This window comes from Notolepis coatsorum, assembly GCF_963971535.1.
Source record: "Notolepis coatsorum genome assembly, chromosome: 2".
NCBI classification, from domain to species: domain Eukaryota; kingdom Metazoa; phylum Chordata; class Actinopteri; order Aulopiformes; family Paralepididae; genus Notolepis; species Notolepis coatsorum.
This window is the reverse complement of record NC_140166.1, coordinates 185938369-186191957: the sequence shown is the minus strand read 5'-3', so window position 1 is coordinate 186191957 and position 253589 is coordinate 185938369. Positions and strand designations below refer to the sequence as shown.

Here is a 253589-nt window from a genome sequence, read left to right as displayed (position 1 = left end):
GAGTCGGAGTCCCGAAAATGGAATGTGTGTCACGCATCAACAGAACAATGTTTAGTGGATTTCGACAGCATCCTCACGCAAATGAAGGATCGATTAGATCACAAAAGACTGCTGTTTGTTGCATTGCTGGATTTGCAACTGCAGAGGAGGTCATTGAACGTTTCATCAGAAAAGAGCGAAGGGTGGATTTCATTTGCAAGGAGCGACAGGGACACTATTTCCTCCTAAGAAGTAACGTCGTCAATGGTGAGTGAAATTTTTTTTTTAATATTTAGTAGCTGTGTGGGGCGGGTCTGTGTTGATTATGATTTAATTGGCTGTATTTTATGCGTTCTGCCTTTCTGTGGGTAACAAGCGATTTCTTTTGGTCCGCCGTGGCCCCCCTCCTCCTCCTCCTCCTCCTCCTCCTCCTCCTCCTCCTCCTCCTCCTCCTCCTCCTCCTCCTCTTCCTCTCTCTCCTCCCTCTCTCTCCTCCCCTCCTCCTCCTCCTCTCCTCTCCTCTCCTCCTCTCCTCTCCTCTCCCCTCCTCCTCCTCTCCTCTCCCTCTCCTCTCCTCTCCTCTCCCTCTCCCTCTCCTCTCTTCTCCTCTCCCTCTCCTCTCCTCTCTTCTCCTTAATCAGAGTTTCCAATGCTATAGGTCTATATGACAGGCGTTGTACTCTTAAACAGTAATGTATATTTGTAGATCTGGTATGTCATAAATGTCTGGATGTAGCAGTACTGTCTATATCTCTGTATGTCATATATAGATGTAGCAGTACTGTCTATCTGTATGTCATGTTATGATGAATTGAAAATGGGGGACCCTGATGTAAACAAGACGAAAGTCCTTCTCTGGTCTGCATCCCCTTAACAATTGTGTGTATTGAGCCGTACTGTATTGTACCCATTCTGCAATCTGTTAAATAAAGTTTTCATTCATTCATTCATTCATTCATTCATTCATTCATTCATTCATTCATTCATTCATTCATTCATTCATTCATTGTCCTTGTGTTACATAAAACCCATCTGTGGCCTTGTGCAGAGGAAGCTGGTGGTAAATACATGTTAAGATATTCCAATGTACAGTTTTGCATACCATTGACTCAGAATGGTCTGTTTTATTGAAATCGTCACAGCAGTATAGTTTGTTTATACTTCAGAAGTATGATATTTAAACATGGTCCCCAAAATGAATGGAAGCGAATGAGGAGCCTGACACCTGGGAGGAATGGGGGTGTTGCAGCGTTGGGGATGTTTAAAAAATATAATTTAATATATAATATAATATAATAATTTGTGCTTCACCTAAAGATTTGGTCAGCAGCCTCCACTGGTAGGTATATATTATTTAATTTGTATACTGTTATACCCAATAAAGGTATGATTTAATTAAAATGTGTTTTATATCATATCTTTACTCGTTTCCATGGTAACTACTACAATAACCATAAACCTTGCCAATCTTTACATTTACATTTACATTTTGTCATTTAGCTGACGCTTTTATCCAAAGCGATTTACAAGTTCTGTACAACAGGTCAGCAGGAAGGGGACAACTCTTTCAGCTGAGTAACAATGTTCATCAAACACTGTTGAAAATTGGGTGCTACAGTCTTGAGTGCTAGGTGTTTAAAAACAAACAAGAATATATAATTCCAATAGTTTATTCTGTCTGTTGTTTTGACCATTTATGTTTCATAACGTTGTCCTCTCAGCTCCACAGCGTTCACTTGAGACTGGTTTTCAAATGGCGAGGCTTATGGGTACTGTAGTAGTTACCATGGAAAAGAGTAAAGATAACATTACCCCTGACTGTTTTCTGTAACGCTTGGGTTCTCTGGCCCCGCCTGAGAACCACCCACCATTCTGACACCTGTCACTCGGCTTCCCTGTCACTTGTCTCCCTGTCACTTGTCACTTATTGTTTGGGTCTCCTGATTGGTTGTCACGTTGGTGCGCTTGGTATGTCTGGGAGGTGGTCTTACTTAAACCCCTGTCTTTCTACTTCCAGTTGTCGGACCTTCTCATTCTCCTGCAGAGTACACAGCGGTACCGCAGACACTGGACGTTGCTGTCATTATTGTTATCATTATTATCTTCTCTCCTAGACGCCCTGCGTCAGTGTTACTATCTGTTGCTATTACTCTAGGTGTACCGTTCTACAAATAAAGAGAACCACCGTTAACGAGTAAACACCCTCTCTGCTTCTACTTATTACTCCACAACTGGAACCTACCTGTCTCCGTCGTAACAGTTTTCAGTTTTTTCTCAAATGTAAAGATTCAGATCTCATTGAATTATGCTCAACTCTGCTCCCATCAAATGTCAAACCAATTGAATAAGTGGAATAATATAAACTTGCTACCATGAGAAACTCCTATGCTAAAATCCATAGTAGGCAAAAATGTGCCTGGAACCAGGCAGGTCTTAAAACATGTGACTCCCCAGGTCTAGAGTGATTGACTTTCTTCCTGTACATTTTATATCACTAAGTGTAAGAATAATGAAAAGTATACCTTCATTATTCACAATGATTTTGCTGACATATAGACCACAATCTTTGCATTCTACTCCGCTCCTTCAGGACCTTCACAACAACGTATCTATTTTACACTAGTGCATTGATTGTCATGGTTGTGACATCCAGCCTGTTTCTCTGTCTGTCTGTCTGTCTGTCTGTCTGTCTCTCTCTCTCTCTCTTGTATCTCCAGCCTCTGTTTCTCTGTGTCTCTCTCTCTCTCCCCCTTGTTACTCTATCTGTCTCTCCCTCTTGATTCTCTGTCTCTCTCTCCCCCTTGTTACTCTAGCTGTCTCTCCCTCGTTTCTCTATCTGTCTCTCCCTCTTGATTATCTGTCTCTCTCTCCCCCTTGTTACTCTATCTGTCTCTCCCTCATTTCTCTATCTGTCTCTCCATATTGATTCTCTGTCTGTCTCTCCCTCTTGTTACTCTATCTGTCTCTCCCTCTTGTTTCTCTATCTGTCTCTCCCTCTTGTTTCTATGTCTGTCTCTCCCTCTTGATTCTCTGTCTGTCTCTCCCTCTTGTTTCTCTGTCTCTCCCTCTTGTGTCTCTGTCTCTCTCCCTCTTGTTTCTCTGTCTCTCTCTCTCTCTCTCTCTCTCTCTCTCTTGTTTATCTATCTGTCTCTCCCTCTTGATTCTCTGTCTGTCTCTCCCTCTTGTTTATCTATCTGTCTCTCCCTCTTGTTTATCTATCTGTCTCTCCCTCTTGTTTCTCTATCTGTCTCTCCCTCTTGATTCTCTGTCTCTCCCTCTTGTTTCTCTGTCTCTCCCTCTTGTTTCTCTGTCTGTCTCTCTCCCTCTTGTTTCTCTGTCTGTCTCTCTCCCTCTTGTTTCTCTATCTGTCTCTCCCTCTTGTTTCTCTATCTGTCTTTCCCTCTTGTTTCTCTATCTGTCTCTCCCTCTTGTTTCTCTATCTGTCTCTCCCTCTTGTTTCTCTGTCTCTCCCTCTTTTTTCTCTGTCTTTCTCCCTCTTGCTTCTATGTCTGTCTCTCCCTCTTGATGCTCTGTCTCTCTCTCCCCCTCATTTCTCTATCTGTCTCTCCATCTTGATTCTCTGTCTGTCTCTCCCTCTTGATTCTCTGTCTGTCTCTCCCTCTTGTTTCTCTGTCTCTCCCTCTTGTTTCTATGTCTCTCTCCCTCTTGTTTATCTGTCTCTCTCCCTCTTGTTTATCTATCTGTCTCTCCCTCTTGTTTATCTGTCTCTCCCTCTTGTTTCTATGTCTGTCTCTCCCTCTTGATTATCTGTCTCTCCCTATTGTGTCTCTGTCTCTCCCTCTTGTGTCTCTGTCTCTCTCCCTCTTGTTTCTCTATCTGTCTCTCCCTCTTGATTCTCTGTCTGTCTCTCCCTCTTGTTTCTCTGTCTCTCCTTCTTGTTTATCTGTCTCTCTCCCTTTTTTTTCTCTATCTGTCTATCCCTCTTGTTTCTCTATCAGTCTCTCTCTTGTTTCTCTGTCTCTCTCCCTCTTGTTTCTCTATCTGTCTCTCCCTCTTGTTTCTCTGTCTCTCCCTCTTTTTTATCTGTCTCTCCCTCTTGTTTATCTGTCTGTCTCTCTCCCTCTTGTTTCTCTGTCTGTCTCTCTCCCTCTTGTTTCTCTATCTGTCTCTCCCTCTTGTTTCTCTATCTGTCTTTCCCTCTTGTTTCTCTATCTGTCTCTCCCTCTTGTTTCTCTATCTGTCTCTCCCTCTTGTTTCTCTGTCTCTCCCTCTTTTTTCTCTGTCTTTCTCCCTCTTGCTTCTATGTCTGTCTCTCCCTCTTGATGCTCTGTCTCTCTCTCCCCCTCATTTCTCTATCTGTCTCTCCATCTTGATTCTCTGTCTGTCTCTCCCTCTTGATTCTCTGTCTGTCTCTCCCTCTTGTTTCTCTGTCTCTCCCTCTTGTTTCTATGTCTCTCTCCCTCTTGTTTATCTGTCTCTCTCCCTCTTGTTTATCTATCTGTCTCTCCCTCTTGTTTATCTGTCTCTCCCTCTTGTTTCTATGTCTGTCTCTCCCTCTTGATTATCTGTCTCTCCCTATTGTGTCTCTGTCTCTCCCTCTTGTGTCTCTGTCTCTCTCCCTCTTGTTTCTCTATCTGTCTCTCCCTCTTGATTCTCTGTCTGTCTCTCCCTCTTGTTTCTCTGTCTCTCCTTCTTGTTTATCTGTCTCTCTCCCTTTTTTTTCTCTATCTGTCTATCCCTCTTGTTTCTCTATCAGTCTCTCTCTTGTTTCTCTGTCTCTCTCCCTCTTGTTTCTCTATCTGTCTCTCCCTCTTGTTTCTCTGTCTCTCCCTCTTTTTTATCTGTCTCTCCCTCTTGTTTATCTGTCTGTCTCTCTCCCTCTTGTTTCTCTGTCTCTCCCTCTTGTTTATCTGTCTCTCCCTCTTGTTTCTCTGTCTCTCCCTCTTGTTTATCTGTCTCTCTCCCTCTTGTTTCTCTATCTGTCTCTCCCTCTTGTTTATCTGTCTCTCCCTCTTGTTTCTATGTCTGTCTCTCCCTCTTGATTATCTGTCTCTCCCTATTGTGTCTCTGTCTCTCCCTCTTGTGTCCCTGTCTCTCTCCCTCTTGTTTCTCTATCTGTCTCTCCCTCTTGATTCTCTGTCTGTCTCTCCCTCTTGTTTCTCTGTCTCTCCTTCTTGTTTATCTGTCTCTCTCCCTTTTTTTTCTCTATCTGTCTATCCCTCTTGTTTCTCTATCAGTCTCTCTCTTGTTTCTCTGTCTCTCTCCCTCTTGTTTCTCTATCTGTCTCTCCCTCTTGTTTCTCTGTCTCTCCCTCTTTTTTATCTGTCTCTCCCTCTTGTTTATCTGTCTGTCTCTCTCCCTCTTGTTTCTCTGTCTCTCTCCCTCTTGTTTCTATGTCTGTCTATCCCTCTTGTTTCTATGTCTGTCTCTCCCTCTTGTGTCTCTGTCTCTCTCACTCTTGTTTCTCTGTCTGTCTCCCTCTTGTTTCTCTATCTGTCTCTCCCTCTTGTGTCTCTATCTGTCTCTCCCTCTTGTTTCTCTATCTGTCTCCCCCTCTTGTTTCTCTATCTGTCTCTCCATCTTGTTTATCTGTCTCTCCCTCTTGTTTATCTGTCTCTCCCTCTTATTTATCTGTCTCTCCCTCTTGTTTCTCTGTCTCTCTCCCTCTTGTTTCTCTATCTGTCTCTCTCTCTCTTGTTTCTCTATCTGTCTCTCCCTCTTGTTTCTCTATCTGTCTCCCTCTTGTTTCTCTATCTGTCTCTCCCTCTTGTTTCTCTGTCTCTCTCTCTCTCTCTCTCTCTTGTTTATCTATCTGTCTCTCCCTCTTGATTCTCTGTCTGTCTCTCCCTCTTGTTTATCTATCTGTCTCTCCCTCTTGTTTATCTATCTGTTTCTCCCTCTTGTTTCTCTATCTGTCTCTCCCTCTTGTTTCTCTGTCTCTCCCTCTTGTTTCTCTGTCTGTCTCTCTCCCTCTTGTTTCTCTGTCTGTCTCTCTCCCTCTTGTTTCTCTATCTGTCTCTCCCTCTTGTTTCTCTGCCTGTCTCTCCCTCTTGTTTCTCTGTCTCTCCCTCTTTTTTCTCTGTCTTTCTCCCTCTTGCTTCTATGTCTGTCTCTCCCTCTTGATGCTCTGTCTCTCTCTCCCCCTCATTTCTCTATCTGTCTCTCCCTCATTTCTCTATCTGTCTCTCCATCTTGATTCTCTGTCTGTCTCTCCCTCTTGATTCTCTGTCTGTCTCTCCCTCTTGTTTCTCTGTCTCTCCTTCTTGTTTCTATGTCTCTCTCCCTCTTGTTTATCTGTCTCTCTCCCTCTTGTTTCTCTATCAGTCTCCCTCTTGTTTCTCTATCTGTCTTTCTCCCTCTTGTTTATCTGTCTCTCCCTCTTGTTTCTCTGTCTCTCCCTCTTGTTCATCTGTCTCTCCCTCTTGTTTATCTGTCTCTCTCCCTCTTGTTTCTCTATCTGTCTCTCCCTCTTGTTTATCTGTCTCTCCCTCTTGTTTCTATGTCTGTCTCTCCCTCTTGATTCTCTGTCTCTCCCTATTGTGTCTCTGTCTCTCCCTCTTGTGTCTCTGTCTCTCTCCCTCTTGTTTCTCTATCTGTCTCTCCCTCTTGATTCTCTGTCTGTCTCTCCCTCTTGTTTCTCTGTCTCTCCTTCTTGTTTATCTGTCTCTCTCCCTCGTTTTTCTCTATCTGTCTATCCCTCTTGTTTCTCTATCAGTCTCTCTCTTGTTTCTCTGTCTCTCTCCCTCTTGTTTCTCTATCTGTCTCTCCCTCTTGTTTCTCTGTCTCTCCCTCTTTTTTTATCTGTCTCTCCCTCTTGTTTATCTGTCTGTCTCTCTCCCTCTTGTTTCTCTGTCTCTCTCCCTCTTGTTTCTATGTCTGTCTATCCCTCTTGTTTCTATGTCTGCCTCTCCCTCTTGTGTCTCTGTCTCTCTCACTCTTGTTTCTCTGTCTGTCTCCCTCTTGTTTCTCTATCTGTCTCTCCCTCTTGTTTATCTGTCTCTCTCCCTCTTGTGTCTCTATCTGTCTCTCCCTCTTGTTTCTCTATCTGTCTCCCCCTCTTGTTTCTCTATCTGTCTCTCCCTCTTGTTTATCTGTCTCTCCCTCTTATTTATCTGTCTCTCCCTCTTGTTTCTCTGTCTCTCTCCCTCTTGTTTCTCTATCTGTCTCTCTCTCTCTTGTTTCTCTATCTGTCTCTCCCTCTTGTTTCTCTATCTGTCTCTCTCTTGTTTCTCTATCTGTCTCTCCCTCTTGTTTCTCTGTCTCTCTCCCTATTGTTTCTCTATCTGTCTCTCCCTCTTGTTTCTCTGTCTCTCTCCCTCTTGTTTCTCTGCCTCTCTCCCTCTTGTTTCTCTATCTGTCTCTCCCTCTTGTTTATCTGTCTCTCTCCCTGTTTACCTCTCCATCTTGTTTCTCTATCTGTCTATCCCTCTTGTTTCTCTGTCTCTCTCCCTGTCTGCCTCTCCCTCTTGTTTCTCTGTCTGTCTCTCTGGTTTCTCTATCTGTGTCTCCCTCTTGATGAGTAAAGTCAAGTTTGTTTTTGCACATGAAACCTGCCTATGGTTCCCTCTGCACTTGAGGTCCAAACTAGAAAACCCCATTACATTGACTCACATGACTTTTCATTACAATCTGACCTACTTTCAGTTTCTGTTGTGGAATGAAGAGACCGTTAATCATCTAGGTTGTGGTTTCAGAATATATATTATTAGCCTAACTTCTTTTTATGTACTCATAAAACATATAATGCTGTAGGTATTATTATCCTTACTCTTTCTGTAACAAAATCATCACATTTTTATATGTAAATTCCAGACCATAAAAGATGATAGTGTCAGATTGCATGAAACTAGAAAAAATTGTTGTTGTAAAATAAGATAAGACATTCCTTTGAGAAATTCAGGAAGCCTATAAGGCCTGTCGTTATTACCACACAATGTCTGTGAAAGAGCATCTTTCATGATAATACTTGCAACAATTGCTTTATTTGATCAAACAGTTCACCCATTTGCAGTTCCACTTGGAAGGGATCATCACATGGTTGGAGATCACACTCAGAATGTTCACATACTTGTCACAGGAAGCCAGACGCTGATTCTGGTAGTCGCTGAGTGCTGTGGGGGATTGTGTTGTAGTACCGTTGCACCAAAACCCACACATTCTCAGAAGCCCCTATAGTTACCTAGCCATGTAGCTGGATTCATCTGGTACATCAGGTTACCTATATTGTGCCACACATGCAAACAATATGACATCACTAAGTTTCAGTATGCTCACCAGCAGGGTTGGGAAGGTGATTTTTTAAATGTATTCCATTACAGACTACCTGCTTACAATTGTAATTAGTAACGTAATCATCTGGATTGCGCCAACACAGTAACATAATCTGATTACCTTTAATTACTTCATGATTACTTTGCCTCTTGAATATAAAGAATCAGAGGGTAAAACAGACTATTTATTCCAATTTACAGACAGTAATTTATTAGCGTAGCGTTTATTATCATCATAATCACAATTAAAAAAAATTATTAAGTAGTATATTGATGTTTGTGTCTTTAATCTAACCTTCACAATGCATTTTTCCCTTTCAAACATGCTTCTGAGTAATCAAGTAATCGCTAATCAAGTTTTTCAAAAGCATCTGTAATCTGCTTCAAGGTTCTTGACCTGGTTCTCCCTCCTACCTCCGGTGAATGGTCTCCAACTACATACCCTCAAGACCCCTATGCTCTGCATCTTCTGGCCACCTGAGACCCACTCCTATTCGGGCTCCTAGGGGTCATCAAATACTAACCTTAGTACCTTACTGTCTTTGACTATTCTGTACTTTGCTATTAAGCAATCTACTATGCCTACTGTATAGTACTACCTACTATGCTACTATGCCTATACTACTACTGTATGTATTATGCTACTATGCCTATACTACTACCTACTCTAATATGTCTATACTACTATGCACTCAAGTTGTCAAGAGTGTAGCACTCAAGTTCGACAGTTTGACAAACAATATCACTTACCCTTAGAGTTGTACCCTTCCTGCTGACTTGTTGTACATAACGTATAAGTCTGTTAGTTAAATGTAAATGTAATCTGATTGTCTGCTCGTAGGCTTCTCCATTGGTATAAATTTATTTATAAAGCACTTATTGGTCTGTTACCTTTATAACTCAGTTCATATCTCACTATCTCTGATAATTGTTATGGTTTGTAACCGACCCCAATCGCACAACACAAGACAGGTATGATGGTTTGCCAAGAAACAGATATTTATTTAGAACAGGGAAAAAGGGCACTGTCCCTTTAAGGGAGAAAACACAAAACACTGGAATAACACAAGAGGGGAAGGTAAAGTGCCTTGAAGAGGTGGGCAGGTAAGGGAACACTATGGGAAGGTAAAGGGAACGCCTAAGGGAAGGTTAAGGGAACGCCTTGGGAAGGTTAAGGGAACGCCTTGGGAAGGTTAAGGGAACGCCTTGGGACAGAGGACTAGGGACTAGGAGAACTAGGGACAGAGGGACAGGTACTGGGGAACATAGGGAACAGGTTCTGGGGAACAGAGGGCCAGGTTCTGGTGACAGAGGGAACAGAGGCCCGCGGAGGCGGGCTGGGGACAGGGAGGAACTGGGGACAGAGGACCGCGGAGGCGGGCTGGGGACAGGGAGGAACTGGGGACTGGTGGGAAAACATCTGGGCCGCTCTGCAGAACAGAGGAGAGGGTTAATATTCAAAGGGAAAAAACAGAGCAGATGCAGAACAGTCCAAAAAACAAAGTAACAAAGTAAATACTATCTTCGTGTGAACAAACACACAGTGGGAGATGGAATGTCCAAAATAATATCCAAGTGAGAACTAAAGGGGGCATTACGCTGAGTGAGTGACATCACAATCAAAACTCACCCAGGCGTATGCGTAAAGGTACAGGGACAGCAGCGGGAACGGGGGCAAGGGCACTACGCTGAGTGAGTGACATCACAATCAAAACTCACCCAGGCGTATGCGTAAAGGTACAGGGACAGCAGCGGGAACGGGGGCAAGGGCACTACGCTGAGTGAGTGACATCACAATCAAAACTCACCCAGGCGTATGCGTAAAGGTACAGGGGCAGCAGCGGGAACGGGGGCAAGGGCACTACGCTGAGTGAGTGACATCACAATCAAAACTCACCCAGGCGTATGCGTAAAGGTACAGGGGCAGCAGCGGGAACGGGGGGCAAGGGCACTACGCTGGGTGAGTGACATCACAATCAAAACTCACCCAGGCGTATGCGTAATGGTACAGGGACAGCAACGGGGCGAGGGCATCGCCACCGGGTGGCTGGCTGTCCGAGCCGAGGAACAGAGCGCTGGAACAGTGGCGGTGGCGAGGATGTCGTCCACCGGGTTGCCGCTGTCGGAGCCGAGGAACAGAGCGCTGGAACAGTGGCGGTGACGAGGGTGTCGTCCACCGGGTAGCCGCTGTCGGAGCCGAGGAACAGAGTGCGCGCCACACCTTGGTGTGCGCGTCGGAACAGTGGCGGTGGTGAGGGCGTCGTCCACCGGGTAGCCGCTGTCGGAGCCGAGGAACAGAGTGCGCGCCACACCTTGGTGTGCGCGTCGGAACAGTGGCGGTGGCGAGGGCGTCGTCCACCGGGTAGCCACTGTCGGAGCCGAGGAACAGAGTGCGCGCCACACCTTGGTGTGCGCGTCGGAACAGTGGCGGTGGCGAGGGCGTCGTCCACCGGGTAGCCGCTGTCGGAGCCGAGGAACAGAGTGCGCGCCACACCTTGGTGTGCGCGTCGGAACAGAGAGACGCCTCGGGGTGCGTCTGCGAGGAGGAGTGCGCCAAGCACGAAGGTCTGGAAGATGCGCGTCGGCGCGCTGAGGTCTGGAGAGCGTGCCAAGCTCGAAGGTCTGGAAGATGCGCGTCTGTGCGCTGGTACGGAGGAGCGTGCCAAGCTCGAAGGTCTGGAAGATGCGCGTCAGTGCGCTGGTACGGAGGAGCGTGCCAAGCTCGAAGGTCCGGAAGATGCGCGTCCGCGCGCTGGTACGGAGGAGCGTGCCAAGCTCGAAGGTCTGGAAGATGCGCGTCTGTGCGCTGGTACGGAGGAGCGTGCCAAGCTCGAAGGTCTGAAGTGGAACACTGGAATACCTCCCGTAGAGGATTAGAGAGCGCAGTACAGTGTCTCCCTCCAGGCAAACGGCGGCAGGTGGCGAAGGCTTGAGCGCATCTGGCGCGCTGGTCTGGAGTGGAACACTGGAATACCTCCCGTAGAGAATTAGAGAGCGCAGTACAATGTCTCCCTCCAGGCAAACGGCGACAGGTGGCCAAAGCCCTTGAAGATGCGCGTTGCGCGCTGGTGACTGAAGAGCGTGCCAAGCCCAAGGGTCCGGGAGATGCGCGTTGGTCTCGATGTGCGTCAGGACGAACAGCTGCGCTGGGGTCTGCAGTGGAGCACTGGGGTGCCTCCCGTGGAAGTTACAGGGAGCGCAGAACAGTCTCCTCCACAGGCTACGGCGACAGCAGACGAAGGCTGGAGCAAACATCTCAAGGCTGGAGAGATCCATCTTGCAGCATTGGTAGACCAGAGGATCTCCCGAAAAAGTCTAGATGTTAGAGAATATGACTCAGCATGAATACAACACGACCCCACGCCAAAACGAGGGGAAGCGCCCTGGTATTTAAAGCCCACAGGGGGACTAATTAGCCTGCCACCACAGGTGCGAGAGATAATAGAATATCAAACAGGTGTGGCCACTAAGGGTAAGGAACGAGAGGGTGGGGGCTAGAGAGAGTGAGTAGGGAATTCCTAACAGTAGGCTTAAAGAAGACAGAGAATAGGGAATTCCTAACAGTAGGCTTAAAGAAGACAGAGAATAGGGAATTCCTAACAGTAGGCTTAAAGAAGACAGAGAAAAGGTAGTGAGCAGCGGGCAAAACCTCACAGTATCCCCCCCTCCAACGGGAGCCACCCGGCGACCCAAAACAAATACAGACAGAGTGGCAGGGGGCAAAACAAGACAAAAACAAAGGCACTGGCCAAGCCAGTAGGGGAAGCCACCACAAGAGTGGGGCTAGCAAAAGAAACAGGGTCGCCGAGGGGTAACTAGGGTAGCAGAGGGGCAACTGGTCTAGAGGAACTGGGTCTAGAGAACTAGTCTAGCGAACTGGGCAAGAGAACTGGTCTAGAGAACTGGTTTAGAGAACTGGTCTAGAGGAACTGGTCTAGAGGAACTGGGTCTAGAGAACTGGTCTAGAGCAACTGGTCTAGAGGAACTGAGGGGCAAGCAGGGTAGCTAAGGGGTAACCATGGAAGCACCGGGAAAGGGCTAGCAGAGGGAAGGTTAGCTGCCAGGGCACTGATAGCTACAGGGCCTATGCTAGCTGTACTGCTACATCAACATAGAGGCTGCGCTAGCTGCCGGAGCTAGGCTGGCAGACAGGGCTGGACCAGCATGAGAGCACAAGCTAGCTGGAAGGACAGTCCTAGCTGTGTGAGAAAAACTGACCTTGCTAGCTGAAAGGGCAGTCCTAGCAGTGGGATAAACTACACAAAAAAGTGGAGGCCATGCAGAGGGACCGGGTTAGCTGCTTGGGCCTGGCTAGCTACAGGGCCTATGCCAGCTGCAAGGCTGCATTAACATAGGGGCTGTGCTAACAGCCGGGGCCAAGCTAGCAGACCGGGGCCATGCAGAGGGAAACTGGGTTAGCCGCCAGGGCATGGCTAGCTACAGGGCCTATGCCAGCAGAAAGGGCTGCATAAACATAGAGGCTGTGCTAGCAGCCGGGGCTAAGCTAGCAGACAGGGGCTCTGCTGAGGGACTGGGTTAGCTGCCAGGGCATGGCTAGCTACAGGGGGGTCAAACAGGGCAAAACGGGAAGCAAACAGGGGAGCTAACCGGGGAGACTAACAAGCTAAACAGGGGAGTAACAGGCTAACAAGGGAGCTAAACAGGACTAACAGGAAAGCTAACAGGGCTAACAGGGGAGCTAGAGGGGAACTAGAGGGAACAAGAAAAAAAAGGCAAACTCAACATACACCATCTGTGCTGGCTGGGGTCGTCGATTTGGTGGGGTCGTACTGTTATGGTTTGTAACCGACCCCAATCGCACAACACAAGACAGGTATGATGGTTTGCCAAGAAACAGATATTTATTTAGAACAGGGAAAAAGGGCACTGTCCCTTTAAGGGAGAAAACACAAAACACTGGAATAACACAAGAGGGGAAGGTAAAGTGCCTTGAAGAGGTGGGCAGGTAAGGGAACACTATGGGAAGGTAAAGGGAACGCCTTGGGAAGGTTAAGGGAACGCCTTGGGAAGGTTAAGGGAACGCCTTGGGACAGAGGACTAGGGACTAGGAGAACTAGGGACAGAGGGACAGGTACTGGGGAACATAGGGAACAGGTTCTGGGGAACAGAGGGCCAGGTTCTGGTGACAGAGGGAACAGAGGCCCGCGGAGGCGGGCTGGGGACAGGGAGGAACTGGGGACAGAGGACCGCGGAGGCGGGCTGGGGACAGGGAGGAACTGGGGACTGGTGGGAAAACATCTGGGCCGCTCTGCAGAACAGAGGAGAGGGTTAATATTCAAAGGGAAAAAACAGAGCAGATGCAGAACAGTCCAAAAAACAAAGTAACAAAGTAAATACTATCTTCGTGTGAACAAACACACAGTGGGAGATGGAATGTCCAAAATAATATCCAAGTGAGAACTAAAGGGGGCATTACGCTGAGTGAGTGACATCACAATCAAAACTCACCCAGGCGTATGCGTAAAGGTACAGGGACAGCAGCGGGAACGGGGGCAAGGGCACTACGCTGAGTGAGTGACATCACAATCAAAACTCACCCAGGCGTATGCGTAAAGGTACAGGGACAGCAGCGGGAACGGGGGCAAGGGCACTACGCTGAGTGAGTGACATCACAATCAAAACTCACCCAGGCGTATGCGTAAAGGTACAGGGGCAGCAGCGGGAACGGGGGCAAGGGCACTACGCTGAGTGAGTGACATCACAATCAAAACTCACCCAGGCGTATGCGTAAAGGTACAGGGGCAGCAGCGGGAACGGGGGGCAAGGGCACTACGCTGGGTGAGTGACATCACAATCAAAACTCACCCAGGCGTATGCGTAATGGTACAGGGACAGCAACGGGGCGAGGGCATCGCCACCGGGTGGCTGGCTGTCCGAGCCGAGGAACAGAGCGCTGGAACAGCGGCGGTGGCGAGGATGTCGTCCACCGGGTTGCCGCTGTCGGAGCCGAGGAACAGAGCGCTGGAACAGTGGCGGTGACGAGGGTGTCGTCCACCGGGTAGCCGCTGTCGGAGCCGAGGAACAGAGTGCGCGCCACACCTTGGTGTGCGCGTCGGAACAGTGGCGGTGGCGAGGGCGTCGTCCACCGGGTAGCCGCTGTCGGAGCCGAGGAACAGAGTGCGCGCCACACCTTGGTGTGCGCGTCGGAACAGTGGCGGTGGCGAGGGCGTCGTCCACCGGGTAGCCGCTGTCGGAGCCGAGGAACAGAGTGCGCGCCACACCTTGGTGTGCGCGTCGGAACAGTGGCGGTGGCGAGGGCGTCGTCCACCGGGTAGCCGCTGTCGGAGCCGAGGAACAGAGTGCGCGCCACACCTTGGTGTGCGCGTCGGAACAGAGAGACGCCTCGGGGTGCGTCTGCGAGGAGGAGTGCGCCAAGCACGAAGGTCTGGAAGATGCGCGTCGGCGCGCTGAGGTCTGGAGAGCGTGCCAAGCTCGAAGGTCTGGAAGATGCGCGTCTGTGCGCTGGTACGGAGGAGCGTGCCAAGCTCGAAGGTCTGGAAGATGCGCGTCAGTGCGCTGGTACGGAGGAGCGTGCCAAGCTCGAAGGTCCGGAAGATGCGCGTCCGCGCGCTGGTACGGAGGAGCGTGCCAAGCTCGAAGGTCTGGAAGATGCGCGTCTGTGCGCTGGTACGGAGGAGCGTGCCAAGCTCGAAGGTCTGAAGTGGAACACTGGAATACCTCCCGTAGAGGATTAGAGAGCGCAGTACAGTGTCTCCCTCCAGGCAAACGGCGGCAGGTGGCGAAGGCTTGAGCGCATCTGGCGCGCTGGTCTGGAGTGGAACACTGGAATACCTCCCGTAGAGAATTAGAGAGCGCAGTACAATGTCTCCCTCCAGGCAAACGGCGACAGGTGGCCAAAGCCCTTGAAGATGCGCGTTGCGCGCTGGTGACTGAAGAGCGTGCCAAGCCCAAGGGTCCGGGAGATGCGCGTTGGTCTCGATGTGCGTCAGGACGAACAGCTGCGCTGGGGTCTGCAGTGGAGCACTGGGGTGCCTCCCGTGGAAGTTACAGGGAGCGCAGAACAGTCTCCTCCACAGGCTACGGCGACAGCAGACGAAGGCTGGAGCAAACATCTCAAGGCTGGAGAGATCCATCTTGCAGCATTGGTAGACCAGAGGATCTCCCGAAAAAGTCTAGATGTTAGAGAATATGACTCAGCATGAATACAACACGACCCCACGCCAAAACGAGGGGAAGCGCCCTGGTATTTAAAGCCCACAGGGGGACTAATTAGCCTGCCACCACAGGTGCGAGAGATAATAGAATATCAAACAGGTGTGGCCACTAAGGGTAAGGAACGAGAGGGTGGGGGCTAGAGAGAGTGAGTAGGGAATTCCTAACAGTAGGCTTAAAGAAGACAGAGAATAGGGAATTCCTAACAGTAGGCTTAAAGAAGACAGAGAATAGGGAATTCCTAACAGTAGGCTTAAAGAAGACAGAGAAAAGGTAGTGAGCAGCGGGCAAAACCTCACAATAATCAATTTTACAGCTTGCGATCTCAGGACTATCTTTATGCCTCAGTCCCCAGAACTCGCACTGAGTTTGAGAAGATGGGCTTTCATGTACTCTACTTGGAATGTACTTAAAAGAAACTCTGAAGCTACAGTCACTTTGCCTGATTTTGAAGTTCATGCCACAGACCTTGCAACATCTGAATTGGGAGTTTTCAAATGCATTAATACATAATGCTGATGCTACACGTTACTAATGTTAAGGACATTCTTTTGTTCAATTTCTACATCATATATATTTCCATCTTCACCTGATTGATTGATTGAAAACTTTATTAACAGATTGCAGAATTGGTACAATATAGTACGGCTCAATACAAACAACTGCTAAGAGGATGCAGACCAGAAAAATACTTTCATCTTGTTTACATAAGGGTCCTCCATTTTCAATTCATCAAGACATTTATGACATACAAGTATACAACAAAAATAAAATAAAATAAATAAATAATAAGTTTATCTGTAGTCACTTCAGATACATAAATACAGTACTGTGTAAGAAAAAGAGATCATAAAAAAAATATACATCCGAAGGGGAAGAAACTGTACATGTGTTACCTCATCTGTGCATCCTCCACTGCAGCCTGTCTGTCTGTGTGGTAAGAGTTAAACTCCTCCTTCCACCTACACTCCTCTACAGCAGTCCTCAGACAAGAAGGCAGCAGTGGCAGGATGAGGCTGAGATGAAGAACACTTGTCACATAGAATGGACATCCGAATGAGAAGGCTGATTTTGCTGTTACTGACAGGTACTAATCTCTTACACTGGTATTATTCAGAGCAAACCTGGCCGTGTGAAGGCATTTTAGTAAGACATAATATGGATATGTTTAATAAAACAGGTGAATTAATATAGTTTGTAATTTCAAAAGTGACTCGCTCAAGCATTGTATAATGGGCAGAGACAGGCTGAAATGGTTTATTTACTGTTAAGTCATTAACGTGGACAGATAAGATTTATATGGGACTTTTGGGAAGCATAACATTAGCCTGTCTTTAGACATTGATATACATTTACATTTACATTTAGTCATTTAGCTGACGCTTTTATCCAAAGCGACTTACAAGTTCTGTACGACAAGACAGCAAGAAGGGTACAACTCTATCAGCTGAGTAACAATGTTCATCAAGTGTTGCGTGTTACAGTGTAGGTTAGTTTATTAGGACAAGTGCATGACAGTAAGGTTAGTCAGGGTTAGATTTTTATTTTTTTATCATTTCAGATAATGGTTGAAGAAGTGAGTCTTTAGTCGACGGCGAAAGATTGGACGGGATTCGGCTGTCCTAACTGGGATGGGTAGTTCATTCCACCATTGTGGGGCAAGGACTGAGAATAGGCGGCTTCTCTTTGATGACCCTCCGGGAGCTTGGATAGGAGTAGGTCTGAGGCGGCCAGAAGATGCAGAGCGTAGGGGTCTTGAGGGTGTGTAGTTAGAGACCATTGACCGGAGGTAGGCGGGAGCGGTTCCCTTTGCCGCACGGTATGCTAGGTCGAGGGCCTTGAAGCGGATACGTGCAGCAATGGGGAGCCAGTGCAGGTCCCTAAGAAGTGGGGTGACATGGGCCGACTTCGGTAGGTTTGAGATCAGGCGGGCCGCTGCGTTTTGAATGAGTTGAAGAGGCTTGGTGGCAGTGGCCGGGAGGCCAGCTAGCAGTGCGTTGCAGTAGTCGAGGCGGGAGATGACTGTTGATTGGACGAGGAGTTGGGTGGCTTCTTTTGTCAGGAAGGGGCGTATCCTTCTGACGTTGCTCAGGAGGAATCTGCAGGTTCTGGTTGTCGCTGCGATGTGAGCAGAGAAGTTCAACTGGTCGTCGAGGACAACACCAAGGTTCTTGGCGGTCGGGGACGCGGTCACAGCTGCATTCTCGACTGTGATGGAGAGGTCGGTCAGGGGGGAGGATTTGGCCGGCAGGTGGAGCAATTCTGTTTTGCTTATATAATAAATAGATCATATTTGTACATAAATGTACAATAAACAAAGTGCTGTTTTTGCTGTATTTTGTATATACTGTATTGTAAACTATACATTTTACTTATTAATAGTAATTAATGTAATTCATGTTTTATTAATATGTATATCCATATTAAGCATTTGAATTGACCTCTCTCTCACACTCTCTTTATCTCTTTCTCTCTCTAACTCTACAATGGAAGTAGCAACTTTGGTAATATCAGCTTCAAGTCGTCTGATTCTGGATCAGCCACCTGGAAGAGAGGAAGTTCCTTTGGGGTCCCCTCTATCTCTGAGCTGCAGTTTGGAGCCACATGAGAAGGTCAGGGTGGTGTGGTGCTTCAAACCCCTGTAACTGTCATAAGGAATTGAAGAGTGAAACTCTGAAGCAGGGCTCAAAAGATCAAGACCAACAAGCTGACAAGACTTGGTCCAATTTTACTCTCACAAAGGTTCTGAAGGGGTGGTACTTTTGTAAAGTCACGGTAGAAATCCCTCTGCTTTATATAGATTGCAGCAATTGAACCCAAGTAGATATCAGTAAGTATGAATTGCAGTAATGTTGAGTCGTTATTTAAATAGTGAAATTTAAATAGTTTACATTGCAATTAATGTAATTTTCTTCTAAAAGTAACATTTGTTTCTCCATAACAGTGATGGAAGTTACGACCATTACTATAGTTACATATACACCAGGTGTGTGTGTGTGTGTGTGTGTGTGTGTGTGTGTGTGTGTGTGTGTGTGTGTGTGTGTGTGTGTGTGTGTGTGTGTGTGTGTGTGTGTGTGTGTGTGTGTGTGTGTGTGTGTGTGTGTGTGTGTGTGTGTGTGTGTGTGTATAGTCTAGTGTATACACACATACTAACACAATTTTAGTACCCAGTGTATTCTGAAAGAGACTAAATCCAATCATGTCTGAAGTGACTACAGATAAACCTATCCATTGCTATACTGTAACACTTCAAAATAAAAACAAGTTATTGTCTCTTGTTGTACGCTGCTCAACACGGTGCATCTGTGTGTGGTTACTGCTTAGATACAGTATGTGCAAGTTTTCATTTCTGTAACACTTCAGGCCCACATCTAGAGATCATGCGTGTCCCTGGAATTTACTGTTTGACAGTTGTTGTTGTTGTTGTTGTTGTTCTCAATGGTCGATTGATTGATTTAATTTATCTAAATCACATACAATACTGGTACACAAAATGTACAGCCATCACTTATAATTTAAAACCGTTGAGGATTTATTTCCATTGTGGTCCTCAGAGGGGGGGGGGGAGACAAGATGATAAGTAGGCACAAATATGACATGCACAAATTCAATCAAGCACTACACTTGAATAAAGGAATAAAATGAAACAAACAAACACAAAGTCAACAGCGCACCTCCTGCATTGATCTTTCCCTATCCTGAGTGACTAAGCCATTTCTTCAGGGCCTGTTTGAAGATTATTTCTGACTCAATACTTTTTATGGACACTGGCAGTTTATTCCACTAACTAGCTGCTGAGTACTGGAAGGTATTTTCCCCCATTGAGCTCTTGAATTTGCAGTTTAATGTCAGTTAAACTACCCCTGGTCGCATATGTGTGGGTGTCCCTAAAGCACATTAAATAGTTGGACAAGTATGAGGGGACCCTATTAAAACATGATTTTATGGGTAAGGCCCAACTTAATTTGTATAACCCGCTTTTCCACTGGGAGCCAGTTAAATTGGTTAAATATAGCTACATTCAGGTGAGTGCAGGTAAGAAGCTTCATCACTACTGTAACCATTTTATTTTTGTCAGTCTGAAGTTTATTTTTTATTCCCTGGGGTGCACTACTATACCAGTAGGTCACCTGATAACATCCTTAGGGTTGAAATATCCAACATCTCGGATTTATGAGGCCAGGAATTTGGTATTATGGCTTATTTTAGTGAGGGCTTTCAAGGCCATAGCCTCCCCTGTGAGTTGTTTATCTAGAGTGCATCCTAAATAAACTACTGAATCCTTACCTGCAATGACAGACTCTCCTACTTAAAACTTCAACCCTGGGGACTTTTGCAGCTTAACTTTGGATCCAAGGTGGAGAGACAGCTCGTTACCGGCCAGCCAAGTTCCCACACTCTGAAGCTCCTTACTTAGTCTTCTCTACCTCTCCTATGTCTTTGTGAGACACAAGAATAGCAGCATCATCAGCGTAAAGAAACAGGTCAGACATACAGGCAGATTTCATGTCATTAATATATAATTTAAAAAAGAGAGGGAGAGGAAAAGGTACAATTTATATCAATAATGTGGGTCCTACCCGAAAGGTAGGAGTTTACCCAGTCAATTGCAAACCTGCTGAAGCCTATGGCCTTTAATTTCATTAGCAGGATGCCATGGTCAACCCACACAACCGTATCGAAGGCCTTTTGGAGGTCGAGCATGGCCATTCCACAAAAGTGGCCCGCGTCAACCTCTTTTCTGATGCGGTCAGTTAAATAAAGGAGGCATGTTTCAGTAGAGTGGGATTGTCTAAAACCTGACTGCAGTTTGAATAAAATGTTGTGACTCGTTATGAAGTCATTAATCTGTTGGTGAATAATCTTTTCCATGACCTTGGAGAGAACACTTAAAACTGAAATTGGTCTGTAGTTTTCCCTTTTCAGATGTTTTGCCCTTCTTATGGAGGGGGATGACTCTAGCACTTTTAAAATCTGAAGGTAGGTCTGGTAAGGGGGGGGGGGGGGAAGGGCTAGGAGGTAGAATGGGTAGAATTCCGTTTCTGGATTGCTTGGGGAAAGAAGGTTCCACCTAAGGATCTATAGTGCCTCCCAGAGGGCAGGAGCTGGAAATGGTGATGAGCTGGGTGGAGAGGGTCCTTGAATATTTTGGTTGCACGAAAACGAGCAACTCTCAAATCCAGTGCTAAAACTCAATCTTGTGATGTAGTATAAAGTCTGAAGCTGCTCCATAGACAATGAATTGGGAACACCCAGGGGAATGTTCTGAGTTCATATAGGTACATTTACTGTTTCAGAACTGAAACCACTACTATAGAATAAAGCTCATATTAATTTTTTTTAAATAAAACAAACATTCTGTGGGTCCAAATCAGCCTCCTATTCATCGTCAATGGAGCAGCTCCAGAGACTTTGTACTTGATGACTTGATTTGTGTTAGGAATCCAGGTAAGAATGTTGAGTTCAACTTGCAATGGGCCTGGTCTACAAGATACACTACACGACCAAGGTACCCATGTACATGTCAAAATACTTCCCAAAGGTCAGTGAATACCACGATCACAACACCAGAGGGAGCTCCACAAATCATGTTAAACCCAGATTCGGCTCAAACAAGGGACTAAACACGTTTCGCAATTATGCCACATCAATGTGGAACGCCCTACCCAAAGCTGTAAAGGAATGTGAATCACTACCCACTTTCAAAAACACTCTCAAAGAACACCTACGGGAGACTGCAATTCGAAACTGGCCCATGTAAATGTCCTAACCCAACCCCCTCCAATGTACAGTAAATGACCAAGTATGGTTGTCAATATGTACAGTTTTGCTTGTACAGTTGTACAGTGTTCCCCCCCCCCACCCCTCCTGTCGATGTAAAATGAATTAGGTATATTGTTAGTAAGTTAGCCATGTAATAAGCGGGATAATGTATAGCTATACTCGATCATTGTCGCAAAATAATTGACCTTCACTGACTTTTAAAACATTTTAAACTCTGTGTCGGTCAATTATTTTGCGACAATGACCTCGTAGCTATACATTATCCCTTACATTAACAATTGTATGTATTGAGCTGTATTGAGCTGTACTGTACCCATTCTGCAATCTGTTCATAAACTTTTCAATCAATCAATCAATCACATAACAGGCGAGATATCCGACTTCTGCCCACAGACGGCTGTTCCCAGTAACACTGCTGAAGAACCGACAGGGAGAGAGGGGCAAAGTATTACTATAAAGGCCTCAGTACAGCCAGCAGACCCAATCAGCACCAGTGACATAATTACAGGCAGGTGACAACAATCAGCAGAGTGAGAATTCCAAGATGGCGGCAGGGGGCTCCAATCCTGAATAGGGAGAGAAGTCCAGACGTTACAGATTTGTACTGTCTGTACTGTATGTCGACGTATGTCATATATAGCCTATGTTATGATGAATTGAAAATGGGGGACCCTGATGTAAACAAGACGAAAGTCTTTCTCTGGTCTGCATTCCCTTGTATTGAGCTGTCTGTACTGTACTGTACCCATTCTGCAATATGTTAATACAATTTTCAATCAATCAATCAATCCCCTCCTTATTTGAAGGGCACTTGCGCGCTCCTGAAACGCGCACTACAAGGGGCCGACTCAGTTTGCTACATACACCACTATACACTACTATAATACTACTACATATGCTAATATGTCGATACTACTATACTACTAGTATAGCACTCAATTTCGATTACTAAAACGACTAAATGTAAAATGTAATGTCCATGTTGCTCCAGTAGATGGCAGCCATTGTATTAGGGAGAAAACTAGCCTACTGTAAACTATGTCCACCTTTGCATGTTGTCAAGATCCGATATTTACACATGGCTTTGACTCGAGTCGTGCGTAAAGTAGAAGCATAATTAGTGTAATACCTTTATATTTAAAAAGTACACGTGCTTGCTCTGAGAATGTATATGTTACATTTCCTTCTACTCCATAGTTTATTATCATTGGTGGGTTTTTTGTTGTTGAAAACGTCTTCTACGACTAACTTACTCCTTTTGAATTCATTTTTTAAATGTAAATTTCTGTTTGGTTTGGCTACAGGCCACTGCTGCAAACCCATGTGGATATAAAAAAAATTGCAAAGTTTAAATGTATAGTCTCATTTTTGGGGCAACTTTTTGGCTAAATTGTTACACTGCCTCGCTCGCTGTGAGCGAAACAGTTTGAAATGAACAAACACATGCCACGTGACGTGATCGACTCCTCTCTCCCAGGTGCGTTATTTTTTTCCGTAGCCGCATTTCTCGGAGACGCTCTCTGATTGACCACTGACTGACGCTCTCTGATTGGCCACTGACATGTTTGCCCAATCGCGTAACGAGCTGTGTCTTTGCCCATTTCCGCGTCGAACAGCCTGCAAACTACCTGGCGTTCTATATCGCCATGCTCTAAGACAAACTCTAACCTTAACCAACTTCGAAAGAGTGCCTAAGCTTAACCGTCGAAAGAACTTGCCGTCACGCTCTAAGACAAACTCTAACCTTAACCAACTTCGAAGAGTGCCTAAGCTTAACCAGTGTAGAAACAGGCGTGGGCCAATCAGAGAGCGTCTCCGAGAAATGCGGGTCCTGAGAGCACTATTGCCAGGTACAGCCCACTATGTGAAGCCCACTGAACTGGGGTGTAGCCAAACACGCGATTATCGCTGTCAGGATAATCTGGATCTGTGGCGAACGTTACAGGTGGGGAGACACAAGCAAATACCATGCAGCCAGATACGCGCAAATCAAGGAATTAAACCAGTCGCCAATGTATACGCAAAACAAATCTAACTTTGGGTGAGTAGTGACTTGAGTCGGATCTTTACAAGTGTTTTTTTTTCTTTTTCTTTTTTTTGCATTATGGGTCTGTCCTCCTCCTGTCCACAAGTCAACGCTTCTCCGCGGAGCTCAGGCTACAGCGAATTGGATTGGCAGGCTGTGGGATGGATATAGGTGCTGCGACTTCGGTCGTGTAGAATAGATTATAGGCTGTCCCGATCTAATAATAACGTGGTTCTATCAGTTCTATGACGTCAAGACGTGTTTACTATAGACATTGTCTATAGATTATGTGTGACTGTCAATGTATTAAGTGAAGACCCCACCTGTTACAGGGGTGTGTTATGTAGCTACTCCATGGGCTTGGTTTGTAGCACGTTTGGAGAACTTGCAATAAGGTTTGCTAACTAACTAACTGATTATTAGATCAACAATATGACCAAACAAAATTTTGGCTACAAAAAAACGAAAACAAAAAGTCAGGATACAGAGTCCTAGGCTAAGAGAGATATCTCAAATGAAACAACGTTCAGGTCAAGGATTGTGCTCTAAATGTCATAAATCCTTTAACACAAAATAGCAGCAAACTAGAATGTAGAAACTAAAAGCTAGAATGTCGTCATTTTTTTTTTATTAATTATTGGACATAACAGACTTCAATAATATAATACATATTTTCACCTAATATTACAATATGGTGTACAATTGAGATATTGTCTGCACACGATTAGAATGTAGCACTATGATGGGATGGTGTATAAATTGCATGACCTGCTTAGGGGTGTGGAGGTTAAGTGGTGTCACACAGTCTGGGGACTAGCCCAGTTTTAGCTGCTCTTTCTCAGTGGGGTCACGTGTTAACTCATTGCACAGACTCAGACTGCACTGTGCTAGGGCAGACATAGTACACAGTATGCTTGGACACTGTGGTCTGAGCAAGGTTATTATAGTTGACTACAAAAGCTAGGTGTGAAAACATTTTAGTTAACTGAAAAAAATATCAAAAACTAGACGTTAGAAAAAGAAAAAAAACGAAAACCAACTGAAACTATATTATGAACAAAATTAACTAAAATAAACATGTACAGAAAATATTTTTTATCTTTGTCAATTTGGTCAAATTTGTCAAAGTGCTGTGTTTGTATTACATAATACGTATACTCTCTGAACTTCTTAAATCCTGACAAATACCACCCCATATTATAATAAACCAAAAGACGAAAATGAATGCTGAAACTAATAGATTAGAAACTATACTAAAACTAACACATTTTAAAAACTAAACTGAAACTAGCAAACCCACTCTGGAAACAAACTTAAACTAAACTGAATTGAAAACAAAACTAAATATAAACTAAAACCAAATGTCAAATACAAAACTTTAACTAGTGTTAAATGCACACGTACAGTAGCAGCATGCATACATTAATACCATTTGACAAGTGATCACTGATTTAGAATACGTTTTGTCTTGTTTTTGGGTCATGTGACTTTTTAATCACCAGAGACACTCTGAGAAGCCTGATAAACTTGACCCCGGGGAATCAGAGTAGAAGGCAAAACAGTGGCACATGGTCGGACTCAGAAAGGAAAAAGGTAAATGAGAAGGACGTTTTAACTTGTCTCATGCCTGCCTTTCTTCATGCCTCCACATGGCAAGTATTATTTTTGGCTTTTAGTAGGATACGTTAACAACAGCCAAATAATGTCATCATACCAAATAAATACCAAATAGGGATGTACGATACATCAGTGACCATATCGGTAATGGCCTATAATAGTGGTTTTTTTTCATACTGTATCAGTATCAGTCCGATGAGCAAAACTGGGCTTATGTGAACAACTGATTATCTGTGATCCGTCTAGCTGCTGTTGTGTGTGTGTGTTTTATTTTTTATTTCTTTGGCCAGTTTGTTAGGGTAACGTTACTTGCATTACTTGGATTGTGGGCTAACATTGTTTCGTATAGAAATTCGTTTAATTTATACAGATTATATCGACATTAGTAATATCGGTTATCGGCTATAACAGAAATGTTAATATCGGTTATCGGTATTTGTCAACATTTTCATATCGGTATGTCCCTACCAAAATAGTGTTCATTATTTAAGGAGACAGTAGGCAGTAGCACATAATTATTCACCAACACAGTGAATTAATTGGGCAACCCCGGGCAAAAAGTATTTTGTAACATTTAAGTCAAAATATAGAAATGACAAGCTTCTGTTTGTTGATATAATTAATTTAGAATGAATTAGCGTTATAATTAACTGTTGTAATGTGGTAGGAATCATCACATATGCATGCACTCAAGTCAAGGTATTTCTGCCACCAGATTCCAGAACAGTGATTGTGATAACAGCGCTTTGCTCTCTCCCTGTGTCCATGTTTGTTTTGCCACACCTGTGTTAATACACCTGTACAATCAGTCATTGTATCAACTTTGCAAAGTTAAAGGAATTCACCTCAATCAAAAAACGTTATCCAGTTTAATTCCACTCCAGTTTAAATGCCCATAATATTTAGTTTCCGGGCCACATCATCCCCAGTTCGCTGCCTCCATCTGTCAGAGAACTGGTCACACTACACAGGATGATTCAGGATGACAGATTTTAGGGTGTTCATATTTTCCCTTTGTGTCCCAGTTCATGCTGAGACGTGTGTGTGTGTGTATGTGTGTGTGTGTGTGTGTGTGTGTGTGTGTGTGTGTGTGTGTGTGTGTGAGTGTGATAAGTTACTACCCCCCTTGACTAAAACACGTTCCTGGCGGAAACCCTGACAAATAATGCTCAATTTGTAAGAGTCAGAGCTGTCACATTAAGAACAGGTTGCTACCCATTTGCTGTTCATCTTAAAATCTCTTTGATCATTATTAACATGCATCTTGGTAGGTAAGTAGTGTAGATTACATATAACTTTTCACCTCAGTTGGCTAGAAAATCAGAAGCACATCAGGTTTTGGGATCTCGTTTTATTATTATCACAACTAATTACATTTAGCTTAACCCTCAAAACAAAAGATGGCAAGCTATTGTTGTTATGATTAAAAAAAAATGATTTGACTTATCTCTGCAAAATATAACCTGCTGCTGAACTGGGGTGTGTTTTCCACTTCCCAGTGAACATCGTTGGCTGTGTCGTAAGGAGTGTCAGAGGTGAATACCCTCCCACAGCCAGTTTCCTGTTCAGGCGCTGGTTGATGGAACACAGTGGGACAAAGCCCATCAGCCAGACGGCTAGAGATGCGGCCTGCCAGTGAGCTGGCCAGCAATAACACAGGCAGGCAGACAGACAGACATACAGCCAGTCAGCTCGCTTTTACAGGCAGCTAACTGGTCACTCAAAGCATATCAGCCGATCAACCAGCCAAACAGCCAGTCAGCTCGCCCAGTAGTCCTCAACCTTGTTGGGTTGTGACCGCTAAAAACAGAGGGATGTCTGCCTGTTTGTGACCCCACCTCGATAGTCAAGCATAGTCAGATTGGTGAACATTCACACAATTTCTCCTAACTTAGCGATTAATGATTGGAGGAGGGCTTTATGCTTCAAATATTCATTAGTTCACACCAAAAATGCATCTATACTAGATCTAAGCTTTAAGTCCCACATTAACAAGGTTACAAAAACATAATTATTCCACCTTAGAAACATAGCTAAAGTATGACCATTTATAAATCAAAAGAACGCTGAAAAACGGATACCATGCCTTTACTTCAAGCCGACTTGACTACTGTAATGCACTCTTCACTGGCCTCCCGGAAAAGAACATGGAGAGACTTCAGCTCATTCAAAACTCTGCAGCTAGACTATTAATTAACTAGAACCAAGAGGAGAGAGCACATTAGTCCAGTTTTAGCTACTCTGTACTGGCTTCTGGTAAACAAATTGTATTGATTAAGGTCCTCCTCCTTATATACAAAGCCCTAAATGGAACAGGACCACGCTACCTTGCCAATTCTCTTGTCTGTAATCTGTCTATAATGTCTATAATCATCTACTGCTGGTTTATTGAAGGTTCCCAGCAACAGCCTAAAGAAAATCAGGGATGCAGCCTTTGCTAATTACACACCAAAGCTATGGAACACTTAACCTATGGACATTAGGGGAAGCTAAAAATGTATCTCTTCACTTTAGCCTTTTAATGCATTCTGCCACGTTACACTCACTACATCCACACTGTGATTATTGTATTGTAAATGAGAGCTATTTAGCTGTTTATGCTGCTATGCTATTCCTATGATATTTCTATTGTTTTCTTTTATTTGTTGTATTGTTATTTTCTGCATTGCTTTTATTTTCTATTTTATGCTAATTTTCTATATATTTTACTGTATTTCCTGCCGTGAAGCACCTTGGGCTGAAATTCCTGTAGGAAAGGTGCTATACAAATAAAGTTTATTATTATTATTATTATTATTATTATTATTATTATTATTATTATTATTATTATTATTATTATTATTATTATTATTATTATTATTATTATTATTATATATCTTCACAACCCCCCAAAATCATCTTGCGTCCCGCTTGGGTGCTCTGACCCCCAGGTTGAGAACCACTGAGCAGCTAGCCGACCAGGTCACCAACCGACTCCTCTGATTGTTGCCCTGTGGTTAATCAGTTACAGAACAACCCACAGACATTCATTCATTTGAGAATAGATTCAAATGTAGAAGTGACAGGAGTATTTCGGCCTGACCTATATGTACAGTACAATATGCAGCCAGGACCACAACAACAGGGCACTTCTAGTTTATATGTTCACAAGCCTTTGTATTCCGGTTGTTATGACTCATGTTCGCGGAAAAGCTGTGCGTGTCACCGCATGTTTTAAATTGCGTAGTTTGGGGATTTACTATGCAGAGAGCACCTAGTTGCTGTTGAGCCAGTATTTGTTGTTTTCTACAACAACCATATTAATAGTGTGCCTGAGATATTGCTGAGATATAGATATGTTCATGCCTGTAGAGTTCAAAGATGTTGCGACTGGGCAATATGGTCAAAATATGACAGGCCTACCATGATATTCTTCTTATTTTTGATGGTATAACAGTATTTGGTTTTTCCAAGTGCAAAGTACATGATCAAAGTGAATTCACATCTATATGATGTATTTTTTTGTAATACAGTTGTGTATATTTTAATCCAAAATCTTAATAATACTGCTCCAAGAAATTATTTTTAGAATAACACAAAAAACATGTATCATTTTGCGATTTGTACAGTAAGAATCCATATCTTTGCATGGATCCATGACGTTGTATATGCCTCCCAGCTACAGGGCATATTAAGTTTATGATACAGCTTCATGTATAGTCATTGAACCTCATGCTGTGGGCCTCAAGACTGCAATAAAGGAATCTGCTGCACTACTCCAATACATGATTGTTATTGTCTGTTAGCAGACTATCCTGGTTAGATACAAGAAGCAGATTAATTAATTAACAGTTTCACTGCTTCACAGTTAAATTAGGAACTGAAGGCTAACTAACAGGAAGTTTAATCTTGATGAAGTTCTTGTTGCTTCTATTTGTTTTGTTTCATCTTTGTTAACTCTGAAACATGTGGTATTACCATACTGTTAGGGCTGGGTTTTGTTTGAAAATGTCTTGATACCGGTGCCAATACTGACACCTGGAATTCAATATAGATAAAACAATACTTTTTTTGCGATACCTTATATTCAAGATTCAAGAGATTTATTCGTCACAAACATACACGAGACATGTAGTGAAATGAAGGTGGCCATGCCCGCCTTGATTGTGCAAAAAATACTAATAATAATAGAATGAAATAGAATAGATAATAAAATAGACACGATAAAAAGTAGTAAGATACAATACAATGCTAAGCTTACAAATTAAAAGGTAATGAGTCCTATATACACTACTATACAATATACTATACAATATACAGGTATACTATATATAACTATACTATACTACTAACTATACTATACAAAAACATACAGTTATGTTTTTTTTAAAGTGACCCTTTCTTTTATGTTTATGTGTGGTGTGTGTGTGTGTGTGTTCGTTCATGTGTGCTTGTGTGTGGAGAGATCAGTGTTCAGTGTTCTGATGGCCTGGGGAAGAAGTTGAGTCTGAGTATCTCTGTTCTTGCTGCATGTATGCAGAGGCGCTTGCCTGACCGCAGCAGCTTGAACAGGCTATTGTTGGGGTGGTGAGGGTCCTTCATTATTCTGCAGGCTCTGGATTTGCACCTCCTATTGTATAAGTCCTGCAGGGATGGTAGTGCAATACCCGTAGTACGTTCTGCTGAGCACACCACTCTCTGTAGAGCCTTCCTGTCCTGGGCGCGTGTACCACTTCCGCAACGGATTTGATTTCCGGGGGTTGGCCTGATTGGCCACTAAGCCCACGTGACCCTACGCTAGCACGCCCCCCTTACCCCGCTTACGCCTGAGAGTCACACACCAGCTAGTGGCAGCCAGCGAGCCTTGCTACTACTAGCCGAGTGATGAATGAAGCTCTATCTGTTTCACCTAACAGCACTATTGCTCCGTGATCATAGCCATCCATCTCAATAGACGCAGGTCGCTTGTTGGCCGGCATGAGTGCCCGATTTGGGGTGGTTCTCTCCTCTTTGTGTGCCTTTGTCCTTGCGGGTGTTTTGCCGGGGGAGCTTGTGGACGCGACAATAGTGGTGGTTGTAGGGTGTTTGAGCTTGTAGCGCTAGTTAGCTCATAGCTACCCAGCTTGTTAGCCAGCATGAATACCCGATTTAAAATGGTTCTCTCCTCCTTGTATACCCTTGTCCTCACAAGTATTCTGCCAGGGAACTTATGGACATGACAATAGTATTTATAAGGTGTTTGATCATTGTGTCGTTGTACATATTGTGTATACACCGTTGCGTTAGAAGCTAACGATAGCTGCGAGCTAACTAGGCTACAAGCTCAAACACCCTACAACCACCACTATTGTCGCGTCCACAAGCTCCCCCGGCAGAACACCCGCAAGGACAAAGGCACACAAAGAGGAGAGAACCACCCCAAATCGGGCACTCATGCCGGCCAACAAGCGACCTGCGTCTATGCCTTCTACATCGGGCATTCATGCTGGCTAACAAGCTGGCACAAGTTAGCACAACAATAGCTACCAGGCTAAGCTGCGTTAGCTTCTAACGGTGTACACATTATGTACAACGACACAATGATTTACATTATTACATATGGTAACGTGGTTGTGGCTTTTACAAATAGTGGTTAGCTTTAGAGATGGATGGCTATGATCACGGAGCAATAGTGCTGTTAGGTGAAACAGATAAAGCTTCATTCATCACTCGGCTAGTAGTAGCAAGGCTCGCTGGCTGCCGCTAGCTGGTGTGTGACTCTCAGGCGTAAGCGGGGCAAGGGGGGCGTGCCAGTGTAGGGTCACGTGGGCTTGGTGGCCAATCAGGCCAACCCCGGAAATCAAATCCGTTGCGGAAGTGGTACACGCGTCCTGGGCAGTGCAGTTGCCAAACCAGGCAGTGATATTCCCAGTCAGGATGCTCTCCACAGCCCCGGAATAGAAGGACTGGAGTATCTTCCCCGATACTCTGTACTTCCTTAATTGTCTCAGGTGATAGAGGCGCTGCCTTGCCTTTTTTTACCACAGTGTCTGTGTGTGTTGTCCATGTCAGGTCCTCTGTGATGCGGACTCCCAGGTACTTAAAACTGCTCACCCTGTCCACGATAGCCCCATTAACTCATTCAGCGCCTAGAGGTCGCTGTTTACCGTGTGGTAAGAAGGCCAGCACTCTGTTCAATGGGGATAATGCCGGTGTTTGCGAGTGCTAAAACTATATTAAATATTATAGCTATGGATCTAATAAACACGTTGATTGTCAGTGAGTTTCTTCCAGTCAACATGAAAAATTCTTTCATACATACATTTCCGTTTTATACCGTGGTGATTCGTGAATATGAGTATAGTTTTAGAGTGATCCTGTCGAATCCCAATAAACTCCAACAAACGGCACTTCAATGCATTTCCTTCGAAATCGTGCCATTTGTCGCTTGATTTATGAATCATTCTGAAATAAACGCTAGATTATCGGTATTATGTTTCATCATGCACGCACGAAAGCGGGGGAGGAAAAGTCGCCCCTCCGTGCTTTGGTCGGTGCCAACGGCACGCACACACACACACAGACACGTTGTGATCGTTACGAAAAAACATCGGATTAACCCAAGATTGGTAACATAGAGTCCTTACCTCACATCTGATGTACTGCAAAAAGAATAATCCAATTCCTGATCGCCATTCCAAATATTGATCGCGGTCGTCTGTCCAACGTTTATCAACCAAAACACATGAATCCATGGTGCTCCCAGTGTCCCCAATCCGTGTGTTATAACGTTAGTCATGCCCGAGAAGGAAAACCCGGACCGGACTTCTTAAATCGATGCACAGCCCCAGCCAGAGGGATTCCAATGATGTGCAATACCGGCCGCAAGGCGTTAGGCGGCGGTATTGGCCTTTTGCAAGCTCAGACCCATTCCCAATGATAACATCAGGCTGGATGGATGAAAAATGAATGGATATAGCGAATAAAAGAAATAACGATTAAAACCCGACTTTTTGTCATTGGCGCAGAATGAGTTAATCCACAGTGGCGTGTGTGTTCCCCCACCCTGACTGCCTGGGGCCTGTCGGTCAGAAAGTCCAGGATCCAGGCGCTCAGGGTGGAGTTCAGACCCAGATCAGATCAATCAACTTGTCAGCCAGTCTGGTGCGGACTATGGTATTGAAAGCTGAACTATAGTCAATGAACAGCAATCTCACATAGCCCCCCTTCTGACTGTCAATGTGAGAAAGGGTGTTGTGCAGTACCTGGGAGACCACGTCGTCAGTGGACCTGTTTGTCCTATATGCAAACTGCAATGGGTCCATGTTACTAGGCCCTAGTAACTAGGGAGGTAGGCACAGATGTAATCCTTGACCAGCCTCTCAAAGCATTTCATGACCACAGAGGTGAGTGCCACCGGTCTGTAGTCATTTAGGCCTGCTGGGGACGAGTTCTTTGGTACAGGGAGGGAGTATAGTGGACACCTTGAAGCAGGCAGGGACCACGGACTTGGCCAGGGATAGGTTGAATATAGTGGTGAACACTGGGACTAGCTGGTTACCTGGCTACCTTACTTTGCTGAGTTGTGTGCTGTGAGAGCCAATCGGAGGCTTTGTTACATTTTGGATGATTTTGGATTGTGGTTAAACAGAAGAAATGTTATATCTTGGAAAAAACGGTTCACTGACACTGGTGAGATTAACTTCTTCATTACTGAAATTTAGTGTTGAATCAGGGTCATTCGATATCAAATACAATTTGATTTGAGCATTTTTCAATATATTTATTTGATAGTATTGAAGCAATTCGATCAATACCATAAGATGATTGAATTTCCATACCCAGCCCTACATATTATTGTAGATATTTACACACAGCTGGTACTTCAAACATTAAGATAACTTAAAGAGAAACATGTGCAGGCTATAAACAAGATCATTATGCATGTTCTACATGAATGTGTTTTTATTACATAGCACAACATACAATAATTTATAGATAAATGTTTAGGCTACAAAAGTGTAGTGACTGAACTACAAATGATAGAACTTGAACCTAAGGCTGCCCGATTATGGCAAAAATCTGAATTTGTTTTACCTTTCTTCTTTCAAAATAACCCTCCTCCCTCTCAACACAAGCTGAAACTACTGTTTGGGTTTTGGGGGAGGGGTGGTGCGCACTGCTGTGAGCGAAGGGTGCGTTGCATTTCTCACACCAGACCAAATTAAAGTAACACTGCATGCAGCACAATAATCATCTTATCTCAATTATCTTATTTTCATGATCGTAGGAAGCCAAAATCATAATTGAAGTTGAAACTCGATAAATCACCCAGCCCTACTTGAACATGGCATAGAATCAAATTCATTTGTGTGATTTAATGACTTTAATTAAAAAAGTTTAAAGGAAAACGCCAACTTTTTGGGAAAGCGGATACATACCATTTTATTCTCTGTGCATGCATTTTAGGCTTAGGGAACAGTTAGCCTAGCTTAGCGGCATTCACTGGAAGTAGGTGTGCCATTGTAGCCTAGTTCCCAACAGTCACGAAATACACTCCAAATACAACTCCAAAACTTTCCTGTAAACATGTTGTGACCTGTGTATTTACCACGTGGAGTTTTTTTTTTTGTTTTTGTATTTTATTATTTTTTAAACAAACATATAAACAAACATGACAACACACGATAAGATATACAAGCATTAATTGTCAGGGCACATCCAATGAGATCACATTTTAGTTAGTTGTCTTATATAAGATATACCCCTAATACCTGTTATCTAAAAAACCTACACACATATGCTCCAGCTCGAACCCCCCCCTCCCGGACCCCACCTTGAGAAGTACCTCCACTATCCCTCGCACCTAACCAGACACTACCATTATAAGCTAGCTTTTATTCTCTCCACCACTTCTAACCACATTGACATTTTGGATTCATTGAGACCCAGAATTCTTGCTGTAGATATTTCATGGTAAATTACATCGAGATATGTAAGAAACCAAACTTTACGGCAAATTTTTTCCGGTTGAAACCAGCGTGATGCGATCAGCTTTTTGGCTACTGTGATACCCGATAAAACCAATCTCTTTAGCTGTGGATTCACTGCAAACTCAAAAACATCATTCAATAGTAATACCGAGGGGTGTACAGGTATATTCCAAGATACGAGTTTTGATATTTGTTGGGTCACATCTTTCCAGAATGCCTTAACTGGTGAGCAGTCCCAATACATGTGCATAAATGTCCCTTCGTCCCCATGTGTACATTGGGTGCATTTGGAATCTTGTTTAAGCCCCATTCGGCACAGTCTTATAGGAGTCAAGTATGTCCTGTGAATATAGTTAAGATTGATTTGTTGATGATCCGGGTTCCTTGATGTAAGTCGGACATTTGCCCAGGCTCCTTGCCAATCAAAGTCATTTTCCAGGTCTGGTATATCCCTCCTCCAGACAGAGTCTAGTTGGAGGGTTTCATACGAGGACGTTAGTAATTGATGATAAAATTCTGAAACAAAACCTCTCGATGTCTCTCTTGCGTAGAAGAATTTGTGGTATCTGTGGTGTTCAATTGGTCTGTCTAATGGAACACCGTGAGACTTCAAACATAGCTCTAACTGTTTGTGAAAAAGCCATGTGGACTTGGTGAGATTAAATTTTTTGCGTATTTCTTTATCACTACAAAAACCCTGTTTGTTAAAAACATCCCCTAATGAGTGTATGCCTTGCTCTTCCCATATAGGGAATCTTATAGGTCGTTTTCCAATTAAGAGTGCATTGTTATTGAATAAGGGAGTATAATTGTGCCATTTTTGTGGGTTATGATTTTTTTTTGTGATTCACGCCATATCCGGATCGCATGAGTAATTAATTATGGGGCCAAATTTTCGTTCACAGTGCTTGATTGGTAGTTTAGTGTATGCTATGTCCTTCAGTCTATGTGGGGCTACTATGTTTTCTTCTAATTTTCTCCAGGATGCTAATGCTTGGGAGTCAAACCATGTTGTCAATGGACTTAATGTGTACGCCTTAAAATATAGGAAAAAATCTGGAAATGCCATGCCACCATCTGCTTTATTTCTCTGTGCGGTGGATCTTTTTATACGTGGTGGTTTGTTATTCCAAATAAATTTGTATGTGGAGGAGTGTAATCTTTTCCAGTAACCCTCTGGAGGGGGTAACGGTAGCATTGAACTGAAGAAGTTGATTTTAGGTAGTACATCCATCTTAACTATTGATATCCGTGCTTGTACTGTGTTTTTAAGTTTTGCCCATCTATCAAGGTCGTCTTTGATTTTGTTTTGGATTTTTGTGTAGTTGTGCTTCACCGTTTGTCTTATGGTGGGGAATATTTCCACTCCCAAGCATCTGAAATGTTTAACCATCGGTATCTCTCCTGGGAGGGTTGTATCTTTTTTTGCAGGGGTGTTAAGTGGAAGGAAAGCCGACTTCGGCCAATTTATCTTAAATCCCGATAAATCACCAAAGTCCTCAATCAACTTGAGCAGATGAGGCAATGTGGTGTTGGGGTTTTGCATGAACAATATTACATCGTCCGCATATAAACAAATTTTTTGTTGTGTGCCCTTGATTACGATTGGTTCTATGGATTGGGATTGTCTTATATATTGTGCTAAAGGCTCTAATGATAGATTGAACAGTCCGGGACTAAGAGGACAACCCTGTCTGGCAGAGCGTGATACCGGAACGATTTTGGAGATGATTGTGCCTGTTGTAATCATGGCCGATGGGTCTTTGTATAATACTTTAATCATATCGATGAATCCTTTTCCTAACCCCATCCTTTCTAGCACTGCCCATAGATACGACCATTCCAGCCTGTCAAAGGCTTTCATAGCATCCAGGGACAGCATCGCCTTAGGTGTGGTGTCCTCTTTGTCTGCATCTAGTACGTGCAGTATTCGTCTTATGTTTTCAGTGATCAGGCGGCCTCCTATGAAGCCAGTTTGGTTCGGGTGAACTAAAGACGTCATATGCTTTTGTAATCTGATGGCTAATACCTTGGAGTACAGTTTGATATCTGTTCCGAGGAGGCTTAAAGGTCTATAACTACTGCACTCGTTGGGGTCTTTGTCTTTTTTTTTGTTTTGACATTTTTGTTTTCTAAGCAGATATATACTTTTTTTGCCGGACCACTGCTGCCTGGGCGCAATGATTTCATGACCTCAAAAGCCCGGTTGTTTTTTGAAAAACTGTGCCCAGGCAGCAGTGGTTCGGCATAAAATAGTTCAGAGTACCGTAATTCCTCTAATAGTATCCCCGGCTTGTATTTGTTTCAACTGTGGCGGATACCAGGCTTGTATTAGGAGGAGGCATGTATAAGAGAGAGGCCTATATTTCTAATTTTCAAACGGATCATAATGAATAAATCAACATTTTGTGTCAGTTTGAACCCAGTAAAATGTACTGGGTTCATTTATTGAAACCAAGTACTGTATGAAATACGGTAGTAAACAGTGCAATTACAGGTGGTCAAAAAAAGTTTAATAAAGTAAAATAGTGCAATCACAATACTGGTATAATAATAATAACTTCGTTTTATACAATTCTGAGGTAGGCTTACTCTCTTGGTAAACATTAACACCATACCATTATATGGTATTTACTGCACAGCCAGGCCAGCATATAACAACAATAACTAAATATATTGCCTATGGTAAATCCGTTGAGGGAAATACCGTAATTCCTCTAATATACATGAAACCCGGCTTGTATTAGGAGGCCGGCTTATAATTGCTTAGCTCAACAGCACACCCGGTCATTAATAGAGACCCAGTTTTTAATTGAATACCGGTTACTATTCGAGGAATTACGGTATATATCTGCTTAGAAAACAAAAATTATAAATTTTTTCCACATGGTAAATACACAGGTCACAACATGTTTACAGGAAAGTTTTGGAGTCTAATGCATGCACAGAGAAGAAAAGGGTATTGTTGTGAAGGGCCAGATTAAACCGAATATATATATTTATTTATATATATATATTTAATTGTATTTGTATATTCTCTAATATTCCCTGATATCCCTTGTATATTCCTTGTACAATATGCATTGAATATCCATTCTAGCCTACTGAACATCCCATAATAGTCTCCATTCTACTATTGGTCGAGACCTTGGTGCCAGGCTGCCATACCCCCCAGACCCAGTTCAAACGTACCGCTCAACATGTACGAACAAGTCCTAGTTCCGCGTAGGAATCTGGCTACCGCACCACTAATGGGACTATTTGTTCATAGTGCGTATATATACTGCGCTACTAAAGTAGGACTTCCTTTTCAGTCCAGTTTCTTACCCTCCAATAGAGTGACAGACGTAAAGCCTCCCCGCGACGCCACGTGTGGGAGTAAGGCCAAGTTCGGCCTACCATCGGTATTGAGACATCGTGTATATTAATATTTGAATAGTCATATTTGGCACTATATCGTCGAGTTGGACGTAGTCTATTAAGCTAATAATAGTCTGTTAATATATAGTGCTTCGTGCGGTGAGAATACTACCGTCAGCACCCCATAGTTTCGGGCAGAAAACTGGCTGCTTATCCAGGATGATTGACCCCATGTGAGATTGCACCCGAGGAGCCCCAGAGCCGACGAGCGAGTGGACCTGTATACCGGATTATTCTACCGACGACAGCCCGCCTTCCCAGGCACGGATTATGCTTTGTATACGTTGATTATTCCATGGATAAAGACCCCCGACACTGCCGTGTGTTGGAACCCCCCCCCCCTGGAGAGGACGCAAGGTGAGGAGACGCTCTGCAAGACGAGGTCGCTTCACGTCTCTCCCCCGTGGACCGGAGAGAGCCGGCTCACAGAGAGTCCACCTGCTTTCATCTGTGGTCCAAGGATCGCCGGCGCATTGAACGGCACTACAGTGGGTTCACCTGGGATACCCTTGGCCGGATGAGGCAGCCGGACTCTACCCCCCCCCCCCTTCCTACTCCTGTCGGCTTACAAGCGACCGGAGTAACCCCCCCTAGTGTATCCAGTCTATAATCATTAAAGTAACATTGCTGTTATTCCTTAACTATTCCAGGTCGTATATGTACCACCTGCGCCTTCAGAGATTGGACATTCTCTATTGATATACCGACGAATACTCTTGCCATAAAAGTGCATACTAATTCCCATTCATAAATGTGATTGATTTGATTAAGTGCTTGCTCTACACACCATCGCTGTGTAGAAATAAAGACCTATTTCTAATTCGTACATTTGTGTTGGATCCGTTTCATCTACGTGACAGTGTTCATCATAATATATTTATGCCGAGTACTGGGTGGCCGAATATTAAGTACAAAGGTAGTGGTAGTAAGTATCATATCTAGTAATACAGTCAGGGAATTGTACCCCTCAGTTACAATTGGTCCTTCGAGCCGGAGGGTAATTAGTGTAATATTAATATAGTGTTATTAATATTGAAATGGCCTATGATGAACACTCCACGAAACGATCCTCCTAACCAACGCCCGCAGCGCGAACGACGGCTCCCTCAGTACTTAGAGGCTTACGCTGTCAGTCAACAACCTAGTCTTCTACTAACAGTAAACGCGGTAAAACTAGAAAGTAAAAGTATGTCTAACCCCAACGCCCAGACTACCCCGACCATAGAGGCCCCTACGGGTTCTAATGTAACTGACCAAGTTCACGGTGGGGACCAGTGGGAACCAGACATGACTTCACACCCCGCCAGTACTGAAGAAGTAGTCCCCGATGAGTCCCGGGAGGAATACAACGCTACCGAGAGAGAACTCGGCACGGAAGAAGACGGGGAGAGCACCGTGGAGATAGAGCTCCAAGGCTCCGCAAGGAGTACCCCGAGGGAAGGCTCCCCTATACAACCGCCTTCTCCCAGCGAGGCAGAGAGGACCCTACAGCAGGCCTTCCTCATCAGCCTGAACGCCGCTGCTGAACGCGACCGACTGCAGATCCAGCAGCGGAGCGAAGAAGAGCATATACGTCTAGAAATAAGACGCATTCAGAGGGAAGAGAATGTGGCCCGAGACCGAGCAGACAGCCAGCGAGCAGCTGCTGGTGCTCTACGGGACGCAGAGCGCGACAGACAGCAAGCGCAACTAATAGAACAGCTGATCAGACGGACAACACCCTCTCCCTCCGCCAGAGGCTCCAGGAACTCGTCTAGACACACCTCCAGGGCGGCATCCCCTAGCCGAGTAAACAACCCTGAACTTGACCAACAGACGAGGTCTATACCCCCCACAGACCACCTCCCCCCACCGGTCCAAGCGAGACCTAGCAACCGGGAAGGAGCAGCATATCCTGTGGAGAGGCTAAACCAGAGACTACAAGCACTGGATGACCTAACTGAAGACGAAGAGGAAGAGGAGGAGAACCACGCCCGACGACAGCACAGTACTCTACCGGACCAGGAGGTCCGGTACAGCCCAGGCTATACTCCCGCGGAGCTGCGCTACAGACCCCCGACTCTATACACGGGTGAGCACGACGCACGACCCGCACCGAGGAACAGCACCTGGACAAGCGGGCCATGGTACACTGCCGGTACCAGCCCATACCAAGGAGCGGGAGGAGACTCACCTAGGAGGCCTCTCCCCCAACGCTCGCCGATGTATCCACAGTCAGCGTCATACATTGGCACGCCTATGGTACCCGACTTCACCCAAGAGAACCGGGCCCAGTATACAGAACTCCGCATGTGTCTGGAGACCATGTTGGTGGATGTATTGGATGAACGCCATAAATACGCCATCCTACTGAAGCACTTAAAGGTACCCTGCGCACATAATATAGCGCTCGCCTACGCGACTTCCACCACCCCATACACAGCAGCGCTGGTAGCATTGGACCAGAGGTATGGGCGCATATGGGATTACGTGATCCAGGAGATCCGACACATCGACCGCTTACCCCCAGCAATAGACAATCGAGCACTGGACGACCTGTCCATCAGAGTGCAGTCCCTGGTAGGGATGTTGGGAGCGCAGAGAGAGAAGGGGAGGCATGAACTTTACGCCAACTCAAATGTGGAAAGGATCTTGGAGAAGCTGCCGCCCGCTCGACAGGAGCGTTTTAGGCGGCAGAGAGACCACCGAGACCCGAATGGCCCCGAACCGAACCTCCTCGATCTAGCAGACTTCCTGGCGAGAGAAGTCAGCAGCCTACGGCTAGATACATTCGGACGGAGCACCCCTGGCTCCAGAGAAGGAACCAGACGACTAAATGATGGAAGAAGATCGGTGACTGTGATGCACCAATCGGAGTCAGTACCGAGCAGCAGGAGCCACAGTACCCCCTCCAGAACGGAGAAGTGGAAGATAGTGTGCCCCTACTGTGAGAAAGAACACTGGCTAGGGCAATGTGACTCCTTCCCCAAGCTGAACGCGGAGGAAGCAAGTCAATGGATAAAGTCCAACAAGCGCTGTTTTCGCTGTGCGCGCTCACACATGGCAGCCGAATGCCGCTTAAAGAAAAGGTGCACCAAGTGCGATGGAGCCCATCTGGACATACTTCACGACAGTAACAGACGGCGCCCTTCACCCGCACCATCCAGCAGCAAAGCGAGCGTCATGTACATCGATCCCGCCAGCAGCAGTGGAGCCCGAGTACTCCTAAAAGTAGTGCGTGTGACACTAAGCTACCAGAATAAAGTCCTGGACACTTACGCCGTCCTCGATGACGGGTCAGAGAAGACCCTTCTGCTCGCCTCCGCTGCGGCCCAGCTAGGGCTGCGGGGAAGCGAAACCCAAATGACAATTCGGACAATAAGACGAGATTTGAAGACGATAAAGGGCGAGAATGTCTCATTCTCTATCGCAGCAAGCGGCCAGCCTGAGCGACGGTACCAGATTACAGACGCTTTCACCAGCCAAGAAATAGGACTGTCGCGGTACACATACCCCGTCGCCAAGCTGATGGAGAAATATGTACATCTGCGCAAGTTACCGATCCCGCTCATAGACAATGCTATGCCGACCCTGTTGATAGGCTCCGACCATGCAGACCTCATTGTCCCGATAGACCGGGTTCATACCGGACCCCGAGGCTGTCCTGCAGCAGTCGAGACCCGTTTGGGATGGACTCTCCAAGGCCCGCTCACCAAATCTCTCAACCGAAGTACAGCCACTAGATGTCTCCACTCCCGAGTCACAGAGGGAGAAACCGCACTCCTGCAACACGTAGAGCGGCTATGGACCTTGGAACAAATGCCCTTTAAGAACGGAAAGAAAGACATTCGCTCTAAAGATGACATTTACGCCATTCACCTCCTCGAGACAGGGACCAAGAGAGTCCCGGTCAACGGCGTGTTGAGATACGCCACGCCACTCCTGCGGCGAGAAGGAATGCCTACTTTCCACGCCAAGACAGACGCCACAGAACGGTACCTGCTGAACACGGAGCGGCGCTTAGCCAAGAACCCCGCCCAAGAGAGTGTATACCGCGCTGAGATTGAGAAGCTCATCACAGCGGGACACGTCACAAAGATGGACATTAAAGAGGCTGACCAGACCACTGAATCGTGGTACGTGCCTCACCACAAGGTCCATCACAACGGTAAAGACCGCATAGTATTTAACTGCAGCTACCAGATCGGATCCCAAAATCTGAATAAAGAGTTACTGCCCGGTCCCACACTCGGCCCCTCCCTACTCGGCGTTCTACTCCGCTTCCGCCAGGAAAAGGTGGCCATCAGCGGGGACATTAAAGGAATGTTCCTGCAGGTGAGATTAGTAGAGGAGGACAAGCCCCTGTTACGGTTCCTATGGAGAGAGAAGCCAGGAGATGAGCACCCAGCCATCTACCAATGGGAAGTCCTCCCCTTCGGAACGACGTGCAGCCCCTGCTGTGCTACATTTGCACTACAGAAACATGTAGCAGAGGACCCAGCAGCGGACGAAGAGGTCCGACACAGCGTAAAGAACAGCTTCTACGTAGACAACTGTCTACAAAGCCTTTCAACCCAGGAAGAAGCCGAGGCTCTCCTGATTAAACTCCGCGCCTCATTGATCAAAGGCGGCTTTGATCTCAGGCAGTGGGCCAGCAGCGATCCGCAAGTACTGCGCAGCCTCTCCTCCGAGGACAAGGCAGCCAGCAGCGAGACCTGGATGGCTACAATCCCGGGAGAAGCCCAGGAGATGACCCTGGGATTGGTGTGGCGATTCAAAACAGATTCGCTTCACTACAGACACAAGCCCCTGACTACGGAGCAGGGAAGGTCGGCGGCGGCGCCGACCACCAGACGGAGTGTGTACACAACACTCGCCCGACAATATGACCCGCTAGGATGTATTCTACCGTACACCACCAGGGCAAAAATGATTGTACGAGCATTGTGGGACAAGGACCAGGGCTGGGACGACCCCATTCCCGCACACCTTGCATCCACCTGGAGAGAGTGGGAGATGGAGCTCCACTCACTCCCAGGCGTTAATATGCGCCGAAGCTACTTCCCACCCACGGTGAGGCCAGAGACATGTAAAATGGACTTACACGTCTTCAGTGACGCCTCAGAGGTCGCATACGGATCAGTAGCCTACTTGCGGGCCCAAGAAAGGGGGGGAGAGATCTACACAGCATTTGTCCTCGCCCGCTCGAGAATAGCCCCACGCAAGCAACAATCTATCCCACGTCTAGAGCTCTGCGCAGCCCTAGCCGGAGCGCACCTAGCCACGCTCATCCAACGTGAGCTCACCATACCGGTGTCTAGAACAATCCTGTGGTCAGATTCCACGACAGTACTCGCCTGGATCAAATCGGACTCATGCAAGTACAAAGTCTTCGTGGGAGTCAGAGTCACCGAGATTCAAGACTTAACCGAAGAGTTAACCGGAGAAACAGAGTGGCGCTACGTTGATACAAAACAGAACCCAGCTGACGTCATCACCCGGGGGATGCCCCTGGATGACCTCACCCATCGCAATGTCTACAGTGACGGCCCAGCATTCCTAAAGCTCCCGGAAGGAGAGTGGCCCACGCCTATCCCGAGGGAAGCCAGTCAGGAGGAGGCTGAGAATAAGAAGCCTGTGTTCTGTGGATTGAGCACTGTTATCTCCGCAGACCCCAACACACTCCTGATGGGGCGGCTAGATCCCGCGTTACCCCAGACAATGTACCGGCCTGAAGAAGCGAACGGCCGACGAATGTGGAGGTACAGCCAAGTATTAGCCGACAAGTTTTGGAGCAGTTTCCTACTGCACTACCTACCGTCTCTACAGACCCGCCAGAAGTGGGTAAAGGAGAGAGACAATTTGACAGAAGGAACAGTCGTCATGATTATTGATCAATCACTGCCCAGAGCTATGTGGCCGGCCGGCCGCGTAAGCAAAGTGATCACCGGTGCCGACGGCAAGGTCCGAGCAGCTGAAGTGCTTGTCCAGGGTCGCACTTACACCCGTCCCGTGGCGAGGCTCATAGAACTGCCCCGACTCCCAGACACAATCGATGATGACCATGACCCTATAACCCTATGACTTTGTGAAGTTGACTGACCCCTACAGCAAACCCTTATGTGTAAATAGACAACGCGATTAATCTGTCTCTGCTTAACTGATTAGGTCTGGGACCAATCAAGGGGTGGCTGTTGTGAAGGGCCAGATTAAACCGAATATATATATTTATTTATATATATATATTTAATTGTATTTGTATATTCTCTAATATTCCCTGATATCCCTTGTATATTCCTTGTACAATATGCATTGAATATCCATTCTAGCCTACTGAACATCCCATAATAGTCTCCATTCTACTATTGGTCGAGACCTTGGTGCCAGGCTGCCATACCCCCCAGACCCAGTTCAAACGTACCGCTCAACATGTACGAACAAGTCCTAGTTCCGCGTAGGAATCTGGCTACCGCACCACTAATGGGACTATTTGTTCATAGTGCGTATATATACTGCGCTACTAAAGTAGGACTTCCTTTTCAGTCCAGTTTCTTACCCTCCAATAGAGTGACAGACGTAAAGCCTCCCCGCGACGCCACGTGTGGGAGTAAGGCCAAGTTTGGCCTACCATCGGTATTGAGACATCGTGTATATTAATATTTGAATAGTCATATTTGGCACTATATCGTCGAGTTGGACGTAGTCTATTAAGCTAATAATAGTCTGTTAATATATAGTGCTTCGTGCGGTGAGAATACTACCGTAGTCAGCACCCCATCGTTTCGGGCAGAAAACTGGCTGCTTATCCAGGATGATTGACCCCATGTGAGATTGCACCCGAGGAGCCCCAGAGCCGACGAGCGAGTGGACCTGTATACCGGATTATTCTACCGACGACAGCCCGCCTTCCCAGGCACGGATTATGCTTTGTATACGTTGATTATTCCATGGATAAAGACCCCCGACACTGCCGTGTGTTGGAACCCCCCCCCCTGGAGAGGACGCAAGGTGAGGAGACGCTCTGCAAGACGAGGTCGCTTCACGTCTCTCCCCCGTGGACCGGAGAGAGCCGGCTCACAGAGAGTCCACCTGCTTTCATCTGTGGTCCAAGGATCGCCGGCGCATTGAACGGCACTACAGTGGGTTCACCTGGGATACCCTTGGCCGGATGAGGCAACCGGACTCTACCCCCCCCCCTTCCTACTCCTGTCGGCTTACAAGCGACCGGAGTAACCCCCCCTAGTGTATCCAGTCTATAATCATTAAAGTAACATTGCTGTTATTCCTTAACTATTCCAGGTCGTATATGTACCACCTGCGCCTTCAGAGATTGGACATTCTCTATTGATATACCGACGAATACTCTTGCCATAAAAGTGCATACTAATTCCCATTCATAAATGTGATTGATTTGATTAAGTGCTTGCTCTACACACCATCGCTGTGTAGAAATAAAGACCTATTTCTAATTCGTACATTTGTGTTGGATCCGTTTCATCTACGTGACAGTGTTCATCATAATATATTTATGCCGAGTACTGGGTGGCCGAATATTAAGTACAAAGGTAGTGGTAGTAAGTATCATATCTAGTAATACAGTCAGGGAATTGTACCCCTCAGTTACAGGTATGTATCTGCTTGTCTCAAACTCCAGGGTAGATGACAAATAAGCTAATTTCCCCAAAAGTTGGCGTGTTCCTTTAAGCAGGTTTTGCTGGCTGTACTGAGAAAAAGCATTTGTCCCCTTTAAAAGAAGCACACCATTGGATTTCACACCAGTGTGTTTCTGCCTCAATGGAAAGCTGATGGTGGTTTAGTAGTAGTACTAATGCTAATGTGTCAGAATGTGGTCAAAAGATAAACCTGTGTCAGGGAAAGCAATTAACTTGTGCTGGAAGGCTGATGATATAATTTTGAATATGTGTGTTGCAGGGGGAAGATGTTATTTCAAAGTAAACACAAAGCAAAGATATAGTCCAGAGGGCTGAGAAGAAACAGGGATTGATCCTTGAAGTGCCTTTATTTGAATGTAGTATGCACCCAGCAGAGAGTGGGTTGTAGAAATAAAAGTAAAAATAAGTAAAATAATAGCAAGGGTAAAATTTGCACATAAAGTGCAGACATATAAAATCACAGTTTTTCACATTAGGATCTAACATCCCAACAGGCCACTTTGTTTATGGTTTGATTCAGTTTTAGTAGAATAGAATAGACATGAAATGAGCACATAAAGTGCAGACATATAAAATCACAGTTTTTTACAGTGCAATAAAATTGTTCTGGATTACTGTTTTAACAGTTCAAAGTCGTCTTTACCTTCTGTTTGGTATCCACAGTTTAAAACCTTAGTCTTACCTCTTGTTTGAAACCCAGTTTGACCCTTCGAACCTCCCACTCAGGGCAAACCTCCCTCTCAGGGTGCAGTTCCCTCTCTCAGGGCACAGTTCTAGGCCTGGGTCCTACACAGTTTTAAAGCCTGACAGTCTTTATAGCTTGATACCCACACACAGTTTAATACCTGATTGTTTCGAACCTGTAATCGAACCTGTAATTGTGTGAATTTCTGCCAAATTCACAATGAAGTCAGTACAACGGCTAATCTAATATAAGTGATTTACAGGAGCCCATTGGTTTAAAAACATGCCTCACAGGACCATGGTTAACAGCGAAAGACCAAAATGTAAGCATTCCGCGGCGCCACAAGTAACACTAACTCATTGAGTGCATACAACACTCCAAGTCACTCCAGAGTCCACACTTTATATGTATTGTAGTAGAATCCCTCAGCTATGTGTCTCTGTCTCGCGCCCCAGACCACATGTGTCTGTGTGTGTGTGTGAGAGAGAGAGAGAGAGAGACCCCCAAGAAAAACATGGGAAGAGAAAAGAGCGACAACTGCAGTGTTCCGTTCTATTATTGTACACATACCTGCCTGTCCACACTGTTTGGAAATGTCTGTGAAAAACAACCTGCAGTCCTTCCAACCAGCTGTAGTGCTCTGCTCTACCCCCCCCCCCCCCTCCCTCAGAGCCTCAGGGGTAAAGTATGCAAGGTATCCCTGCTCTGCCAACAGAGGAGCTCCATGCATGCACCAGCTTGTCCCACGGCTCCGTCAAGTAACAACAAGGAACCAGCACGCCGGTTTGTTTCAGAAGGCGCTTTTCCCAACTGAGGTTGTTGGGAGGTAGTTGGTGGAAGAAGGAGTACACAGTTACTTTTACTTAAAGTGAAAGTAGAACTACCCAGATAAAACTGCACTCTGGTCAAAGTAAATGTCCTCCGTTCAAAATTCGACTTGCGTAAAAGTAGAGAAGTAGTCGCTCTAGAGTAAAAGTATGCACTCTCTACATGATGTTTTTGTATTCCAGTGCTTGGGAGAGTTCAACCCTCGAACCGTTGACCTCTAAAGGTTATGTTACAGTGGCATGTGGTCCAGTTATGCTGCTCTGATTACGTCCTCTTGAAGTTGGTAGGCTTCAAATTTGAAAAGTACATAATGGTATACATTTTTGCCATGTTTCTTTTATGCAAAATAATTTTCTTCAAATTAACTAGACAAATTAACGTCTGATGGGTTCAGATTAATGCAGTGGAGTAAAATAATATAATATTTACTTAGGAATGTAGTGGAGTAAAAGTACAAAGTTCCCAAAAAATTACAATACTCAAATACTAAAGCACAAGTACCTCGAAATCGTGCTTAGATACAGTACTTGAGTGCAAATATGTTGTTACCTTCCACCACTAAGTGTAGGTGAGTATCTCTCTCTCTCTCTCAAGCTATTTACTGTAGATGTTACCTTCATGTGAGAACTCTGAAAGACTTGTCAGGTTATCATTTCTTTCAAAATGCTAAATCCAAATAGTATATCATTTGCATACAGCTCTGAATATATGAGAGACAAAGTCGCTGTCTGTATTCTGTATGCATTCTGCAGCAGCTGCTTCATGCCTAGGTGTGAGAACAGAATGAGAGCTGCTAACTGAGTGCTGCTAACTGCCAGGTCTCAACCGGGATGAATCACAACAGAGGAGAGGGGCTCTGTGTTGAGCAAGTAGGGCATAAAAAAAAATATTGTTTGGTTCCTGTTGGTTGTCAGTTAAGGCCATGAGTAGGTAGGGAATTTATTTTATTTAATTTTTTTATTTTATCTCTTCCCACGGCGACTATGGATAGGGAATTTCTTTATTTAATTAAAATGTTCACGACAACATGGATGCATGTACTCTGCCAGCATGTTTAATATCCATAATACTAAAGGTTTGACTAAGATTTTTATGAAACTTTATTGTAAATTATTATTATTTTTCTTTTACTTTTTACTTTTTTTTTTAAACTCATAAAATAAATTGGGTTGCACCTAAATCGGCAGGGTCGGTCGGCAACCGGAACCAAACCATTATTTTTGTTAGGCCTAGCGCTACATTATCACCGTCATCTGCCTGCATGTCCAAACCTGAGCAGATCCCACACTACTTAGTACTTACTGCATGCAGGATCCACCTGAGCAGATCCCACACTACTTACTGCATGCAGGATCCAGCTGAGCAGATCCCACACTACTTACTGCATGCAGGATCCAGCTGAGCAGATCCCACACTACTTACTGCATGCAGGATCCAGCTGAGCAGATCCCACACTACTTACTGCATGCAGGATCCACCTGAGCAGATCCCACACTACTTACTGCATGCAGGATCCAGCTGAGCAGATACCACACTACTTACTGCATGCAGGACCCACCTGAGCAGATCCCACACTAGTACTTACTGCATGCAGGATCCAGCTGAGCAGATCCCACACTACTTACTGCATGCAGGATCCACCTGAGCAGATCCCACACTACTTACTGCATGCAGGATCCAGCTGAGCAGATCCCACACTACTTACCGCATGCAGGATCCAGCTGAGCAGATCCCACACTACTTACCGCATGCAGGATCCAGCTGAGCAGATCCCATACTACTTACTGCATGCAGGATCCAGCTGAGCAGATCCCACACTACTTACCGCATGCAGGATCCAGCTGAGCAGATCCCACACTACTTACCGCATGCAGGATCCAGCTGAGCAGATCCCATACTACTTACTGCATGCAGGATCCAGCTGAGCAGATCCCACACTACTTACTGCATGCAGGATCCAGCTGAGCCTGAGGAAGCAGAGCCTGTGTCTGGGAGGAGGACAGGAAGAGAGAGTGGAAGAGAGAGAGAGAGAGAGAGAGTGGAAGAGAGTGGAAGAGAGAGAGAGAGAGAGAGAGTGTCTTCTTCGCTGCATTTCACGTTGGTTTCCTCTGCTGTGCACGGTCAGATAAGTTCACAGCATATGTTATTATGTTCGTACCCGAGTGTGATACTTGTTGCTGTGGGTTACCCTTGTTGATATGAGGCTAAGGCTGGCCCATATTTAACATTATGGCTTTGACAAGCATGCACCAGAAATCAGTGAGCAATCTGATGTGTGAACTGCAGTCACTGTTGTTGTTGTTGTTGTTGTTGTTGTTGTTGTTGTTGTTGTTGTTGTTGTTGTTGTTGTTGTTGTTGTTATTCTCCTCTCTCTCATTATGCCTGCCCCCATATGTCTTTGTATAGAATAACATACACAAGAAAAACTTGGTGTCTGTCTGTCTGTCTGTCCGTCCGTCCGTCCGCCCTGTTTTTTTGTTCGTTGATTATTCATCTATCCCTCTCCCTCTCTCTCTCTCTCTGACCATCTCTTTGACTCTCTCTCACTCTCCCTTGTAGGCTATTTCTCACACTACTCCCTCCTACTCTTTCTAGGAAGTCTGTGGATCAGCATGAAGAAGCTCTCCTCCAACATCCCTCACCAGTAGCCGTGGCAGCATGGCTTCTCTCTCACCTTCCAGAGAAGACATTGGCGTCTCACCGGCGCTGTGTTGGAGGCTAACGCCAACATAGCCATCCAGCCACCCCGGAAACATCACACTTTGGGAACCAAACTGAACTGAACTGAACCAAGAAGTTCTGTGTTGGCCAGTGGCCACATGTTGCGTCCTGCGTGACCTGTGTGAACTTCTGAACTGTTTATAGAGGGAGTGTAAACGGGACTGACCTGGAGCAGTGTGGTACACGCCCAGGGCAGCACCATTACCACCATTTGAAGAAAAGAAAAAGGCAGCAGCCAAATCAGCCACAGGACCTATAGACTCAATCATGACCGGACTCTAATTGTCTGCACTGTGGTTTGGTGGCAGAGCAGGACTGTACCTGGACTCTAAGCCATGTCTCCTCTCTCTGCCCTGAGCATTCTCTGTGGATTGTTCCTCCCCCTGTCCTACAGTGCATACGACACTCATTACTGTGTTCCACGGAAGACTGTCCCCTACCAGAGTAAGTCCCCCAACTCTCATGGTTTCCTCATACAGGCCCTTTAGGGGGCACAATGATAACTAGAATGACACTTTCAGAGATGCCCACTCCCACGTGGGAGCAGGCAAAGCCTTCAGGTCTCCCCCATCTGAGTAACATCAGCTATGTCAGTAGCCCACCAACCAGCTGCAGTACAGCTAACCACACCCAGTGATGTGTTTGTCCTGGTGGAAAATGTGTCGTCGCTTTTCACTTCAACAGCACAGTCTATAATGGATTGCAATGCATTCAATGATGTTTTATGTGAGTCAGTACACGAGAAAACAACCAACATCAAAGTGTTGTCTAACTTGTCTCTCTGCCACTGCACAGAACGAGGAACAACTTGTTCGCTTGCCATAGAGAACTTAACCTAGCTGTGATTCCGATTCTTGAGGAAAATTTGCCTTTACATCTTTCTTTCTACCTCTGAAGACACAACACAGACCTGAGGCAGGTGCCCCATTTATAGGCAGTAAACTGATTACAGGTGGTCAAGCTCTGCACTGAATTATATCGACTCCAGCTCCATGGTTTACCAAATTCAAAACCAAGGGGTTACATATACACATATAAATTATATAATATAATTTATATTTATTTATAATTTAATATATTTTCTTTTATAATATTATGTTGCCATAATAAAGAGTAATAATGTTCGGAGTAACCTAGCACGCCTGGGTGCACAAGACTCGATCTCTCTCTCCCCCCTCTCTACATACAAACACGTCTGAGTGTACCTGATCATTTGCCACATCCAATTCTACTTCTACAGCTGTGACTGGTCTCTCTGAAATTGTCACAAATATTTGAATTTAACTTTTTTTCCTACACTGTAGACTAGTGTAGTGAGAAAGTGATGTGCTTTCTGGCCAGATCAGCCGTGTCTTATTTGGCCAAATAGCAAACATTGTAAATACGTCACCTATAAACACACACATGCTTAGCTAACACAATCTTGTTGTAACTAAGAGATTAGCTGAAAAACAGGTCACTAGATTCATCAACTTCTAATGTGGGTTTCACTTGGGAATTTCCTGGTTGTTAACATGATAACTGGCCAAATGGCAATAGCGAACATTGAATACCTAACCTATAAACACAAAGGTATTTTTGTAACCGGAGTCTCCTGCTCAACCCCGATGGAATGGCAACCCTGGTGAGGCAGAGCAGTGAACTTGTGTATGTGTAGTATTGCACGTTCAAAAGGTGTAACAATATTAATTGCAATGGACAATGGTGGAAATACATTATTATTTATAAGAAAATAAAAAAAAAACAATTCTTAGGGTTCAATGTGCGAAGTTTCATCCAAATTGGAAACGTCCTCCCCCCGAGAAAGTGCGTCCTCTCTCTGCCATTGCACAGAACGAGGAACAACTTGTTCGCTTGCCATAGAAAATGTAACCTCTGCGATTCTTATGGATGGGAATTGATGAGATTTTATCTATACGATTCCATTATCGATTCTGCTTATCAATCCGATTCTTTATCGATTCCTGATACATTTATAATTTAAATAAATAAATTGGAAATGCAACAGAACTAAGCTGGTTAGAATAACAACATGCAACTTACATTTCTGATTGTCATTTATTGTTGAGCCCCCACCAAAATGGTCGCAAGGAAGCGGAATCCCACCGCTGCCACCAATGTAACCGAGAGATTTGAACTTGTGATCTTGTGCTCCGCAACAGCCGCGTCAACCAGTTGAGCTAAAGGGTCCGACCCGTTAGCAGGTACTGGTTGACTGTGACTGATGATTCTATAGTTTACAGAACTATCCATCTGACTCGCAAATCCCTATTTTCTACCTGCTTACCTCTAACTCTAAAAGTGAACTATCCGTTAAATTATATTTGTTCCTACACTTTAACAATGATTCCACACTAGTTCCAAGGTACTTAATCATTATTTGTGCCCCCTAAAGTAAAGTAAAAATTTAACAATCCATCATAATGTATCATTATGAATCTGCAAATCCAATTGTTTCTGTGCAGTTGGTGAGAGATGTTATCTATTTAAAAAGTTGTACATTTGATCTGAATTTGGATTAGGAAGTTACTTCTATGTTGCACATTTAAATGTGTTTGGGGGGAAAGTAAGGGATGGAATCACTTCTTTCATAGTAATTTTCATTTATACTTTTTTGCCAGTATGGCCGTAAAATGGGTAATACATTCTATTCAAATTGGTCTTAAATTGAACTTGGTGAAACCTGCAGGAACCCTGCTATTTACTGTATGCCCTGGACATCAGTGACATCTCTGCTGAACTAACACAGATCTGATCCATCTCCTGTTTAGATGAGTCAAAGTCGTTCAGAGAGGAAGGGATTTGGAACTACTCCACAATGCTGATGAGGGAGGACCTGGGGCTGCTGCTGCTCGGAGCCAGAGAGGCCATCTATGCTCTGGACATCAATGACATCTCTGCTGAAAAGGCTGTGGTAAGAAGGTCCAGGACAGGAGGTGGAACAGATCCAGTCTCACACACATGGATTAAGCCTAGTTCAGGACTATGGATTTTTCCTCAATAGAGATCTCAATTGAAAGCAAATTCTTAGTCTAGGACTAGGCTTAATCCATATATTCGAAACTGATGTATAGAGACAAGATTCTCTTCTATCACATTGAGCGTTTTACAGCACTTCTTTATGAAGTGTACAGTATAGTGATATAATACATTGTATAATATGCAACGGCTATTACAATTCGACAGATAATAATATATATTATTATTATTATTATTATTATTATTATTATTATTCATAATAATAATAATAATAATAATAATTTTAATAAAACGTATGCCATGAAACAAATTAAAAATTATTGTTTGTAAGACATATTGTCATCAAATATTCAAGTTTAGTTTTACAGATTCAAAACCATAACATCAAGATATAGCTAAATATTTTTCACAGTTATCTGGCCACCTGTCTATAATCCTGCTTCCTGGAGTTCTCCTGTTGTGTACCTGGTTAGTATGTACTCCATTATACAGTATACTGCGGCACACCACCTTTTTGATATCCAGACAAACATGTTGGGAGGAGCATGAACAAGTCACAGTTAGATTATCCTCTAGCGAGGACTAATGCTGTGTGAAACCTCTGCCCTGTTGCTTCAGGTCTACTGGCGGGTAACCGAGGAGAAACAGAGAGAGTGCACATACAAGGGGAAACATGCTGAGGTTTGTGAAATAAGTCATTAAAAAAAACAATGTTAACACACTCCACCATGCATTAAAGCAACATGCCGATATTATGGAAAATGCGCTTACCGCCTCCTCCAGAGTCAGACAAGAAGATGGATACCAATTTCCTCTCTGCACGTTCAGTAGAAAGGGGAGCATGTCTATGTTCCCCGGGTCCTATGTTCCCCGGGTCCTATGTTCCCCGGGTCCTATGTTCCCCGGTAGCGATAGATAGTCAGACCACCAGCCCTGATTCCAAACTCTAACCTTAACCAACTTCGAAAGAGGGCCTAAGCATAACCAGTTCGAAATAAGGCGGACATTAATAATGAATAAAATAATACAAATTAATAAAATGTTCAATCAATCAATCAATCAATCGGGGAACATAGGACCCGGGGAACATAGGACCCGGGGAACATGGGGATGACCCCGTAGAAAGCTATCCGGCTGCAAGCTAGCCTAGCTTAGCACAAATGAATGGAATTGGATACGGACCAGCTAGCCTAGCGTTTGGCCAAAAACACCTCTCCTGGAGTTGAGCTAAGCGTAGTGGTCGGATAGCTTTTTACTGAACTCACAGAGAGGAAATCAGTATCTATCTTCTTGTCTGACTCTGGAGAAGATGGTAAAGCGCATTTCCCATAATGTTGGCGTGTTCCTTTAACCCGTACATAGAGGACAGCTGTGGATGAAGGGAGTACACTTCTCCTCACAGTTTATCTCTGTACGTTTGTAAATCATTTATGTGGGAGTTTATTTTTATTTTTTTTGTGCCTGGCTCAAAGCTTTTCGCTGAATGCCCAAATAAAGGCTTGGATACACACAGCCTTGACCTGGTGGTCTCCAACTACTACCCTGTTTATCTTTCTCTGCATGTTTGTGTTTTTGTGGCTGCCCAGAACTTAACACATCTCTGGCCTTGGCATTCTGCCCTGCCGTATCCCATTGCAGGTGGAATGCCGGAACTACATTCGGACCCTACACACGGTGAACGACACCAGAATGTATGTGTGTGGGACGAATGCGTTCAGCCCCACCTGTGATTACTTGGTAAGTAGTAGTAGCATCTTTGAGGCCAGATAGGATGACTTTGAATAGCTATTTCTCTTGGCAGGACCTCTGCCTGTAAGAATAGCTGAGTTAGTGTTGTTTGACACTTGACTTGCCGTGTCACTGACCGAATGTTTAGAGTGAAATAGTCTACCCTGCTGACATACTGTACCTCTTTAGCACCTGCCCGCAGACGCTTTACTAGTAGTAGCCTGTCTTGACACATTTTATTTGAATACAGTAGACATATTTGTAGACATATGCCTTGAACAGTCTACGCTGTACTCTATGTTTATTTGGCTTGTTACATCCCTGTCTTAAATCCCAAGGCATTCGTGTTCTTTTGTTTCTCTCTCTCTCTCTCTGTCATTGTCACTCTTTTACCCCCTGAGGGTGCATGCATCATATCAACGTGCAATGTTTTGTGCCCCGACAGACATATTCTGATGGACGACTGAGTCTGGAGGGAAGGCAGGAGGAGGGAAAGGGGAAGTGTCCCTTTGATCCTTCGCAGAGATACACCTCCCTCATGGTTGGTGAGTCTCTGGAAACGACACACACTGTACTGTTCAGTGTGTTCAAAGTGCATCAACCCAACATATACAACGACTTGAGTGTCTACAGAGTTTGGAAGTTTGCAACCATGATTGCTACTTCCTTATTTGTTCAATAATCGGAAGTAAATGTATGGAATCTGCTATTGCCACTACGACGACTATTGTCTACGACTTCAGAAGTTGACCAAAGATACTGTATTTGCTTCACTCCATATGTAGACAGACTAATGGACTATTCCTCCAACTAAATCCTGAGTAATGGGTTTCTACTAGTTCTGACTTTTGTTCCGTTATCCTGGCCAACAGGAAATGACCTGTATTCTGCTACTTCCCTCAACTTCCTGGGTTCTGAGCCTGTGGTTCTCCGTAGCTCAGACGCAGCTCTCCGCACCGAGTTTAAGAGCTCCTGGCTCAATGGTGAGCCAATCCCCTCACACATACACACACAAGCAGTGTTGCATACCATGCCTATATAATGCATACCATGCCTATATATATAATACATCAATATATTATGAAGCAGAGGCTCGACATGCAACAGTGTTGGACTTAACATACAGGTCTAATTTTGCATTCCATGGTGTCTGCACATTTCAGAGCCCAACTTTGTCTACATGGACTTTGTGCGTGAGAGTGTAGGCAACCTTGATGGTGACGATGACAAGATCTACTTATTCTTCAGTGAGACCGCCATGGAATATGACTTCTACAACAAACTGGTGGTGTCACGAGTAGCCCGCATCTGCAAGGTATTCGTGATACAAGGATTTATTATTATTTTTTTTATCCACTTTTTCTCCTTCTTTTTCTGTTTTTCTCCCATCCCAATTTTAGTCGTGCCAATTCCCCCCTCCCCTGTCTTGATCGTTGCTCGCATGTGCCCCCCACTGGTCGGTCATAGGGAGGGTTGAAGAATCTATCGCATGTCCCCTCCGATACATGCAGAGTCAGCCAGCCACTTCTTTTCACCTGCCAGCGCGGACTCTCATTGGCGAGGTGTAACATGTGGGAGGCTCACACTACCCTCGACATCTCCTGTCCTTGCTGTGCAGGCGCCCTGACCGACCTGTAGGAGTCGCTGTTTACAACGACCAGATTACCACCCATCGACTCCCCTCCCGCTGACTCTGCCAATTCAGTCAGTATGACGGCCGGCCCAAGCCGGAGGCAACGCTGACAGCCGGATTCGATACCGGTGTCTCACGCGTTGGTGACGAGCGCTTAGACCGCTGCGCCACCTGGCCGCCTAAGGATTTATTATTATTATAATTTTTTACTTTTTGTGTTTATAGGTTTTTATTTTTGAAAGTACAGAACACAGGATAATCTCTAATCCTTGTACAGCCCCACAGTCTATACAACGTTTTATCTTTGATATCCACACTATGTTACATTATTATTATTATTATTATTATTATTATTATTATTATTATTATTATTATTATTATTATTATTATTATTATTATTATTATTATTATTATTATTATTATTATTATATATATTTATTTTAAAGGTTCAATATCTCTGCCAGACCAAGTCTGTCCCCTTGACACCATCATTGTTATGGGTGAGGATGATATGGGCGAGCAGCAGGATAACACATAACTCGAGTTGTCTCGTGTCTCCGACCCTGGACTGTGTTTAGGGGGATATGGGCGGGCAGCGCACCCTGCAGAGGAAATGGACGTCGTTCCTGAAGGCTCGTCTGGACTGTTCCCTCCCGGAGCCCAACTTGCCTTCCATTGTCCAGGATGTGTTTCTGCTGAAGCACCGGGACTGGAGGAAGAGTGTGTTCTATGCTGTCTTCACTCCTCAGTCGTGAGTAGAGTTACAGTAAAGTTACAGTAGAGTTACAGTATTGATTGATTGATTGATTGATTGATTGATTGATTGATTGATTGATTGATTGATTGATTGATTGAAAATGTTATTACCAGATTGCAGAATGGGTACAATACAGTACAGCTCAATACACACAATTGTTAAGGGGATGCAGACCAGAGAAAGACTTTTGTCTTGTTTACATCAGGGTCCCCCATTTTCAATTCATCTTAAATTAACATATATGACATACAGATAGACAGTACTGCTACATCTAGACATTTATGACATACCAGATTTACAAATACAGTACTGTTTGTGATACAAAAAAAGTCTAAAAAAGAGAGTATATACATTTGATTAATAAACTGTACATTGGAGGAGGTTGAGTAGGGGGGGGTAGGTTGGGTAGGTGGGGTGGGGGAAACTGTACATTGGAGGTGGTTGGGGGGGGGGGGGGGGGGTGCTGTGGTTTTACAGGTCAGGGTGACCAGAGTGTTGAAGTCGAGCTGAAATGAAAAATGTAAGGCTGTCAATCGATTAAAATATTTAATCTGATTAATCGCATGATTGTCCATAGTTAACTCGCGATTAATAGCTAATTAATCACATATTTTCTATCTGTTCTAAATCTACCTTAAACTGATATTTTTCTGAAGTTTTAATACTCTTATCAACATGAGAGTCAACAAATGCTTGCTTTATGCAGCCATTTAACACAAAAGGATGACCCTCATGCATTGCAAATTTGCATCAAATTAAAAACAGAGTGATGCACAAAATAACTTAAAAGAAAATAATAATTTAAAACAGTGAATAAAGTGTCCATGAAATAATAGGCAAAAGAAAACGTTAGGAACTTGTTACATTCACCCACACAAGTGCTAAGGACCCCCCCTCTCTCTCGCTCTCTCTCTCTCTCTCTCTCTCTCTCTCTCTTTCACACACACACACACACTCTCCCAGCTCAATTTCTCTCTTGCCCCTTTCTCTCTCTCTCTCTCTCTCTCTCTCTCTCTCTCTCTCTCTCTCTCTCTCTCTCTCTCTCTCTCTCTCTCTCTCTCTCTCTCTCTCTCTCTCTCTCTCTCTCTCACACACACACACTTTGAGTCAGAAACAAACATAGTATCAATAATACACCTGAGTGAAGTCTAGTAAAAAAAATTAAGTAAAAAAATAAAATATATATGTATATATATTTTGTAAACGTTAATCTTGCGTTAAAAAAATAGTGGCGTTAAAAGAATTGTGCGTTAATAATGCCTCCTTTTTTTTTACCATTTTTTATCACTCCCGGGTTATATTATGCACCTATTTAACAATATATGCCAAAAGAATACATATATATTCTTTCTTTGTATTCTTATATCAAAATCCAATCATGTCTTCTTCCTGTAAAACAAAATATGATGTGTGCTTACGTAGGCTTGCACAAACCAATTTCAACCAATAATATCACAACTTTTTTGCTCTGGAGACAAAGTGTTGACCCCGATGTTTTCAATGATCAAATCAAATTCCTCTCAAGGTTATGTCCTGCCTGTATCACAATACAGTGATACAGAAGCTAGATACTCTCAAAAAGCCGTTTCAGCTGGGCTTTAATGTAGGAGGCATGCTATGGTGAATTATACAAGGTGACAAATGTATCTTTACTTCAATGTAGGTTTCTAGGCTATTAAATGTTTTACAGATATTTGATATGAAGTTGAAAAAGATAAGAAAATTTGTATATAAATAGTCTAATGCACAATTTTTTATTATTATTATTATTTGTTTTAATTATTATTTGTTTTAATTTCATTTGGATGTAAGTAAACTACATTATCAGCATTTTACATTAGATATTTTAAATACAGATTGATTGATTGATTGATTGATTGATTGATTGATCTGGTGTTACCAGGAGGTCGTCAGACATGTCTGCAGTGTGTGCGTACAGGGTGTCAGACATCGGAAATGTGTTCGATGAGGGGAAGTTTAAGACGCCTGTTACTGTGGAGACCTCTCATGTCAAGTGGGTGATGTACAGCGGAGAACTGCCCAACCCCCGACCTGGAGCTGTGAGTCAAGTAGAAACACTTTGATAGGAATTTACCTATCTCTAGCCCCACCCTCTTTTCTTGATCCTCTTATCACAACTGTTGCTTCCCTCAGACAAACAAACTTTTTGTCCAAGGGAAGCAACAGTTGTGATTGGAGGATCAAGAAAAACGGGTGGGGTTTGAGATAGGTAAATTTTAATGCACAAAAACAGCCAGAACTGATATAACCATATTCATACCTTGACCCCCCCCCCAACACACACACACACACACACACACACACACACACACACACACACACACACACACACACACACACACACACACACACACACACACACACACACACACACGACAAGGCAAGCAGACTCACACTACCTTACAGAAGCTTCAGCAACCCCCCCAACTAATGTCATGTTCTTGTATTTCAGTGTATCAATGATGCAGCTAGGAGGATGGGGATGAAGCGCTCTCTGGATCTCCCTGACAAGACCCTTCAGTTCATAAGAGACCGGCCCCTCATGGATGAGGCTGTGCGCCCGATAAGGGAGGGTCCACTGCTGGTCAAGAAGGGAGCTATGTTCACTCGTATTGTAGTGGACAGTGTGTTGGCACTGGATGGAGAGAGATACCCCGTCATGTTTATCGGCACAGGTAATTATTGTAACATGTGTGACGAGCCTGGTGGTGTTCAGACTCGTCACGGTTAAAAAACAAACTAATTCAACTGTCCACACAAGCGCAATTTCAATCAATAAAAGATATTTATTGAATAAGGCAGAATATAGTCCGATGGGCAATTAGAGTAGTCGTAATACAGTCCAAGGTCAAAAACACAAAACAGGCTCTCATACAAAAAAGTTGTTTTGTCTTCCGGTCCAGGGTCAGTACACAAGGGGGTTTATCAGCCAGTCTAGGGTCCAGTACACAATGAACACCTTCTCGCCTTTACGTCTCCTCTCAACAACCTCTCGCCTCGCAAAACTCCATATCTCAATCTCTCTCTCTCTCTGTACTCCGCTCCTACCTCACCTCCACTCAACAATACTCTGTCTGTCCTAGTGTTTTATGTTATGTGTGTCTGGTGTGTGTGTGTGTGTGGGGTGTGGGTGATCTCGTGGTGCACAGGTGTGTTCTATCAGTCCTAATCAGCTGCCTAATTGATTCTCCTCCTCCCGTGGCAGTAGTATCTCCCATCCTTCACGTAGCCATGGGACGGGGGATGATAGCCTCATCAATCAGAGTCCCTCCCAACCTCTGATGGGCTTTCCCCCCGACTTTGAATCCAGCCATACGCTATGCTGCCTTGAAAAACGTCTCACTTAGTGCCCTCTCTAAACTGGTTGGCGCGGCGAAACCCTCAACCTGTCTGTTTGGTCCTGGGCGTTGTGGACAGCGACCCCTACAGTTCGGTCGGGGCGCCTGCTCAGCAAGGGTTGGAACTAAGGAGAGATAGTGTGGCCTCCCACACGCTACACTCTCCCCGGTGAGAACCTGTGCGGCCAGGTTGGCCTGCCTCAGGCTGCACATGCGTCGGAGGAAAGCATGTGACAGTCTCCGGTCTCCCGGACCAACAGTAGGGTAAAGTACGCAACAACCAGGAAGGGTGGGATGGGAGAAAAATCGGGAAAAGGGAGGGGAAGAAAGATAAAAAAAAAAAAAAGCTCTTCCCAACTCTAGGCCCTGCCCTACTCAATATCTTCAACACCTCCTTGTCTACTGGCGTGGTGCCCCTGGCTTTTAAATCAGCCGTCATTAAACCACTACTTAAAAAACCGAACCTCGACCCTCTAATCTTAAAAAATGACAGACCCATCTCCAATCTTCCGTTCCTATCCAAAATATTAGAACGAATTGTCGCAACGCAATTTACTGACCATCTATCAAACAATAATCTTAATGAATCTTTTCAATCTGGCTTTAGAGCCTTACACTCCACCGAAACGGCGGTTACCAAAGTCACAAATGACTTGCTGCTCTCTCTTGACTCAAACCTAACTTCTGTGCTCTTATTGCTTGATCTCAGTGCAGCCTTTGATACTATTGATCATTCGATTCTTCTAGGTCGGCTTGAGAATCATGTTGGCATTCGGGGTCACGCACTTGCTTGGTTTAAATCTTATTTAACTGATAGAACACACTGCATGGTCTATAATGATTTAACATCTGAGACCCTCCCAGTGCAATGTGGGGTCCCACAAGGCTCTGTCCTGGGCCCTATTTTCGATTTACATGCTACCCCTCGGCAATATCATACGCAAATTTGGCATAAACTTTCATTTTTACGCTGACGACACCCAATTATATATGCCTATTAAGCCAAATGATTCCTCCCAATTACAAAATCTTGAGGCTTGCCTGCTTGCCGTCAAAAAGTGGATGTCGCAAAACGTTCTACTCCTTAATGCAGATAAAACTGAGATGTTAATTGTTGGCCCCCCAAACCACAGAGGCTTGTCTCAGGACATCTCCCTCAACTTTGATACTTGTCATGTATCCCAGAGGCGTGAATACTTTTGGCATCCAACATGCCCTTCCGCGTTGCTCTGATTGGCCGAGCGTGCGCATGCGCATGAGCCGCGACAAGCTCCTCCTCAGCCGCTTAAAGCAATTTATACAAATGGAAGTATTGATTACGCCGTAACGAATCATTAAAAAATATATACCGTTAACTGGAATATGTTGTTTCTTTACACATGTTGGATTATGTAATTGGTTTGTCATGAACAATGATGCATGTAGTTATTGTGTGTTGTTGTAGCCACCGGTTAATTCGTGATTTTTTTATTGGTTGAGGAGCTTGTCGCGGCTCATGCGCACGCTCGGCCAATCAGAGCAACGCGGAAGGGCATGTTGGCTGCACAGATCTTCAACTCGTGCAAAATGCGGCTGCACGGATACTAACTAAGGCTACGTTTAGACGAGCGTTTTGGGATGGAAGTCTGAACAGAAACCGCAAAAGTCGTCTTGCGGTTTCACTTTTAATTTTGCGTTTAGACGAGCGTTTTGGGGTGGAATTCTCCGTCTAGACGAGGCTGTAACAACTCGAGACAACGGAGCCCCGCTGTCACACGATTGGCGCATATGTCACATGACGTGCTGTGAAGACCCGCCCTACTCTGCCTCTGATTCGCAGAGTGTGGGTGGGGAATGTGATTGGACCAAAGCAGAGTCACTCACAGACAGTGGGTCCAGTCATAATAGTTGTGATAGCCGCGGGACAGATTCTTGTGTATTTAAAAGTACTGCCAATGTAGCCTTCAAGTGATCTCCGTTGATATAGTCAGACATTTGCTTTGTTTACGTCTCGGCTACTGGCGCATACCTGCTACCTGTGACATAAGCAGTACGCGCGACCAGAGCCGTGACAACCCTTTCGTCATCGTTTTAACAGATTTATACGGTTTGACAGTTTAGACGAGAGCGCAAAGGTTTTGCGTTTCTAGGAATTCCACCCTGGAAGGTAGTCTCACTTTTTTGCGGTTTCACCCCGTAAAAACGCTGTTTCCGTATAAACGAAAGGCACATCCGAAAAAATATTTTTGCGGATTCACCTGCTAGCGTTTCCGTCTAAACGGGGCCTAAAACTAGAAAATTGTATCACATCACACCAGTTTTGTCCGCCCTACAAAATTTTAAATGGGCTTGCACCGCTCTATCTATCCGATCTCATCTCTCGATACTCGCCCGCTCTTGCTCTGCGCTGACAAAATGCGGGGCTTCTATCGATTCCTAGGGTTAAAAAGAAATCCGCCGGGGAGCTCCAGTAGCTCACCGCGTACCTCGGACGCTATTTCGGCGTCGGGGACAACCGTGCGCGTCACGGATCTGGGGTACACGAGTTCGACTCCCGGACTCGCCGTATTTTCTCAGAGTGTCTTTCCCCCGATCTATACCCCATTCAACCTGTTTCTGTCGGTCATACTTGACCAGAAAAAGCGATAAACGCTAAAAGAACCAGCTGACTGGTCAAAGTTAAAAAACAAAAAAAAAAAGAATCCGCCGGCCACAGAGCCTTTGGCTACCGCGTTCCCTACCTGTGGAACAAATTACCTGCCATTGTCAGGGGCGCCTGCTCTGTCGAAGCTTTTAAATCCCTGCTTAAGACCCATCTTTTCTCTCTCTCCTTCAACCTACCCTGATCGGGGTCTGACCCTTAGATTAATCTGTCTAGGTTAGTTAGGATGTCTATTTGCTCCCATGTCTGGTACCCCCCCCCTATTGCTAGGTTTTAGTGAGTTTTTCCTTTTCCTTACCTTCGCGTGGGGTATGTCTGGGAGTGTTGCTTTAATTAATTTAGCATTTATTTTAATTAACTTTTAATTTGTAATTTGTAATTTATAATTTGTAATTTTTTTTTTTTTTTTTTTTTGACCTTGTGGTGTTCTTGTTTTGTTCTTGATTTGATGTGATGTTTCTTCTTGACTTGTTTGGGGAGGACGTGTACGGCCCATGGGGACATTGACGTGTGTTGTCGGGCCTTATAAATACATTTGATTTGATTTGATATCTGCCACACATGGTAAAAAATAGGTGCAGTGCAGCACAATATGTTTATAATGTAGTGAGCCCCTGTGGACTGGAAATACTGAAGGAGCTTCCTTTATAGTAAAACACTATAAAGATACTTGTGCCCTAATGATAAGGATAAGGGCTCAATGGAGAGACCCAATCCCAATGCCAAAAGAAAGTCTAACATGCCTATAAATACTTACACTATGGAACTACACACTATGAATGTATTATGTGGCCCATAACGGTCCCCAAACAGCATTGCCAACTTCAACAGACCTGTGCCTCATTGTGCGAGCTCCAGGTATTGACAATGCTACATACCCTACCACATGGCCCGCAATGACCACCACAACCCAACGTGTAGATATATGCGAGAGCCAGCATTTTACCAGGGTTATCAAGTGGGTAACTCCCTTCACTGGTGTTTTATTAAGTTAGGCCCACGACACCTCGGGAAGGCTCAACAGTTTGTTCCAACATCCCAGAACCACCATGATAGCTGTCATTGTCCATGATACCCACATGCAGAACTTCCTTGCGTTATCCTATCCTTATGTCGACAACAGAACTATTCCTGATAACAATATCACACACACACACACACAAAACAGAAAACAACCCTTTGGACCCCAGCTGACATTATTTCTCCTCAACCAAATCCACTGACTTCCTTTCAATGCTTCTTCAAACATCTCCTTTACTGCCTTTCGGAAACTCTGCCTACAAATCCCCAACTCTCCCAATAATAATATAGTCGATCGTATTACAAACCCTCTGCATTCCACTTCTACTGGACAAATCCTAGCTTTCCATCCTCGCTGTTGAGTTTCTGCTGCCAAATCTGCATATCTAAGCTTTTTCCTTTCATAAGCTTCCACCACTGAATCCTACCAGGGCACTGTCAATTCTATAAAATAAACTATCCGCTGACTCGCAGACCATAACACTAGGTCAGACCTGAAGTTAGTGCTAACTATCTCTCATGGAACAACAAGTTTTCCTTCCAAATCGACCTTCATCTCCCAATAATTAGCTCCCCTTAGATGGCCTGACTCATGCCTGCCTAAAAACCTACCTCCTCTACATTGCTCTCCCTCGCGGACAAATTGAATGGCTGCACTCTACCCGATTACATCCTGATTTCACCTGTACTATTCTGCTTTCAATTCCTGTCACTAAGCTTTTCAAACCCTGATTATGTCACCATGTATACCGACCTTGAACACAGTGGACACGACGGGGTCCCCACCTACCCACTGTTTTAGGTTCTGTGGTGATGGCAGCACATCATAAGTAGCCCCCATACTCAACAGGTCCCTTCAGCTAAGCTTCCTCTTCCTTCTATACTTTCCCATCTACTCTCCCTGCTTAGCCTGGGCCACAGCCTTTGTACATCTCACAACTTCCTCTTGTCGATGTACATGCCATCCTACCAGCTTCCTCCTTTCCGCGGGACCTGGTTTGCTCCATACTGGTTTTTATGAGCTGAGCCATAAGCCTCCTTGTTGCACTTTACCTACATGTCTGTATGCCTAAGAGCTGCCTCCTTCCTGTCTTTGGTTCCATTTCCTCCCTCTAGTTGGATTTGGGACTAATCCTCCATACAATGCCACACAACTAAGACACAGGAACTCCTAATATACGTTCTGCACACCATTTCCTAATATACAAATTAACCAACCGCTCAAGCCTTTCCACTTTTAATATTGGCACTTCATATACTGACTATGGCCACATCAACTTAGGGAATGAACCAAACTGCAAACCTGACTTCTATATCCTTCCTATCCCCTCTACAACAGCTTTCCTAAGTTGCTCTATCTGTTCACTATCATTCAACTCCCCACCATGCCACCTAACCCAAAGTTTCACTGGTTGTGCCTTATAGATGGAATAGATGGATGGAATGAAAAGCTTCTCAACTTACTAGACTTAATCTTCACCCTTGAGATTCTCATTTAACTTTTTGAACAAGGCACTGTCCTGGTCAACAGTGTCATATCATCCATGTAAGTCCTAATTAGTGGGAAGCGCAGCCCGCCTTGTTGTCTCTCCCCACCTACCACCCACCTTGATGATCTAATAATTACTTGCATCTCCATTGTGAATGCTAGTGGGGAAATAATACACCCTGCCATAATGCCTATTTTTAGTCGCTGCCATACTGTTGTAAAATATATAGTACTAAATCACATTCTAATAAAGCTGATTCTGATTCTAAACATGGTGAAAGCATATTTCCAAGATATTAGAATGTGCTTTAGTGCTTTTGTAAACTGGCTGTTTACAATCACCCCTGGCACTCGGAAAGCACTCTAAATAAGGCTATGCAGTACTGAACCAAACGCATTTGCCAGGTCTTGCTATTTTCTCTATCTTGGCTGTCTGAATCTGGCGGTACAGTATACAGTATCACTTCTTGCTTTGAGTTGCCCTCCCTTTCTCTGGCTGAACATTCAAACATAAATGGATCTCTACATGGGTTCCTTTAAGCCCATCTCATCAAATCTCTGTCCCCCATTCCTTCCTTTCATTTGCCCTATAGGCCATTTAACTCTAGCTTATCCCCCACATCTCCGAGCAGCAGCCTGGCCCCAGTACCATCTACATCCCCTCCTCCTCAGGGTTACTGATATCCTGCCAACTGTGCTTTTCTACCTTTCGCTGGACTCCAACCGACTGATCATCGCAGCCACCCTGCATTCCCTTTTACCAAACACTTCTTCCTTCCCTGGTGTATTCCAAGGCCTTTTACTTTGTGCCACAAGGACAGATCTGGGGCTTCTTTCCCTTTACCGCTACACCCCTGCCCTCCATTGATGCATTCATCCTACTCGTACTGCTGTTCTCTATAGTTCTAGTTCTGGAGGACAGGTCTGAGACTCTTATGCTTCATATACTCTATATGACATGTGATGTAGTTGAACTTGCCCCAGAATTTAAAACCCACTACTTGGTTTAACAAATAGGTTTTTCATCATCTGAGGTTTCTCCCCACCACGGCGCCTGTGGTGTCCGCCCCCCCCCCCCCCCTATTGCTAGGTTTTAGTGAGCCGTTCCTCATCTTCATGGGGGAAAGTCTGGGGGTGTTGCATATGTGGATTTCATGGTGTTTTTTGTTTTGGATCTATTGTGATGTTTCTTCTTGACCTGTAAAGCCCATGGGGGCAATTCCATGTGATTTCGGGCTATACAAATACATTTGATTTGATTTAAGAGAACACATTTAACTGGCCACACGGTACCAGTTAATCAGAGGGTAATTAATGATAAATTGTTGTTATACCATACATAGCTGTCTGTAAGTGTATGTACTGTATAGCTTATAGCTTATAGCTCACTTGGGTCTTTATCACCTTTTAACAGAGAATGGTTATGTCCAGAAGGCTGTCAACTATGCAGGAGAGATGTTCATTATTGAAGAGATCCAGTTGTATGAGAACTTGGATGCTGTTCAGACCCTACGCCTCTCCTCCAGCAAGGTGACTGCTAATCAATTTATGTTTATCTGTCTAATTGTACTTATTGGGAATGAAGGGCAAAACACTTTATTTCCAGATCAATGTGCAGTAGTTGAGGGGAATGGCGCTCATATGTGTTTCAGTCAGATAGTGGTCTGGTGCTGGGTGCCTAGTAGAAACACTTGAAGGAATAAAGAATGTAGACTCACAATGCACACAGATTATGTAGTCTTTCATCATTTAAATGAGATCATGAAGTGATTGAGGAAGTAGTGCCTAAAAGACAGTTGGATTGGTGTGATATTGCCTTTTATGATTTACCTAGATCATAAATAATGCACTGGCACCTACTTCATAATACATAAACATTTATGTTCTCAGCCATTACAATAGGGTACATGTATGTTGTATGTATGTATCAGTTTGAATATGTTGTCATTCTATTTTCACTCACTCAACTAATGCTCATTTAATGTGTGTGTGTGTGTGTGTGTGTGTGTGTGTGTGTGTGTGTGTGTGTGTGTGTGTGTGTGTGTGTGTGTGTGTGTGTGTGTGTGTGTGTGTGTGTGTGTGTGTGTGTGTGTGTGTGTGTGTGTGTGTGTGTGTGTGTGTGTGTGTGTGTGTGTGTGTGTGTGTGTGTGTGTGTGTGTGTGTGTGTGTGTGTGTGTGTGTGTGTGTGTGTGTGTGTGTGTGTGTGTGCGCGCGCCTATGCACACAGGGCCAGCTGTATGCAGGTTCAGAATTCGGTGCTGTCCAGATGCCAGTCAGTAACTGTAGTCGCCATGAGTCGTGTGTGGACTGTGTCTTGGCCAGGGACCCCTACTGTGCGTGGGACCTCTCCACTGGCCAATGCTCTCCAGTCCTCAGCTTGACGTCCTCCTCAGTCACTGCCGTTCAGAGTCTAAAGAAGAGGGACTTCTCACGATGTCCGCCGCCAGGTAAATTTATTATAATATGATAGGTAAACGTAGCACTCGATCAGTTGCTGGATAGATTTTATTAAAGGGGAACTATTTTACCATTTCTTTCACTATTTGGGCACTTTTACACAATTCCTGTGAGTTTATGGAACACCTCTGTAATTATATATTTTTTTAATTCATTGTTTTGTATTTCTAATCAAGTCCTCAAAAACAGCATTTTTCTACCTGAAGATCTTAAGCTGTTTTGAGGCTGAGCTCCTAAACCACTGTGTGTGGCCGTTGCGCGTCGCGGCATCTGGGACATTAACATGCAGCGGTGTCTTTCTGACATCACAAATCATCACATTTTCAGATGACTCAGTTCAGTGAGGGTGAATATTGTGAGAGGAGAATTGGAAGAATGCGCCAATATGAGAATTAGAGACATAGATCATATTAATATAAGTCCACATAGCTAGGAAACAATGCTAAACACTGAAAAAGGCCATTTATAAGATAGTTCCCCTTTAAACAATTCGCATTTATTAAAATATGTTACTTCCTTGCCAATATTCTCAACTAACTATTCCAGCTGAGACCAAGTTAATGTGTGTGTGTGTGTGTGTGTGTGTGTGTGTGTGTGTGTGTGTGTGTGTGTGTGTGTGTGTGTGTGTGTGTGTGTGTGTGTGTGTGTGTGTGTGTGTGTGTGTGTGTGTGTGTGTGTGTGTGTGTGTGTGTGTGTGTGTGTGTGTGTGTGTGTGTGTGTGTGTGTGTGTGTGTGTGTGTGTGTGTGTGTGTGTGTGTGTGTGTGTGTGTGTGTGTGTGTGTGTGTGTGTGTGTGTGTGTGTGTGTGTGTGTGTTTCTCTTTTTTTTTCTCCAGAGCCAGTTGCAGCTGAAGACTTCACCCTAGTTCCCGGCAACAACATTCAGTTGCCTTGCCGTCCGGACTCCAACTTGGCGCAGATCCTTTGGCGTTTCTCGGACCGAATACTTCGCTCCGGCGACAAATACTACATCTACGACGGAGGCCTCCTCATTCTAAGTGCCTCAGAGTCGGACGCCGGCCTGTACGCCTGCGACTCAGTAGAGCAGATCCACGGCGGGACATATAACAGGACCATGGCGGTTTACCTATTACAGCCAGGGGAGGGGGACAGCGGTGCCGGAGGGGAGGGGGTGACGAACCCCCCCAACAACACTGAACCCACTCAGAGTACAACCATGCTGCTAGGGCGGCTCCCGGACCCGGGGACCGAGAGCCCTCTCCCCCCCGAGGCTCAGAGCGAGGCCGGGGAGATAGTGGGCCTGAAGGTGGCCGTAGCTCTGCTGTCGCTGACTCTGCTTGGCCTTGTGGCTTGGAACCTGTGTAAAGGACGTCTTGGATTTTCACAGAACTCCGTCCGAACTCAGGCGAAAATGCCTTCGGCTGAATACATGCACATTCAGAACCGGACTTCAGAGATGAACGGACCTGTGTCGGGGAGCGCGCGCACCGCAAACAACAACCACACCGCGGTGGACTTCAAAGGGAACGGGGAGCAGCGCCACTTCACACCCATGGCCAACATTTCAAGTCTGGATGGTCTGGGGTACATCAACGACGAGTCTGAGATCTGACCCCCGCTAAAGACCGAAGGGCTCCCTCAGACAGTTTAAAGGGGAACACCTCTCGAATGACAAGTGAACATGAGTTACTCTCCCAAAGCCAGAAACCAGAGGAGTGAGAATCAAAGTCTGGAGCGGATCCGTTGCCAATTAATGGGATCCAATGTGGATCCAAATTAGCTTTATTCTATAGTAGTGATCTAAGTTGTGAAAATGTACCGATGAACTCGGAACATTCCCCTGGGTGTTCTCAAGTGTCATCTATAAAATCTTTCCTAATGGATTGTGTATGGAGCAGCTTTCAACTTTATACTTGATGGCATCACAAGTTTGGGTTTTACCACTCTAGTTTTTCGATTTGGGAGAGTCATTTTCATTAATATATTGTACTGCCTTATACCAGAGGAATAACACAACTGAAATTGCGTGTAGTTCCTCTTATAAGTCAGACTAAAGATTTACTCAAATTACTGTTCAATGGGGATTCTCAGGGCCAGTCTCTAGAACACAGATTGGTTTACAGCTAAGAACTCCTTTGGATGTAGATCTCTATAGTCCAAGATTATAACTGATCTCCATTTTGGAAACTAGCCGCTGCAGGCTGATCAAATATAAAATCGTATTTGCCCTAATGGGAGTTCATCTGATTGTAATCTAATCTATGACTATTTACCAATCCAGGGATGTCCCTCAGGGTGTTTTGTAGCAGCCAGGCTGCCTGAATACTTTGGGCAGCCGAAGAGTGTTTCCGCGTCTCTGATTGGCCAGGTCATTTCTGGTCATGTGACATGTACGCCCAATCGTGGGACCACAAGTTTCTACACTGGTTAAGCTTAGGCGCTCGTTCGAAGTTGGTTAAGGTTAGAGTTTGTCTTAGAGCATGGCGATAGAACGCCAGGTAGTTTGCAGGCTGTTAGACCCGGAAATAGGCGCAGAACTTGCTGTCCCACGATTGGCGCACATGTCACATGACCTGGCCAATCAGAGCGCAAAACTCGAACGCGGAAGCTGCCCAAAGTATTCACGCAGTCAGGCTACCTGTCCCAGGTCCATTTCCAGAGCAAACTGCAGTTCCAAAGAGGCTCTCTTTTCACCAGGACCAATTGTAAACACTGGCCCTAGGGTGAATAAGTCTGGCGGTTGAGTTTGTATTATTGACATTTCTCTGTAGGAGGAGCAGAGGGAAATGTTCAGCAGCGGGGGATTGCTGATTGAATGTAGGCTAAACACCAGCTCTATCGGAGTTAGACTAGGCTCCAGAAACCTCCATTTTCAGTGTTCACTCTCCTCTTATTTCCAGCCAGGCAGCTGATGTACTGCTGTGCTTGGTCATGTGCTGTAGATTCATCATCACGTCAAAAGGCATATTTTGTATAGTGACATATTGTGAATAATACATTTTTTGTAATATATGCTGTACAGTTGTGGCATTTTGCCAAGTACTATTTATTTGACTTAATGTTGAGATTTTTATTTCAATATTCCAACGTTTTGTGATTTGAGGTCCACGATGAACAAGTAATATTTTTGACCAGTGGTTTCCATAGACATTTCATCTTTCTCTGTCTGTCTATTTTGTGAAATGTGCTTTTAATTTGAATTCATGCGTTACACATTGTATGTGATGGTATGGACTATGGTATTGGGTCTAACACATGTCGTGTCTCCTGGGGCCAGTTCATGGAAAACAGGATTACTGAGTTAGCCAGAGTGCTTTTGAAGAACAAACACACCACAATTTAAAAAAAGGTTGTGTCAACATTCACTTGTCTCCCATAGCCTGATACAATAGAAACAACAAAGGGGTCGCTCTAATCTTTAATCTGTAATGTTATACTCGTGTATAGCTCCATGAAGAATGGACAAGGTGTAACCCTGTAACCCAGAATTATTTTCTGTATAAACGTGCATTTACTAACTCCAAAATGCATCTCATTTGGATGTAAGACGGAAAGAAAGTGTCCACAGTACACGCAAGTGAGGCAGCTTCAGGCCGTACATCAGACATCAGAAGTTAGTTTTGGTTCCTTGGTTTCTAGCTTTGGGTTATACCTGCTCACTCTAAAATGCTAATTGGACTGCCCTCGGCCAAAAGAACAATGTGAACTCTTAAGAATTATCATTTTTGGGAGCCTGAGAAGGGTCTGGTTGTCGGTAGTGATTATCTACCCTTGAAAAGATCAACGGCAACAACATATTATCACGTTCATTATCCTGCTTTTCGGAACAGGTACTCCTGGGTGACGTGACTACAAAAACACCCAGACTGTGTGTTTTCGATGAAAAGGTCTGAATGTCTGACACCAAACTAAATTATAGGAACACGGCCGGAGTCTCCTGTTTTTCCACCAACTCTGTCATTACCGACAGCCCTCAGTGCTGCTTCATATTTGAAGTAAAATTTATTATTTACGTTTGAATGCGGGGCTTCTCTCATCTTCTCTATAGTGCCTGCAGTATTACGTTATAAGTTGGGGAGAATTGTCAGGAACGAATGCGTAGACTGTTTGTCTCGTGAGCTAATAACTTAATAAATCGCCCACAACTGCAGATTTATTTTGTAATTGGGACATTCATGTAAAAGTGCTAATTATCTATAAACTCTGCAAAAATCTTATAGGATACTATGGAATTCAGTGCAAACACAACCCTGAATTGAAGGGTTAACTTAAGACCAGTCATATTTTTCTTGGATAGATGACTCACCAGTCACATCGCTCATCATGTAGCAATATTTAGCCACTTTGACCTTATATAAAGCTTACTTGGTTTTATCACTGTAAAAGCCTCACTGGAAATTAATATTGACTGTGTGAAAACTCTGCCTCGTGAATTTAGTCAAATACAAAACTTTTTTACTGAATGTTTGAGTCTTTTATTTGTAATTATCATTCCGGACTCGTATGATACGAGTCGCATCATACAATACCAACATTCATTCCAGGTGATTGACTTTGGCCACATCATCAAAATGTGAATAAGAACGTTTACTGAAATGTACTGAAAGGTTAGTTTGGCATTCCATCAATACATCCATGGATATGTTGTCACTTATTAAATATTAACCAAATAAAACAAATGTTAAAAAAGAAAACACTTTCTAATGGCAGTCAACCCTGGGAAGGACACTTTCATCAGCAAGAAAGAAGAATCATTCAGATGTTTACATGCAACCTTCAAATTGCATTGCCGAAACAACCTGATTAAAACATAGTTAGAACTGTTGCATCATCTGCAGGTGTTTAGTTTATTTGAACTGCACCTAAACAGTCCTCTAAATGGCTCATGTGCTGATCCATGACTAAAGTTACATGCAAGTGGATTTACTATCAAAAGATCCAAATGTCAGAAGCCGCGTAACTGTCGGCAGCTAATCTTGCAAACGTACAGGGCCGATTTGGACAAAACATCACACCTGAATTCTCAAATATATTTTAATTGATCAACGACAAGTATTTTATTTAAATTAATTTCCATCATTGTCGATTGAAATAGATATTCAGTATCAAGCATTTGAATGGAAGAGGGCGATACAGCTCTCTGGCCCATTTACAACATAGAAATGCCATAGTTGATATACCTATGCATTTAAAACATGAAATTATTTCCAATATTGTTAATTGAAATAAGGGTTTAATGGGCTGCTAACATTAAGTCGTCAGTCACACTGTAGAGCCCCGAGAGTGATGGCCCCTCTGGCCAGAGCAGCCATCTTGTTCCACCAAACAGTGAACAGTGGAAATACTTCACCTATAAATCACAACCCTGCTTAACTTATACAATGTTTTAACTACGATTATTTTTTTTCATTCCATAGATCACCATTATCAACTTCTAATACACGTTTCGGGCATAGAACTCGGTTTCACGTGAGCATTTCCTGGTTAATAAGATGACTGTGGCTTGAATAGGCAATAGCAAACATTAAATACTGAACCTGCAAACATAAGACTGTTCTGACAGCACAATATTGATGTAACCAAGATATTCACTGGGGAAATAGTTTCAATGCATATGTATATCAACGACAATTGGTTCACCATGGCATGTTGTAAACAGGTGCCAGGGAGGTGTGTAGTATCGCCCTCTGGTGTTCATAAGGTGTAACATCATACTGATGAATATGTATGTCAATGGACAATGATTCAAATAAAATACTTGTTGACCGATTGAGAAATATTCGCAAATTCAGGTCCTTGGCCTGCTGTCAGCCCATGTGCAACGTTGCATCCAAACTGGCCCTGTAGTTTTGAGAGATTATCTGCGGACACACAGATACCCGTGACCAAACACACAATCTCCACAAGTTACCACCTGGCGGAGGTAATGAATGGCACACTGACGATGTGAGAGAAGGTTTCACTGAAGGTGCTTCCACAGCAGGGCACAGAGTAGTATGTGTAGCTTCAAAGCAAGAGAGGAATTGTCAGTGCACAGCATGATAAATACACAAAGGCTGATTACTACATAGTATTTGCTTTTGGTGTTATTTGTGCACTGAAGGGATGAAAACAGACAAGTGTTAGCAAGTCGGTGCACACATGCAAAATCTGCTTTCAAGATTAAGGCATGTTAAACTAAAAAAAAAAACAGACAAGCATTAAGCACAGGTATCAAAACAAACTGAAGTGCAGCAATAGGCTACATTGAAAAACATTGTCACCAGATTAAAATCGTGCAGTTTTAGAAACTTCCTTCGCTCTGGTCTTCAGCCTCTCAGTCCGCTAGAACGTCTGTCATGCAAGTTAGCCAAGGCACAGGACAAAGCTACTCTGTAAAAAGGTCCATAAGACACACACCTTTGAAATACTTATGTCCTGAAACAGTCTGATCACGATGCTACCCTTTGAAATAATGTTTTCAATTAAGGAGGTATTTACAAAATAGAACACCTACCTGGACAAATTCAGTCTTTGCATACAAATGCATTTCCTTCTATGTCTCCTCTAAAAATGAAATTAATCAGACTTGATGAATTTAAAAGTAACCACGGGTGAAATGGAATGGATCCTATTTTAATTTAAAGAGATCCTTCTTTCCCCAAACAATAAGGCTTAAATTAGCTCCAGTGATGAAGCCCTTTGGTTCAATCTCCTTTTTCAATCTCATAACAGAGCGGCATAATGTTCATCTGATGATCCCGTTACAAACGTTGTCGCTAAAAAAATACAGCTATCTGTCTCCATCTAGTGGCCGTTCCGGGCATCACCAGTGACTGTTGTCGGGGTAGCTCGGCACGGCTGCGGGGTACTCTGGCAGGCTTGGGCCTTGGGCCGTCTGGGCGACTGCATTGAACCCTGCTTCCCTCACGGGGGCACTTTTCCACAGTCCAGTGCTCCACTCATCCTGGGCGCGCTGCATGCTCCCCCCACCGCCACGGTACATTGAGTGGACCTAGCAGGTACAGAGATAGCAACAGGAGTTCAGGATATGTGGATGAATGTATGTGGGTTTGTGGTCTATTATTACACCCAGAAATGTATTCTCAAATACCCTTTCCAGTTTAATACTATCAATGATTAGTTCAACCGGTGTGTTTTCTTGTATATCACGTTTACCAAATATCATGCATTTTTATTTTTTATTTTATATTTAATGATCATTTATTTGCATCAAACCACACTTTCAGCTTGGATAGCTCAGCTGCGACATTCTTTAACAGCATTTGGAGGTTCTCTCCCTCACAGAAGACATTTGTATCATCAGCAAAAATTAAAATGTTCAAAAGAAATTACGCATTACCTATATCATTTATATACAGTATGAATAGTTTCGGGCCCAGAATGTGACAAAATGGCATCCAATGTAATAAAAAAAGTCAACCAACGAACTCGATTCTTGTACCGGATCTCCTCTCTGGTAAACAAGAATACCCTGAAGACTCTGGCAGGAGCACTCATTCAGGGGTACTACGACTATGCTTGCACCTCATGGTACCAAAGCACCTCAAAGGCGCTAAAAACAAAATTACAAACATCTCAAAACAAACTGGTCAGACTACTGCTTGACCTTACTCCTAGAACCCACCTCACCCCTGCCCACTTTGACAACCTAGGATGGCTTAGAGTAGACGACAGAGTACAGCAACTTGCAATGGGCCTGGTCTACAAGATACACTACACGACCAAGGTACCCATGTACATGTCAAAATACTTCCCAAAGGTCAGTGAATACCACGATCACAACACCAGAGGGAGCTCCACAAATCATGTTAAACCCAGATTCGGCTCAAATAAGGGACTAAACACGTTTCGCAATTATGCCACATCAATGTGGAACGCCCTACCCAAAGCTGTAAAGGAATGTGGATCACTACCCACTTTCAAAACCTCTCTCAAGGGACACCTACGGGAGACTGCAATTCAACACTGGCCCCTGTAAATATCCTAACCTAACCCCCTCCAATGTACAGTCATTTACCTAGTATGGTTTTGTCAATAGTCCAATGTACAATTTTGTTTGTTTGTACAGTGTCTCCTCCCCCCCCCCCCTCAATGTACAGTTTTACTTGTTTATACAGTGTGCCCCCCCCCCCCCCCCAACAACCTCCAATGTAAATTACCCAGTATGGTTGTCAATATCCCAATGTACCCAACCCCCCCCACCTAACCTCCTCCAATGTACAGTTTCGACGTCAAATGTATATACTCCCTTTTCTTGACTCCTTCTGTATCACAAACAGTACTGTATTTGCAAATCTGGTATGTCATAAATGTATAGATGTAGCAGTACTGACTATCTGTATGTCATGTATGTCATATATGTCCTGATGAATTGAAAATGGGGGACCCTGATGTAAACAAGACGAAAGTCTTTCTCTGGTCTGCATCCCCTTAACAATTGTGTGTATTGAGCTGTACTGTATTGTACCCATTCTGCAATCTGTTAATAAAGTTTTCAATCAATCAATCAAAAACCCTTGCGGCATACCACAGATTATGTTTGACTGAGTGGACCTGTACTCCCCCAACTGCACAAACTGTTGTCTTTGTTCTATTAAGTAACTTTTTAACCATTTGAGCCCTACTCCTCTGATCCCATACCTTTCCAATTTTAGTAGCAGAATATCATGATTTATAGTGTCAAAAGCCTTCTTCAGATCTATGAAGACCCCTATTGCAAACTTCTTATCATCAATTATGCTTGTCAGTTCTTCTACTAGGTCCATTAGTGCCACTGACGTTGAATGATTCGATCTAAATCCATATTGACTGTTATAAGTAATGCGTGTTATCAATGAAACTGTCCAATCGTGCAGCAAATAATTTTTCCATTATATTTGAGAACTAGGAAAGGAGAGAAACCGGCCTGTAATTGGTGAATAGATTTTTGTCACCTGCTTTGAAGATCGGTATCACTTTTGCAGTTTCATTTTGGTGGGAAAGGCACCCAGTTTGAATGAGAGGTTACATATATGCACTAAAGGGTCTGCTATGGCTATGATTACTTGTTTAATTAAGGTCATGTCAATGCCGTTCCAATCTGTTGATGTTTTATTCTTAAAATTGTTCACAGTATCAATAATCCGTATTTCTCAAGAAGATAGTACATGGGATTCGTTCAAAATAATTAGAAACACCTCCCCCTTGTGGCAGGGTTATCTCCTCTGCCAGTTTGGGCCCCACATTAACAAATAATCTGTTGAACCCTTCTGCCACCTCATTTCTTACTTACTGACTTTCCCTCATCTATAAATTCATCTGGAAAGCCAGAACTAGTTGATTTATTTCTTATAATTGAGTTTAATATATTCCATGTTCCCTTTATGTTATTTCTATTTTTTTTCTAATACATTATTATAGTACTCTTACATTTTCTAACAATATCAGTTAGTTTATTTTTGAATAGTTTATTTTTGAATAGTTTATAATTTTCTTTCTTTATTTCTATGTTTTATAAATTCTCTATGGTGTCCTCCGTTCTTAATCTCCTTTGCATAATTACTTTACTATCAACCACTTTAACATCACAATGATAGACTACAAACACCGGTAAATGGTCACTAATGTCGTTTATTAATAGTCCACTCTCTATATTATCTATTAAAAGTATATTATCTATTAATGTTGCTGAGTGACATGTGATTCTACTTGGTTTTGTAATAATAGGATATAGACTCCTACATTGCATCCTTAAATTCTTCTATCAATGATAGTTTGTTAGGATTTTAAAAATCTATATTATAATCACCACAAATAAAAGTAACCTTCTGGTCGGTGTTTGTAATCAGATCTTCCATCGTTTCTCTGAATCTTTCTATGCTAGAGCTGGGAGCTCTGTAAATGCAACTGACAATGATATTCTTCCTTTTTCCCATGTCAATTTCAATAGCAATACATTCACATAAAGTCGTCAATTACCATCATCATACAAGTTTCAACTATCTTGAACTTGCCAAACACCTGTATACCCGTATTGTGCAGGGCTGGGGGGAAACAGGATCTCGGGTTCCACAGCAAATGTTCAATTGCGGCTATTGACCAAGTCCAAGTTTCCCAATTTTCATATTCCCAGTGGCTGCTCGTAAATACGGTAAGCCTAGTTCGTTATTCTCCCCTGTCAAAGACAGACATAATTGGCAACTCAATTCCATGGACAACCAGTCCAGAATGTTCTTCATAGTCCCGCATAAAATAATGTTAGCAAGGATGATGGAAATTGGTAAGATCATATGTATATTTTGCAGTTGGATGTCCATGTTGAGTCGATCTTCTTCTCGTATCCGAGTTTTCTGGCTTTGCGGGCGATATCTGCATTCCTCTTTGTCAGGTGTTCGTTCAAGTACACATTTGTTCCTTGTAGCTGTAGCTTGTTTCAGTAGTGCAGTTTTGAATTTTCTGTTCGTGAACCTTAAGATCACAGCTGGTTTGTCAGTTTTAACTCGGAAGAAGATGGCATGCCTCCAGGTTGTTGATGTCCAGATTGATCCCACGAGTCTGGAAAAAATCAGCCACCTGTCGCTCCACTGAATTAGAGTCCTGGTCGGTAGTCTCCTCCTCACCTCCATTTCCTCGTAGTGCGCGGGAGTAAGACCTCGGTTTAACATCCAAACCTGATATAATAATGTCATTTATCCTCGAGTATTGTTCAAGGTCACAAACCCGGTTTTCCAGCACCTCAATTTTCTTGTCCTTCTCTATATTCTGGGCCTTGAGGGCTCTCACCTCCTCCATTAATCCCATGATATGTGTGTGTGCAGTGGTGGAAAGACTTATTTTTTGTGTACTTAAGTATAATTTCCAGCTACTTTACTTCATAGTTTTACTCCACCACATTTAAAAAAACATGGCAAGAATGTATGAAGATTATATACTTTGACATTTGTAGCCTGTCAACTTCAAGAGGATGTAATCAGAGCAGCATAACTGGACCACATACCACTTTAACCTGTTAACGTGCACCGGGACGTATACGCCGAACATATAAATTACTGTTCGAAAGATCTTATTTGTTGCTGTTCGAACGCCACCTCACTCAACCAAATCCGTGCCTCGGTTCTCGAGTTACATGACGATATGTCAGGCGAGCGTCTTTTTACGCGTGTGTGTCAGATGACCACCCCAGACTCCCGATGCTCCAGAACTGCCAATCATCCACTGATGGTGAAAATGATTGGTCAGCAATGGGTGTAGCTTTCCAATGATACCCCACGTGGGGCGTGTGAATAAGGGATCTAGGTGAAAGTTGACGAGCGAAAACCAGAAGTGAATCACATTTCGAATGAACGGCCGTGGATGAGGAAATGGATTTGAGAGTTTTTTTTTTCTTTTTTTGAAGTTCAACTCAAGTTCAGACCTCTGTTACTCTATTTCATTAGCACTAAAAGTGATTTTCCTTTTTTTGCATTAGTAACAGTAAGAGAATGTTAATCTTTGAAAAGAGACCAGGCTCATGCATGTGCTATAAGTATAAAGCTATGCTTTGCACTTTTCTGGGTGCCTGTTAAGAGGTTAACATCACCATTAGAGGCCAATGGATCGAGTATTGAATGCTCCCAAGCACTGGAATACACAAACACCATGTAGAATGCATACTTTTACTTTAGATACATTCAATATCAAATACTTCTCTACAGTTACTTAAGTAGAATTTGAATGGAGGACTTTTACCAGAGTGCTCATTTATCTGTGTGTGTGTGTGTGTGTGTGTGTGTGTGTGTGTGTGTGTGTGTGTGTGTGTGTGTGTGTGTGTGTGTACACATGAGTGTCTGTAAGTGTAGGTGCACGTGTCTGCAGCACAAGACAACAAGATAATTAAACCGTGTGTGTGTGTGTGTGGCTGTGCGCGCTGGACTCACCCTGAGGAGAACTAATCCCATTAGTATAGTCACCATAGTGAAGAGCAGAGTAGTGATAAGCATCACGATGGCAGAGCCCACGTTCTGGCTGAAGAACATCACTGTGGCGATCCAGCCGCTTTTGGTGGGTTGGTGAGAGGTGAGGTGGGGTTAAGTGTGGGTTAGTACACTATCCGGCATTAGCTAATTGGATTAAATATCAACATCCAGTTATTTATGAAGGCATGAAGCAGTGCCGTGATTGAACAGACGTGGTGTAAAAAAATAAATAATACAATAAATAAGCCATGATTCAGCATCTGATGAAGCGGCATGACGCAACATGTCGCTGAACTGTGATGATGAAGACATGTACTAGCAGCGAATAAATCGTTGTGGTAGAAAAAGTTGCACAAATAATTCACTGGTCAAAACAGAAAACTGCTGCACACGCACACACACAAATGAGCTTTATATACCATGCATACACAAATGTAAACAAGTTGATATGCATTTATATCCAAATTAATGTAAGGTTATTTGCGTGGGGGGGTGGGGGGAGGGTTGTTTACCTTGTGATTTACTTTTATGAAAAGGGCTGCATTCCCAGCATCACTAACATGACAGAGGAGGAGAGGTCTACTCACCAGGTTCCCCAGCCTGATATGCCTATAGCCTGGATGAGGGTGAGGACACACTGGAGGAAGAAGACGAAGAAGAAGGCCATGAAGTTGAAGGAACTGTCTGCCCTAAAAATCAAACAGAAAAGATAATAGACATTAAAAATACAAGCAGCCAGATGTAATGTTCCTTTGCAGCTGATGGACACCGGAGGGCTGAACAGAGCTGAAGAACTGGTCACTGGCTGATGCATGCACCATGCTCCCATTATGTAGCCTACGTTTCCCCTCATTATTTAGAGCAGCTATTACTGATGACGGGTTGATAGGCAACACTACCTGACAATACCAAGTGTTGAGGCCATGTGAAAATGTTTAATTATTTTCCAGGTCTCTGCTCTTGAAGAAATATGAACAGATATCCAACATTGCATTAGCAAACTCACAGTGAACATTTAGGATAGAATAGAAGTACTTTATTAATCCCGAGGGAAGTTCAGCACCACAGATCGCTCACAATAAACATTTAGGTAGTCAAATCTAAAATAAGAATGTACAAGGATTTATACTGTTACTCTGTGCTCAGTGAGGCGTTAACACTCTGATGGCTGTTGGTATGAAGGACTTCCTGTGTCGTTCACATGTGCCAGTGTCTATGTGTGACATACAGCACATTTAATTAGCCTTCTGCAAAAGCGCCATTGTCTCACCTTCCGGCATCTTTCAGCAACACGGGATAGTGAAAACCTATAGGCTAGGGCCATTATTAGCTTCAGGAAATAATGTAGACATTGAAATACATGCCAATTATTAGAAATCGTGGGCTACCTGAAAACAAATCCAGTTATCACAGCAAGACAATATGGCAAATGGTGCAAGAAATACAGGTTAATTTATTGTTAACAAGTAAACCTAGATGCAGGCTGATTTAACAACAGGCCAAAGTTCAGTTAATTTGTTCTTGGACAATGACTCAGTCCAATGGTGAAAGTGTCAAATCTGTACTGTATATAATAGACCAAGGTTGCCTATGGCAGTGGTCATATCTTACTAGAAATGATTCTGCAGCATGGGCCTGTTTGGTCGCATAGCCAACTGCCAGCAGCGGTAGAGCTGAAGTTAAAGCTGCATACGTTTTGATGTCCTTTTGCAAAGCTTTTCATTTAGAAGCAAATTCAGTAGTAACCTATAAGAACAACCTACCAACACGGTTCATGCACAGACGTCAGTACCTATAAGAGGGAGGGGGGCCAGATGACCCGTTTATTGAACGTACATCTGAATTCATATAATAGAATTTGATGAAAATGTGTGCATTGATTGTTACACCCCTAGTTAACAAACATAAAAAAAAACAAGACTGGAGGAGAAACAATTACAATGATGGAAAAGGGTTATGATATTGGTGGTCAGAAGACCAACAATAATAATAACAATAAACTTTCAGATCTATCTTCAAAGGTTGACAGCCTCCAGTGCTGCGGACCTGCCCGGTAAGACTGCTAGATAATATGTCACTGGACAGGTGCCGTTTGATCAGACGACATCAACACTACTACAGTCAAGAAATGAAGTGTACTGAAATACACGATTGTGAGATTTGCTGGAGGTGAGCCCACCTGAAAGCCTTGTAGAGTGGTCTGAACCAGCAGGCGAAGCTACAGGGGCTGAAGAGGAGGAGCCAGAGCAGGGAGTAAGCAAAGTTGATAGCAGATCCTCCACCTGCCCACCAGGCGATGCACGAGATCACGTTGGCACACAGTGTGCCTGAATACACTGCAGAGGAATACAGACAGTGAGACGGCGATGGACAGTTTTGTTTTTAAATGTAACTTGACAAACGACTGAATCCTTGAGACGATAAACGGAGAGATGACTCTGTTCTAAAATGTTATGGACAGCCCGTGTATTTGCACTTGTAAAGTCAATTTGGTGTGAATGTGCTATATCACCAGAAAGTACTCCGTCTTTAACTATGAATTAACTAAATACTCCAACTAACCATCTTTAGATAAAGTTTGAAAACATTATTCCACTGATAACTTGAAATGGAGAGAGGGAGAGAGAGGGAGAGAGAGAGAGGAAATAGAGAGAGGAGAGAGAGAGACAGACAGACATACAGACATACTCATCCAAAGGACGTAGACTTTGCGCACCAGTGCCTGGTGTGGTGCTGGAATTTCCTCTTCAATGTTCTGATAAAAGCAGGGCTTAATTCTTATGAACTTAGGCAGGGGAGGGAAGTTATTCACCCGTGGCTCTAAAAAAAAAAAAAAAATAATATGAGTGAAGGAGTTTTATTATGATATACTAAGACCTAAACTTGGGCCTTGCTGCGGCATTTTGCATAAGCTAGAGATGCTAGAGGACCTTTGACTGAAGCCGATGAAGAGTTAAACATACTGTATGGGTGACTTTCTCCATATCAATAGAGAGGATACAAAATACAACATACACAAAACATGCACATTTTTATGGGCATTATTTTTTATTTTTTTAACATACAGAAGATGATGTAGCTACCTCATTAAAAAGTACTACTGAATCACTACACAAAACATATTTGTGTGGCAGTAACTATGTAGTGACATGTAGGAATTGTGCAGTGAACCTGTAGTTTATGTACTACTCATGATACACCAGTAGAGTTCTGTAGTGAAAGCAGAGTTTTTAGAGTGTTCTACTTGGTGTTAGTAGTGAATAAGTTGTCAAAACACTACTACTTTACTACAAAGGCTTTTAAATAGTAACCATGTAGAGGTTCTACTACTTGCTTGTATCGTGAATATGTAGTGAATACATTGTCAAAACACTACTACTTTACTACACAGGCTTTTAAATAGTAACCATGTAGAGGTTCATAAAACAGATACAAAGCAGGCTCTTTACATCAGGAAATGGGAGGAAGTTGTTGGTAAGACCTCATGAGGATAACGAAAGGTTATGTAGATAACCTAGTTATATTAGTATTGGCTGAGCGTCCCGCTCTGAGCCTTACGAGATACTCTGTGATACATATTGTATCTCCCACGAATAAAAAAACACATGCACCCCACCTGTATGGGGCCCCGCCCCTAATGGTGGCCACCACCCATATAACCATGACTCTGGTCATGAAACACCCTTCCTCGCCAAAAACCCGTCCCAGGAAAAGATCCCTCAAGAGGGAACTCAGGGCGCGCAGAGCGGGACGCTCAGCCAATACTAATATAACTAGGTTATCTACATAACCTTTCGTTATATTTCGTATTTGCATCGCGTCCCGCTCTGAGCCTTACGAGATAATGGGGAAGAGCGGGCGCGAGACCCGACAGATGTACCCCCTGAGGACCTGTAAGCCCACATCAAGGGGTGCGGGGAGCCCTGTCACCCCATCCTTCCTAATGAAGGGGGGGCGCAGTCAACTCCACCTGAATGCGAACAAGAGAGAGCTAGAACCCCTTGAACACACCGTACAGGCGGAACCACGTGTGACCCAACACACTGTGGCCCATACCCACACACTCCTGCTACCCGACCAAAGGACGGGAAGCAGGAAAGGCCACAGACCCCAGAACCGCCTGGGAGACAGAACCCCCGGTCATGTCCATGAGGTAAAACCTTACAAAGGAGCCCGGGGAGGACCATGAAGCTGCAGCACAGATGGCCTCCACCGAGGCCCCACCCAGGAGAGCGGCAGAGGCAGCCACCCCACGAGTGGAGTGCGCCCTGACGCCCCCAGGGGGATCCTGCCCAGCCAGCGTGTAGCAGAGGGCAACACCCTCGCACAACCAATGGGACAGACGCTGCTCCGACAGTGCCTTACCAGCACGAGCCCCACCGTAACAGACAAAAAGCTGGTCGGTAACCCTGAAATCCTGAGTACGGCTGAGGTAAATCCCCAAGCACGGACTGGACATGACAGGTGAAGGCCCGCATCTAACTCACTAGTGTGAGGAGGAGGACGAAACGCCTGAACCACAATATCCCGGGAGCGGAAGGAACTCCGGATATTCTCAGGCACGAAAGCAGGATCAGGTCGCAGAGTGACACCGCAATCGGTCCGAAAAGACAGGCACTCTGGACGTACCGAGAGAGCACAGAGCTCACCTACGCGTTTAGCGGAAGTGACAGCCAGAAGGAACGCGGTCCTGAAGGACAGCTGTCCCAACGGCGCCCGCTCGAGCGGCTCAAACGGGGCCAAGGACAACCGACCGAGGACCAATTGAAGATCCCAAGTCGGAGCCAAGGAGCGTTGCACCGGCTTAACGCGTCGAGCGCCAAGCAGGAAACGCTTCACAAGAGGGTGGCTGAACAAGACATCCCCTCAAACCCCTCATGATAGGAGGATATAGCTGCTGCATATACCCTCACCGTCGAAGCCGACAGTCTATCAAGGAGAGACTGGAGGTAACTAAGGACAGCATCCAGGGGGCAGGAGACTGAGTCCCGGCCCCCCACCTTACACCACACTTGGAACATACGTCATCTGCCCGCGTAAGCGCGACAGTGGAGGGAGCATGCGCATTCCAGATGGTAACACCATCAGGATCAAGAACCTGCGCCCCTCAACGTACCCGTCCCAACAACTGACCTAACAGATGTATGGGGAAGAATCCCTGGCGGCACGGCATCGGTCCCAGACCCGCCTGGCCATGTCCAGACGCAATCCTCACCCGTCAGGATGAGGGCCGCCCCGCGACAGTACACCTGCACCCACATTCTCCCTGCCGGGGATGTGGGGAGCCCTCAGGCCGCGCAGATGGAGGACGCCCATAGCCAGCCGCCCGCCGCCTGGTGCAGACAGGGGGAGCGTACTCCTCCCTGTCTGTCGATACACGACACTGACGTCGTAACGTCCGTCCTGATCAACACCATTTGTGGACCAGAAGGACCGCTTTCAACACCAACACATTGAACGTAGCGCAGACCGGGCAGCATGGTTTGCCAGCTGCCCCCTACTGCGTTGGCCCGACGCATCACCAGCGAGGGAGGCGTCGGTGAAAACGCGACGTGAGACAGCGCCGTAACCGTCCTAGGACGGAACCTCCCGAGCGTGTTGACAACACGCTCTGAAATGGATGCCCATAGCCCTCCAACCGTTGACTGGGAAGAGGAATACTCTACATCCAGTCTACAGCAACCCCAGGCTGGTAGAGACCTGCCTGGTATGAGACCTGACGATCCACCTTGACCGCGAAGGACCAGAACGTCATCAGGGCAGAACACTCCGTAACCCCGGACGACGCAAAGGCCCCAGTGCGGCCTCCACGCACTTGGTGAAGATGCGGGGAGCCAGAGAAAACCGAACGGCAGCCTCTGGTACTCATACGCTAACCCTGCAAAGGAAGCGTAGGTAAGCCCTAGGATGGAAGATCGGGGATGCGCATACGCATCCTACAGGTCTATGGAGGAGAACCAGACCCCCACCTGACAGTGTTCAACAGGTAGGAGACGATCCAAAAAATGCTGAACCTTCCCATGGGACAGGTCCAGCCTGGGTCTTACACCCCTCCCTCCCGACTTCTCGGGCTGAGAACACCGGGAGGAGAACGCCACGACGATGGCTTGCTTCGTCCAGAGATTGGATCTCGTCGACCAGAGCTGTCCCTGCTGGAGACCCCGACAACAGGGTCTGTACCAAACCTGAAAACGGGTGGGGTTGTGTAAACACAAGTCCCCGCCTCACCGTTCTCTCCATCTACCTCGACATATGGTACTGCCGTAGTCATATGTGACGACACTCCCAACGCACCTGCCGTCACATGGCGCAGGTCCGCCAGGAACTGTAGATAGTTGGCCCGGTCCCCCCGCTGTGCGTAGACAACCCCGGAACCGTGCGAGGAGCGCGTTCCGTGTCGGAACACCTGACCCTGACACACCCACGAGGCAATCGCACCCAAGGGGGAACCCCGACAGAAAGGGCCGATCTGATACGGGGGGCTTCCGATGAAAAAAGCCCCCCCACTGAACACCCCTCCAGAACATGCTGAAGGAGTTGTTCTGCAGCCGGACATGCAAGGTGTAAGGCCCCCATGGGTTCCTACACACCGTAGCCCTGCAGTGATATTACTACCACCCCAAACCATGTGAGCTGCGACCACTTGCCAATATTTCAGGAGTGGGAGGCACCAACATGATACCTGGCCTGGCGAAGGCGAGGCCGGGGAAGCCCGCACTGTGTGCCTCAAAAGGTTTCGAGCCCCCCTGCTGACAACACTTAAGTTGACAGACGTAACACCAGGCTCAACCAACACAGTTCAAGGTGTGGGAGCCGCTTGACAGCACAACATTCTCACGGACAGACCCAGGCTCAGCCATCAACTGGGTGTCAGCCCCTGTCCCCATGAGAAGCGAAAAGTGGGGCCGCCCGCGCATCAACGAAGGCACGCGGCCCGCAGCCAAAGGAAACAATCAGAGCCCACTTCTCCCGCTGGTGTTGGGGAAGGGAGTGATCCAGGGTTAGAAATTAACATTTTTTTTCAAGGGCTTTTTTTGCCCCCCTTAATTGCTTTTCGGGGGCTTTTTTTTGTATTTCGGGGGCACAATATTTTTATAATGAAAATTAACATAAAGATTATAAAACATTGTTGACACTTTTTTTTACAGTCTTCATCCCTATGTTTGATAACGTAATGTTAATGTCTCCATATATAGGGCTCTACGCTAACCTTTTCCCCAAGGAGCACATGTGCTCCTAAATAAAATGTTAATAAATAAAATCTAAATACAAATTTAGGAGCACACAGAAATTTAGGAGCACAGTGACAATTGTTCAAGTAACACACACACACACGATGTGTGACATCATGGCTTGGTTTCATGTTTTGAGGTACGTACCTTCAATTATCTGTAAATAATACATACATACTCTATCTAAATAGATTAAATATTATTGTCCCTGAGGGCAAGTTGTGTTGTTTTCTTGATACATCTACAAATAGCAGACGAATAACCGGTTGCCTCTGGATCAATGAATGTCTAATATTGAATAATATTATTAGATATTTTATTTTTAACATCCCTAATTCCAACAGTCAAGAGGCTTGTTTCAAATTGATGAAAAACCCCACACACGCAACGTTTCTGAGTATAGGCTCTGGCCAGATCGATCAATGAAATACGTTGCGCGCTCAGCGCTGTGGAATGAAGGAAATGCGCATCGGGATCGGATTTGGATGTTATTCTTTGTAGTTGTGTTACAAATGGAACGGTCTTTCCCCGCCGAACACAAGTTACTTAACGTTACACGGGTCGCGCTATGCAGATGCTTAGCTTGCTAACGTTAAGATAGCAGTGTAATGCTTGATGAGAGCAGAGCGCTCTCTCTGTGTTCGCACCTCTCAAGTGCCTGGAAGCATCTCCCTGTAACACGCAGCGGGCCCCGCCTCCCTCCTCCTTGGAACAAACATTCCACCCAAAAACTGAATTTCAGTCCAGTTTCAATCTGAACTATTAACAGCGGAGCTGTTTTGTAATCTTCACAATCACTCGTCTGTCTCGCACTGCAAGTAAATGATTTTTCCGGTGTGCACACACACATATTATTAGGGGCAAATACGCACTGTAGAGCATATATATAATTATATATATAATTAGTAAACTGTCGGGGGCTTTTTTTGCCCCGCTTAACTGATTATCAAGGGCATTTGGTCAATTTTCGAGGGCATTTTGCCCCAAGCCCCCGTTAATTTCGAACCCTGGAGTGATCGGAGAGCGGGCTGCTCGCGGCAGGACGGTGACGGCTTGTTTGTTCAAGCCGAACCCATCCTACATGGCCGATCCCTCGGCCGCCAAGGCTGTCGGCCTTGTGGACACCTGTCGAATCAACGCCCAGGATACCTCTGGCGGGGGAAAAACATGGCCGCCTGTCGAGGGCCCCGTCATCGCCGCTGACGAGGCCGTGCTCTCTCTTCTTCTGGCTGCGCGGTGTGAGGCGGTGTAGGGCCTAGGACAATACCGCCCGCGCTCCAGCAGAAGACCAAAATCCCCTGCGGAGAGGGGAACCCTGAGCGGTTATAGCTTGCGGCTGGGTCAAAGCTAATAACGTCAACAACCTCGCGCGATGTGTCGACGTCGGCTGGCCCTCAAGGCCCCTCCACCAGACACCATTTCTTTAATAGAAAAAACACCAATTCGAACACAGTTCTAATCGTTGCCAATTCCATACCGTGGCGGTACAAGCCTTAACAGCCCACCAGCCACTCGCCAGGCCGACCCACCCATGGTGTCGGCCGGGCGGGGCATTGTTTCAATATATCAAAAACAAAGGACTGACGTTAACATGGAGCACCAGTGGTGATTGCAAACAGCACCCTCCACTGTGGTGTGCACCATGAAAGGGTTAAATGAATAAAAGAGCTAAACCACAAAAACTGTAGAATGAGCAAACCCATACACACAAAGTTTAAGGGGAGACGGACCAGACCCGTCTTCATTCAAAATATTCACAACAGAACACCAGCCCTAGTTTAGCCCATTTACCAAAAAAAGTAAACAAAGCCCCCCCCCCGCACTACTCCCCCAGTATACCGATTGACCGTCAGTATGAATGGTTTGAGAGGAGAGAAAGCTGTAGCAAGACAGACCTTCTCATAGCAGAGTGACAAAACGAAACAATAGCCCCCTACACAGGGCCGCCCCAGGAGATGGGGGGCCTTGCGTCTAAAAACGCACAGGGCCTCACATTTCTCCCAGGCGGCCCTGCCCTTATACTACTGCAGCCTAACGCCAGGCAATGTGGGACCCAAGACAACAATTGCCTGTGCACAGACACGCAACATGTTTATCATGTCGGCTGGACCCATAGCCCCACTACCCGACGCCAACCCAGATGGGAACACCGTTCAACAAACCCCGCCGGAACACAAGGTGAAATACCTGGCTAGGAACCTAGCCACGACCTACCCCGTTGTCAACCCATTTACCCGAAAAAGGTAAATAGAACTCAAAAACCCCACAACAGCTACCGACTGACCTTCATTGATGAACCGGGCAAGAGGCGGGAGAGTGACAACAACTCACGGCGGAGACATTAAAACAGCATAGCAATTAGCAGTAGTAATAGCATGCGGCAGTAGCGATAGCATGTAGCATAGCTTCAGATGTTTTAGCAGCACGCCCAAGACAGCTTGGAAACCGTTCCCTGCAGAGAACGTTCACCAAACCATCCTGCCCCCGGCGCCAACACACAACATGGTTGTGTTAACAAAACAAACCAGCATTACTAACACTAATACCCATGCCTGAAGACACAGGGCCTACCTGAGTACAAGCTGGCCCGACAGCCAGCCTTGTACAGCTAAACCTCGATGTGCAGTCATCAAACGAGGAACATCAACACAGGCCCGTCGTGTCGCCGAAAACATGCATCGAAGATGCCAGGGGCCAGCAACCTCCGGTAAGCTTCCAACATTATTAATCTTCCTTAATCTTTTCATTCCGCTAGACTCGTATGGTGCACGCATCCAATACGCTGGGACGAAAACAGAGGAAGGGTGTTTCATGACCAGAGTCATGGTTATATGGGTGGTGGCCACCATTAGGGGCGGGGCCCCATACAGGTGGGGTGCATGTGTTTTTTATTCGTGGGAGATACAATATGTATCACAGAGTATCTCGTAAGGCTCAGAGCGGGACGCGATGCAAATACGAAATATAACCTCTGTTTGCAAATCCCCATGTAACAGGTGGCTGTGCATGTATTTTTTGTCATACAGATTATATTACATGATGGAGAAGTGTGGCTGCAGCAAAGAAAAGTTAAAGTTAAATGAGGACAACAACCCAGAAGGTCCAAAACAAAAAAAACATGTAAATGTGTAGAAATGCTATATGAAGTGTAACTTATTGGACAATATCTCATCAATTGAATAAGAATTATTGAAATAAAACTTGTGTAAATAGTAAATGTGTCCTTTTTCAATAGTAATTCAAACGGGTTTGTGTAGAAACAAAAAGCAATTAAATAGTAATCAGTAGTGAAACAACGTAGGGATTGTGAAGGCATAGTCCATACAATAATAAATGTGAAGGAATGAGTAGTTTTATATAGTAATTTCCCAAAAGCTAAACAATGAGACGGAAATAATTAAGTGATAATCATGCAGTGATGTAAATAGTCATTATGTAGTAATCATCAGTAGGCATATGTTCCAAAACTCTACTCATTACTACATAATTCACTACTAGTTTGCTACACATCTCAATAGCAATCAAGTAGTGGAATTGATTGATTGATTGATTGAAAACTTTATTAACAGATTGCAGAATGGGTACAATACAGTACAGCTCAATACACACAATTGTTAAGGGGATGCAGACCAGAGAAAGACTTTCGTCTTGTTTACATCAGGGTCCCCCATTTTCAATTCATCAGGACATATATGACATACATGACATACAGATAGTCAGTACTGCTACATCTATACATTTATGACATACCAGATTTTCAAATACAGTACTGTTTGTGATACAGAAGGAGTCAAGAAAAGGGAGTATATACATTTGACGTAGAAACTGTACATTGGAGGAGGTTGGGTGGGGGGGGTTGGGTACATTGGGATATTGACAACCATACTGGGTAATTTACATTGGAGGTGGTTGGGGGGGGGGCACACTGTATAAACAAGTAAAACTGTACATTGAGGGGGGGGGGGGGGAGACACTGTACAAACAAACAAAATTGTACATTGGACTATTGACAACCATACTAGGTAAATGACTGTACATTGGAGGGGGTTGGGTTAGGATATTTACAGGGGCCAGTGTTGAATTGCAGTCTCCCGTAGGTGTCCCTTGAGAGAGGTTTTGAAAGTGGGTAGTGATCCACATTCCTTTACAGCTTTGGGTAGGGCGTTCCACATTGATGTGGCATAATTGCGAAACGTGTTTAGTCCCTTATTTGAGCCGAATCTGGGTTTAACATGATTTGTGGAGCTCCCTCTGGTGTTGTGATCGTGGTATTCACTGACCTTTGGGAAGTATTTTGACATGTACATGGGTACCTTGGTCGTGTAGTGTATCTTGTAGACCAGGCCCATTGCAAGTTGCTGTACTCTGTCGTCTACTCTAAGCCATCCTAGGTTGTCAAAGTGGGCAGGGGTGAGGTGGGTTCTAGGAGTAAGGTCAAGCAGTAGTCTGACCAGTTTGTTTTGAGATGTTTGTAATTTTGTTTTTAGCGCCTTTGAGGTGCTTTGGTACCATGAGGTGCAAGCATAGTCGTAGTACCCCTGAATGAGTGCTCCTGCCAGAGTCTTCAGGGTATTCTTGTTTACCAGAGAGGATATCCGGTACAAGAATCGAGTTCGTTGGAACCAGTAGGGCGTAGGCTTTGTGTAGATATTGCATAGTAGTGAGTGATGAGTAGAGATAAAATAGCTTCCCTTCTTACTACTCCGGAAATAGATGCATAATTCCACCACCATTATTATTTTAATTTTTTACAAACCTGTCATTTTGAAATCCTAAATGCTGCTTCCTGAAAATAAAATAAAAATGCATTTAGACATCAATGTTCAAACCTGATTGATTGATTGATTGATTGATTGAAAACTTTATTAACAGATTGCAGAATGGGTACAATACAGTACAGCTCAATACACACAATTGTTAAGGGGATGCAGACCAGAGAAAGACTTTCGTCTTGTTTACATCAGGGTCCCCCATTTTCAATTCATCAGGTAACCTTTTAGCAACCATTAAAACACAACACAGCTAACACCATACCAAAGTCTCTTTCCTATGACATTCTAATCCAGCCAGCCTGGTATCAAGGTTTATACATTATTCTTGATACTCATCGCCTCTCATGCCTGGACAGACTTCACACATTCACCATTGCGGTCTAGCCTCAACAGTGCCTTCGGAGATTGTGTTTTGCCACAAATGTGTCCGTCCAAATATCAAAACACAATCGCCAAAGCCACTTTTGGGGCTAACGTTTATGCTTTGAGGACATTGTGATTGAAATAACATTCAAATAATGATTGCCATTATATATTGATTGTTGGCGTGGCTAGCCAATTCATTTAATATCTTAATTACTATAATTTTCTGCAGTTAGCCTAAACAGTTAAAACTGTTTTGATTTTATTTTATTATGGATCCCGGCGACCTGCCATAGCTACATCGTCAAATGTATATACGCTCTTCTTTTTTACTCTTTTGGGATCACAAACAGTAGGCTACTGTGTTTGTAAATCTAGTATGTCATAAATGTATAGATGTAGCAGTACTGTCTATCTGTATGTCATGTATGTTAATGAATTGAAAATGGTGGACACTGATGTAAACAAGACAAGTCTTTCTCTGGTCTGCAATCCCTTACAATTAAGTGTGTGTATTGAGCTGTACTGTATTGTACCCATTCTGCAATCTGTTAATACAATTTTCAATCAATCAATCAATAGCAACCAGCTAGTCTTCATGGGGTCCACACAACAACAAAACATACAAAAACAATTATTATTGCAAAACTAAATTATTAAAAGTCAGTACTCACAATGCATAATGAAACTAACAATTAAGATGGCTACAATTACATGCAAACAAATAAACAGGAAACAAAAAAAACAAAACAAAATAAAGTTAAAACTGTTGAATGTACGTTGGCCATTTGTCTTTAGTGAGATGAGGTGACTCTCTGGACCTGGTCAACGAGAGCACACAGACTCACACAGACACCGCGTTATTAACTTTCTAACGTTCACTTCTGCAGCGAGAAGTGATCCGGTAAACGCTGCTTTAGGCTGAGCATGCTAACGTTAGACGTGCATGTGGATAGCTAGCCTTACCAACGTCGGAAGATGAGCAGCCGACCAGCGCCTCTTTATCCACTTCAGTGACTAACTAGCTAGCTAACTAGCTGTCAGTGATCAATGGAAAGAATTAAAACTCGCTTCGAGACAAAAAACAAAGCATCCAACTCCGTAATAATTAACACCGCTCAATATTCTGTGTTACCTTCTTGGCACCAATCGGGGTTTCTGTCGTGGATCACTCAGGATGCGCTGTCGAGTGTCCAAGTCCCGTGGAAGATAACTGCACTGCATAGTAGTACATGTAGTTCAAAATCTGTTTCCAGTCTTGTCATTTCAACGCGCCGGTACTTACTAGGAAACTACAGATCCCAGGATTCATATGTGGCGTAAAAACGGCAAACCCGTGACAACGAAAGATCAATTCGAACTTTTCTAGGGTAGAGACTAGAGGAAGAACGTGCTTTAGTTTAATTATCATACAATTATCAACTTTGTTCATTCATTCTTTTTGTATTGCTCTCTGGTACAAAAGAAAGTCTACAATAGAGTGTATGGCAGACACATTTAAAACTAAATGAATAAGAATGAACAAAATAACTGAACCAAAGTTGCAGTGTTTGAAACCAATGATGGAGGGGGAAATATATTCTTGGGTGACTTGGCTATCTATTTTTGTTAGCGAGTTTTGCTGTACTGTACCCATTCTGCAATCTGTTAATAAAGTTTTCAATCAATGCTACTTCCCGTTTTAGTCCTTCTTCTTCTGTTTGGTTTAACGGCAGCTTGCATCCTTAACGTTACATTACCGCCATCTTCTGGAATCGTTTACCTCCTACAATGTCCTTTTATCATAATATTGTCCCATGAATGAATGAATGGGTCCAATACAGTACGGCTCAATACACACAGTTGTTAAGGGGATGCAGACCAGAGAACGACGTTTGTCTTGTTTACATCAGGGTCCCCCATTTTCAATTCATAGTGACATTTATGCAGGGGTGTAATAAAGTACTTGATTAATTGTACTTCACTACAATACTTAAGTACTGTTTTGGGGGATTTGTACTTTACTCAAGTATTATTAGGTTTGTATACTTTGTACTTTTACTCCATTACATTTCAGAGAAAAAAAACATACTTTTTACTCCTTACATTTAAAATGCAGACCTACAAAGTACAAAGTACAAATCTCGCAGGTCCAACCATTTTAATTAGTATATTTGAATTGTTTATCTGGCCAAACTAACGTTAACGTTATTAATCCTGCGACCGCAGGTAAACAGCCAATCAAATCCCCATCAATGGAAAATGAACCCGCCCATACCCATGCTGATTGGTCCTTGTGCAAGACTAGAAAGCGGGGATCTTTGATTAAACACCTGCTATCAGAAGAATAGACAGTCAGAGTGACAAGACATAGAAGATGGCCACAATGAGTGATGAAGAGGACGAAACGGTCGGCGACGGCGTGGATGGACAAGACGAGCATCCATGGCCCTATCTACATAAAAAATACATAGTTCAAGGACTCCAACCTTATAGTGTTATTGAGTTGCCATCATTCAAAAACCTGATAAATGTGTGTGATACTGATAAAATACTCCAGTATTCTGCCTTTAATATTGTGATATTATTCAGGGTACTCCATTATTCCGTCTTTAATATTGTGATATTATTCAGGGTACTCCAGTATTCTGTCTTTAATATTGTGATATTATTCAGGGTACTCCAGTATTCTGCCTTTAATATTGTGATATTATTCAGAATAATCCAGTATGCTGTGGTTAATATTGCGATATTATTCAGGGTACTCCAGTATTCTGCCTTTAATATTGTGATATTATTCAGGGTACTCCATTATTCCGTCTTTAATATTGTGATATTATTCAGGGTACTCCAGTATTCTGCCTTTAATATTGTGATATTATTCAGGATACTCCAGTATTCTGCCTTTAATATTGTGATATTATTCATGCTGTGATGTGAACATTAGTTTACCTTCAATGGAGAAGTGCATTAAATAATTTTAATGCAAAAAAAGTGTCCTCTGTTCTTTCATTTCAGCATGGTCTATCACAGAACACGTTCCATTGTGGGCAGAGTGTATGCTTGGTTTCATTCCAGCCTTGCCTAAACACCAGCTGATGATTTCACTAATTGGCTCACCTCTTCAACTAACTCACCTGGCAATGTATAGTTAAAATGAAAACTTGGCCGATGATGGAATGAGTTTGAGACCACTGGTCTATCCCTTTCCAAATTTTTTTTTTTTTTTTACTTTTTAGTACTTAAGTACATTTAAAAGTAGGACTTTTTTACTTTTACTCAAGTGTGTTTTTAGCCAGATACTTTGACTTTTACTTGAGTCAGACTTTGAGACAGTACCCATACTTTCACTTAAGTATAATTTCTGGGTACTTTTTACACCCCTGCATTTATGACATACACAACATAATATGACAACATGACATTTATGGCATAGGGACATACATGACATACAGGTATATAGTACTGTTACATCTGGGTTTAACATGATTTGTTGAGCTTCCTCTGGTGTTGTGGTCGTGGTATTCACTGACCTTTGGGAAGTATTTTGACATGTTTGATTGATTGATTGATTGATTGATTGATTGATTGATTGATTGATTGATTGATTGATTGAACACTTTATGAACAGATTGCAGAATGGGTACAGTACAGTACAGGTGGGTGGGGGACACTGTACAACTATACAAGCAAAACTGTACATTGGAATATTGACAAAACCATACTTGGTTGGGTTGGGTTAGGACATTTACAGGGGCCAGTTTCGAATTGCAGTCTCCCGTAGGTGTTCTTTGAGAGTGGTTTTGAAAGTGGGTAGTGATTCACATTCCTTTACAGCTTTGGGTAGGGCGTTCCACATTGATGTGGCATAATTGTGAAACTTGTTTAGTCCCTTGTTTGAGCCGAATCTGGGTTTAACATGATTTGTGGAGCTCCCTCTGGTGTTGTGATCGTGGTATTCACTGACCTTTGGGAAGTATTTAGACATGTACATGGGTACCTTGGTCGTGTAGTGTATCTTGTAGACCAGGCCCATTGCAAGTTGCTGTACTCTGTCGTCTACTCTAAGCCATCCTAGGTAGTCAAAGTGGGCAGGGGTGAGGTCGGTTCTAGGAGTAAGGTCAAGTAGTAGTCTGACCAGTTTGTTTTGTGATGTTTGTAATCTTGTTTTTAGCGCCTTTGAGGTGCTTTGGTACCATGAGGTGCAAGCATAGGCGTAGTACCCTTGAATGAGTGCTCCTGCCAGAGTCTTCAGGGTATTCTTGTTTACCAGAGAGGAGATCCGGTACAAGAATCTAGTTCGTTGGTTGACTTTTTTTTATTACCTTGGATGCCATTTTGTCACAGGAAAGATTTGCCTCTAAGATGGAACCTAGGTATGTAATTTCATCTTTCCTTGTGCTGTGAGAAATTCAGATGTCAAGTCGTCGGTAGCTCGACATTTCTCTAAGTGTAAACATACCGTCAACGATCTCAAATATATGGGACTAGAGTTAGTACTCAGGCCAGCGAGAGGTGGAGACAGACGTTTTAACCTGTTTCCTCTAACCTCATTACTCCTACAGTGTTATTTCTGGTTTTATTAAAGTTGTTGTTTGTTGCTAAACTAGAGGCATGCTTCACAAAGATGCCCAATGTATAATTTGAAACTAATTAATTAAATACGTAAAGTGGCTCAATTAGCCCTATAAATTAATGGGCATGTTATATGTTATCAAGTTTCTGGTAATTTTGTTTTGTTTTGTATTGTATTGTTTATAATATAGATTGGTGTTAGATATAGATATATCTATATATATGTATAATTTATGATTGGACTCTATTCAGATAGGTCATTCATTTGGTCATATTGCACAGGCACACCTGCGTTGTGATGTAATTTCCTGCCGTGTCATGTCATGTAATTACCTGCCAGGTGTATTTAACGATCACCTTGAATGTATTTCCAGTGCTAGCCATATCACTGAAGAAGGACATTGTCCGAAACATGTCTGCTTTTTATTCAGACTGCCATTAAAAAACATTGAACCTGTGAGTGCTGGTCCGGCTACCCTGCTTTTTGATATACTGATCTTTCTTTGTGACAATATTGTCACCCACTGTAACTGAGAAGCCGTCGGTCTTGTTGAGTTTGTTATTTGATCCGAAGAGAATGGACTCTGTTTTACCCAGGTGTAATGATAGTTTGTTATCAGCGAGCCAGGTGCAGATTCTGCCGAGTTCCGAGCTGAGGGTTTTTTCAACCTGTAACTTGTTCTTGTCAGAGACCAGCAGGGCTGAGTCGTCCGCGAACAGGAACAAGTTGCAGTCACAAGCTGACGACATGTCATTTGCATAAATTAGGAACAGTAGCAGTCCTAGTATGCTTCCTTGTGGAACACCACAGCTCACTGTGAGGGGGGGGGGGGTAGAGTACAGTTTACCTCCACCATCTGTTCTCTCCCCTCCAGGTAGGATTCGTTTCCATCAGGGGAGTCGATGTGGACATGGTTGAGGAGTACAAATACCTCGGTGTGCACATCGACAACAAACTGAACGGGTCAAAACACGCAGAGGCACAGTACAAGAAAGGCCAGAGCCGACTCTACTTCCTCAGAAGGCTGAGATCCTTCAATGTCTGTACAAGGATGTTGAGGATGTTCTATGAGTCGGTGGTGGCGGGCGCCTTCTTGTATGCTGTGACCTGCTGGGGCAGCGGACTGAGAGCAGGGGACACAAACAGGCTGGACAAGATGGTCAGGAAGGCCAGTAGCCTGGTTGGGGTGGAGGCGGAGCTGGACTCTCTAGCGAGGGTGGTGGAGCTGAGGAGCCTTGCTAAGCTCCAGGCCATCAGGGAAAACCCCTCCCACCCACTATACACAGACATGAGGAGCATGTTCAGTGCTAGACTCACACTACCTACTGTAAATGCAGCACTGAACGGCACAGGAAGTCCTTCATTCCAACAGCCATCAGACTATACAATGCATCACTGTACCTCACTGCATCACTGAGCACAGAGTGACAGTTAAAATCTTCCTGGACTCTTACTTTTGAAACAGCACTGTGCAATATTACATCTACTGTAGACTTCAGTATATTTTTACTGTATTTATTTACTGTATATTTTATTCTATTCTTACTCTATTTTTATTCTATTTTATTCTATTCTTATTCTTAGGCAATTTGATTTGTTTTTTTTATCCACTTTTTCTCCAATTTTTCTATATTTTTCTCCCATCCCAATTTCGTATCATCCAATTCAACCCTCCCCTGTCACGAACGCTGTTTCTTGCCTCCCACAAGCCGGCTGCAATGTGGACTAAGTCATACATAGCACAAGTCCCCTCCGGTACTTGAGGTAACAGCAGTCGCATCTTTTCACCTGCGCAGCTCGATCTCTCAGTGGCGAGGAGTAACGTGTGGGAGGCTCACGCTGCCCTCGACACTTCCTGATTCTACTGCGTAGGCGCACCTACCGACCTGTAGGAGTCGCTGTCCACAACGCCCGATCCCCACCCATCAGTTTCCCACCCCCTAATACGGCCAATGTGTATTAGTATGAACGACCAGCTAAACTGAAAGCAATGTGGAGCGCTTTCGCATTCGTGGCGAGCGCCTTGCCCACTACGCCACGTAGCCGCCTTGGCAATTTGATTTGTTTTGTTATTCTTATTCGTGACCTGTCTAAATGTTTAATGTTGAGCGATTTGCAGTGTCAAATTTCCCTCGGGATAATTAAAGTATTTCTATTCTATTCTATTCTATTCTATTCTATTGCATCCAGCTCGCTGATAGACTATCAAATCCAATTGCTTTTAGCTTGTCAATCAGAATGGAGTGATTGTGTCGAAGGCCTTTTGTAGGTCCAGCATGACCATGCCGCAGTATTTGCCTGTGTCCACCTCTTGTTTGATGTGGTCGTTCAAATAGAGAAGGCATGTGTCAGTGGAGTGGGATGTTCTGAAGCCAGATTGGAATTCGTAGATTAGATTTCTTTCCGCGAGGTACTTTTCGACCTGTTCGTATACTATTTTTCCATGACTTTCGAGATGGAGGTAAGAATAGAAACAGGGCGGTAGTTGCCTGGGTCCAATTTGCTGCCCTTTTTGTGCAGGGGGGTTACTCTGGCAATATTGAAGTCTTTGGGTATGTGTCCCTGTTTTATGGAGAGGTTTATTATGTGTGTGATGACTGGGGTGATGACGGCTGCTGAGTCTCTGAGGAATCTTTGAGGGGATATTGTCATATTGGGATATTTCTAGTTTGAAATCGTCTTTGCGGACCCCTAGGTTATTGTAGTAGGCTAGGATGTGTTCTACCCCAAAAAGCCCTGAGTGGGAGGGTAGTTTATACCAGTGTTGTGGCTATGTTTGTGAAGAAAATGTTTAAGTAATTGGCCACATCCAGCTTGTCTGTGATGAGCGTGTTATCTGTCTTTATGTTTATATTTGAAAATCTGGTTTTAAGTTTTTTACTGCAGCTTAGTTGATTGAGTAAAATAATTACTGATGTTTGCCCTTTATTAACCCCCTGTTCCTTATCCTGCTTTTCCTGTCCTGTCATCTTGGCTGCCTCTGCATAGGATATTTTGCCTTTCACTCTCATCTGCTGAACCGCCACCTCTCTTTTCATCACTTCACATTCAATATGCAACACTATGCTCCTTACCACAGCCACAGCCCACAGCACTTTGCTTCCACTCCCTCTCCACACTTTCCATACTCATGCTCCCCACTACATCTAGCACATTGCTTGTTCTTCTTACACATCTTGGCTATATGCCCAAATTCTTGGCAATTGAAGCATCTTAGTCACCCAGGCAACTACCGCCCTGTTTCTATTCTTACCTCCATCTCGAAAGTCATGGAAAAAATAGTCTACGAACAGGTCGAAAAGTACCTCGCAGGAAAAAATCTAATCTACGAATTGAATTCCAATCTGGCTTCAGAACATAATTTAGCTACTAACGTTATATACACAATATGTACAACGACACAATGATTTACATTATTACAAATATGGTAACGTGGTTGTGGCTTTTACAAATAGTGGTTAGCTTTAGAGATGAATGGTTATGACAAATAGTGGTTAGCTTTAGAGATGAATGGCTATGATCACGGAGCAATAGTGTTAGGTGAAACAGAGACTAGCTCTGCGGCGTAGATAAGGGGGGCGTAATAGCGTAGGTCAGTGGCCAATCAGAGCGCAAAACTCGAACGCGGAAGTACGAGTTGTTTGGGCTTCGAATAGACGGCCTCCGGACTTCTGACAGACAAGCTCTGTGACCTATCACAAAGCCCGAAAGTTTCATTCAGAAGGTGTGACCGGTTTGACAAAACTCGACCTGTACGATTTAAAGTGTAGATCTGCCTGGTGGGACAGAAAGAATAGTGTTATTTGGACCACAGATTAACTAAAGTACAGAAACCCTATTCTTGCCGAGTTTATTTATAATTAGTTTAACGCATACAATGCAACATGTTTAATAACATGCACTTATTACTTATTACATAGCCTACTTAAACATCTTCTTCACAAACATAGCCACAAATAGTCTACGAACAGGTCGAAAAGTACCTCGCAGGAAAAAATCTAATCTGCGAATTGAATTCCAATCTGGCTTCAGAACATAATTTAGCTACTAACGTTATATACACAATATGTACAACGACACAATGATTTACATTATTACAAATATGGTAACGTGGTTGTGGCTTTTACAAATAGTGGTTAGCTTTAGAGATGAATGGCTATGACAAATAGTGGTTAGCTTTAGAGATGAATGGCTATGATCACGGAGCAATAGTGTTAGGTGAAACAGAGACTAGCTCTGCGGCGTAGATAAGGGGGGCGTAATAGCGTAGGTCAGTGGCCAATCAGAGCGCAAAACTCGAACGCGGAAGTACGAGTTGTTTGGGCTTCGAATAGACGCCCTCCGGACTTCTGACAGACAAGCTCTGTGACCTATCACAAAGCCCGAAAGTTTCATTCAGAAGGCGTGACCGGTTTGACAAAACTCGACCTGCACGATTTAAAGTGTAGATCTGCCTGGTGGGGCAGAAAGAATATTGTTATTTGGACCACAGATTAACTAAAGTACAGAAACCCTATTCTTGCCGAGTTTATTTATAATTAGTTTAACGCATACAATGCAACATGTTTAATAACATGCACTTATTACATAGCCTACTTAAACATCTTCTTCACAAACATTGGTAAACAAACTACCCTCCCACTCAGGGCATTATGGGGTAGAACACATAGTAGCATACTACAAAAACCTAGGGGTCCACAAAGACGACTTCAAACTTGAAATGGTAACAACCGATGAGGTACTCAAAAAATGTAGCGCCCTCCAACCTAACAAGGCCACTGGCCATGACAACATCCCCTCCAAATTCCTCAGAGACTCAGCAGCCGCCATCACCCCAGTCATCACACACATAATAAACCTCTCTATAAAACAGGGACACGTCCCCAAGGACTTCAAAATTGCGAGAGTGACCTCTCTGCACAAAAAGGGCAGCAAATTAGACCCAGGCAACTACCGCCCTGTTTCTATTCTTACCTCCATCTCGAAAGTCATGGAGAAAATAGTCTACGAACAGGTCGAAAAAAAATCTAATCTACGAATTCCAATCTGGCTTCAGAACGTCCCACTCCACTGACACATGCCTCCTCTATTTGAACGACCACATCAAACAAGAGGTGGACGTGGGCAAATACTGCGGCATGGTCATGCTGGACCTACAAAAGGCCTTCGACACTGTCAATCACTCCATCCTGATTGACAAGCTAAAAGCAATTGGTTTTGATAGTTTATCAGTGAGCTGGATGCAATCCTACCTGGAGGGGAGAGAACAGATGGTAGAGGTAAACGGTACTCTATCCCCCCCCTCACAGTGAGCTGTGGTGTTCCACAAGGAAGCATACTAGGACCGCTACTGTTCCTAATTTATGCAAATGACATGTCGTCAGCCTGTGACTGCAACTTGTTCCTGTTTGCGGACGACTCAGCCCTGCTGGTCTCTGACAAGAACAAGTTGCAGGTTGAAAAAACCCTCAGCTCGGAACTAGGCAAAATCTGCATATGGCTCGCTGATAACAAACTATCATTACACATGGGCAAAACAGAGTCCATTCTCTTCGGTTCAAATAACAAACTCAGCAAGACCGACGGCTTCTCAGTTACAGTGGGTGACAATATTGTCACAAGGAAAGACGAAATTACCTACCTGGGTTCCAACCTAGAGGCAAATCTTTCCTGTGACAAAATGGCATCCAATGTAATAAAAAAAGTCAACCAACGAACTAGATTCTTGTACCGGATCTCCTCTCTGGTAAACAAGAATACCCTGAAGACTCTGGCAGGAGCACTCATTCAAGGGTACTACGACTATGCTTGCACCTCATGGTACCAAAGCACCTCAAAGGCGCTAAAAACAAGATTACAAACATCACAAAACAAACTGGTCAGACTACTACTTGACCTTACCCCCAGAACCCACCTCACCCCTGCCCACTTTGACAACCTAGGATGGCTTAGAGTAGACGACAGAGTACAGCAACTTGCAATGGGCCTGGTCTACAAGATACACTATACGACTAAGGTACCCATGTACATGTCAAAATACTTCCCAAAGGTCAGTGAATACCACAACCACTACACCAGAGGAAGCTCAACAAATCATGTTAAACCCAGATTCGGCTCAAACAAGGGACTAAACACGTTTCGCAATTATGCCACATCAATGTGGAACGCCCTACCCAAAGCTGTAAAGGAATGTGAATCCCTACCCACATTCAAAACCACTCTTAAAGAGCACCTACGGGAGGCTGCAATTCGAAACTGGCCACCGTAAATGCCCAAACCCCCCACCACCTCCTAATAGACAGTCTCCTCCCCACCGCATGTATATATTCTCTCCCCGCCGTATGTATATTTCTCTCAGACTCTCCCACCCACCCACCCCCTCCAAATGTACAGTCTCCACCCCACTGTATGTATATTTCTCTCCCACCCTCCCACCCCCTCCTAATGTACAGTCCCCTCCCCATCATATGTATATAGCGAACACTGGCAAAGCGCTAGTGGAGCTACACGACCACCTCAATAAACATCAAATCAAACATCCAGACGCTGCGACGATCGTAGCTGGTGATTTCAACCAGGCGAATTTGAAAAAAGTGATGCCGTCCTTTTTTCAACACATCGCCTGCTCCACAAGAGGAGGAAACACGCTCGACCACTGTTACACCCCGTTCAGAGCCGGCTACAAGGCTGTAGCGGCTCCACCATTGACGGGTGCTACAAGCTCGTCTGATCACGACTCCATCTTGTTATTTCCTGCTTGTGCTTACAAACAAAGATCACGTGACGCCGTCGTGTCACGTGAGACAAAAAAATGGACCGACCAATCAGAGGCCACGCTTCAGGACGCGCTCGCAGACACGGATTGGAATATGTTTTAAGGAAGCGCCAGTGACGTCAGCGAGTTCGCGGACACCGTTGTGAGCTTCATAACAACAATCGCTAACAGTATTGTCCCCATGAAAAAGGTGCGGGTTTTCCCAAACCAGAAACCGTGGGTGGACAGTACTATCAGAACAGCTCTGAACTCTCGCACCACTGCTTACAACCTGGGCAGAGAGTCAGGAAACATGGAGGAGTACAAGGCTTCAGTCTATACTCTGCGCAAGGCTGTAAAACTTGCAATACGGACATATGCTGATAAACTGGAGACACAAATGGCACAAAACGACACAAGAGGCTTATGGCGGGGACTGAGGACAATAACTGACTACAAAGTCAGCGCCCCCTCAATGGGGAGCGACGACGCCTCTCTCGCGGATAAACTCAACTCTTTCTACGCTCGGTTTGGTGTAGACGGTGGCGCTGCTGGCTCAACGGCCAGTGACGTCACTGGCGCGCCGGCTGTTGTGGAGGGGGCAACCGCGGGGGGCGGGGACGCTCTCTCGTTGTCGGAACACAGTGTGAGAAGAGCATTTATGCAGGTGAACACCAGGAAAGCGGCTGGCCCAGATGGTATAACAGGACGCATACTTAAGTCCTGTGCCAACCAGCTAGCCCCTGTGTTCACCACCATATTTAATCAATCCCTGGCGGAGTCAGTGGTCCCTGCCTGCTTCAAGATGTCTACCATCATCCCTGTACCGAAAAAACCCTCCCCAACATGTCTCAATGACTACAGACCGGTGGCACTCACCTCTGTGGTCATGAAATGTTTCGAGAGGCTGGTCAAGGATCACATTTGTGCCTCCCTCCCCAGTGATATGGACCCTATGCAATTTGCATACAGGACAAACAGGTCCACTGATGACGCGGTCTCCCAGGTACTGCACAGCACCCTCTCTCACCTTGACCGCCAGAAGGGGGGCTATGTGAGACTGTTGTTCATTGACTACAGCTCAGCGTTCAACACCATAGTCCCCACCAGACTGGTGGACAAGCTGATCGAGCTGGGTCTGAGCTCCGCTCTGAGCGCCTGGGTACTGGACTTTCTGAGTGAAAGACCCCAGGCGGTCAGGGTGGGGGGTCAGACCTCCAACACCATCACCCTGAGCATCGGGTCCCCCCAAGGCTGTGTTCTGAGCCCCCTGCTGTACTCACTCTACACACACGATTGTGTGGCCAAGTTCAGCTCCAACTCCATAGTGAAGTTTGCAGACGACACGGTGGTGGTGGGGCTGATCTCGGACAACGACGAGAAGGCCTACCGGGAGGAGGTTGAGGTACTGGAACGCTGGTGCCAGGACAACAGCCTGCTCCTGAACATTGGTAAAACCAAGGAGCTGATCGTGGATTATAGGAGAGGACAGCAGGAGACACACACACCACTGAGGATAAACGTGGCTACCGTGGACAGGGTGAGCAGCTTTAAGTACCTGGGGGTCCACAATCTCAGAGGATCTAAGATGGTCAACACACATAGACACAGTCGTAAAAAAGGCGAAGCAGCGCCTCTACCACCTGAGACAGTTAAGGAAGTTCAGAGTATCTGGGAAGATACTCCAGTCCTTCTACTCTGGAGCTGTAGAGAGCATCTTGACTGGAAACATCACTGCCTGGTATGTATGTATTGTATGTATGTATTGAGCCGTACTGTATTGTACCCATTCTGCAATCTGTTAAATAAAGTTTTCATTCATTCATTCATTCATGGAAACAGCACGGCACAGGACAAGAAGGCCCTACAGAGAGTGGTGCGCTCAGCCGAGCATACCACGGGTATTGCACTACCTCCCCTGCAGGTTCTATACAACAAGAGGTGCAAATCCAGAGCCTGCAGAATAATGAAAGACCCTCATCACCCCAATAACAGCCTGTTCCAGCTGCTGAGGTCAGGCAGACGCCTGCGAACCCCAGCTACTAGGACAGAGAGGCTTCGGCTCAGCTTCTTCCCCCAGGCCATCAGAGCCTTGAACACTGAACACTGAGTGCCACAGAACACTGAACTCTTCACACACAAGCACACATGAGCACACACATGACACGCACGCTGTACACGCTCGCACACTAGCAGCCACTTTAACATGAGCAAGCACACACTCATGCGGCACACGCCCACACTTATGGCCACAAAGGAAAGGTCACTTTAAAAATAGTATAGCAACAGTAACAGTGTATTGCACTACCAAAGGACCTAGCATGTCCTTCATGCCCTGTAAATAACTATGTACAAATACCGAGATGCCCCACTATGTTACCTGTTTATTGCACAATGTTGTTTTATTGGATTCTATTATATGTTGCACTACTGTATTGCACATCGTTGCGCGCAAGACCACCCGCATTTCATTGTATACTTGTATGCCGTGACAAATAATCATTGTATACTTGTATGCCGTGACAAATAAAACTCTTGACTTGACTCTTGACTTGATATACTCTGTCAGGATCTATGGGTAACAGTACTGTATATTTGAATACCGTTTATGTCACAAATGTATCAGTACTAAATACCTGTATGTCCCTATGCCATAAATGTCATGTATGTTGTGTATGTCATAAATGTCGATTGATTGATTGATTGATTGAAAACTTTATTAACAGATTGCAGAATGGGTACAATACAGTACAGCTCAATACACACAATTGTTAAGGGGATGCAGACCAGAGAAAGACTTTCGTCTTGTTTACATCAGGGTCCCCCATTTTCAATTCATCAGGACATATATGACATACATGACATACAGATAGTCAGTACTGCTACATCTATACATTTATGACATACCAGATTTGCAAATACAGTACTGTTTGTGATACAGAAGGAGTCAGGAAAAGGGAGTATATACATTTGACGTAGAAACTGTACATTGGAGGAGGTTGGGTGGGGGGGGTTGGGTACACTGGGATATTGACAACCATACTGGGTAATCTACATTGGAGGTGGTTGGGGGGGGGGGGGGGGGGCACACTGTATATACAAGCAAAACTACATTGAGGGGGGGGGGGGAGACACTGTACAAACAAACAAAATTGTACATTGGACTATTGACAAAACCATACTAGGTAAATGACTGTAAATTGGAGGGGGTTGGGTTAGGATATTTACAGGGGCCAGTGTTGAATTGCAGTCTCCCGTAGGTGTCCCTTGAGAGAGGTTTTGAAAGTGGGTAGTGATCCACATTCCTTTACAGCTTTGGGTAGGGCGTTCCACATTGATGTGGCATAATTGCGAAACGTGTTTAGTCCCTTATTTGAGCCGAATCTGGGTTTAACATGATTTGTGGAGCTCCCTCTGGTGTTGTGATCGTGGTATTCACTGACCTTTGGGAAGTATTTTGACATGTACATGGGTACCTTGGTCGTGTAGTGTATCTTGTAGACCAGGCCCATTGCAAGTTGCTGTACTCTGTCGTCTACTCTAAGCCATCCTAGGTTGTCAAAGTGGGCAGGGGTGAGGTGGGTTCTAGGAGTAAGGTCAAGCAGTAGTCTGACCAGTTTGTTTTGAGATGTTTGTAATTTTGTTTTTAGCGCCTTTGAGGTGCTTTGGTACCATGAGGTGCAAGCATAGTCGTAGTACCCCTGAATGAGTGCTCCTGCCAGAGTCTTCAGGGTATTCTTGTTTACCAGAGAGGAGATCCGGTACAAGAATCGAGTTCGTTGGTTGACTTTTTTTTATTACATTGGATGCCATTTTGTCACAGGAGAGATTAGCCTCTAGGATGGAACCCAGGTAGGTAATTTCATCTTTCCTTGTGACAATATTGTCACCCACTGTAACTGAGAAGCCGTCGGTCTTGCTGAGTTTGTTATTTGAACCGAAGAGAATGGACTCTGTTTTGCCCATGTGTAATGATAGTTTGTTATCAGCGAGCCATATGCAGATTCTGCCTAGTTCCGAGCTGAGGGTTTTTTCAGCCTGTAACTTGTTCTTGTCAGAGACCAGCAGGGCTGAGTCGTCCGCAAACAGGAACAAATTGCAGTCACAAGCTGACGACATGTCATTTGCATAAATTAGGAACAGTAGCGGTCCTAGTATGCTTCCTTGTGGAACACCACAGCTCTGAATGATATGAATTGAAAATGGAGGACCCTGATGTAAACAAGACAAACGTCTTTCTCTGGTCTGCATCCCCTTAACAATTGTGTGTATTGAGCCGTACTGTATTGTACCCATTCTGCAATCTGTTAAATAAAGTTTTCATTCATTCATTCATTCATTCATTCATAAGTGATTCAAATCACATTACAAAACGAACAGTTGTGTAAACGAGCTACGCCCCCACTATAAACAAACGCTCCCCATTGCCCATTGCTATACCTCGTCGTTGGCGCTGACCAATCAGCGATGGTTATTGCGGCAACAGACACACTCCCGCCAATTCTGAGTGCGGAGCGCGAGGCGGCGCGGCGCGTGCGCAAAGAGAGGGAGCTGCTCAGCGACGGTGTGGGAGATGCGGGAAGAATACACTTTTTGGAGGGGCTAATAAAAGTATTAGAATAGATACATTATCTTGTTAAAAACAGTGACCTAATATTCGGATACTCGCCGGAGACACCTGTCAGTATTTTGTACACCAGAAGAACTCTTCCGTTGTTTTGATTTAGTTCCACTGAAGACGAAGTGAGGGAAGCCTCGGGTCGCGGTGGTGATGTTGGCGGCGGAGAAGAGCCCACCAGCGGACGGGCGCGCAGCGGCGACCCCGCGCAGAGGAGGTAGCTATTATCACCAGCTGCATGGCTAGCGAGCTTTCAGCCAACTAGTTGTTAGTCTGCTGTTTTAGTTGAACAGGTCGCACAATAGAGATGCTGTTTTCTAGCGAGCAGCATATGAAGACAAACCAAACAACCTGTTGCACATTATTAACTCGCACTGGATGCTAACATAACGTGCAGGTTTAGCACCAACAGCCTGCTTCACTGGCTCAGGTTAATGGTCAGAGCTCAACTTTGTTCTTCGGTGAATTCACTATTTGGTGTATTGTAATGGAGTTGTCGTTTTGTCACGGTGATCTAACGCTAGCTGCCAAATGGGATTTAACATGGGCTAGCTAGCAACAGTTGCTGGTGTGTGTGTGTCCAGGTAGCTCTCAGTAGTGTCGGCAGGCTATGCTAACAGACGGGCTATATCGTTAGCTAAGAAGTTTGTTAAAACAACACTTCGACACAACATCCCCGTTTAGTTAAGCTAACGTCGACCCGGTTGACTATTTATTGACGTTTAGCAGTACGTTTATGATAAGTTTAGCAGCTTGCTATGATATACATTTGCAAGTTGGCAACGTTGCGACTCGACCAGCTGCAGTCCCCCGGGTGTCTGCTCGCTCCCCGCCGGGCCTCCTTCACTGCAGCCCGGGTCAGGCACCGAATGGCGGGAGAGCGATCCAAACACAAGCCTGTGCCTTTTTAGAATAGCAAGCTATTCAAAACAAGTTTGACATTCTGATGAAACGACATTACCAAAATCGTAATTTGTTTGTTCTTGGATCGACACTACAAGTTTATGTCAAAGTCAAGGTGATTGGCATTATAGAGATAATTTTGTAAGGATTACAGCTGACCTAGCACCAGTTTACTGCCCATTCTAAACACAATTATTCTCGTTGTCATGTTCCATAGTAGCCATTGTTCCTAATGGTTGGTGCTATTATTGACAGTTTCACTGGAATTATGTTGCTAGGGAACAGTTTGGACCCAAATGTAATGTCAGATATTGCTTTAGCAAACATTTCAACAGGAAATAAACTAGGGGCTTTTTCAGAATGTTATTGTTGCTACTTTGAAACCGTCTATATAGATGCTACGCAATCATTTAGTGGATTAAGCAGTGTCTCCTCATTCCCTACACATTTAAAGTGGTTTAGTATCAACAATTCAATGATTATTTTTACTCAAAACATTACCATTTTTAGTTGTTGTGTTTAGTTAACCCATTCTCTGCCGGAGCTTATATCCATCGCTGTTTGATCTCTGCCAGCACTGTAAGTTTATGGAGATGTTCACCTTCCTTGCAGGGCTATAACTTTTTAAATTGTATTGCTAAATTGACATTACTATGGCCCATTCAACATCAATTATCTATTGTTCAGGATGTAGGAACGTTTTACTTTTTCATTCACACATTCATACAAAAATACCGTCTAGAGTATAAATATGTTTTTATCGTTTTCTGCAGTATTTCCTAGAACGTGAGATATAGACATAAATGCATATATTAGATTATCAAATGCCGTTTGACACCGATGAACGTTATATTAAAAATGTCAACTGTACATGGTCCTAGACGTTATGACTTATCATCTTATCATGAACGGAGGGGGGGGGTCGTTTATAATTCCGTGGCCGACATTAAATCATTTATGTAGTATGGGTGATATATTGATCAGAGCAGTTTGTATGGATAATAATAAACAAACAGGCTGAAAGTAACGTCAGCCTCCTCTTACCGTTGTGCGATCACACTGGTGCAAACAGATCCCAGTTATGTGATGTTGATCGAGGTGATCCAGTTCCGGTTTGTATAATACTAATATACGTCCAAATCATGTTGTTTATTGAGTTATGGCATTGGCAACGGATCGTTATCCACGGTGTCTGGATTGAGTCCCGGGAGCGATAACGAGTGGCCGGACGGAATAGGGGACGGACCAAGCCCTTCCGGCCACTTCCGGTTTGGCAACTCGTCGATATTGAAGCGTTGCAGAGTTGAGCGGAGTCCTACAGCACCAGCCAAGACTCCGTGGGTGAAATGTGAATACCATGACGAAAATATGAAATATTGATCCCAAAGACGCCTTACGGCGTCATTGGCAGATTACGCATGGCGGAGAATGATGTGTTAACACGTCATCGGCGGAGAATGGATTAAATAACTTTTTCTAATGATTTACCATTGTTTACTTTTTTTCTTTGCAGGCATGGACTGTAAAACCAGTAAAAGTGCCAAGAAGAAGCTTGTTCAAGGTATTCTGTATGGTTTCTCTGTTCAGTACAGGTTGTATCAGTGGCCAATATAAACTATTGGTGGAATCTAAAGTCTTGCAATGATAATGCCTGCAAAAATTGTGATTAGATTTCTTTCAAAATGCTGTATGTCAACTTGGAGAGAAAAGGTGATTTTTTTTGCTTATTAAAAAAAAGTTCTTTTTCCCCAATGACTCGCAACATGTCATAATCAAATTGTTTACTCGAACATAGCCATGTCTATTTCTGGAATGCCCAATGCAGCTAGTAAAGGACATGCAGATGTCAACGACGGTTCATAAACAATAATAGGCTGGGGCCTTTATACTTACCATAAGCAGTAATTTCCTTGATGACATTTTATTATTTAATATATTAGAAATAAAATCAAATCCACTTTTATATTATTTTATTGAAATATGAGGTCAGCGAGGTGCACAGAGGATGGGTGACAGGAGTTCAGTAAGAGCATCTTCCCAGAAAGAAGCTCTTACTGTGGTGCTGACCGCAAAACATATACTTATGTATGGTAGCACTCACCAACTTAAAGAGACAAGGACAGTGCCTCAGTTTCACCAATTTATTTTGGCCATCAAACAAAACATGCTAACGTTTTGGTAGTAGTACTTATCAAAGTAGGTGAGTTGCACGATTCTTGCTAAAATGTGAATCACAATTTTTCTCCGTAAGAATTGAGATCACGATTCTCACACGATTATTATTTCTTCAATAAAAAAACATTTATTGCACTCTTTCTTAAACAGACAACATAACATACCGGTATATCAAAGTGCTTGACTTAAACATAAGCATAACATATATGAAAGTGCTTGACTTAAACTTAAAAGTCTCTTGTAACATACAAAATAACTCTAGTCTCTTTTCCTCTCTTATGCCTGTCAGTCAGCTCAGGGCGTCATTTCATTTGCCAAGCGTTCCGTCAAATGACCACTTTCGGTTCTGACCTTTGACTCTAGCGACAGAATGTTATGAAGTGGACGGCCATTTTGGATAATCACGCTGTTTTTACCGGTACAGTACACTAGAGGATGACATCTTTTCGGGATTCCCACGGGATGGGAGTCAATTTCACTTTGAATCACGTGATTGGGCAGGACCGGGAGTAAAAGTCAACAGGAGCAGAAGGGAGTGGGAACTATGACAACAAAATCAACAGGATTTTGACGGGAGTGATATGTGAACATTTCTCACCCTCGTAGTTTTCATTCAGTCACAAAACACTGCAGCACAAGAGAAACGAACTACACCGGAAGTCTAGTACTGCATCCGGCATGCAACCTCAATCCTGTTAGGTTGAGCAGCACGAGAGTAATGGAGGCGCATAATATTGCAATTTAAAAAAAATGGGAGTGATTCTATAAAAGTTTGGCACGGGATTGGGAGCAGTCCTCTGTGCGAGTGGGATTTTTTTTAAACTCTCACTTGGGATGGGATGGGATTATTTCTGTGGGAGTGGGAAGGAGCAGGAGTCAAAATCCACTTGCATGTCAGCCTCTACGGTACACACACCGCTACACATTTCTACAAAACTCATTTTCCGTGGGATTTTTATAAACTTTGGACTGTATGACTAAGACTTCAGGCTATGGAACTGTTGTGTTGTCCAGCTCCTACCTCTCATCTCAGTATCGTCATTTAGAAATGAGATCGCATACTTTCTGAATCGAGATCGCAATTTCTTTTTACGATTAATTGTGCAGCCCTACTACTACCATACATCTTTGGATCTTTTTTTTTACGAGTACCAGGCTAAAATTCTTGTATCTATTAATGTCACAAATACCAATAACTGAGTACTAGCACAATGCTATCTAATGCTATGAAAATATTATCGATCAGTCAAGTTAGAAAATAAAATCGGAAGATTGTATTTGGGTAGAATAAAACGTAAACATGTTACTGTCTATACTAATATCACTAAAGTAATCTGAAGTTTCTGGTAGGTTGGACGCCTCTCTTGGTTTATTGCTGCCTTTTGTATTTTGCTTTGGGTATTACAACACCAGATTTTCTCCTCTGATACGCCAATTTAAAGGCCAAGACTAATTTAGAATATATGTCTGATTTTTACCAGGGGCACATTGATTGGAGCATCCCTAATGGTTAACATTCTTTTTGTCTTCCGTCCTCAGCTCGTCTCCCATTCAAGCGTCTGAACCCTGAACCTAAGCAGTGCCCTGAGCCTAAGCGGCCCTGCGCTGAACCAGGAGCCTCTGACGGGGAGAATGAGACGGAGCCCTCCCCGCACCCTGCGCGTCACGGGCCGGCCTTGGTCAATGGACGCGGGCCTCTTGATGGCTTCATGAGTCGTGGTCGTCCTGCTCCCTCAGAGGACATGGTCATAGATCTCACAGACTCGTCTCCCACAAAGCTCCCTGCAAAACCTGCTTCCGTCTCCCCCCGCCTCCCGACAAAAGACAAGCGTCAGAGTAAAGACAAAGAGCCCTCTTTTGGGAAATCCACCAACGGTGATCACAGGCCCAAGACTGGTGCTTTGGGCAAAGGAGTCAAAGAAGCGGAGACGGACGAAGATGTAACTGAGACAGAGGAGAAAGATGAGCAGGAGACTACATCTGTCTCACTGCACGACACAACGCAGGAGTCTGAAAGTGAGGAGGAGGAGGAGGAAGAAGAGGAGGAGGAGGAGGAGGAGTCTGCGAAGGCAGACGTGTCCAGTCTAGGGAACGAGTCCATGTTGTCTCCCTCATCAGTCACCTCCTCGTCCGCAACGGAGAGCTCACCAGAACAGGCCAAATCTGAGAGCACTACCACCACACCTAGAGTGAGTGCAGACGAGATGTTAGGTTTAGCTGTTAATGTCTTGTTGTCGTGTCCATTTTCAAGGACGGGTTGGGACAGAGACTTCTAAGGAGTTAGTCATCTAGAACTGAAATGCATTATTTAAATTTACGGGTAACAGAATCTGAAGTGAGTCTGGACAAATCTACATCTGCAGCAACCCTTATACAGACCAAATAGATAGTTCTGTTACAGTATATAGCCTATGAAGCATAGTCACAGTATTTAGGTAGGTTCTCAATATTTTTCTTTCTTCATAGGAGCCAAAGACCACTCCCAAGATACCAGCAGATCAGAAAAGACGCTCATCGAAGGTAAGACTGCACGTTTTCCTTTGTGGCACAGATTTGACTTTTATTTCATTATCAACACTAAAGGCTCCCACAGAGTCGGCCGTACTGTGAGCGGACCGTACTCTGCACGGCATGTCCGCAGTCGCGTGAGGTTTAATAGTTGAGCGTACCACCACGTACCAATTTCCTACATTTCTCGTGCCAGTTTACTACATTTCCCACAATCCTATTTACACTTTATGTCGCAGCGTCGTCCACCAATGACAAAATAAAGAGTCTAGGTTATCTCCTTTTCCAAGATTTCGAAATAAATCTGGCAGTTTTACACACTTCATTTAGAAAAGCCATTCAAACTTCTCAAGTTTCTTCAGATGATGAAAAAAAGACATGGTCCAAATGTATATGAATTTGAATGGATAACGATTAGCGATAGTAAAACTAAATTTAATGTCGTCTACCTGTCGAAGTTTTACCGGACCAATCCTACCCATAGAACCATGATCCTGCCCTACTCTCTCTTGGCACGGAGTGAGTGTTCAGAGTAAAATGCAGATCAGTGTCGCATTTAATGCATGTCGATGTCAACCAACACGACGAGCAGCCTTTTGTGTGACACCAAGTGAGCGACACGGACGTCTGCACGGTTAGAACATTTGAGCTTTGTGTTTTGAGTCCATGCTGCCCTCTGCGGAGTCCCTTCCGCCCGACTATGTGGGAGCCTTTTTTTTATCCACCTTTTCTCCCATTTTCTATATTTTCTCCCATCCCAATTTCGTATCATCCAATTCAACCCTCCCCTGTCACGAACGCTGTTTCTTGCCTCCCACAAGCCGGCTGCAATGTGGACTAAGTCATACATAGCACAAGTCCCCTCCGGTACTTGAGGTAACAGCAGTCGCATCTTTTCACCTGCGCAGCTCGATCTCTCAGTGGCGAGGAGTAACGCGTGGGAGGCTCACGCTGCCCCCGACACTTCCTGATTCTACTGCGCAGGCGCACCAACCGACCTGTAGGAGTCGCTGTCCACAACGCCCGATCCCCACCCATCAGTTTCCCACCCCCTAATACGGCCAATGTGTATTAGTACGGACGACCAGCTAAACTGAAAGCAAATGTGGAGCGCTGGGCTCGAACAGGCAAGCCCAGCGTCTCCAGATTTCGTGGCGAGCGCCTTGCCCACTACGCCACGTAGCCGCCTCCGACTATGTGGGAGCCTTTAGTGGTGTTATTATACCAGACAATGCATGGGTTTGAATGAAGGCCCGAACTGCGCTGTAGTTCTTCTGTCCAATTTCTCACAGCACCCAATGCCACCCATCCATCTTGTACTTTATTGTGGTCTCACCTCTGCCCCTGTTGTCCTGAATTGCACTGTTTCTTATCCCACTTACCAATATTATTTGTCCAATAGAATATAATTTGTCCAGTAGAAATCTCGAGTGAATATCATTTGTCCAGTAGAAATCTCTAGTTGAATTCTGAGAAAACACTAGACATTTCATTTGTGTGACCGTAGGGTTTGCAGGAGGAGCGACTCCGCCTGCGAGAGGAGAAGGAGCGACAGAAGGAGGAAGCTAAAGCTGAAAAGGAGAAGAAGAGGGAAGAGGCTCGCAAACAAAAGGAGGAGCGAGAGAGGGAGAGAAGGGAGAAAAGGGAAAAAGAGGAGAAAGACAAACGTGAGAAAAAGGAGAAGGAGGAGAAGGAGAAGGCAGAGAGGATAAAAGCGAAAGAGGAACAACGTAGATCCAAACAAGAGTACGTCAGATCTATAATATCCTTTCATTCTTGTGTGTGTGGGATCTTTTCTATCTAGTGTTTGCACAGTATTATTTTTAACATACTTTCAGTGTTTATGCTTGCAAATATGATTATACTGCAGAAATGTATTTTTGTGATAAATATGTTTTCTTGCAAACCTTGCTTAAGGGCAAAACTTGAAGAGAAACGGAAAAAAGACGAGGACAAACGATTGAAGGAGGAGAAAGATGTGAGTTGATCCAGAGAGCTCTGTCACCGCTGGCTTCCATGTTTCAGTCACTACGTCTTCCTCCATGTTTCAGTCACCACTGTCTTCCTCCATGTTTCAGTCACTACGTCTTCCTCCATGTTTCAGTCACCACTGTCTTCCTCCATGTTTCAGTCACCACTGTCTTCCTCCATGTTTCAGTCACTACGTCTTCCTCCATGTTTCAGTCACCACTGTCTTCCTCCATGTTTCAGTCACTACGTCTTCCTCCATGTTTCAGTCACCACTGTCTTCCTCCATGTTTCAGTCACTACGTCTTCCTCCATGTTTCAGTCACCACTGTCTTCCTCCATGTTTCAGTCACCACCGTCTTCCTCCATGTTTCAGTCACTACGTCTTCCTCCATGTTTCAGTCACCACTGTCTTCCTCCATGTTTCAGTCACCACCGTCTTCCTCCATGTTTCAGTCACCACCGTCTTCCTCCATGTTTCAGTCACCACTGTCTTCCTCCATGTTTCAGTCACTACGTCTTCCTCCATGTTTCAGTCACCACTGTCTTCCTCCATGTTTCAGTCACCACGTCTTCCTCCATGTTTCAGTCACTACGTCTTCCTCCATGTTTCAGTCACCACTGTCTTCCTCCATGTTTCAGTCACCACTGTCTTCCTCCATGTTTCAGTCACCACTGTCTTCCTCCATGTTTCAGTCACCACTGTCTTCCTCCATGTTTCAGTCACCACGTCTTCCTCCATGTTTCAGTCACCACTGTCTTCCTCCATGTTTCAGTCACCACTGTCTTCCTCCATGTTTCAGTCACCACTGTCTTCCTCCATGTTTCAGTCACCACTGTCTTCCTCCATGTTTCAGTCACCACCGTCTTCCTCCATGTTTCAGTCACCACTGTCTTCCTCCATGTTTCAGTCACTACGTCTTCCTCCATGTTTCAGTCACCACTGTCTTCCTCCATGTTTCAGTCACTACGTCTTCCTCCATGTTTCAGTCACCACTGTCTTCCTCCATGTTTCAGTCACCACGTCTTCCTCCATGTTTCAGTCACCACTGTCTTCCTCCATGTTTCAGTCACCACTGTCTTCCTCCATGTTTCAGTCACCACCGTCTTCCTCCATGTTTCAGTCACCACTGTCTTCCTCCATGTTTCAGTCACCACTGTCTTCCTCCATGTTTCAGTCACCACTGTCTTCCTCCATGTTTCAGTCACCACTGTCTTCCTCCATGTTTCAGTCACTACGTCTTCCTCCATGTTTCAGTCACCACTGTCTTCCTCCATGTTTCAGTCACCACTGTCTTCCTCCATGTTTCAGTCACCACTGTCTTCCTCCATGTTTCAGTCACCACTGTCTTCCTCCATGTTTCAGTCACTACGTCTTCCTCCATGTTTCAGTCACTACGTCTTCCTCCATGTTTCAGTCACTACGTCTTCCTCCATGTTTCAGTCACTACGTCTTCCTCCATGTTTCAGTCACCACTGTCTTCCTCCATGTTTCAGTCACTACGTCTTCCTCCATGTTTCAGTCACCACTGTCTTCCTCCATGTTTCAGTCACTACGTCTTCCTCCATGTTTCAGTCACTACGTCTTCCTCCATGTTTCAGTCACCACTGTCTTCCTCCATGTTTCAGTCACTACGTCTTCCTCCATGTTTCAGTCACCACTGTCTTCCTCCATGTTTCAGTCACTACGTCTTCCTCCATGTTTCAGTCACTACGTCTTCCTCCATGTTTCAGTCACCACTGTCTTCCTCCATGTTTCAGTCACTACGTCTTCCTCCATGTTTCAGTCACTACGTCTTCCTCCATGTTTCAGTCACCACTGTCTTCCTCCATGTTTCAGTCACTACGTCTTCCTCCATGTTTCAGTCACCACTGTCTTCCTCCATGTTTCAGTCACCACTGTCTTCCTCCATGTTTCAGTCACCACTGTCTTCCTCCATGTTTCAGTCACTACGTCTTCCTCCATGTTTCAGTCACCACTGTCTTCCTCCATGTTTCAGTCACTACGTCTTCCTCCATGTTTCAGTCACCACTGTCTTCCTTCATGTTTCAGTCACCACTGTCTTCCTCCATGTTTCAGTCACCTCCGTCTTCCTCCATGTTTCAGTCACTACGTCTTCCTCCATGTTTCAGTCACCACGTCTTCCTCCATGTTTCAGTCACCACGTCTTCCTCCATGTTTCAGTCACTACGTCTTCCTCCATGTTTCAGTCACCACTGTCTTCCTCCATGTTTCAGTCACTACGTCTTCCTCCATGTTTCAGTCACTACGTCTTCCTCCATGTTTCAGTCACCACTGTCTTCCTCCATGTTTCAGTCATCCTCCATGTTTCAGTCACCACTGTCTTCCTCCATGTTTCAGTCACCACTGTCTTCCTCCATGTTTCAGTCACCACTGTCTTCCTCCATGTTTCAGTCACCACCGTCTTCCTCCATGTTTCCAATGGTCAAGTAGACTGGCTAATGCATCTCTCTTCACACGTGTCTCTTGTCTACAGAGACTCAAAGCTGAGAAAGCGGAAATCACACGGTTTCTACAGAAACCCAAGACTCAGCAGGCTCCGAAGGTACTATTTCTCACATGAAATGACTGAAAGATGTGACATTAATATGTCACTTAGTTATTCCATCTGGCAAGCTCTGCATAGGTAGTTCTTTCCCCCAAAGGGTTAAAGTGCTCAAATATATGATCATAAATATTGCCTACAAAATGTGTCTTCTTGGTGTTATAAGTTGGAACAGATGACTGAACCAAAAGTAGAACAAACTATATATCCGTCCTGTTCACCCACTCCCCAGATCCTTGCGGCCGTCTGTGGGAAGTTTGCTCCCTTTGAGATCAAGGAAAATATGGGTCTGGCACCGCTGACCCGGGTACAGTGTGAGGACTCTCTTCTGGAGGAGTTGGACCGGTACCTGTTAGAACCCAACAGTGATCTGGATGGACTCAATGACTGGACCAGGAACAAGCCCCGCAGATCAGGCCCCACAAAACCCAGGCGGACAGATCTTCATGGGTGAGACTACTGGATTCTAAATAGGAAGGAAGAAAGAAAAGAGACAGGCAATATAGAGTTCACAAAAAGGAGTGAAATCCATATAATCATTTAGCCCAGGGTACTTGGTTGTCTTCATTTAGCCCAGGGTACTTAGTTGTCTTCATTTAGCCCAGGGTACTTTGCTGCCTTTGAAGATCCAATGGCTTTCCCTCTCTTCACGGTCACCCCTCCTGACTGAGAAAGGGACGTGATCAATGCCCATGGTTTGGTGAGTGGATGGGTCACTATGGTGTTGTAGGGACTTATAATGTCAGGCGATTGGATAGTCTTCATTACCAACACAAATGGCATTCTGAGTCTGACAGCTGGGACAGACTGGAAGCGGAATGGCTGCTGAACGGCACCCATGTTAATAGGCGATGTTGTCCACACCGGACACGGCAGGTACAGCTGGCGGAGGGCTAGGGATAAAATTCGGCATCAAAGCTATTTTCTGAGCACGTCAGACACTGACTCCATAGAAATATACTGGGAGATTCACTTGCAGCGACTCCAGAATGCATTCAGAAACCCTGTGCTTGTTGTGTTTGCGCTAGTGCAAACATATACCTCTAGCATCCGGTCGTCGTTCTGCTCCCACTTGCTGTCTTTTTCAGGGGTTATGTTCTGATGCCCAAGCCATGGCCAGATGAACTTTCTGGGATGATTAGTTCCCACATGTGCACTCATTCCCACACATTTATCAATCAGGTTGAACCAGATGGTATTTCTCTCAATGAAAACCAGCTTATACAAAAGGTAACTCAAAGGAAGGAAACTAGAGAAGGAGAAATGGAGAAGCTTATCCTATTTCTCTCAACCCTAACAACTGGCCACATTTAAAATAGCAGTTGGACTCGTTCAACCAGGTTCAATTTCATTCTAAACCATCTGTTCTGTTTGCCTCCTGTGTTTTCCCCCCAGAGAGTGTGAGTTGGTGGGACCTAAACCCGACGGGGTGCCGGACCGAAAACGTTATGGACCTATGAAGCTGCTGCAGTTCCGGGAGAACCACCGCCCAGCCTACTGGGGCACCTGGAGCAAGACGAGCTCCAACGTCTCCGCCCGCTGCCCCCTCCGACAGGACAAGGTGAGGCTGACCCGCCACGTAGAGACATGGAATGCATGTTCGTAGATCACAGACACACTTCAATATGGAAGCCAGGGTTTGCACAAGGTCCTTGAAGTGCTTAAAAGTCCTTGAATACAATTTTGCAATGTCTGTGGGAACCCTGGGAAGCACAGTTGTGAAGCACAGAATGGGTGTTACACTATTTTGATTGCTGTAATCTTATTTTATGTAATCCTATATTTTGTACTATATTCAGAGCTACTGCAACGTTGTCTCCTGCTGCTACTTTACACTACTGTTATTGTGTTCATGTCTTTTTTTCTTTTTTTTTATCCTATTGTATTTTATTGATGTTACTGCTGCAAAGAACATGCTGTAAAAAGTATTGACGTTGCATTACAGATCGGAAATCTGTTTAAACATCGTCACAAATATTCACGTGTGTGCAAGTAATATTCTCGTCATTTCACTCATTGAAAATGTATCAAAGTTATGAATATATTCATATTATAGTTGTAACACTAAATGCGTTGTCCTGTCAATACCCCATTTTACACATTTCAGCCTTTCCGTAAACGTTAAGCTGGCATATCAGTGAATGACATAATCCCTATGAATTCCACCATAGACTCATTTGGACTATGAGGTGGACAGTGATGACGAGTGGGAAGAAGAGGAACCTGGAGAGTCGCTGTCACACAGTGAGGGGGTAAGTCTGTTCCTGGGGTAGGGGGTGCACCCAGATCACTTTGTCACTGCCAATACCCATTTAGGTATTTACAAGTACAGGTGACGACCACAGTGACATATTGCAAATAAATGTTAATTTGTAGTGCCTGTACATTAAGTGCCCTTCAGGGGCACTTCAGCAGTATTGGTACTGTCAGTAGTGGGGATCAAACCACCAGACATCTAGTAGAGTAAAACAGTGACATCTAGTCTAGTAGTGACGTCTAACAGTGATGTCTAACAGTAAAACACAGTGATGTCTAACAGTGACATCTAGTAGAGTAAAACACAGTGACATCTAGATTAGACATCACTGTTTTACTCTACTAGATCTAGTAGAGTAAACACAATGACATCAATGGGTGGGACGATACATCGATCCAGATCGATACATCGATCTAATTATCAATGATCCAATAGGATCGATGCAACGTAAAAAGATCGGTTCATATCATACTCTTATTTAGAAAATCCCGCTGCAAGTCTCATCTCCCCCCACACTCCCTTATCAACTGCCTGCACGAAATAAAAACCTGGATGTCATCTAATTTCCTCAAGCTCAACAACAATAAAACCGAGCTCATGGTTGTGGCACCCAAGGCCCTGCTCCGGAAGGTTGGGGATCTCACCCTCAACATTGACGGCTGCTCCATCTCCCCATCCCCTAAGGTCCGCAACCTGGGCGTTATCCTGGACTCCACCCTTTCCTATCAATCCCATGTAAATTCCCTCACCAAATCCGCCTTCTTTCACCTCCGAAACATTTCCAGACTCCGACCATCACTTTCCGACACCACAGCTGAGACCCTCATCCACGTCTTCGTCACCTCCCGCCTGGACTACTGCAACGGGGTCCTGTCCGGGGTCCCAAGCAAAACCCTGGACAGGCTCCAGTATGTTCAAAATTCAGCTGCCAGGGTTCTAACCCGCACCAAACCCTGGCAGCACATCACCCCCATCCTCATCCAGCTCCACTGGCTCCCCATCAAATCCCGCATCACCTACAAAACCCTCCTGCTCGCCTACAAATCCCTTCACGCCCTGGCACCTCAGTACCTCACTGACCTCCTCCACCCCTACACTCAGTCACGGTCCCTGCGATCCACGGACACTGGTCAGCTCTCCATCCCCCGAACCAGACTACGGACGTTCGGGGACAGAGCTTTCAGTGTGGCAGCTCCCACCCTCTGGAACTCCCTCCCCGCAGAACTCCGCACCACCCCAACTCTGGACTCATTTAAAAAACTGCTCAAAACCCACCTCTTCAACCTGGCCTTCAACCCCTAACTTTCTCACTTTATATGTATATGTTGTGTCTGTCCACTATGTTTGTTAATTTGTTATCTCCCCCCCCCCCCCCCCCCTTATGTAAAGCGACCTTGGGTCCTCTGAAAGGCGCTATATAAAACGAAGTATTATTATTATTATTATTATTATTATTATTATTATTATTATTATTATTATTATTATTATTATTATTATTATTTATTATTATTATTATTATTATTATCTCATAATTTAGGCTGCGCCTCAGGCAACTCACAAACCTCAGAGGTAATTGAAACTGCACAATGCCCGGCTTGTCATTCATTATCCCTTACGTATTTTATCGGATGCAACGGTATTTTGTAATGTTCTTCATTATATCGGCCATCAGCCCTCTCTAATTATCTTTATTGGCATCAATGCCATCAGTCGACCGCCAATGATTATTATTCAGAACCTGACATTTTCATCTTGCTGTCACTTTCAGGAGGATGAAGAGGAGGGAGGCGAGGGAGTCAAGGCAGGCGACAACGACGATGACGACGATGATGGTTTCTTTGTGCCACATGGTTACCTGTCGGACGGGGAGGGGGCTCTGGAGGAGGAGGGGGAGGTATAAAGACGGCTCATCTCTCACCTTGTCACCTTGTTACATGTTGTCCTCTCCTCTCTTCTCACCACCCAGAGTAGTGGAACACAGTTGTTGTTTGTTATATAAAAGTTAACCTGTGTTCTTCTTTCTCGTCTGTGTGACCTCCCAGGGGGGCGGTGACCCGGAGAAGCAGAAAGTACGTCAGAAGCTGAAGGCGAGAGAGTGGGATGAGCTCATGTCCTCCAAGAAGAGGGTGAAGGTGCTGGTGGCGGTGGTGAGGGGCTGTGTCTGGGAAGGAGAGGGCCCTCCTCTGGAGCTTTTCCAGCCCTTTTCCCTGTGTCTGCTGGAGCCTTTAGCCAAGCCGGACACCACTCCAAGCCCGGAGCAGTCGGCACAGAAACGCAGGGACAACGAGCAATGTGAGTGCATCGTATTAATTTGATCTTACCTGCATCTAGGGACAGAAGTTGGCACCGACCGACCTGGTGGGTGTGGTTTGCCCCTTCAACCATGTAGCATAGATGTTTTTAGGAGAATATGGAACATCTTTGGATCAGAAAAATAAAATGCAAGCCAATTATGGCATTGACCCGAATATGAGACCCCCTTTTTCAAGACTTGTTTCTGGAAAAAGATAAAATCTTGTTTTATAAAGAAACCTATCTGACCAGAATGTAGACTACCAGTAATACTAACACCTAATATAAAACATGGTAGTTATATATTATTTACATATTTTTGAATTAAATTGTCTTGTTTACATATTTTTATTTTAGTTATTTAAATAAAATAAATCTTTTATTAAACTAGCCTACTGGTAGACATATTTCTAGCATCATTTATATCTCAAAGTGAAGAATAGGCTGTGTGTTGGCAAGCATCTAATGATACAATACGTATCATGATACAGGGGTTATGATATACTGTGATATTGTAGGCAAGGTGTTATATTACATTTTGACAGGAAAAAAATTTAATATGGCATGAAGTGGTGCCATGATGGACAGAGTGGGCATGCTCTCCTCTGACATTACCAAGGTGCCATCCCTATAGCTTGAGTCAGCCTGGCACAGTGTGAAGACATCCTATCCACTGTTGAAAGCAGCGCTGCACAGATGGCTGGTTGTTCTAAAAATCATTCCATCTTGTTTATAAGAGCTCAAAGCGACTCTTTGCAAGAGAGATTGGATCTACTCGTTTAACGTTAGCCGTTTGCTCTTCTGTTAGTTGAGATGAGATATTTCTTTATTGATCCTCTTGGGGAAATATGGGGAAAATAAGTTGTACAAGAATGGTGTCTTGCTAATAGTCCATGGGCCAGACCATATATTGGTGCCTCTCAGGGCGACTAAACATACATATAATTTTTTCAAAGATCTATGTCTGTAGATGATATTTTGGTATGATAGCCGTTCCAAAGTGGTAGCTTTATCATAATTATCAAGTCATGAAGTATACCCACCCGCTCAGGAAATTTCATTTCAGATGCTGGCGCATATCCTGTTTAGACTCACGTAGAGGACATCTGTCAATGTTCCACAATATTGTGTTTGGTATCATTTTAAAGGGGACTATGTCATCTTTCATTCAAGCTAAGATGTGAATCTTTCTGACCAATATAGAGGTCACTGGAGCTCTTTGAACAGTCAACAACACACATTTTACACGATTTTCGCCTAAATGATATACCGGTACTATCTTTTAGCCTTGTGTCATCTAGGAGCAACAGGGAGACAAAATACAAAATCTACAACACTTTCGGGACCATAAGGATTCAGGAAATGTATAATATGCCTACTATTTCATTGTTAACTTACAGGTCATTGTGAGCCTTAAATTAGAAGAGCAGTATTAGGCTCCTATTAAACTATACAGAACAGCCACTATAGTAGATGGAAACATAGGTCCACCTGTATAGGATGGATTTCTTTTCACCACCTGTTTTTTTTTTTTTTTTTTTTTAATAATCCTTGAAGTGTCTATTTTAAGATTCTGACATGTAACAGATTGGAATAATGTCCCATGGGGTTTATTTTTAAGCCTTTATTACACCGATCCTGAACCAAAACCTGAAAAAGAAAACAGCATAACTTTTGAAGTTAACAACAAATTAAAACATTTTCCCAAACAAGTTTGACCCAAGGAATTCAGTACAATTGTTATTTTTAAGATTCAAACGCATCTTGATTAAATTTCAGGACAGAAAAGCAAAAAAACGCTGAAAATACGTATATCACGTCTCTATTTTACCTTTTTACTAAAATGTAGTGCATTGGACGAGATCGATTTTAGGTTACCGTAATTCCTCTAATAGTAACCGGTATTCAAATACAAGCCGGGTCTCTATTAATGGCCGGGTGCGCTCTTGAGCTAAGCAATTATAAGCCGACCTCCTAATACAAGCCGGGTTACTAATATACTGAGCTGCATACTGAGCTAGTTACTTGATTTCACTTTGAAAATGTTGAAATGACCAGTGACCACCTGTAATTGCACTGTTTACTATTTCATACAGTACTTGGTTTCAATAAATGAACCCAGTACATTTTACTGGGTTCAAACTGACACAAAATGTTGATTTATTCATTATGATCTGTTTGAAAATTAGAAATATAGGCCTCTCTCTTATACATGCCTCCTCCTAATACAAGCCTGGTACCCGCTACAGTTGAAACAAATACAAGCAGGGGTTACTATTAGAGGAATTACGGTAATATTGTTTTTTGTGATTTATTTATTGTTAAAGGATAACTCCACTATTTTGGGAAATTAGCTTATTTAACATCTTCCCTGGAGTTAGACAAGAAGATGCATACCTTTTTTGTCTCTGTGCGTGCATTTTAGCTTTGGGAATAGATGCTCCGTTAGCATAGCTTAGCTTCATCACTGGAAGTGAGGCAGGACAGTAGCCTTACAGTGCCTTACAGTGTATTGCAAGGTCTGACATTGACCAAACTTGATATGCATGACCTTGGTGGGCTCTAGGTCAACTCCTGAAAAGGGGGTCAATGTCAGACTTTGCAATCAAAAGTTAGGGGGCTAATAACCCTTGCCATAATTTCAGTGCGCCCCTAACTTTTGATTGCAAGGTCTGACATTGACCCCCTTTTCAGGAGTTGACCTAGAGCCCACCAAGGTCATGCATATCAAGTTTGGTCAATGTCAGACCTTGCAATACGCTGTAAGGCACTGTAAGGCTACTGTCCTGCCTCACTTCCAGTGATGAAGCTAAGCTATGCTAACGGAGCATCTATTCCCAAAGCTAAAATGCACGCACAGAGACAAAAAAGGTATGCATCTTCTTGTCTAACTCCAGGGAAGATGTTAAATAAGCTAATTTCCCAAAATAGTGGAGTTATCCTTTAAGGTTCAAACTATATGTTTTTTTTTCTGGTCAAGCATGACCGACAGAAACAGGTTGAATGGGATATAGAGTAGGGGAAGACACTCTGAGAAAATACGGCGGGTCCGGGAATCGAACTAGTGTACCCCAGATCCGTGACGAGCACGGTTGTCCCCGACGCAGAAATAGCGCCGAGGTATGCGGTGAGCTACTGGAGCTCCCCAAACTATATGTTTTCATATGCACTGGATATCATGGACTGGATATCTTCTTTGTTGACACAACATTCGTCTTTTTCTATTTGTATTTTGTACCCTAAACTACTAATCATCATCATCACTAAAACAATTGTCAAAGTCTATCTCTTCGATCTCCATCTTTTCCTCCGCCTCATCACACTCGTACTGTCCATCCTCCTCATCCATGTTATTTTTTGTGTAATCTGCCTCCTTATCAAGAGCTTCTTGCTCTTCTGACTCCACTTTCTGGGCCAGTACCTTAACAAGAGAAGGACGGAGGATGGGTCCAACCGTCCAAACAGGTTCTAACACCTCCTCATCCATTGTTTTTCCCAGTCCATACTTTGATCATAGGCTTTGGGCCTCTTGAATATTGGCTGTTCTGCTCTTTTGTAGCAGGCAACTATGAAGTTGGCTGGCTGTACATGTGGGATGAGACAGACCTTGGGGGGAGGCAGGCGTTCAATGTCTACTTTGGAGTTTGCATCCAGGACTTTATCAGCACCCATTTTCTGCAGCATCTTGGCTCACACAGCATCAACTGACTTCATCCAACCATGGCCATCCATAATGCATGTGAAGGACTCCATCTCCTGTTGGAGCTCATCTGTTACCAGCAACAATGCGCCAAGCTGACTAAAAGCCGTCTGGAATCTAGGGTTCTTCTGCAGATTATTCAACGGATTCACCTGTCTCTTTCCTTTGAAAGAGCTGGCACAGTCATCCTCAGAAAAGTCATAGTATCCCAGCAGAGTGCTGCAGTCAGCCGCGCCGCCGTTGTTGTTGTTGTAGAAAAGCTCTCGTCAAAATCAATGGCGGACAAAAGCCGAAGTAAAAAATGTATACGCGCTTGCCGATTGGTGGTAACAGCAGAGGCGGGTGCAAGCGGTGTGTGACGTAATTGGAAGAATTGACTGTCAATCAAAATTTCATTGGTTGAGACAATAGTATCTAGCTGCAGCCCAGCAGGTAGACCATGCTGGGAGAACTAGTATCTAGCTGCAGCCCTGCAGAACATACTGGGAGAGAGAGAGTGCTATTTCTTGATGTTTCCTTTTTTTAAGTAAGTAAAGAGGCCTATGTTCATATCGGTGAGCACAATTTGTAACACAAATATACAGTAGTTTCATAAAAGAAAAAAAAATACTACAAAAAAAAAATATTTAAAAAATATTTAAAAATAATTTGTTGCCACAAATATCGGTATCGGCCGATTGTGTTAGTTGAACAATCGGTATCGGTGGCAAATTTTCATATCGGTGCATCCCTACAAAATATCATCTACAGACATAGATCTTTGAAAAAATGATATCTAAGTTTAGTCACCCTGAGTGACACCGACAAGTGAAATGTTGGCCTCTGGACCATGGACTATAAGTATGCTCTCAGATTCGTTGTGTTTCCAGAATATTTGATTTTGGCATGGCACATTTTCCAAACGACATGGCTCTTGTCGAACTCCGTGCGTTCTTTATTATGGAACAAATATCGTGGTTCGGTTCATATAACTGTTAGCGTTGTGGTTTTCGGTTTGGTACCGTTCAGCAGAAAAAGAAAAATACCATTTGACAAGTCTAATAGTATTTGGTAAAAGTAATTTTTTTTAAAGAATCAATATGTTAGGTGAGGGCATACAATAAATAACATACACATGTCAATGATATATTATTTGTTGATTCTAGGCAGCAGGTGACTGGTGTAGTAGGCTCAGTCCCTTTCCTCTGGAGGTCCATCCTTCTGTAGGTATAGTGAGTGTATTAGTTGCCATGTTGGATAATTATTTGACAATTACCCCATGTCTGTTCAAGATTAGGAAGCAGCCTGGTTTGCTTATTGATTGTGTTTGATGTCTTAGTTCATGCTCGGCATCCCTCCCCCATTGAAGGTCTCCCTCAATTGATTGTCTTAGTCTTAGATAAAGTGAATTAGTTAGTTGGGTCAAGAACCAAAATTCCGTGACCCTTCTCTGGCTAAGATGTTTTGATGATTGATTTGACTTCTATGGACCTTTTTATAAAATATTTAGCCCTCTGAAAAATCCCGGCATTTGTCAGATGGCCAAATGGAAAATACCTGCTGACGCCATCTTGAAAAATTTACTTTTGATCCAGAGCACCTAGAATCATGTATGAATACACTTTTTTGTGTAAGTCAACCATGACTATTCCAATTCTGACATCAGTTTGACTCTGACATAAATTTAACCCAGAAATCCAAGATGGCCACTAGGGATGCCCCGATCACGTTTTTTGCCACCGATACCGATCACCGATCGTCGTGAGCCATATCGGCCGATACCGATCCGATACCGATCGTTTAAAAAATTATTTTATATATTTTTTTATAAAATATATATATTATATAATTAGACTTGTACTTGTATTATCTGCGAGACATCGCCACCACGCAACAAGCTCCACTGTCTGTGTGTACTCTAGTAGCCTCCAGCTACGGCCAGGATTCTCCGGAGCTGCAGCTGGACCTTATACTCAAGTAGCCTGCAGCTACGGCCAGGATTCTCCGGAGCTGCAGCTAGACCCTATTGATCATATTCAACAACATGCCCTCAGCTCGAATACGCATCGAATTAGTGTTATAAAACATTGATATCAGGAGCTATCTGTGGCTACTGCTGGCCGGCTATATAACGTTGATACAACGCCTCGGTGAACTATTTAGTTCAGTGGGACATTTCGTTTTGAACAGTGAACTAACTTGCGCTAACGTGAGTACAGCTGAGGTATCATACACATCTCTACTAGACTTGCTGGAACGTTTGTTGATGTCAGGAGCTATCGGTAGCTGGCCGGCTAGATACCGTTCGGTTAGACAATGCCTCATGTATTGGACTGGAAGTGAATGGTTGACTGGGTCATTTTGTAATGGTAGTTAACGTTAACTCGGGGAGACGCCGTCCTCCCGTCCCACTAGACTAGAGTCACTAGACCCGTGTTTACATGCGCGCGGGAGGGGCTGGAGGGAGCAGACGAGGGAGCAGACACTGCACCACTGTGTGGGAGTGAGTGCAGCTCCCGGTGTCTGAGACAGAACTCAGCGAATGAGAGCGGTTTTGACGATCGGCGAAAATAAAGCATTATCACCGATCACCGATCGCATATTTATACTGATTATCGGCCGATAACGATCGGTGGCCGATCGATCGGGGCATCCCTAATGGCCACCATCCAGTAGAGCAAAAATGTAGATGGAGACAGTAGAGCGAAAATGTAACTTTTGAATGGGAAGGTAAGATTTGGTGTTTGGGCAGGGCTTCAGACTAACAACTTTCCCAATAGCTAGCTAGCTAGCTAGCAACAACAACTAGTTAGCTAATATAGTCATTGTAGCCCTGTGTTTGGGGTTTGTTAACCCTTGTGTTGTGTTTGAAAGCTGTTTCTTTCAGGAGTTATTTTGATGATGTTCTGAGCTTGTGCTCAGCCTTCTGTTTCAAAAGGTATCTTGGACCACGCCATCTCGCCATTCCTTGACATGAAGAACTCCCGTTGACCTTGCTCATCCAGGCCTTCTTCAACAGACTGCGAGAGTGTGGTGCGTGTGTGCGTACGTGCGTGCGTGCATGTGTGTGTGTGTGCGTGCATGTGCGTGTTTACGTTCAAGAATAATATGAGTGTCCATATTCTGTGAGAGAGGTTGAGTTCTTGTGGGGGAGGGGTGCCAGAGGGATTGGGAGAACAGGTGTATGTTGCAAAAAGTTAAGTGTTCCCGTGGAGGAAAGAGGTGGGGGTAGGGTGTCTAAAGATCAAAGATGAATCTTGACTGACCCAAATTTGACCCAGAGTTACCCACAACATTTAAATGCATGCTGGGTATTTCCAGGGTTCTATGTCGGAGTAAGGTTAGAGTTTGAAAGGAAGAGTAGTTGCATAGATGCACAGTGTAGATGCATAACAGCTTGAAAATGGAAGAAATCACTCTACTCACAGGGACAAATAGACAGTGCATAACCCATCAGACTACATGTATCCTTCAGTGTGGCAGGCTTTGTGATGAAGCCACCGATTCCATTACTTCAATTGAGAGGTGGGAAAATATAAAGAATAAGGCACTGTTATGGAGCGGTCTTGACACGTTCGGAAAAACGTCCATGCAACTGTGGCTTGGGATAAAGGTCCCGTCGGACAATGTATCCATAATACATGTAGGTTGACCTTATGGAATGCCAAGAAACTGGAACAGGCCAAGAAAAGACAGAAAAGACGAGAGGTTGATGAAAGCCAATGTGAGTCTTCGTCTATGTCTGATGTTTGTTCCCCAGCTGCCAAGCGGCTGAGATCGAGTCTTGGGCTGATGCATGATAAAACCAAATGTGTCTGGTGCTGTAAGACAGAGTCGTCCAAGCACCCAGAATCAAAGCTAGTACTGATTTCGTACGATCACGCATGGGCAGCTTTCAAGAGCCACACGGTGGCCCTGGAAGACCAGAGAATGCGAGATAGAATCAACTGTCTGATTGATTATACAGCTGATCAGCCCTATGCACTTGAAATCAGATACTGTATCACCTCAAATGCTGGTTGAAATATGTGCGTAATTACCAGAAAATAAGATGACAAACTCCCACACATGCACAATGTCACTCTCCGTGAGGCTCAGACTATCTTCTTTGACCACATCAGAACAGTTATCTTTGAGGAACATGAGCTGAGATCACTGCAGAGTCTCCTCCGAGACTACAGCTCTATAATTTCTCTATATGGATTCCCAACATCCAGGGGTCAAGTCATCTTACATCAAAGACCTCCTGACCCGGGAGTTTGAGAGCAAGATTGGCTTCCACTCCCTCCCTCAGAGGAGCCATAGCGATCTAGTCTATGACACGTCTGGGGGTGGTTCATATGTCGAAGCAGCACTCTCCTCCATCTGTGTCAGCAGTGAGCAACTGGTACGTAATGTGACTGACCGTCTCAGGGATGACATGAAGTCAGTCAAACTTGTCCCTTGGCCACCGAGGGTCGAGGAGCTAGAAGAGGAGGAAGAGCTTTCGCCTCTCATGGTGCAGCTGCTATCTGCTTTGCGGGGGAAGAAGGGGGTAGATCTGACTCCAAGCACACACTCTCTCACCTCTCTCATAACACAGTACGTCATAAAGCGACTCACCACTACCGCCATCAATGCCACTGTCACCCTTCATGGGATGACTCGAAACAAGGAGCTTGTTGACTCTTACTACAAGCTGGGCATGGGGATAAGCTACCAGAATGTGCTGGACCATGCATGACCGTGAGCGGTGTTCGGTGTGTCCTGGCGGGATCGCTGAGGGAGAACCAAGCATCAGTATCATTGACAATGACGACTTTCTCAATGACACCTTGACAGGAGGGGGTACTGCACACCGCTGTAACTGGATGTTTCTGCAACGTCTAGAATGTCATGTACAGGACTATGAGGCAAACATCCAGGTTGAGCATGCGTGCATAAAAGATGCCAAGATTGTGTCGCAGGCACTGACTGAGATGCAGGCAGTTATGCCGTATAGGACCATCAAGCGTGGTGAGCATCCCATCCGTCCTAAGCCCACTATGTTCTCATTAAGTACAGAGCCTCAGCGCAAGCGGAGTATTATTCATGCCCTTGCTCGTGCAGATACAAATGGTGATCATCTTGCTGCAGTTGAGCAGACTATCCCTTCATACAATGGGTTTCACGCTGGCTTGAATATGGAGCAGAGGAAGAGCAAGGCTTATTTTCATACATCTTACAATAAACCGCCCAACAAGTCAGTTGTGAATGACATCATGGAGAAGCTGTCTACCATCATCGCCACTAAGCACATGCCCTTCGCCTTCTTAGTGGGAGATCATCCTGTGTACGTCCTCATCACTCTGCTCAAGGCCGAGAACCCAAACAAGTACCATGACATTGTACCCTTTCTTGGTCCCTTCCATACACAGTGTGTGATGATGAGCGCTATCTACAAGCGCTACAAGGGGAGTGAGCTAGGAAATGTACTTGTGGCAGGAGGAGTTATTGCAGAGGGCTCCGTCGACCGTGCATTGAAAGGCAAGCATTACAAGAGGCGGCTGCGTTGCTTGAGGCTCATCTATGAGGCACTCATGAGTCAGCTGGTAAAGGGGAGGCTCATGCCCAACCTGGCTGATGAGACAAGGGAGAACCTTGAGATTCTGAGAGATACGAGTCTCTCCCAAGAACCCTGTGCAGCTGCACATGCGGCACTGGAGGATGATACTGATCTCGAGAGCCTCATCACCAATTTATTCACCCAGGTGGAGGCCAGTGACATGGCGGACTACTGGAGGGACTTCCTGTCTATGACAGATGCACTCATGCAGAATGTGCATGCAGTACATATCTGCAACTGGGATGAGTATGTCAGCTCTCTGCGTGCCATTCTGCCATGGATGGTAGTGTACGACAACAATAGGTATGGAAGGTGGCTGCCTGACTTCTGGGCAATGCTGACGGCTCTCCCTGCTGATCAGGTCACCTTCCTTCATACTGACTTCACTCAGTCCATCACAGGCAACCCCTACTCCAACATGGCCTGGGACATGTGGATCGAGTGTACAATGAACAAGGGCAGCAAAATGAAGTCTGGCTGGCTCTCCATCCTCCAGAATGAGAAGCAGCTGCTGGTGCACTCCAGAAATGTGAACAATTTGGCCAAGATCCGGGTGGCTCACAATGCCCTGGCCACACAAAAAGCCAAGAGGAAGCACATAAAATGTGGTCCGAAAAGGATGAGAGAAGATGAGCAGCGCGTGCAGGACCTGGTCGCATGCATGCATGAGTTTGATTCCTTCCCATTTGATCCAGCCTCACCCACCCTCCGCACCCTACAGTCAGCCATGCCTGCCTCTGATGAACTCATCGCGGACTTCAACTCAGCTTATGCTGTGGGAGAGGAGAAGTTGACCAGCTTCTTGCGAGACCGAGTGTTCAGTAAGAACCTCCCTCCATGCACCTGTCCCTCTGAGCAAACGCTTGACATTTGCCAAGCAGCCCTGCATGGAGAAGCCCGGGGAGGAACTCAAAGCAAGAGCTGCTGAGATGGAGCGGAGTGCTCTCAAGGCAGTGATCGACCTGGTTGAGGTCAGTCAACTTGTGAATTTCTCAGAGTTGCTGGAACATCGTGTTGTCGAGGAATGTGTGGCCTTATTCAACTCCAATGGCACATATAGGAGGACACAGAAGAGCAAGCTCATTCAGAAGCTCTCTCCAATCTGTAGATCTGCAAGAACCCTACACCGCGCTTGTCGACATGGGCATGATCTGGAGGATGGCAACCCCATCAGCAGAAGATCGGCAGACACAAGATGGCACCCCATACAAGTGGTTGGACTATGTCCACAAGGTATCATCCATCATCCTTGCCCGCCATGGTGATGCTGACCGTATTTTCTGTGTAAATGACCCGTATGACGCAGCATACTCGACTAAAGATGATGAGCGAGATCTGCGGGTACAAGGTAAGGTACATGTCCCCAACACCTACATGAAGCTGGGCGACCCCTTCCCCTCTGCCAGATAGTTCAAAACACTGCTGTGTAGCGTCAGCAACAAGGAGCGGCTACAAAAAGTAATATGCAGCTATCTGACTGACCTTGTTGCACAGGGTGTAGATACAGAGATCGTCTACTCTGTTGGCTCCCACTGCACCAACTTGTCAACCCAGCAACCAATGCAGAACTACAGCTTTGACCAGTCTGAGGCTGACACCATCCTCTTCTCTGCTTACACAGTTCTACGTGAGTCAGGCTACAGTGGCCCTGTGGTCATTGATGCAGCCGACACCGATGCCTATGTCACGGCAGCGGTCATCTCTCAACAGCTGCCCGGTATGCTCTCTATCAAGAGAAAGCAGGACACGGTCTTCTGCCGTGGCCTGGTTACTGAGGAGATGTCAGATTGTATTGTGCAGCTACACTGTATTACAGGCTGTGATGCCAATTCAGGCTTCTATGGCAAGGGTAAGTCGTCTGTGTATGACGGGTGGCAAAGAGGCCTATGGCACGACGGCTGCTCTCGCGGTGTGGAGATAGCCTTGAGGAGGAGGTGCTAGAGGAGCTGTTCGAGTTCACACGACATGTTATTTATGGCGACAAGAGGAGTAGCACCATGGCTGAGGCCTGTGCCACAAAGTGGAAGAGAATGAAGAACAAATCATTCATCCATCTCCCTCCAGATGCAGATAGCCTACGCCAACACTGCCTCCGTGCCAACTACTTGGCATATCTAGTGCGCCACCCCTCCCTGAAGCGACACCCTTCTCCACTCGGACATGGCTGGGAGCTGGTGGGTGGTCGCTGTCGCCCTGTCCGCCACACACGACCTGCTCTCCCAACACATCTACCTGCACCAGGGCCAGCTGAAGAAAGTGAGGAAGAGGAGAGTGAGGAGGTTGATGATGAGAAGGGAGATGATGTATGGGGGAGGAGGGGTGGTGATTCATTGGAATCTGATGATTCAGAATCTAGTGAGGCAGAATGCTCTGATTCGGACTGATCATGACATGTTTAAAGTGGTTTCATTGTTGGGACGCTCCAGTAGGACACCACATAGCGTGCTGAGTCGCGAAACGGTCATCCCGGGTTCCTTTCCCAGTCCCGGCGACCATTTGCTGCATGTCTTCCCTACCTCTCCTCCCGTTCTCCCTCTCTCCCTCTATCGGTCCTGCATGGCCAGAAAAAGCTGAAAATGCTATAAAGTAAAAAAAAATAAATAAAAAAAAATCCAAAAAGATAAGTGGTTTCATTGTTAATCTGTTCAAGTTACAGCTATTTAAGAGAGCGTATTTTGAAGTATAATTAGTTATCTTATCATACTGTACATTCATCAATTATTTTGCTGAGATCCTTATGAAGGTAGTTTGTTTAAAGTACAGCAGTACCATGGTAAAATTGGTTTTGACATTAAAAGTTACATTTTCGCTCTACTAGATGGTGGCCATCTTGGATTTCTGGGTCAAATTGATGTCATAGAGTCAAACTGATGTCAGAATTGGAATCGTCATGGTTGACTTACACAAAAAAGTGTATTCATACATGATTCTAGGTGCTCTGGATCAAAAGTTAATTTTTCAAGATGGCATCAGCAGGTATTTTGGATTTGGCCATCTGACAAAAAATGTCGGGATTTTTGGGAGGGACACGGGGGCTAAATATTTTATAAAAGGTCCATAGAAGTCAAATCAATCATCAAAACATCTTAGCCAGAGAATGGTCACAGAATTTTGATTCTTGACCCAACTAAATGAATGATGGGGTTGCCATCTACAGCTCTGCTGTAAACACTGGAAATAACCTTGGTTTCTATGCCCACACGCAACCACTGCAACCGGGATGCACGCAAAACTTCACCCTGGACTCCGGTTTTCAAAGACCACGGTTGCAGTGTTCCAAAACCCCGGTTGTGTGTGGGCCAACAGTGCAACCGTGCACATTAAGGCTCGGTTACATAACACCCCGCGTGTGGACAGGGCCTGAGCTGCCAGGGATGGTCAACCAACCTGAATACTGTGTTCACATGGTGTTTGTCTTTACTGTGCTAACAGGATTAGGATGTCTGCAGGTTTCAGTGTCAACAACCTAAACCAGCCCTGAGTTTTTACTATCACTGTTTAGGTGAAAAATGTCTTACCGTGAGCCCGTAAGATACCCCCCAGAATTTCCCCGTTATCGATCGGCATCTGGTAGATCGATATGTCCATTGGCTGATGATAAATCCCATTATTCCATGGTGAAATCTGCGATTCGAAACGTAATCCACAGTACATTGTGTTGGTTCAGGATCCGGCTACAATGAAACTGAAACTGAAAAAAAATGAAAAAGTTTTCCATTCGCCCACAGGGCATACTGCAGTGGAGCGATGGCGCATGTTCTCGATTTCACAGACGAGGGTAGATCTGCAGAGCCGGTCGGCGACCTTGAGCCGGTTATTAAAATGGAATAACAGCAATAACAAATGCCACGGCACGTCCGCAGTAGTACACATTGGCCGTATTACGGGGAGGGAAAACTGAAGGGTGGGGATCGAACGTTGTGAACAAGCGACTCCTACAAGTCGGTTGGTGCGCCTGCGCAGTAGAATCAGGAAGTGTCGGGGGCAGCGTGAGCCTCCCACGCGTTACTCCTCGACACTGAGAGATCGAGCTGCGCAGGTGAAAAGATGCGACTGCTGTTACCTCAAGTACCGGAGGGGACTTGTGCTATGTATGACTTAGTCCACATTGCAGCCGGCTTGTGGGAGGCAAGAAACAGCGTTCGTGACAGGGGAGGGTTGAATTGGATGATACGAAATTGGGATGGGAGAAAATATAGAAAAATTGGAGAAAAAGTGGATAAAAAATAAAAAAATGCCACGGCTATATACGTGCCTCTGGTCCACAGCGCATGGATTCGAAACCCGTATAAACTCGTGGCTGGTCCCCATTGTGTTAAGGGGATGCAGACCAGAGAAAGACTTTCGTCTTATTTACATCAGGATCCCCCATTTTCAATTCATAATGACATTTATGACATACACAACATACAGGTATACAGATATAAAAATCTAATCTAATCATCTAATCTAATCATGACATTTATGACATACATAACATACAGAATACAGTACTGTTACATTTGTGACATACGAGATATGCAAATATACAGTACTGTTAAACAGTAAATATATACATACAAGTGGGAGGGAAATGTACATTAGGAGGGGGTGGGTGGGAGGGAGGATGTTCGGACATTTACGGGGGCCAGTTTCGAATTGCAGCCTCCCTTTTAGAGCGGTTTTGAAGGTGGGTAGGGATAGTTTAATTTTACTATTTAATTCACAAGAGGTTAGAAATTCTACACAAGTGACTATTCTGATCATAGGTTTCACTTTAGGGCTGCAACTAACGATTATTTTGGTCAACTAATCTGTCGATTTATTTTTTCGATTAGTCGACTAATCTAACGATCATTTTTGTCACACCCTCCATCTCTGTTTCCTGTGGGTGCGGCTCCTTTTCCGGGCTCCAGTGCATGTTTTACCTCTCATGCTCAAGTCTGCACACCTGTGAATGTCACCCTGTTGTCCAGTCCCTCTGCCTTAACACATTCCCTGCCACTGGTTATATCCATCAATATAGCCAGTCTGCCACCACTCTAAGCCTATGGAGATGTTCACCTTCTTTGCAGGGCTATAACTTTTTAAATTGTATTGCTAAATTGACATTACTATGGCCCATTCAACATCGATTATCTATCGTTCAGGATGTAGGAACGTTATACTTTTTCATTCATAGCTTCCTACAAAAATACCTTCTAGAATATAAGTGTTTTTATTGTTTTCTGCAGTAATTCATAGAACGTGAGTTATAGGCATAAACGCATATATAGATGATCAATTGCCGTTTATTCCCGATACACGCTATATTAAAAAATTCAACTCTATATGATCCTATACGTTATGCGTCATCATGCGCGGATGAAAGGGGGGGGGGGGGTCGTTTATAATTCCGTGATCGTCAGTAAATGCTTTATGTAGTATGGGTGACATATTGATCGGATCGGTTTGCAGTGAAATGAATAAACAATTGGGGTGAAAATGGCGTCAGCGTCCTCTTACCGTGCGTTAATGAGACTGGCGGTGAAAGATCCCAGGTATAGGACATCGATCGCCTAGGTCCATTTCCGGTTTGTATGTCGCAATAAACGCCGAAATCATATAGATTATTACGTTTATAAAGCGATCCATTATGTACATAGTGTCTGTCGGGAGCCTTGCGACAATATCTGACGGCCGGATGAATTTAATCGACGCACAGCAGCCATATCCTGTTTACCAGTGTAACTAGCCCGACCATCCACCAGGCGGCGGTATTGAGCCATCGTTGTATTGAGCCGTAGGGTCCAGCTGCAGCGCCGGAGGTGTATATATGAATTATGAATGCCATGGTGAAAAATTTAATATTGATATCAATAACGCTGTACAGCGTGGTCTGGCAGACAACGCATGGCCGGCAATAACGTTGTACAGCGTGATTGGCGGGGAATGTGTTAACATAACATGATCCCATAGCAAATTAAAATAATTACTCATGAAACATTTGAATTTGGATCTTAAGCAACTTGCTTAAATCAAAATGTATTTGAATAACATAAATATAATACAACAATCAATCATAACAAAATTAATTAATTAAATAATGCAAATTAACGTGTTTAAATGTAAACAAAGAAAGAAAATAAGTAGCAGCATCTGCCCCCAGCACCGCGGCTGATGGGGATGTAACTTGGTCCAGGAGGGTGACTTGGAACAGCTGTAGGGGGAGAGGAGAGGAGGTTGACAGATCAGACAGACTTCTAGGTCTTTTGTTTGCTGTGTGTGAGAGGAGCGTGTGTATGTGTGAAACTTTATTTTAGATGATGTACTGCATAATGCCATTAATGTGAAAGCTAGTTGGAACTTGGCTGGCTAGGCTACAGACGGCTCATGTTAGCACAGAGTGTCGTGTTTTTGCAGACTGACTAGCTAAGTAAGATTGTGACACACACTGCCACATTGAGTATATGTCTATATAAAAGCTGTAAGCTTGGCGCTGTTGTTTAGCTAACGTTACGTTACATATAGGTTTCAAGTTTCAAGTTTCTTTAATAGTTGTCATACAGAAGTACAGAATACTTTCATACAAAATGCTTCTTACTGTTACGCTCCAGAGACTGTGCTAGACAAGATAGTATCAAATAACATAGTATAGCATGTAATTTAGAAGAAGAAAATGAGGTCACAGTGTTCGGTATAGACATATGTACAATGTTCTGAGTTACCATATAATATACAATACTATGCAGTGTACTAATGTACAGTACTATATAGTGCAAAGCAGAAATGGGATGAGGTACAATTTAGGTACAATTTACAGTAAGGTGTACGAGTTGTAGTGCAATCCTTCATCAATAAATATAAAGTGTGGGGAGTGGGTGCTACAGTGTGTTTGTTTAAAGTGGGTGTGTGCTATAAGGTGTGTGGAGTGGGTGCTACAGTGTGTCTGTTTAAAGTGAGTGTGTGCGTGTGGATGTGTGTGCTATGTGCGTTTGGTGGTTGTTGTTGTGTAGTGTTCATTCATTGTTCGTTTAGCAGCCTGATGGCCTGGGGATAGAAGCTTCTTCTGAGTCTTTCTGTGCTCGCCTTGAGACTCCGGTATCGCTTGCCTGACCGCAGCAGTTCAAAGAGGCAGTTGTTCGGGTGACTGGAGTCTTTAATGATTCTCTTAGCCTTGCCCTTGCAACGCTTGTTGTAAATGTTCTGGAGGGTGGGGAGCCCCCCTCCAATTGTGCGTTCGGCTGAACGTGTCACTCTTTGTAGTCTGCTTCGGTCTTGTGCAGTGCTATTCCCAAACCAGGAGGTGATGTTGCCAGTCAAGATGCTCTCTATTGTACATGAGTAGAAGTTCTTAAGGATCTTCTGACTGACTTGGAACTTCCTTAGGCGCCTGAGGAAGTAGAGGCGTTGTCGTGCCTTCTTCACAACACTGTCAATGTGTGTGGTCCATGTCAAGTCCTCGGATATGTAGGCTCCGAGGTACTTGAAGCTGTTGACTCTCTCAACCGGTGCCCCGTCGATGCTGAGGGGGCTGTAGTCCTTGACCCCCGACCTCCTGAAGTCCACAATCATCTCCTTTGTTTTGCTGACGTTCAGGGAGAGGCTGTTTTCCTGGCACCATCCCGCCAGGACCTTGACCTCTTCCAGGTAGGCCCTCTCGTCGTTGGCAGAGATCAGGCCCACCACCACTGTGTCGTCAGCAAATTTGATGATTGTATTGCTACTCCGCTGAGCCACACAGTCGTGTGTGTACAGGGAGTAGAGGAGGGGACTCAGAACACAGCCCTGGGGGGCCCCTATGTTGAGGGTGATGGATGAGGAGGTGCAGTTGCCTGCTCTCACCACCTGGGGTCTGCCAGTCAGGAAGTCCAAGACCCACTGGCAGAGGTCATAGTTCAAGCCCAGGTCCCTGAGCTTGGCTATGAGTATGGAGGGGACTATGGTATTGAATGCCGAGCTGTAGTCGATGAATAGCATTCTCACATAGTTCCCCTGCCTCTTGTCCAGGTGTGATGCTGCTGTGTGCAGCACATGGGCTATGGCGTCCTCCGTGGACCTGTTGGGGCGGTATGCAAATTGCAGGGGGTCCATGTTGATGGGGAGGGAGGAGCAGATGTAGCCCTTTACTAGCTTCTCAAAGCACTTCATGGCTATGGAGGTGAGAGCTACAGGGCGGTAGTCGTTGAGGCAAGCAGGCCTCGGGGCCTAGGGGTCCACGATATTGATTTTTTGACCCAGATATCGATACCAATAACTTTCTGCTCCTCAAGGTCGATACCGATACCGATAATATATATATATTTATTGTATTTTTTTTTTTTATTTATGTATATTCCTTTAGTTTTGACCTAACCAGATTTATCATGACATGAGCGTTACTACTATGAACAAAACAAAGCCAAGAGAACAGTTTTGAGTTTTGACTCTTCAAATAAAGAGACTACCGGTATATTTATTTTTCCAAATAAATATAATTTCAGTCAATCACAATTCACAATCCGTCAATGTCATTAACACATTCCCTGCCACCACTTTGATCATCTTATACCATTCTCTGCCAGTACTGTAAGTCTATGGAGATGTTCACCTTCTTTGCAGGGCTATAACTTTTTTAATTGTATTGCTAAATTGCTAAATTAACATTACTATGGCCCATTCAACATCGATTATCTATCGTTCAGGATGTAGGAACGTTTTACTTTTTCATTCACACATTCATACGAAAATACCGTCTAGAGCAGGGGTGGGCAATTATTTTTCCCGCGGGGCCGAATGAGCAACTGAAAATATTTAGGATGGCCGGGCCAAAATTCCAAACTCAATTATGCATAATATACATTTTATTTCTATATAAAAAGCAGTAAATGGCATTGTTTTGACCCCTGGTAAGAGTGTATGTTATTATTTGGCAATTAAAAGGTGAGGTTAGCTTTCAAAAATATCATTTATTCAAATAGAATTTATTTCCAAAATGATAAACAAAATGTGAAACATTAATATCAAAGGACATGTATGAAAAAGTGCTATACAAATAAAGTTATTATTTTGAGTTTCATATACTATTGAAACAAGGATTTTCTTAGCTTTCTAAAGACATCACATCATCTTATAGCCAAAATAAACAAGACATGTCACTAGGGATGGGTACCGAATTCGGTACTTTTGAGGTACCGAACCGAAACACGTCGGTACTACCGAGTATCGAATCAAGTGAGAAACCGAAAAAAAAATAAAAAAAAAATAAAAAAAAATATTTTTTATTAATTTTTTTTTTTTTTTTTTTACTTTTTTCTTTTCATGTCAACGTTCACACGCACAATATATGCTTACCTAGGATTTGACTTGATTCAACAACAAAGCAGTCGGAGCAATGACAAGCCGAAAACTGTCGAAATTGTAGTTATTTGAAGTTTGGATTTTTTTTTTACGACTGAGGTAGGTAAATTAAATGTCGACAGTTTTCGGCTTGTCATTGCTCCGACTGCTTTGTTGTTGAATCAAGTCAAATCCTAGGTAAGCATATATTGTGCGTGTGAACGTTGACATGAAAGAAAAAAAAGTAAAAAAAAAAAAAAAAGGAGAAAAAAAAATTAATAAAAAATATTTTTTTTTATTTTTTTTTAAAGTACCGAAAAAAGGTACCGTTGGGTACCGGTATCGATTCACAGGTACCGGTACCGGTATCGGTTCAAATGTGAAAGGTACCCATCCCTACATGTCACTGAACTGTGTAAAGAAAAGTGTCCCAGTAGCCTTTTTTTTTTTTTTTTTTATACTTTACATGCCTATATTAAACATTTAATGTTTTCAGAACTGTGCAAAAAAAAGAAAAAAAAGATCAAGTGTCCCATTTCACTTGTTATATTTCCACATTTTAGTGTTCTTCAGCTCTTTTTTTTTTCATTCAGTGTGATAAATCCAGTCTCTGTTGAGCTTTAACAAGTCCATCAAAGTCAGGTTGCATGTCTGAGGTGGAGATGCGAAGCACAGCTGCCAGATGTTCATCAGTGAGAGAGGATCTGTACCTGGACTTGGTAAACGTCATGACTGAGTGTCTGTTCACATATAGGTGGAGCCAAAGAGAACCAACATCTTCTGAGCATGTCTTCTCATGTTTGGAAAGTTCTCCTCCTTGAGAGCAGAGTAGAACTCTAGCAGTGATGCTGACTTAAAGTGCTCTTTCAGTAGTGAATCAGACTGCAGGTCAATGAGTTCAAGCTGAACATCAGTGGGTGAACTATCAACACTGCAGGTAAAGGGAGAGGAAACCAGCTGCATTTCATCCTCAACCTTTTTGAAATCTTGAAAACGTCTTGAAAATTCATCATGCAGTGCTCCCAACATGGATGAGTACCTGTGCCGGTGATCAGCTGATGGTTTGACTTCTTTCAGGGTTTTCATGTGTTTGAGATTGTTGCTGCCTAGTTGCCTTGAAATTTATTGCAACTTTGTCATGAAGGCTTTCACATGGCTATGCATTTCATGAGCAAAAATGCCCTTGCCCTGCAGTTGTGTGTTCAGTAGGGATGGGTACCGTTCACATTTGAACCGATACGGTACCGGTACCTGTGAATCGATACCGGTACCCAACGGTACCCTTTTTCTGTACTTTAGTCTCCAAAAATGTAATCTACCTACCTCGGTTGTGAAAAAAGAAATCCAAACTTCAAATAACCACACTTTCGACCGTTTTCGGCTTGCCCCGACTGCTTTGTTGTTGAATCAAGTCAAATCCTAGGTAAGCGTATATTGTGCGTGTGAACATTGATATGAAAAAAATAAAAAATAAAAATTTATTTAAAATCTTTTTATCATGTAATCTTTATCCGGCCCGCGGGCCGTACAATGCCCAGGTCTGGTCTAGAGTATAAATATGTTATCGTTTTCTGCAGTATTTCCTAGAACGTGAGATATAGACATAAATGCATATATTAGATTATCAAATGCCGTTTGATACCGATCAACAATATATAAAAAAATTCAACTGTACATGGTCCTAAACGTTATCACTGACCATGCGCGGGTGAACGGAGGAGGGGGGGGGGGGGTCGTTTATAATTCCGTGACCGACGTTAAATGATTTATGTAGTATGGGTGATATATTGATCAGAGCAGTTTGTATCGAAAATGATAAACAAAAACGCTGAAACTCACGTCAGTCTCCTCTTACCGTTGGGCGATGAGAGTGGAGCAAACAGATCCCAGTTATGTCATGTGGATCGAGACGATCCATTTCCGGTTTGTATATTACTAATACACGCCCAAATCATGTAGATTATTGAGTTATGGCAACGATTCATATCCACAGGGTGTGTATTGAGTCCTGCGACGATAAACGAGTGGCCGGACGGAATAGGGAGACTCACCGGGATCACAAGAGATCGACTTCCGGTTGCAACTTGCCGATCAGCCACCAGGTGGCAGTATTGAAGCGTTGCAGAGTTGTGCTGGCTCACACAGCATCAGACAAGTCTCCGTGAGTGAAATATGAATACCATGGGGAAAATATGAAATATGATCAGAAACACGCCATACGCCGTTATTGGCAGAATTCGCATGACCTTGAAACACGTCGTATGCCGTTATTGGCGGGGAATGGGTTAACAATGTGTTTCCCTGAACAATGAGTGAACTAAAAACATGTCATACCGCAGCCTCGGTATAACTGAAATAGCGTGCAGCAACGCTGTAGCTTGGCGCTGTTTAATGTTACATACAACAACAACATACCGCAGCCTCTATAAGCCCCAGCAATAGTTTGCTTAGCAAGCATTATCCATATCCATGAGACGTTCTGTTTTCCAACATGTAAGCTAACGTAAAAAATACAATACTATGGCTAACTATCTAAAACGTACCCATGTTCCGAAGCTCCGGGGTGCATTCTTTCTTCTTCTTACCCGGGCCGTTACTACAGAATGCAATCAGACAATGGAAACGATACTGCCCCCAGCACTTCCTGTAGTGCATTGCAGTTACAAATGAACATTTGCGTCTCTGATTTTTTTATACGACGCATCGACGCAAAAATTCCCCGTCAACGATTCTTTATGATTGACGTCGTCGATTATGTTGACTAATCGTTGCAGCCCTATTTCACTTTATCGACTGGTGTCTTGGCTATAGAATTCAGGACAGCCATACCTAACGACAAAAGTCTCTTCAGATGGTGGTCTCTGAGACAAAATATTATCAAATGGGTGTCCGCAGCCTAATATGTAACAATTCAGGGGTCCTTGACATGTAAAAGGCTGAGAACCACTGCTCCAGATTGTTTACATGTAGTTATTTGATCATTACATTCTCTTGTCTCTTAGTGCTGTCTCAGATGCTCCCTCTGCTGCATGGCAATGCGAACAGCAATAAGGTGATCATCACTGAGTTCCAGGAATACTGTCGCCAGAACAACACCACCTCCTCCTCCTCCTCCTCCTCACCCAGCCTTTCCAGCCCCCTCAGTTCAACAGACAACATTCCTACCAGGTGAAACAGCAGTGTATTATCATAGTGTTTGTGTGTATATGTTGTTGTGTTTTTAGTGTGTGTGGTGTATAGTGGTGTAACGGTACATGTATTCGTCCCGCGAATTAACGGTACGGACGTCACGGTTCGGTACGTGCAGCCATACGAAGAATACGTCTGAATCAGTCCGTTCTGATCCACACTCTCAAATCAGAAGGTGGCGATAAAGCACCTAAACGCTATTTGCCAACCGTCAACAAGAACAGCAGAAGAAGACCACACACCAAAACAAGATGACGCAGACGCCTTCACGTTATAGTAGAGGAACCCGGCTTCAAACATTTATTAAAAGTGCTCGAGCCTCGTTACACTGTCGCATCCCGTGCGCACCAGGGCTCTACGCTAACCTTTTTCCCAAGGAGCACATGTGCTCCTAAATGAAAAAATTTAGGAGCACACAAAGAAATTTAGGAGCACACAAAAATATTTAGGAGCACAGTGAAAATATTTAAAGTAACAGAGTTTTTTTTTTTTTTCTTTTTTTTAATAATTGTATATTTATACTGTGCGTGCATGTGCAAACGGGAACGGGACACACATCTGTGCAATAGCACATACCACCAAAGTCACTGGCCCACTGTGTGCGTGTGTGTGTATCTGCGTGTGCAAACGGGAATGGGACACAGACATTTGAACTATTAACTTAAGTGATTAATGCCTACTGTGGCAAAGTTGTAGCCAACAACTAAATCAAATCAAATACAATTTATTTGTAAGGCCCGACAACACACGTTAATGTCCCCAGGGGCCGGACACATCTTCTTTAAACAAGTCAAGAAGAAACATCACAATAAGTCAAGAAACAAAACAAGAACACCATAAGGTCCAACAAATTAAAAATAAATGCAAAATAAATTAATGCAATGCAAACACTCTCAGACAAAAAAATGTAAGATGGAGCTGCGATAGCAACTGAACATTTTGAAAGATTAAAGATAGAGCTGATAGCGGATCAATTTGAGGCACAACTAGGCCTAATAAAAAAGGCATTGACATTGAACTACTGCTACAAAAGTAACAGTCACTTAACTTTAGCTTTTGCCCCTTTTATGCATACAATGCCTATGTTTTGGCTAGTGTTCCTCTTCTAGAAAAATTTTCCTTTCAGGGTTGCCTATTGAAATACTGTACACCTCCAGTAGGGGTGGACGGTATAAACGGTATACGGTATAAACGGTATTAATTTGCTCTACGGTATGGATTTTGACTATACCGTGTAACCGGTAGAGCAGCTCTAAAATAGCAATGACGTCATGTAACCACAGCGCTACTATTTCAATCGCATTTGCCCCTAAAAATAGATAGAATTAGTCATAGATAATAGATATGTGCAAACTGGAAAAAGTTATTTAGGAGGCTTCGCGCAGTGGGCGTGTCAACACGCAATTGTCATTTCATAATAAACACATATCACCGCGGCGCACAGCAAGTTTCAATTTCAGTTCCTGGCATTTTTAACCAGTGGAGAAAGGTAAGAGATGTCCCTATCGTTTTTCTTATATGAATTATTCTACGTTAATAAAACATACCTGGTGATCAACTACAGTTTGCTGTAAACATTATGATATGCGTGTAGTGTTATGATAACGACGGCTGCAGCGGGAGCCGGGAGGAGGGCTGCAGGCAGCAGTGGATTTGCGATTAGCATGCAGCCGCAGAGCCAGCGGCGGTTTCAGGTCAGGTCCGCTCAACAGCGCCCCCCCACCCAACGGCTGAAAGCTGTGACCAGACCTGAAAGCGCCGCTGGCTCTGCGGCTCTGCAGCTACATATGCTTCTAGCAAAATCCAGCATCCAGCCCGGCTGTTTGCAATGGGAGCAGCACGGACTCTGGACTTATTTTTTTTGGAATATAATGACTTTATACGCAAAAGTAGCCTAGTTTTAAGTTAAAATATTATAAATCTACATGCCTTGAGGATGTCATTCTTTATATAGCCTGCCTATCAGGCAAAAAAATTATTCTAACGGAAACACTGATACCGTGATATATACCGTTACCGTCTATGCTTCAAATTATACCGTGATATACATTTTTAGACCATACCGTCCACCCCTAACCTCCAGTACAGAAGCATTGTTTGAGTTTGCGTGTCAGGTAGACAATTGAGTGACAGTCGATTCCGCCAATTACGTCACACCGCTTGCACCCACCTCTGCTGTTGATAATGCTAGCCAAGTTGGCACACAAGTGGGCCAGTGACTTTGGTGTAGGGGTGTAACAATACATCGCAATGCATCGATCCTAAGGGGAAAATTCAACTGCATCGATTTGAAAATGTTAGAATCTATTATCGCAATTCTAATGTGTACACAGTGTTATGTTATTCTCATGTCCGTTACAGCCAACACAACGACATACGCTACTGCATCAACGTTATGATTAACAAAGCAAGGCATTCGTTTTGTTGCATTAACTAGGGCTGGGCGATATGGAAAAAAATCATATCGCGATAACGATATGATAATGTTATCATATTTCTCGATATCGATAATTATCTAATTGTTATAAGTATATAAAACATTTTTTTTCTTTTTTTTTTATACAACAGATGTATGTTTATTTTGCAGCAATTCTTTGTCATTGCCGCCATCTTTAGTGTTACATCCCCTCACACTCCAGTTATCAGGCTGCAGCTGGTTTAAAAGCTAAAGTAAACCGGCTTCTCTGCTGGCTGTGGCTCCAGGGGAGTTGAACAGTTCTGGCTCTGCTAGTTTATTTTCGTGACTGGAGTCTAGTTCTGCTAGCACACATAGCCTACTGTGTACAGATGGTTTCAAACTGTATTTTAAATTAGAAAGCAAACAAAATAAATGGACAAGAGAAAAATAAATCTCAATTTGGTCAGTATTGTCATTTGGACAAGCAAAGCCATTACTTTCAGTTCCAGGCAAGAAAGACAAGTCTGTCCACTGTCTCTGGTTTTAAAACTGCCCTGTTGCAGGTCACAAAAAAAAAAAAAAAAAAAACGATTTTTAGATTTTTTTTTATTTCAATATTCTATATCGATTATTAAAATATATCGTGTTATTTATCGTTATATCGCCCAGCCCTAGCATTAACGTTATATTACTATTGCTATCGATAAATCTAGGTGTTCTAAAAATCTATTGCTATTGGTAAGACTAGAATAAGTTACATTAACTTAATGTTACTGTCTCGGAAAAATCTCGCATAGCGCAGTGACGGACTTTCCGGAAGTAAAAAAGCAAATAAGAGCTTCCGATTGGTCATTTCTTTTCTTTCCCTTGAAACCAGTCACGTCACTCTACTGTGATTGGACCGTTGGCTTGAGTGCAATGTGGGACTTGTAGTTTTTGAACGATTAGCAGCGGAGAGAAAAAAGCACGAATGAGGTTGTAATCTTCACTCGCACACTGTGCGAGTAATTGATTTTTCCGGTTCGCACACACATATTCTTAGGGGCAAATGCGAGTAAACTGGTCGCACTGTAGAGCCCTGCGCACATAAGCCGGTCCGTGGTCCCAGCCGTTTACAGGCAGTGATTGAGCACAAGCTTACCACTGCACCTAGAGCTGCCGCGATTACCGCATTACCGCGGTATCGCTGTTACATCACGGCCACCGCAGAGTAGGCTGAATACCGCGTCACCGCTGTTTTTTATAATAATAATAATAAATTACCCTCCTCTCGTTGGGCTTGCGGCTCTGCAGATATACCCTACTCATCTATCGAGGTTCCAAGCGACCCTATTGGGTACCAGAAAAGTCACGTGAAACATTGCAGACCACTGATTGGTCAGAAGAGAGACGCGTCACACGTTGTAGCGTCATGCAGTGTGTTACCACCAATCGGCAAGCGCGTATTAGGTTTTTACTTCCTGAATGTCAGATCATCACAACACGGCTAATAACGTTAGCTTTAACTCTCCGCCGGAGTGGACTACATCGCTCCTAAGGAGTACTAAACGAGACATAATGATTTTACTGTCTGCAACGAATGTTATAATAAAAGCCCTTCGTTCTATACACTTGTCTGATTGAAAACTTTATTAACAGACCGCAGAATGGGACAACTCAGCACGCTCTGAGCAAAGAAAGGAACTGAGATATGAATAGAGTATTGCTTGCCTTGCTATTGTCCGGTAAATACGCTGATGTTATTGAACGTATAACTATATAATGTTAATGCCACAAAACGAATGCCTTTATTATAAAGTAGTAACTTTATAGTAATAATAATAAGAAAGGGTCGGGGGGGTTAGGGGTAACCACCCCTGCCCGCGACACCGAGTGAACGGCGCACGGCCAGAGTGGAAACTTCTAATCCGTGTTTCACTTTCAATAACTAATGCGTGCTTGCCGAATCCCAAACAATATTCATGCTGCAAAGTCATCCTCTAAAAATAGACATTTAGACTAGAGGCAGGCTATATGCTATAAAGAGTAGACTACTACTAAAAAAAAAATGCATTCAAACTTTATTTTTTTATTTTTTGTTGCATGCGGTAATAACCGCGGCGGTAGGAAATATTTTGCAAATTTGTGCGGTAAGGAAATAATCAATACCGCGGCAGCTCTAACTGCACCCGCCGTTCAACTAACCTCCCGTGCTACTGAAAGCTATCTCGCAGTGACCGCCCACTTCATTAACTGAGTGGGAAATAAAAAACCCAGGCTATATGATAATAAGTGAGGCTAGAGGATATGGAAAGAGATGATAATAAGTGAAGTTAGATGATAATAAGTGAGGCTACTGTAGATTATATGGAAATAGATGATAAGTGAAGCTAGATGATAATAAGTGAGGCTAGATGATATGGAAAGAGATGATAATAAGTGAAGTTAGATGATAATAAGTGAGGCTACTGTAGATTATATGGAAATAGATGATTATTGAAGCTAGATGATAATAAGTGAGGCTAGATGATATGGAAATAGTTGATAATAAGTTAGGCTAGATGATGATAAGTGAGGTGAGGCTTGATGATATGGAATTAATTTTGTATTCTATTTATTTTGTACTTTTATAACTTAAGATATGCTTTTCAGTTCTGTAGCTGATTGTGACCAATTGCTTTTTTTTTTTTTATCCGCCCTGCATAGAAATAGGACCTATGCAAGAATGTTCACTGTTGTGTTTACTGCTTGATGCACTACAGGGCCAGGCTGTACAAGCAATCTCAGGGGGGACTAATATGACACTAGGTAGAGCTAAGCACTACTGTCTGTTCAAAAATAAAATAAACCTAGCATAATGCGTTTGGGACTTTTGTTGCTTTTTTCCCTGTTGTACCGAACTCGTATTGAACCATGACCCCAAAACCGAGGTATGTACCGAACCGTGGCTTCTGTGTACTGTTACACCCCTAGTGGTGTAGGGATGTGCTTAACGGTTAGTGAGCAGCTGACCGCCGTCATTAACCAGTTTGAATACCGGTTAGCTGTTTATACATTATTTAAAACATTTCTAAAGTATTGTAATGCACACAATCTGCCCATTTCACTTTCTAATTCTCTAATAAAAAAATAAAGCGAATGAACCATTTAACCACATAACCCACAAAAGTCACGGCACTTTGTGAGCGTCTAGAGTTTCGGTGCTGCATTTTTCGCCAAACATATAAATGCGAGGGTGCGAATAAGGGATCTAGGTTCAAGTTGATGAGCGAAAACCAGAAGTGAATCACACTTCAGAATGAACGACCGTGGATGAGGAAATGGATTTTGGAGAGCTTTTTTTTTTTTTTCGCACGGTTTACCCGGAGCTCTCTCAGACTCATTTCTGAATGGATTTTTATAAAGTTTGGACCTCTACTACATAAGACTTCAGGCTATGGATCTGCGCTGTTTTCCAGCTTATACCTTTTTTTATACTGAATATTCAGCCAACCGAAATATTGACCGAAAATGGTTAAAAAAAGGTCCTTTAGGTTTTAGCACAGAAAAAATATCACCGAATGTCAAAGAACAGGGTTACGTTCGTAACCTAACATGATGTTGTGATGATGTAATCAAAACGCATTTCATTAGACACAGATCAGCTCGGACCTTCAATTTAATTGAATTGACGCGAGCCGCCAAGCTAACTAACGTTAGCCACCACTAAGCTAACTAATGTTAGCCATACCCTAGACAGCGCAGTGACTCCACAACACCAGTTCCATTAGTGAGGAAAGGGGGGGTGGGGTATATTGACATGGCTTGACAACAGAGGTTCAAAGATAACTTCACATTTATTGGCTATTCGTTTCTTTATATTGCTTCATGCATCGAGCTCCTCCAGCTTCCAAACCTGTGTTGATATCCTAGTGTGACATCATCATTTCTATTATCTACTGGCCTAGATCTTTATGCAAAAGCACCTTGGCTTTGTTCTGAATGCACTTTGTTCTGAATGCACTTTGTTCTGAATGCACTTTGTTGTAGTTATCCTACAGAGAAAAGAAAATGCACTTGACATTAATTTAGGGATGCCCCGATTGATCGGCCAGCGATCGGTATTGGCCGATAATCGGTATATATATATGAGATTGGGGAATTCCGATAATGCGTCCTACTCGCTGATCGCAGAAACCGATCGATGACGCGTGCGAAAAACATAACAGAAACACAACTCTCAGCGGAGTTGGAATGAGAGCGGAGAGCGAGTGTGTGTGTGAGAGAGAGAGAGTGTGTGTACGACTCAAGCGTGAGAGAGCTTGCGTGTGTGTGCGAGTCTAGTGTCCCTAGAGTCTAGTGTGGTGATTTACTGTTTTAAAAGACCAGTGCGGCTACAGCAGTTGCTGGTATGTAGAAACCGCAAGGTGTTAAAGTGGTGTTTCCTCAGTTCTGTATTGTGGCCTCAACTAAGATGTACCATTTTCTCCATCAGGATCGGTCTGAAACGTCTCATCAAGAGCAACGCCGTGTACGAGAAGCGCTCGACCCATAGACGTTGCTGGTATGTGCACGCGGAGGTCCTGTCTCGCTTCAATCAGGAGGCCCTTCCGGTGCCCTGCCAATGGACCTACCTCACGTCGGGCGCCCGCGAAGACGATCCCCAGGCGGCCACGGGTTCCCACGGAAACTCTCCCAACACGCCCCAGTCTTCCTCCACGTCCAACAAGAGGAAGAGCACAGGCAGCATGTCAATCACCAAGTTCATGAAGAGATGTGCTGACCCCGGGCAGGTAGGAGAAAGCCCTCCACCACTTTGGCCTAGGGATGCACGATAATTATCGGGCCGATATCAGCAATGATGACGTCATCCCGATAAACGTATTGATAGCTCCGATAAATTTTTTTACTTTTATTTTTTTATGTCAACGTTCACACGCACAATATATGCTTACTTAGGATTTGACTTGATTCAACAACAAAGCAGTCGGGGCAATGGCAAGCCGAAAACGGTCGAAAATGTGGTTATTTGAAGTTTGGATTTTTTTTAACAACTGAGGTAGGTAGATTACATTTTTAGAGACTAAAGTACCAAAAAAAATTACCGTTGGGTACCGGTATCGATTCACAGGTACCAAATGTGAACGGTACCCATCCCTACTGACAAAGCACAATACCTGTTGGTTTTTAGTTCACTCATTGTTCAGGGAAACGCATTGTTAACCCTTTTTTCGCCAATAACTGCGTACGATGTGTTTCAAGGTCATGCGAATTCTGCCAATAACGGCGTATGGCGTTATTCTGATCATATTTCATATTTTTCGCCATGGTATTCATATTTCATTCACGGAGCCTTGTCAGATGCTGCGGGACTCAGCACAACTCTGCACCGCTTCAATACTGCCACCTGGTGGCTGATCGGCGAGTTGCCAAACCGGAAATGCCCGTTGCAGCTCGGTCCGTCCCCTAATTCCGTCCGGCCACTCGTTTATCGCCGCTGGACTCAATACACACACCGTGGATATAGATCGTTGCCATAACTCAATAATCTACATGATTTGGGCGTGTATTAGTAATATACAAACTGGAAATGGATCGCCTCGATCCACATCACATAACTGGGATCTGTTTGCTCCACTCATCACCCAACGGTAAGAGGAGACTGACGTGAGTTTCAGCGTTTTTGTTTATCATTTTCGATACAAACTGCTCTGATCAATATCACCCATACTACATAAATCATTTAATGTCGGTCACAGAATTATAAACGATCCCCCCCCCCCCCCCCCCCCCTCCGTTCACCCGTGCATGGTCAGTCATAACGTTTAGGATCATGTACATTTGAAATGTTTAATATATTGTTGATCGGCATCAAGCGGCATTTGATAATCTAATATATGCATTTATGTCTATATCTCACGTTCTAGGAAATACTGCAGAAAACGATAAAAACATATTTATACTCTTGGTATTTTCGTAGGAATGTGTGAATGAAAAAGTAAAACGTTCCTACATCCTTAACGATAGATACTTTATTTGAAGAGTCAAAACTGTTCTCTTGGCTTTGTTTTGTTCATAGTAGTTAACGCTCATGTCATGATAAATCTGGTTAGGTCAAAACTACAGGAATATACATAAAAAAAAAAAAATTATAATACAATAAATATATACCGGTATATATATCTGGTATCGGTATCGACCTTGAGGAGCAGAAAGTTATCGATATCGGGTCAAAAAAATCTATATCGTGCACCCTAGGGCTGCAACTAACGATTATTTTGGTAGTCGACTAATCTGTCTATTTATTTTTTTCGATTAGTCGACTAATCTAACGATTATTTCTGTCACACCCTCCATCTCTGCTTCCTGTGGGCGCGCCTCCTTTTCCGGGCTCTTAGCAGACTTCTTAGCTTAACATAACAGACGACAGTAAGTTTAGGGGAACTAATGGGATAACTGGGGTTGCAACAAAAGTGCAACTAGGGCTAAAAACACAATGAAATAAAATAATAATAAATAATATATCCTTCTTAGCAGACTTCTTAGCTTAACATCCCAGGGAACTAATGGTATAACTGGGGATGTTGTTTGCTCCTGACAAGAGTCTCAAAGTCTGGGGTGATGGTAGACAAAGCAACTCTGAGGTCATGCTCAATGTCCAATCTGTTCCTCTGCTTTGTCTTCAGCTAGATCAGAGCTGAGAAGCCACTTTCACAAAGATAGGTAGTGCAAAAAAAAAAAAAAGTATATAAAAAAAGATATATATATATATATTTTTTTAATACGACGCATCGACACAAAAATTCGGGCGTCGACAAGTTTTTATAATCGACGTTGTTGATTATGTCGACTAATCGTTGCAGCCCTAGTGCACCCCTACTTTGGCCCCATTCAGACCTGTGTCTAGATCCACTCTGGCCCCATTCAGATTTCAGACCTGTGTCTAGATCAGGGGTTCTCAAAATTTTTTATCCCACGACCCCATTTTATTTAGAAATTTTTTTGGTGACACCACAGATTGTCAAACACTGGTTACATCAACATGAAACAGACATCAAACATCAAAAACGCCCCCCTCCCACCTCCCAATCCCACAACAAATACATATAGGACAGTCACGGTAACAGTGTCAGTCAGTGACCGATGCTTGCCCGTCTGTGCAAAGGGGGGCGGACCAGGGTGTTCAGTGTTCTGACTGCTGTGGGGAAAAAACTGTTTGTGAAGCGTGTGTGTCTGGTTAGAATGGACCTGTAGCGACCTGAGGGCATGTGCTGGAATAAGTGGTGTGCTGGGTGAGAGGGGTCGTTGACTATTTTACCAGAGCGGGTGACTGTGTGTGAGGTGTAGATGGGAGTCCAGAGAGGGGAGGGGGCAGCCAATTATTTTGGAGGCTGTCTTGATGATGCGTTGGAGTTTGTGTTTGGTGTGTTTATCAGTGGAACCGTACCAGACTGTGATGGATGAGGTGAAAATCAGACCTGTTTTCACAGAGATATAAGCTTTTCCCCTGTGTGGCTGTGCGAGCGATCAGGAAATAAGAGAATAGATTTTTCAGATCGCCTATATAGCGTGCATACGTACACATATACTATCGATAATCTAGCGTTCATTTGAAAACAATTCATAAATAGGCTGAAAAATTACAACGTTTTTGTGTATTCTAGAATATTCCAGTAAAGGGCGATTATCACGGAATATTTATATTTTCCTTAAACGAGGGTTTTTCAAAATGCTATAAAACGAAAATGAACCGATTATTATAAAAAAAAAAAAAAAAATCCGTTTCAACAATGTTGACTGCAAACAAGTCATTGATAAGCGACGGGCAGATTAGACACATAGCCATAATTTAAAACATAGATTAGGCGTTTTAACGCTATCATTGAAGTGGGTGGTGGCACTCGAGCACTAAATCGTGCGCCCCCTGCTGGCACTGAAAGTGTTAATGGGAGAAATCTTTTTTTTAAAGTAACTAAATAGTTACTTTTCACAGTAACTCATTACTTTTGGTGTAAGTAACTAGTAAAGTAACTGAGTTACTTTTGAAATGAAGTAACTAGTAAAGTAACTGAGTTACTATTTTTCAGTAACTAGCACAACACTGCTCATCACACGAAAGATCAATGCGCGCCTTCTGCTCATACAGTGTCTGTGTTGAAGCCTGTTGCGTCATGCATAATGAATGGATCTTGGATCCAGTAAAATAGTAACATTAAACTCATCGACTGCCACGCTGTTTTCCCATCTTTACTCCCTGGCGCCAACGTTATTGACTATTTTCACGATGTTTGCGGACCATCGTATATTCTATAATATAGCTATGGAGACAATAGTTGACAGGCACTATTTATAGTTCAACTCCAACATGTAAAAAAGTGTGCATTCATCACTTCACGCCTTGACTACTGCAATGCCCTCTACACCGGCATCAGTCAGGCAGCCATGTCCCGCCTTAAAATGGTACAACACTCTGCAGCTAGGTTCCTTATCGGCACCAGAAAGAGAGCACATCACACCAGTCCTAGCCTCTCTACACTGGCTCCCAGTACCATATAGAATAGACTTCAAAATCCTCCTCCTCACCTTTTAAGGCACTATCGGGTGCAGCACCCCTATACATCACCGAGCTCATCACCCCCTACGCAGCACCCAGGTCACTAAGGTCCTCCAACCAGGCCCGGCTAGTTCCCCCCGCACCAGACTCAAAAGGAGAGGCGATCGCTCCTTCAAGGCTGTGGCCCCCAAGCTGTGGAACCAGCTTCCCCTGGAGATCCGATCTGCCCCCTCGCTGGAGACATTTAAGGCCCGTCTAAAAACCCACTTTTATTCTCTAGCCTTCAATTAACCCTGATTCTCCCACACCCTAACTCACACACTCGCATGCAATTTTATCCTGCCCCCTCCCTCTTGTGCTCCTCTGTCCCCTGTGTGCTATACTGTACTTTGTGCTCCCCTATCCGCTTGTTGGCCTACTGTTGTCCTATTTTCTGAATGTACGGTCTTGTCCTGTTGTGCCTTTTTGTATTTTTGTATTTGTGTATTTGTGTATTTTTATTTTTTTTTTATTATCTTTCTTCCCCTCTTTTTCCCGATTTTTCTCCCATCCCACCCTTCCTGGTTGTTGCGTACTTTCCCCTACTGTTGGTCCGAGAGACCGGAGACTGTCGCATGCTTTCCTCTGACGCATGTGCAGCCTGCCGGCTGGCCAGCCTGGCCGCACAGATTCTCACCGGGGAGAGTGTAGCGTGTGGGAGGCCGCACTATCTCTCCCTAGATCCTACCCTTGCTGAGCAGGCGCCCCGACCGGACTGTAGGGGTCGCTGTCCACAACGCCCAGGACCCACCCTTCAGCTTTCCCACCCTCTAATACTGCCAATTGTATTAGTGTGAGCGGCCAGCCAAGCTGATAGCAACGCCGGGAGGCCTATTCTTTAATCCCAGCCGAAGACTGCTGCCGAGTGCTTCCGCGTTTTCCCTGATTGGCCGCGACACGCCCCGCGGAGCTCTGTCGCGGAGCGGAGCGGCAGAGCTTGCGGCATTATGTAGCCGTAATCCCCGCTGTTTTTCCATCGACGCTTAGCTCAACTGGTATGCCGCCGTGCTGTGGAGCCTGCGGTGCGGTTGGTCACAATCACTTCATTTTTTATTTTTTTTATTTTTATGTTTATCATCTCTCTTTATAAACGTGCATTCTTTCGCTGGTTAAGGTTAGGCATTATTTCGGAGTTGGTTAAGGTTAGGGTTTGTCGCAGAGAATGCCTGTCTGTCTTTCTTGACGTGGAGGATGCAGCCTATTTCCGCGCTGCCGCGGTCACATGGGCGTCATGGCCAATCAGAGAAACGCGACGCACTCTTCGGCTGGGATTAATATAGACGCCGCCGGGAGCTGGATTCGAACAGGCGAATCCAGCGTCTCCGGCGTTGGTGACGAACGCAATCTATTTGTGTATTTTATATTAGGACATTGATTTTAGGCTTTGATTGTACAGCACTTTGGTTGGCTCTTGAGCTTTTAAACATGCTTTATAAATAAATTACTTGACTTGACTTGACTATATGCAAATACAGCGTTTCCATTACAATTTATTTATGTTACTGTCAAATCCCTTTAAGAGACAACAAAATCTTTCAAATGCTTCCCCCAAATGGAGGGGCATCACACTAAATCACCTGCTGGCCAGTTATGATTTTCATTATATGCACTGCTCATCTCCAGCGACGACAGCTGTCTACAAAAGCTGATTAGGCCTTTCTCATGAAATCACATGGCACATTCCTTGCATATTCATTACATACTCCCAATTTGCCTCTAAATTGCCACTCGATGCAACTCAACCACTTTTTACGATATGGTCGGTTGGTCTTCACTTAACTGACAGACGTGATAATCATTGGTATCTGAACTTTTCTAAAGCGCTGCTCTGTAAACTACCATCCTATACAGGGCTGTACGCTAAGCTTTTTCACTAGGGGCACAGTTTTTTTAGGGGCACATTTTTAAATAACAATTTTACCATTATAGTGCAACAAAATATGTTTCTCCTGCCTCATTACTGTCTGTGGTCCTTTTATTTAACATTTAAGAGCTTTTGTTTTCAGGTTTGTATCTTTTATAATGAACCAACTGAGAAAGTGTGTAAATCACTAATAGAACAAAAACAACAAACTGTGTGTGTGCGCGTTTGTAGTGCTCCTTGAATGAGATCATCACAACACACACACCATTGCATTAATCAGGAGGACAAGAAACCATACCTTTGTTTCACAATGAAAAGTGCTTTATAAATAAAATGAATTATTATTATTGTAAATAACCCCATGAAAGGTTTATTATTTTTATGGGTAATTACCCGCTTCATATTTGTGATGTTACTGGTTTCAGTGTGTGCCTAAAGTGATCAATGTGTTGGGCCGTTTATAGAGATCTATGCCAATTAATGTTTATGTATATCCGGGACTTTTCTTATAAGAATTGAGAGGCCTACTACGGTATTTGTATATTTGACCTTTATTTTGAAAACCGTGTTGCGACGCAACCTTGTTTAAGTTTGCGCTTTTGACAGTGAAATGTTCAGTTCAACTTAGCTCGAAGGAAAGACTAATCAAAAAGGTTTAATTGACCCGTATGTGGCCATCACTCTTACTTCTTCTTCTTCTTCTTATTGGTGTTTTACGGCGGACGGCCACCATGATTGGGGCATTTACCGCCACCTACCGACCCGGGGATCGGGCCAGTCACCAGTCTCCCCTCCCTAACCCCGACTCTAGCATTACCGCCATCTCCTGGTATCCCTAATCCCCTACAGTATCCATTTTCCCTCCCCCATCATGAAGTGCAACTAATGCTGCTCCTCCCTGACTAAGCCCCCCTCTGTGACACACTCCTTGCCTCCTGGACTTCCTGAATATTCACAACCCCCTTCTCCAATTCCTTAACCACCTCCTCCCATTTCAGACCTTCCATGCCCAAATGTTGAACCGCTACCCTAACAATCATCTTTATCCTCTCTGTCCTGCCCTTAACCATTGCCGTAGCATTAACTACCCCTGCCACAAAGGCCACAATACTACATTTCTCCTCCCACACCCTCTCTCTATCCTCCTGCCCTACCCTTTCTGCCAAATACCCTTCTCTAAACCCCTGCACCTTATCTTGACTCCCCCGTCCTACCCTCCTAGCCGCCTCTGCATACGATAACTTACCCTCCCTTCTCACTCTCTGAACCACAACCTCCCTCTTCATCACCTCACAACCCCTAAACGCTACACTATGCTCCCCACCATCACTACAACACTTCAGTTTCACTCCCTCTCCACACTCATATCTGTCAACATTGGCAGGAGAAAAAACTTGCACATTTTAGCCCCGCCCCCTCCCACCCGGCCCGCCCCCTCCCAATGGAGCTGCCTCATCGCTGCCATCTGCTGGTCTAAACCTGTATTAAGGAAATTCACTATTTTACAGATTACTTTTGTTTTCCTACTTTAAGTGTAAATGCTATAAAAATACAGTAAATGACCTTTTATCAAAATATTAACCATTAAATAAAGGTTGTAATCTGTAAATGTATTTGATGCCAGAAATTTAGTTTTCTTGCAGCTTTTTTTCTTACAGTGTACAGTCAGTGAATCCTAAATCTCCACTAGGCAACCACTTAGGCCTAAAAAAAAATTATGGTTTGTTTCCGGTTGCCGACCGACCCTGCCGATTTAGGTGCGACCCAATATATTTTATGAGTTTACATTTTTTTATTTATTTTTTTATTTAATTTTTTTAAACGTGCCAATTCCGTGAACCGTGAACAGGGCGTGAAGAAGGTTGAAATACAGTACAATCCCGGGAAAAACGGGACTGTTGACTGGTATGTCCACACTTCCCATAGTCATGTTCCCCGCCACACCTAGCACACCTCTGTTTCTTCCTACATGCAAAGGCTATATGCCCAAACTCCTGACACCTATAACACCTCATTGGACTCTGAACAAACTCCCTAACCCTAAACACCATAAACCCTATAAACACCTCACTAGGAACAACCTCACCCTCAAACTGAGGCCATGGTTACACAGACTGTTTTCGTTTTGAATACGTTTTGAATACGTTTGCTGTCCCTGTTGGATAGAAATGCCGTTTTGGCAGGAAACGTTTTGGCCCTACTGAAAACACTGAAATTGTGTTTCCGTTTTGGATACTCGCCAAAACTCGCCGACAACGTGTCGTGTAATCTGCGCGGAGCCGTTGTTGCTCAACGCCCATGCGCAGTAGATGCCCACATCTGCGTGCCCTCACCAACGTCCGGTGACAACAGAGCTATAGCTGCAGCTACCATGTGTTGTCAAGTTATTGTTATAAGGACCCCAGTCCAAGCTACAACAGTCTGCATTCCCTTAACAATTGTTTGTATTGAGCCGTATTGTATTGTACCCATTCTGCAATCTGTTTAAATAAAGTTTACATCTATTCATTCTGCTAGCATTAACGATTGCATGAGCAGCTGGCTAACGTGAGCTAACGTTAGCTACCTACCTAGCTACCAGACCCTGTTAGCTCAGAGCCCCTCTTTCAACATAACAAGCATTAAACAAAATGGCCCAGTCATCTATTCACTTTTGTTTAATACATGAGGCGTTGTCTCTAATGTTATCTAGCTACTGATAGCTCCTGATATCATCAGTTTGGTGCTGGCTGACTAACTGACGTGAGCTAACGTTAGCTGCTAGCCACAATGCTATACTGTTATAATGGCATATTCCATTCACGTTAGCATGTAGCTAACAACATCGGCGAACTTTTTTGAGACTAAACTATCCGCTCTTGGTGGTCACTTGTGTTGATGTTAGTTTTGTATCAACAAATGAGGCAGAACACACAGTGAATGTATCCGTTTTTGTTTATTGCACTTTATTTCTTGCTGAAAAATAATGCTTCATTGGCTAAAATGGCTCGCGGAGGCATTTAAAGCTGGTGGCTTTTGAGATTTTGAACAGGATGTGGAGTGTCCTCATTCAAGTTCTGATTGGTTGAAAATTGCCTTCATGTTCGCCACCTACTGCCACCTACTGCTTTGGCATTGTACTACATCACTGTGCTCGGGTTGCAAAACGAATGTCTAACTCGGCTGCCACTACGTTGCGACCTGGAAAAGCGAAACTCATCTTCAAAACGAAACGAAAACATCAGTCAGTCTAACCGCAGCCTGAATCACCACTGTCTCCGTCTCTATCTTATCAGCTCCTCTTTTCATCCTTTCTGCACTCTTAACTTTCCTATTACGCACGTTTCTCCTTAAATCTCCCACCAGCTGCTCTACGCTAACCTCGGCCGGTATCCCAACTATCACCCCCTTACACCCCCCCTCCCTCCCCTCCCCTACTCTTACTACCTTACTTATACTAACTCCACCAATCCTCATTTTCCTAGCCTTCTCCACCTGCTCTACACCTACACACCCTATAATCAGATTCCCATCTCCCAACACTTTCGCAAACTTTACCTCACCTAACTGCTCTGCTATGAGTTTGGGCAACTCAAACTCCCTTTTCCTCACTCCCCCCTCCCCCTCAAACCTAACCACTATATGAATCACTTCTGCAATAACATTCTCTCTACCCTCACCATCTGACCCACTTGAGCTATCACCCCTACCCTTCTTCCTCTTAAGCCCCTTCCCCCCACTCTCCCTGCTCCTCTTCTCCACCTTACTCCACCCTTCTCCCCCACTCTCACCCCCCCGCACCACACTCCATACTGTCATCATCTGACCCCTTTCCCCTGCCATGGCCATTCCCTACCCCGGCGTCACCTCCTCCGCTCCCACTACCCGCCTCATCTCCCAACGCCAAGCTCACTCCATCAGGGAGCTGCAAGGCGGACATACCCATCACCTCGTTTCCTTCATAGCCGTCAAACGTGACCCTGCATTCTTCACCCTCGATCCAGGAAACAAACCCCAGATACACCTTGCCATCCCCGGGGAACACAGCACGACAGGGGGAGCCCACCCTCCACGCTAGTGCCGCCTCCATGTCTCCGTATCCCAGTAAACAGTTCTCTCGACTGGTCAATTTACGTCTCTCTCACTTTTGAAAACGCCGCTCCGGCACACCAGGACCAGACTCCCCCCAAAAGCCACAAGGCAACATGACACCCAACCAGCAACATCCACTCTCCAAAAAACGACTCGCCATCGCTCTTACGGTAGGACTTTGATTGTTTATAGAAGAGGAATGTAATACTATGCAAAACGAGAAATAAACAGTGATTTTACCAGCAGTAAGTTGCAAGCCACTTTCATATACGGGGAACCGTGACAATTATTAGTATTATCTTATTTGCATATTGTCTCGTTATTAGATAGATAGATAGATAGATAGATAGGTTGATACTTTATTGTCCCCGGAGGGAAATTTAAGTGGACAGTATTTAAGTATTGAAAAACGTCCTAATAGTGGGCTACTCACCTAATGCATGGCTGAACGTTAGAAGTGTCCGTGTCAATCATCACTGCCAGATCCGACTTAATTTAATCGGCTATGGTCTCTTATCATCTCTCCACATCGGACGTGGTTTTCATACGATGGACCCGCTCCGTTCTTCTTGCAGAGCAAAATTAGCGGCTTAAACTTATTGAAAGGAAGTTCTTCTTTGGCGATGCCACATTCAGTTTCGATTAGATTGTTCGCTAGGAATTATGGGATTTGGTGTTGGATGTATGGACTCTACGCAGATGGGGACATGGTATTTAATCGCACGATAGACTACAACTACCAAGTAGAATAGCGGGGCCCAGATTCACTTCACAGTACACGCAAAAATTATCGCACGGGGGGCTATGCAGTAAATTCATTCATCGCCGACAGATTTTTCTTCATAGCACCGCGACATTATGTCGCACTGTACAGCCCTGGTTGTAGGCTAATGTTTTAAAAAAAATGTATCCAATTTGTATGGTTTAATTTAGGAGTGAAACGCGAATGAAGGGTTGAAATCACTACTCGCAAGGTTGCCCCAAATATTATTTACCACTCGCACGGGCCGCAGTGTACAGCCCTGCTATATGTCAATCCATGTTGCCCTGGAATACTGCTCCACACATAACCTGCCAGTGGCTGTCTTGATGTGCTGAGTGTTGATGCAGCGGCTGGGCTGCACAATTAATCGAAAGAAAATCACGATCTCTATTCATAAACCTATGCAATCTCATTTCTAAATTATGACTATTTTTTAAATAATTGTTTTACTTAAAAAAATGTTAAGATAAAAAAAAATTATACTTTTTACTTAACTTTTTTGAATGATGACAAAATAAGAATCGTGTGAGAGAATCGTGATCCCAATTCTTAGAGAGAAAAATCGTGATTCACATTTTAGCAAGAATCGTGCAGCCCTAAGCGGCATCATGGAATCACTTGCAACTTGCAACTTGACCTAAAGTGTAGTTCCCTTGTCTCTCTTGGAAGTCTTAGACTTTTTGATCAATGGCCGTCCTGTAGTTGTTTTCCTTGATTCTGTTCTATTGCACCATGCTGCTGCTACTACTACTGTATTTAACAATTTTGTCTTAACAACTTTTCCTTTGGCTGCATAACTTAATTTTTTAACTTTTATTAGTAGATATATTTTTATTTACATTTGTGTTTGGATTTGTTGATGCCATCATGTGAACTCTGCGTCCCCCTCAATTGATTCCCAAGTGTAAATAAAATGCAGCGTCTCAACACCCTGTATCCTATTGAGGCCTATTGCTTTTAATAATCTTTTTTATCATGGCCAGTACAGAGAGACTCAGAAGGAGCTTCTATCCCCAGGCCATCAGGATGCTCAATGACTGACACTATGTAACAACCCATCATCTACACACACTGCACACACATCCACACTCACTTTAAACAAACACTCACCTTACCACTCACTTTACCCCTCGTGGCACACCTATGCGGCTGTCCCGGGTTCGCCTCCCGTTCCCGACGATATTTGTCATGTCTTCCCCACATCTCCTCCCGTTCGCCCTCTCCTCTGTCGGCCCTGCGTGACCAGTAAAGCTGTAAAAATGCTAAAAAATAATAATAACAAAAAATAAAAGTATTCTGTATTTTGTTGTGACAAATAATCAACAAACTTGAACTTGAAACAAATGGTTGTACTTTCCTGTCCCAGGCGGAGGTCATGGAGACTGATGGTTTCCAAGCAGACACTGAGGACGACGATGAAGATGCAGACTGTGTCATCGTCTCCACAGAAAGCGGTGAGTTGGGCTCTATAACCGGACTGGATGGAAGACGGCTTACTGTCAATTCTTCCTTTTGACTGTATAATAGATTCAGGCCCTCTTCACACTTTGCACAATGTGCATTTTAAAGGGTCATTCCAGTTATTTTCAACCTATACCCTATCTTTCAATCATCTTGAATCAAATCAATTGAATGCAGACAGAAATCTAAATCAATTAGGCTGCGTACGAGTGAGTGTATATTTTATTTATAATTTTTTTTTATAGGCACATTGAAAAAGAAGACCCCAGACAACCATACCACCACAGAGGGAGCAGGCTCAGACCAGATGGAAGTCACCCCCTCAGACACAGCTGCTCCCCCCACACCCTCCCCTGCTCCGACACCCGTCACTGCCTAGGGATCCTTCCTTCCTCCCTCCCTTGCCTTCTCCTCCCCTGGGACCCTGCGTCTTGGGCTCCTCCCTCTCCTGGTAGGAGTCCCATTGAAGACAGGACCAGGTCCTCCATCAGGATGAAGCAACACTCTGGCAGAGGTGCTCAGTGGCAGGCCCAACATGGCATTTACTTTCCCCTCCCAGCTCCCTTTAACGTATCAGGAGACACTTTGCCTGCTAAATGTACCATAAGTAAATGAGAAGTGTCTTGATTATGTGAAACCCTCAAGGGTCAGGCTTTGTTCAAATGGTCACTGTTTGGTTGGTTGTGTTGGGAGTTTCAGTCGGGCACGGTTATGGATGTCTTGGAACTGGTTAAGAGTACAAGGCGACTGTCTATGGCACTGCCTCTAGCTACAGCAAGTTGGGCCAAATAGACAGCATATATTAACGGACAGGTGTAATGAACGCCTTGCATCTATTTTTACAGTTTTGGAAGTTTGGGATTCTTAATGGCCAAAATAGATGGTTCTTTAAAAGTGTTAATAATCCATGACAACATTTTGTGAATAAAATTTCAAAACAAGTCATGGTCTTAACATAATTGACCTATTTCAAACCTGCCCTCTTTTCTTGATCCGCCAATCACAACTGTCTCTTCCGGATCAAGAAACGAGGGTGGGTTAGAGATGGGTCAATTAGCCCACCAGCATTACTACAAGCTGCCAGTCCATCCTCTGAGTTCCCATTGATTTCAGAGCCCGCTGGAGTAGTTGCTGTCTCTGCTTGATCTCTAATCTGTACAGTTGGGCCCGGTGTCATACGTTTTTTTCCTTTTATATAAATATGTATTTTCTTCCCACTTTTATTTTTCAAGAATACTTGAACAGTTTGAATTCATTAAAAATATTAATGATGTGATTAAATGTATTGCACTTTTATATGCCTTTTCTTATCTTCCCCATCTGTGGCGATGCCTTTGTCAACAGAACACCACTGATCAGTCGCTATTGATCACAATCCTGTTTTGTAAAATGTCTGAGAAGACTGCAAGTGCTGTTGTGCCACTTTCAGACTGCGAACAGCTTCTACTGCTCTAGATCTCCACGTTGATGTTGTTTTGGTAATGGTTCAGATGTGGAGTAGTAAAGTAGCCGTCCATTATATGGAAGAAAAGAAAAAACGTATTCACCTTTCAGTCTGTGGCAGAGATGTTCTCAATACCTTGTCAACCTTAACTGTTATGATTTGCAGGTGTTCATTTGTCTTTGAATAAAGCATTATTTAAAACCATCCTAATCTTCAACACTAGAATAAAAAACGCTGATTACTGCTACACCATACTCCGTTGGAGCAATTACAGTACATGGGCTTGTGTGTGAACATGGTGTCCAGGTTCAGAAGGGTCTAGGACCTACATGTTCAGTAAAACAAACAGTTGGATGCATTCTTTATTACAGGCATGTTCAAATGGAACTAAACACAATTTATGATGTCAATATCTGGACAGACCACAACTGTTTGAAAATGAATGAATGGAAACTTTAACCGATTGCAGAATGGGTACAATACAGTACGGCTCAATACACACAGCAAGATTTCAATACTGTCTTATCGGCCAATGGGTTATAGGTTGATAGCTAGATGAAAGTGTAAAGTTGGTACATGTTTTAACTTCACCAAGATCAAGTGCAAGGCCAGTGTGCTGTGTGTAACACCCTTGCTGTTGGGCAGATGAGTAATGAGAGGTAGGTTGTTGTCACCCCAGCCACCCACAAATAACCACAAACACCAATTCAGTTGCACGTATGGAAGAATTTATTACCATGCCATGAATCACTATTCTCCACTCTTGTCACAGAAAAATGCACTTACATCTGACTTGGATTTGTCCTCTTATGCTTTTAAAATAAATACAGGGTTATTATGATTGAATCAAAACACACTTAAAAGAGAGGGTGGAGATGGGAACATGCCCTAGAAAACACTGCCCACCAGAAAAACAAATATAGACAACTGAATATCAAAACGACTTCTCCATGCTGCCACCTAAAAGGAAGACGACTGCTAGTGCTTAGGGTAAAGTGGTTACATTAAGCTCTTGCAACGAGCATCCATAAAACATTATTTGGACAAACCGGGGTTTCCACTTTACCATCCAGGGTGTTCAGTCAGTTTGTTAACAATAATATATAATTAATATATTCTCTCAAATGCTTGCTGCTGAAAAGTGCTTAAAGGTGTTGTAAGTGGTATTTTTTGTTAAAATACATGTTACAATAATAGCTCTACACTCAAGACAGTCATTGATATAGATGGTCTGATCAGTAACATGGGTCTCCCAGTCCCTCTGCTCTTATATAATCAGAAGAGAGAACTCCACACTGTACAAATGGTCTAACAAAAATAAGAAATAAAAACTAGTTTTAAGCAAATGTGTAAAAATAATTACCAGTGCAGTAAGCAAATTTGGCTTGGTAAGATTTCTTGAAATAAGTACAAATATCTAGGGTTCTCTCTCCTGATTGGATAAAGTGGGAAGGGATACCAGAAAATGTATTTTCTGTTTACTGCAGAGCGGAGGGACTTTGAGACCCATGTTACTGATCAGACCATCTATATCAGTGATGGCTGTTGGAATGTAAAGCTATTTAACACAAAAATACCACTTACAGCTCCTTTGAAAATTCATTTTTAGTTGAATGACTTCACCATTTCCTTGTCTGCATGTGTCGACACACACAGAAAACGAGAAACCTTTAACTCATTCACGGTCAACCATGACTATAGTCGGGTTATCTCGCCATGCGTTGAGCACCAAAACCCGAGTATAGTGGGGTTTTCGATAGTTTTCATTGTATTTATGGTGGTGAATGGAATCTGCAGTTACTGAAGGACAATGTTAAGACTAGACAAATCTGTTGTACGTCTCCAACAAGCACATGGCCGTCACAGAACAGTGTACAACTTGACGCCAACTTATGTTTACATTAGCAGTTTTATCACACCATTCAGACTAGTCCAACATCAGTAACGTGACTCGATCTGTAATAAAGCCCAGTTAGCCCGGTCAGCCCCCAGCTGCTGTCACCATTCAGTCTCATTCAGAGCACTCGTGACAAGCCAACCGATATGACAGAGAGCCACGGGTGTTTTGATGATAAATCACCTGCTAATTAGAATACAATCCCCTGTTTTCTGACCAAGATGCCTGTGACTGTAAAGTTAGCAGTGTACATCGCTCAATCCATCTGTTGGGTAAGCAAGACGCATCATTTGGCAGGAAGAGAGAAACTGTTTTGACTGGTGAGCGACAGTGGAAAAACAAGGTCCCTCCGTCCATACACCACACTTAGCTTGACTGACTGTTGGCTATAGCTTTAGAGTGCAGGGGGAGTGCTTCCATAGACTTAATCTACTATACTATACAGTATGTACATTCAGAATGCAACAATAAAAACACTGCATGGCGTTATCTGCCCCTCGTTCTCCTTCAATAGATTAGTGTGTTGTAGCACAGTTTGCTGAGATGGGGATGGCGCCACCTCCACAGTGGCAGGGAGAGAGAATGAGGAGCAGTCTCTGTACTGAACTGGGCCTGAAATATATCACCACTAATGACTTAGGACATCATTTGGGGGTTTGAAGCTGATCACCCCCTCTCCCCGAGGTGCCAGGGAGGGAGGTAGCAGGGAGAGTTCAGGGAAAGATTTCACTCAGCTAAAGGTCTGTATGTTCTCCAGCAGTTCCGCTTTGAGAAGGGCGGGACCCTTTCCGCCGGCTGCTGCGATGTCCGCCTGCACGGCCGCGTCCCAGCTGAACGTCAGCAGAGCTGCAGGGACCTGAAGGAGGAGCGCTTAAGATTTTAGGATTCAGTGTTGATTTAAAGATGTCTGTCCTTTGCCACAGTTCTATTACCTATAAATACATGGTCGGCTCACTACAAGCTGTTCGAATGGTAATGAACACATTTATGCACAAACACGTGTATATTATATCATGTATCACATAGGGGGGGAAAAAGACAGGAGGACTCTACAAACATGCAATTATTACAGTTTATTTCCTCCACCCTGTGTTAGCTGGTCTCCTTGGTGGACTCTGGTTTCTACTCACCAGGTTACATTCTGCCAGGGCGACCTCTTCCTCCTCTTGTAGCTTCTGTCCTCCAGGAGCTATGAGTTCAAAGGGCTGCCAGCCATCCACCAGGGACTCCCGTACGAACCGGAACAGCACGGGCATGCGGTCCCACGCGTAGAAGGTCCCTGGGAACGCAGATGGTGGGAATTAATGGGTCAATTCCATTTCTGCTCTGAATGTTTCTAAACACTCAAGATTCCATGCTTTTGACAAAATAAACAATGACAAAAAATATGTATTGTGTTCAACGTATAGAAAAAATAAAAAATAAAAAATTTGTATTTCATTTACATGGGGAACACCAGGGAGCAGTGTTGGCCTAGAGGTTAGAGAAGCAGACTTGTGACCAGAAGGTCGCTGGTTCAACCCTCAAGACTAGCAGGAAGATCCGAGTGTGGGAAGCGAATGAATAACATTCGCCTCTCAGCACCTATCGTCAAAGAGCCCTTGAGCAAGGCCCATCTGCTCCAGAGGAGCACAGTAGAAGGATGTGGTTGTACCGAGTTTGGTACCCAACCCTAGTGAATGTGTATAGATGTGAGTGTGAAGAAGCAGGGTTTAAAGGGGAACTATTTTACTATTTCTTTCACTATTTGGGCACTTTTACACAATTCCTGTGAGTCTATGGAACACCTCTGTAATATATATATTTTTTTTATTCATTGTTTTCTATTTCTAATCAAGTCCTCAAAAACAGCATTTTTCTACCTCAAGATCTTGAGCTGTTTTGAGCCTGGGCTCCTAAACCACTGCGGAGCGTCGTCTTCGCCTGAACATTAACATGCAGCAGTGACTATATGACATCACATATAGGCACATTTTCAAACGACTCAGTTCAGTGAGGGTGAATATTGTGAGAGGAGAATTGGAAGAATGCGCCAATATGAGAATTTTGAGACATAGATCATATTAATATAAGTTCACATAGCTAGGAAACAATGCTAAACACTCAAAGGCCATTTATAAGATAGTTCCCCTTTAATGAAAAAGAGCATACGGTATGTGCCTTTTCCTCCACCGTGGTTAAATAAATATTTAAAAAAACAAGGACACAAAGTGTCATAGATGTGAGCCACCACTAGGGACAGAGTGACTAACCATGAGTGAATCAATTATTGGTAAATGGACTGCATTTATATAGCGATTCTATCCAGAACACTTCACAACCAACCTATGCCTCACATTCACCCATTCACTCACACACCGATGGTGGAGGCAACCATGCAAGATGCCAAGCCCATCGGGAGCAGTTAGAGGTTAATTGTGTTACTCAAGGAAGACCACTCTAACTGTACCTCCTGAGCCACCCATCAGGCAGTCTGAGGGGTTGTCTACACGAGCGCTGGGTTTAATGTAACCGTGAGTGTATGTGCGGATTGTGCGCAGTTGCACTGTTCGCCCACACACAACCAGGGTTTTGCTACACTGCAACCGCGGTCTTTGAAAACCAGAGTCCAGGGTGAAGTTTTGCGCACATCCCGGTTGCAGTGGTTGTGTGTGGGCATAGAAACCGAGGTTATTTCCAGTGTTTACAGCAGAGCTGTCCCAAGTAGCGTTATATGAAAATGATTGTAACAAACTTTTGTTCGAAACGTATCGTCTGTGTTGAAGAGTGTTGTGATCGACTGATGATGTCTGTTGTCGCATTCCTGACCTGACGCTCAGAGTAAACCTGTAGCTGCGGCTAAACTAAACTCATGTGTTGTCAAGTTATTGTTATAAGGAACCCAGTCCAGACTGCATCCCCTTAACAATTGTTTGTATTGAGCCGTATTGTATTGTACCCATTCTGCAATGTGTTAAATAACGTTTGCATCTATTCATTCTACTAGCGTTAACGTTACCACATTATTACGTTAGCATGTAAGTTAACAAAATCGCCGATGCTAGCCTCAGCTAGCCTCGATGCTAACTATACATGGAGAATGCGATTCACATTAGCATGTAGCTAACAACACCGGAGATCTTTTTGTGAGACTAAACTGTCCGCTCTTGGTGGTAAATTGTGTTGATGTTGGTTGTTTCATCAACAAATGAGAGGCAGAACACACAGTGAATGTATCCGTTTTTGTTTATTGCACTTCGTTTTCTTGCTGAAAAATAAATGCTACGTTGGCTAAATGGCTGTGAGCAAGGAGGGATGTTTGTGTCAGGTCAGTTTCCGGTATTAACCCTAAACCCCTCTGGTTGGTTGAAATGGCCTTCATGTCTGAACAACATCGCCACCTACTGCTTTGGCATTGTACTACATGTATATGACGTCACTCTGTGCAGAGTTTAAACCAGTCGTGTGGACAGTTTAATTTTTTTGAATAATTTAAAAAAACCCGGTGTCATTAATACCCGTGATCGTGTGGACTGGGCCTGACTCTCAGCAGAGTGTAGTTATATTTACCTTGCAGCAGGTTCCCATCAGGCAGTCTGACTCTCAGCAGAGTGTAGTTATATTTCCTCCTCTCTCTCTGCTCCTCCTTCTCCCTCATGACCTTTGTGCGCAGCATGGCGCCTTTCTCCACCAATTCACTCCTAAAAGAATATAGAGAAACACAGAACATGTACCGGTCACTCACTGCTGTTCTGGCTTTGCCCAAAATCATTTAAAGCCAAGGCGTTTTGTATCTCCCTATAACGATGGGAAATCAAGATCTAGAAGATTTAGAAGTTATTGATTCTACACGTTTGATTAATTGATGTGAAGAAAAACAGTAACATAACATGTTCCTGTTGATTAACGTAGACTAACCATGTTCCTGTTGATTAACATAGACTAACCATGTTCCTGTTGATTAACAGACTAACCATGTTCCTGTTGATTAACGTCGTAGACTAACCATGTTCCTGTTGATTAACATAGACCAGGGGTGGCCAACCAGTCAGAGACTAAGAGCCACAAAAATTACTGTGGTACCACACCATATACCAGCGTTTCTCAACCTTTTTTATCAGTCACGGCACCCTTCATGTGTTTATAGGTCTCACCCTCTGGCCTCTGAAGTTGCTAATGTCTTTTTTATTTGGGCCTTACAGGGTTAAAAGTACCCTGTGAGACCCACGGTTGCAAAATTACAAAATCACTTTTAGCCATTTAAAAAAAGAATGTTTATTTAAAAAATGTTAAGCACATGTATAGTCAATTGGTCCTGTTGTTCAGCCTCACAATACTATTTGATAGTAAATGTGTTTATATGTCCCACCCTCTGGCCTCTGAAGTTGCTAATGTCTTTTTAATTTGGGCCTCACAGGGTTAACCTCTTAAGCCAGAGATATACAGTAAAAGTGTATATTTTCAGCATTACGTTTGTTTACAAATTATTTTAACTGTCATTAGTGAAATATAAGATTATAGAAATCTCAGGGCATTGAGTCGGAAACCGGTGCATATTGACAGGAGGAAGTGGCACAGCCAAAAGTGAGTGTAGTCTTTTGAAGGAAGAGACTCAGGGCTTTCGAATTTCGAAAAACTACCCTACCCAGCTCACACCAGCCCCCGTCAATCATCTGACTTCTGGACTTTACTTTTTTATTTCTTATTTTTTGGGATGATCTTCCACACATGAACGTTATTGCCATAAAACAGAACGCAGTTAGTTTCTCTACCTTTCTGTGAACGTCTTGCAAAAAACGGTGTTGCAATTAGTGCACTGCAACCTTGCCCAAGCCCGATGGGGCCCTACCCGACCCGACGGGTTCGGGCTGGGTAGGGCTTTGTTTTTAAATAAATAATTCGGGCTCGGCCGGGCCGGGCAGTGCCCTCTTTAAAAAAATGTTTTTTATTGCGTCTTTTTTCTTTTGTTTTTGCGCGCTCGCTATACTCATATAACTAGGGTTATAGGATAACCTTACGTTTCTGTTTCATTTTCGCGTAACGTAGAGCTGTCATCAGAGTGAAAGCCTCGTGTCTGAGGAGTCAAGATGTATTAGTTAACAGATAAAATTGGATGTAATTACCGCAGCCTGGAGGGAGAACTCGAGTGGAGCGCTGCAGGTGGACGATGAACAAATGAACCAGACCGAAGTGGCATAGGTTGAAGTTGGAATATAGCCAGTTGGCGAACGTTTTAATTTGTTCTTGGATGTATGTAGCCGGTTGGCGAAGTTTTGTTAACGTTGTTCAACGCGTTGCTGACATCAACACAGCGAAGTGGTGAGTGACGAGTCTGATTATTATTATTTGCTGGTGTGTGGGGTCGCTCTGCTGCCCTGTTCTGTTGCGCTTTCATTATATAATAAATGTTGCTGTGCTCGAAATCTGATTTCTGTTTTCTGTTTGTTTGTATAGTGACTGAGTAGGCTATTGTGTCGTGTGTGTGTGTGTGTCAAAGAAGATTCAAAATACGTTTTACGAGTCTGTGTGAGACGAGTCAACGCGAGCGCTGGGAAATAGAATTTGCGAAAAAGGCTATAAAATGGTTGTTAGTTTTCAGCATGATATGTGTTATTTAGTTAGACCTATTGGACATTTTCGTTTTTGTTTAATATTAAACAGTATTAATAAACTAAAATAAAAAATGTAGTTAATATATAAACAGTGTTTAGAATATTTAAAACAAAAAAGAATTAAGTTTTTGGCTATATAATTAATGTTTCTTTAGTTTTCACTATCTGTTATTTAGGTAGACCTATTGAACATTTTCGTTTTTGTTTATTTATTAAGTTCATATAAAACCGTGTTTCGAATATTTAAAACAAATACAAAAAAATAAAAAATGTAATAATTAGTAGTTGTCATGTTTGTTTATATGTTTGTTAAAAAAAAAAAAAAAAAAAAAATGTAATAATAATAATACAACAAAATTCGGGTTTTCACGCGGGCTAGGGCTTAAAATATTATTTACAGTTGGGCTTATTTTCGGGCAGGGCCTGAAGTTCATGGGCTCGGGCTGGGCACGGGCTTCATTTCAAGGCCCTTGCATACCACTAGTTGCAATACGATGAAAAATGGTGGAGAAATTTACATTATAAAAAAGATGGCAGAATTCAGTACTGTATCTACAAAACCTTCTGTTCAATCATCTTCCCTTTATTCATTTGCTTAGATTTTTCAGGTCTGGTCAATTTTAGCATGGTGTTATTCACAGTCAAAGCCTAGTAACAGACACACTATTTCTGACACTGATCCCTAGATTCAGATACCAAGAACATGCAAATGGCCATTAAAAAAAAGAAATTTTATTCTACGTCCCTATGGAATGAGTGACAAAAGAAATATACAGAAAAATAAAAAAAAAATAAGAATAATTAAAAAAAAAAAATTATGGATGGAAGAGCCGCATATTGATGGGCAACGAGCCCCTGACATAGACTAACCATATTCCATACAAAATGGTGTTAAAACAGTAACGTAGACTAACCATGTTCCTGTTGATTTACGTAGACTAACCATGTTGTGTACAATTTATATCCGCGCACGCCTGGGGTGGGGAGGACGAGACTGCAGCAAAGTCATACATTTATATTAAACGTGTGCTTCTCACAGTGTTTTAGCCTGTATGAAACGATTATTAACACTTTCAGTACCAAAAATGAGATATTACGTTTTTGGATCGTTTGATCTTTTTACTTTGATCCCCGCTCTACAGACTTGCCTGGAGCGATCTGCATCATTTTGGCACATCCCCACACACTAGAACTGGCAATGCCGATCGACTATCACCAGGGCCCAGGAGTTCAAAACTTGTAATCCCTATCTGATTGGATCAGATTTGTATTCATTCATTTAAACTCATTATGAATCGAAAATGGGGGACCCTGATGTAAACAAGACGAAAGTCTTTCTCTGGTCTGCATCCCCTTAACAATTGTGTCTATTGAGCTGTACTGTACCCATTCTGCAATCTGTTAATAAAAATTTTCAATCAATCAATCAATAGGGATTCAATGTTTTGAACTCCTGGGCCCAGGTGGCAGTATCGTCCGTGTCTGAACTGCGATGGCTTGGGGTTGATACTCAGCCTCACTTTAATTTCTCCTTGGTAGTTGCCCCTCCTCCTGCTGGAACAGAAATTCACATTGATCGCCACGAAATTCCGTTACCTAAGTGTATTTGACCATCGAAACGTGTATAGACATATACACTGGTATCACTTGGAATTCTTCTTCTTCTTAGAATACCTTCTGGCTAAGGTAAGGTACATTCTATGTCTATTTTACCAAATCTGAAACGTGTTTTTCTAATGATCACAGTTCTGTGTTTCACCGGACGAAAAACATGCTCGGCAAACATGATCACAGTTTTGAGTTAAAACGCCCCCCCCCCTTGATGATTTTGTGAAGGTACATATATGTCATATACCTTTGATTTGGGAGTATTTGGGGTTTCAGGGGATCAGCCAGAACGGTTTGGGCTTATTGCACATCTATGAAAAAAGACTGGATTCTCTTGGAAATGCGCAATGTTTAGCGTGTAATAAACTACATCGTGTGGAAACAAACTATTATTCCCATGTTGGACTACAAGTAATGTTTGTCAAAATGAGCCACACCATGTCTCCAAAGCTATAATACAGAACACACACACAGCTTCACAAACATAATGGAACGACCACGGAAACTACTATAAAGCTGGCATTCTAGGGGTAAAGAATAAGATAAGCGATACGCGTGGCAGTAAAAATGTTACGTGGTCATAATTTGTTTAATAGGTAAATCTTTTTTATTTTTTTTTAATATTTTTGTAGATTTTTATTCGTTTGTACTACCGGGCAGTCCGGTAGAGAAGGAAATGGGATACAGAGCAGGGGAAGACATTCGGCAAAGGACGCCGGGTCCGGGAGTCGAACGAGGGTCGGCCGTTTCGCGACGCAGCGCGTTACATGGTGTGCTACTAGAGCGCCCCTAATCTAATAGGTAAACTTTTGCTGAATAATGCTTTGGGAAAAACAATTATATACAGTTTCACGGCATGAACTCCTGTTTTTTTGCACCATATGTAACACCATTGGTCACTTCTTTCACTCTGTACGAAACATTGTTGGTCCTTACAATCTACCGTACACAGGAAGCAGTGGAGGTTTCTCTATGACAACACGTGAAACACAAATTCACTTATAATTCATAATTATTATTAATTTACATATATATATACATTTATATATATATAAAAATTTTATTTTTTTAATTATTATTATTTTATATTTTTTTATTAGAAACGTTTTCCTCTGTAAAAAAAATGCCAGTGAATTTTTTCTTTTTAAAAAATGGCCAAAATTTACAGCTCTGAGCAGGCCTGCACTGCAGTAATGACTGCAGTAATTATTCGCGAAGAAAACTTCACAGGTGTGACCCAATGTTATATAAATAATAAATAACAGCCAATCGAAATAGGCTATTAACTTCGTCTAAGCACGGTCTGTGCAGTTAAACTCTTGCCATTGAATGGAGGATTGAATGATTGACAGCCCTTGCCATCCAATACATGGAGGTTGAATATGATTGGCAGCCTTGCAAATCCAATCAGAGATTGCTGCATTGCAAAGTCAAAACGGGTCCATCTGCAGGTTAGGTTTAGCTCTGGCCAATCTCAAGTTTCTCAAGTTTCTTTATTAGTTGTCATACAGAAGTACAGAATACTTTTATACAAAATGTAACAGAAATAAGCATTTTGTATAAAAGTATTCTGTACTTCTGTATGACAACTAATAAAGAAACTTGAGAAACTTGAGATTGGCCAGAGCTAAACCTAACCTCCGACCCTGCAGATGGACCCATTTTGACTGTTTGAAAGAGCAAGGAAGTAGTTTAGTTGTTGTTTAGTAGAAGTAAGCTGTACAGCTATAACAAGTAAAGTCAGGCTAAATTAAACTTTGCGCCAACATTAGGACCGAAGTATAAACCAGCAACTGAGCAACATGAAGAAGTGGACTTATGCATCTGGATCAGAAAAAACGTTGTGGATGAAAAAGTAAGTAGGCTAGTGTTTGTAAAAGCTTGTATGCTAACAGTAGCTAGCCAGCTTAGCCTACATCACAATGATAATCACCAAGCTAACTTACTGTACACACTGTAGGGCTGGGCAATTAATCAAAACAGAATCGCGATATCGATTCATAGACCTATGCAATCTCATTTCTAAGTTATGACTATATTTTTTTATTAAATTTTTTTTTTTTTTTTTTTTACTTTTTAAATTATTTTATCTGGGTTGAACATGATTTGTGGAACTCCCTCTGGTGTTGTGGTCGTGGTATTCACTGACCTTTGGGAAGTATTCCGACATGCACATGGGTATCTTAGGCTGCGGTTACACCTTTCGTATCATTTCGTATTGTTTTCTTATACGTATCGCCGCGTATCACACTTTCGTTTTTTTTTTCGTTTTTGTCAGCCGAGCACACTGATGTAGTACACTGCCAAAGCAGTAGGTGGCAGTAGGTGGCAAACATGAAGGCAATTTCAACCAATCAGAACGAATGTGCCAATACACTTCCTGGTGGAAGCTCCAGCAAAGAAAATGTCAATAAGGCAGGCGCCTATGCCGCGCCACCATCTTGCCACTCAATGCAGCAATAATTTTTCAGCAAAGCCTAATAAAAGTGCAATAAACAAAACGGATACATTCACTGTGTGTTCTGCCTGTCATTTGTTGATGAAAACAAAACTAACATCAACACAAGTGACCACCAAGAGCGGATAGTTTAGTCTAAAAAACGATCGGTAGCATTGTTAGCTGCATGCTAACGTCAATGGAGTATGCCATTATAACAATATAGCATTGTGGCTAGAAGCTAACGTTAGCTCACGCTACTTAGCCAGCACCTAAACTGATGATATCGCGAGCTATCAGTAGTTAGATAACATTAGAGACAACGCTGTGTGTATTAAACAAAGGTGAATAGATGACTGGGCCATTTTGTTTAATGCTTGTTAAGTTGAAAGAGGAACTCTGAGCTAACAGGGTCTGAATCCTGATGGCTCACGTTAGCCAGCTGCTCATGCAATCGGTAATGCTAGCAGAATGAATGGATGTAAACTTTATTTAACATATTGCATATGGGTACAATACAATACGGCTCAATACAAACAATTGTTAAGGGAATGCAGACTGTTGTAGCTTGGACTGGGGTCCTTATAACAATAACTTGACAACACATGGTAGCTGAAGCTATTTGGGACACGGAGCTCTGTCCCAAACACACACACTGTTGTCACCGGAAGGGCACGCAGATGGTATCTACTGCGCATGGGCGTTTTCGCAACAACTGCTGCGTGCTGACTACACGCTGTTGTCGAAGCGTTTTTTTTGCGTATCTCCAAACGCAAACACAATTTTGCGTTTCAGCCGTATCCACAAAAAAACGCCAAAAAACGCATTTCTGTGTAGATAGGACATCAAACGTCGTCAAAAACGTATAAAAAACGCCAGGAATACACTAGTCTAACCATAGCCTTAGTGGTGTAGTGTATCTTGTAGACCAGGCCCATTGCAAGTTGCTGTACTCTGTCGTCTACTCTAAGCCATCCTAGGTTGTCAAAGTGGGCAGGGGTGAGGTGGGTTTTAGGAGTAAGGTCAAGCAGTAGTCTGACCAGTTTGTTTTGTGATGTTTGTAATCTTGTTTTTAGTGCCTTTGAGGTGCTTTGGTACCATGAGGTGCAAGCATAGTCGTAGTACCCTTGAATGAGTGCTCCTGTTAGAGTCTTCAAGGTATTCTTGTTTACCAGAGAGGAGATCCGGTACAGGAATCTAGTTCGTTGGTTGACTTAGTTTTATTACATTGGATCCCATTTTGTCACAGGAATGATTTGCCTCTATAGGATGGAACCCAGGTAGGGAATTTCATCTTTCCTTTTAAGATAAGATAAGATATTCCTTTATTGATCCCCTTGGGGAAATTCAGGCATCATAGCAGCATGGGGGAAGGGGGGGGGGTACAGGTAGTGAAAACAACACAAGCAGTGTAAACAAATAGGTCAATATAATTTACTATCTAACTAGCTGAAATATATTTTCACAGTGTCACATAAGGTGCAGTATGCATAAGGTAGTGTTATAATTTACTATCTAACTAACTGAAATATACATTATTCACAGTATCACAGTATCCACATAAGGTGCAGTATGCCTAAGGTAGTGTAAGTTGTCCTCCTTGGGTTCCTATAAGTCCCAGGTCGATGTCTGGCAGCAGTTGCTGCCCACTGTTGTGGAGCCTGATGGCCACTGGTATGAAGGACTGTCCGAGGCGGTTAGTTGAGTGTCGGGGGGGTATGAGTCTGTGGCTTCCTTGTCACCTTCACCTAATATGATTTCATCTGGTCAGGTGCGCTGTCGCCTAATATGATTTCATCTGGTCAGGTGCGCTGTCACCTAATGTTAATATGTTTTCATCTGTGTCCACTGACCACTGACACGCAGTGGGGGATGTTTTAAAAATATAATTTAATATATAATATAATATAATAATTTGTGCTTCACCTAAAAATTTGGTCAGCAGCCTCCACTGACAGGAAGACACCGATATGAGGAGGTACTTTCCCCCACTTTTCTCAGATACTATTGGTCCAAAAGACATCAATCAAAGTGTATATTGTAGAATGAAGGATTAGTGCAGTGCCGCTCCACCCACGGGGCTCCAGTGAACCTGTACCTTTGCTGCTGCTCCTTCTTCAGCTCCTCGGCAGACAGGTTGTAGAACTCGGACGGCAGCTCGAAGCGCGTGCCGTTGGCAGAGGGCGCGTAGGCCTGAGGCTGCCGGTCCAGCTGAGCTCTGACAGGCTCTCCTCTCTGAAGACGATCCCTCCTCTCCATCATCAGGTCAAGCGCGTCTGCGTTCAGCTCAGGCAACACCAGGAACTCCTCTTCCTCCTCTGAACTCCCGGGGGAAAAGATGTACATGAGTGAGCGATGGATTCTACTAGTATTTTGTTTACACCGTTGTGGGGAAATTGTTACAGAAAATGTGGTTTTGACCTGTGGTCTCGAGCCCCGTCTGTCCAAAGAAAGAAACACTTGTGAGGACCAAGAAAAGAACCGTTGTGATTGGAGGATCAAGATACGAGATTTCTTAGGCTTTTAAGGCAACTCCATTTAAGGCAATAATTTAAAAGGAACGCGCCAACATTATGGGAAGCTAGCTGGTCCGTATCAGCTTCCATTAATTTGTGCTAAGCATAGGCTAGTAGTTTGGTATCTACTGTATCTTCTTGTCTGACTCGGGAGAAGATAGTAAGCACATTTCCATAATGTTGGCATGTTCCTTTAAAAGTTCCTTCCAGGGGAGCTCCAGTAGCTCACCGCGTACCTCGGACGCTATTTCGGCGTCGGGGACAACCGTGCGCGTCACGGATCTGGGGTACACGAGTTCGACTCCCGGACTCGCCGTATTTTCTCAGAGTGTCTTTCCCCCGATCTATACCCCATTCAACCCGTTTCTGTCGGTCATACTTGACCAGAAAAAGCGATAAACCCCAGCTGACTGGTCAAAGTTTAAAAAAAAAAAAAAAAAAAAAAAAGTTCCTTCCAAGTTGACTGGTAATGAACACATCCAAAGCAGGAGGTAGGAGAAATAATAACATGTGCTTATTGAACCCTGATTAGTTTATCTCACAATTCCTTTGACAACGTTTGTATTTGTATACACTCTTTTAAATGATCCAAACAAGTTCAACAGTGGTTGAATGAAGACACGTGTATCAGATGCAACAGGGTTTACCTTGTCCCTCTACGGGAAACATGGTGCTCTCAAAGCCCAGGGCCTGCAGGAACTCTCTGTTTCCCTCCACACATCCAACCTTCTCCTGGTGACAAAACAGCCGTGTTAAAGCCAAATAAATTCCATATCTGAGGACATTATAGAAATCGGAGTGTGAGGCTGGTGTTTAAGGAACATCCATAAATGTTTTCATGTGAAGTTTAGATCGTTCTTGGATGATTTGAAAAGCTTCTAACCTGTAGGCAGGTATATCTTACATTTCTGAGTTTGTTTGTTTTCCAGTGTCCATTGATTTAGTGAGTTTACCACCAAAGGGAAGTCAGGACATCAGTGCAGCAGGTCTCAGCTTGATACGTGTTGCAGTTACTCTCCTGTGCATTTCCTGTCTCAAAATGACTAAATATTGTTGTGACCAATATCACCTTTGCTACTCTCACTCAACATGACTTCTGAATCGGACTTGTAAACAAAAAAGCTAATCGGCCAAATTTGACGAGAGCACCGCTCTACTCCAGCCACATAGCCCTGTGTCTGCACTGTTACACTTTCCAGAGAGTAAGCTCACAAAATCAATGGCTACAGGAAAACAACCAAACTCAGAAATGTAAGTTATACCTGTCCTAGCATACAAATGTTTCCTCTTCCAGAAAATGGAAGCACAGGCCTTAATACGGTGCAGGCTTTTTTCTAACATGTTGTAGTACCTACTAAATAATGTTTTATTTTTTTTAATAGCCGTTGTTTTCCTTTCATTTAGCATTAGCTATGACTAAGCTTTGCTGACGTTTGAGTCAATGAGCCAGAGAAATCTAAAGTGTTATCCGTTTAGCAAAATACATAGTAATAGTGTCTCACAAAGATCGGTGTAATGTTATATTTTCTTTGTCTTTGCCGTTATTACACTGCACTTTAGATTTCTGTGGAACACTCAGTGGGAACACTAAGCCATGTTTGTCTTCAAATTGCATAGTTCGTTTCTTGGATTTTAACCTCCATTGATTTACATTACACTCAAGAGGGTGGCGCGTCAAATTAGCATCCGAGGTGCATCACCTGACCTGATCCTATCTCTGGAACCCATCCAAACGTTCTGCTTAGAACAACAGTACTTCCCGAAGGTAAGAGGAAAGCATTCCTCTTTAATGATTCAAGGTTCATACCTGGAACACCTTGTTGCCGACTTTAATCTTCCTGTATTTCTCCTCTGTGGGATTCTTGCATATATTGTCAACGTACCTGGAGGATGAAGAAAACATTTCATAATTATTCATATTTCTTAATTAATAAACCCCATTGGGATCATATAAACCCCAATAAACAATCATTTTTAATGATCCGCCCGTCATCATCTCCCTCCTAGAACACCTTTCGTGCTTCATGCGTCTGCGCTGTGTGGGCAGTGCTTGCGGCTACCAGCTGCCCAATATGAGTGGGGTCCTTTGGGTCGCTCAGGCTGTGCATCATCACACTGTGTGTTGGAGAGCTGCCGTCTATGGTGCTGATCATTGTATATAAGACTTGGGCTGTCACGAGATATTTTATTTTATTCTGGAGCTGAAAATGTAAATAGCAGTGTTTCCCATTAATTACCTAGACTGTGGCGGCCCTAATTGGTCCCGCCACCGTTTTATAATGAACCAATTTTTTTTTAATTTTATAAAAATTAAAAAATATATATTATTTTTTTTTATATATAAAGTTTGCCAATAGGGATGTATCAGTAGTATTGGCAGTGGTAGTAGTCGTAATAGTAATCCAGTATATATTTTAATTTTCTAAAAAATTAACCAGTTCAACACAGGTAACCACTTTTGCTTCATTTCTTTGATGGCTCAAATGCATGCTCTAGTCCAGTGGTTCCCAAACCTCTCCTCGAGGCACCCCAGCCGTTCCATGTATTTGTTAAATTCCACCACCAGCACACCTGATTCAACTAATAAAGGGCTAGTTAAGTTGAATCAGGTGTGCTGGTGGTGGAATTTAACAAATACATTGAACGGCTGGGATGCTTCGAGGAGAGGATTGGGAAGCACTGCTCTAGTAGATTTTGTGTTTTGAGCACAAAGTTCATCATACATCTAGCCTCTTTATTTTGCTCTCAAAGTGCACCAGATTGATGCATTATTTAACCTTAGTAAAATGGGGGGGGGGGGGGTTCGATTAGTATTTGAATAGTTCCCAGTGACCCAGTGAATCAAATTGTACGTTTTGCTCATCCCTACACCATAGCGAGGCGATCATTACAACACAGTCTGAGTCTGTGTCGTTTCCAAATCTTGAGGTGGTTTTGGCGAATGTTAGGGCTGTACCGAATAGTTCCAAGCTTAACACTTTGATTACCGGCGATGTGGTGCGCCTTACCGCCGTTGAATGCCAGCACCCACTTGAATGATAGCGTTGTGAACGCATAATCTCTGTCTTAAATTATGGCTATGTGTCTAATCTGCCCGTTGTTTATCAATGACTTGTTTGCAGTCAACATTGTCGAAACGGATTTATTTATTTAATTTAAAAAAAATTTATCGGTTCATTTCCGTTTTATAGCATTTTGAAAAGCCCTCGTTTTTCAGGAAAATATAAAGATTCCGTGATAAACGGCATTTACTGGAATATTCTGGCATACACAAAAAACGTTGTAATTTTTCGGCCTATTTATGAATAGTTTTCAAATAAACGCTAGATTATCAATAGTATATGTGTACTTATGCGCGGTAGAGAAGCGATCTGAAAAATCGATTATCTTATTTCCTGATCAGCGAGCACACACACACACGGGACACGTTGATATATAGGTGAAAACAGCTCTGATTATCCCAAGACTGGTAAAATAAATTGCTTACCTCATATCAGATGTTCTCCAAAAAGATTATTCCAATTCCTGATCGCCATTCCAAATATCGATCGCGTTTATTGATTCAGCGTTGGGTACTGTAAATATATATTCCACACGTTTTCCGGGCCAGCGATCAACTTGGATCCTTCAGTTGGCTTGACGGAAAAGTAAAATGAGGAGACGATAGGGGGCGGTATTTTCCCAATTGAGCTCAGAGAGAGTCTGCAACACTAGCGTGAGGCTCGATTGATGAAATTCCAATCTCTAATAAAAAAAAATACGACAAACAAACGCTATATAGCGTTGCCGGCACTCAACTGGCGGCATGAACTAACGACAAAACGCGTCCCTGGCACTCAAAGTGTTAACACATTTGTGGCCAACCACGTGTATATATACACGTGTTTGGGAGCCGACGCTTGACGGCCAACCACGTATATATACGTGTTAAGCTTGTTTTTGTTTTTATTCCATTCTAATATCCCGGATGTTGTCACAGAGCTGTATGTTGGCTGGAAAAGGCATATCGGGACTCCGAAAGTGCAGTACCGGCCAGATCCTGGTATTGGCGCTGTCTTGAGAATGCAGTTTCCCCTGTTACAGACCGGGTGTCACTTCTTTTCGCTCCGGGTTAGCATTTCTGTTAGCCTAAAGCTATGGGTTCACCAGATCGCCTGGAATACTTTTTGTGACGCCGAATTCAGTATGCAGTAAAGGAATATAGCATCAGCCAATGGACATATCGATCTACCAGATGGCGATCAAATAACTGGACAATTATTTTTGGAATCCAACCGGCCACAGGTAAGAGCGATTTGACGTCAATTTCAGTCTGATCGGGCCTTGTTCTCATAGCCATCCACCCGGTCAGCATATGATGTTGCAATAATGAATGCAGTTATTGGTAATCAATAATCACTCAGAAACGACTTCCCCCGCCCCCCCCTTTCATGCATTCATGGTGGAACATGATACCAATCATATGCATTTTGATTTTTAACTCTAGCTTGTGTAGGGCCGAAACGCCAATCGATTTAGCTTAGCGCCCTATAACTAGCTTTGCAGGAATTACACCAGACCATTGCGGTATATAGTTCATATTCACGACGCTATAAAACGGGAACGTATTGATGAAAAAATTATTTCTTTATGGCATATTGAAGGGAAGGTTTATACTGTCAATTGACAATGGACACATAGCAATAATATAAAATATAGATTTAGCTCTACAAACAACCTCACGCACAGTGAAAACTTGTAATGAAAAGCTGGCCTCAGAGTGGGATTAGACGGGCCCCAATGGCCCAGAATGTGTTAATTCATAACGTTGACATTCGAATTCTAAATCAACATTAAAAAAAAATTATGCGTCTATTCATTCTGTTTAAACCAATGAGGATTTTCTCCACAGTTGCAGATAAAGATTAGGCTACACTAATATTATAGTATTATACTATTATAGTATATGACTCGTCATAGAAATTTAAATAAAACATTTATCATAAATGATGTAGCCTATCTGCATCCGCTTGGCACAAGGCCATCAAGACGCCACCATCACTTTCGTACCGTGCCCTTATTGGATTATTTATGTTGACGAAACTGACAAGTTATATTCATTAAAAAAAGTTGGATTTAAATTTTTTTTAAATACTAATTTAATCAGATTACTCACTTTATTCAAATTGAGAATTTAGTTTGAGGATATATATTTATTTTATTTATCATTTGTTTATGATTATGTCAAAATATAACAACAGACATTCAAAGCTACATTTGAATACTTATAATAGAAGCTTCGAATGTAAAAAGAATTACATTCGGTACAGCCCTAGCGATTGTGCAATATCGCTGTGATGCCACGTAGACCGCACAGACCACAGGAGGCAAGAAACACGTTTTAACCCGGTGTCTCACTTGCTTATGATGTCCACGGCAACCTTCACTTTATCTCTGTCCTTGTTGAAGGTGTGAACCATCATGACAGAGGCCTCCACCGCATCCTCTTCAAACCGCTGACGGGAACAAACAAGACAGAGGCAGCGGTTCTTACTCCCAGAAGAACCACATTCAGCAGCTATTCAGATCACCTCAGCAAGGCGCGCTTGTAATACAGCACCAAACTGTTAGAATTTACAACACACATGGGTCATTTCACTCTAGGTTGGAGCATGTAACCATTACATTTTCTCATGTGACCTACCATGAAGATGGCCTCTTTGATGTGCACCTCTCTCTCACTCCTGGTTAAAATTGCTCCGGTCAGTGGGCAGATGAAATAAACACCTGACACTGAGAGACAGGCAAGGTCCTTCACTGGCACTCTGGATCCCTGGAGAGAATGAGCATTTACAAATATTAATAATAGCCTACATGCACTCGTTTCTCAATCAATTAGTTTAAGTAGCGATAGCATAAATCAATGGGATCCTTCAAGTTATTCCCAATTCCCAATTAAAACCACGGTTTTAAATGTCACTATTACTTCATTGGCTTGTTAACACAATATAACATTGAAATAACAGTATGTAAATATGCTCCTGTGATCCCCGGGAGCTCAGAGGTTCAGTGAATCTTGTGACTTTAACCCGACCCACTAACATTCCCATCACATGTCAGTGTCTACATCACACTGAGCCACCAGGCCGCGTCCATGCTTTCTACAACGGCGTTCGGCGATTTGCGAATCTGATTGGCCACTTGCCCATTTCCGCGTCGAACAGCCTGCAAAGCACCTGGCGTTCTATCGCCATGCTCTAAGACAAACTCTAACCTTAACCAACTTCGAAAGAGTGCCTAAGCTTAACCGTCGAAAGAATCTATCGCCATGCTCTAAGACAAACTCTAACCTTAACCAACTTCGAAAGAGCGCCTAAGCTTAACCAGTGGACACTTGCGGTCCCACGATTGGGCGTACATGTCACATGACCAGAAATTAATCGCCGAACTCCGTTGTAGAAAGCATACAAGCCACCAGCCCATCTGGCTTCTCAACTCACCAACCTAGACATTCCATATCTGTTTACCTGCCGTCTGCACGGTTCACATAAAAATGCACAATCAACCATGACTGTTGCTATTGAACCTGGACTGCTACATACCAAATGTGCAATACTGTCAGTGTTGTATAGACCTTTACTTTTACACACAAATCATCATCGTCATATATGTGTTATGTTGTATTTTATTTCTCTCATTCCATTTGTGCAATACTGTTAAAAAAAAGTTTAATGTTACTTTATCTACCTTTATATCTCCATTGACCTTGTGTTAACCTACATATGACTAATACAGAAACTTTAGATCACACAAACACACTTTATATTTATATTTATTGATAAAGGATTTGCACTACAACTCGTACACCTACTGTAAATTGTACCTAAATTGCACCTCATCCCATTTCTGCCTTGCACTATATAGTATTGTATATTAGTACACTGCATAGTATATTGTATATTATATGGTAACTCAGTTACATTTATTCTGCATCGAACATTGTACATTATGTCTATACTGAACACTGTGACCTCATTTTTTTACTTCTAATTTACATGCTATACTATGTTATTTTATCTCATACTTATCTTGTCTTGCACAGTCTCTGGAGCGTAACAGTAAGAAGCATTTTGTATAAAAGTATTCTGTACTTCTGTATGACAACTATTAAAGAAACTTGAAACTTGAACTTGAACCTTGAGTCATAGTACAGTATAGGGCTAATCCTCCTCCTCCTTTACCTCCGCTCCTGCTGGGTTCTCCTTCTCAGCCACTGCAGCAGCTTCTGCCTCCAACTCTCTTTTCACTACAGAGGAATGAATGCAGAACATCAACACACCAATAAAAAAAAATTACTGCATTTTATATAGAGCTTTTATCCAAAACGCTTTACAACTTTGGGTGACCCATTCATTCACAAACCAACGGTCATTCCTGCTCATTGCGGAATCGAACCGGGAACCTTCAGATTACCAGACGACCGCTCTACCTCTTGAACCACTGTTGCCCCAACATAAACTCTCTTTTCACTACAGAGCAATGAATGCAGAACATCAGACAAACAGTGAGCGACAAGGTTTTTAAACACACCAACATAGTCTTAAAAGTCATATATTGTTATTATGGGAATATGAGGCAGCATAAAACAACAACAACAACAACAGTATATGCCTTTTACCAAGCCTCATGGCAGTTACTTACACGTTATCAATGGGCAAATGGAATTAAATTATACCAATAGGCTATTTATTACACGAGACCCTCCTCTTGGAACCAAGTATGGTTTCGTCGATATTCCAATGTACAGTTTTGCTTGTACAGTTGTACAGTTTCCCCCACCCCGCCTACCCAATCGTGTGTATCCTTTCCGCAACGGACTTCGGTTTCCGGGTTCCTTTGATTGGCCACGACCCCCACGTGACCCACGCCCTTATCCACGGTCCCTACCTTCCTCAATTTATACGCATGGAAGTATTGACTACGCCGTAACGAATAATTAAAAAAAGATACAGAAAAAAGATACCGTTAACTGGAATATGTTGTGCCTTTACACATATGTTGGATTATGTAATTGGTTTGTCATGACAAACAAATAAAAAAATCGCGATTTACCCGCTGGCTTGATGTTGTAGCCACCTCCTCAGAGGCAGGAATACTAAGCTCCCCCTTAAGCTCCGCGAGAGAGGAGAGAGGCTGAAAACCCGCAGTTCTTGCCCGACTGATGGGAGCCGAATCCCCGGATCCGATTTGTCTGATGAATACCCCCAAAACATGGAGGTCCCGAATGCATGGAAGTATTGATTGCGCCGTAACGAATAATTAATTAATGCGGAGCATTTAGCCTGCTGGCTACCTAGCTCCACTCGGGAGCTCCAGCAGCTTGTCGATGTGCTAATAGCCTCAGCAACCTAACGTTAGCTGGCTCCAGCAGATCGACAAGCTGCTGGAGCCAGCTACCGTTAGCTGCTGGCTACCTAGCTCCACTTCAACCAGCATCGGGAGCTCCAGCAGCTTGTCGATGTGCTAATAGCCTCAGCAAGCTAACGTTAGCTGGCTCCAGCAGCTTGTCGATCTGCTGGAGCCAGCTAACGTTAGGTTGGCTCCAGCAGCTTGTCGATCTGCTGGAGCCAGCTAACGTTAGGTTGCTGAGGCTATTAGCACATCGACAAGCTGCTGGAGCTCCCGAGTGGAGCTAGGTAGCCAGCAGGCTAAATGCTCCGCGACGCTGAACTGCCTGGGCCGGTCTGTCTGTCGAATGCATCACAGTTAGACAGTAGCTACTGTTAGCTGCCCTTCCGGATTAGCTTTGAGCTAACTATCTTTCCCGACCCAAAGTATTGTTTATAGTGCATTTCTTGCCACCTTATAGCATTTGTACATTTGTATGACAGTCTATAATGCTCCTGTGAGGTTTTTCCGGACGTTTTGGTAATGATTTTCACTATAAAATCATATTTCTAAATGACAGGAAGTTGATAAACTGGCCGGAATAGCTTTGAGCTAACGATCTTTGCCGATGCATTCCATTCTAAACGTAACGTTAGTTGTTCAAAACATTACCCGTCTATATAATTTGTTCCTCAACGTTATATAGACGGGTCATGTTTTGTAAACTAACGTTATGTTTAGAATGGAATGAATACATGGGTCGGGAAAGATAGTTAGCTCAAAGCTAATCAGGAAGGGCAGCTAACAGTAGCTACTGTCTAACTGTGATGCATTTTCTGTTTGCAGTCCAATGTTCACCAAAACACACACCCACACACTTATAATTTGTTCCTCAACGTTATATAGACAGGTCATGTTTTGTAAACTAACGTTATGTTTAGAATGGAATGAATACATGGGTCGGGAAAGATAGTTAGCTCAAAGCTAATCCGGCCTGTTTAACCACTAGCTTCTGTTAGCTAATGCTGGCTGAGCAAGGAAACTAACAGTAAACGTTTTTACATGAAATACAGCCCAAAAACCCTGCTGACAAACGTTTGCTTATTAAATACATTCTATACTATAATAATACAAACGTTTAATTGCCTCTCTGTGACGACAAAGTTGTTTAAATAAGGGGAGAAAAGTAGCTAAAACCAATGTATTTGGATGGGACAGGAAGTACCATTGGCAACCGGAAGTCAGCCGGAAGTGCCTACTTTCAGATTGTGCAAGTGGAAATAAAGTTTTCATTCATTCATTCAGTCAATACTTCCATGCGTATAAATTGAGGAAGGCAGACGCGGGATGGACCTCTGCCGCTACACACAGGCGAGCGGCAGCGCTAGCGCGGGTCACATGGGGGTCGCGGCCAATCAGAGGAACCCGGAAACCGAAGTCCGTTGCGGAAAGGATACACGCTACCCAATCGCCCCCCCCCAACCCACCCAACCGCCTCCAATGTACGGCCCCCCCACCCACCCCACCTACCCAACGTCCTTCAATGTACAGTTTCTACGTCAAATGTATATATTCTCTTTTTAGACTCTTTTTGTATCACAAACAGTACTGTATTTGCAAATCTGGTATGTCATAAATGTATAGATGTTATGAGGGCCGACATTCCACTCTACTGGTTAAAGTTGCTTACTCGTCGTGAGTAGTACGTTCGTTGATAAAGAAAAATAAGGTCCACAGCCGCTCCGGTGTAAAACAAAGATATCAAAATGGTTTATTTCTCTTCCACAGCGAAGTCTTTTACAGAAGTGATCCTAAAGCCATTTTCCTAAATATTCACGTCACTACTACAAGGTAAGAAAACTGTATTTTTCCAGTCTCCAAAATCACTGCTGACTCGACACATGAAAATTCCTCCACACTGGAAAGCCGTAAATCAACTTGCCGGCTCTTTCCACAGCAACACGGTAGGCAAGGCACCCTGGTCTAGAAATGCAGGCTTCAATCTATGTTGTTTAGTCTATCTGTTCAGTACTGCTCAGCACTGTTTCAAGATGCACACTGACTCTTCTTCTTCCTTCTTCTTTTGAATTTCCGGCAGTGTAGACGCATCGTGGCGTATTACTGCCCTTCGCAGTTCTTTTGATGAGCTCTTCTTCTTCTTTTCCCGCAGTCTACTGGAATCCGTCATCCCCTACATTGTCCATTGGAGTGCAGCTAATGCTGCTACTTCCTGTCTGAGCCCCCCTCTGTGAGACACTCCTTGCCCCCTGCGATCTTATTCTGGACTGCTTTGTCCCTCACAACCCCCTCATCCAATTCCCTGACCACCTCCTCCCATTTCAGACCTTCCATTCCCAAATGTTGAACCGCTATCCTAACAATCATCTTTACCCTATCTGTTCTACCCTTAGTCTCTGCCATACCATTAACTACCCCTGCCACAAAGGCCACAATACCAAATTTCTCCTCCCTTACCCTCTCTCTATCCTCCTGCTCTACCCTCTCTGCCAAGTGCCCTTCTCCAACCCCCTGCACGGCTGCACCCTATCTTGACTTCCCTGTCCTACCCTGCTAGCCGCCTCAGCATACGATAACTTACCCTCCCTTCTCACTCTCTGAACCGCGACCTCCCTCTTCATCACCTCACACCCCCTAAATGCTACACTATGCTCCCCACCACAACTACAACACTTCAGCTGCACTCCCTCTCCACACTTCCCATAGTCATGTTCCCCGCCACACCTAGCACACCTCTGCCCCTTCCTACACGTAATAGCTATATGGCCAAACTCCTGGCACCTATAACACCTAAGAGGACAAATTCCCTAACCCTAAACATCCTACGCCCTACAAACACCTCTTCTTCTTCTTATTTGAATTTCCGGCAGTGTAGACGCATCGTGGCGTATTACTGCCCTCCGCAATTCTTTTTATGGGCTCTTCTTCTTCTTCTTCTTCTTCTTCTTCTTCTTCTACTGGACCCCGTCATCAACTACATTGTCCATTGGAGTGCAGCTAATGCTGCTACTTCCTGTCTGAGCCCCCCTCCGCGGGACCCTCCTTGCCCCCTGCAATCTTATTCTGGGCTGCTTTGTCCCTCTCAGCCCCCTCAGCCAATTCTTTACACACCTCCTTCCAGTCCAGACCTTCCAATCCCAGATGTTGAACCGCTATCCTAACAATCATCTTCACCATCTCTGTTCTACCCGTAACCTCTGCCATACCAGTAACTACCCCTGCCACGAAGGCCACAATACCTAATTTCTCCTCCCTTCCCCTCTCTCTTTCCACCTGCTCTACCCTCACTGCCAAATTCCCTCCTTCAACCCCCTGCACCCTTTCTTGGCTACCCTGTCCTGCCCTGCTAACCGCCCCAGCATACGTCAACTTACCCTCCCTTCTCTCTCTCTGATCCGCGACCTCCTTCATCATCACCTCGCACCCCCGAAACGCTACACTATGCTCCCCACCACAACTACAGCACTTCGGCTTCACTCCCTCTCCACATTTCCCATATTCATGTTCCCCGCCACACCTAGCGCACCTCATCCCCTTCATACACGTGGTAGCTATATGGCCAAACCCCTGGCACCTATAGCACCTAAGAGGATTGTGAACAAATTCCCTAACCCTATACATCAGGCCTGTACATTGCGACATATATGTCGCACGTGCGACACTGACGTCAGTCTGTGCGATGAATGAATTGACTTCAGTAGCACTGGTGCGATGGCCCGTGGAGCAAGCAAAAAAAATAAAGTGTGACGGTAAATTGAATGGACCACAGCGCCACGCTATCCACTTGGTACTTGTAGTCTCGTGCGATTAAAAACAATGTCCCGTCTCGCGTAGAGTCCATAATCAAACACCAAATCCCATAATCCCTAGCGAACAATATCCCCGCGACTAAGTTGCGAGCTCAATGTACACTGACTGGGTGACTTCGACAAGATGAAGCGCTTTTTTAAGGTATTAAATCAAACAAAAGAAGTACAAGATCAAAACCCCAAACGAGCCCGAGAGGGACCACCGTTAATAGAAACGAGACAAAAGGAGAAGATTAACAAGATGTACAGATATAACGCAGAGTGGGAAAATGATTTTCCGTGGATATTTTTTAATGAGGAAGCACAGCTATTATTATTCTGTCACTGGTGCCGGGAGACTCCGGAAAAGATCCGATCAGAGAATCCCTTGACTCGCGGGTAACAATATCCTAAAAAGGGATAACATTAATAAACACAATACGTCCCATCGACACATTCTTGCCCGGGATGCCTTCAACGCTAAACAAACTCCTGAGCGCGGGCCGGCACCCTCTTGCACTCGCTGAGTAAACAGACGACCAGAGCGGATGATGCTGATCTCCGTGAGGTAAAGTTTAAGATGAATGTGGCATATTGCATCGCCAAGGAAGAAATGCTGTTCACTAAATTTAAGCCGCTAATTTTACTCTGTAAAAAGAACTCCATCGTATGGCTACTTAAATTCCCCTCCGGGATCAATAAAGTATTAATTATCTATCAATCAATCTATCTATCTATCTAATAATGAGACAATATGCAAATAAGGTAATAATAATAATAATTCATTTTATTTATAAAGCCCTTTTCATTCATGCAGAGTTCCTTGTACTTAGTTCTGATTAATGCAATAGTGTGTGTGTGTGTGTGTGTGTGTGTGTGTGTGTGTGTGTGGATCTGAAAAAGTGGCCAGCAGACATGATGCTGGAACTGTGACACGTGTGCAGTGCACACACACACACGAATAATTATAATAATAATAATAATAATAATAATAATAATAATAATAATAATAATAATAATAATAATAATAATACATTTATTTATTTGGTTCCACAAATATGTACAGGTGTTTGTATGCATTATATCTATTTGTTATGTTGGTTCTAGGTGTTTCTAGGTTGGTTTCTAGCTTTCCCTGTAATCTGAGTCCACACCAGCGCTGCCTGGTCTCGGACTGCTTCATATCGGTTATATGGTTATGTCCTTGTTCTTTTTGTTTTACATTATGGGCAAATAAAGAAAGAATTTGTCTAAAAGCATTTCTTGTTAAAGTTTGGATTTTGTGTGCCCTGTATGCAAGATTCATGTCCCTTGCCAGTCACATACCTATTTAAGTAATGAGCTGCACTACTTGTGGTTGTTTTTAGAGATTTTAGAGACGTTTTATACTCGTGCTACAAGATTTTGGCCTGTGCTACAAAACTATCAACCTCTGTAGCACCAGTGCTATGTGCAAAAAAAGTTAACGTACAGCCCTGCTATACATCCTACTAACACCTCCCTAGGAACAACCCCACCCTCAAACGTAATCACTACCGTCCCCGTCACTGCCCTCTCCGCTCCCCTCTTCATCCTTGCTGCACTCTTAACTATGCCATTACGCCCGTCCTCCTTTAGCTCTTCCACCAGCTGCTCTACTGTAACCTCGACCGGTACCCCAACTATCACCCCCTTACATCCCCCCCCCCTCTTCTCCCCTACTCTCGCCACCTTACTTATACCCACCCCCCCAATGCTCTGCATCTTCCTAGCCACCTCCACCTGCCCCTCACTACCACACCCTACGGCCAGATTCCCATCCCACAAAACGTTCACGTACTTTACCCCTCCTAATCGCTCTGCAATGAGTTTGGGCCACTCGAGCCTACCTACTTTCCTCTCATCCCTCTCCCCCTCAAGCCTGACCACTATATGGATCACTTCCGCTTTTGCCACATCTTTTCCTGCACCCTCGTCTCCCGGCCCACTTGAGCTATCGTCCCCCCCTTTCTTCCTCTTCCCCCCTTCTCCCCCCCTACTCTCACTATCCCCATCGCTGTCGTTCCTCTCCGTCCGCTTCTTCCTCTTCTTCCTCACCGTTTCCCACCCCTCCTCCTCCCTCTCTTCTTTCTCCCTCTCCTCCCCACTGTACTCCGACTGATCGCGAATATCGGTCGTTAGCTCCATTTGCCGTTCTTCCTCTTCCTTCTTCTTCTTCTTTACACCATCCGACTCCTTCCCTTTGTCTTCCACCATCTCCGAGACCTCCTTCTCACTTCCCTCTCCGTAGTCTTCCACCATCTCCGAGACCTCCTTCTCACTTCCCTCTCCACACGTCACACCTCGAGGGGACACTGGGCTCGCACCCGGTGACTCGCGTCCCTCCTGACGGAAGCCCTCATTCCACTCGCTCCCATCTCGATTCACCCAAAACCCTGGACTGTCTTGCTCCGGCCGGGGCCATTCACGAGGAATCCACTCTCCCCGCTCTCCATAAGCTGCAGCGCTCGCCTTCCACCACCGCTCACTCCCCCTCATGTTAGTATTCCATCTTTCCATAGCTAGACCTTCACCATCTTTTCTCCTCCACCATCCTCAAATGTAATTCTTCTTCTTCTTTTGAATTTCCGGCAGATTAGACGCATCGTGGCGTATTACTGCCCTCCGCACTTCTTTTGATGATCTCTTCTTCTTCTTCTTCTTCTTCTTCTTCTTTCTTGGCGTATTTCTTCCCTCCTCATTTCTTATACTACACTAGTGGTGTTCCATCTTTAGGCCTCTTCAACTCACACTTTCTCCTTCTTCTCTGCTCCTCTTGCCTGTCCAATACTAATACATACACTAACGCTATATCCTCTGGTACAACTCTGAAGCATGCAGAAATGTCAGCACTGCCTCTGTGATCAACTGGTGGTTCTCATTATCCATGCCAAAGAATGATTTAAGAGAGAAGGAAGATACTCCCAGCTCTACCAGACTTTTATAAAAGATTTCCCTCTCTTTCCTATACCTTTCACATTTTAGGAAGACATGCCCGACAGTTTCAGTCTCTCCACATTCACACACCCCATCTGGATGTTTGCCCACAATGAACAAGCTACTGTTCAACCCACAGTGCCCCAGCCTCAGTCTACACATCTTCACCCTATCACTCCTTGACCCATATCCCTCCACCTTGATCTTGACCCGAGGCTGCAGAGAGAAATAGTGCCTTCCCTTGGTCCCCCTTTCCCACTCATCCTGCCACTCAGCCTCAACTCCTTTCTTTATCTTATCTCTGAGTTCTACTCTTCCCATTGAAATACCTATCTCTTCCTCCCTTCCCAGGCTCTGTTTGGCAAGGGAGTCAGCCATCTCATTCCCCGCAATCCCAGCGTGTCCCGGGACCCAACAAAAGAGAATTGCTGAATATATATAGATACACAAATGTTCTAGAATGTTCGGTGACATCACAAATGTTCTAGAATGCTCGGCTATGACATCATCACAAATGTTCTAGAATGTTCGACCATGACATCATACTGTGACATCACAAATGTTCTAGAATGTTCCATTATGACAAATAAGACAGTTCAATGACTTTATCTAAATCCAATCAATATTCCTAATGCCGTTTCAATGTAAGGTTATAAAAAGAAACATATAAACATTCATATAATACAATAACCTAAATATATAGCTTTGGCTCCTCTACAGATGTAGCAGTACTGTATATCTGTATGTTGTGTATGTCATAATTATGTTATGATGAATTGAAAATGGGGGACCCTGGTGTAAACAAGACGAAAGTCTTTCTCTGGTCTGCATCCCCTTAACACTTTGGCTGCCATGGGTTAAATTCATTATCAACCGTAGGTTGCCGGCTCTATTTGTCTATAGAGAAAGTCCCCTTCTTTGCAGGGCTATAACTTTTTAAATTCTATTGCTACATTGCCATTATTAGGGCCCATTCAAAGTCCTATATGTATTGTTCATTGTGTAGCAACGTTAAACTTTTTCATTCACATATTCATAGTAAAGTATGGTCTAATGTATAAGTATGTTTTCATCTCTTTCTGCAGCTTTCTCCAGAACGTGATCTATAGCCCCAAATACATTATATTGATGATGCAATACAGTTTTATGGCAATCAGCGCGATATAAAAAATTCCAACTAGACGTACTTCTAGAAGTTACTACACGTCATCTGATGTTGACCGGATGGGCTAGGGGGCGTTTATAATTCCGTGGGCAGCGTTATACCAATCATCTAATATGGGTCAAATGTTGATAATAGCAGTTAGTATCGAAGACGGTAACTTTACACGCTAAAACTCACCCCAGTCTCCGCGCGCCGTTGGGCGATCATCGTAGAGTAGAAATTTTATCATTATGGGATGTAGATTTACCCGGTCCATCTCCAGCTTGTATAATGGTATATACGTCCAAATCATGTTGTTTATCGAGTTATTGGCAATCGATCGCTATGTAGTGTGACAAGCCAGAGTCCCGGGACATGCACCGAGTGCCCGGAAGTAATACGGCCGTCCAGCACAACCTCTAGGGCACTTCCTGTTAAGCGATTGCGCCGATCGGCCACCAGATGGCGCTCCTGAACCGCCAGAGAGCTCAGTGGGTCCTCCTGGTGGATCTCAGGCCAGCGGAGGGGACATATGAATCCGATCCCAGATTTTTGAAATATTGATATTAAAGACGCTGTAAAGCGTCTTCGGCAACTTGAGCATGGCCGGGAATGACGTGTTTAAGCGTTTCCCGGCACCCAAAGTGTTAACAATTGTGTGTATTGAGCTGTACTGTACTGTACCCATTCTGCAATCTGTTAATAAAGTTTTCAATCAATCATAATAATAATAAATTGGATTTGTAATGCACTTTTTGTTCGCTGGGATCCCAAAGTGCTACACTACAGGGTTAAAACATAAGTTAAAAAAATAGAAATAAAAGTTATTAGTAAAACAAATAAAATAAAATACAGAATAAAAGTAAGATAAAAATAGAACATAGTTAATTAAAAACATAGTATAAACAGACAATGTAATAACAACAGCTCAATAAAATTAAAATAAAAAGCTAACAGTCAAAGGCCTTTTTGAATAGGTAGGTTTTCAGGCCTGTTTTAAAAAAGAGTCCAGGCTCTGTGGTGCCCTCAGCTGGATGGGGAGGCTGTTCCACAGGCAGCCGTGCAGAAGGCTCGGTCACCCATGGTGCAGAGCCGGGTATTGGGGACCTGAAGGAGCAGGCTACCTGCGGATCTGAGGGTGCGGGTGAAGGATTGTGGAGTGATGAGTTCCTGAAGGTAGAGGGGTGCGTGTCCGTTTATGCAGTTATGGGTGATCGTCAGGATTTTGTAGTTGATCCGGGATGAGACGGGGAGCCAGTGTAGTGAGTGGAGGATGGGGGTTATGTGATCGTGTTTACGGACTCTCATCAGGATCCTGGCAGCGCTGTTCTGGATGTATTGCAGCTTTTGGATGCTCTTGCCAGGAATCCCAATGAAGAGTCCGTTACAGTAGTCCAGTCTTGAGGAGATAAAGGCATGGACAAGCTTCTCTGCATCTGACAGGGTTAGAATGGGACGGAGTTTTGATATGTTTTTTAGGTGATAGAATGAGGTCTTGCAGAGGTGTTTTATGTGGGTGTTGAAGGTCAGGTGGGGGTCAAATCGAACCCCCAGATTTGTGACTGAGGGGGAGAGGGGGATTACCATGAAGACTGAACCTGGTGAGGGGTGCCAATTAGGAGTGCCTCAGTTTTTTTGCTGTTTAGTTGAAGGAAGTTGCTGTTCATCCATGCCTTTATCTCCCCAAGACAGGTGGTGAGGCATGACAGAGCTGCAGAGGGGTTTGGGGCCGTTTTTATGTAGAGTTGTGTGTCATCGGCATAACAGTGGAAGGACATTCCATGTCTGCCGATGACACGACCGAGGGGGAGCATGTAGGTGATGAATAGAATGGGACCAAGAACCGACCCCTGCGGAACACCACAGGTGACCTCGAGCAGCCTGGACTTGTGTCCTCCCAGTGAGACATATTCAGTCCTGCCTAAGAGGTAGGACTGGAACCACTGTAGTGCATGGTCCGACAGTCCAACAGTGTTGTGGAGGCGCTCCAGGAGGATGGTGTGGTCCACAGTGTCAAACGCCGCTGTCAGATCGAGGAGGATGAGTGATGGTGATCCTGCGTCAGCGGTCATTAGGAGGTAATTCGTCACCCTGAGCAGAGCTGTTTCCGTGCTGTGGGATGAGCGAAAGCCTGACTGGAACTTCTCGAACAGGGTGTTATTTTTAAGGTGGTCCTGGAGCTGGGAGGCAACTACCTTTTCCAAATCATACAAAGGGGAGCTGATAAGAGATAGGCTCATAGGGGGACAGGGGCAGTATAACGTGTGTTATACTGCCTAGCTATTGAGAGCTACTACTCACCCTCTGATCATCACTGTTCTGAACCTAGCCCTAGAATGGCTGATATTCCATACAAGTCTAATCAAGTGTTCCTTTATTAATCCCTTTGGGGATATATTCAGGTGTCATAGCAGCATGGATGAGGGGAGGTACCGTACAGGCAGAAGAGGTAATAATAGCAATAGTAATAGTAATGAACATAGTAATAATAGTAGTGGAATAGCAGGATTCAATCAGTCACAAATGATGATGATGATGATAGCATACACGGTCCATAACGTAGTTGTCTGTGCAGTCAGTGTTTAGTATTAAGAGTCAGACAGTCCCAACAGTTCTTTCTTTCTTTCCTCAAGTTCTCCAGCCATTATCTCTCCAGCTATTGGCAGTAGTCCGTGCCCACAGGTGTGAAACCTGATAGTTACTGGCACAAAGGAGTGACAGAGGCGGTTTGTGGTATGTCGGGGTGGGGGGTGGATAAGCCTATGGCTGAACATCTTGGCTAGGTGTGGGATGGGTTGTCCAGTATAGCGTCCAGCATTTCCCTCCTCCTCCTCCTCTCTGCCACCAACTCTAGTTTGACCAATTCGACTCCCACTATGGAGCTAGCCTTCCTCACCAGCTTGTTATTGTCTCTTGAGTTGATGTTACATGTATGTTACATGTATTCCATATACATTACATGTATTCCATATACAGCCATAGAATACTCAGCACTGAAAACTTCTGTTGATGAGCCAGGTGCGTTTACAATTGCCCCCTCACCATAGTTGTGAGTTTTCATGCGATTGGTGTTTGCCACCCTGTCGCATACTCAAAATCTGTGTGAATCTCATGGAAAAGTGGAGATATTTGACTAAATATCTATAATTATTGGGTGAGTAAACACAGAGCGCGACACATTAGATTGCCACAGGGGTAAATATCCTCCCAAGAAATTGCATTGAGTGTTCTATGGCTGTATACGGAATGCATGCAGTGTATGGAATATCAGCCATTCAAGGGCTGCACCTGAACCATCCATGTCCAGTAACAACAGCATGGAACTGATTTGGAAAGCCAAGCAGGTGCCATTCCACTAACTACTACAGTACCCTAGCCTCGCGCAAGGCAAACCAATGTTATGATTTCACAAGATTTAGACTAAACCCCAATGGTACCGCTGGAGTTACAGGGCACATCTTACCCTGGTTCCTGATGGCATCCTGTGACGTGTGGACCTTTGGCCGATACTGCTGATCAACTCTAGCCAGGGCTGCAGCTCCTGCCCTCTGGGCTCCCTCCGTCGGTGCATGGCGAGCTTTGGCACAACCACCGCTCTGCACCGCTTGGGACTTGGAGCTATAGCATGCAGAACAAGGCCAGAGACAGGGGGTTGAAGTTAGTCATGTAGGCGGCAACTAACGTCAGCCACTAGCCACTGCCAACAAGTCACAGGGCTATTTTCTGATGGGTGGGCGATTAACATTATACTATTTACTTCTTTAGAGATTAACGTTAACGTTAGACGCTGTAAAGAGGTGATCCTCTCGCTTCTCCAAGGTACGTATTAGCGTTAGCGAACCAGCACAACAGACTTAATGGACTGGCGTTAGAGCTACATTATCGTTAGCTGTTGTGCTAACAGCTGACCAACGTTAGATTGATTAGAAAGAGTTTGTCTGTTTTACCCTGCCTCCTGTGTGAGTTTCTTCCCAGGTCCTGCGGATTTGAATTTCATGTCTTTCTTAATGTCATCAAAAAACTTCTTCATTTCTTTTTAATTGTTACAGAAAATAGCCTGCAAAATCACAAATGGGTAGACCGTTCATAGATATCTATGAGACCGTTAGCTAACGTTAGTCCTCTTCTTCTCTCGATTTACTGGCGGGTCGCCAAAGGTGCATAGACTGCATACCGCCACCTACTGTTCAGCTGGAGGCGGTCCGCGTTCACGTTCTGCACCAGGGCATACAGTGAAATGCGGGTGGTCATGCAATAATTTGCAATAATACAATAATAAAATAGACAGAAAAAAAACAGGTGTAAGATGTGCATAAGATGTGCATGATAAAAATAGACATGCTAAATTCCTGAGAAGGCACTGGTTCCTATGTACACTACTATACAATATACAATTTTAACTCCGTCATTATGTTTTACTTACTATATCTAAACTATACTATACAAGAACCACATCTGAACCGAATAGTTCCAAGCTTAATTCATAACGTTGACATTCTAATTCTAAATCAACATTCAATTTATTTTATGTGTCTATTCATTGTTTAAACAAATGGGGATTTTCTCCACAGTTACAGATAAAGATTAGGCTACACTAATATTATAGTATTATACTATTATAGTATATGACTCGTCATAGTTGAAATTTAAATAAAACATTTATCATAAATGATGTAGCCTATCTGCATCCGCTTGGCGCTAGGAGCTCCATCAAGACGTCACCATCACTTTCGTACAAACCGTGCCCTTATTGGATTATTTATGTTGATGAAACTGACGAGTTATATTCATTAACTCATTGGCTGCCAGCTATTAGCCATATCCTGTGGTAGCTACTGCCACACTGTAAACGATGGGAGTTAGTCACCTTGTTTGTAGAGCTAAATCTATATTCTATATTATAGCCATGGATACAATACTATAGTCATTTGACATTGAGTTTCTTCCGGTCAAGATGCAAAAAAGAGATATATTTTCCATCCATACGTTCCCGTGTTATACCATGGTGAATATAAGTATGGTTTTAGAGCGGTCTAGGGTAATTCATGAAATGCTTAGTTATGGCAGTATATGTCGATTCCATTGTACACGTTGTCATGTCTTGCTTGCCTGTATACGCTATTAGGGTAGAAAGGGTGCTCGATACCGCCGTCTAGCGTGATGTGGCCGGTATTGAGCCTAGGCATTCTCAATGCGCTTCCCAATGTTAACCCAGAGTCAGATTAATCACTTTATTCAAATTGAGAATTTAGTTTGAGGATATATATTTATTTTATTGATCATTTTTTTATGATTATGCATAAAATATGACGACACACATTCAAAGCTTTATTTGAATACTTCAATAGAAGCTTCGAATGTAAAAAGATTGAATTATATTCGGTACAGCCCTAGCGATTGTGCAATATCGCTGTCGATGCCACGTAGACCGCACAGACCACAGGAGGCAAGAAAAACGTTTTAACCCGGTGTCTCACTTGCTTATGATGTCCATGGCAACCTTCACTTTATCTCTGTCCTTGATGACAGAGGCCTCCACCGCATCCTCTTCAAACCGCTGACGGGAACAAACAAGACAGAGGCAGCGGTTCTTACTCCCAGCAGAACCACATTCAGCAGCTATTCAGATCACCTCAGCAAGGCGCGCTTGTAATACAGCACCAAACTGTTAGAATTTACAACACACATGGGTCATTTCACTCTAGGTTGGAGCATGTAACCATTACATTTTCTCATGTGACCTACCATGAAGATGGCCTCTTTGATGTGCACCTCTCTCTCACTCCTGGTTAAAATTGCTCCGGTCAGTGGGCAGATGAAATAAACACCTGACACTGAGAGACAGGCAAGGTCCTTCACTGGCACTCTGGATCCCTGGAGAGAATGAGCATTTACAAATATTAATAATAGCCTACATGCACTCGTTTCTCAATCAATTAGTTTAAGTAGCGATAGCATAAATCAATGGGATCCTTCAAGTTATTCCCAATTCCCAATTAAAACCACGGTTTTAAATGTCACTATTACTTCATTGGCTTGTTAACACAATATAACATTGAAATAACAGTATGTAAATATGCTCCTGTGATCCCCGGGAGCTCAGAGGTTCAGTGAATCTTTTTTTTATCCACTTTTTCTCCTTATTTTCTATTTTTTTCTCCTATCCCAATTTCGTATTTCCAATTCTTCCCTCCCCTGTCTTGAACGTTGCTAGACTATGCCTCCCACTGGTCGGCTGTAGTGAGGATAGATGCCTTGCATCACGTGTCCCCTCCGGTACACGAGGAGGCAGCCTGTCGCATCTTTTCACCGCAACAGCCCGAACTCTCAGTGGCAAGGAGTAACGTGTGGGAGGCTCACGCTGCCCCAGATACTTCCTGTTTCCGCTGTACCGGCGTCACCCAACCGACCTGTAGGAGTCGCTGTCCACAACGTCCAATCCCCACCCACCGGCTTTCCCACCCTCTAACACTGCCAATTGTGTTAGTATGACGACCGGCCAAGCCGGTAGCTACGCCGAGAGCTGGGCTCGATACCAGCATCTCCTGCGTTAGTGGCGAGCGCCTTGCCCACTGCGCCACTCAGCTGCCGAGGTTCAGTGAATCTTGTGACTTTAACCCGACCCACTAACATTCCCATCACATGTCAAAGTGTCTACAGCACACTGAGTCACCAGCCCATCTGGCTTCTCAACTCACCAACCTAGACATTCCATATCTGTTTACCTGCCGTCTGCACGGTTCACATAAAAATGCACAATCAACCATGACTGTTGCTATTGAACCTGGACTGCTACATACCAAATGTGCAATACTGTTGTATAGACCTTTACTTTTACACACAAATCATCATCGTCATATGTGTTATGTTGTATTTTATTTCTCTCATTCCATTTGTGCAATACTGTTAAAAAAAAGTTTAATGTTACTTTATCTACCTTTATATCTCCATTGACCTTGTGTTAACCTACATAATTATGACTAATAAAGAAACTTGAACCTTGAGTCATAGTACAGTATAGGGCTAATCCTCCTCCTTTACCTCTGCTCCCGCTGGGTTCTCCTTCTCAGCCACTGCAGCAGCTTCTGCCTCCAACTCTCTTTTCACTACAGAGGAATGAATGCAGAACATCAACACACCAATACAAAAAATTTACTGCATTTTATATAGAGCTTTTATCCAAAACGCTTTACAACTTATGCCTCACATTCACCCATTCATTCACAAACCATTCACACACCAACTCTGCTCATCGCGGAATCGAACCGGGAACCTTCAGATTACCAGACGACCGCTCTACCTCTTGAACCAACAGAAATTAATCAGACAAACAGTGAGCGACAAGGTTTTTAAACACACCAACAGTCTTAAAAGTCATATATTGTTATTATGGGAATATGAGGCAGCATAAAACAACAACAGTATATGCCTTTTACCAAGCCTCATGGCAATTACTTACACGTTATCAATGGGCAAATGGAATTCAATTATACCATGCAAACAATAGGCTATTTATTACACGAGACCCTCCTCTTGGAACCAAGTATGGTTTCGTCGATATTCCAATGTACAGTTTTGCTTGTACAGTTGTACAGTTTCCCCCACCCCACCTACCCAACCTCCTCCAATGTACAGTTCAAGTTTCAAGTTTCTTTATTAGTTGTCACAGAAGTACAGAATACTTTTATACAAAATGCTTCTTTTTGTTTCGCTCCAGAGACTGTTATCGTTCCCAGTGGGAGCGGGACCGGTCGTATAGTGGATGGTTCTTGGCTACTCTGCTTGTGATGAGTCTAGGCCTCTGGTCTCCTGATGCAGGTGTGGTGCGCGTGTAGCAGGTATATATAAAATATACTGTTATGTATTCCACGAAGAATCCCTCCCTCATGTTTTATTTTAATTTGTTTTATTATCTTTTATTCTCAAAGTCTTTTATTTTGAAATCGTCACTTCCTGCCGAAGTGACGTATTTCCCCTTGCACTTCCCCCTTCACGCCAGATTGTCTGGGTGCTGGAAGCATAGATATCTATGGCTGGAAGGGCATATGTGAGCTGCTGGCCAATGTTAATATGTGCCTGTTTGGATCTCCCAACAGGAGAAATAAATACTGAATGGACCACGGCCTGTCTTCACTTCACATCAGGGGTGCAGTGCTGGGCAAACGCGGTCAAACGGCGTTTGGCCTTCGTGACTGAGGCCGAAGTGCGCGCATCATATTATTATGCAAAGTCTAGGTGATAAAATGACTCGTCGCGCCACTTATCACCTAGACTTTGCATAATAATAGGATACCGACAACCAAATACAAGCCCTGTAGCCAGGTGTGGTGGGGGGTTGCTTGATCTCCCGACTTCACTGGAAGGATGAGACAAGGTGTATCATCTGTTTTGTGCGCAACAGAGGGAACATGTATGCGCGTGCGCGGGAGCGCGCGTGCGCGGGAGCGTGCTTGCGCGGGCGTTTGGCCTTCGCCCATATTACGACTGCACCCCTGCTTCACATACACTACCGACATTAAAGAGAGTGGCCTTAAACCAGCTACATTGGTGCCGTTGACCAGGACGATGCAAGTGCCAACACCAGCTTGGTCGCCGGGAAGAGTTGTCGAAGTGAATTTTTTTTTCTTCTCTCTTTAATTTCTAATATCTGGTTTTTCTCTTTCCTGGTATAGGAATAGCCAATAGAAAAATATTGTAATCAGTATATATATGTTTTCTTCTCCTCTTTTGGTATAGGAATAACCAATAGAAAAATATTGTGACCAACTTATACATTTTTCTTCTCCTCTTTTGGTATAGGAATAACCAATAGAAAAATATTGTGACCAACTTATATATTTTTCTTCTCCTCTTTTGGTATAGGAATAACCAATAGAAAAATATTGTGACCAACTTATATATTTTTCTTCTCCTCTTTTGGTATAGGAATAACCAATAGAAAAATATTGTGACCAACTTATATATTTTTCTTCTCCTCTTTTGGCATAGGGATAGCCAAGAGAAATATTGTGACCAACTTATGGATATTTCTTTCCCTCTTTTGTGGTAGGAATAGCCAAGAAAAATATTGTAATCAAATATTTTTCTCCTCTTTTGGCGTAGCATTGGTAATAGCCAAGGTAGAAAATATTGTGATCCGTAGAATATATATTTTTTTCTTTCTTTGCTGATAGCTCATTTTATAAAAAAAAAAAAATAATTGATCCCAATATTGTAGAGGGGGCCGTCGCAGAGAGCGGGTCTGTTGTAGAGGGGGGAGCCATTGGGGAGAGGGTGGTTCATGGCCCTAGTGATTTTGCCTCCGGGAGGGGGGCACAGCTGTTGGCTCGATTTAACTCGCCGGGTGTTGGTTTGGGGAGGGGTTTATCGCTGCTTAATTCTTAAGGGAGAGGGTTACAGCTATTTAATTCCCCAGGGCCGAGCCCAGGTGAGGGGAGGTCACGAGCGCCCAGTCAGACCCAGCAGGTTAGTGTCCCGGGCAATGAAGGTTCCCCAGTCTTCACCTCAACCCATCTACCGAGCCACACACCCTTTGCCCACAGACCTACCTTTTCACCTGCGGCCATCCCCGACAGGAACGACCCAGCATTGAGTGATCTGATATCACACATCGCCCAGCAGGTGGGACAGTCAATATCGGCTCAGATGAGAGGAGAGAGCCGGGCGAATGAAGGCAGTCAAGAGCGGGTTCAATACCCGGGTGGGAGCCAACCACGCGTCGACTCCACACTCAATCTGACTGGTGTAAAGCTGGTCATGCAGTCGGATGTGAGGGAGCCTCCAGTGTACAGAGGAGATGGGTCTGACAATTGTGGTATCCTTGACTGAGATTTCATAATCAAAATGTTAGATTAACCCTGAAAACTGAAAATATCTATGGTAAATAGTTCATCACATGGACTCTCAGAGTGATGGAACAAGCAGTAGCAGGCAGCAGGGTTGTGTGACATTCTGGGGAGCCTTCAGGCCAACCCCCCATGTTAAAACGACTAACTCAATGGCAATTAGAAGAAAACAGTTGGAGACACCGGGGGCAGGTCATAAAAGCCCCCTCATGCTAAAACTGTTTGTGACACATACAAGGAGTCTTGAAGACAGTTGGGGAACGGTGAAACAAAAAGGAGGGGGCCACAACCCACGAGGAAGGACATGTTGGGACCAATAAGCCCCAGAAATAAGCCCCAGAAAGGAATGTTAAAAGGTCTGAGGTTGTCGGACCTCCTCGCTGCTGGGAACTGGAAGAAGACACCAGCGGGGAGGTCAGGGGGGGCTGACCAGCCTCCCCCGGAGGGTCATCTGGGGAGGGGTGCCATGTGTGGAGGCAAGGAGACTATGGGGAAGTCAGGGTATAAAACAGTGGGTTTTGGTGAGGAGAGGCAGGCCAGCTCATGACCCACCACGACCGTTCCCCAGGGGGTCTGAGTCTGCGCCTCCATCACCGACCATGGTTTCTACTTTGTCCCTATGTGAGTAAAACTGTATATGGAATAATCACTGTTTGTGATAACTAGAGTAAGATGCCTATCTTAGACCCAGGTTTAATCATGTGGTGACAAGGAGTACTATGGTCTTATTTCATAAATATAACATGACTAATATGTATGTGCAATACTGTCTTTGATGTAGAGAGCCAACGTGTGAGGGCTATTGTGATTTACCTCATCAATCCTTTTGTACAAACTCATGTGTCATTTGAATGAAATACAATTCCTGTATGTAACTAATGCATTGTCCACTCTCGGCCTCTCTGCAAAATTAAATAAGTATTGGACCATAGCTTCTGGTTGTCTGGCTGTACAAACTTATTCTCTACTGGCTATTTTTGGGAGTCCAGATGAGGACCATGTTGCTATCACACTGTGATCTTTCCCTTCCTCCAGTTAGCAACCTCATTGTGCTGTAATTAATAGTATTCATTTAGGAATATACGACACAAGCTCTCAGTGCGTGAGTGGGAGGAGCTCATGGACACCTACCTGAGGAAGAGAGGTATAGGAGTGGACGAGCAGCATCAAGAGATGTTGTCCAGACTGATGGGCAGAGCCAGAGACGTTGTGAAAGTAACGCTCCGTAGCAACCCATTACTAAATCCTCAAGAGAACCCGAGGGTTGTAACTGACATACTGAAACAACATTTCGGTGGCGTGTCATGCTCAAGTATGCCTCTTGCGGATTTCTACAACACTGTGCCTGTGACAGGGGAGGACCCTGTCGAGTATTGGATCCGACTTAACAAGGCTGTTGATGCAGCAGAAGAGGGCCTGAGCAGGCATGGGCGACATATTGATGACCCCCGTCGAGAGGTGACCATGATGTTCGTAAAGTATTGCCCTGATCCTTCCCTTGCTGCAATCTTGCGGTTCAAAGCGCCAGAGAAGTGGACAGCTGGTGAAATACAGGAGCATGTTGACCGTCATCAGATCAGCATGAGAGGACAGCTGGACGCCAGAACAAACCGTGCGGGTCTGGGGAGACCTTTAACAGTTCATGTCCAGACACCTGTGTTTGAGGAGGTGTCTACGCCTAGCCTTCCAGAGTCGCCCCCTGTCCAGGTCGGAGCGAGTGTCACGTCTGCTCCTCAGATAGATGGTAACTGTCTGATGACTTTGATTGGCCTGCTTGACCGGACACTCTCTCAGAACAGTCAAGCGATGGCTCAGAACAGCCAAGTAATGGCTCAGAACAACCGACCGATGGCTCAGAACAATCAGCCGATCTCTCAGGACAATCAACCGATGGCTCAGAGCTACCAGCCGATGGCTCAGAACAACCAGCCGATGATCCAGAACTACCGGCCGATGGCTCAGAACAACCAGCCAATGTATGGACGACAACAGTTTAACTGCAAGATATGCAGATCGGCGGAGCACTCCACTGTGGCACACTGCATGCGGGAGCACCTATGTTTGGGTTGCTTTAAACCTGGCCATATTCGCAGAGACTGTCGCAGTTCCCCTCCCAGACAGAGAGACCAGGTCGCGCACTCACCCAGAGAGCAGCAGTCTTTAAACTGACTAACCCGCATTGGAGGAGGGAACGTGTGGGTGAGGACAGTCAAACCCTCAGTGCTGAAAGTGAACATGAACAGTGTTATGTGAAAGAGTGCAGTGCAGCACCGGCTGGTGTGAAGATCATAGCACAGAACACGCAAAGAGTTGAGTCGTATGATGAGCTGTTCTATGCTCCAGTCAATGTAAATAATATGTTTCAGATGCAAGGGATGCTCGACTCAGGCTCCATGGCCTGTACTTTCAGTGAAGATGCAGAGGAAAGGATGTTGAAGGGAAAAGTATTGCAAGAACCAAGACCGATGACTGAGGACGTGGTTTTAGTGGGGTGTGGAGGAAAACTCACTAAACCGAAGTGTGTGTACGAAGTTGAACTGAAAGTATATGGGGTGAGCTGCATCGTACCAGTTCTTGTGGTGCCGGGCCAGCGGGATGATCTCATCATCGGCACGAATGTGATCAAGTTACTCATGCACAAGTTGAAGGACAGTGACGATTACTGGCGGCTCATCTCCGTCTGCAGTCCATCCTCATCCCCAGGGTGTGAACAGTTCTTGGACCTCATGGCGAATACATCCCGTTGGAGGGGTGAAGAGCTACCGGATAAGATCGGCACGGTCAAGCTCAAGCAGTCGATCACTCTTCTGGCGATGCAAGAACACCTCGTCTGGGGTAAACTACCCAAAAATACTATCATGTCGCCGGGAAGCACCGTGATAGTGGAGCCGACTTCATCAAGGTCCATGCCACGTAATATCATGGTTGGTCGGGTCGTGACACCTCTGTGGGGTGATGGGTGGGTCCCCATGAAGGTCACCAACCTGTCTGATAGACCTGTTACGCTGAAGAGGAACTGTAAGCTGGCAGATGTGTCTCCCTGCTTAGCTGTGGAGGATTTGGAGCTACTCCAAGGCTGTAGTCGGATCGACAGGGCTCCTCCGACTGAGCACCATACGGCAACCAGTCCTTCTGACTTCAAGCAGAGGCTACGTGATGTTGGTCTTGACAAACTCGATATCCAACCCTGTCATACCAGCAACGCAAGAAAGGAGAAGTTGGTCCAGCTGCTCGAGTCTTACACCGACATCTTCTCCAAGCATGAGATGGACTGTGGTGAGGCAAAGGGCTTCGTCCACCGCATTCGACTGACCGATGATCCTCCATTCCGCCTTCCTTACCAGAGAGTCCCCCCTGCTCACTACCAGAAACTACGACAGGTCTTGACAGACATGGAGCAGCAAGGGATAATCCAAAAATCAGTGAGTGATTATGCTTCACCGCTGGTGATGGTATGGAAAAAGGACGGTAATCTGAAGATCTGCACCGATTTCCGATGGTTGAATGCGAGAACACTCAAGGACGCCCATCCTCTTCCACATCAGTCGGACTCTCTGGCCGCCTTGGGAGGGAACACCTTCTTCAGCACGATGGACTTGACGTCCGGCTTCTACAACGTTCCCATGGCTGAAGAGGATAAGAGATATACAGCGTTCACTACACCGATAGGCCTGCATGAGTATAATAGAATGCCGCAGGGACTGTGCAATAGTCCTGCCTCATTTATGCGCATGATGCTGAGTATATTCGGGGACATGAACTTCAGCAGCCTGTTATGCTATCTGGACGACCTACTGGTCTTCGGATCAACAGAAGAGGAGGCGTTACAAAGACTGGAGGTCGTCTTCCAGCGGCTGCCAGACCACAATCTCAAGTTGAGTCCGAAAAAGTGTCATCTGATGAGGTCGTCTGTCAAGTTTCTGGGCCATATCATAGATGGTAGCGGAGTGGCTGTGGATCCTGCGAAGGTGGAAGTCATATCCAGCATGTCTAGGACGGATCTGATGGAAGAAGACGGGTGCACACCCTCAGTACGGAGGATCAAATCCTACCTGGGAATGGTCTTCTTCTATCAGCACTTCATCCCTAATTGCTCTTCCATCGCCAAGCCGCTATTCGCTCTGACTGGGGGACAGAAGAGGAAAGGAAGGATGAAGGTGAAGGTGAAGGCGGGAACATTCAGGAGACTGGGACCCGATGACTGGACTTCAGAGTGTGACGTCGCCTTCGTCAGTCTAAGAGAGAGTCTGCTGGACTGTGTGGTTCTGGCGCATCCTGATTTCTCACGTCCCTTGATTCTGTCAACCGATGCTTCATTGGACGGGCTCGGAGCGGTGTTGTCACAAGTACCAGCTGGTGAAAGTAAAGCGCGCCCCATAGCTTTCACAAGCAAGACCCTGAGCAGTTCTCAGAAGAATTACCCAGCCCATCGGCTCGAGTTTTTGGCACTGAAGTGGAGTGTGTGCGACAAGTTCAGCCATTGGCTGAAGGGCAACTCCTTCACTGTATGGACGGACAACAATCCACTCACTTATATAATGACCAAGCCTAAACTCGACGCTTGCGAACAACGGTGGGTCGCGAAGCTCGCTCCTTATACGTTCAGCCTGAAGCACATCGCAGGAATCAAGAACGTGGTGGCTGATGCTCTCAGTCGGGATCCGTTTGCCAAGACGGTTGGGCGCCGGCTGGTCACTGAGTCCTACGGCAATCTGCTCGCCGAAGCAGGTGAGGTTGGAGTGAACGGAGTTCAAGATGCTTTCCGTTTAAGGGTCCAGTGTCAACGGGCGGAGAGGTCAGAGCGCGTCGCTGTGATGCAGTCCCAGTGTTCGCCACCTTTGTGTAACAACGCTGTGAAGGCGGTCCTTGATTCTCATGACCATTGGGATGCAGCTGCAGAGTCCAGGGCAACAGAGTTGGTCCAAACCGTTCAACATCTTGCTCCACCGGGACAGGATTCGCTGCCTGCCTTTTCTCTGGCAGAGAAGTAGTGCTACAAGTAGTGCCCAGTCCTCCAGACCAGTGTCTACAGTTGACACATCAGACACAGTGCCAAGGGTCCCGACCGTTGTTCCTGTAGTCATTCCGGCTATTATAGAACGGGGCCGAGACTACCGAACACCCACACTAGGGGGCACAGAGGGTGTAGTCAGGACACGGGTTGGCAGGGTGGTTAAGAGAGTTGACCGTTTGATAGAGACAATGGTTTAGGGGCCGTTCAGTTGGTAGGAGGTCCCAGTCTCTTCTCGCTCTGTTCTAGGCGTTCTGTGCTATCTCTTTCAGTTTTTTTTTATTATTTAAATATTTTATCTTGCACTGTGACACTGTAAGTGGCGTACTTACCACATGTGCTCACAGATGAGATATGGGACTCGAGTAAGCCGGGTAGTTTGGTGTACAAGGCACCGAGTGATTCTAGGAGGAACATAGGACTGTACACCCTTTTGTTTTCTCTGAACCTGTGTGACAGGTAACTTCTAGTTGATTTTGGAGATGTGTATCTTCAGGTAAACCCGTGCCGGTTCTAACGTAGTGTTGGAGGTCCCTGTTAGTGTGTCCTGTCGGTTCGGGATTTTAGTGTAATTCAGGGGGGGAGTATGTAGCAGGTATATATAAAATATACTGTTATGTATTCCACGAAGAATCCCTCCCTCACGTTTTATTTTAATTTGTTTTATTATCTTTTATTCTCAAAGTCTTTTATTTTGAAATCGTCACTTCCTGCTGAAGTGACGTATTTCCCCTTGCACTTCCCCCTTCACGCCAGATTGTCTGGGTGCTGGAAGGGCATATGTGAGCTCCCAACAGGAGAAATAAATACTGAATGGACCACGGCCTGTCTTCACTTCACATACACGACCGACATTAAAGAGAGTGGCCTTAAACCAGCTACCAGACCACCGTCCCGCGAGCCCCAGACCACCGTCCCGTCTGGGGCTCGCGGGACGGTGGTCTGGGCCTCGCAGGACGGTCCACACACCGCTATCAGTGTTCTTCTTCCCCGCCAATGAAGTATTCACCCCGCAGGGCCGTGGTCTGGGGCTCGCGGGACGGTGGTCTGGGGCTCACAGGACGGTCCACACACCGCTATCAGTGTTCTTCTTCCCCGCCAATGAAGTATTCACCCCGTGGGGCGATGGTCTGGGGCTCGCAGGATTGTCCACACACCGCTATCAGTGTTCTTCTTCCCCGCCAATGAAGTACTCACCCAAAGACCCAATACCATGGCAACAACTACCGCACTACCGGTAGAATAAGTGCCGAGAACCGTGGGAAGTGATGCAAACTGTCTTGTCGTGTTTTGAACATTTATGTTGTGTTGATGTAATCATGTTAATATAGAGAGATGAAAACAATACGTTATTTCGATTGATATGAATTGGATAATGCAGGCTGTTAGTAGAGGCAGAACTAGCGAGCCGTTAATATAGAGAGATGAAAACAATACGTTATTTCGATTGATATGAATTGGATAATGCAGGGCGAGCCGTTAATATAGAGATGAAAACAATACGTTATTTCGATTGATATGAATTGGATAATGCAGGCTGTTAGTAGAGGCAGAACTAGCGAGCCGCTAATATAGAGATGAAAACAATACGTTATTTCGATTGATATGAATTGGATAATGCAGGCTGTTAGTAGAGGCAGAACTAGCGAGCAGGCTGCAGGCTGTTAGTAGAGTTGGGCGTGCAGAACTGGCGTAGATAACTGACGTAGATAAGGGGGGCCTAACTAGCGTAGGTCAGTGGCCAATCAGAGCGCAAAACTCGAACGCGGAAGCATGAATTGTTTGGGCTTCGAATAGACGCATCCCATGTACTCTATTATTGATTTAGGGGAGGGGGCGGGGCCCCATGGTCCGACCTGCGGGGGAGCCCCGACATATTACGCAACGCCACTGAGTCCATGCCCACAGGTGTGAAGCCTGATAGTTACTGGCACGAAGGACTGACAGGCGGTTTGTGGTATGTCGGGGTGGGGGGTGGATAAGCCTATGGCTGAACATCTTGGCTAGGTGTGGGATGGGTTGTCCAGTATAGCGTCCAGCATTTCCCTCCTCCTCCTCATCTTCCTCTCTGCCACCAACTCTAGTTTGACCAATTCGACTCCCACTATGGAACTAGCCTTCCTCACCAGCTTGTTAGTGTCTCTTGAGTTGATGTTACATGTATGTTACATGTATTCCATATACATTACATGTATTCCATATACAGCCATAGAATACTCAGCACTGAAAACTTCTGTTGATGAGCCAGGTGCGTTTACAATTGCCCCCTCACCATATTGAGTTTTCATGCGATTGGTGTTTGCCACCCTGTCGCATACTCAAAATCTGTGTGAATCTCATGGAAAAGTGGAGATATTTGACTAAATATCTATAATTATTGGGTGAGTAAACACAGAGCGCGACACATTAGATTGCCACAGGGGTAAATATTGTGTTATATGGCTGTATACGGAATGCATGCAGTGTATGGAATATCAGCCATTCAAAGGCTGCACCTGAACCATGCATGTCCAGTAACAACAGCATGGAACTGATTTGGAAAGCCAAGCAGGTGCCATTCCACTAACTACTACAGTACCCTAGCCTCGCGCAAGGCAAACAAATGTTATGATTTCACAAGATTTAGACTAAACCCCAATGGTATACCGCTGGAGTTACAGGGCACATCTTACCCTGGTTCCTGATGAAATACTGTGACGTGTGGACCTTTGGCCGATACTGCTGATCAAGTCTAGCCAGGGCTGCAGCTCCTGCCCTCTGGGCTCCCTCCGTCGGTGCATGGCGAGCTTCGGCACAACCACCGCTCTGCACCGCTTGGGACTTGGTGCTATCCTCCGTCGGTGCATGGCAAGCTTCGGCACAACCACCGCTCTGCACGGCTTGGGACTTGGAGCTATAGCATGCAGAACAAGGCCAGAGACAGGGGGTTGAAGTTAGTCATGCAGTCGGCAACTAACGTCAGCCACTAGCCACTGCCAACAAGTCACAGGGCTACTTTCTGAAGGGTGGGCGATTAACATTATACTATTTACTTCTTTAGAGATTAACGTTAACGTTAGACGCTGTAAAGAGGTGATCCTCTCGCTTCTCCAAGGTACGTATTAGCGTTAGCGAACCAGCACACCAGACTTAATGGACTGGCGTTAGAGCTACATTATCGTTAGCTGTTGTGCTAACAGCTGACCAACGTTAGATTGATTAGAAAGTTTGTCTGTTTTACCTTGCCTCCTGTGTGAGTTTCTTCCCAGGTCCTGCGGATTTGAATTTCATGTCTTTCTTAACCGCTTGGCGCTTGGACTTGGAGCTATAGCATGCAGAACAAGGCCAGAGACAGGGGGTTGAAGTTAGTCATGCAGTCGGCAACTAATAAACTCAAAATGTTTCTCTAAAACTTTATTAATATTGTTTATTTATTTGTGTCATCAAGGAAATTCTGATGAATTATACAATTACATTTACAAATTAATGATTTTTTGTGGAAAACATAATGTCCATGGATGTAGTTCTCATTCTGTGCAACAGTTTTCACCTTCCTGTTAAGACTACAGTATTTTTTAAATAAAGTTTTATTGTCCCATGATGCATCACAAAGAAGACAAGCTAGAAGATGGCTACAAGGTAAGTGAAATCACCTCAATGGTTAACACTTAAAAGTTCTAACTTCCCGCTTCAGCCCTTGTACACGACAAAATTGATTCTCATTACTGAAACATGAAGTATTACTTGTTTGAAAAAAGTTTTGATCATCAATATTTGATCAATACAAAGGTTAATACATTCCTAACATGTACCATGAAATTTTTTTGCCGATGTCATCATGGCTTCTCCATTGTTAGCTAAAAATGCTAACTACTCTCATCCTCCGCAACACACTTCTCATATACCGCAACATTTTAATGGGTGTTTCGGTAATGAGAACTTCTCTTTCGGCAATGAGAATTTGGTAACACATCACATGACTTTGTCATTAAATTGTAATAATTGGTAACACTTCAACATTAAGTGTTCATAAGGTTGTAATTACATAGTAATAATAAAATGTGTATCATCAACAGTTCATTTTGATGTAATGTACTAACTTTCCTGTTTCATTGCAGACAGTCAGCCACTGAGAAAAAGAAAGCGTTAGCAAAGGCTAGGCTAGCAAAATTCAGAGAAAAGGTTTACAACAACCCTGACCTGCTGGACGAGTACAGAAGGAAGGAGAGAGAGAGGTTAGGGGGGTTGGAAATGGTACAGTCATTAACAAACATGCTAGTTTAATAGGAAGCCTCATACAAGCCATTTAGTTGATAGAATGTCCAGCTTTCTGGCCCTTACTAGAGGATGTGTACACACTCGCACTTTGTAAGCCATTCAGTCCCTACTGTAGGACACACACACACACACACACACACACACACACACACACACACACACACACACACACACACACACACACAGGGAGAACCCTACTGTAGGACACACATATGCACACACACTAGTGTAGGGTCTGTCCATAATGTTTTTCCTAATTTTATGGTATGCTTCCTTTCCATTTCTAGATATCAAAAACGAAAGGAAAATAGTAAGATCAAGAAAATTGAAGATCTTACCTCCAAAGAATATGAAAGGAAACAAAAACAATGGAGAGAAAAAATTCGAACAGGCATTATGCTAAAAAGAAAACACTGAATGCCATCTTGGATTTGACCCCTCCCTCCATCAATGAGCCAGATGCCGCATAGGTACCGGAGCAAGATGGAGGCCTACCGGTACCACCAAGCCCCCCAGAACTGCCATCAAACTGCCCAACACCAGAGCAGACGTCCACCCCCAAAGCAAGAAGAAAAAGGAGGATGCAGGATGTCCAGGTAGTACCAAGCCCTCCCGAGCCACCTTTGAACTGCCCAACACCAAAGCAGACCTCCACCCCCAAAGCAGGAAGAAAAAGGAAGGCAACCATAACCTCACTGAGGTCAAAACTGAGGGCAACAAAAGATCAACTGGAAATCCAGTCCCGAAAATACTCTAACCTAACGAAGCAGCTTAGAAGGCTACAAGAAAAAACAAAAAAGGACCAGCACCTTTGATAGGCACCATTGAGAAGAGAGCCACCCACCGGAGAGAGCCCAAGACCCTGCCCAACAACAGCCAGAGACGATTGATGGGACATGTTGTGAGTCGTTTCTTGCACCAGGATGACAACTCAACCGTCATCAATGGCAAAACAGGGGAAGTCCGCAAGAAAGGACAAGTGTTCAGGAAGAGGGCACTGACTGACACTATGGAGAGACTACATGTTACATTTTTCAGTCAGCATCCTCGCTACAAACTCTCAAGGGCTCAGTACTGCAGACTGAAGCCCTTTTGGACCGTGAGACCCAACGTTTCCCAAAGAGAAACATGTGCCTGCAAAATCCACGAGAATTTCCAATTCAAAATCAAGAAGCTTCACCAGCTTGGGATTGTTGCCACACCATCCACAACTGAAATAGTTGAGTCCTGTGTCTGCAGCTCAAGTGATATGGAATGCATACAGAAGGTGCATTCAATGCCAAGGCAAAACCTTCCCTACAACTATTGATCCATCAACCAAGGGAAACATAATTTCCTGGGACCAGTGGGTTACCCGGACAGGTAAAATCACAAAAAAGGGAAAAGATGGTGCACTGGATGAGACGAATGTCAAAAACACAGCACTGGAGAAGACACACACATCTATCGACAAACTTGTTGACCTCACTCAGGACCATGTAAATAAACTGGCGATTCATGTGTATAACATCCAGCACCAGTTCCAGAGGCTGAAGTCACTCAAGGAGAGCCTTACTGAGAAAGAGGTGGCCGTCCACATTGATTACAGTGAGGTGACCACCCACACTATTGTAATCTATACTATTTATTTATTTTTATTTATTTATTATTTATTCCGCCGATTTTTGTCCAGTAACTCCTGCCAGAGCTTTCACACCACACACAAGTGTAAGGTATCAAAACGACCGGCTTGAGGGTGGCTAAGTGGCGCAGTGGGCAAGGCGCTCGCCACTAACGCAGGAGATGCTGGGTTCGAGCCCAGCTCTCGGCGTTGCTTCCGGCTTGGCTGGTCGTTCATACTAATACAATTGGCAGTATTAGGGGGTGGGAAAGCCGGTGGGTGGGAATCGGACGTTGTGGACAGCGACTCCTACAGGTCGGTTGGTGCGCCTGTACAGCAGAATCAGGAAGTAACGGGGGCAGCGTGAGCCTCCCACGCGTTACTTCTCGCCACTGAGAGATCGCGCTGTACAGGTGAAAAGATGCGACGGCTGCCTCCTCGTGTACCGGAGGGGACACGTGATGCAAGGCTTCGTCATCACTGCAGCCGACCAGTGGGAGGCATGGTCTGGCAACGTTCGAGACAGGGGAGGGGTGAATTGAAGGGAGAATTGGTGAGGCGAAATTGGGATGGGAGAAAAATATAAAAGAAATGGGAGAAAAAGTGGATAAAAAAATTTAAATAAAACGCCCGGCTTGGTCCTACTCGAGTTGCTATAACTTTTTGGAAAGTTTCACTGCACCATTTGGCTACACATCGACTTTAAACGGGAAATGTTGGTCATAATGGCAGAACATTCTAGAACATTTGTGATGTCACATTATGTTATAATAGCACATTCTAGAACATTTGTGATGTTACAGTATGATGTTATAATAGAACATTCTAGAAAATTTGTGATGTCACAGTATGATGTCATAATATAACATTATAGAACATTTATGTATCTATTCAACAATTCATAGAGCCTCTCCCATTGGCCGGCGGTGCACAGGCATCACCCACACTTTCACAATTTCCCCGCGCGGACAGCTAGCTAGCCGTTGTGGACGCGTCTATACTTCCCGCAAGTGGGTTGTCCTTCCGCGTTGCTCTGATTGGCCACTGACCTACGGTTCGTGCGTTTTGCGAATCTGATTGGCCACTGACGTTTCTGGTCATGTGACATGTGCGCCCAATCGCATGACGAGCAGTGTCTCTTAGCCCATTTCCGCGTCAAACAGCCTGCAAACGACCTAACGCCTAGTTTATCACTGGTTAAGCTTAGGCGACTCTTTCGCAGTTGGTTAAGGTTAGAGTTTGGAATCAGGGCTGGCGTTCTATCGCCATGCTCTGAGACAAGCTCTAACCTTAACCAACTTCGAAAGAACGCCTAAGCTTAACCGTCCAAAAACTTGCCGTCACACGATTGGGCGCACGTGTCACATGACCAGAAACGTGCGTGGCCAATCAGAGCAACATGGAAGGACAACCCACTTGCGGGAAGTATAGAGGCGTTGTGGACACTCACCTTAGGCATCTTGTTTGAGAAATGCAGGCTTCAGTCTATGTGTTGTTTAGTCTGTCTGTCTGAACAGGACTGATTAGTCCTGTTTCAAGATGCACAATGAGATCTTCTGAGAGAATTGTTGAATAGATACAAATGTTCTAGAATGTGCTCTTATGACATGTCATAATAGCATACATGTCTGGATATACAACAGGGAAGTAGGGACTCCCTCATAGTTGTACTGGCTGGTTGCCAGCTCATGTAAAAAAAAAGAAGAAGAAGAAAAGTTAGCTGTCGCCCAAGTTGAAACATGTGCAAATAGTGACCACCAGTGGTTACAAGTTGTAAGTGCCTCAATAAGCTGTACAAAACATTGTCTATGGAATTTAGAACATTTGAATAGCACTTATATATTCAAAAGTGCTATAAAGAGGCGTCTCTATCTCACTGTGTTAAGCCATTACAATATTGCTTTGTCTTCACTTTCACTCTGACAGACCTGTGATATGCACTCTGACAGACTGAAAGTCCGTCCGTACGGGCGTACTGTATATATATATTTTCTTCTCCAATAAACCTGTGTTCATTTAACGTGAGTATTCCGGCTGTCTCTTTTAGCTCCTGTTTCATTATTTCAGAATACCTGATTCGTAGTGTGACACTGTTTTAGGCTGCTTGATGCCCGTGGAGAACCTGTCGTTGGAGACGTCAAAATCTGCGACATTCTTGGTGTCTGAAGTGGGACGTTGACCGTTTCCTGCCGGTGCAGACGGGCTCTCATCGCTCTACAACACAGCCACGTCGAGAAGACAGTGAGGAGTCTGGGAGTGAATTGTCTGTCTGCACTCGGCTGGTCGGGCCAGCGTCCCCCGGGCATTACACGCAGCGTCGCGGCGAGTCAGGTAAGCAGGAGTGGAGGGCCGTCTGAATATTGTAAACTATCTGTGTTAAGCTTATTTTATATTGATTATTGATTATGTATGTGACAATGCGATAAGTTCAACCCTGGTTGGGCTTTGGTCACTATCTGTGTTATTGATTATGTATTGATTATGTATGTGACAATGCGATAAGTTCAACCCTGGTTGAGCTTTGGTCACTATCTGTGTTAAGCTTATTTTATATTGATTATGTATTGATTATGTATGTGACAATGCAATAAGTTCAACCCTGGTTGGGCTTTGGTCACTATCTGTGTTATTGATTATGTATTGATTATGTATGTGACAATGCGATAAGTTCAACCCTGGTTGGGCTTTGGTCACTATCTGTGTTATTGATTATGTATTGATTATGTATGTGACAATGCGATAAGTTCAACCCTGGTTCGGCTTTGGTCACTATCTGTGTTATTGATTATGTATTGATTATGTATGTGACAATGCGATAAGTTCAACCCTGGTTGGGCTTTGGTCACTATCTGTGTTGAGCTTATTTTATATTGATTATGTATTGATTATGTATGTGACAATGCGATAAGTTCAACCCTGGTTGGGCTTTGGTCACTATCTGTGTTAAGCTTATTAGATATTGATTATGTATGTGATGTGTATATCTTATGTATGTGATGATGACTAATGGGGATCCTTGTAAACAAATGGTGTCTGAAAATACTGTGGTTCTCTTGAACGCTGGAGCCGCCGGGAGGGGGGGTGATTTAACCGTTTGATTATCACTGCTCCATCTGTGTTAATTCTGGTCAACTGCTCTGTTTACTGTGGTCCGTGGCAGGACATCAAAGCTGCCAAGACAGCACAAGTGTGTGTTTACTGTGGTCCGTGACAGGACTAGGGTTGACTTATCTGACATGAGATGGAAGTGACATGTGATAACTAAAAGTAGATTTCTTTCACAACTGTCTGTACCCACAATGAGAGTTCAAACTTTTCTTTTTGCTATCTCTTGAAAGACTGAAATGGGTTTAGATAGCCCACATGTTAACTTTTTCCAATTACCTGTAGGTTACATGATTCCTATAATAAAAATAAATACTGTTTACTTCATAGTTAGGCCATAACTTTCTTTTTAGTATTTTCGTCTTTTTATCTTGTAAACAAGTCACAGTAGAAAGGTAATAGGCCCATCATGCTTTTCCAATGTTATACCTGCTCTACCACTGCACAGCAGTTAGGCATTTTCTTTCTAGAAGTGGTTACCAGTGGTTGCAAGCAGACAAACACAAACATTCTGTGCAAGGCCTCTATTCCAAGCACTTTTGAATATATAAGTGCTATTCAAATGTTCTAAATTCCATAGACACTGTCTTATACAGCTTATTGAGGCACTTGTCTTTCCGCCATCACAGCGTTTGTAATACCAGCGTCCTAAAGTTGGATTTGTCATTCCTTTTGATATTTGATTGCATGTTACAACTTGTAACCACTGGTGGTCACTATTTCCACATGTTTCAACTTGGGCGACAGCTAACTGTAAACAGTTTTTTTTTCTTTTCTTTGTTTCCAGCCAGTACAACTATGAGGGAGTCCCTACCTCCCTGTTGTATATCCAGACATGTAACACACTGACTGTAACTGAGGGGTACAATTCCCTGACTGTATTGATAAGTATGGTATCATTAAACCACTACCGCTTTATGTACTTTAACTACTGGCCATACAGTACACGATATCTAAATATGATGAACACTTTCCCACAATGAAATCGGTTCCAGACAAAGGTAATAATCAAATATTTAATATAGCAAAAGGTACATATGATATTTACTATTACATTTATGATTTGAATGCACTTGTAAGGCAAATGAGTACTCGTAGGCAAATCAACACTGAATGTCCAATCTCTGGTTACGCAGGAAGCAAGTATACAACCTGGCTCTTAGGGAATTAGATCTATGGTACACTTAATGATATAGCGGGATGTTCTGGAAGGGGTCCTCCCGGTTGTAAGCCGGTAGGGGGGGTAGGAGAGCCGTCGGTAGTAGACCGTCTGGTCAACGATATCTAGGGAGACTTCAAGTACAGAAGACAGTGCAGTAGACTCTTGATCCGCAGATGAATACACCTTGGTTCTCTTGTAGGCTGTAGCTCCACAATGAAGAAGAAGCTAGGCGACCTCAGTCTCTCTGAGCCCCGACTCAACTTGACTCCTCTCGGGGGTAAATCCAACACTCACAGGCGTCTGCGATTATCCGCTCCACAAATCACAGTACCAAAGCAAATATATATTCCAGCCGCATAGGGCTCAGCAGTCGTCGGGTAGGTAATCCAGTGTACATGTCCCTCGGTCCTCGTCTAGATCTCCTCGGATGAAGGCGCCATGTGGTCGGCCCAGCCTGGTTAAGACTCTAGATAACACGAGGAAGCGTTGGAGATGCTGGTCACTTTAGAACTCTAACCGCACGATGCACCATACACGATAGACTATTATTACTTAATAGAAATACGTCGCACTCGACGGTACAGTGCCAAACTCTGACAATTCAGCTATTAATTCGCACGAAGTCTCGATGCTATTCTAAGGCCAAACAGGCCATACTACACCGCACGTGGTATCGTGGGTGAGGCTTCACGTTCTGTTACTAAGTTGGAAGAAGGGTAAAGGACTAAGGGATTTCTACATTTACTTGCGCCATATTTATATGCACGGTGAACAAATAGTGCCACTCTCATTTCGGTAGCCGTATCCCTGAGCGGAGCCGGGGCTAGTACGGACATGTCTCGTCGGTACCTTTGAACTTGACGCCAGGGGCTGGTCCCCTGGCGCCTGGTCCTTTTGTCCAATAAGAGAATGAACTATTATGGGCTATAGTAGGCTAAAGGGATATTCTGTGTATATGTACAATTAGTCCCACCTAATTAGCTAAGCAGAGACAGATTAACCGCACTGTCCACTACTCAATGTCCGCTGTGAGGGTCAGTCAGTTCACAAAGTCATAGGGTCATGGTCGTCATCGATAGTATCGGGGAGCCTTGGCAGTTCTATTAGCCTCGCCACGGGTCGGGTGTAGGTCCGCCCTTGGACGAGCACTTCAGCTGCTCGGACCTTTCCATCGGCACCGGTGATCACTTTGCTTACGCGGCCAGCCGGCCACATAGCTCGGGGTAGTGACTGGTCGATAATCATGACGACTGTTCCTTCTGTCAAATTGTCTCTCTCTTTCACCCATTTCTGGCGGGTCTGTAGAGACGGTAGGTAGTGGAGTAGGAAGCTGTTCCAAAACTTGTCAGCCAGTACTTGACTGTACCTCCACATTCTTCGGCCGTTCGCTTCTTCAGGCCTGTACATTGTCTGGGGTAGCGCGGGGTCCAGCCGCCCCATCAAGAGTGTGTTGGGGGTAACTGGGTCGACATCTGCTACATCACTTGAGACGTAACCGAGGGGCTTTGAGTTCAATACTCCCTCGATCTCCGTGAGGACTGTCATTAAGACTTCTTCCGCCACGGTCTGGGCCCCAAGCACGGCGTACAGGGCTGTCTTTATGGAACGTACTTCTCGTTCCCAAGTTCCACCGAAGTGAGGTGCGTTCGGGGGATTAAACTGGAAGTCAATCTGGGATGGAGCGAGGTGGGTCTTAAGTTCTGGGCCCATAGCTTGGAAGCTCTCTCTCAGCTCTCTTTCTCCGCCTTTGAAGTTTGTCCCGTGATCAGACAATAATGTAGACGGGTTTCCTTTCCGTGATGTGAATCTTCGGAAGGCCATAAGGAATGAGTCTGTGCTCATGGTTGGAAGGAGTTCGATATGTATCGCTCTGGTGGTCATGCATTTGAATACAATACCCCACCGCTTCTCGGTTCCTCTTCCTTTCTTTATATACAGCGGGCCGAAACAGTCCATACCGGTGGAGTGAAAAGGCTTGTCGCCGAGTCGGAGGCGACAGGGAGGTAGGTCAGCCATCCGGGGTATACTGGGCTGGGCTCGCCACTTACGACAGTCTAGACAGGTTCGCTGGAAGCGCCGCACTGCTTCTCTCCCTTGCAGTATCCAATAACGACGTCTGATCTCCGCGAAGACTCTCTCTGCCCCTGCGTGGTGCACATCCTCGTCGTATTTCTTTATGATCAGCTCTGTGACCTTGTGTCGGCTGTTCAAGACTATCGGGTACTTGACGTCATCCGGTAAGTCTGGGGCTCTCCGCAGACGACCACCCACTCTGATGAGACTATGGGCGTCGCTCTCGGGGGCTAGGTGGAGCAGTCTGCTGTCTGATGGGACGGGCTTTGCTCCCTGTAGACAGGCTAGATCATCGGGGAACGAGTCTCTCTGGGCTCGTTGTAGTAGAAGAAGTTCTGCTTCTTCGTAGTCAGCTGCTGAAATGTCAGTCGTGGGCTGAACCTCTGGGTGGTGCCACAGAAATGTCTTTAGCTGCGCACTCTGTAGGGTGAGGCAATCGTCTATGTCGGGGTCTGTGGAGATGAGTGTACTACTGCAACGCACTGCTAGCTGGCCTCCCGGCCACTGCCACCAAGCCTCTTCAACTCATTCAAAATGCAGCGGCCCGCCTGATCTCAAACCTACCGAAGTCGGCCCATGTCACCCCACTTCTTAGGGACCTGCACTGGCTCCCCATTGCTGCACGTATCCGCTTCAAGGCCCTCGACCTAGCATACCGTGCGGCAAAGGGAACCGCTCCCGCCTACCTCCGGTCAATGGTCTCTAACTACACACCCTCAAGACCCCTACGCTCTGCATCTTCTGGCCGCCTCAGATCTACTCCTATCCAAGCTCCCGGAGGGTCATCAAAGAGAAGCCGCCTATTCTCAGTCCTTGCCCCACAATGGTGGAATGAACTACCCATCCCAGTTAGGACAGCCGAATCCCGTCCAATCTTTCGCCGTCGACTAAAGACTCACTTCTTCAACCATTATCTGAAATGATAAAAAAAAAAAAAAAAAAATCTAACCCAGACTAACTTTAATGTCATGCACTTGTCCTAATAAACTAACCTACACTGTAACATGCAACACTTTGATGAACATTGTTACTCAGCTGATAGAGTTATACCCTTCTTGCTGTCTTGTCGCACAGAACTTGTAAGTCGCTTTGGATAAAAGCGTCAGCTAAATGACTAAATGTAAATGTAAATGTAAATGAGTGTGTTCAATCCACAGAACATAGGTTTCTTGTTTTCGGCCTCCTCTTTACTCGCCTCCCGTGGGGTGGGTGTAGGCCACTCTTCTTCGGGGAGCTTGAGAAACTCTGGTCCGTCACTGTAGAGGTTGTGACGGGTGAGGTCATCCAGGGACATTCCCCGGGTGATGACGTCAGCTGGGTTGTGTTTGGTGTCCACATACCTCCAGCTCGCTACTTCTGTTAACTCTTGAATCTCGGTGACTCTGACGCCCACGAAGACCTTGTATCTGCACGAATCAGACCGGATCCATGTGAGTACGGTCGTGGAGTCTGACCACAAGATTGTTCTTTGCACCGGGATGGTGAGTTCACGTTGGATTAACGTGGCGAGCTGCGCTCCTGCTAGGGCTGCGCAGAGCTCTAGACGTGGGATAGATTGTTGCTTTCGTGGGGCTATTCTTGAGCGAGCCAGGATGAAAGCAGTATGTATTTCTCCTCCCTCCTCTCGGGCACGCAAGTAGGCCACCGAACCGTAGGCTACTTCGGAGGCGTCGCTGAATACGTGCAGGTCCATCTTGCATGTCTCTGGCCTCACTGTGGGTGGGAAGTAGCTGCGGCGTATATTAACACCTGGGAGTGAGCAGAGTTCCGTCTCCCACTCCCTCCATGTGGATGCAAGGTGTTCGGGTATGGGATCGTCCCAGCCCTGGTCCTTGTCCCATAGCGCTCTTACAATCATCTTTGCCCTGGTGGTGTAAGGTAGAATACATCCCAACGGGTCATATTGTCTGGCGAGTGTTCTGTATACACTCCGTCTGGTGGTCGGTATTGCCGTCGACCTTCCCTGCTCCTTGGTCAGGGGTTTGTGTCTATAATGGAGCGAGTCTGTTTTGAAGCGCCAGACTAGTCCTAGTGTCATTTCTTGGGCTTCTCCTGGGATGGTCGCCATCCAGGTGTCGCTGCTCGCTGCCTTGTCCTCGGGGGAGAGGCTGCGCAATACTTGCGGGTCGCTGCTGGCCCACTGCCTGAGATCAAAGCCGCCTTTGATCAGGGAGGCGCAGAGCTTGAGTAGAAGAGCCTCGGCTTCTTCTGGCGTCGAGACGCTTTGTAAACAGTTGTCCACGTAGAAACTATTTGTCACACTTTGTCGGACCTCTTCATCTGCTGCTGGGTCCTCTGCGACGTGTTTTTGTAGTGCAAACGTAGCACAGCATGGGCTGCATGTGGTTCCGAAAGGGAGGACTTCCCATTGATAGATGGCTGGGTGCTCATCTCCGATCCTCTCTCCATAGGAACCGCAGCAGGGGCTTGTCCTCCTCCACTAGTCTCACCTGCAGGAACATCCCTTTGATGTCGCCGCTGATAGCCACCTTGTCCTGGCGGAAGCGTAGTAGCACGCCTAGTAGAGAGGGGCCGAGTATTGGGCAGGCCAAGAGCTCTTTATTCATATTTTGTGATCCGATCTGGTAGCTGCAGTTAAACACAATACGATCCTTGCCGTTGTGGTGGACCTTGTGGTGCGGCACGTACCATGATTCGGTCGTCTGATCGGCCTCTTTAATGTCAATTTTCTTTATGTGTCCCGCTGTGATTAGCTTGTTAATCTCAGCGCGGTACACAGCCTCTTGAGCGGGGTCTTTGGCTAGGCGCCGCTCTGTGTTCAATAGATACCGCTCCGTCGCTTCCTTTGTGGCGTGAAAGGTGGGCATTCCCTCTCGCCTCAGGAGTGGAGTTGCGTATCTCATCACTCCGTTGACTGTGACTCTCTTTGTCCCTTCCTCGAGGAGGGCTATAGCGTAAATATCTTCCTTAGAACGAATGTCTTTCTTTTCGTTCTTAAAGGGCATTGTCTCTAGTGTCCATAGCCTCTCGACATGCTGCAGGAGTGTGGTGTCTTCTTCTGTCGCTCTGGAGTGGAGGCAGCTAGTGGCTGCTGTTCGGTTAAGAGACTTGGCGAGGGGGCCTTGTAATGTCCATCCTAGGCGGGTCTCGACTGCTGCAGGACAACCTCTGGGTCCTGTATGGACCCGGTCTATTGGGACTATGAGGTCTGCATGGTCGGAGCCTATCAGCAGGGTCGGGGTGGCACCGTCTATGAGCGGGATAGGGAGTTGACGCAGGTGCACATATTTATCCATCAGCTTGGCGATGGGGTAGGTGTACTGCGATAGTCCTATTTCTTGGCTGGTGAAAGCATTAGTAATCCTATACCGTCTCTCGGGCTGCTCGCTTGCTGCGATAGTGAAGGAGACATTCTCGCCCTTTATCGTCTTTAGATCTCTTCTTATTGTCCGAATCGTCATCTGGTTCTCGCTCCCCCGCAGCCCCAGCTGGGCCGCAGCGGACGCGAGGAGAAGGGTCTTCTCTGACCCGTCATCAAGGACGGCGTAAGTGTCCATGACCTTATCTTGGTAACTCAGTGTTACGCGGACCACCTTTAAGAGCACCTGTGCGCCGCTGCTGCTAGCGGGGTCAATGTACATAACACTTGCCTTTGTGCTGCTGGATGGTGCAGGCTTTCTTCTGTTACTGTCGTGTAGGACATCTAGGTGGGCTCCGTCACACCGACTACACCTCTTCTTGAGGCGGCACTCGGCTGCCATGTGACTGCGCGCACATCGGTAACAGCGCCTGTTGGACTTTATCCATTGACTCACTTCTTCAGCGGTCATCTTCTTGAACAGGTCACATTGTGACAACCAGTGTTCCTTTTCGCAGTACGGGCACACCATCTTCCACTTCTCTTTCATCGAGGGGGTACTGTGGTTCTTGCTGCTCGGTACTGATTCTGATTGGTGCATGACAGTCACCGATCTTCGGCCATCGTTTGCTCTCCTAGGTCCCTCTCTGGAGCTTGGTGTGCTCCGCACGAACGTATCCAGCCGTAGGCTGCTGACTTCTCTCGCCAGGAAGTCGGCTAGGTCTAGGAGGGATGGCTCGGGACCGTTAGGATCACGGTGGTCTCTTTGCCGCCTGAAGCGCTCCTGTCGGGCGGGCGGCAGCTTCTCTAAAATCCTCTCGACGTTCGAGTTTGCGTATAGTTCGTGCATACCCTTTTCTCGTTGCGCCCCCAGCATCCCTACTAGGGATTGTACTTTGATAGACAGGTCGTCTAGTGAGCGATTGTCTGTTGCTGGGGGTAGGCGGTCAATATGCCTTATCTCTTGTATTACGTAATCCCATATACGTCCATATCTTTGGTCTAGTGCTGCTAGAGCCGCTGTGTATGGGGTAGTAGAGGTGGCATAGGCCAGCGCTATGTTGTGCGCTCTGGGCACTTTCAGGTGCTTCAATAGGATAGCATACTTGTGGCGTTCATCAGCTACATCCACCATCATTGTCTCTAAGCACATCCGTAGCTCCGTGTACTGTGCTCGGTTCTCATGGGTGAAGTCTGGAAACGTGGATGGCTGGCACATCGGTGAGCGTTGGAAGAGAGGCCTCCTAGGCGAGTCTCCTCTTACGCCTCTCGGTGGGCTGGTACCGGCAGGGTACCATGGCCCGCTGGTCCAGGTACTATTCCTCGGGACTGGTCGTGCGTCATGCTCACCCGTGAATAGAGTCGGGGGTCTGTAGCGCAGAGCCGCGGGGGTATAGCCTGGGCTGTACTGGACCTCCTGGTCCTGTGGAGTAATGTGCTGCTGTCGGGCTTGACTCTCCTCTTCTCCCTCTTCTTCCTCTGCCAGGTCATCTAGATCCTGTAGTCGTCTATTTAGCCTCTCCGCGGTGTACGCCGTTCCTTCCTTGTAGCTGGGTCTCACTGGGACCAGTCGGGGAAGGAGTTCGGAGGGGGGTATAGACTCTCTCTGGTGGTCGGGCTCAGGGTCGCTTAATCGGTTAGGGGAGGGTGCCCTTGACCCGTGTCTTGACGAGGCCCTGGAACCCCGTGTGGAGGGAGGGGGTGTCGCCCTGGCGATCAGCTGCTCCATTAGCTGCGCTTGTAATCGGTCGCGCTCGGCTTCGCGCTTGGTGAGAGCGATGTCGCGCTCTGCTTCTCTTTGGGCACCGGCAGCGGCACGCTGGGTGTCGGCCCGGTCTCTTGCCATATTCTCTTCCGCCTGAAGGCGTCTCATCTCCAGACGTATGCGCTCGTCGTCGCTCCGTTGCTGCGCTTGGAGGCGTTCTCTTTCAATGGTAGAATGTTCGCGCTCGCTAAGCATCTGTGCTTGGAGTTGTTCGCGCTCGCTAAGCGTCTGTGCTTGGAGTCGATCGCGCTCTGTAGAGGCTGCTAGGCTGGCGAGGAACGCCTGTGCCAGCATCCTGTCCGCCTCGCTGGGGGAAGACGCTGGTTGAGGTGATCCGCTCCTGGCAGTACTCGTTGGGGATGCGTTCCCCTGCGGGGAGTCCTGGAGCTCTATCTCCTCGGCGCTCTCCTCATCTTGTTCCGTGCAGAGTTCCATCTCTGGAGGGTTGTCTTCCTCCCGGAGCTCTTCGGGGACTACTTCTTCAGTCTTGGCGGGGGGTAAAGTCGTGTCAGTTCCCTCCTGGTCCCCACCGTGAGCTTGGTCAGTTACATTAGAACCCACTAGGGCCTCTGTGGTCGGGGTATCCTGGTTGATAGGGTCGGACATAATTTTACTTTCTACTTTTACCGCGTTTACCGTTTGTAGAAGGCTAGGTAGTATACTGGCAGCGTAATCCTCTAAGTACTGAGGTGGCTGCCGTCTACGCTGCGGGCGTTCTACTTTAGGAGGACCGTTTTGTGGAGTGTTCATAGGCCATTTCAATATTAATACCACTATATTAATATTACACTAATTACCCTCCGCCTCGAAGGACCAATTGTAACTGAGGGGTACAATTCCCTGACTGTATTGATAAGTATGGTATCATTAAACCACTACCGCTTTATGTACTTTAACTACTGGCCATACAGTACACGATATCTAAATATGATGAACACTTTCCCACAATGAAATCGGTTCCAGACAAAGGTAATAATCAAATATTTAATATAGCAAAAGGTACATATCGCTGCTGTCGGGACAAAACCTCATAACTCCAAAAACCCAACTTTTCAGCAGATGAAAAAAACTAACACAGATTTGAGGGTGAATAGAGTTAAGAGATTTAGACAGATGATCGGTTTAATGCTTTCCCATTGTTTAAACTTTGTAAAACCCACACACACATATGGAGGATGATCTACGGAGTTGATTTATATAATAAAAAAAAATTCAAAAAATGGAGTTATGAGGTTTTGTCCCGACAGCAGCGATATGATATTTACTATTACATTTATGATTTGAATGCACTTGTAAGGCAAATGAGTACTCGTAGGCAAATCAACACTGAATGTCCAATCTCTGGTTACGCAGGAAGCAAGTATACAACCTGGCTCTTAGGGAATTAGATCTATGGTACACTTAATGATATAGCGGGATGTTCTGGAAGGGGTCCTCCCGGTTGTAAGCCGGTAGGGGGGGTAGGAGAGCCGTCGCTAGTAGACCGTCTGGTCAATGATATCTAGGGAGACTTCAAGTACAGAAGACAGTGCAGTAGACTCTTGATCCGCAGATGAATACACCTTGGTTCTCTTGTAGGCTGTAGCTCCACAATGAAGAAGAAGCTAGGCGACCTCAGTCTCTCTGAGCGCCGACTCAACTTGACTCCTCTCGGGGGTAAATCCAACACTCACAGGCGTCGGCGATTATCCGCTCCACAAATCACAGTACCAAAGCAAATATATATTCCAGCCGCATAGGGCTCAGCAGTCGTCGGGTAGGTAATCCAGTGTACATGTCCCTCGGTCCTCGTCTAGATCTCCTCGGATGAAGGCGCCATGTGGTCGGCCCAGCCTGGTTAAGACTCTAGATAACACGAGGAAGCGTTGGAGATGCTGGTCACTTTAGAACTCTAACCGCACGATGCACCATACACGATAGACTATTATTACTTAATAGAAATACGTCGCACTCGACGGTACAGTGCCAAACTCTGACAATTCAGCTATTAATTCGCACGAAGTCTCGATGCTATTCTAAGGCCAAACAGGCCATACTACACCGCACGTGGTATCGTGGGTGAGGCTTCACGTTCTGTTACTAAGTTGGAAGAAGGGTAAAGGACTAAGGGATTTCTACATTTACTTGCGCCATATTTATATGCACGGTGAACAAATAGTGCCACTCTCATTTCGGTAGCCGTATCCCTGAGCGGAGCCGGGGCTAGTACGGACATGTCTCGTCGGTACCTTTGAACTTGACGCCAGGGGCTGGTCCCCTGGCGCCTGGTCCTTTTGTCCAATAAGAGAATGAACTATTATGGGCTATAGTAGGCTAAAGGGATATTCCGTGTATATGTACAAGGAATATACAAGGGATATCAAACGATATACAAATACTATTCAATATATATCAATAAATAAATATATATATTCGGTTTAATCTGATCCTTCGTAACACTGACCATGTTTGATTTTTTTTTTTTTTTTTTTTTTGGCCGGCGAAATCATGCAACTCATTAACGCAACGCATGACATCCAAGATGCAGTACTAATCAATGCTGTGGAACTCAGATCTATGGAATGTGACGGGGAGGATGGTGCATTTCTCTCAGCGCAACAGGAAGAAGATAACGAATATGCACCAGGGCCGTACTTCCCACAGCAGGGCCACGCTGTCCCTGGGCAAGCACCCCACCTAGGGGCCCCCTCCCCACAGCAGGGCCACACTTTTCCTGGGGCCCCACCCCATCTTGGGGCCCCATCCCCACAGCAGGGTGATTTCTGTCTTCCAGCTGGCACTCACTACAACATCTCTCTCTCTCTCTCTCCCACGTACACCTGTACCCCTCTCCTTTGTGGTTTCTCAGGGGGGGGTCCTCCATCTCTGTGCCAAACCAATGCCCAGCTGACTCACTGCACCAGAGAGAGGCGGATGCAGCTGACCCCAGCTGACCGTACTGCTCCAGAACTGAGAGGCAAAGACCATACCAGCCTGCTTCACTCTACAGCTACTGACCACCACCCGGCTATGGGACAGCAACCTTATCACTAGCCAAAGAAGATAAAGATCTAAGAGACAGTTCTAGCAATCAAAGCTGCCATTCACCAGCAGGCTTTTAACCGAACCTCCTTCATCAGAGGAAAAGACAGTTAGCTTGTTTCAGTTGTGAAACAAACCAAGAACAATGCGAAAGAAGAAGACCAACTAGGACGACCGGGAGAACCATCGGACTGGACCGGCGGGGGGGGGTATTGGATGGCGGAGGGGAGGGGGACCTGCCACCTGAGATTCTACAAATGATAAGGCGAGTTAAAACACACACTACAGACAATATATATACTGAACTTTGTTTGGAGTCTATTGCTGTCAAAATGAAGATGTTTTTGCAAATTGAGTATTGAGGGGTATTGGGATGATTTTGTTTTGATCACTATGATGGATTGGAATGTGGTGTCAAGGAGGCCCAGCCAAGCGTCATGTTTTGTTTTGTCACATGTAGGCCACATGTTATCTGTTCATGCTCGCTCTACTGAAATAGTTTTGTCGAAATGTGTTTGTTTTTGAATACGTTTGTATAAGGACATGATTTTTTTCTGCAAGATACTGGTTTTTGTGTTTTGTGATTCTATCTTTCCAGCCTGGTGAAGAGCTTGGAGAAATATGTTTTCCACCTGGACACTGTGTATGAATCCACCTTTGACCACCCAGACTTGGACACTGTATTCTGAATCCATCGACCACCAGAGACAGTCACCTGTCAACTGGGGCACCTGTCATCTGGTAGTATAGAATCCATGGTCTGATTCTGAGGATTGTGTGTAAGTCTTCTCACCACACAAGATACATTGAACATTTGCAAAGAGACACGAACGTCATAATGACGCATCGCTCATCAAGATGAGATGAGGGTGAGATTAGCGCCTCTCTCCGACAAGTGGCATGCCAACGCCCCTACGTCATCTAAGGGGTGATCGACTGTCGGGAGGATAACGACGCAAACAGTACCACGTTTTTTTTTTTTTTATTTGCTTTCATGATTTTCTTTTTGAAAATTTTTATTTATAATTTTTCTTATGATTGTTCCTTTTTTATTCTACCTAAGAATGCAACATTTTACGATTACCTACTTAGCCAAGTATGACATTATGATGTATTGATTTATTGTTCTACCTAGTGCTTATAATGTTTTTTTTTTATTCACAGTCGAGAATGCAGCTGTGACCGCGTCCCCGACCGCCAAGAACCTTGGTGTTGTCCTCGACGACCAGTTGAACTTCTCTGCTCACATCGCAGCGACAACCAGAACCTGCCGATTCCTCCTGAGCAACGTCAGAAGGATCCGCCCCTTCCTGACAAAAGAAGCCACCCAACTCCTCGTCCAATCAACAGTCATCTCCCGCCTCGACTACTGCAACGCACTGCTCGCTGGCCTCCCGGCCATTGCCACTAAGCCTCTTCAACTCATTCAGAACGCAGCGGCCCGCCTGATCTCAAACCTACCGAAGTCGGCCCATGTCACCCCACTTCTTAGGGACCTGCACTGGCTCCCCATTGCTGCACGAATCCGCTTCAAGGCCCTCGACCTAGCATACCGTGCGGCAAAGGGAACCGCTCCCGCCTACCTCCGGTCAATGGTCTCTAACTGAATGAATGAATGAATGAAAACTTTATTTAACAGATTGCAGAATGGGTACAATACAGTACGGCTCAATACATACAATTGTTAAGGGGATGCAGACCTGAGAAAGACGTTTGTCTTGTTTCCATCAGGGTCCCCCATTTTCAATTCATATAGACATATATGACATACATGACATACAGATAGTCAGTACTGCTACATCTATACATTTATGACATACCAGATTTGCAAATACAGTACTGTTTGTGATACAGAAGGAGTCAAGAAAAGGGAGTATATACATTTGACGTAGAAACTGTACATTGGAGGAGGTTGGGTGGGGGGGGTTGGGTACATTGGGATATTGACAACCATACTGGGTAATTTACATTGGAGGTGGTTGGGGGGGGGGGGGGGGGGGCGGGGGGCACACTGTATAAACAAGTAACACTGTACATTGAGGGGGGGGGGAGGAGACACTGTACAAACAAACACAATTGTACATTGAACTATTGACAAAACCATACTAGGTAAATGACTGTACATTGGAGGGGGTTGGGTTAGGATATTTACAGGGGCCAGTGTTGAATTGCAGTCTCCCGTAGGTGTCCCTTGAGAGAGGTTTTGAAAGTGGGTAGTGATCCACATTCCTTTACAGCTTTGGGTAGGGCGTTCCACATTGATGTGGCATAATTGCGAAACGTGTTTAGTCCCTTATTTGAGCCGAATCTGGGTTTAACATGATTTGTGGAGCTCCCTCTGGTGTTGTGATCGTGGTATTCACTGACCTTTGGGAAGTATTTTGACATGTACATGGGTACCTTGGTCGTGTAGTGTATCTTGTAGACCAGGCCCATTGCAAGTTGTTGTACTCTGTCGTCTACTCTAAGCCATCCTAGGTTGTCAAAGTGGGCAGGGGTGAGGTGGGTTCTAGGAGTAAGGTCAAGCAGTAGTCTGACCAGTTTGTTTTGAGATGTTTGTAATTTTGTTTTTAGCGCCTTTGAGGTGCTTTGGTACCATGAGGTGCAAGCATAGTCGTAGTACCCCTGAATGAGTGCTCCTGCCAGAGTCTTCAGTGTGTTCTTGTTTACCAGAGAGGAGATCCGGTACAAGAATCGAGTTCGTTGGTTGACTTTTTTTATTACATTGGATGCCATTTTGTCACAGGAGAGATTAGCCTCTAGGATGGAACCCAGGTAGGTAATTTCATCTTTCCTTGTGACAATATTGTCACCCACTGTAACTGAGAAGCCGTCGGTCTTGCTGAGTTTGTTATTTGAACCGAAGAGAATGGACTCTGTTTTGCCCATGTGTAATGATAGTTTGTTATCAGCGAGCCATATGCAGATTCTGCCTAGTTCCGAGCTGAGGGTTTTTTCAACCTGTAACTTGTTCTTGTCAGAGACCAGCAGGGCTGAGTCGTCCGCAAACAGGAACAAGTTGCAGTCACAAGCTGACGACATGTCATTTGCATAAATTAGGAACAGTAGCGGTCCTAGTATGCTTCCTTGTGGAACACCACAGCTCACTGTGAGGGGGGGGGGGATAGGGTACCGTTTACCTCCACCATCTGTTCCCTCCCCTCAAGGTAGGATTGCATCTTCACATCTTGCAACTACACACCCTCAAGACCCCTACGCTCTGCATCTTCTGGCCGCCTCAGACCTACTCCTATCCAAGCTCCGGGAGGGTCATCAAAGAGAAGTCGCCTATTCTCAGTCCTTGCCCCACAATGGTGGAATGAACTACCCACCCCAGTTAGGACAGCCGAAACACATCCAATCTTTCGCCGTCGACTAAAGACGCACTTCTTCAACCATTATCTGAAAAAAAAAAAGAAAAAAAAATCTAACCCTAACTAACCGTACTGTCATGCACTTGTCCTAATAAACTAACCTACACTGTAGCACTCGACACTTTGATGAACATTGTTGCTCAGCTGATAGAGTTGTGCCCTTCCTGATGGCTTGTCGTACAGAACTTGTAAGTCGCTTTGGATAAAAGCGTCAGCTAAATGACTAAATGTAAAAATGTAAATGTATTCTACCTAAGACTACAACATTTTACAATTACCTGCTTAGAATTATCGTGCTACTTTCTGCGAAGTATGAAATTGTGATGTATTGATGTTGATTGATTTGATGTTCTGCATGGTGTCTTGAGACTGTGGTTTAGTGATATTGATGGTTGAAATTACCAGGTTGTGTGCCAGAAATGGCACAAAGTGAGGTAATGTGAGTGTAATTTCAGAGTCTTAATCCTCTGGGGCCCCACAACAGGGTGATCGTTAAATCCATGAAGTCATGTTATCCTTCTCTCAAAAACTGTTAAAACACTATATCCATTCATTATATTCAGAGCAGGCCAGATAACGCTTGCATCCAAGGCCGCAGCGAGCCCTCCGCAAGGGTCCATCCTATCCGACTCCCCAAATGATCATATAAAGCCAACCCAATCAGAGACGGAGGCGTCTATCTCACTGTGTTAAGCCATTACAATATTGCTTTGTCTTCACTTTCACTCTGACAGACCTGTGATATGCACTCTGACAGACTGAAAGTCCGTCCGTACGGGTGTACTGTATATATATATTTTCTTCTCCAATAAACCTGTGTTCATTTAACGTGAGTATTCCGGCTGTCTCTTTTAGCTCCTGTTTCATTATTTCAGAATACCTGATTCGCAGTGTGACACTGTTTTAGGCTGCTTGATGCCCGTGGAGAAGCTGTCGTTGGAGACGTCAAAATCCGCGACACATCATACTGTGACATCACAACGGAATATGTTTGAGTTCCATTTGAATATAAATAATTATGTATGGTAAGGCTGTCCCCGAAGCCTGTTTTTGGGATTCAAACTTCGTCAGAGTTTTTCGAACGGACGTTCGAACCATCGTTTTTAATTTAAAAAGAAATAATAAAAAAATAATAATAAATTATACTATTTTTTTGTAATCCTCAAACTAAATCCTCAATTTGAATAAAGTGATTAATCTGATTAAACGGACGTTCGAACCTTCATATAAAAAAAAGAAAAAAAAAATATATATAATTTTTTTAATATCCTCAAATAAAGTGATTCATCTGATTAAATTAGTCTTTTTTCATTCAGTATTCAATATTGTCTGATTCAATATTAACATTCAGTATTCAATAGTGTCTGATTCAATATTAACATTCAGTATTCAAGTAGAACAGTTAGCTAGCCGTTGTGGACACTCACCGCCTAGGCATCTTGCTTGAGAAATGCAGGCTTCAGTCTATGTGTCAGTCCTGATTCTTCTTCAGAATGAGATCTTCTGAGAGAATTGTTAGAATTGTTCTATATATATAGACCACAAATGTTCTAGAATGTTCTATTATGACATAATCAGTAGGGATATCCTCCTTCATTGGTGTATGTTGACCACGCCCCCATGGTTCGGCTCCTCCCCTTCAGGGGATTCATCTTGCTCCTTAGGCCGCGCCCCCTTTTTGTATCTTTTGAACTGTTTGTCGTAGAGTACTAGAATGTTTGATTATGACATCATACTGTGACATCACAAATGTTCTAGAATGGTCTATTATGACATCATACTGTGACATCACAAATGTTCTAGAATGTCTATTATGACATCATACTATGACATCACAAATGTTCTAGAATGTTCTATTATGACATCATACTGTGACATTACAAATGTTCTAGAATGTTCTATTATGACATCATACTATGACATCACAACTGTTCATGAATGGTCTATTATGACATCATACTGTGACATCACAAATGTTCTAGAATGTTCTTCTCCTTTCGTGTAACGTCAGAGGTCCAACTCCGTATCTTGTAGCCATGCCCTTAACTCTGGTCCCACATCAAAGAGGCTGGCTTCCGAGGGTGGTCAGGATGTGGTCAACAGTCTGCTCAGGGTCTCCACACTCACATGCAGCGCTGTCTGCCAGGCCCCACTTCTTTAATGATGCTTTAAAGCGACCATCATACTGTGACATCACAAATGTTCTAGAATGTTCTATTATGACATCATACTTTTTTTTAATCCTCAAACTAAATCCTCAATTTGAATAAAGTGATTAATCTGATTAAACGGACGTTCGAACCTTCATATAAAAAAAAGAAAAAAAAAAAATATATAATTTTTTTAATATCCTCAAATAAAGTGATTCATCTGATTAAATTAGTCTTTTTTCATTCAGTATTCAATATTGTCTGATTCAATATTAACATTCAGTATTCAATAGTGTCTGATTCAATATTAACATTCAGTATTCAAGTAGAACAGTTAGCTAGCCGTTGTGGACACTCACCGCCTAGGCATCTTGCTTGAGAAATGCAGGCTTCAGTCTATGTGTCAGTCCTGATTCTTCTTCAGAATGAGATCTTCTGAGAGAATTGTTAGAATTGTTCTATATATATAGACCACAAATGTTCTAGAATGTTCTATTATGACATAATCAGTAGGGATATCCTCCTTCATTGGTGTATGTTGACCACGCCCCCATGGTTCGGCTCCTCCCCTTCAGGGGATTCATCTTGCTCCTTAGGCCGCGCCCCCTTTTTGTATCTTTTGAACTGTTTGTCGTAGAGTACTAGAATGTTTGATTATGACATCATACTGTGACATCACAAATGTTCTAGAATGGTCTATTATGACATCATACTGTGACATCACAAATGTTCTAGAATGTCTATTATGACATCATACTATGACATCACAAATGTTCTAGAATGTTCTATTATGACATCATACTGTGACATTACAAATGTTCTAGAATGTTCTATTATGACATCATACTATGACATCACAACTGTTCATGAATGGTCTATTATGACATCATACTGTGACATCACAAATGTTCTAGAATGTTCTTCTCCTTTCGTGTAACGTCAGAGGTCCAACTCCGTATCTTGTAGCCATGCCCTTAACTCTGGTCCCACATCAAAGAGGCTGGCTTCCGAGGGTGGTCAGGATGTGGTCAACAGTCTGCTCAGGGTCTCCACACTCACATGCAGCGCTGTCTGCCAGGCCCCACTTCTTTAATGATGCTTTAAAGCGACCATCATACTGTGACATCACAAATGTTCTAGAATGTTCTATTATGACATCATACTTTTTTTTTAATCCTCAAACTAAATCCTCAATTTGAATAAAGTGATTAATCTGATTAAACGGACGTTCGAACCTTCATATATATAAAAAAAGAAAAAAAAAAAAGTATAATTTTTTTAATATCCTCAAATAAAGTGATTCATCTGATTAAATTAGTCTTTTTTCATTCAGTATTCAATATTGTCTGATTCAATATTAACATTCAGTATTCAATAGTGTCTGATTCAATATTAACATTCAGTATTCAAGTAGAACAGTTAGCTAGCCGTTGTGGACACTCACCGCCTAGGCATCTTGCTTGAGAAATGCAGGCTTCAGTCTATGTGTCAGTCCTGATTCTTCTTCAGAATGAGATCTTCTGAGAGAATTCTTCTTCTTCTTCTTATTTGAATTTCCGGCAGAGTAGACGCATCGTGGCGTATTACTGCCCTCCGCAATTCTTTTTATGGGCTCTTCTTCTTCTCCTTCTTCTCCTTCTTCACCTTCTTTTTCTTCTTCTACTGGACCCCGTCATCAACTACATTGTCCATTGGAGTGCAGCTACTGCTGCTACTTCCTGCCTGAGCCCCCCTCCGCGGGACCCTCCTTGCCCCCTGCTATCTTATCCTGGGCTGCTTTGTCCCTCGCAGCCTTGTCCCTCGCAGCCCCCTCAGCCAATTCATTACACACCTCCTTCCAGTCCAGACCTTCCAATCCCAGATGTTGAACCGCTATCCTAACAATCATCTTCACCATCTCTGTTCTACCCTTAGCCTCTGCCATACCAGTAACTACCCCTGCCACGAAGGCCACAATACCTAATTTCTCCTCCCTTCCCCTCTCTCTTTCCACCTGCTCTACCCTCACTGCCAAATGCCCTCCTTCAACCCCCTGCACCCTTTCTTGGCTACCCTGTCCTGCCCTGCTAACCGCCCCAGCATACGTCAACTTACCCTCCCTTCTCTCTCTCCGATCCGCGACCTCCTTCATCATCACCTCGCACCCCCGAAACGCTACACTATGCTCCCCACCACAACCACAGCACTTCGGCTTCACTCCCTCTCCACAATTCCCATATTCATGTTCCCCGCCACACCTAGCGCACCTCATCCCCTTCCTACACGTGGTAACTATATGGCCAAACCCCTGGCACCTATAGCACCTAAGAGGATTATGAACAAATTCCCTAACCCTATACATCCTACGCCCTACAAACACCTCCCTAGGAACAACCCCACCCTCAAACGTAATCACTACCGTCCCCGTCACTGCCCTCTCCGCTCCCCTCTTCATCCTTGCTGCACTCTTAACTATGCCATTACGCCCGTCCTCCTTTAGCTCTTCCACCAGCTGCTCTACTGTAACCTCGACCGGTACCCCAGCTATCACCCCCTTACATCCCCCCCCCCCTCTTCTCCCCTACTCTCGCCACCTTACTTATACCCACCCCCCCAATGCTCTGCATCTTCCTAGCCACCTCCACCTGCCCCTCACTACCACACCCTACGGCCAGATTCCCATCCCACAAAACGTTCACGTACTTTACCTCTCCTAATCGCTCGGCAATGAGTTTGGGCCACTCGAGCCTACCTACTTTCCTCTCATCCCTCTCCCCCTCAAGCCTGACCACTATATGGATCACTTCCGCTTTTGCCACATCTTTTCCTGCACCCTCGTCTCCCGGCCCACTTGAGCTATCGTCCCCCCCTTTCTTCCTCTTCCCCCCTTCTCCCCCCCTCTCCTCCCCCCTACTCTCACTATCCCCATCGCTGTCGTTCCTCTCCGTCCGCTTCTTCCTCTTCTTCCCCACCGTTTCCCACCCCTCCTCCTCCCTCTCTTCTTTCTCCCTCTCCTCCCCACTGTACTCCGACTGATCGCGAATATCGGTCGTTCTGGAAATTCGTAGCTCCATTTGCCGTTCTTCCTCTTCCTTCTTCTTCTTCTTTACACCATCCGACTCCTTCCCTTTGCCACAGCAAAACGGAGGGCAAGGCTTGCCCACCGTTCCACAGCAAACGTAGTCTTCCACCATCTCCGAGACCTCCTTCTCACTTCCCTCTCCGTAGTCTTCCACCATCTCCGAGACCTCCTTCTCACTTCCCTCTCCACACGTCACACCCCGAGGGGACACTGGGCTCGCACCCGGTGACTCGCGTCCCTCCTGACGCAAGCCCTCATTCCACTCGCTCCCATCTCGATTCACCCAAAACCCTGGACATTCTTGCACCGGCCGGGGCCATTCACGAGGACTCCACTCTCCCCGCTCTCCATAAGCTGCCTCGCTCGCCTTCCACCACCGCTCACTCCCCCTCAGCATTACCCAGCGGTTCATTCGTGTTAGCTAGTCCAATGAATTCTTCTTCTTCTTCTTCTTATTTGAATTTCCGGCAGAGTAGACGCATCGTGGCGTATTACTGCCCTCCGCAATTCTTTTTATGGGCTCTTCTTCTTCTCCTTCTTCTCCTTCTTCACCTTCTTTTTCTTCTTCTACTGGACCCCGTCATCAACTACATTGTCCATTGGAGTGCAGCTACTGCTGCTACTTCCTGCCTGAGCCCCCCTCCGCGGGACCCTCCTTGCCCCCTGCTATCTTATCCTGGGCTGCTTTGTCCCTCGCAGCCTTGTCCCTCGCAGCCCCCTCAGCCAATTCTTTACACACCTCCTTCCAGTCCAGACCTTCCAATCCCAGATGTTGAACCGCTATCCTAACAATCATCTTCACCATCTCTGTTCTACCCGTAACCTCTGCCATACCAGTAACTACCCCTGCCACGAAGGCCACAATACCTAATTTCTCCTCCCTTCCCCTCTCTCTTTCCACCTGCTCTACCCTCACTGCCAAATGCCCTCCTTCAACCCCCTGCACCCTTTCTTGGCTACCCTGTCCTGCCCTGCTAACCGCCCCAGCATACGTCAACTTACCCTCCCTTCTCTCTCTCCGATCCGCGACCTCCTTCATCATCACCTCGCACCCCCGAAACGCTACACTATGCTCCCCACCACAACTACAGCACTTCGGCTTCACTCCCTCTCCACATTTCCCATATTCATGTTCCCCGCCACACCTAGCGCACCTCATCCCCTTCATACACGTGGTAGCTATATGGCCAAACCCCTGGCACCTATAGCACCTAAGAGGATTATGAACAAATTCCCTAACCCTATACATCCTACGCCCTACTAACACCTCCCTAGGAACAACCCCACCCTCAAACGTAATCACTACCGTCCCCGTCACTGCCCTCTCCGCTCCCCTCTTCATCCTTGCTGCACTCTTAACTATGCCATTACGCCCGTCCTCCTTTAGCTCTTCCACCAGCTGCTCTACTGTAACCTCGACCGGTACCCCAACTATCACCCCCTTACATCCCCCCCCCCTCTTCTCCCCTACTCTCGCCACCTTACTTATACCCACCCCCCCAATGCTCTGCATCTTCCTAGCCACCTCCACCTGCCCCTCACTACCACACCCTACGGCCAGATTCCCATCCCACAAAACGTTCACGTACTTTACCTCTCCTAATCGCTCTGCAATGAGTTTGGGCCACTCGAGCCTACCTACTTTCCTCTCATCCCTCTCCCCCTCAAGCCTGACCACTATATGGATCACTTCCGCTTTTGCCACATCTTTTCCTGCACCCTCGTCTCCCGGCCCACTTGAGCTATCGTCCCCCCCTTTCTTCCTCTTCCCCCCTTCTCCCCCCCTCTCCTCCCCCCTACTCTCACTATCCCCATCGCTGTCGTTCCTCTCCGTCCGCTTCTTCCTCTTCTTCCTCACCGTATCCCACCCCTCCTCCTCCCTCTCTTCTTTCTCCCTCTCCTCCCCACTGTACTCCGACTGATCGCGAATATCGGTCGTTAGCTCCATTTGCCGTTCTTCCTCTTCCTTCTTCTTCTTCTTTACACCATCCGACTCCTTCCCTTTGTCTTCCACCATCTCCAAGACCTCCTTCTCACTTCCCTCTCCGTTATCGGTCGTTAGCTCCATTTGCCGTTCTTCCTCTTCCTTCTTCTTCTTCTTTACACCATCCGACTCCTTCCCTTTGTCTTCCACCATCTCCGAGACCTCCTTCTCACTTCCCTCTCCACACGTCACACCCCGAGGGGACACTGGGCTCGCACCCGGTGACTCGCGTCCCTCCTGACGCAAGCCCTCATTCCACTCGCTCCCATCTCGATTCACCCAAAACCCTGGACATTCTTGCACCGGCCGGGGCCATTTACGAGGAATCCACTCTCCCCGCTCTCCATAAGCTGCATGGCTCGCCTTCCACCACCGCTCACTCCCCCTCAGCTTCTTAGGCATCTTGTCATCCTTGAGAATTGTTGAATATCCCGTCCAATGAATTCTTCTTCTTCTTCTTCTTTTGAATTTCCGGCAGAGTAGACGCATCGTGGCGTATTACTGCCCTCCGCACTTCTTTTGATGATCTCTTCTTCTTCTTCTTCTTCTTCTTCTTCTTTCTTGGCGTATTTCTTCCCTCCTCATTTCTTATACTACACTAGCGGTGTTCCATCTTTAGGCCTCTTCAACTCACACTTTCTCCTTCTTCTCTGCTCCTCTTGCCTGTCCAATACTAATACATACACTAACGCTATATCCTCTGGTACAACTCTGAAGCATGCAGAAATGTCAGCACTGCCTCTGTGATCAACTGGTGGTTCTCATTATCCATGCCAAAGAATGATTTAAGAGAGAAGGAAGATACTCCCAGCTCTACCAGACTTTTATAAAAGATTTCCCTCTCTTTCCTATACCTTTCACATTTTAGGAAGACATGCCCGACAGTTTCAGTCTCTCCACATTCACACACCCCATCTGGATGTTTGCCCACAATGAACAAGCTACTGTTCAACCCACAGTGCCCCAGCCTCAGTCTACACATCTTCACCCTATCACTCCTTGACCCATATCCCTCCACCTTGATCTTGACCCGAGGCTGCAGAGAGAAATAGTGCCTTCCCTTGGTCCCCCTTTCCCACTCATCCTGCCACTCAGCCTCAACTCCTTTCTTTATCTTATCTCTGAGTTCTACTCTTCCCATTGAAATACCTATCTCTTCCTCCCTTCCCAGGCTCTGTTTGGCAAGGGAGTCAGCCATCTCATTCCCCGCAATCCCAGCGTGTCCCGGGACCCAACAAAACTCCACTGACCAGCCTGCCTTCGCAATCCTATATAAAACCAACATTATTTCCTGAATGAGATCAGGGCGAGCTTTAGACCCACCTGCACTCAGAGCCATCAGTGCAGCAGCCGAGTCAGAGCATATAATCACCTGGCTTGGTCCCACTTCCTCCACCCACCACAATGCCCAGAGGATGGCAAGCAACTCTGTCACAAATACTGAGCTGCCATCGGATATTCTTTGTCCCTTACCGATCCCTAACCAAGGCACCCACCACCCAAATCCTGCCCTCCCACTTTCAGGATCCACAGAGCCATCAGTGTACACCTCCAGAGCCCCTGATTCCAGAAGGAACCTCTCTATTTCCTCCACAATCTCGCCCTTATCCTCCTCCTTCAAGAACCTAAGTTCAATGACTCGATCAGGCAATAGCCAAAATGGCACTGATAGCCACCGAGTGTGCTCCGCCACTCCCCCCTGATGCAGTCTCAACTTCCTGGCCCACTGATCAATACTGGCCAAAAAAGGTTTATACTTATCCCCATCTCCTGAAAGTAAACACCTAGCTGGGAAGGACAGACTTGTCCCACTCAATTTTGCCCAGTACTGTAGCCCTAACTTTACTCTCCTCAGGTTTAGGGGCAACTCCCCCATTTCCACCAATAGTGCTGAAGCAGGGGTGGTCTTAAAAGCTCCACAGCAGATTCTCAAAGCCTTGCACTGAAGCACATCCAGCTTTCGCAAATTAGACTTGGCCGCAGAGCCGTACACATAACAACCATAATCAATTGTTGACCTGATCATCGCCTGGTATATCATGCACGTGGTCTCTCTATCCGCTCCCCACCCACTCCCAGCCAAACTTCTCAGCACATTCACTATTCTTTCACACTTTGCCAGGATTTTCTCTATATGAACAGCCCAATTCAATCTTTCGTCAAACCAAACTCCCAAAAATTTAAACACCTTTACTCTCTCTAAGGGAGATCCATACATAACCAGCCTTCCCCTAGGCACCCTCTTTCTAAAACCAAAAATCATATAATTAGACTTAGAGGCGGATATTTTAAAACCCCACTTGTCTCCCCATTCCTCTACATCCCCCAGAGCTCTTTGTACCTGCTTTAAACAATACTCAACATTCTTCCCTCTTTTCCATATGGCCCCATCGTCCGCAAATAAAGACAACCCATATCCTTTTCCAATTTGCCCAAAAATGTCATCAATCATCACATCGAAGAGGACCGGACTAATCACGCTTCCTTGCGGGGTGCCATTTTCTATTTTTACAGTTTTTGAGGTTTGCCCCCCCACACGTACTTGGATCGTCCTGTCTAATAGAAAATCCTTTATCCAATTAAACAATCTCCCTCTAACTCCTAGGTCATACAATTTCAAAAGCAGCCCCTCTTTCCACAAAGAGTCATACGCCTTCTCAATATCCAAAAATACACTTATCACTACTTCCTTATTGTCAAAAGCCTGTCTAATGTCCTGGTCTAGAACAGCTACTGATTCCATTGTAGACCTGCCATTTCTAAACCCATTCTGATACCCAACATAAAGATCCTTACTTTCTAAAAAGTAAACTAATCTATTAGTAATCATCCTTTCCATAATTTTACACAATACAGACGTCAAGGCTATGGGTCGGTAAGACCCTGGGTCAGCCGCTACTTTACCTGGCTTTGTTCTATATATATAGACCACAAATGTTCTAGAATGTTCTATTATGACATAATCAGTAGGGATATCCTCCTTCATTGGTGTATGTTGACCACGCCCCCATGGTTCGGCTCCTCCCCTTCAGGGGATTCATCTTGCTCCTTAGGCCGCGCCCCCTTTTTGTATCTTTTGAACTGTTTGTCGTAGAGTACTAGAATGTTTGATCATGACATCATACTGTCTAGAACACAAATGTTCTAGAATGTTCTGCCATTCATTCCTTATGGACCAAAAGTTCCAAATTTAAAAAGAAATAATAAATATACAGTAGTTTCATAAAAAAAAAATTACAAAAAAAAAATTACAAAAAAAAAATATATTTAAAAAAAAATTGTTGCCACAAATATCGGAATCGGTATCAGCCAATTGTGTTAGTTGAACAATCGGTATCGGTGGCAAATTTTCATATCGGTGCATCCCTTTTTACATCTAATGTACATCCCATTGACGCACAGTGGGACCCTGTATTGACCACTTGACAACCACAACGAAAGAAAGAAAGAAAGAAAGAAAGAAAGAAAGAAAGAAAGAAAGAAAGAAAGAAAGAAAGAAAGAAAGAAAGAAAGAAAGAAAGAAAGAAAGAAAGAAAGAAAGAAAGAAAGAAAGAAAGAGTATTTTTGATTGGGGTTAAGGTGTCTCCAAATGTCACCATGAAGAGATCTGCATTTTTACATTTGAGGAAAAACTGAAAAAAGTCATGGGTACATGACTGTGTACCTAATGCATTTGAATCTTTACTTATTTCCATGGTAACTAACTACTACAGTATACCAAGGCTTCGCAAGCAAGACGAATCTTGCATGATTTCATTCGACATTTGTCTTGCTTGACAGACTAATATACCCATATGCCTCGGCAGGACCAGTCTGCCACTGCAGAGCTGAGAGGACGATGTTGTGAAACCAACAGACAGAATACACTATTGAAACCCACCCACCCACCCCCTCCTAATGTACAGTCCCCTCCCCATCATATGTATATACGCTGTCAGGATCTAGGGGTAACAGTACTGTATATTTGAATACCGCTTATGTCACAAATGTATCAGTACTAAATACCTATATGTCCCTATGCCATAAATGTCATGTATGTTGTGTATGTCATAAATGTCTATATGAATTGAAAATGGGGGACCCTGATGGAAACAAGACAAAAGTCTTTCTCAGGTCTGCATCCCCTTAACAATTGTGTGTATTGAGCCGTACTGTATTGTACCCATTCTGCAATCTGTTAAATAAAGTTTTCATTCATTCATTCATTCAAATACTCATGATTAGCTGACTCGTCTGTGAATGTCGCAGAAACAAATGAGAATCTGACGAGAATGGCACAAACGACAAAGTAATTGTGCTCTGGTCGAAGATTGCTGAGGCATATGGTATTGGGCAGGGGTGCAGTCGTAATATCAGAACTGCCTGGACGCCACGTGCATACATGTTCCCTCGCGTGTGCACAGACCAGCTCAAGCAAACCCCCCACAGGGCTTGTATTTTGGTCTTGCACTTATCTTTCTTTGTTATGCTATGCAAAGACTGTGATAAGTGCCGGGTACTTGGCGCATGGCGCGACAATAGAGTGAAAGTTGTGAACGCATTTTTGTGTGCGCGCGCGTGCACATCCGTGCGCGCACTTCTGCTCAGCGAACTGCTAGGACGGCGTGGTACAGAGTGGTACCACCACTGCATCACTGGTATTGGGTACTGTAGTAGTTACCATGGAAAAGAGTAACGATTACGATATAAAACACATTTTCTCAAAGACTAAGTTAAAACATTTACCTTTATTGGTTGTAACAGTGTAATAATGAAATAATCTATACCTCTGTCGGAAAATCACAGGTGGAACCTCTCACCGCTTTTATCCAATGGCAGAGTTCCATAAAGCTGCCATGATGTCAGGTGGGTCATGCGAGTCCACAATGCAACACAGTCGGCTATAATGTAAATTGGCAAATGGTAAATGGCTGCATTTATATAGCACTTTACAATTAGTTTCTCACATTTTACCCATTTACTCACACATGGCGGAGGCAACCATGCAAGGTGCCAACCTGCACATCAGGAGCAATTAGGGTTAAAGTGTTTTTCTCAAGGACACTTCGACATGCTGCCTGGGAGGAGCGGGAATCGAACCGGGAACCTCCGAATTACCAGATGACTACTCTACCTCCTGAGCCACTGTCACACTGTGGATGCGTTCTAGCCACTCCCCTCCTGTGGTAACACTTGCCCTAGCTTCTCTATAGTTTGAACATGCACCACACATATTTGAGCATTTCAAGGGGGGGAACATAAATTGTCCATGGAAGAAAATGCTGATGTGACTGCCACATTGCCGGGATGTTGCTAACGTTAGTTGGTTGCTGGTGCAGTACTGACATTAGTGTTGCCAAAGACAGGAGGGTAATGGCTACATCCACATTACAGCCGGCTGCATTGCATTGTGGACTCCTCACATGACATGACCCACCTGAGGTCACAGGAACTTTATGAAACTCTGCAATTAGCATGGACACACACACACACTTGACCTCCATGCTAAATTTCAGCCTCCTACTCCTAGGGTCAAACCTGTGGCCGCTACTTGTTAGAAATGTCTGACTCTTAACCACTAAACCCTGCACAGACTCTCTAGGGCAGTGTGTTTGATTGATTGATTGATTGATTGAAAACTTTATTAACAGATTGCAGAATGGGTACAGTACAGTACAGCTCAATACATACAATTGTTAAGGGGATGCAGACCAGAGAAAGACTTTCGTCTTGTTTACATCAGGGTCCCCCATTTGTGTGCTATGACCAATAGTATACAGTTAATACAGACCCTCATCTGCACCTTTTTGTCTGTTTACTTTGATTTACATTCTTTCCTATATTTATTGTCTTCCTGATTGATTGATTGATTGAAAACTTTATTAACAGATTGCAGAATGGGTACAATACAGTACAGCTCAATACACACAATTGTTAAGGGGATGCAGACCAGAGAAAGACTTTCGTCTTGTTCACATCAGGGTCCCCCATTTTCAATTCATCAGGACATATATGACATACATGACATACAGATAGTCAGTACTGCTACATCTATACATTTATGACATACCAGATTTGCAAATACAGTACTGTTTGTGATACAGAAGGAGTCAGGAAAAGGGAGTATATACATTTGACGTAGAAACTGTACATTGGAGGAGGTTGGGTGGGGGGGGTTGGGTACACTGGGATATTGACAACCATACTGGGTAATCTACATTGGAGGTGGTTGGGGGGGGGGGGGGCACACTGTATAAACAAGCAAAACTGTACATTGAGGGGGGGGGGAGACACTGTACAAACAAACAAAATTGTACATTGGACTATTGACAAAACCATACTAGGTAAATGACTGTACATTGGAGGGGGTTGGGTTCGGATATTTACAGGGGCCAGTGTTGAATTGCAGTCTCCCGTAGGTGTCCCTTGAGAGAGGTTTTGAAAGTGGGTAGTGATCCACATTCCTTTACAGCTTTGGGTAGGGCGTTCCACATTGATGTGGCATAATTGCGAAACGTGTTTAGTCCCTTATTTGAGCCGAATCTGGGTTTAACATGATTTGTGGAGCTCCCTCTGGTGTTGTGATCGTGGTATTCACTGACCTTTGGGAAGTATTTTGACATGTACATGGGTACCTTGGTCGTGTAGTGTATCTTGTAGACCAGGCCCATTGCAAGTTGCTGTACTCTGTCGTCTACTCTAAGCCATCCTAGGTTGTCAAAGTGGGCAGGGGTGAGGTGGGTTCTAGGAGTAAGGTCAATAGTCTGACCAGTTTGTTTTGAGATGTTTGTAATTTTGTTTTTAGCGCCTTTGAGGTGCTTTGGTACCATGAGGTGCAAGCATAGTATTGATTGATTGATTGATTGATTGAAAACTTTATTAACAGATTGCAGAATGGGTACAATACAGTACAGCTCCTATTAACCTGCCCATACGTACTGTACCTCCTGTCCCCCTCCCTGTGTTGTTGCTATGATGACACCTGAACTTCCCCCAAGGGGTTCAATAAAGGAATCAATAAAGGAATATCTTATCTTGTCTTATCTTATTTTGTATTATTCCTCCTGAGATGCTTCCAGCTGCAGCCGTTCAGACCAGCGCTTACAAGCCCCGCACATACAAGCCCCGCACATAGCAACCCCTCGCTTCCATTGGCTGATTTTGGTCACGTGATTTTGGGTCACGTTGCACGTTGCACTGCGGGATTGATTGATTGATTGATTGAAAACTTTATTAACAGATTGCCGTATGATTTGGGTCACGTTGCACTGCGGGATTGATTGATTGATTGATTGATTGATTGATTCATTGATTCATTGATTCATTGATTCATTGATTGAAAACTTTATTAACAGATTGATTGATTGATTGAAAACTTTATTAACAGATTGCCGAATGGGTACACGTGACCACAGGCCCTGATTGATTGATTGAAAACTTTATTAACAGATTGTAGAATGGGTACACGTGACCTGACCGATTGATTGATTGATTGATTGATTGATTGATTGAAAACTTTATTAACAGATTGCAGAATGGGTACAGTGACCGATTGATTGATTGATTGATTGATTGATTGATTGATTTATTGATTGATTGATTGAAAACTTTATTAACAGATTGCAGAATGCAGTACAGCTCAATACACACAATTGTTAAGGGGATGCAGACCATGCAGTACTGTTACATTTGTGACATACAGTAAATATATACAAGGGGGAGGGAACTGTACATTTATGATGAATTGAAAATGGGGGACCCTGATGTAAACAAGACGGAAGTCTTTCTCTGGTCTGCATCCCCTTAACAATTGTGTGTATTGAGCTGTACTGCAGATATATTTCAATTGCCTTACTTATTTACATAAGTATTATAGGCCTACAGCAGTATTGTACAGACAGTCTGTGTGAATGAATTAATGAATGAATGAATGAATGAATGAATGAATGAATGAATGAATGAAAACTTTATTTAACAGATTGCAGAATGGGTACAATACAGTACGGCTCAATACATACAATTGTTAAGGGGATGCAGACCTGAGAAAGACGTTTGTCTTGTTTCCATCAGGGTCCCCCATTTTCAATTCATATAGACATATATGACATACATGACATACAGATAGTCAGTACTGCTACATCTATACATTTATGACATACCAGATTTGCAAATACAGTACTGTTTGTGATACAGAAGGAGTCAAGAAAAGGGAGTATATACATTTGACGTAGAAACTGTACATTGGAGGAGGTTGGGTGGGGGGGGTTGGGTACATTGGGATATTGACAACCATACTGGGTAATTTACATTGGAGGTGGTTGGGGGGGGGGGGGCGGGGGGCACACTGTATAAACAAGTAACACTGTACATTGAGGGGGGGGGGAGGAGACACTGTACAAACAAACACAAATGTACATTGAACTATTGACAAAACCATACTAGGTAAATGACTGTACATTGGAGGGGGTTGGGTTAGGATATTTACAGGGGCCAGTGTTGAATTGCAGTGTCCCGTAGGTGTCCCTTGAGAGAGGTTTTGAAAGTGGGTAGTGATCCACATTCCTTTACAGCTTTGGGTAGGGCGTTCCACATTGATGTGGCATAATTGCGAAACGTGTTTAGTCCCTTATTTGAGCCGAATCTGGGTTTAACATGATTTGTGGAGCTCCCTCTGGTGTTGTGATCGTGGTATTCACTGACCTTTGGGAAGTATTTTGACATGTACATGGGTACCTTGGTCGTGTAGTGTATCTTGTAGACCAGGCCCATTGCAAGTTGTTGTACTCTGTCGTCTACTCTAAGCCATCCTAGGTTGTCAAAGTGGGCAGGGGTGAGGTGGGTTCTAGGAGTAAGGTCAAGCAGTAGTCTGACCAGTTTGTTTTGAGATGTTTGTAATTTTGTTTTTAGCGCCTTTGAGGTGCTTTGGTACCATGAGGTGCAAGCATAGTCGTAGTACCCCTGAATGAGTGCTCCTGCCAGAGTCTTCAGGGTGTTCTTGTTTACCAGAGAGGAGATCCGGTACAAGAATCGAGTTCGTTGGTTGACTTTTTTTATTACATTGGATGCCATTTTGTCACAGGAGAGATTAGCCTCTAGGATGGAACCCAGGTAGGTAATTTCATCTTTCCTTGTGACAATATTGTCACCCACTGTAACTGAGAAGCCGTCGGTCTTGCTGAGTTTGTTATTTGAACCGAAGAGAATGGACTCTGTTTTGCCCATGTGTAATGATAGTTTGTTATCAGCGAGCCATATGCAGATTCTGCCTAGTTCCGAGCTGAGGGTTTTTTCAACCTGTAACTTGTTCTTGTCAGAGACCAGCAGGGCTGAGTCGTCCGCAAACAGGAACAAGTTGCAGTCACAAGCTGACGACATGTCATTTGCATAAATTAGGAACAGTAGCGGTCCTAGTATGCTTCCTTGTGGAACACCACAGCTCACTGTGAGGGGGGGGGATAGGGTACCGTTTACCTCCACCATCTGTTCCCTCCCCTCAAGGTAGGATTGCATCCAGCTCACTGATAGACTATCAAAACCAATTGCTTTTAGCTTGTCAATCAGAATGGAGTGATTGACCGTGTCAAAGGCCTTTTGTAGGTCCAGCATGACCATGCCGCAGTATTTGCCTGCGTCCACCTCTTGTTTGATGTGGTCATTCAAATAGAGAAGGCATGTGTCAGTGGAGTGGGATGTTCTGAAGCCAGATTGGAATTCGTAGATTAGATTTTTTTCCGCTAGGTACTTTTCGACCTGTTCGTAGACTATTTTTTCCATGACTTTCGAGATGGAGGTGAGAATAGAAACAGGGCGGTAGTTGCCTGGGTCTAATTTGCTGCCCTTTTTGTGCAGAGGGGTCACCCTCGCAATTTTGAAGTCCTTGGGGACGTGTCCCTGTTTTATGGAGAGGTTTATTATGTGTGTGATGATTGGTGTGATGGCGGCTGCTGAGTCTCTGAGGAATTTGGAGGGGATGTTGTCATGGCCAGTGGCCTTGTTAGGTTGGAGGGCGCTCAGTTTATTGAGTACCTCATCTGTTGTTACCATTTCCAGCTTGAAGTCGTCCTTGCGGACCCCTAGGTTTTTGTAATAAGCTACTATGTGTTCTACCCCATAAAGCCCTGAGTGGGAGGGTAGTTTGTTTACCAGTGTTGTGGCTATGTTTGTGAAGAAAATGTTTAAGTAATTGGCTACATCCAGCTTGTCTGTGATGAGCGTGTTGTCCGTTTTTATGTTTATGTTTGAGAATCTGGTTTTAAGTTTTTTACTGCATCCTAGTTGATTATTGAGTAATTTCCAAAGTTCACGTGGTTTGTTTTTGTTTTCCTCAGTTTTGTCATTGATGAAATTCTTTTTTGCAGTTTTGATCATGGAGTTTACGTCGTTTCTTAGTCTGTTTCTTTCTAGTTTGAGTTCAGTCACATGGGCTTGGAGTTCACTGCTCGTGCTTTTAGTAAGCTTTGACTGACTTTTACGAAACTCAGAGCATTTTTTGTCTCTGGTTTTCATAGCGGCCAGTATTTCGGAGTGCATCCACGGCTCAGCGCGATTTTTTACCCTGGTGGTTCTTAGGGGGGCCATGTCGTTTAGTATTGCTGAGAATTTGGTTTTGAAACCAAGCCATGTTTCGTCAACCAGTGTACCATTGAGTTCATCTGACCAGTCCAGACTCTCCAGTTCAAGGTTGAAGGCCTCGCTAGAGTAGGTTTTGAGGTCTCTAGATGTGACTGTTTTGTGGCAGCCAGCCTTTTGTTTTAGTTTTTTTCGGGTACAGAATATCATATAATGATCACTTAACCCACATGCTATAACCCCTTTATTTGAGATCTTGGACTTGTCGGAGGTCAGAATGAGGTCAATGGTAGTCTGAGTTGATTCACATACACGTGTGGGTTGGGTGATTAGCTGGCTGAGGCCATGCAGATCACAAAACCTACTGAAGGCCTTGAAGACGGGTGCATCTTTTCGTTGCATATCCGTGTTCCAGTCTCCAATAAGAATTTTGTCTACATCCTCAACTCCAGCTAAACACCCATCCAGTGTATCATAAAAGCCACTATGATCTGGCGGCCTGTAGACTGTGCCAACCAGTAGGGATTTCGCCCTTTCGAATAGGATTTCCACCCATACAGTTTCAATTGATTTATGATTCAGGTCATTTCTGTTGATGAATTTGGTGTCCTTGTGTATGTACATACAGACACCACCTCCATGTTTGTTCCTATCATTCCTGATTATTGAGTAGTTCTCAATCTCTATCTCTGGATCTTTTACAGAATCGTCGAGCTTAGTGTGAAGTCTGTGTGGATCCCTCGCCCTCGCCCCTTGCTGCACCGCAGGTATGTCAGAGCTTCAATTGGTCATTCAAAACTAAATTAAAAGATAAACATGTTTACCACATGCCCCCCCACTCTGTCAGGATCTAGGGGTAACAGTACTGTATATTTGAATACCGTTATGTCACAAATGTATCAGTACTAAATACCTATATGTCCCTATGCCATAAATGTCATGTATGTTGTGTATGTCATAAATGTCTATATGAATTGAAAATGGGGGACCCTGATGGAAACAAGACAAACGTCTTTCTCAGGTCTGCATCTGAAAATGGGGGACCCTGATGGAAACAAGACAAACGTCTTTCTCAGGTCTGCATCCCCTTAACAATTGTATGTATTGAGCCGTACTGTATTGTACCCATTCTGCAATCTGTTAAATAAAGTTTTCATTCATTCATTCATTCATCCTCCAATGTACAGTTTCCCCATCCCACCTACCCAACTTCCTCCAATGTACAGTTTCTTCCCCCTCAAATGTATACTCTCTTTTTTAGACCCTTTTTGTATCACAAACAGTACTGTATTTGTAGATCTGGTATGTCATAAATGTATAGATGTAGCAGTACTGTCTATCTGTATGTCATGTATGTCATATGATGAATTGAAAATGGGGGACCCTGATGTGAATGAATGAATGAATGAAAACTTTATTTAACAGATTGCAGAATGGGTACAATACAGTACGGCTCAATACATACAATTGTTAAGGGGATGCAGACCTGAGAAAGACGTTTGTCCTGTTTCCATCAGGGTCCCCCCCATTTTCAATTCATATAGACATTTATGACATACACAACATACATGACATTTATGGCATAGGGACATATAGGTATTTAGTACTGATACATTTGTGACATAAGCGGTATTCAAATATACAGTACTGTTACCCCTAGATCCTGACAGAGTATATACATATGATGGGGAGGGGACTGTACATTAGGAGGGGGTGGGAGGGAAATATACATACGGCGGGGAGGGAATATATACATGCGGTGGGGAGGAGACTGTCTATTAGGAGGTGGTGGGGGTTTTGGGCATTTACGGTGGCCAGTTTTGAATTGCAGCCTCCCGTAGGTGCTCTTTAAGAGCGGTTTTGAATGTGGGCAGGGATTCACTTTCCTTTACAGCTTTGGGTAGGGCGTTCCACATTGTTGTGGCATAATTGCGAAACGTGTTTAGTCCCTTGTTTGAGCCGAATCTGGGTTTAACAGGATTTGTTGAGCTTCCTCTGGTGTAGTGGTTGTGGTATTCACTGACCTTTGGGAAGTATTTTGACATGTACATGGGCACCCCGGTCGTATAGTGTATCTTGTAGACCAGGCCCATTGCAAGTTGCTGTACTCTGTCGTCTACTCTAAGCCATCCTAGGTTGTCAAAGTGGGCAGGGGTGAGGTGGGTTCTGGGGTTCAGGTCAAGAAGTAGTCTGACCAGTTTGTTTTGTGATGTTTGTAATTTTGTTTTAAGCGCCTTTGAGGTGCTTTGGTACCATGAGGTGCACGCATAGTCATAGTACCCTTGAATGAGTGCTCCTGCCAGAGTCTTCAGGGTATTCTTGTTTACCAGAGAGGAGATCCGGTACAAGAATCTAGTTCGTTGGTTGACTTTTTTTATTACATTGGATGCCATTTTGTCACAGGAAAGATTTGCCTCTAGGATGGAACCCAGGTAGGTAATTTCGTCTTTCCTTGTGACAATATTGTCACCCACTGTAACTGAGAAGCCGTCGGTCTTGCTGAGTTTGTTATTTGAACCGAAGAGAATGGACTCTGTTTTGCCCATGTGTAATGATAGTTTGTTATCAGCGAGCCATATGCAGATTTGTAAACAAGACGAAAGTCTTTCTCTGGTCTGCATCCCCTTAACAATTGTGTATTGAGCTGTACTGTACTGTACCCATTGATTGATTGATTGATTGAAACGTTTATTAACAGATTGC

General features: G+C 44.4%; 4 protein-coding genes across 9 annotated transcripts; 2 read left to right on the top strand and 2 right to left on the bottom strand.

Annotated features, from left to right (window-relative positions):
- Positions 1-23094: 23094 nt before the first annotated feature.
- LOC311247354 (semaphorin-4E) lies at positions 23095-71384 on the top strand. 4 transcript variants are annotated; one of them, XM_084337724.1, is made up of 14 exons: positions 23095-23229; positions 48963-49532; positions 51860-52002; positions 52686-52748; positions 53706-53804; positions 54241-54340; positions 54668-54778; positions 54959-55110; positions 56007-56179; positions 58089-58245; positions 58659-58881; positions 66109-66224; positions 66922-67141; positions 67986-71384. In XM_084337724.1, exons 2-14 carry the CDS (start codon positions 49424-49426, stop codon positions 68720-68722), a joined length of 2403 nt encoding a protein of 800 aa, XP_084193850.1. In that variant the 5' UTR covers positions 23095-23229; positions 48963-49423; the 3' UTR covers positions 68723-71384. The 4 variants fall into 4 exon arrangements, with proteins under 4 accessions (XP_084193850.1, XP_084193852.1, XP_084193849.1 ...); XM_084337726.1 differs by having other exon boundaries at positions 23110-23229; positions 48927-49532; positions 55001-55110; XM_084337723.1 differs by having other exon boundaries at positions 23110-23229; positions 48927-49532.
- A 194-nt stretch (positions 71385-71578) lies between these two features.
- On the bottom strand, positions 71579-92652 carry scamp4 (secretory carrier membrane protein 4). Of its 3 annotated transcripts, none has more exons than XM_084337866.1 (7): positions 92088-92162; positions 91035-91064; positions 81735-81866; positions 81226-81382; positions 79634-79735; positions 79008-79125; positions 71579-74104 (listed from the first exon to the last, which is right to left on the bottom strand). In XM_084337866.1, exons 2-7 carry the CDS (start codon positions 91039-91041, stop codon positions 73916-73918), a joined length of 705 nt encoding a protein of 234 aa, XP_084193992.1. In that variant the 5' UTR covers positions 91042-91064; positions 92088-92162; the 3' UTR covers positions 71579-73915. The 3 variants fall into 3 exon arrangements, with proteins under 3 accessions (XP_084193992.1, XP_084193990.1, XP_084193991.1); XM_084337864.1 differs by lacking the exon at positions 92088-92162 and adding an exon at positions 92549-92652 and having other exon boundaries at positions 71580-74104; XM_084337865.1 differs by lacking the exon at positions 92088-92162 and adding an exon at positions 92380-92542 and having other exon boundaries at positions 71580-74104.
- A 14622-nt stretch (positions 92653-107274) lies between these two features.
- On the top strand, positions 107275-164486 carry chaf1a (chromatin assembly factor 1, subunit A (p150)). The gene is made up of 16 exons (XM_084337712.1): positions 107275-107557; positions 109757-109804; positions 111958-112607; positions 112885-112938; positions 114434-114672; positions 114844-114904; positions 117393-117461; positions 117694-117911; positions 118857-119022; positions 119633-119713; positions 121487-121612; positions 121761-122010; positions 143552-143717; positions 150590-150887; positions 162752-162839; positions 163092-164486. Exons 1-16 carry the CDS (start codon positions 107494-107496, stop codon positions 163223-163225), a joined length of 2712 nt encoding a protein of 903 aa, XP_084193838.1. The 5' UTR covers positions 107275-107493; the 3' UTR covers positions 163226-164486.
- A 546-nt stretch (positions 164487-165032) lies between these two features.
- On the bottom strand, positions 165033-198725 carry ubxn6 (UBX domain protein 6). The gene is made up of 11 exons (XM_084337838.1): positions 198559-198725; positions 198075-198229; positions 185560-185624; positions 184023-184151; positions 183737-183834; positions 180147-180222; positions 178987-179071; positions 177922-178141; positions 169737-169867; positions 167318-167466; positions 165033-167043 (listed from the first exon to the last, which is right to left on the bottom strand). Exons 1-11 carry the CDS (start codon positions 198639-198641, stop codon positions 166918-166920), a joined length of 1317 nt encoding a protein of 438 aa, XP_084193964.1. The 5' UTR covers positions 198642-198725; the 3' UTR covers positions 165033-166917.
- Between the last annotated feature and the right edge of the window lie 54864 nt (positions 198726-253589).

Excerpts from the sequence above, each read along its gene's own strand:
- LOC311247354 (XM_084337724.1), top strand. The coding sequence starts at position 49,424 with ATGTCTCCTCTCTCTGCCCTGAGCATTCTCTGTGGATTGTTCCTCCCC. Across the intron at positions 55,111-56,006 it reads GAGTAGCCCGCATCTGCAAG|GGGGATATGGGCGGGCAGCG; the intron begins GTATTCGTGATA and ends GACTGTGTTTAG. Across the intron at positions 67,142-67,985 it reads CTCACGATGTCCGCCGCCAG|AGCCAGTTGCAGCTGAAGAC; the intron begins GTAAATTTATTA and ends TTTTTTCTCCAG.
- scamp4 (XM_084337864.1), bottom strand. Across the intron at positions 79,126-79,633 it reads ATATCAGGCTGGGGAACCTG|CGGCTGGATCGCCACAGTGA; the intron begins GTGAGTAGACCT and ends ACCCACCAAAAG. Across the intron at positions 74,105-79,007 it reads TGGGATTAGTTCTCCTCAGG|GTCCACTCAATGTACCGTGG; the intron begins GTGAGTCCAGCG and ends TGTACCTGCTAG.
- chaf1a (XM_084337712.1), top strand. The coding sequence starts at position 107,494 with ATGTTGGCGGCGGAGAAGAGCCCACCAGCGGACGGGCGCGCAGCGGCG. Across the intron at positions 119,023-119,632 it reads GCCCCCTCCGACAGGACAAG|ACTCATTTGGACTATGAGGT; the intron begins GTGAGGCTGACC and ends ATTCCACCATAG. Across the intron at positions 150,888-162,751 it reads GATGTGCTGACCCCGGGCAG|GCGGAGGTCATGGAGACTGA; the intron begins GTAGGAGAAAGC and ends TTCCTGTCCCAG.
- ubxn6 (XM_084337838.1), bottom strand. The coding sequence starts at position 198,641 with ATGAAGAAGTTTTTTGATGACATTAAGAAAGACATGAAATTCAAATCC. Across the intron at positions 180,223-183,736 it reads GCCGTGGACATCATAAGCAA|GTACGTTGACAATATATGCA; the intron begins GTGAGACACCGG and ends TTCATCCTCCAG. Across the intron at positions 167,044-167,317 it reads CCCTGGCAGAATGTAACCTG|GTCCCTGCAGCTCTGCTGAC; the intron begins GTGAGTAGAAAC and ends CTCCTCCTTCAG.